This window comes from Mustelus asterias, chromosome 1 (assembly GCF_964213995.1).
Source record: "Mustelus asterias chromosome 1, sMusAst1.hap1.1, whole genome shotgun sequence".
Lineage (NCBI taxonomy): Eukaryota > Metazoa > Chordata > Chondrichthyes > Carcharhiniformes > Triakidae > Mustelus > Mustelus asterias.
This window is the reverse complement of record NC_135801.1, coordinates 14,479,698-14,768,055: the sequence shown is the minus strand read 5'-3', so window position 1 is coordinate 14,768,055 and position 288,358 is coordinate 14,479,698. Positions and strand designations below refer to the sequence as shown.

Genomic DNA, 288,358 nt, shown 5'->3' with positions numbered 1-288,358 from the left:
AGAACGTTAATTTGAGCCCTGGGCGTCTTAGGCTACGAGGCAACCAGGGAGTGGTTTCAGCCAAGGGAAGAGTCAGCTTCCGGATTTCACGGACTAATAAAATACCATTATGCTGAGGAGGGGAATTGGATTGGCTAAAGTATTTGACAAGTATTATTGTTGATTTGTGTATCCTGAAAGTAATTGATTTAAAGCTATTGACAGGCAGGAATGACTGATAAGAAAAAAATATAATTGACCTGTTTTTGATTGTGTATGTTAGATTTATCAGAGAGGTTTTGCTGCTCTATTTCAGAGCTACTTAATCCTTTGATGAACTGGCGGCCACTGGTTCAAATAAAGACACATCTTTATACAGCGATATCTGCCTCATGAGTCTTGTACTGTCTGAAGTTTGGGCAGTATCAGTCACCTCGGGTACCCCACAACACAGGGGAATGTCTGCAATTGCTGCAATATCCAAATTGGCACCAGAAGAACATTTTACAGGGAAGTTTAAAAGCTTCAATAGCAAAGTGTTTGTTACGCAACCACTCACAATCTTGACTAACATTCAAGATAGGCTGTTCTGATGAATAGAGTTTGGACAGTTCTGGGCCAGGCTTCTTCTAGATTACAGGGTGTGTCAAGCAGCCAGCTATGTCTTGAGAATGGTAGAGAGAGAGAGAGGGGGGGACTTAACTATAATAAGAATGCCAGTGACTCAGTAGATATACAGCTGCCAGCTGATCAGATCGCGCCATGGGAACGTTCACAGACTTTCTTCATCCTTCCATTTGGGAACCTTCTTACTGACATATTGCCAATAAATGCAGCCTTGCCAGTGCCATCCACCCACAGAGAACCACAAATCACACGTGGTGCCACTTTGTAGAGTGATTATAATTAGACAATGTCCCAGCAGGGACTAGGAGATAGTGTGTAGTACAAGTGACTGACTCATTAGGGGCTGTGGAAAGCTGCAGAGAACAAAGACCTGTCCCAGCAAGGACCATGGAGCACTATACATAAGAGTCTGTCCCAGAAAGGAATAAAGGGTAATGTATAGTACAAGGGCTTGGTCCAGCAAGGACCTAAGTCGCATGGTCATTATCCAACCTGGCTTACCAATTAAAGAAAGTAAGCATTGGAACAGTCAAAAGGAACCTGAAACTGAGAGTGGATTGAGGAAGTTATGTGGTATTTGTTTATTCATTCTGAATAGTTGCCTGCGGGGATTATTCACTGCGGGGCCATTTACCTCTCATCTTGGATCAACTTCAGTAAATCCCAATTTGGGGGATTGCATTTACAGAGCACCAGAGGAGAACCCACACATTGGAGTGGACAATGGGTAGGAGTTGAGGAACCACTGGCATTACCAGCGTAGCGGCTTTCCAATCAGAGTGGGCCTTAGCCCGCAGTGGTGACAAGCCCACAAGGCAACTCTGACTTAAGCACGAAGGTATTTCTGGAATGCAGCTGTGGTTGATATTGGTTTTGCTTGTCATGTTTGAGCAGGTACCAGAGACCTTTGTCCCATACATGTGTCACTCTGGAACTCTGCCCTGACGCCAGCACAGCTGAAGGCTACACTGGCACTTTCAGTTGGAACCAGTTCATTAATTAACCCATCTCAGCTTTTCAGCTGCACGTACACAGCTCTATCACAACAGGGCAAAGGAAAGATATTTCTGAAAATAACAATTTCTCAAAGACATTTTCCGCTCCTATTTTTTCTGCAGTGTAAACTTCCTGTTCGAAGGCAGAGTAACAAAAGGGCCTGCAGGGGTCCTGTGCTATGGGACTCCAGGTAAAACTCACCACAATGCAGAAAAGACATAGGGGCCGGAATTTTATCTTCCCGCCCACCACAGGGGTCGGAGCGAATGGGGGGGCGGACAATGGAAAGGTCCGTTGACCTTGGGCAGGATATTACAGTTTCAGGATGAGCGAGGCCATAAAATCCCGCCCAGGATAACCATATCCTTGCATTAAATTGTGAGATGTGTAAATAAGTTTAAAGTTAAAGTTTAGTTATTAGTGTCACAAGTAGGCTTACATCAACACTGCAATAAAGTTACTGTGAAAATCCCCTAGTCGACACACTCCGCCATCTGCTCGGAGAGAATTTAGCACGGCCAATGCACCTAACCAGCACATATTTCAGACTGTGGGAGGAAACCGGAGCACCCAGAGGAAACCCACGCAGACACAGGGAGAATGTGCAGACTCCGCACAGACAGTGACTCAAGTCGTGAATCAAATCCGGGTCTCTGGCACTGTGAGGCAGCAATGCTAACCATTGTGCCACTGTGCCACTGTAACCTTAAAGGATTCGTCCAGGATTTGAACCAGGGATCTTTCACACCGTTTTGTTGGAAACAGTCAAAGCAAGAATCATACTCCGAGACCAACGAAGTTCTATTCCTTTGTATGTTTAACTGCATAGAATCACAGAATCCCTACTGTGCAGAAAGAGGCCATTGGGCCCATCAAGCCTGCACTGACAACAATCCCACTCACGCCCTATCCCCATAACCCCACATATTTGCCCTGCTAATCTCCCTGACACTGAGGGGCAATTGAACACGGCCAATCCACCTGACCTGCACACCTTTGGACTGTGGGAGGAAACCAGAGCACCCGGAGTAAACCCATGCAGACATGGGGAAAACGTGCAAACTTCACACAGTCACCTGAGGCCAGATTTGAACCGTATCCCTGGTGCTGTGAGGCAGCAGTGCTAACCACTGTGCTATCCCACAATGGTGTTTGAATAGATCAAGGGTGACTAGCGCCTAGAATACACTTGTTGTCCCATCAGGAATTCTTAATCTGGCTCTGTTTCAGTTGGATTAAGTGTCCTTGTGCCAGTGTCCAATCAGTCAATGAGCAATGTTGTCCCTGGGAAACAGGTGAGTGGTGTCCCATGTTGAGGAAGCCTATCAAACAGCCTCTGGGGAATTGGGTGAAACTCATTTCTACACTGAAACCCAGCTCGTTAACTGCTTGAGTGTTGGGTACTTCAGGACTGAAAGACCCTGAGTTACTGAAACCAATGGGAGTGGGCTTGATCACAGTCAGTAGAGAAAAGCAAGTGATAGCAAACCAGGGGCCTCTGACACTTCGGAAATAAAATGGGGTGGGGTGTAAAACCAGACGCCGCTTCATTATCACCCAGGATTATTTTAATCCTGTCCCATGTGAAGCTAAATAGTTCATCCATCATTGCTTCAACCCATTAACAATGGATTGAAGTTTTCACAGGGCTGTGTAGTGTCTCACTGGCCTTAACATTGCTGTTCATTTTTGATTTCTTGCTGTCATGAATGGGTTGCAAACCAACATTGGTGATGGCTTTCATTTAGATAGCAAGTTTCTGATCACCCAAGGCATCTCATAGGGTTCTGAGAAGGTTGTCGAGTTGAAGAAGGGGCTAGAAAGAGGAGGTGGATCTGAAAACGAAACAACATGGAGGGGTGAGGGTGGAGCGATTAAGGGAGTGGACACTGACCACATGGGATCTTTGTTACATGAAGGCCTGGGTCAAAGGGCAGAGAGGTCAATATTCTGAGTATCGAATCTGATGGTATTTTCAGTTCATAAACCTGAAGGGACACGTTGATTTGAAACATTTCCATGGGGCAGAATTTTACAGCCATTCCCACCAGTAGGATCTTCCATTCCCGCCAAAGTCAGTGGAGTTTTGAGCAGCTTGCCCCATTTTACAGCCCCCCCCCACCCCCCGCCACCCACCTGCCCCCCTCTGCATGGCGAGGTCATAAAATTTCACCACCATCCCTTAGAACATTCCATTTTCACTTGTCGCGTAGAATCTGCCAAAGAGAACATAGAATTCATAGATCCCATAGAATCCCTACAATGCAGAAGGGTCCATTGAGTCTGCACTGACTTTCCAACAGAGTACCTTACCCAGACCCTCTCCCCCACCCTATCCCTTGTAGCCCCACACATTTACCATGGCTAATCCATCTAACTTTGACATCTTGGGACACCATGGGATAATTTAGTATGGCTAATCCATATAACCTGCATGTCTTTGTACACTAATTTAGCATGGCCAATCCACCTAACCTGCACATCTTCGAACTGTGGGAGGTAAATTAGAGCACCCAAAGGAAACCCACGCAGACACGAGGAGAACGTGCAAAATCCACACAGTCACCCAAAACTGGAATTGAACCCAGGTGCTGTGAGGCAGCAGTGCTAACCACTCTGCCACCATGCCGCCCCACAGCCATTTAGCTGGTTGTCGACTGGAGACTGGACTATAGGATCAGGAAGTCCCATCTCAGAGAGACCGGTAACTCTCCAAAACGCCAGGGCAGAGGTTCAAGGAGTTAGTTTGGGATTTTGAGGATGAGAGGCTTGGGGGCGTGGGGCGGGGGGGAGTTTGCTGGAATTTGAGAGGCCAAGGGCAAACTGCTGGAGGTTGGGGTCAGATCTTGAAGGGGGTGGGGGCACTCTGATGGTCAAAGGTGGTTTGTGAAGGGGGGACCCTTCGCAGCCCACTGTAGACTGCACGGGGGAACCAGCCAGGTTGAATGTTTGGTGTGGGCCTCTCCTGCAATGGTTATTCCAAGTGGCTGTGGGATCTGGTCATTTATTGGGCATTAAATGCCCACTTAAGGGCCTCAATTGGCAGGCAGGCAGGGCAATCTAATTGTGGTGCGGGCAGAAGTGGGCAAGTAGGCAGTAGGCAGGCCGCCCACTGGATTTAACAGCTCTGTCACATTCAAACCCAACAGCAGGGGGAGCATACAAACCAGCCCATTACAATCATGTTGGGACAGAGAGTTCCTCCTGCTATGCCTGATAAAGTCAGCATGGTGTTGTGATGGCTGCTTTAGTTTGAGAATCTCTGGTTAGTGCTCTGCAGATTTGGAGACCCCAGATTGGCAATTCCAATTAGAATTTTGATCCTATTTGGGAACTGTCTCTTGTTTAATTAACAATTTGCAAGTACAATGCATATGCCTTTGCGGCATATCAACCATAGACGGGGAGGCAATGGCCTAGTGGTGTTATCGCTAGACTATTAATCCAAAAACTCAGCTAATGTTCTGGGGACTCAGGTTCGAATCCCGCCAAGGCTGGTGGTGGAATTTGAATTCAAATAAAAATAAAATCTGGAATTAAGAATCTACTGATGACCATAAAACCATTGTTGATTGTCAGGAAAAACCCATCTGGTTCACTTATGTCCTTTAGGGAAGGAAATCTGCCGTCCTTACCCGGTCTGGCCTACATGTGACTCCAAACCCACAGCAATGTGGTTGACTCTCAACTGCCCCCAGGCAACTAGGGATGGGCAATAAATGCTGACCAGCCAGCGCCACCCATGTCAAATGAATAAAAAAAATAGATGAATCACAGAATAGTTACAGCTCAGAAGGAGGCCATTCTACTTGCTGTGCCTGTGCTGGCCCTCTGAAGGAGCAATTCACATAATGCCTGCAAATTTTTCCTTTTTCAGATAATGATCCATAGAACCATAGAACCTCTACAGTGCAGAAGAAGCCATTGGCCCATTGATGCTGCACCGACTCTCCGAAAGACTACCCCACCCAAGCCCTCCCTTCCGCCCCATCCCCGTTCAACACATTTACCATGGCTAACCCACCTAACCTACACATCTTTGGACACTGTGGCCACGATCTTAACGGCCCCTCACGCCACACTCCTGCTGCAGCAAATTTGGAGAACCTGGCGCCAAACCAAATCTCCTTCCACTGCAGCGGGATGGGAAAAGCCCGCCGGCATGAATGGCCAGAAAACTCTGGCCTGAGGGACAATTTAGCGTGGCCAATCCACCAACCTGCAGATCTTTGAATCCAATTCCATTTTGAAAGCCTTTTGACCCTCCCCATTTTCAGTGGGTATACTTCAAATCCCAACTATTCATTGTTGTTCCAATTATGAGGTTTATAAGATTTTTTTGATGCTAGCTTTAAATTTAGAGTAAATTAAGGGGGTCATATGACCTGCTCTGAACTCTGCCTGACAGTAAGCTTTGATTTGATTTGATTTAATTTGATTTGATTTATTATTGTCACATATATTAGCATACAGTGAAAGGTATTGTTTCTTGTGCGCTATTCAGACACAGCATACCGTTCATAGAGAAGGAAACAAGAGAGTGCAGAATGTAGTGTTACAGTCAGAGTTAGGGTGCAGAGAAAGGTCAACTTAATGTAAGTTAGGTCCATTCAAAAGTTTGATGGCAGCAGGGAAGAAGCTGTTCTTGAGTCGATTGTTATGTGACCTCAGACTTTTGTATTTTTTTCCCGACAGAAGAAGGTGTAAGAGAGAATGACCGGGATGCGTGGAGTCCTTAATTATGCTGGCTGCTTTGCCGAGGCAGCGGGAAGTGTAGACAGAGTCAATGGATGGGCGGCTGGTTTGCATTATGGATTGGGCTACATTCACGATCTTTTGTAGTTTCTTGCGGTCTTGGGCAGAGCAGGAGCCATACCAAGCTTGAGATACAACCAGAAAGAATGCTTTTTAGGTGCATCTGTAAAAGTTGCTGAGAGTGGTAGCTGACATGCCAAATTTATTTCGTCTTCTGAGAAAGTAGAGGCGTTGGTGGGCTTTTTTCTTTGTTGGAGATCAAAGGGAGGTTTAGATTATTTTATTGGGAAGGAAGTGCAAGGCATTTACACTTGGAAATTCCGACAATAGTTTACAATAAGTAGGGCCTGAATCTCCCCAACTCCCAAAAAGGTATTAGAGGTATCGGGTTGTAAATAGTTGTACTATGAACTGACTACTTAATTCGAAGATGACAGGGAGTTGGGAAAAAAGACAGTTAATTAGCATTTTTACCTAGATACAAGGATTAGATCGTTCCTTAATATTTCCATAGCCAACCTAAACCTCATGATGCAATGGTCTCTGTCCCTTATATGTTCCCCACTGATACTTGAGTTATTTAGTCCACCTCATTCCCATGAACTAGGTCTAGCAATGTGTCCAATCTTGTTGGCCTTGAAACACACTGCTGTCGATCTGGAGGTAAATGTGGGTGGGCTGACAAGTAAGTTTGCGGATGACACAAAGATTAGCTGATCGTGACGGGGATTATCAGAGGATACAACAGGATTGATTGGAGATTTGGGAGTAATGGCAGATGGAATTTAATCCAGACAAATGCAAGGTGGGGCATTTTGGAGGATCAAATTTCGGTGTGAATTCTACTGTAAATGGCAGAACCTTTAGCAACATTAACTTACGGAGGGATCTGGGCGTGCAGGTCCACAGTTCCCTAAAAGTGGACAGGAGATTAAGAAGGCATATGGCATGCTTGCCTTCATCAGCCGGGGCATTGGGTCCAAGAGATCGGAAATCATGTTGCAGCTATATAAAACCTTGATTAGGCTGCATTTGGAGTATTGCGTGCAGTTCTGGTCACCACACTACCAGAAGGATGTGGAAGCTTTGGAGAGAGTGCAAAGAAGGTTTATCAGAATGTTGCCTGGTCTCGAGGTTATTGGCTATGAGGAGAGGTTGAATAAACTTGGATTATTTTCACTGGAAATACAGAGACTGAGAGAAGACCTGATTGAGGTCTACAGAATTATGAGAGGTATAGGCAGGGTGGATAGTTAGAAGCTTTTTCCCAGGTAGAAGTGTCAATTACAAGGGAGCACAAGTTCAAGATGAGAGGGGGAAAGTTTAAGGGAGATGTGCGGGGGAAGTTTCCCATGCAGAGAGTGGTGGTTGCCTGGAACATGCTCCCAGAAGAGGTGGTGGAAGCAGCACATTAGCAACATTTAAGAGGCATCTGGATGGGTACATGAATAGGGAGGAGATAGAGGGATAAGGACCAAGTAAGGGCAGAAGGTTTTTGCTTTAGTTTAGTTAGGGCATCATGATCAGTACAGGCTTGGAGGGCCGAAGGGCCTGTTCCTGTGCTGTACTTTTCTTTGTTCTTTGTTCTTAGTTCTAGCTAGTTCTCCTGAACACACTCCAGGAACTCGCCCTCTGTTCTTTACACCACTCCCATCCCAAGTCTATATTCGGATAATTAAAATCTCCCATTGGAGCTGCTCTATATTTCTTGCACTTTTCTGTAATTTCCTTGCAGATTTGTTCCTCCAGTTGGTGGCCCATAGACTACGCTGTAATAACTCGAGGTGACTCGATGTGGCAAGTAACAAACTAAAAGGTTCATTGATTGAGAAGAACTATATATAACTAAGGGTTGAAAAGCATAACTGTATAGGTCTATCCCCGACAACGCCCTGACTCCAACCCTGGGAATGCGCTGATTGGCCTGATTTGTGTGCTCACGCTCCATGCGTTCCAGCCCAATCGTGCGACCTGTGAAAGATTGCCCATTAAAGAGGCCACGCCATCATGTACACCAATCAATGTTGCTCAGCTTTAGCCCAAGCCAAATGGATTCTGTCCTTGACCCCTTTGTGACATAGTCTTCCCAGCACTGCAGTGTTCTCTGTGATCAATACTGCGATGCCTCCTACTTTCTTTCCTTTCCTATCTTTCCTGAACAAGAATTAATAATGCAGGTATGCTTTTTGCTTATTGGTTCTTCTTGGCCAAGTTTCATTTATTCTACTGGAAAGAATGTAAAAGTAATTCCCATGAAGCTGTTTTGCAATGGACTCTTGTTCTGAGGAATGGAGTGCACAATCTTGAGATTCTAAACATTCAGTCACTTGCATTTAATTTTCTGAGGCTAATGCCTCCATATTAATCTATACATAGTTACCCTGTAAGCAAATGTTTTGACAGCCTGAATTGAGATGATATTCGAGTGCACCAGCGTCAGTGCAGTTAGTCAAGAAGGTGCTGTTGGAGAGTGGCATAGTAAATGTGGCAAAGGTTAAAGCCTGGACCAAAAATTTTCATATCTCATGCCATGGGTGGCACGATGGCACAGTGGTTAGCACTGCCGCCTCACTGCGCTAGGGACCTGGGTTCAATTCCCTGCTTGGGTGCTGTCTAGGTGGAGTCTGCACGTTCTCCAAATGTCTGCGTGGCTTTCCTCCGGGTGCTGCAGTTTGCTCCCACAGTCTGAAAGACATGCTGGTTAGGTGCTACATTCTCCCTCAGTGTACCCGAACAGGCGCTGGAGTGTAACGACCATGGGATTTTCATAGTAGCTTCATTGCAGCATGAATGTGAGCCTACTTGTGACACTAATAAATAAACCTAAAACTTAAACTTGTTCATGTCGTATCCTTGTTAGGTTTCCAATAGATAGCGATTTTCCCCTTTAACTTCTGACCTGTCATGATTCATAGTTTGTAATACATTGCACAGCTCATATCCTTTCATATTGCTGAAAAAAGAGACATGTTGAAGCTTTTCATCTTGCACTCATAGAACATAGAACATTACAGCGCAGAACAGGCCCATCAGGACACTTTGCAAGAATACGAATATAAGGGGAAAACATCAATTTATACTGCATGAGGGCCGATTGGCTTCCAATTGGACTTTGGTTAGCAAGTAGCCTTGACCAATCAGTGTCAAATTGCCCAGTTTAAATTTTCAACAATTCTTGGCAGTTAACTGTTCATCAATTGGTGCATTTCCCATGGCAACGCCCTACCAATCAGAGTCCACTTACCAACCAATCAGCACTCTCTTCTCATACAGTATAAATTGATGTTTTACCCTGATATTGGTATTCTTGTGAGGTGTCTTGAATATTTCTTGAATACGTCACAGGACACTTCACAGGGAAGTTAAGATTCAACCACGTTACTGTGGGTCTGGCGGTCACACACAGGTCAAACACTGGTGAACCAGTGGACTGCAGCGGTTCAAGAAAGCAGCTAACCACCACCTTCTAAAGGGAAGCTAGAGATGGACAATAAATGCCACTGGCCCTAGCCAGTGACACATCCCAAAAATGAATTTAAATAAAAAGTGAGTTCTTACACCAACCCAGTAGTTTCATGGTCAACATTCTTGATGGTGGCTTTTTATTCCAGATTTATTTAATTCATTTAATTTACTTCCCCAGCTGCCCTGGGGAAAATTGAATTCATGTCTCTGGGTCATTCAGTCCAGGGGCCTTTGTATTACTGGTTCATCCAGGTCCCGCGAGTGAGGACATACTATTGTTGTATAATGTATACTGATGCAGAATTAAGGGAGTGGGAATCTGTGACTTAGCTTTGGTGCTCAGTTCAATTCTGCCTCTCAGGACGGGCTTTTCTGGCCGTGCTCCTTCCAAAAGTGGAAAATCCCGCCCGAGGTCAATAGATCTTTGCATGGTCCGCCGCCTCCGCCTGCCATCCCCCCCCGCTGCAGTTCCCATGGCAGGTGGGATGGGAAAATTCCCTCCTCAGTCTCTGCTTCTTACTGTGATATGGCCCGGTGGCACAGTGGTTAGCACTGCTGCCTCACAGTGCCAGGGACATGTGTTCAAAACCGGCCTCGGGTCACTGTCTGTATAGAATTTGTACATTCTCACTGTGTCTGCGTGGGTTTCCTCCGGGTGCTCCTGTTTCCTCCCACAGTCCAAAGATGTGCAGGTTAGGTTGATTGGCCATAGTAAATTGCACCTTAGTATCAGGGGGACTAGCAGGGTAAATAAGTGGGGTTATGGGGATAAGGCTAGAATGGGATTATGGTCTGTGCAGGCTCGATGAGCCAAATGGCCTCCTTCTGCACTGTAATAATTCCATGATATATGTATATATTGTATGCTGGGTGCGGACTGCCCCTTTAAGAGTGTGGGTCAGGTGACCCCTGGGCAATTAGCTCCTCCTCGTGTGGCACCCGGGTGCGCAGTCTGAGATTGGAATGTGGAACAGTGCGCACCTCAGATAAAGAGCTCCCAGTGTTCAAGTGACCAAGCCTACCTCATGATCCTTGATGCAGCCTTAATCCATCAGAGCATGGCTAATATTTTTAGCCAGGTCACACTGGTGAGACCCATACAGCAGTTAGTTCTTTTTATAGACTGGTATGCCAAATAGTAGGCATAAACATATCTTTCTTGACTTACTGCAGCAAGTTGAAGTAAGACACAGGAAGGGTATTGCTGACTTTCGGTGAAAAGAAGTTGGAACGTAGTTTAAAACATTGCAAATGAAACATGTGCATGCTGGCTTAGCATGATGTTGAGATGTATTCAGCACCGGTTTTTGTCTGCATGGGGGCAAATAGATCAAATTCAATGCCAGTTTCATGAATATGTGATAGGTGTAAAGGTAACCCTTTGATTTCTAGTGGATTAAGTTAAATGATCTTTGCTATCCGGAAGTTTAGACCCAGATAGCTCCTTGTAAACAAGAAGCCTGATCCAAACATAATTCTGGCCCAAGTTCAAAAACGCCAGTTCACCAAACCACTTCCCACTTACATCTGCTGTGTACACTCCCAGATCCAAGCCTAACAACTCAGTACTACATCCGGATCCCAGCAGAAAATATTCCCCAATTAGATCTGTGTTTTTGTTTAAAGAAGCACGACCACCATCTTAGGTCAGGTCACATGGTGTTATCGTTGGATCAGGAATTTTACAAGCAGGATGTAACACTCCATTATATCCTTCAAACTTAGCCCACTTCCACACTTAATGACTGGCGGTTGTTGGACCCGAATGGAAGTTTGCCTACCCCTGAACATCATAACTTGTTGTGTATTTCCAGCATCTTCCATTTTCATTTCAGAATTCCAGCTTTGGCAATTCTTTTCTTTTAAAGTCCACAAAGGAGTCACCAGCCCGTGAAAAATGCAAAAAACAGGAAAGGAAGTTTCACCATCGCAAAGGCAATGTCCGTCATGAAAATTGCCACCCAAAACAGTGACTGGGATTTTCCTACCCTGCCATGGCAAGACCCACCACCGGGGATGTGGCGGGTCAGACAAAAGTCCAACGTCTTTCAGTGGAAGCAGAAGATACCAGTGAAGGGTGGGACTGGAAAATCCTGGCCAGTAAGAATGATCCCAGATACGTTTACACAATTGGGCTTATTTCTCAATCTCTTGCAGTTTAGCCCGTGGCCAACATGTACAAAGAACAAAGAATAGTACAGCACAGGAACAGGCCATTCGGCTCTACAAGCCTGTGCCGATTATGATGCCCTAACGAAACTAAAATAAAACCTCTGCCTTTACTCGTTCCGTATCCCTCAATCCCTTCCCTATTAATGGACCCATCCAGATGCCTCTTAAATCTTGCTAACGTGCCTGTTTCCACCACCTCCTCTGGCAGCGCGTTCCAGGTACCCAGCACTCTCTGCATGAGAAACTTCCTCCGCACATTTCCCTTAAACTTTCCCCCTCTCACCTTGAACCTGTGCCCCTTGTAATTGACACTTCCCACCCTGGGAAAAAGCCTCTGACTATCCGCCCTGCCTATGCCTCTCATAATTTTGTAGACCTCTATCAGGTCTCCCTTCAGCCCCCGTCTTTCCAGTGAAAACAATCCTAGTTTATTCAACCTCTCCTCATAGCCAATGTACTCAAGACCAGGCAACATCCTGGTGAACCTTCTTTGCACTCTCTCCAAAGCTTCCATGTCCTTCTGGTAGTGTGGTGACCAGAACTGCACACAAATCTCCAAACCTTGGCCTAACCAAGGTTTTATATAGCTGCAACATGATTTCCCAATTCTTGTGCTCATTACCGTGGCTGATGAAGGCAAGCATGCCATATGCTTACTTAATCACCTTGACCACCTGTATTGCCACTTTTAAGGAACTGTGGACCTGCACGCACACATCCCTCTGTATGTCCCTTGGAGGGAGTGCAGAGAAGGTTCACCAGGTTGATACCGGAGATGAGGGGTTTGGATTATGAGGAGAGGCTGAGGAGATTGGGTTTGTACTCGTTGGAGTTTAGAAGGATGAGGGGGGATCTTATGGAGACTTATAAGATAATGCGGGGGCTGGATAGGGTGGAGGCGGAGAGATTCTTTCCACTTAGTAAGGAAGTTAAAACTAGAGGACACAGCCTCAAAATAAAGGGGGGTCGGTTTAAGACAGAGTTGAGGAGGAACTTCTTCTCCCAGAGGGTGGTGAATCTCTGGAATTCTCTGCCCACTGAGGTGGTGGAGGCTACCTCGCTGAATATGTTTAAAGCGCGGATGGATGGATTCCTGATCGGTAAGGGAATTAAGGGTTATGGGGATCAGGCGGGTAAGTGGTACTGATCCACGTCAGATCAGCCATGATCTTATTGAATGGCGGGGCAGGCTCGAGGGGCTAGATGGCCTACTCCTGCTCCTATTTCTTATGTTCTTATGTTCTTATGTTAATGTTCCTCAGGGTTCTGCCATTTACAGTATAATTCACACCTAAATTTGATCCTCCAAAATGCATCACCTCGCATTTGTCCAGATTAAACTCCACCTGCCATTTCTGTGCCCAAGCTGCCAACCCAACTATATCCTGTTGCATCCTCTCACAATCCCAGCACCATCAGCAACTCCATCAACATTCATGTCATCCACAAACTTACTAATCAGACCCCTCACATTTTCCTCCATTTCATTTATATATACTACAAACAACAGAGGTACCAGCACTGATCCCTGCAGAACACCACTAGCATCTCCAAGAAGGTCGCGCATATCGATGTTTACCCCAGTCCAACGCCGGCATCTCCACATCATAAACGCCACTAGCTACAGATCTTCATTCTGAAAAACATCCTTCCACCGCTACTCTTGTCTTCTGTAACCAAGCCAGTTCTGTATCCATCAAGCCAGCCCACCCTGAATATGATTTCAGTTTTTGTACCAGTCTGCCATATGGGGCCTTGTCAAACGCCTTACTAAAGTCCATATAAACTACATCCACAGCCCTTCCCACACCAATTATCTTTGTCACCTCTTCAAAAAACTCAGTCAAGTTGGTGAGACATGACCTTCCCCGTACTAAACCATGCTGCCTGTCACTAACTTGTCCATTTTCTTCCAAACGTGCATATATCCTATCCCCCAGTATCATGTTCAAAAGCTTCCCCATCACTGACGCCAGGCTCACCAGCCTATAATTATCTGGGCTATCCCTGTTTCCTTTCTTAAACAAGGGAACAACATTGGCTATTCTCCAGTCCTCTGGAACCTCGCCTGTGGTCAAAGTGGATGTGAAGATATCAGGTCAGGCCCCAGCTATTTCTTCCCTTGCCTCCCGCAGTGACCTGGGATAGATCTCATCGGACCCCGGGGACTTTGATATGTTAACATTCTCTAGAGCGTTCACACGCCTATCCCTGACTTCAACATCTGTCATGCCCTTCTCCTTGGTGAATACTGATACAAAGTACTCATTAAGGATCTCACCCACTTCCTGTGGCTCCTCGCATAACTTCCCTCCATTGTTCTTGAGTGGGCATACTTTTTCCCTTGCTACCCTCTTGCTCCTAATATATGCATCAAAAGCCTTGGGATTCTCCTTGACCTCGTTTGCTAAAGACATTTCATGGCCCCTTTTAGCCCTACTAATTGCACATTTACGTTCCTTCCTACTTTCACTATATTCCTCAAGGGCTTTGTCAGTTTTTAGATGCCTAGATCTATTGTATGCTTCCTTTTTCCTTTTGACTAAGTTTATAATTTGCCTTGTCATCCATGGTTCATAGAGTCATAGAAACCGTACAGTGCAGAAAGAGGCCATTCAGCCCATCGAGTCTGCACCGACAACAATCCTACCCAGGCCCCATCCCCGCCACCCCACACATTTACCCTGCTAATCCCTCTAACCTACACATCCCAGGACACTAAGGGTCAATTTAGCATGGCCAATCAACCTAACCCGCACACCTTTGGATTGTGGGAGCACCCGGAGGAAACCCATGCAGACACAGGGAGAACGTGCAAACTTCACACAGCCAGTGACCCGAGACGGGAATCAAACCCAGGTCCTTGGAATTGTGAGGCAGCAGTGCTAACCACTGTGCCACCATTCCCGAATCCTGCCATTTCTATCCTTCATTTTTGAGGGGACATGCCTGTCCTGCACTTCTAACAACTGGCCTTTAAAAGCCTCCCACATGCTAGACGTGGATTTGCCCTCAAATAGCCGCTCCCAAACCACATTCCCCAGTCCCTGTCTAATTTGGATGTAGTCAGCCTTCGCCCAATTAAGCACCTGAGGGCCACTCTTGTCCTTATCCACGACTACCCAAAATCATTTGGAATTATGGTCGCTAAGCTCAAAATGCTCCCCCACTGAAACATCGATCTCCTGGCCTGGCTCATTCCCCAATGCCAAGTCTAGTATGGCCCCCTCCCTGATTGGATTGTCAACATACTGTGCCAAAAAGCCATCCTAGACAAATCTCCCAAATTGGTCTTCATCCGAGCCCCTGGCTGTAAGGGAATCCCAGTCAATATGGGGGAAGTTAAAGTCACCCACCATAATTACCCTGTTTTTTTCACACCTTTTCAGTATCAGACTATACAATTGCTCCTCTGTCTCCTGCCGGCTGTTGGAAGGTCTAAAGTACACTCCCAACATTGTGATTTCACCTTTCCTATTAGCTCCACCCATAATACCTCACTACAAGATCCCTCCAATGTGTCCTCCCTCAACATCATTGTGATGCTCCCTAATCAGCCACGCAACGCCCCCACCTCTTTTGTTTCCCCTTCCGTCCCATCTAAAACAACGATATCCCAGAATGTTAAGCTGCCACTCCTTCCATTAACCATGTCTCCGTTATTGCAATGACATCATAATTCCACGCAATAATCCAGGTTTTCAGTTCATGAGTCTTACCTGTTATACTTCTTGCATTGAAGCAAACGTACTCCAGACCTCAATCCTGCTGAGCCCCGTGGCCTTCCTCTGTCTGCTCTTACTCTGCGCTGTGTTTATCTCAGTCTTACTTTTCTCCCCAGTCCCTACACTTACTGACCTGCTGTTCTGGTTCCTACCTCCTGCCATACTAGTTTAAACCTTCCCGAACAGCACTAGCAAATCTCCCGCCCAGGATATTGGTGCCCCTCCAGTTCAGGGGCAACCCTTCTTGTACAGTGGATGAAACCAGAAAGCGTTATTCTAAAACCTCAATAGCAAGAATAGCAAATGTTGCCTCTGAGGCGTTTGTCCTCAAATACTGATTGTACATTGTCTTTGAAAAATTATTTAGACAGTTAGATGGGTAAGATGGGTATAGAGGGATATGGGCCAAATGCAGGCAATTGGGACTAGCTTAGTGGTAAAAACTGGGCGGTATGGACCAGTTGGACCTGTTTCCATGCCGTAAACCTCTATGACCCAATTTAGAATCATAGAATAAAATCATAGAATCACTACAGTGCAGAAGGAGGCCATTTGGCCCATCGAGTCTGCACTCACCACAATCCCACCCAGATCTTATTCCCGTAACCTCACAACTTTACCCTGCCAATCCCCCTGACACCAGGGTCAATTTTAGCATGGCCAATCCACCTAACCCAAACATCTTTGGAGTGTGGGAGGAAACCAGAGCACCCAGAGGAAACCCATGCAGACACGGGGAGAATGTGCAAACTCCACACAGATAGTGACCCAAGCCAGGAATCGAACCCAGGTCCCTGACGCTGTGAGGCAGCAGTGCTAACCCACTGTGGCACCATGCCACCCCATAGTGTGGAAACAAGCATGGGTAGGACCCAACAGAAGCATTAGTCTTTCTAACTGATATAGTTGTATTGTAATCTGCTGTCATTTGTTGGTTCAGAAAATGAAGGAAGGATTGATGGAAATAAATCAAAGTTTGAGGTGAGACCATGTGTAATCTTTGTGGATTTTATCTTCCTTCTGTACTGCACATGAAGAAGTCCAAAGATGCACATTTGTAGGGATTAAATAGCTGGGATAACCTCAGCTACATCATTGTGAAAGAAAGCCAATTGGAAGCCTGGCAACTTGGTTTAGTAAGGCGGATCTTTCCCAGCCTGTGTTTAGACATTCAGAGGCCAACCTCAAGGTGGCAATGTCAGAAGCTCTGGGACGGGTGCGCTTCTTAATGCCCTTGGCTGGGGATCATGCACATCAGCGGGGCAAACAGTGTCTTAAGAAGGCAAGAATGAAAGAAAGAAAAAATAAAAAGGGGCCGGGATTCTCGGGTCTCGCCCGTGGCTGGGATTCTCCAGTCCCGCTGCAGTGAATGGAGATTTGGCTGAGTGTCAAATTCTCCATTCTCACTGGCAGCGGTCGCTGGAAGTGAATGGCCAGAGAATCCCAGCCAGTAACTCTTCAAAACTGCAAATTGTCATAACAATTTAACTTACTGATTCAAAGACTGTAACACCCAGTGAAGGGGAGAAGGATGAGATTTCTTTCACAAGTTATCCAAGCCACATCATAAATAAACAATGAAACTGGAATCGACTCCTCCCAGCATATCTCTTCCACTGAATTAGTTATCTTTTAATGGTGTATGTTATTTTGCTGAGTGTTGTCTCCACTTTACTGTTTTTTTTGGCCTTTTCAATCTAACAAGAAAATGAATGTCGTCTAGTATGTGAAATGTCGTCATTCTCCCTTCTGGGTGCCTACCATAACCCGTTTATTGTACATGTCAATCTAAAATCTGTTTTGTTATGAGTTTCTGTTCAAATATGTCAAGACATTTCTCCTCAGGGATGAATGTGCTTTTGATTTGTGACAGATTAGCTTTGCGATGGGCATCAATATCTCTGGTGCTTCATGCGGGAACATATTGCACACTCCCAGTGTCTGACTTTTCACCGACTGAAGCATTCCTACTTGCTGAAATACTTTGGCTCACCTCCAAGCTGCATTGCAGTTAACGACATTACCCCACACTCAGCATTCCCCAAGCCCCTGCTCCTCCAGTCACTTGCATATTTCCAATTCCTTCTTGTGTTTCCTCAGCTTTCGCTCGCACTGTTCCGAGTTCTCACCTTTGCCCTTCGGTGGATTGACCATTCATTGCACAGCGTATTGATGCTCGGTCATGAGGAATGGTTGTGGCAGAAAGTGCTGCATCTTTCAAGGGAAAATTGGATCAACATTCGAAGCAGAGGAGGTCTTGTGACGCAGTGCGTAGCATCCCTGCCTCTGAGCCAGGAACTCCGGGTTCAAGTCCCACCCCAGGACTTGATGGCCAAGAAGGTTGTGTTTATAATGCGACCAAACAGGTTATAGAGTCATAGAGGTTTACAGCATGGAAACATGCCCTTCGGCCCAACTTGTCCATGCCGCCCAGTTTTTACCACTAAGCTAGTCCCTATCGCCCGCATTTGGCCCATATCCCCCTATACCCATCTTGCCAATGTAACTTTCTAAATGCTTTTTAAAAGACAAAATTGTACCCACCTCTATTACTGCCTCTGGCAGCTCGTTCTAGACATTCACCACCTTCTGTGTGAAAGAATTCTCCCTCTGGACCCTTTTGTATCTCTCCCGTCTCACCGTAAATCTATGCCCTCTAATTTTAGACTCCCCTACCTTTGGGAAAAGATGTTGACTATCTACCTTATCTATGCCCCTCATTATTTTATAGACCTCTATAAGATCACCCCTCAGCCTCCTACACTCCAGGGAAACTGAGTGTGTCAATCCTTCCAACACACCAATGGCTGGTGGTAAGAGCGGGAGAGACTCCTGGTCAGCCACACTTGACGTGGAGTGATGCCTCGCGAGCTATAAGCCCTGACAACAGACTAACAACCTGTTCCAGGAATAACTAGCCATGGAAACAGACGGAAGTCTGCCTTAGTGCACCACTAAGTACCGAAAGAGAATTGGAATTATAAGTAAAGCAAGATGCAAGGGTTTAGATAGAGTGCATGCAAGGATTAATTTTGGACTGCTCACAAAAGGTCAGAAGTGGTTGAGTGGGAGATCTCAGTGGAGATCTCAGCGGGCATATGAAGAAAACGATATCTGTCTCCCGGAGACTTGAATGTTGTAATTTTCAAAGATTCTTCATTAACAGGATCTGCTAGAACCCGCATTTTGCATCCAGGATACTGAAAAGCTTGGCATTGGGCATGTGTGCCATCACCTGTTCCACTGTCTTCATAGGGTGAGCAGTGTCTGGTTTAAGTGAAATGGGTTATGCGCATCCTGACCATCCCATATTTCTTTACCGTGGTTACCATTGCTGAAACCCATTCTGTGGCCCCGTCTATGGAGTTATGACACTCAGTGTCACCATCCAATGCAGCTCATTGACTACTTTCTGCTTTATGGCTATTTGTACTCATCTTGGAGCACAAACTGTTGGTGTTACTGACTCATCTGATCTCATATGATATCTTATTAGTGGCTTACCATTGACATGGCTGTTGCACTCTGCCTCTCTCATTTTTAGAGCCTGATGTTGTAGAGTATGTACCTCTGGAACAATTTGGATGAGCCCCAGTGTGATGCTGTCCCAAAGACCTACCAGTGGCCTTCCATTCTGGTCGACTAGATGAAACTTGAAACTGCCCTGTGTGCAATGGAGAGTGACAACACCTTCTGTGTGGATGTTTTGTCTGCCATAGGCCGTGAGGTCCAACTAGGTATCGAGGTCTAATGCTGCATATGGGTCTAGTTCCATAGAAGCCATAGAATCCCTACAGCGCAGAAGGAGGCCATTTGGCCCATCGAGTCTCTGAAAGAGCATCTTACCTCAGCCCACCTTCCAGATTTAGCCCCAGAATCCCATGCATTTTCCATGGTCGATCCACCCAACCTACACATCTTTGGACTGTGGGAGGAAACTGGAGCACCCGGAGGAAACCCACTCAGACATGCGGAGAATGTGCAGACAGGGGGAGAATGTGCAGACCCCACACAGATAGTCACCCAGGGCCAGAATTGAACCCAGGTCCCTGGCACTGTGAGGCAGCAGTGCTAACCAGTATGTCACTAGTGTTGCTAGTTTTCCTGCTCTTTCAGACTCACCAATCAGAGTCCCTAGCATAATAAGTATTTGTTAATCATAGAATCATATAGAGATTCATAGAATCATACAGAGAATCATAGAATCAAATAGAGGGGGGAGTTTTCCCGTCCCACGGGAATCATAGCAGGTGAGGGGCGGACCATGCAAGGTTCATTGATGAGCACGGCCACAAAGTCCCACCCAGAGAGTCATAGAATCATGTAGCAAGCCGTAGAATCACTATCACCCATTTTATTACTCTGGTAAGGTCTGTGAATGAAATTCCTATCTGACATAGGAACAGGAGTGGGCCATCCAACTCCCGAGCCTGTTCCATCATTCAATTAGATCATGGCTGATCTGTGGCCTAACTCCATATACCTGGCTTTGGCCCACGTCCTTTAATACCTTTGCTTAACAAAAATGTATCTATCTCAGAATTAAAATTAGCAACTGATCCAGCATCAATTGCCATTTGTGGAAGAGCATTCCAAACCTCTACCATCCTAACATCCTAATGTCCCTCCTGAATGGTCTGGCCCTAATTTAGACTATACCTCGAGTTATAGCATCTCCGTAAGAAGCCTTGCAACACTAGGTTAAAGTCCAATAGGTTTATTTGGTAGCACAAGCTTTCGGAGTGTCACTCCTTCTTCAGCTGACTCACCTGAAGAAGGAGTGACACTCCGAAAGCTCATGATTCCAAATAAACCTGTTGGACTTTAACCTGGTGTTGTGAGACTTCTTACTGTGCTTACCCTAGTCCAATGCCGGCATCTACACATCATAGAATCTCCAACCAGTAGAACTAGTTTAACTTTATCTGCCCTGTCCCTGTCTTGTCACTATAAAATTGCTTAAAGAAAGGTTTTATAAATATCTGCACCATTGTAAGTTCATCCAGATGGGCTGTAATTTCACAGTCTGCAACACAATGTAGATGACAGCTTCTGGGTGGGGGTGGGGGGGGGGGGGCGGGGGGGTTTGGTTGGGAAACAATCCAGTTATTCAATTAAGGCAGTACTGAGTTTTTACGCCATGTATCGTGTTCTCGGAATAGTTCAGAACAACCATTCATTCTACTTTTTTCCTGAATTGTTGGTAGATGTCTGGTTGACAAATCCTGGGGATCATGTCATTAGTGTAAAACCAACAGATGCCATCCATGGTATATTGCAGATTGGCACCAGAGAAGTCAGATTGGTAAGGTTGTATTAGCTACAGTGTTGAATTGTTTTGTAGACATAGTGGTTTCTTTTAACTATTTACCTAAAATCAGTTGATTTCTCTGTGATTAATTATCCTTAGACACTTGGGCCTCCTATTTCATCATTTCTGCAGTCACTTTGCAGGTGTAATGAAAGAAAGACAAAGCCTACATTTCTACAGCATCTTTCCCATGTCCCAATTTGTTTTATAGTTAATTAAGACATACTTTTGAGTTGTAGTAGTCACTTGTATAATGTAGGCAATGTTATCAAATGGCAGAGCAGGCTTGAGGGGCTGAATGGCATATTCCTGCTCTTAATACATGTGCTCACATGCCATTTGGATCGATTTGAAGAGCTGGGCTAAATGGTCTTTGTCATCCATAATTTATTGCAAACGGAAGGTAGAATCTTGACTGCGATCCTGATTATTTCATTGCTAATGGAAGTTTACTGAGCAGCCTTTGAGGTGTGAGGTTGCCAGGAGGGGAGTGCATAATGGGCTCACAGTGATCAGTAACATGTTTTACACTGCAAATAATTCTTAAGAGTCTTTTCCATTAACTTCGATCTTGTCCTTTTTTCTACTTACCCATTATCTCACTCAATCTTGGTGTTTTTAATGTGCTTTTTAAGGGATTAAAATATCGTGGTGAAGTTCTGTTGCATAGTAGATATTGAAAATATATTGTAGTGAGAAGCAGCAATCAAAAGACTTGGTGTTCAAGTAAGCCACCGATACAATTGTGAACCATTCAGTCTTTGTGCTCTGGCCTCTTAAAAGTTATGTTGCACAGAGACACCAGAGGGCTCCAACTCTTCTCACTGACCAAGACTTATGTTGTTCAATCATTCCACTTTATTGATCGGGAGTCATTTGATTTTTCTATCGAGTGACGTTACTGATAAAATAAAATACAATTGCACCCCTTGTATGAAATAATTATATTGAATAATATCATGCACCCAGGCAGGAGAAACTTTTTCTATTTCTTCTACAGAATGGAAAAGATCTTGTGCAGTTTAACTGGATTGCAAGCATTGAATCATCCCCTCAAAAATGAATTCACGATCATCGAGTCCATTTGATGCAATGTGCAGGTCATGTAAATGAGGCTGAGGCAGTTACCGAAATCAATGTTATTGTCTGCACTGTGTTATGAATAACTAATGAGATGTTTTCCTGTCAAATCAACAATATTGCACAATGTGGTTAAAAGTAAAAACTGTAGTCTCTGGTTTGTTTAATAGTTGTGGTGGGATCTTGGGTGCAGACAATGCATTATAGGGCAGCAGGGTGACAAAGTGGTTAGCACTGCGCCTCACAGCGCCAGGGGCCTAGATTTGATTCCCGGCTTGGGTCACTGTCTGTGTGGAGTCTGCACGTTCTCCCCGTGTCTGCGTGAGTTTCCTCCGGGTGCTTCGGTTTGCTCCCACAGTCCAAAGATATTCGGGTTAGATGGACTGGCCATGCTAAATTGTCCCTTAGTGTCAGGGGGACTAGCTAGGGTAAATGCATGGGGTTATGGGGATAGGGCCTGGGTGGGATTGTGGTCGGTGCAGACTCAATGGGCCGAATGGCCTCCTTCTGCACTGTGGGATTCTATGATCCTATATAATCGCTGCTCTTAATGATAATCACTGTTGCTGCATATCTATCAGATAATATTTGTGACCAGATGCAAACAATGGGCATTATCATTTTACTGGGACCTTTCTGTGATTGTTTGGTGAATTGATTGATGAATCTGGGAATGGACAAACATATCGCACGTGATTGAAGGCGAGGATTAAATCGATGGAGGGGGAGTGGGGTTGGGGTGGGAATAAGGAGCCTGGAAATAGGAGAAGCACCAGGGCCCACGATTTCTCTTCCTGGTCCTGAGGCAGAGTGGTAGCAGAGAGGGAAAGAAAAGGAAACCAATCCTGCATTCCGGATCCCATTGCCTCAAGAGGCATCCTGCCCCGTGTACCCAATGATCTGTGGGACGAGAATTAGGCTGTTCAGTCACTTTGATGTGGAGATGCCGGCGTTGGACTGGGGTAAACACAGTAAGAAGTTTAACAACACCAGGTTAAAGTCCAACAGGTTTATTTGGTAGCAAAAGCTTGTGTGGCTTTTGCTACCAAATAAACCTGTTGGACTTTAACCTGGTGTTGTTAAACTTCTTACTGCAGTCACTTTGAGTCAGTCACACAGAGGTTAATCCTCTTTACCTCGTGTCATAATCTGCGACAATTATTTGAGAAGGTGTGAATTGTTCTCAATTAACGGTTAGAGGTCCATTAATATAAAGGCCTGATACTCGCTTTAAGTGAATGATTAACAAGGTATTTTATTTAAATAACCAGGAACTTTAACTAAACAAGTATTAATTAAGGTACGGTTCGACTGAAATGCTACTCAAATAATACAAGGAACATTCATTACCAAAACAGTAATAACAGAATTTTAGTCACTCTCAAAGAAATTATACAACCAGGCTTGTTTGAATTCGGAAGCTTTTGGAGTTCTCCTGTCGTTGTCCGCTGTCTGTATGGTCTTTCTGACTCGGTATCCTTCTGCTAGATAGCTGGATAATTCTCTTTAGAGATATTTAAACTGGCGGGGGTGGAGAGCTGCTCTAGAGATGAATGGTGGCTTTTTGATTGGCTGCCCTGGAGATGTTCTCTTCAAAATGCCTGTTGCTTTGGCCTTTATACCTGCGATGACGTTGCAATTTCCTTACACCAGGATTGGTTTGAGGCTGTCAAGTCTATCAAATTCAAATCTAATAGGCTCTTAGTAGCCTTTTTAAACTGATAGGCTGGCAGAATGCTAAAGCTTGCTACCAAGTCAACCCTGATGCTTGGTTCTTTTGAAACAAGCATTGCAATCTGGAGTCTGTGCGTATTCTGCATTTTAGCGCAGAACTCAAAAACAGCTTTTAAAGGGACCACGCTCTGTTTTCTTTCCCTCCAGCATTTTATTTTACAATTCTTTTATATCTTTATAAACATTCTTTAAACATTCTTTATATCTTTACAAACTCAACCTCACAACAACCTGAAGAGCCGCAGCAGAAACCTGCAACCCTGAGTACACATCATCCTCAAATCGAGGAGCAGCCGGTGATGGCAAGAACCCACTTTCCCCACTGTCCCTACATCCCTCAATGTAGTGACACGGGATTCTCTGGAGTGAACTGTGTGTGAGTGTGCTGGGCAAGGCCAGAACTATCCAATTCGATGGCTTCAGGTTCAGATTAAGTTCAGGAGACAGATCCACAGTTCTACTCTGCGTACACTCACAGACCTTCTCTATTTTGGCTGGGGCAGTGGAGCAGAGAGAAATGTTCGTGATTATTTGACAGGAAAAAGTAGGTAGGTTAAGTAGTTATTTTTAGCTTCAAAATTGGAAGCCTGGTGGTTTAGTGAGGAGGTGGCATCTGTATTCCCTGGCAGCGTTATTTATACTCATGTATGTTTATTAACAGGGTGAAGGAGCTGTCTTCGTATTACCCTGTGGCTGAGTAAAGGAGGGTCGAGCCTGTCTATTGAAGGTGGGGGAAATCGGCCTTATTTTACCAGAACACCAAGTCAAAGTCCAACAGGTTTATTCAGTATCACAAGCTTTTGGAGTGCTGCTCCTTCATCAGGTGAGACCTATTACTGTGCCCACCTCAGTCCAACGCCGTTATCTCCATATCATTATTTTACCAGGTTTAGTGAAGCAGTTGGGTCCGTTCTGAGCAGCCGTTTAGGAGGTGTGAATTAACTAGATTTCCTGCCTTTCAGTGGTGGGCTGTTCTGTGTTCGCTCCCCAGTAACCCAAGACTGCATCCAGTTCTTGTTACTGGCTGGCATTCCTCCCCCCTTCCACCAGCTTTTAGGCTTGTGCCCCCTGAATCTTGAATTCACACAAACACTGGCCTCAGACCGCAGACATCGACAGCACAGAAAGAGACTCTGAGCACCAGCTCTTAGCTAGAAGCAATTCTAAACTAACCCCACTACCCTGAGCTCATCCAGACAAGTTCATGAGAAGTTTACCATTTATCAGTAACAATGAATCACCGTGAAAAATCTCCCAGATCGTCACCATTACAGCTATCTATCACATTAAACATGCAAACAACTCGGTGGAGCAGGCCAACTGGCTAATGTAAGCAAGATTCCTTGCCTTGCTAATCAGCTAAACAAGTTGGCCCAATTGTTCAATTCGTGGCCCGCACATCATTACAAACATTAATCTATCAGTGGCCTCTCCTGCTACCGCATTCCAGTTCAAATGTGCAGTTCCTGAAACACATCCATCTCTATGCAAACTCTTGAAAGCTTAAGGAAAAGAGGTTCACTGTGCCTCACAGTCATTTTCTGAATCATAATATTTTTGCAGAATGACTCGTCATTTAACATTTCTGCTCTGACAATATTTGCGTTTGACTGGAGTTATAAATATTCGACTGATCAAACTCCGTATTATCCACAGGGTCGATTCCACTGACACCAGGTCCCAGAGCTTTCAAAAAAACAACTTAAGATTGGCAAGATTGCCAAAAATATCCATTGGTCTTTTGAGATCTTTGACCCAATGTGTAAAAAGACACATTATTCAACATTATTCAGTCAAACATAAGCATTGTTGTAAACTGAGATTACAATGGATTCAAAGTGCAATGAGAAATTTCAGTAAAGGAATTGTAAAATGAATAGATGCCTTCTGAGGAGTTCTCCAATCATTCTGATTGTCAAACAGGTAGGATTCCAAGACTCTCCCCAAGGTCACTCTCTGTCTGCACTTGTTCCAATGCCTGGTGCTTTTAAACTCGTATTCAAACAATTCTGGATTAAAGGTTTTGGCTTGCAATTTGGATTGCGCACGAACTGAGGTGAATTCCAGGTGCAGCACAGATTGAATACGCCTCAGCAGTGCAGTGGCAAAACTACAAACAGTGCACCAGCCTCATTGGTACAGTGAGCTGTGACATCAGTCTTGGCCATAGAGGAAGCACGAGGGTTTCTCAGGGCAGGGAAATCCAACCATCTGAGGTAGAATCATAGAATCCTTACAGTGCAGAAGGAGGCCATTTGGCCCATCAATTCTGCGCTGACTCTCTGAAAGAGCATAAGAACATAAGAAATAAAAACTAGGAGCAGGAGTAGGCCATCTGGCCCCTCTAGCCTGCGCCGCCATTCAATAAGATCATGGCTGATCTTTTCATGGACTCAGCTCCACTTAACCGCCCGCTCACCATAACCCTTAATTCCTTTACTGTTCAAAAATTTATCTATCCTTGCCTTAAAAACATTCAATGAGGTAGCCTCAACTGCTTCACTGAGCAGGGAATTCCACAGATTCACAACCCTTTGGGTGAAGAAGTTACTCCTCAACTCAGTCCTAAGTCTGCTCCCTGTTATTTTAAGGCTATGCCCCTTAGTTCTAGTTTCGCCTGTGGTGGAAACAACTTCTCTGCTTCTATCTTATCTATTCCCTTCATAATCTTATATGTTTTTATAAGATCCCCCTCATTCTTCTAAATTCCAATGAGTATAGCCCCAGTCTACTCAATGTCTCCTCATAAGTCAACCCTCTCAACTCCAGAATCAACCAAGTGCCAGTATACCCTTTCTCAAGTAAGGAGACCAAAACTGTACACAGTACTCCAGGTGTGGCCTCACCAGCACCTTATACAGTTGTAACATAACCTCGCTGTTTTTAAACTCCATCCCTCTAGCAATGAAGGACAAAATTCCATTTGCCTTCTTAATTACCTGCTGTACCTGCAAACCAACTTTTTGCGATTCATGCACAAGGACACCCTCTGCACAGCAGAATGCTGCATTTTTTTACCATCCTACTCAGACTCACCCTTCCCTGCACCCAATCTCTGTAACCCGCAATCACTCTAACCTACATCTTTTTGGACAAACATTGGGGCAATTTAGCATGGCCAATCCTCCTCCACATCTTTGGAGTATGGGAGGAAATTGGAGCACATAGAGGAAACTCATGTACACACAGGGAGAACCCAAGGCTGCCTGGCACTTTGAGGCAGGAGCGTTAACCACTGCGCCACCATGCCACCAAGGATCTAAGGAGAAGGGAAGGGGTAGAGTGAGTGGAAGCTGGCAAACAAGTTCTCAGTGTGGGTCAAGTTGAATGCTCCTCCGTATTCGGACAAGTTAAAACGTCTTAAACATATCTTTTGGGTGGCAGCTTCCACTGGGCCCTTTGGGAACCATTGGTTTACCTGCTGTCTGCCTGGGAACACTGGTGCTTCAGTCAGTTGTGAACCAGTTTCAATAAGGGGCCTGTAATGGGTGTTAGGTGCCCGACTTACAAAAACGAGGGGCCTTACGGCAATTTCAGGCAGGCATCCTGAGTGCCTGCAAGGCTCGACCAACTTGGAACTTGGAATTGTAGTAATTCCAAGGATTGGAAATCCACTAGTTAGTATAACAAACTATAATGGTTTATATACAAACACAGAATGCTTTCACAATGTTCTCACTTCTGGCTCTTGCATCCAATCTGGCTGCAAAAGCCCACGCTCTGCCCTGGGATCTCCACACTCATTCCCCATTGGCAATCAGGTCACATGATCCTTCCAATGCACACCTCACAAAGGGGCTCGCTACACCTGTGCAGCACATTTCCCATGTAGACTGAGGATGCAGACACCATATTTGAGCCCTGCAGTCCCTGGTTTTGCATTCAATGCCATAAAACTCTCCTCCAACATCCACTGCCCTGCACCTTGCTTTGTGGTGTGACTGAACAGAGGATTCAGCGAAAAACACCTTTTCCAAGTTGCTTCTAATGCACATAATTCACGAGGGGAAGCTAACACCATTGGAGACACTTGCTGCCAGTACTAACCTTTATAATATTCTGGATCATTTGACCATATATTTCACTCCTTTAATATTATTGTAATTTATGCATCAAATTATTTGTAGGGTGTCCTCTTCTCCTTCCTCAGGTGTCAGCCATTGCTCAGTGGGTAGGAGCCTTGCCTTTCAGTCAGACGGTTGAATATAATTCCGCCTCCGGAGACCTGAGCACAGAACCTCGAATGATATTCCAGAGTTGTGCGCATTTCTGCGGATGAGACCTTTCAGATGCCCTTTCAGGTGGATGTTAAGTAGTAACATGGTAGCACAGTGGTTAGCACTGCTGCTTCATAGCTCCAGGGACCTGGGTTCGATTCCTGGCTTGGGTCACTGTCTGTGTGGAGTTTGCACATTCTCCTCGTGTCTGCGTGGGTTTCCTCCAGGTGCTCTGGTTTCCTCCCACAGTCCAAAGATGTGCGGGTTAGGTTGATTGGCCATGCTAAAATTGCCCTTAGTGTCCTGGGATGCGTAGGTTAGAGGAATTAGTTGGTAAATATGTAGGGATATGGGGGTAGGGCCTGGGTGGGATTGTGGTTGGTGCAGACTCAATGGGCCGAATGGCCTTTTTCTGTGCTGTAGGGTTTCTAAGATAATAAAGATTATCAGCTCCACTGTCCAAGTAGAATCCCGACAGAATGGAAGAAGGCCATTTGGCCCATCGAGTCTGTACCAACCACAATTCTACCCAGGCCCTATTCCCGTAACCTCACACATTTACCCTGCTAATCCCCAGACACTAAAGGGCAATTTAGCATGGCCAAACAACCTAACCCGCACATCTTTGGAGTGTGGGAGGAAACCGGAACACCCGGAGGAAACCCACGCAGACACGGAGAGAATGTGCAAACTCCACACAGACAGTGACCCAAAGTGGAATTGTATCTGGGCGCCTTGCGCTATGAGGCAGCAGTGCTAACCACTGTGCCACCATTCTGCCCCGTGTTAAAGATCCCACAACACTATTCTGAAGGAGAACAGGGGAGTTCTCTCCAAGATCCTGGCTAATAATCAATCAATGTCACTGAAAAGAACAGATTGTCTGATCATTTATCTCATTGTTGTTTGTTGGGCATTGCTTAGCTCACGATTGGCAGCCAAGTTTCCTGCATCACATCAGTGACGATGGGTGGGATTTTCCGGCTGTGCTCGCCCCAAAACCAGAAAATTCCACTCGAGATCAACAGACCTTTCCATGGTCTGCCCCTTGCCCCCTACGATTCCTATGGTGGGCGGAGCGGGAAAATTCACCCCGACGTTTCAAATGCACTTAATTGGCTTTTAAAGCTCTTTCCGGTCTCCTGAGATTGTGGATGGAGCAATGGAGGTAAGTCTTTCTCTTCTCATCTCCCAGCACCTTCTGTGGTGAAACAAGTAACTGAGAATCTATTTCCAGCCATCCATGACTGTCCATCCTTTCCACAATGTTCGAAGGTGTTGAAGAAGATTCGGCTGAGAATATTTCCTCTTTGTCTTTGATTTGATTTGATTTGATTTGGTTTATTATTGTCACATGTTTTGGGACACCAGTGGAAAGTATTGTTTCTTGCGTGCGATAGAGCCAAAGCATGCTGTTCATAGAGTATATAGAGGAGAAGGAAAGGAGAGGGTGCAGAATGTAGTCTTATAGTCATAGCTCGGGTGTAGAAAAGAATCAACTTAATATAAGGTGGGTCCATTGAAAAAATTGAAAATTCAAAAATTGACAAGTCATGCTACAGGTTTATAGAACATTAGTTAGGCCACATACAGGGCCTGATTTTACCATTTTCATTCTAAGTGCTGAATCTGGGCGCATTTCAGATCCGACTTGGGAATCTGCTCTCAGGCGCCCCCATATGCACTCAGCCTGAAAAAAAAATTGCGGGTCTGAATCGCGCTGTGGGCGGGGCTTAGCGGGGTCGAAACGATCGGAGCTCTGAATTGCGCATGCGTAGTTAGAAAAAAATTTGAAAAAGTGCCCCTGTGTCAGATCACTCCCGGGCCGCAGAAAGCGGATCAAGCGGCCCGGGGGAGAAAAGCGGGAGCGATGGCCCCCACAGAAATCACTGTACCCCTTATCCACCCACCGCCCCGCTACCCAGACCAATTGCGACCCCCTTCCCCCACACCGATCACCCACAGAGTGGCAGTGGCCTCCCCCCCCCCGCAGAGAACGATCTGGCCTCACTCTCCCCCACCCCCCTCCCAGAGGTACATCTGACCCGCCTCCTCCTCCCGCCCCACCCCTTCACCAGAGAATGATCTGAACTGCCTCCTCCTCCCCCCACCACCAATCTGAGTCGGAGAGCCGTTGGAAGCTCTGAACTCGCCTCTTCAGCAGCTGGAGCGCCCGATTCAGACTTTTATTCAGCAGGTTCATTTCAGCGCGATTCCGGATTGGCGAGCGCAATGGTAAAGCAAATGCATTTAAATCGCCTTTACGCCTGTTTCGGGCACGAATCGGATCGCGGCCATTCCCGGGTCTCGGTAAAGTGGCAATCTGCGCGGGCGTGGATTGCATTAATGGCTTCACACCCGATTTTACCATGTTTTCGCGCCCACCATGTTTTCAATTCTGGTCGCCACACTACCAGAAGGACGTGGAGGCTTTGGAGAGGGTACAGAAAGGGTTTACCAGGATGTTGCCTGGTATGGAGGGCATTAGCTATGGGGAGAGGTTGGAGAAACTTGGTTTGTTCTCACTGGAATGACAGAGGTTGAGGGGCGACTTGATGGAAGTCGACAAGATTATGAGAGGCATGGACAGAGTGGATAGTCAGAAGCTTTTTCCCAGGGTGGAAGAGTCAATTACAGGGGAGCATGAGTTTAAAGTGCGAGGGGCAAGGTTTAAAGGAGATGTACGAGGCAAGTTTTTTTTGACACAGAGGGTGGTGGGTGCCTGGAACCTGCTGCCGGGGGAGGTAGTGGAAGCAGATACGATAGTAGCTTTTGAGGGGCGTCTTGACAAATACATGAATAGGATGGGAATGGAGGGATATGGTCCCCGGAAGGGTAGGAAGTCTTAGTTCAGTCAGGCAGCATGGTCAGTGCAGGCTTGGAGAGCCGAAGGGTCTGTTCCTGTGCTGTAATTTTCTTTATTCTTTGTTTGTTCTAAAAGTCTGACGGCAGCAGGGAAGAAGCTGTTCTTGAGTCGGTTGGTACGTGACCTCAGACTTTTGTATCTTTTTCCTGATGGAAGAAGGTGGAAGACAGTATGTCTGGGGTGCTTGGGGTTCTTGATTATGCTGGCTGCTCTTCCGAGGCAGCGGGAAGTGTAGACAGAGTCAATGGATGGGAGGCTGGTTTGCGAGATGGACTGTTTCTTGTGGCCAATCAGCTGGAACCCCTGTAAGCAGCTCCCCAGCACAGAAGCACTGAGATTAGAGCCATCATAGGTACATGTCACTTATCGACAGTGACCTACTGCAGTGTTTCAATGTCGATAATGCCAACTCTTAATAACCGGAATTCTCAGGACGTGTTGGCAGCAATCTCCTGTTGCCAGTATTTGATTTACTGGGAATAACTAAAAGTGTCTGAAAGCTTTGCAATGTCTGCAGAAAAATTACAAACTGTTACAATATTTATATTCATGAGAAATAGATAGGCCAGATTAGAATTGGATAATGAAATTCAAACAAGCAGCTTAATTAGAATTCTCTATTCGAGTAAGGCCTACTAAAAGGTCTTACTCAATTAAATCTAACTTCAAAACTGCAGCTCAGAAAGTTGTCAGCTAATAGTAACAGTGACACTCAATCAATCGATTCTTCTTTGGCTTAATTGCACAAAATTGGGGTGTCAATGGAAAGTAAAACCAGTTGGGGGGTATAAAAGGTGGCCAATTTGTTCCTCCACTGCCCCCCCTCCCCCCCCCCGCCCCCCTTCCTAACGCAATCACATCCCCCCTCTGGTGTGGCGACCAGAACTGCACACAGTACTCTACCTATGGCCAAATGAGTGTTTTACAAAACTCAATCATAACCTGACATGACAAAGGATATTCTGGACTCGAAACGTCAGCTCTTTTCTCTCCTTACAGATGCTACCAGACCTGCTGAGATTTTCCAGCATTTTCTCTTTTGGTTTCAGATTCCAGCATCCGCAGTAAGTTTCTTTTATCAATCATAACCTCCCTGCTCTTATATTATCTGCCTCGGTTAATATAGGCAAGTACTCCATATGCTTTCTTAGCCATCTTATCAACCTGTACTGCTGCCCTCAGGGTCCATGGACATGCACCTCAAGCTCCCTCTGATCTTCTGTACCTCCCAGCATCCTATCATTCATTGTATATTTCCTTACTTACCCGGTGAGGCCACTGGATGGCAATGGGAATGTTCACCAATCGTTTTTGCCCTTTTATGAGGAGTGTAAACGTTCAGGTTAATGTATTTCGGTTGGCACCTTCTCTCCACCTCTACTCCCTCTTTTTATTCATGTCTACATTTCTGAAAACACCTCCAAAGCTCTTAGTCCACAAATGGACACAGTCATGTGGATTTCCATTTGTGAGTTTCGTGCTATTCCTAGGTGTGATGGTGGTTTCTAGGCTTCTTGGCTTGAATGACTGGCTCTGGGGTCTGGCGGTGATGTGATGGGAGAAAGTTCCCACTTGAAATCTTGCCATTGTGTGTTTATTTTGTGATATGTTCCGAGTGGTTAGGGCGGATTAATTTTTACGTCACCAGTAATTAAGGCATCTGAAACAGGGTGCTAAATAAATGGAAAATTGATTAATTTGAAGAAGGGAAATGGTAGATTAAATGGTACATGTGGAAGGGATGTGCTGAATGAAAGACCTGAACTGAAACATGTTGTGTGAGTAGAGTATTCTTTTAGCAATAATTGGTGCTGCTGCAGAGATATTTGACAAACTGAAGATTAGGTCAACCTTTTCTTACATTTGGGTCTCACCATACAATCGATCCAATATCCTGTTGAAGGTAAGGACTGCTAAACTCAATCTTCCTGCAATTAACCTTTGAACGGAATCGTCATTTACATTCGTTCACTGAAGACATTTACCATTGACAACATTTGGTGGAATTCTCCCAACCGGCTGCAGTGACTTTAGCAGAACATGGTCAGAGGCCAGGGTGAATTGCAAAACTGGAGTTTGCTGAATCAGCGGGAGTGGATTGTAACAACTCTGCTGGAAAGAAAGAAAAATAAAGTGAAGCCTTGCATTCCAACGGTGCTTTTCATGGATGGTAGAAGCTCCCAAAGCACTTTATCACCAATGAAGCTCTATCTTGAAGTGTTGTCAGGCTGAGAGGCGACAGCCAATTTGCACATTGAAAGATCCCCCAAAGAAACATGAGGTAAATAACCAAAAATTTGTTTGGTGATGTTGATTGAGAGATAAAGGTTGGCCAGGATATTGGGGAGAACTTTCCTGCCCTTCTTTGACTCTGTATTGGCATCTTTTAAACCCACTTGATCCAGAGACAATGGGGCAAGCTGGCATCATATTCACCAATTTTTATAGATGGAGTATAGAAAGCATCCTTTCTGGTTGTATTACAGCTTGGTATAGCTCCTACTCTGCCCAAGAGCATAGGAAACTACAAAGGGTTGTGAACACAGCCCAGTCCATCACGCAAACCAGCCCCCCATCCATTGAATCCGTCTACACTTGCTGCTGCCTCAGAAAAGCAGCCAGCATAATCAAGGACCCCACACACCCCAGACATTCTCTCTTCCACCTTCTTCCATTGGAAAAAGGATACAAAAGTCTGAGATCACGTACGAACCGATTCAAGAACAGCTCCTTCCCTGCTGCCATCAAACTTTTGAATGGACCGACCTGATATTAAGTTGATCTTTCTCTACACCCCAGCTATGACTGTAACATTATATTCTGCACATTCTCCTTTCCCACTCTCCTTTGTACTCTATCAATGGTATGTTTTGTCTGCATAGTGCAAGAAACAATACTTTTCATTGAATACCAATACATGTGACAATAATAAATCAAATCAAATCAAAATTTCGCAATTGACTTTTCAAAAAAAAGGAATATATTTCTTCCCTCCTCTGTGACTTGAACAATTAGGACTGGGCTCAGCTGTGACATAAAGGTGGTTTTATTGAAGCCAAGTTACAGCATCAAATACAGCAAGAATTTTAAAACATAGACATACTTTCAGTGAACCAAAAGAAACAGCTTCTATTTAGTGATCTCAACACGAAGTGAAGCGTATAAGCCAATTTAAGAATTGGTTCCATTGTAAGAAATCTTTACTTTCAATTCTAAACCCAGGCTTTAAACAATTTCTGCCTTGCAATTCCTTCTTCTGTTTTCTTCATGCTTAGATGCGATCGCCTGGAATTTCCTCAACACCCACAGCTCAGAGGGGATCACTCTCGTTCTGAGCCAGTGAGTTGTGTGTCAATTGCCACTCCCGAGACCTGAGCACAAACTCTTGGCTCACGCTGCAGTGCAGCACTGAAGGAGTGCTGCGTTGTCAAGAGTACTGGGATGTCTGGGCATGGGGAACAGGGAAATCTTAAAGTGAGTTTGGAATTGTGTGGAAGGTCAGTCAGATGATGAAAGACACTCTTCCGCAAAGTCACTTCTGCAAGCAATTATTATTAAAGTGATCTAAATATAATCTTCCGCAGTACCAGTGATTCTATGGACGAATTGGAATGTCAGATCCAGGCGAACTTGATGGCAGGAAAGGATCACAAACAACAAGGCCCTTCATTGCGCTGGACTCAACAATTTGGAGGCCACCCTCCAGAATATTCAGCTTACATGGGCAGGCCATGTCTCTGGCAGGTATGACTACAAAATCTATGTGGAACATTCTCAGGAAAAACAACATCAAACTGGGTGCTACAAACAATATAACACCTTAAAAAAGAGACTTACAAACTCCTGCAATGCAGAGCACCGCTCTTAGAACCATAGAATCCCTACAGTGCAGAAGGGGACCATTCAGCCCATCGAGTCCACACTGACTCTCTGAAGGAGCATCTTACCCAGGCATTTGCTTCCGCTCTATCCCTGTAACTCCATGCATTTCCTATGCTAATCCACCTAATCTACACATCTTTGAACACTAAGGGGAAATCTAGCATGGCCTATCCACCTAACCTACACATCTTTGGACACTAAGGGGCAATTTAGCATGGCCAATACACCTAACCTACACATCTTTGGAGTGTGGGAGGAAATCAGATCATCCGGAGGAAACCCATACAGACACGGGGAGAACGTGCAAACTCCACACAGACAGTCATCCAAGGCCAGAATCGAACCAGCGTCCCTGGCACTGTGAGGCAGCAGAGCTAGCCATTGTGCCACCTTGCTGGGAAAACACTGCAGTTGACCAGCATGTGTGGAGGCAAGTATTGAAATTTGATTCAGCGGGCTTCGAGAACTATCTACGCCAAACTTACAACATGCAACCTGTTCAGAGGAAGTCCAGAGGTGATACAGCTACAGAGACTTCTCAAAGCACCAACAATGACAACATGAATTGCCAACTCTCTGGAAGTCCATGCCAGCTTCCACATCAGACAAAAGAGGAGCCACTTCCAGCTCAGACATATTCAGATAACAAGGAGGCTACCACCAATTGAAATGCTTTCCACACAAAAAAACAAAATAATTTCACACCAATCTTTTATGAAGCATACCATGTACATGTAATGTGTCTGAGGCATTGTTTAAACTTAATCACAACAATGATAGCAGCTAGTGGAATTGAATAAAGTGGCACTCTCCCAGTTAACACTAAAATGCATGTCTGGACTTTGTGGGACCGATAGTAGTTGTAACGAGTACATTTTATAGATAATTTATGCCGAAAGGGTGACTGGAACCCTAAGTGTCCACTCTGAATGAATCCAATTCTCATTCTCACTATAAACCAAAACTTAATCCTTTCCATTTGCGCTAATATTTCACATTTATCCATGTTATTGTCTCTGACATGTTTAATGTCCTGTTTGGATCCAGATAGATTGCTTTTGCTGTTAAACCACTTGCACTTTCAGATAAAAAGGATTAGATTGTTGTGCACGTATGCATGTTTTATAAATCTTACCACAAGTGCAATAAAATCTGCATTTAACAAAAAAGATGTTTGAAACCTGCAGACCTCAAATCTCTCTAAATATACAACAAATGCTAATTACAAATTCATGTTGCTGGCTCCATGACAACTGTTTGTGTGTGTGGATTGTGGAGGTAGGGAGAAGGAATTGTCACAGCTTTAGCCATGACACCAATCCCTGGACTCTGGCTTCATGCTTCTTTGCCACGAACTGACGGTTTAAGGGAGTTATTTTTGATAGCACGGTTTGGCAGTACAGCACATGGGAATCAACAATGACATCCAGTGCCCAGTATTTTCTGAAGTTATAATGTCTTCACACTCAACTATTAGTCTTACTTCCCATACAAACGCTACAGCGCAGATGGTTCGTAGACACAAACAGTGGCACCTAATCTATTCTGAGCTAACCTACCTGGTACCATTTCACACCCCAAAAATATACAAACATATGAGGGATGAGAGTGGGATCGTCTTAATCTAACCCACCTACTGAATTGCCAGCCTATTTTACCTCCCATCTCAATTGACTTCAATGGAACAGAGAATTGGGATGAGTAACATTGTGCAGGGGTGTAAAACGCGGGGCGGCACGGTGGCACAGTGGTTAGCAGTGCTGCCTCACAGCGCCAGGGACCCAAGTTCGATTCCAGCCTTGGGTGGCTGTCTGTGCGGAGTTTGCACGTTCCCCTCTTGTCCTGGTGGGTTTCCTCCGGGTGCTCCGGTTTACTCCCACAGTCCAAAGGTGTGCAGATTAGGTGGATTGGCCATGCTAAATTACCCCTTAGTGTCCAAAGATCTGTAGGTGAGGTGGATTGGCCATGCTAAGTTGCCCCTTAGTGTCCAAAGATCTGCAGGTTAGGTGGATTAGCTATGAAAAATGCATGGGGATATGGTGGAGGATGTGGGCCTGGGTGGGTTGCTCTTTCAGAGCATCGGTTCGGACTCGATGGGCCAAATGGCCTCTTTCTGCACTTTAGGGATTCTATGGCTTTTGAGCCCTTCACATGCTGACTGCTGGGTTAGTGTAAAATGACCCCCATTGTGTATTTCCATCTGCTGTGTATATCTACAAATTCTCATAGACTTGGCAATACAACTGGTCCATAGCACACACAGCACTAACCTGTCATGTACAAATGCAGCCAGGCGCTGATAAATCACTGCAAATTTTTCCATTGGGATTTTGATTTCTTTATAATTGATGTGGCACTTGGACATTGGCACAAACATTTCAGATTTCCAGCAAGGGAATGGACGTAAGATGTGACTCGCATCTCTTCCGTATCATAACAAAAGTGACTTCAGGACCTGATAATGTTCCACTGCGCATGATGGCACTGTGATAACATTCGCAAAATTGGATTGGTCTGGAAAATTGATTTTTGTTTATTCTTTCACGGGATACGAGTGTCAGTGGTAAAGTCAGCATATTTTTACCCAAGCCTAATTGCCCTTGCACTGAGTACTTGCTCGGCCATTTCAGTGGGCAGTTAAGAGTCAACCACATTGCTGTGAGTCTGGAGTCACATGTTGGCCAAACCAGATAAGAGTGGCAGGTTTATAAAGGACATTAGTGAACCAGATGGATTTTTATGATAATCAGTGATAGTTTCACAGTTGCCATGACTGGAATCAGCTTTTAATTCCAGGATTATGAATTGAATTTGAATTCCACCAGCTGCCATGGTGGGATTTAGAACCGTAGAACCATAGCAATGTTTACAGCACAGAAGGAGGCCATTCAGCCCATCTTGTCCATGTCAGTCCGAGGACACCCAGGTGCCCTTTTTAATCCTATCTTCCTGCACCCAGCTCATAGCTTTGTAGCTTACAGCACTTACGGTGCAGATCCAGGTACTTTTTAAAAGAGTTTAGGGTCTCTGCCTCCTCCACCAACTCGGAAAGCGAATTCCAGACACCAACCACCCTTTGCGTGAAAAAGTTCTTCCTTATGTCTCCTCTACACCTTCTGCCACTTATCGTGAATCAATGTCCCCTGGTTCTAGAATTCTCCACCAAGGGAATCAATTTTATCTTATCCACTCTACCTCTTCTGCTCATAATTCTGTACACCTCAATCAAGTCACTCCTTAGCCTTCTTTGTTCGAAGGAAAATTACCCCAACCTATCCAATCTCTCCCCTTAGCTACATTTTTCCAGACCTGGCAACATTCTTGTGAACCTCCTCTGCACTCCCTCAAAAGCAGTTACGCCCTTCCTGTAATGTGGTGACCAGAACTTCACACAGTACTCCAGCTGTGGCCTCATCAGTGTTTTATACAATTCCAACATTAAATGCTTACTTTTATATTCTATGCTTCTGCCAATGAAGTAGAGCATTGGATATGCCTTCTTTACAAACCTTATCTATTTGGATTGCTTTATTAAGACAAGGCAGTCATTCTAGTCGGGTGCCTGTTCATTTCCCTTAAATGAGACTCTAGCCATTAAGGCCTTCATATCCTGGGCCTTTGTTGGATTTGCTGCCCACTACCAGCTTCTCCGCACAATCCTGCCCTCCCCATTATTTTGAGAACCTTAATTCATCAAATGCTGCTGACCTACTGAGCACCACCAGCATTTCCTGCTTTTGTTTCATATTTTCCTTTTGTTTTACCCAGTTGGTACCTGGATTTGAAATCAATGGGATGAGTTTCAAATAGGCCCTATAACAAGTGGGTAACCTGCTCCATCCAGTTACTGCCCAAGGATTCCTCTCAATTATGCATGGGGCTCTAACACTGTCTGGCTGTAATATTTGACTTGGCAAGATGGCTAATTAAATATTTTAACGAGGTTGCATGTCAGTCTCTGATTGAACCTGTTCCACCGGTTTAAATTTGGGGCAGTGAAAACACAACAGTTTAGAGGAGCAGAAAGTGCCTCCCTCTCTGTCCCCACGCTCCCCATCAGACCCCTCCCTCACCTCCGAGTGAGGGACCAGATCCCTTACCCTTCTCCCTTCCACGGGGTTGTAGATCGGATACCCCAGTAGCCAGTGATCATGCCCCTTCCATGCCCCCCCCCCCCCCCCCCCCCCCCCCCCCCCGCCAGCAGCAAGAAACTTACCATTGGTTGTGACCTTCCCAGAGTGCTTCCTGCCTGGCTGGCTTCCAAGCCTGTCGAGTAGGCCGATTTGCTTTTGAAGAGGCCTGTGAAAGCCATGGAATCTGACACCCCCCCTGTCAAGATGCAGCCCATGGTGTCTGATTTACCCTGATGATATTGGAGCAGTAATCTTCTCATTGTCTCATTTCTCCAATGGTCCCACCTTGCCGACAATGTTCCTTCATCGTCCATCTAAGCAGCTTCTTCTGATCTCTCGCCAATACCATTATGGATCAAGATGAATTGATTTGCAGAATGGAAATAAGAGGATCTTGAAGGAAGGAACCAATGCGAAAGGTTGTGCTTTTTGGTCGAGAAAGGAATCTGAGAGGTGATCTTCCAATGGGACAGGAGGTTGGTGAGAGCTATGTGATTGATAAAAGAATGGAAAATTAAATCCAGAATTCAGCGTACTACCATAATAACTTACAACACCTTAAGAAGGCCATTCAGCCCATGTTACCTGTGCTGCTTCTCTGAGAGACTGTATTTAGTCCCACTTCCTCACCCTTTTCCCTTGAATTCTGATACTCTTTAAAACAAAATTACTGCAACAGTTTCCATGATCTTTTGTTTTTATTCATTCCTGGGACATGCATTGCCAGCATTTATTGCCCATCATCTCTAGTTGCCCTTGGAGAGCAGTTGAGAGTCAACCACATTGCTGTGGCTCTGGAGTGGCCAGACTGGGTAAGGATGGCAGATTTCCTTTCCTAAAGGACATTAGAAATCATAGAAGAAATCATAGAAACCCTACAGTGCAGAAGGAGGCCATTCGGCCCATCGAGTCTGCACTGACCACAATCCCACCCAGGCCCTACCCCCACATATTTACCCGCTAATCCCTCTAACCTACGCATCCCAGGACTCTAAGGGGCAATTTTTAAACTGGCCAATCAACCTAACCCGCACATCTTTGGACTGTGGGAGGAAACCGGAGCACCCGGAGGAAACCCACGCAGACACGAGGAGAATGTGCAAACTCCACACAGACAGTGACCCGAGCCGGGAATCGAACCCGGGACCCTGGAGCTGTGAAGCAGCAGTGCTAACCACTGTGCTACCGTGCCGCCCGTAGTGAACCAGATGGGTTTTTCCGACAATCAACAATGGTTTCATGGCCATCAGTAGATTCTTAATTCCTTATTTTTTTTATTGAATTCAAATTCCACCATTTGCTGTGGTGGGATTCGAACCCGGGTCCCCAGAACATTACTCTGGGCCTCTGGATTAATAGTCTAGCAAAGTACCACATGGCGATGGCCTAGTGGTATTATTTAGTTAGGTGTATTGGCCATGCTACATTCTCTCTCATTGTACCCATACAGGTGCCGGAGTGTGGCGACTAGGGGATTTTCACAGTAACTTCATTGCAGTGTTGATGTAAGCCTACTTGTGACACTAATTTAAAAACTTTAAACTTTAAACCTTCCAATCTTTTCAAGTGGAATGTTCTGCCTGCTGACAACTGTCTGGGTGAACAACATTGACAGAATCACAGAATTGTGTCAGCACAGAATGAGACCATTCAGCCTGTCATGTTCATGCTAGATCTCTCAATGAGTAATGCACCTGCAGCCATTCCCCTGCACCTATGCCCCGTCACCCTGCACATTTTCCCTTTTCAGTTCGGAATCAACGGCCTGACTACTTGCCAGATTGAGAACAGGTTGAAATGTGTGAAAGTTATTTCGGGGGCTGGTGTCAAGAAATTCTTCAGAGTAATCAAGGTGTGAACTAAATCTCTAAATAGAACCATGGAGACGGAAAAGAGACATTTGGATGCTTCACCTGGAATGAAGGGTGTTTCTGGACTCATAAATCAAGGTGAACCAAATGACTTGCTTGGTTATAGAAGACAGAGAATAGCGGTGGAAGGGTGTTTGTCAGAATGAAGATCTGTAGCTAGTGGTGTTCCACAGGGATCAGTGCTGGGACCTCTGTTGTTTGTAGTATATATAAATGATCTGGAGGAAAGTGTGAGGGGTCTGGTCAGTAAGTTTGCGGATGACACGAAGATTGGTGGAGTTGCTGATAGCACCGGGGTTTGTCAGAGGATAAAACAGGACACAGACAGATTGGAGGCTTGGGCACAGAAATGGCAGATGGAGTTTAATCTGGGCAATTGCGAGGTGATGCACTTTGGAGGATCAAATTTAGGTGTGAATTACACTGTAAATGGCAGAACCCTTAGGAATATTAATATAAGAGAGAGGGTGGCACGGTAGCACAGTGGTTAGCACTGCTGCTTCACAGCTCCAGGGACCTGGGTTCGATTCCCGGCTTGGGTCACTGTCTGTGTGGAGTTTGCACATTCTCCTTGTGTCTGCGTGGGTTTCCTCCGGGTGCTCCGGTTTCCTCCCACAGTCCAAAGATGTGTGGGTTAGGTTGATTGGCCATGCTAAAATTGCCCTTAGTGTCCTGGGATGCGTAGGTTAGAGGTTAGTGGGTAAATATGTAGGGATTTGGGGGTAGGGCCTGGGTGGGATTGTGGTCGGTGCAGACTCAATGGGCCAAATGGCCTCTTTCTGTGCTGTAGGGTTTCTAAGTTTCTAAGTTTATACAGAGGGATCTGGGCGTGCAGGTCCACAGATCCCTAAAAGTGGCAACACAGGTGGCCAAGGTGATTAAGAAAGCATATGGCATGCTTGCCTTCATCAGCCAGGGCATTGAATACAAGAGTTAGGAAATCATGTTGCAGCTATATAAAACCTTGGTTAGGCCACAATAGGAGAATTGTGTGCAGTTCTGGTCACCACACTACGAGAAAGAGTGCAAAGAAGCTTCACCAGGATGTTGCCTGGTCTTGAGGGTGTTGGCTATGAGGAGAGTTGAATAAACTAGGATTGTTTTCACTGGAAAGACAGAGGCTGAGGGGAGACCTGATAGAGGTGTACAAAATTATGAGAGGCACAGACAGGGTGGATAGTCAGAGGCTTTTTCCCAGGGTGGAAGTGTCAATTACAAGGGGGCACTGGTTCAAGATGAGAGGGGAAAAACTTAAGGGAGATGGGCGAGGGAAATTTTTCACGCAGAGTGGTGGGTGTCTGGAATGCGCTGCCAGAGGAGGTGGTGGAAGCAGGCACATTAGCAACTTTTAAGAGACATCTAGATGGGTACATGATTAGGGAGGGAACAGAGGGATACTTTCCAAGTAAGAGAAGATTTTCTTTTAGTTTAATTAGGGCATCATGATCAGCACATGCTTGGAGGCCCAAAGGGCCTGTTCCTTTGCTCTTTGTTCTTCAATAATCCTGTTTGATCTAGTGATCTAAATGGATTTAAATTCTCTCCAATTACTTGCCAGCATCTGAAAGATTAATGTTCTTCCTACGGTTTCATTTGTTTTTTTACTATGATCTTGCAAAAATCTGTGTGAATGTTTATCATTCTTTGGTGTGTTTATACTTTTTATATACAGTTGGACCCGCAAAGGAGACTTGTCCATCAGTCCTAAGCAGTGAATGTCATAATGGAGGAATGGAACATCACTACTTGTACTAGGATTAATGGTTTAACTTCCTGTATTCGCTAAAATATGGTCAACTTAATGTCCAAAGATGTGCAGGTTAGGTTGATTGGCCACACTAAATTGCCACTTAGTGTCAGGGGGACTAGGAGGGTAAATGTGTGGGGTTACAGGGATAGGGGCTGGGTGGGATTGTGGTTGGTGCAGACTCGATGGGCTGAATGGCCTCCTTCTGTACTGTAGGGATTCTATGATTCTTTAATTCTATGACTCTATGAACTTCTGCTGGTTCAGAGTCACTTGATTTCAATGAAATTTACGCTTAAAATGGTCACTGTGCTATTTCAATGTAATTCATTAATTTGAATTCATGGATAGCACAAATGTTTGGTGGGGGGTGGGGAGTGGAGTGGGGGGGAGGCACCAACGAGCCCCTTTGAATTTTCACACTGGAACTTGCTATGTTATTTTGTTTGTACACGTCCATATATTCCAATTCCAAATCTCTTCCTGCATTTAGTAATGCATTAAGGCAGACTTTCATCTGTTTCCATGGCTAATTATTCCTGGTAAACTGCCGGCTCCAAGTGGAAAGGATCTCCAAGAAGATCGCGCATATTGACACACAGCATCTCCACATCATAATTATTCCTGGAACAGGTCGCTATTCTGTCGCCACGGGCTTCTGGTTGGGGGCACTACTCCACATCAAGCTGACCAGGAATCTCTGTCACTCTTACTGCCAGCCATTGGTGTGTTTGGAAGGATATGACACTCAACCTGTTTGTCTGCGTTATGAATGCGCCTTCCTTGGCCATCAAGTCCTGGAGTGGGACTCGAACCTGGAGCTTCTGGAGCAGCAGGAGACGCCACACACTGCGCCACAAGTCATGCACTTAAGACCATATTTGCCACTTTTTAAACTCTATGCTGAAACTACGGAATAATCTGGATGGATCCGAATCAATAGGTTTAACTTTCTTCACATGTGGTATGTTACACGTTTAGATGATTCAGCCAAGAGTCCTCATATTGGTTACATGAGGGAAGGTCATATATGGGAGGGGGCAGGGTGTCAATTGAAGGCAATGCATGATTGACAAGGAAACATTAAAGTCAGATTCCACTCACCAGCATCAGAGTGAAACCTCCCAGTAAATTGTATTGCTATCTTTTGCAACTTTTGCAAGGCCCCAATGATGGCGCACTGTTTCACAGCCTCACAGCTCCAGGGACCCGGGTTCAATTCCCGGCCTCGGGTCACTGTCTGTGTGGAGTTTGCACATTCTCCCCGTGTCTGTGCGGGTTTCCTCCGGGTGCTCCAATTTCCTCCAACAGTCCAAAGATGGGCGGGTTAGGTTGATTGGCCATAGTAAGTTGATCCTAGTGTCGGGGGATTAGCAGGGTTAATGTGTGGTGTTATGGGAATAGGGCGTGGGTGGGATTGTGGTTGGTACAGACTCGATGGGCTGAATGGCCTCCTTCTGTACTGTAGGAATTCTATGATTCTTTTAAGAACCGTTGATTTGATATTTTTTTGTCTGGTGTATTAAATTATCCAAAGTTAGCATTGTTACCACAAATGTTTATGATGGCTCAGATCATGCTAAATATTATTATCCTCTCACTCACAATCTTGCCCTCTCCCTCCCCCTCATGTTGAAACTGAGACTTCCTGCATCATCCTCTTCCATCTCTATTTACTTGGATCTTTGACAAGGTGCTTTCACCTCACACAGTTTCTCCTTTCTCCGCCATCCCCCCGTCTTTCAAAAGCCAACAGCACTCCAATCTAACCACGGCACTCTGATCTAACTTATTCCCTCTCCACACGCGAGCCTTGGCCTTTTAACCGGGCTTCTCAATCGAAAATGGCAGGAAGAAAATTGCATTACGGTGAAAATCCTATTAACTTAATGGAATTTGGATGTCCCATTTAGCAGATCAGTCACATTAGGGCACATCTATCAGAACTGATTTGAATGCATTAGGGATAAATTGGTGTTTTAATAAACAAACTCCCTAAAAACGGCCAGCTCCCATTCATCATTAACCATTAACTGGCGTCAACTGGTTTTAGACCCAAGAGTCAACAAGCAGTCTTTAGAGTGAGGTCAGAGGGCAAGTAACGATAGCTAACAATTAGAACCATGCGCCACAACAACTAATTCATGCACGAAGATGCTTCTCCTTCCCCCTAACAATCATTGCAGGCCCATTTTGAGTCTCTCACTACTGGTGAAAGGTGATGATCCTCAGATGAGTCAGTGAGAGGAGTGCAGTGGAGATTCACCAGGTTGCTGCCTGGGATGGAACATTTAAATTATGAAGAGAGGTTGGGTAGGCTTGGGTTGTTTTCGCTGGGGGGGACTGAGAGGGGTGACCTGATCGAGGTGCACGAGATTATGAGGGGCATGGACAGAGTGGATAAGGGGCAGCTGTTCCCCTTAGTTGAGGGGTCAGTCACGAGGGGACATAGGTTCAAGGTAAGGGGCAGGAGGTCTGGGGGGGTGTGAGGAAAAGCTATTTTACCCAGAGGGCGGTGACGATCTGGAATGCGTTGCCTGGGAGACTGGTGGAGGCGGGTTGCCTCACATCCTTTAAAAAGTATCTGGATGAGCACCTGGCACATTATAACATTCAAGGCTATAGGTCAAGTGCTGGTAAATGGGATTAGGTGGGAGGTCAGGTGTCTCTCGCATGCTGGTGCAGGCTCAATGAGCTGAAGGGCCTCTTCTGCATTCTATGATTCAATGATTCTCTGAGACCCAGTCATAAACCCGGCTATCAATTCTCTATTGGACAATTCTAGGCTAAGGGCTCAGGAGATCTTTAAGGGAAAGGAAAATGAAACCATCTTAAAATGATTGGAATTTGTCATTCGACCCATTGGGCCTGGGTTAGTTCTTTGAATGAATAATTGTGCTTCGTACCAATATCAGCTCATAGAGTCATAGGCCTACATTCCACCAGCAGGCCTACCCGAGGCTCGTCCGGGGCGGACGTGCCGTAAAATTCCAGCCATAGAAGTTTAGAACGTGGAAACAGGCCCTTCGGCCCAACTTGTCCATGCCGCCCAGTTTTTACCACTAAGCTAGTCCCAATTGCCTGCGTTTGGCCCATACCCCTCTGTAACGTCATAGAGGTTTACATCAGAACTATACTCTCCTATTTATTCCCCTATGAGTACATAGCACTGAACTTTTAAACTGCGAGGGTTAATTATACCAGCGTCATTTTCCTTCTCACAAACCTATCTACCAGCCAGCAAAATGTGAAATCAGATTGTGGCTAACTTAATTTGCTTTTATCCAGTGTTTAACTCACTGCCATTCCTCTTCCAGGAATGTCTACCCCGAAGAAGTATGGCTCTTCTCTCCGACAGGATTTCCGTATGTTTCTCCTCCCTATCCACCTTCATCGCTTTCCATTTCGCTTCTCTGCCGTTTGGCCATTCACACCCTTTATTCTCTCTGTGGACCGCCATTTGCAGCCTTTTTCCCTGGTTTCTGTGGCTATGACTCACCTTTCATTCCCTCACCCTGCAGTGTAAATATCTCCCACTTTCTGTGCCTTTCAGCTTTGACAAAGGGTCATCAGGACTTGAAATGTCGGCTCTTTTCTCTCCTTACAGATGCTGCCAGACCTGCTGAGATTTTCCAGCGTTTTCTCTTTTGGTTGTGGCTAACTTGTTGGGCTTGGAGTTCAGAAACAGCAACTGAGAAGCACACAAAACAAGATTAAGCGACTCGTTAGAAGGGAAGTCGAGCAAGAGGAAAATAATATTATTGAGAGTAATTGAAAAATGGACCAAAGATAATGAGTCAAATAAACCTCGTTATGATTGTGTTCAAAATTATGTAGGTTTTGATAAATAGAGCGCTGACAGGATGTTCAGTAAGGGAAGGACACAGATTAGAAATAATCGATAAAGTATAAGAGGGAAAATGAGGAGAAATTATTTCATGCAGTAGATTTTTATGATCTGGAATGCACTGTCTGACAGGGTGGTGGAAGCAGATTCAATATTGACTTTCAAAGAAGGATTGGATAAATGCTTGAAAAGGGTTCCAGGAGAGAGGGGATAACTGGAGAGCTCTTTCAAAGGATGGACCCAGCTCTCATTCTGAGCCATAAGATTTTGTGGGCAGAATTTAACGTTGGTGATGGGAGTCTCGCCCACCAGCAGAGGAGCCAGCGAGTGCCCTGCGTCCCACCTGCCAAGAGCTGCTGACCAAAGGTCACTCCTCGTCACAATGGATGTCTCGGCACTCTATACCAGCATCCCCCACGATGTTGACATTGCTGCAACGGCCTCAGTATTCAATGCCATCAACTGCCAGTTTCCAGATACAATTATACAACTCATCCGCTTCATCCTGGACCACAATATCTTCACCTTCAACAACCAGTTCTTCATCCAGACACGCGGAACAGCCATGGGGGACAAAATTCGCACCTCAATATGCCAACATCTTCATGCACAGGTTCGAACAAGACTTCTTCACCGCACAGGACCTTCAACCGATGCTATACACTAGATACATCGATGACATTTTCTTCCTTTGGAGTCATGGTGAGCAATCACTGAAACAACTATATGATGACATCAACAAGTTCCAACCCACCATCAGACTCACCATGGACTACTCTCCGGAATCGGTTGCATTCTTGGACACACGCATCTCCATTAAGGAGGGTCACCTCAAAACCTCACTGTACCGCAAGCCCACGGATAACCTCATGATGCTCCACTTCTCCAGCTTCCACCCTAAACACGTAAAAGAAGCCATCCCCTACGGACAAGCCCTCCGAATACACAGGATCTGCTCAGATGAGGAGGATCGCAACAGACACCTCCAGACGCTGAAAGATGCCCTCATAAGAACAGGATATGGCGCTCGACTCATCGATCAACAGTTCCAACGCGCCACAGCGAAAAACCGCACCGACCTCCTCAGAAGACAAACACGGGACACGGTGGACAGAGTACCCTTCGTCGTCCAGTACTTCCCCGGAGCGGAGAAGCTACGGCATCTTCTCCGGAGCCTTCAACATGTCATTGATGAAGACGAACATCTCGCCAAGGCCATCCCCACACCCCCACTTCTTGCCTTCAAACAACCACGCAACCTCAAACAGACCATTGTCCGCAGCAAACTACCCAGCCTTCAGGAGAACAGTGACCACGACACCACACAACCCTGCCACAGCAACCTCTGCAAGACGTGCCGGATCATCGACACGGATGCCATCATCTCACGTGAGAACACCATCTACCAGGTACACGGTACCTACTCTTGCAACTCGGCCAACGTTGTCTACCTGATACGCTGCAGGAAAGGATGTCCCGAGGCATGGTACATTGGGGAAACCATGCAGACGCTACGACAACGGTTGGATGAACACCGCTCGACAATCACCAGGCAAGACTGTTCTCTTCCTGTGGGGGAGCACTTCAGCAGTCATGGGCATTCAGCCTTGGATCTTCAGGTAAGCGTTCTCCAAGGCGGCCTTCACGACACACGACAGCGCAGAGTCACTGAGCAGAAACTGATAGCCAAGTTCCGCACACATGAGGACGGCCTAAACCGGGATGTTGGATTTATGTCACATTATCAGTAACCCCCACAGCTTGCCTCTTGGGCTTGTAGAATCTCACTAGCTGTTCTGTCTGGAGACAATACACATCTCTTTAACCTGTGTTGAATGCTCCCTCCACCCACATTGTCTGTACCTTTAAGACCTGGCTGGCTTTAGAGATTCGCATTCTAATTAGTATTCTGTAACTTGATTTCTGTGTCTGTGCACTGTTTGAGAGCAGATATCCACTCCATCTGACGAAGGAGCAGTGCTCCGAAAGCTTATGGTATTTGCTACCAAATAAACCTGTTGGACTTTAACCTGGTGTTGTGAGACTTCTTACTGTGCCCACCCCAGTCCAACGCCGGCATCTCCACATCATGACCAAAGGCTGCCCAGCTCTTCCTTGCTCAGCAGCACCACTGGGAAGGCGGCTGCTGCTGCTAGTAATGCAGCCGCTTTGGATCAAGTTATATGTCTGGGCCCCACATGTGGTAACTTTCTTCTTATCCTCTCCCTTGATTCCATTAGCCCTGAAAAAATACTCCAACCATTCAACATACTGCACCCAGCTCTCAGTGGTCACGTCAAAGCCTTTTGGCTTCCCAAAGAGAAGCATGGCTGCCCCCTCTTTTTCAGGCTTGAATCGGTCTGATTCACTCTACGGTTTTGCAATTACATTGTCTTCAAGTTCCCCACTGCCATGGAGTCGCTCTGATTTACCTCATTGCCAGTGTAGTAATTGCAAGATTTGGTGACCATCAGTTCGCATAACGAACTATATTGGTTTATTTACAAGCAGATAATTATACAGAGTACTTTCACAATGTTAACACTTCCAGCCCCAGGATCTACTCTGGCTGAAAGTGCCCAACGCTCTGCATCGAGATCCCCACACTCACTCCCCATTGGGCATTTGGATCACATGACCCTCCCGATGTCTGCCCTTTAAAGGAGACAGCTGCTACAGTGGGGAAGAGAGATTTTCAGAACTTTAGTATCCTTTGTGTGAAAAGGTGTTTCTGTTTTTGCTTCTGAATGGCCTGGCTTTGCAGAATCATAGAATTGTCACAAAAGGAGGCCGTTCGACTCTGCACCAACTCTCCAAATGAGCATTATGACTTAGTGCCATTCTCCTACCCTGACACATTGATTCTTATCAAACAATCACCTAATGCCTTGATTGAACACAATGTTACAATGATGTCCTCTTGGATTTTGATGTGGAGATGTCAGCGTTGGACTGGGGTGGGCACAGTAAGAAGTCTTACAACACCAGGTTAAAGTCCAACAGGTTTATTTGGAATCACAAGCTTTCAGAGTGCTGCTCCTTCATCAGATGAATAATGAAGGTGAACACTCACTTGATGAAGGAGCAGTGCTCCGAAAGCTTAGATTCCCAATAAACCTGTTGGACTTTAACCCGGTGTTGTGAGACTTCTTACTCTTGGATTTTGCAAGCAGAGGCAATAGATCTGTTGTATCTGCTCAGGCAAGCCATTTTAACATTTTAAACATCTGGATCCGATCACTGGTCAATCTTTTATAGTAAGAAGTCTCACAACACCAGGTTAAAGTCCAACAGGTTTATTTGGTAGCAAATACCATAAGCTTTCGGAGCAATGCTCCTTCGTCAGATGGAGTGGTCTCTGTTCTCAAACAGGGCACAGACACAGAAATCAAATTACAGAATACTGATTAGAATGCAAATCTCTACAGCCAGCCAGGTCTTAAATGCACAGACAATGTGGGTGGAGGGAGCATTCAACACAGGTTAAAGAGATGTGTATTGTCTCCAGACAGTACAGCTTGTGAAATTGTGCAAGTCCAGGAGTCAAGCTGTGGGGGTTACTGATAATGTGACATAAATCCAACATCCCGGTTTAGACCGTCCTCATGTGTGCGGAACTTGGCTATCAGTTTCTGCTCAGTGACTCTGCGCTGTCGTGTGTCGTGAAGGCCGCCTTGGAGGACGCTTACCTGAAGATCCAAGGCTGAATGCCCGTGACTGCTGAAGTGCTCCCCCACAGGAAGAGAACAGTCTTGCCTGGTGATTGTCGAGCGGTGTTCATTCATCCGTTGTCGTAGCGTCTGCATGGTTTCCCCAATGTACCATGCCTCGCTCTATTCTGTAATTTGATTTCTGTGTCTGTGCCCTGTTTGAGAACAGAGACCACTCCATCTGACGAAGGAGCATTGCTCCGAAAGCTTATGGTATTTGCTACCAAATAAACCTGTTGGACTTTAACCTGGTGCTGTGAGACTTCTTACTCTGCTTACCCCAGTCCAACGCCGGCATCTCCACATCAATCTTTTATACTCAGGGGCGGTATAATCGCGTTTATGCAAAGCGTTCTCATCATCAAACCTTCGATGTCCTATACTCCAGCCAAGGAAATAGTCATTTCTCATACATTCTGGAGCAGTAAATTTAGAATGGGCTGGGTTTAAATTTATGGGGTCCTCATTCCTCCACCGAAAAAGTCTGCCACTGGGGTGAGTCTGCCCCCTCTCCCCCACCCTTCCAGCCGCCACCACCAACCCCCCCACACACACACTCCACTCCACTGCAGTGTCTGCAGACATTGAATTACTGTGATAACCTCCATAAGTTCCATGGGGAACCTCTAAGTGATCTCCCAGTGGGGCTCAGTGAATAGAAGTTCCTTTGGTATTCGGCAATAGCCTGCCCAGTTGCAACTCAGTACCAAAGCCCTTTAATAAGGCAGACACTGGGGCGGGTCTGCAGAACTGTTGTCCCAGTTTGGACTTATGTACATATAGCATGGAGCAGTGGCTTGGTTTTGTGTTTAACAATAAATACCATTCCTTTCCAGTCGGGATTCCTGAATTATTACAATGATCATTGGCCTGTTAATTTATTTTATAGGTGAGACTTCTGCCTCCCAATTTGGAGAGGAAGTCCGACCTCTGAGAGCAGTCAAACAAACAAATGGCCAACTTCCCTCCAGCCCCAGTAGTGCCACGGGGCATCATAGAATCCCTACAGTGCAGAAGGAGGCCATTTGGTCCATCGAGTCTGCACCGAGCACAATCCCACCCAGGGCCCTATTCCCGAAACCCCACATATTTACCCTGCTAACCCCCGACACTAGGGTAAATTTATCACGGTCAGTCAACCTAATCCACACATCTTTGGACTGTGGGAGGAAACCGGAGCACCCAGAGGAAACCCACGCAGACACGGGGAGAACGTGCAGATTCTGCACAGACAGTGAACCGAGGCTGAAACTGAATCCGTGTCCTTGCACTGAGAGGCAGCTGTACTAACCACTGTGCCACCGTGGCCACTACTGGGAATGCACCCAGTTCCCAACATCGAGGAACCATGGAGGGGGAGTTAAAGATAAGCTGGGGGGGGGAGGAAGTTTTGGTGGGGCCAGGCTAGCAGGCCCAGTCGAGGGGGCTAAGGGATCCAGGGTGGACAGAGTAGGGGCTGGAGGGAATATGTAGGGAGATGGGAAGACCTTGGCCTCCAATGGGCCAGTTAAGGAGCAACTCACCCTTTCCTGCCAGCCCACACAGTGAAAGGTACCATCTTGGATGCTTGGTGGTGGGCCTCTTCTGCTGCAGCAGGACGGGGCCCTTAAGTGGTGGAGGGATCCGTAAAATTCAGCCCAATGAAACCAAATGTGAATTTGACTTGTGTGTAAAAGCACAGACCAACCTCTATCACAGTCCACTAAAATCCCTTGTGAACAGTGCAAATCTGAATGATAGGGAGTTTCTTTATTTAACCATTAGAAAACAGTTGAATGGACTGAAAGGTGAATGGAAAACTGCTCCAAGAAGTTCCTATTTTCCTGCACATTTGAAAAAAAAACTATTCCAGTGATGCTGCATGAAGGTGCCAATTTCAGGTTAGGGAGGCTGCTTTGAAAATTTGCAATCTTGTAATTGACAGTTCAAATTTTGTTTTCTTGTTTCTCGCTGAACCATCTCATTATTCAGGGTTGAGAACACCCTGATGTCCTGACATTGAGTCACAGGGCACCATCTTACCGTCCATTCACGCCACGCTCCCGCTGCAGCGAAGACGGAGATTTTAACAACAAGCCTAATCTCCGTTCACTGCAGCGGGATGGGAAAATACCGCAGGCATGAACGGTGGGAAAATCCGAGCCTCAGTGTCAATTTGAGGTCACACACTCAATCCTGGGTCAACTGTGGGTCCAAGCCCCAAACCGTGACTTGAGCCTGGGCTGATACTCCAACGCACCAAGTGAGGGCTGCACCATCGAAGGTGCTGCCTTTTGGTTGAGATGTTAAGCCAAGGTTATACTGTCCTAAAAGATACCATTGAACTATTTTAATGAAGAGCGGGGCCATATCGCTGGTCTCCACGCCAATATTTCTCCATCGGCAACATCACGCACACAAAATTCTGGTCATTTATACCCTGCCATTCGTGGAAGCTTGCCGTGAGCAAATTGTTTCGCTATATTTCCTGCATTACAACAGTGAGTTTGGGCGGGATTTTATGGCCTCACTCAAGCGAGACCAGAAATTCCCACCTCCGGTCAACGGACATTTCCGTTGTCTGCCCCTTGCCCGCTCCAATTCCGTGGCGGGCGGGGCGGTAGAATTATGGCGTACATTTCAAAAAGTACTTAAATGAGTGTAACGTGCTCCAGAACATCTTGTGTTCACTAAAAGCTCCATATAAATGCAAATCTTTCTGTCTCGTCAAATAGGATTGCGATGCAAGCTATTCTGTGCATTTTACAAGGCAAAGAAAACTAGTGAAACAGGAAACATGGAAGATAGGAGCAGGAGGCCATTTGGCCCTTCAAGACTGCTCCGCCATTCATTATGATCATGGCTGATCATCCAACTCAATAGCCTAATCCTGCTTTCTCCCCATAACCTTTGATCCCATTTGCCCCAAGTGCTATATCCAGCCGCCTCTTGAATAAACTCAATGTTTTGGCATCAGCTACTTCCTGTGGTAATGAATTCCACAGGCTCACCACTCTTTGGGAGAAGAAATGTCTCCTCACCTCCGTCCTAAATGGTCTAACCGGAATCCTCAGACTGTGACCCCTGGTTCTGGACTCCCTCACCATCGAAAACATCCTCCCTGCATCTATCCTGTCTAGTCCTGTTAGAATTTTATAAATAACTATGAGATCCCCCCCCTCTCATTCGCCTGAACTCCAGCGAAAACAATCCTAACCCAGTCCATCTCTCCTCATACAACAGTCCCACCATCCCCGTAATCAGCCTGGTAAACCTTTGCTGCACTCCCTCGAGAGCAAGAACATCCTTCCTCAGAAAAGGAAGGCAAGATGAGTTTATGTAAAGAAACACATCATGTCTGTGCCTGATATGAAATGATTTAATGTTTTCTTTTACTTAAAAAAAAAAGTAACTTCACAAATGAAAATCATAATGGAATATTTGAACTTGTGTTAAGTACATTCTTGTTCCTGGTCCACCGATTGCCAATGTAGCCTTCAGCTGAAGCTAGATATAACTTGCTGTTTAGTTTTTTTTCAACGTTGTTTAAAGAAAGCCACATCAAGATTGAAAAATGAAAATGCATCAAGATGTCTTTTTTTGCAATTTGCATATACTGGATTCGCAGCATCTAACAATTAGATGCAGATTATATTCTTTTCACAAGAAAGATATAGATAGCCTTTATGCTTGACAATAAATTATTTTTTATACTTTTTTAATTTTTTTTAAAAAACAAAAAAATTCAGGAAAAAATGTGAAACATAGAACATATATTTTTTTCAGAGTTCATTTTACAAACAACATGGAACTAAATTCACTGAATGTCAGAAAGCTGTGATATAAATAATGAAAGTATTGCCATGATATTCACAGAGCGATACTGGAGAGTTTTCACAGGAATGCTTATTAATAATAACAGTTACAAGACAAATAAAGATCGCCAATACCAAAGCGAATCGCTTTGGTCCCATACATAGATTTTATTTCTCTCCCTCCCCACACTCTCACAAAAAAAATCAAAGTGAGGGAGAACCAAAAACAAAATGCAGACAAATTGATGCGGGCGTGAAGCGTTGTCCGGTTTGAATGCAAAGTCTCGCCGCACTCTTGCAACTTATAGGTTTACCATTTGTAAACCCATCTGTCGGAAATGACCAATCAATAAGATGCAATCAGATTGGAATACGTTTTCTTACTGTAGAAGTTTTAAGTTTGTCTATTAGTGTCACAAATAGACTTAAATTAACACGGCAATGAAGCTACTGTCAAAATCCCCTCGTCGCCACACTCCGGCGCCTGTTCGGGGACACTGAGGGAGAATTTAGCATGGCCAATGCACCTAACCAGCACGTCTTTGGGACTGTGGTAGGAAACCAGAGCAACGGGAGGAAACCCACGCAGACACGGGGGAGAACGTGCAGACTCCGCACAGGCAGTCACCCAAGGTCGGTATTGAACCCGGGTCCCTGGCGCTGTGAGGCAGCAGTGCTAACCACTGTGCCACCATGCCCATTTCCAACCCTCCCCCCGAACACCACCACGCTGCAAGCTTTAATATTTCCCGCTCTGATCTCAATTCTGAGTCAGATCCAGTGATTGTTTAAAAGGAGCCTTTTTGCCCGTGTCTAACTCTAAATGGTCCGTCTGTTTAAACGGCACCTGTTTAAAACACTCTGTCCACAGTGTCAATGCTTTAATATGTCCTGGTGCCCTAACTTAAAATATCACCTAACGGTGTGTGTGCCTCTAAATAATATAGCATGTAACTAACCAGCAGATACAGCAGTTTAAGGATATTTGTGTTTTCTTTAAATAAGTGGATTGGTTATTAAGGAATATCAGTATACTGCTGAAAACTGTAGGGGTACAGTCAAAAGGTGTAAACAGTGTTAGTCTGAACCACGGCCCATTGTTGACATCTCATGCACATTTCTAAAAGGACAATTAGAACGTCACATGCATGTTTTCCCCGGTAGATTATACCATGCTCATTGTATGCCGTAACAGTTAATACTCAGGGCAATCATTTATACCTCAGTGCTGCTTCAACATTAGCAGATTGCAAACAGCATAAACATGTGATGGGAAGCACCTCAACTAAACTCTCAACTAACTTCACAGCAGACTGTCGCAGCAATCGCATCTCCCTCCCCCCACCTCCACCCCCCCCCCCCCCCCCCCCCGCCCCACACCCTCCACTCCCCCCAATTCCCCTCCTCCCCCCCCGGCCAAAACAAAGAAAAACAGTATTTGAATGTACCCCTACTGTTTTCAGTTTGTGCGACCCACCGCTTGGGTAAGGTCTCAAAGGGAAAAGGTTCATTTCACGATGTTGGCTAAGGAAGGCGGAGAACGGGCTCATTGATTAAAGAAATGAAATCACGTTCATCTCCCGGGAGTGTTGTTTTGTCAGAAGCTGTGCTTGGGGGTGGGGTGGGGGGGGCGGGGGGGGGGGAGGTGGCTCCTGGCGAGACTGCGACTATCGGTTCTCTGTTAACTGGCGGACATTTGTGTCTCAGTTTAGGGGTTCAGGACAAATTGGAAATGAGTCAGATTCCCGTTAACGCTTGTCCATTCTGATCTCTGACGCCCTTAGCATCACTACATCCCCCCCTTCCCACCCAAGGAACAAAACCATCTCTTTACCACTTGCAAAATAGAGTCATAGAGGTTTACAGCATGGAAATAGGCCCTTCGGCCCAACTTGTCCATGCCACCCTTTTTTTTAACCGCTAGGCTAGTCCCAATTGCCCCCGTTTGGCCGACATCCCATCTTACCCATGTAGCTGTCTAAAATAGAGGATACATGCATCAAATAAGCCATCGGCTAAAGTTTGCAAAGGTTTCGATCACCCTTGACGTGATCAGATTTACAGAAGCGGGATCAGGAACGAAAGGAATGTTTAGTTCCACCAGATGCTTGAAATAGCTGTCGGATTCTTCCACGCTGCTGATTGCAAAACTGCAGAAATCCCATTGGAGTCGCGAGAGTGTTAACATTGCACAATCCTTCTGTATTATTAACATGCACACAATGATGTAAAAAGACAACAGCATTCAAAGTAATGAAAACACAGGCTCGACAGCTTGAAGTGATAAGACACTCGAAGTTTCTGACACATCTCTGTTGCGGTGACAGAATGAACTAGCACTGATCATAATAAACATTCTATCGCAATTTTGAATAATTCAAATTTTCGGTTAAGTTCAGGGAACTGCTTTGATCACTTTTGACAGCCACACGTCCCTCTGGGTTTCCTTGTTCTTGACAGGAGTTGAGCTCTGCGATGTCTTTTGAAAGCAGAGGGTTATGGATTGAGAGTTCAGATGGCACACAGCTTTCTTCATACTGAAACAGGAAACTGAATTGTTGCAGCTACGTTGACAGGACTGATAATGAAGTACACAATTAAACAGAAAAAAAAGAGTTTATTTGAAAGAGGCTTTAAATGCGTCTGTTTCACAAACACAGGAAGATATCAGAAACTTTGTCCTTTTGCTGACTGCAGGTTCAATGCTGTGTATTTTGAACAGGTGTGGACTCTAATCTGCATCTCCAACAGCTTGTAAGTGTTGTTAGCCCCCAACAAATTGATCATAGAATCCCTATCATGCAGAGGAGGCCATTAGGCCCATTGAGTCTGCACCTAGTCTTCGACAGAGCATCTTAGAACCATAGAATCCCCACAGTGCAGAAGGAGGCCATTAGGCCCATCAAGTCTACACCTAGTCTTCGACAGAGCATCTTAGAATCATAGAATCCCTACAGTGCAGAAGGAGGCCATTAGGCCCATCGAGTCTGCACCTAGTCTTCGACAGAGCATCTTAGAATCATAGAATCCCTACAGTGCAGAAGGAGGCCATTTGGCCCATCGACCATGCTCCGACAACAATTCCATCCAGGCCCTTTACCCCAACCCCACATATTTACCCTGCTAATCCCCCTAACATTTTGGCGGGATTTTGCAGCCATGCTCGCCCCAAGACCGGAAAATCCCGCCCCAGGTCAATGGACCTTTGCATGGTTCGGGAATCGTAGCGGGCAGGATGGGAAAATTCCACCCTAAAGGTCAATTTAGCATGGCCAATCAACCTAACCTGCACCACTTTGGACTGTGGAAGGAAACCGGAACACCCGGAGGAAACCCACGTAGACATGGGGAGAACGTGCAAACTCCACACCTGAGGCAGGAATTGAACCCGGGTCCCTGACGCTGTGAGGCAGCATTGCTAACCACTGTGCCACCGTGCCACCCAAATGATGTTGCCACACCCCATCATAGTTTCCACATCTCGTGTCAGTTCAATTAAAGTAAAGGTTTTATGACATGGAGGCCTGTTCCCACAGCAGCTGATGCCACAAAGGAAGATGGTGACAACTAGAATGTATAACAGATTGTTCAAAATCGTCAGAAAGCCATTGCAAAATTCTCATGCAGAGGGCAACAGAATCCTTCCATCAAAACTTCTCCGCCTACTGCAATCTGCTTGCTCTTAGCCAGGGTCCTACACTCTGTGACTGGCACGGGGAAGACATTGAGTCAAGTCGAGTGACTCACTCCCTCACCTTTCCTTGCCAAGACCTACCAATCTAGTTCCAAGCGGTGACTCCTCTAATTTGTGTAGTTGGAAAGCTCCTCCAAGTGAGGCAGGGAGGTGCAGATGAGAGCTACACTGAGTCAAAGGCCTGGTTCAAAAGGGACAATAGGATGTCGGTTTCTCCAAGAGGTTGCAGTATTTGCAGAGTACAATGTGGCCCCACAAAAATGCCAAGAATACTGATACCACTCTTTGAAAGCAAGCCATTTCAATGAACTAATTTTGACCAAACTCATTGAACAACTTCACTGATCAAACACTCAGATGGAACACACTCCCTTTCGAAGAATCCTCAGGCAACTCCACTTTCAAATCAGCTCATCATGAAGTTGGAGCATGCTTGTGAGAGATTTGCTCGATAATGGCACTCTCAGATTCTAGTGGGTTTTTTTCTGGCTAAGCCCCACTTCTGGTCTCTTTTTATCGGGAGATTTGCTTAACCTTATAAACCATCGGTTCCCATCCAAAAGCACAGCAGTGAAGCATTACTGAACAAGCAGATCAAAGTGATACATCTCCTTCATCCCCACATGAGGTGTGTGTGTGTGTGTGTATGTGTGTGTGTGTGTGTATGTGGGTTTCTTTCTCACCTCGCCCCCCCCACCTCCTGTTGTCGACAATGAACTCGGAACTCGCCGGAATCCATACTCTACCCCCCCAGGAAAATTACCCTAATTTCTTGGGACATTCTAAAGGAAATTCCTTTTCTCATCAGAAGGTTTGGTAGCAGGTACCAGGATACAGCAACTGATGTACTAACTCCTTTTTCAGCGTAAAGTAACATGAAGGCACCGTTGATATCTTTCTGTGTTAAAATACTGTAAAAACGCTACATATGGCACATTAGTATTGTGAATGCTAACATTTTTTTTTACATATATATATTTTAATCTATAAAAACTTGTAGACTTTCTACTAGCTGCAAGGTTCTTCTGCTAAAATAAAATAAAATGTTTAATTTAAAGTAAAGTATCCGGAGTACTTCATTATATAAAATAAAGTTTTACTGGTGCATCTATGTATTTTTAGACAGCAATTGGGTCCTGATTAGCAATTACATTGGACAGCCTGACTTGTAACTCTTCCTGTGTAGAGTACCTATTGGTGGAGTTAGTCCTGTTTTCAGCCAATCGGTATGCAGGGGCTGATTCTACGCTCGTTGCCATGGCGTTCTGTATGCTCAGAAAGGGTGTCTCTTCCCCTATTCGTTCATCTTCAGTCTCACTGTCAGAGCTACAGCTCTCGGAGCTTGGATTGCCCTCGCTCTCCATTCTGTGTGAAATGTGGCCATTAGCCTTTGTTCTTTTCCCTTTCCTGCTGCTGGCCCCTTTCTTGGGCGACTCGAGGGCCGGCTCGTACTCCTGCGTGGTCTCGTACTCGTCGTCCTCGGCCACCCTCAGCGGGCTGGCCTGGATGCTGCCGCTGTCCTTGACAGAGTTGCGGTACTGCTTGTAAGGGTCCTGCCTCTTCTCCCGCGGCCGAGGAGGGGTCACCAGAAGCAGAGGCCTCTCCTCCTCGATTAAGGGGCTTATGGCCACCGATGGCATGGATATAGTCAGGCTCGAGACCGGCGGCGACATCTCTGAATCGGGCGACTTTGGGGACATTGGGGTCCTGAAGTCCACTGGTGACATTCTAGCCGGGGTGGTCATGGCAGAGACGAACCTGTAATGTAATAACAGCACCAGTGAAGATGGCAACAACAAAAAAAGATATTCTTTCATACATAGGGTTCTCTGTTCCTTTACTGGAAATAAGATCCATTCTGTTGATGAGCATAAGCTATACGAATATACTAAGCCCACCAATGCCTCTGCTTTCTCAGAAGACTCAGGAAATTTGGTCTGTCCACTCCAACTCTCACCAACTTTTACAGATGCACCATAGAAAGCATTCTTTCTGGTATGGCTCCTGCACTATCCAGGACTGCAAGAAATTACAACAGGTCATGAACGAAGTCCAGTCCATCACGCAAACCAGCCTCCCACCCATTGACACTGTCTACACATCCCGCTGCCTCGGAAAAGCAGCCAGCATAACTAAGGACCCCAAGCACCCCGAACATACTCTCTTCCACCTTCTTCCATCGGGAAAAGTCTGAAAACATGTGCCAACCGACTCAAGAACAGCTCCTTCCCTGCTGCCATCAGACTTTTGAATGGACCTACCTCGCATTAAGTTGAGCTTTCTCTACACCCTAGCTATGACTGTAACACTACATTCTGCACGCTCTCCTTTCCTTCTCTACGAATGGTATGCTCTGTCTGTATAGCAAGCAAGAAACAATACTTTTCACTGTATGTTAATACATGTGACAATAATAAATCAAATCAAATCAAATCAAAATAAATTGGAGCAGGAGTAGGCCATTCAGCCCCTCAAGCCTGCTCCTAGCTGTTCCTTTCCTCTCTGTTCCTTCACTGGAGATAAATCAATTAAATCATGGTTGATCTCTTTGTGTTTCAAGTTCCACATTCCCATCCACCATGATAAACTTCAACTCCCTTGCCCAACAAGAAACTATCTACCTCCGCCTTAAAAATATTCAATGATCCCACTTCCACCGCCATCCGAAACAGAGTTCTAAAGATGCACAGCCCTCAGAGAAAAAAATTCTCCTCAACTCTGTCCTTTAAGGATGATCCCTAATTTTAAAACAGTGCCCCCCAGTTCTGGAATCACCCACAGGAGGAAACATCCTTTCAATGTCCGCCTTGTCACTACCATTCAGGATCTTACAAACTTCAATCAAGTCACATCTCACTCTTCTAAACTCCATTTTGACAAGCCCAGCCTTTCCAACTTTTCCTCATAAAACAACCCACTCATTCCGGGTATCAATCCAGTGTACCTCTGCTGAACCGCCTCCCATGCATTTACATCCTTCCTTAAATAAGGAGACCAAAATGGCACAAAGTATTCAAAATGCGGTCTCAGTACTGCCCTGTATAACTGAAGCATAGCACCCTTACTTTTATGTTCTATTCCTCTGGTAATAAATCCATAGAGTCATAGGCCTGGATTTTTATAGAGTTGCAAAGCAATTTAAAAATAATGGCCAGGACCTGACTCTGGAATTGCCACCCCCATTCCTGGCACCACCAATGTTTCCTGGTGCAGAGGAGGAAAGGTGCATGCACCCGGCACTCCCGACCTGGTTGGCTCCATTGTGGGCGTGGACATCTCCTAGCTGCCCACAACTTTCACAGAGTTGGGCCAGATTCTCCATGAATCATGGTGCATGACCCCTCAGAGGTAACCTGAACCATAGTCTCTATCTGGGAACTTGAATTGAGTGGTGGAGCAAGCTCGAGGAGCCGAATGGCCTACTATCGATAGGTGTGCTTAAAAGGTCTTACCCATGGTCCCCAAGTGCCTTCCATAGTCCCATCCACCTTCCATTCCAAATCATGCTAAACCATGGCCCCACCCAACCCACCCCACTGTTCCCTTACAACCCCCATGCCAACTCATAGCCCTTCCATTCCCATTCACCCAGTATACACCCTATATAGAGCCAATGAGCTGTATAGTAACAATGGCATTAGCAGAGCTGCTCAGAAAACAAAACAAAACTGATGTTGCTCCAACTGTATAAAAGTGTCAATCAGCCAAAACATTAAAGTATCAATAGTAAAGGCTTCAAACATTTTGCACCTCTTAATCTTGGGCAAATGAACATTTTGACTGTGACAAAAGAAATCATAAAAATAACACTTTATAACCCCTTAAAAATGCCAATCAAGCAACAACAGTTCTCTCCAGTCATCAAATCCTTACTAAGACAATGTTTTTATGTGCCTGGGCTCGCAACCCAAGCATGCATAACAAGGACAGCAATTAGAACTCTTTGAATTAGAATTGGATAGACCTCCCCTCAAAGCTCCTCGCAATCTTTCTTGATCCAAGGAGAACAACTCCAGCTTTTCCAACCTAAACTTGTAGATGAAATCCTGCATCCACAGAATCATTCCGGTAAATCTCCTCTGTACCCTGTCAGGGACACTCACACTTCCTAATGTCCAAATTGTTGGATTAGAAATCAAGCCTTCAGTTAATTGTCATCAGAACATAAGAAATAGGAGCAGGAGTAGGCCATCTAGCCCCTCGAGCCTGCCCCGCCATTCAATAAGATCATGGCTGATCTTAATTGTCCCTTGATCAGTTAATAGTTTGGGAATGTGTGGCACTGCAAGTTAATATCATCCTTCTGAATTTGGGTACATTGGTGCAGCCATGTGTTCTTGGGACAGCAATCAAGTCCTGATTAGCAACAACGTTGGTCAACTTGGAAGAGGTATTTCTGTAGGAACAGACTGGACAGCTCAGACTGTGTTCAAATCCAGCAGAGACTCACGGAATGAGTGTCTTTGCTACTCATTTCATGGGTATGGAGTGAACGTGTAGTCCAATTCCTGATACATGCAGCAGATTTTTAATTTATCATAGAATCATCATAGAATCATAGAAACCCTACAGTGCAGAAGGAGGCCATTCGGCCCATCGAGTCTGCACCGACCACAATCCCACCCAGGCCCTACCCCCACATATTTTACCCGCTAATCCCTCTAACCTACGCATCCCAGGACTCTAAGGGGCAATTTTTAACCTGGCCAATCACCTAACCCGCACATCTTTGGACTGTGGGAGGAAACCGGAGCACCCGGAGTAAACCCACGCAGACACGAGGAGAATGTGCAAACTCCACACAGACAGTGACCCGAGCCGGGAATCGAACCCGGGACCCTGGAGCTGTGAAGCAGCAGTGCTAACCACTGTGCTACCGTGCTGCCCTAGTGCTAATTACTGAACTCAAAGAGGTCAGAGGGCTGGCAAATGTGAGACGTGTTAGTGGGCTGACAGGATTGTGAGGTTGGAGAAGATTACAAGGAGAAGTTGGGTGCAATTGCATCTTTCAAATACCCAAGAGAGTGAAGAGTTGGACACTACATTCAAAATACAACACTTCCTACAGCACTGCACTGAAGCAGTGACAGCTTGGATAATGAGTACAAGCCTCTGGAATAATGCTTGAATCCATGATTTTTGACTCAAAGGCAAAAGACCTAATACCTGAGCCAAGGCTGGCACATCTCAGAGTTGTGCGGGTTACAGCCATGCCCTCGGTCCCTACAATTGCATTCAGATCTCCGTCTATGATCAGAGCTATAACCTCACTCCCTACTGTCTAAGCTGTGCCATTAGTCTCAACTTCCAGCCAAACATCCCTTCCCAGTCAAAGTTTTGTCCTCTGTTACTGTTATACCTGTACACTCAGTTACTACAGCCACAAAGTACAAAAATAGCTGCGGGGCCTACCTTTCGCTATGCGGTGAATCTCGGAGAGAGTCCGGAGTGTCTCTCGAGTTCCTCACACAGATAAGCATCTCTCGCCGACCTGCCACACCGTTGAGTCGGCCTCGGTGATTGATTGGGCTGGTGCGCCTGCTGGTTTCCACTGAAGATGTTACAAGCACAGAGGGGCTGTCTGAGATGACACTTTCTGTTTGGCCTGTACTCCAACTGTGGCCGACACAAAGAGAAACATCTTTAAATCCCTGAGTCAGGTTAACTGTGTAAAGCATTCAGTCAACATTGTTATTTTCACAGAGGGAGATCTTCAGCTTCTTCCCAGCTGCAATTGGCACCAGACATTTGTTTTTAGAGAATAAATATCCTTTCACCTAAGTTATTGAGACAAAGCATTGTAGGAGAAGCAAGGGGCTTCAGCAATGTTTTAAATTCTTTTATGGGATGTGGGCATTGCTGGCAAGGCAGGCATTTCATAGAATCATAAAATCATAGAATCCCTACAGTGCAGAAGGAGGCCATTTGGCCCATCGAGCCTGCACTGACAATGATCCCACGCAGGCCCTATCCCTGTAACCCCATATATTTATCCTGCTAATTCCCCTGACACTAATGGACAATTTATCACGACCAATCCACTAACTCACACATCTTTGTCTCAATAATTTAGGCAAAAGGATATTTATTCTCTAAAAACAAATTTGTTGCTTATTCCTAATTGACTTTGAACTGAGTGGCTTGCTAGGCCTTTTCAGAGGGCAGTTAAGAGTCAACCTGTGCTGTGTGGGTCTGGAGTCATGTGTAGACCAGACCTGGCAAGCACAGCAGATTTCCTTCCCTAAAGGACATTAGTGAACCAGGTGGGTTTTTACAACAACGTCCGATAGTCTGATGGTCACAATTATCGAGACTAGATTTATTAATGGAATTTAAATTCCACCAGCTGCCATGGTGGGATTTGAATCCACACTGAGGCATAGAGAATGGTCCATTGGAGGAGCACTGGAGGGTTGGAATATCAGTCAGACAACAGCCATGCATGTAGCATGTAGATTACCCATACATCTATGTACCAATATACAGGCAGTGGGGGGGAGGGGGAGTTGTATAAAGCACCCTCGGAAGAATTGACTGCTGAAGGCTTCTTGAGCATTGTGCGTGGTCCTATAAGGAGATAGGGGCAAGATATCACATTCCAGATCGACTATGCCTCAAAGGCCCACTCAATTGTTGAAGCAGCGCTCAAGTGCATTGCTTTAGATAAAGGGGGTGTTAATGCAATTTGACCTTTACTGTAGGATTTAACTGAGCCTCGTGTGTGTGGCTTGCCCATTGCAATGTGCTGGTTTATTGTCAAGCTGCAGTCACCTTGGCTACCTTGTGGATTCAGAACTCTGCATCGAACAGCAAAGAGCCAAATTCAACACAGCACTCCAGATATGGAGGCCGAAAACGTACCACCTCGCCCGCCCCAGAGATTCCCAGAACGGAAATCTCCTTTGGCCTTGGGCAGGATTTTACGATCTCACCTGAGCAAGGCTGTAAAATCCTGCCCAGAGTGTGTGGTACCATCGGCCAAACGTAGACTAAAATTGATGCTATGTCACATCACGAAGTGCCGGACGTTAAAGAACATAGAAGTCATAGAATCTTACAGTGCAGAAAGAGGCCATTCGGCCCATCGAGTCTGCACCAACCACAATCCCACCCAGGCCCTATCCCCATATCCCTACATATTTACCCACTAATCCCTCTAACCTATCCATTCCGGGACACTAAGGGGCAATTTAGAATGGCCAATCAACCTAGCCCGCACATCTTGGACTGTGGGAGGAAACCGGAGCACCCGGAGAAAACCCACGCAGACACAGGGAGAATGTGCAAACTCCACACAGACAGTGACCCGAGCCGGGATTCGAAACCAGGTCCCTGGAGCTGTGAAGCAGCAGTGCTAACCACTGTGCTACCGTGCCGCCCTAATATATAATATATATAACATGACTGAGTTAATTTCACATTCACCCTGGGCCAGTTTCCTTTTCCTTGGCACATTGACAGATGAAACTGAGGTGTACAGTAGCGTCTTCAATGGAACTGAAAATGGGGAAAGTTAGGTTGTGGGAGTCAACATCATGTGTCGAGGTTAAAATTCCCCTCAAATGAAGTGCGGAGAGAGGACAGGGAACTATTGGACCACAGTGTGCTGCTATAACACAGTCTGCATTTTGAACTTGCACAGTCGAATCTTATTGTTGCACGCTGCTATAAATTTGTGTGCTCACATTTATAATGGAAATCGCCCATATAAACTTGTCACACTGTGTTTTAACCACCTTGCTCGCTTCCCCGCTCCCCCCAAGCCTCCTCCACCTCCCATCCCCTCCCCCGCAACCTCACAAGCATGGCTGCTCCAGTGCCTATATCGGACGGAGGAGGAGAATGCATGTTTTATATAGACAGCTTTCAATACATTAATGTGAACATAGCAAATGGTAAGCAACAAGAGGAATTGCGCAATAAACATTCTAATAGATTGTAAATATTAATATAATGCTTCTTTCATTAATTTGTGAGAGCATTCTGTCAGTATTTTATAAAGATTAGAACCATAGTGGCACTTTGATAATTGAATTGCTAGAGAGTGGGGTTTGACAAGGGAGATGGGGGGGGTAAGGGGATGGGTTTTGGTTCTTCCAACTTGGTGTCTGAGGTGATGAGTGCCAATGAAGCATAAGATGGTCCCAATCTAAACATTGTCACTTCTTTGACGTAGATTTGTGAGGTAGACCTTTCACCAGATATAAAAATATGAAAATATAATTGGAGGGCAATTGTATAAAGCACCCTTGGAAACCATCCACTTTTGTCCAGTGTGCATAGGGCTATAGAATCCCTACAGTGCAGAAGAGGCCAGTCAGCCCATCAAGTCGGCACCGACTTTCTTTCAGAGTTTCTTACCCAGGCCCTCTCCCCCGTCTTATCCCCATAACCCCATGGTTAATCCACCTGACCTACACATCCTGGGACACTAAGGGGCAATTGATCATGGCCAATCCACCTAACCTGCACATCTTTGGACTTTTGAGAGTAAATCAGAGCACCTGGAGGAAATCCATGCAGCCACGGGGAGAATGTGCAAACTCCACACAGACAGTGACCCAAGCCGGAATTCAACCCAGGTCCCTGGTGCTGTGAGGGCGCAGTGCTAACCACTGTGCCACCATGCCACCATTGTTCATAACTAATAGAGGTTCCTTTGTGTGATATCTGCTTCCCCTTCTGTTCGTCACACATCTCTGCTAGTTGGTTCTTGTTCTACGCTATCTAATCAAATAATGGCGCTTAATCCAGATACCTGTGGCTGGGTGTGTGAGTAACTGTCGTAGAGTGATGGGTTGTCGATGTATAGTGACTGGTTGAGAACGAGGTTTCCGTTTCTCGCTCAATGACATGCTCAGTGGATCCCGGGTTTTTCATTATATATTGCTGCAAACAAAAAGCATGAGGTTAGAAGACAAGAAAGCTCAAAACAGCAAAAGGTCATCAAACTGGTCCATCAAACCCATGCTGTCCACTGGCCATTTGTGACTCACCACCATTACAGACATTATCCTCTAGCCAAGGTCTCCTTCCTCTTTTATTCCTAATCTCCACAAAATCTATTGAAATGGCAACAAACTGGGCTCTACTGGAAGTTAAATAACAGGAGTCCGTGGTTGGTGGAATGTTCAAGACAATATTAGTGCACGTCCACATTTTTTCAAAAACTGTGGTCGGAATTCTCTGACCGTTCACGCCAGTGGGATTCTCCAGTCCCGCTGGCAGCGCACCCCTGTCCATGGGTTTCCCGCCGGTGTAGGGTGATGCCAGCGGCGGGACCAGAGAATCCTGCCACTAGCGAACAACATGCCACCTCCCACCCCTGGGAAACACGTGGCTAGAAGGCCGGAGAATCGTGCCCATTGCCTTTCTTTACTCAGATGTGCCAACCAGTTTAACATCCTGACTGACGTGTTCACTGACTATTAACACACTGCAGGCGTTAAAGAAAATCAGACACACAAAAACCACTAGTCTAAAAAATTAAGAAATGTTATTTTTTCTTTGCTACAGCCTATTTCCTTGTTCAAACCCCCAGGCAGGCTTTTGAATGAATACCAAGACTGGAGGGATGCAATTATTAATTGTACGTTTCAGTGGAGAAAGGCTCAAAACAAAGCAGATCCCCTTTCAATGTGAATTGTATAACGTTCAATATTAATACAGGAATAATGACTTGTCTTTTGTGCTGTTTGACATGCTGGGGAATGTTTTCAGTACCACGAGGCCTGATTTTATAGGCTTATTATTGCTTGTGTCCATCAAGTAACTTGTGCCTAATGAACCATTTGGATTGTCCTAATCTTGGCCATTTTATCACCGCTGTTACTACTGAACTTTGTGGCCAACAATTTATTGCCAACTGTTTATTAATTCTCGGCCAGAAGATCCTGACCAGAGACTCATTCATGACACAGAAGGAGGCCATTCGACCCACTGGCCACGACTTAGCAGCCATGCGAGCTGCCGGCGCAAATCATATTATGGTCGCTGAATCTCGCAAGAGACAAAAAGTGGGATTTGCACTGGCGAGATTTTGGAACGTGATCTTCTCTGCACCCCCTCCCCTCCATCGAAAATGAAAATCAGTTGTTGTGAACATGTTGGGCACAGGCAAGTATAGCCCCCAGATGGTGAGGGACAAGCCCCATGCAGTATCCTGGCACTGTCCCCTGGCACCCTAGGACAGTGCCAACCTGGCCATGCCAACCTGGCAATGCCACTCTAGGACAGTGCCAACCTGGCTGTGCCAATCTGGTCATGCCAACCTGGCAATGCCACTCTAGGACAGTGCCAACCTGGCTGTGCCAACTTGGCTGTGCCATCCTGGCAGTGCCATTTTCTTTCCCATTGTTCTCTGTTTCTTCCTCTATTCTTTTGTTTCATTAGTTGAGATCGACCACTTGGCCCTGCGTGCATGAGATTCCTGTTCTCAAATCACATTTCCAGTAATGCAACTGGAGGAATGAGTTACAAAGTTCAATCCGAGGCATTTTCCAGGATATGCCCCATTTGAGCACCACTAACACAACACTACGAATCCCATATCGTGTCTACTGACACAATACTGCTAACTCTATATTACCTCCACTGACACACTAGCATAATGCTGTTAATCCAATATTGCGTTACACTAACACACTTATTCATTTGTTAATTCTGTATTCCATCCACTGACGCGCTAACACTGCTATTAATCCGATATATTATTCTGTCACATTGACACGATGCTATTAATCCTGTATCGTATCTAATGATACATTGCTGTTAACTGGATATAGCACTGACGGCGGTGAGGGGAGTGGGAGGGGTGTGGTGGTAAAGGAGTGGGGCAGGTATAGGTTGTGCAGGCTGGGACTATATCCCTTGGAGCGCAGAAGAATGAGATGTGATCTCAAAGAAACATATAAGATCCTGAGGGGGCTTGTCAGGGTGGATGCTGAAAGGATGTTTTCCCCTTGTGGGAGAGACTAGAATTAGGGAACGTCGTTTAAAAATAAGGGGTCCCCATATAAGCTGTTGCTCAGGAGAAATTCTCTCTCTCAGAGGGTTGTAATCTCTGGAACTCTTCCTCAGAGAGTGGTGGAGTCAGGGTTGCTGAATAATTTTATGGCGGAGGCAGATAGATTCTCGACTCACACAGGAGTCAAAGGTTATCAGAGGTGGGTGGGAATGCAGAGCTAAGGTCACAGTCAGATCAGCCATGATCGTATTACATGGTGAAGTTTATTTATTAGTCACAAATAAGCTTACATTAACAGTGCAAAAATGGTAGAGCGGGCTTGGATACATCTCACTCAGTAGTTTGTGGGTGCAATGGTCATCAAATTAAAGCACCAAATGTAACTTCCAGTGAATGTGAGAGTGCAAACTTTGACCAGAGATAAGTTTCAATTCTAAATCTGCTTCACAATTTCACAGCCCGAACAGCAACACTACTCCAGAGTCGCGTTTATCGGAAGCAGCTCTGTAACACACAGAAGGCGTCACTCAGACAAACCCCAGTGGCACTGGCTGCATGTTGGGATACCTATAAGGAGGGATCAGGGAGGGGAAGGCGGGATCAGGATACTGATTCTGATGATCAGCCATGATCAAAATGAATGGCAGAACAGGCTCGAAGGGCCGAATGGCCTACTCCTGCTTCTAGTTTCCATGTTTCTGCACTGTAACTCATCGTCACGCTCATACAATGCAGGGAGAGAGATAGGGAGACCTCAATACCAACTCGACTTACATTTGCCAACTGAACATTGTCTGCTGGAGGATTTGTGTGGTGGGGTCCGTTCACCAGGTTTACCATGTTGTTTCGTTCAGATCGGAGACTCTGTCTTAGCCGGTCATGCAGCTTTTTCCGCTGTTTTCTGTATTGGGTGACAGAAGGAATACAATCAGAGGCAGAAATGAAGGTCAAATGATGGACTTGGGATTTCTTTACATTAGACGGATTCAAACTCCAGCTATGAAGTTGTGACAGCTCGTTTCTGTGGTGCTAGTGGAGCATTCAACCTTAGTTCCCAGCCCTTTAAACATGGCTCTTATTAAATCCTTCCTCGACTTCCTGTTCAAACCAAGTGTTTCTCAAAATAAATATAGGAAAGAACCAATTGAATGGAGGGTTGTATGCTGCCTAAAAACGTACTGCCCGTTTTTTTTTCAGCCAGTGTTACATGGCACGGATTGTGGAATACATTTGTAACAGAGACTCTCCAAAAAAGCGATTTCAACCCAAATCTTCTATCCTGAGATAGAAGCACGAGGAATTAAATCAAACCTACAACACAGACTCAGGCCCAGGTGGTCGAGACTGGTTTTTATGTTACACACAAGATGGGCGGGCATGGTGGCACAGTGGTTAGCATTGCTGCCTCACCGCGCCAGGGACCAGGGTTCGATTCCCAGCTTGGGTCACTGTGGAGTTTGCACATTCTCTGCGTGGGTTTCCTCCGGGTGCTCCAGTTTCCTCCCACAGTCCAAAGATGTACAGGTTAGGTGGATTGGCCATGCTAAATTGTCCCTGAGTGTCAGGGGGATTAGCTAGGGTAAATGCATGGGGTTATGGGGATGGGGCCTGGATGGGATTGCGGTTGGTGCAGACTCAATGGGCTGAATGGCCTCCTTCTGCACTGTAGGATTCTATGTAACTCTGTGTAAGATAGCTCCTACCGTACTCACCCCATCAACACATCTTTCTCAGCCTCCTCCCTCTTGTACTTATCTCACTGTACCTTAAGTAGTTAGATTTTTCACCGACAGGGGAGTCAAGTGTTCTGGGGGGGTGGGGGGACGGGGGTGGGGGCATGCAGATGGGAAAGTGGGAGAAGGCCACAATCAAATCAGCCATGACCTTGTCAAATAGTGGAGCAGGCTTGTTGGGATCAATGCCATACTCCTGTTCCTACTTCTTGAGTACTTAAAGGCATCGGTGTGTTTTTTTTCAACTATTCCACATGGTAGTAAATTCCAACTGCACTCTGGGTCAAGAGGTTACTCCTGAAATGTTTATTGGACCTAGTTGTGATGTTCTCACATTTCTCACCAAGGGTGGCATGGTGGTTAGCACTGCTGCCTCACAGCTCCAGGGACCTGGGTTCGATTTCGGCCTCAGATAATTGTCTGTGTGGCGTTTGCATGTTCTCCCCGTGTCTGCGTGGGTTTCTGCCGGGTGCTCCGGTTTCCCCCCACACTCCAAAAATGTGCAAGTTAGGTGGATTGGCCATGATCAAATTGCCCCTTAGTGTCCCAAGATGTGTAGGTTAAATGGATTAGCCATAGGAAATGTATGGGGTTACAGGGATAGGGTGGGGTAGAGGGCCTGGTAAGACACTCCGATAGAGAATTGGTGCAGACTCGATGGGCTGAATGGCCTCTGCTGCACTGGAATTCTATGGTGATTTGCATCCTCTAGTTTTGGACTCCCCCACAAGTGGATACATCTTCTATTTACTTAAAGGCTGTCCCTTTTTCCCCTTTTGTAAATGCTGCACCTTGAATTCAAATATAAATATTCAACATCAAGAACTTTGCAGATAGTTGCTACACTGAAAACCATACATGATGGAAGTTGAAAGTTTGATTGTGATTTTGGGACAGGTATCAGCTGATTCTTTAGTCCGTCCAATCACTGGACAGCCAGCGACACCATGTCCCATGAATGAACAAAATAAAAGCCAAATGCAAGGGTGGCATTTAAATATAGGGCCTGGACTATTGAAGCACTACAGTGATGGCAGGGGAGGGTGAATCAAAGGATGTCCATCAGCGATCTGATGTGAAACCCGAGCCTCTGCATTTTTAATGCAAAGTGTTACGCAATACGTCGTAAGAATCTGCCATTGCCATCAGCGGATCAAATCCCACTGAGGGTATAGAGGAGGTTCACGAGAATGAACCCGGGAATGAAAAGCTTGACGCATGAGGAGCGGTTGAGGACTCTGGGTCTGTACTCGATGGAGTTTAGAAGGATGAAGGGGGGATCTCATTGAAGCTTACAGGAAACTGAAAGGCCTGGATAGAATGGAGGTGGGGAAGATGTTTCCGTTAGTAGGAGAGACTAGGATCCAAGGACACAGCCTCAGAGTAAAGGGATGACCTTTTAGGACCAAGAACTGAGATGAGGAGGAATTTCTTCACCCAGAGAGTGGTGAATCTGTGGAATTAATTGCCACCGAAGGCTGTGGAGGCCAGGTCATTAAGACAGAGATATATAAATTCTTGATTGGTGAGGGGTTACGGGCAAAGCCGGGAGAGTGGGGTTGATAAGCCTATCAGCCATGATTGAATGGTGGAGCAGACTCAATGGGCTGAATGGCCTAATTCTGCTCCTATGTCTTATGGTTTTACTTTACCCGCCCCAATTACTGTGACGATTCCGCCCTGAGACCTTAATAAGAGACTCTATCCAAATGACAGCAAAATACAGATTTAACAACTTAAGGCACAGTTAACTCACTGAGTGCTTTATATTGCTTAAATATCATTGGATGGAAAGGCTGACTTTTAAAGGAATCCAAGCAACAAAAAGAATCCCCGCTGGGAGGGAGGAAGGAACGGAACAGATGCATGAGTGTCAATCAGGTTCTATCTTGGATTTGAAATAATGAAACTTTGGATTACTTTGTCTTGCAGTACGCCACCACACACATGATGCCAACCACCAGGAGGGCAATGCAGATCCCTGTTATCGTCAGCACTCGCTTCTGGTATAGCTCCTCAGCTTCTGAAGAGAGAAGCAGAGAACAGCAGGTTACAGCCTGAGGTATGCTGTGTGGCCAACATACCATGAAAGTGCAATCACTTCGCGCTATCAATGAGGAGAAATTGCTTGTACAGTTTCCATTTTCCACCTGCTCTGTACCCTCAAAGGCAATTAAAACACGCAAAATGGAAGCTCACGGCAATTTTTTTAAAATAAAGGCAATTCCCAGCTTAGACAGAGCTTTCCGCTTCATTTAAATTCCTCTGGACTCATGCTGTGCCTGAGTAGGAGCATTGGAACAGACACAGCTCCATGCTTAAAACTGGTCTTGTAATTATCATTGTGGCGTTGGCACTCACGGCAATAAGCACTGATGACCAAAAAGGAACATGTGAAGACACACGTGTGAGCTCTGGCAAGTACCAGGCAAACCAGCTGACATCTGTCGTGAGATTTGTCCGTCTTTTACATATGAACACGGCTCTGTACATTTAAAATGCACGCCAATGTTCTCAATCTTAAATGTCACTCCAAGCATTTCCTTGGATCAGTTGTGTGTGCCATTTCCAATCAAAAACACGTCCACCTTTCAAGTATTTTGCTGATGCAGAGGAATAAACATCTAATCAATAGCAAAAGCCATGTTTAAGCCAGACATTGCCTTTTTGAACTCCTGCAGTCCAACTTAAACAAAAAACATTCTTGACAATTGTACGTAACACTGGAGTTAAATTGTTATTGGGTTTTCACTCACTGATGTTTCCTGCAACATCAATAAAATTTGCCAGTTTAGATATTTTTACAGTCAATCCGTTGATTCATTTGCTGTATATGTTCAAAACAATTTGTTCTGCTATAATTTTTGAACATTTTATCCACATTTCCTCAGCTCCTCCTTGGAGCCGGCTCCATGAGCCGCAGATCAGCCAAGAGGGAGGGGCAGCAGTTGTTTAAGGAAGTTTTTCTTTTAGATCCTCCTCAGTGGGAATATTTCCCACTCTCTCCCCTACCCACCCCACCAACCTGAATCCACATCCCCGGCAGAGAAACATCACTGAGTAACACACCTTTTGAGGTAAATGTCAGAATGGAGAGCAGCTGACAGGACCAAGAACGCTTCTATTACATTTAAAATAGAATTTATTTCTTTTTGAAGCAAATGTTTGTTATTAAAATGATTTATTATGGGAAAATCAGTGCAAAAATCTGAAGTTTCTCCCAAGCCAGATGGATATCATCTTCAAAAATCAGATGAACATGTTTAGTTTAGTTTATTTATTAGTGTCACAAGTAGGCTTACATTAACACTGCAGTGAAGTTACTGTGAAAATCCCCTAGTCATCACAGTCCGCGCCTGTTCGGGTACACTGAGGGAGAATTTAGTGTGGCCAATTCACCTAACCAGCACGTCTTTCAGACTGTGGGAGGAAACCGAAGCATCAGGGGAATGGGATCAAAGGTTATGGGGAGAAAGCAGGATTAGGCTATCGAGTTGGACGATGAGCCATGATCGTGATGGATGGCGGAGCAGGCTCGAAGGGCCAAGTGGCCTCCTCCTGCTCCTATCATCTATGTTTCACCCGGAGACACGGGGAGAACGTGCAAACTCCGCACAGTCACCTGAGGCCGAAATTGAACCCGGGTCCCTGGCGCTGTGAGACACCAGTGCTAACTACTGTGCCATCGCGCCGCCCCCCAAACGTAGGGCATACTGGGAAGTAAGATGCGTGATATTCAGGCAAAGAAAAGCATCAGTCACAGCTAGGGGTAGACTGAGGAACGAAACAGCAATGATTGGCACGCATTGCGGACCTTTAGGCACACAGGCTGGTGTCTGTTGCAAAGCTGGCTTTCTGAATCTCAGCAAAGAGTTCACCCAGTTTCTTGCGCAGATCTTTCTGGGCTGAGCCAGATTTGTTCTGCTCTTGTTATTTCTTTCTGATAGTTGGGTCAATTTGAAATAGAAAAGGGGTAGACGACTAGACTGGGAGGCAAATCACAAGAGCAAGCCATCTAAAACCTACAGCATAAGTGTGGAGGACCATCTTACGGGAAACAGGAATTTTTATAAATACTTCAAATTCTTCCTGATTTTCACTTGTACAAAGAAGTATCATTCTCTCAACAACTGGCTGTGTTTTTTTTTTGTTGATATTATCAGCGTGGTTCCTGTACAACTGGCCAATAGCCATCCTGCTATTTACAATAACAACACGAGACGTCACGAGAGATAGGTCAACACCAAGTCTATACAAGACCAAACATCAATTCAACTGGAATTGTTCTGGAAAACTAATTCGCCAAAGCAGCGAGTGATATATATTTTAAAAGAAAAACAAAAAGAAAAGGAAAAAAAGATGCCAGAAAGGTAAGAGATCTTTGATTTTAAAAAGTAGTAGTTTCAGGTTAAGGAATCAATAGTAGGCCTGGTATAGCATGCTTGATAGTGGAAAGTAAAACACGGAAAGACTTGGAAGGGAGTGATCGGAGCAAAATGTGAAGGGATGCCCCACACAACATAACCACCGACTGACTGAACCAGCACGAAAATGAATCACAAGTTACTTTTGAAAGGGGAAAAAGGTGACGATAAAGATAAAAAGTGAAGGTGATTTCAATCTCATCGTACTGCTTTAAGGATCTTTTGGCTACATCCCTTGCCCGCAATCAGGCACAGGTGGTGGTCAAAGGCTGTGTTTGAAATATCTTCAGTTAAAACATCGCTTTTTTAATAAGTGCCTTGCACAATTTTCTAAGGCCTCCTGGGACCAAAGAGGAAGGAATCTGTATCGTTTAATCTGTTGTTCCTCCATTGTTTGCAGCTCCAGATTCTTGGGAATTCCTGGAAGGACGTCTGTCAAAGGCCTTGTGCTGCGCTTGCCAGCTAAAAAGCCTCAAGGCTGGTTCATTTGGGAACACGAAGTCCTTCGCTTGTCAGCAAAATGGGAATCCAGAAGAGGACCGCCATTATGCACTGTGGGGGGGGGGAGGGGGGGGGGGTGGCTTGCGACTGCCCCGTAAGAGGGGAATAAATGACCAGGGATCAGGCTCCGGAATCACGTGCTGATCAATGAGAGTACAATTCATTGAACTGCAAGATGCTTTTATTTCCAACTTGGGTTCAAAAAATGAAGCACTGGTGGCTTGGATACTTTTAAAAGGGTAAAAATGTAACAATAAAGATTAAAAAATGAAGGTGATTTCAATCAAATCAGACTCCTTTAAGCATCTGTTTGCTTCCTCCCTCGCTTGCCGTCGTCAAAGGCCGTGCTTGGACTGTCTTCAATTGAAACACAGCTTTTTAAATAAAATTAATGGTGATAAATGTTTTAACTTCTCGTTAGACAGGGGAGGGAGGTGCGGGGTGGGGGGGCTGAGTGGTGTTGGGTAGAAAGATCTTTCGAACTCTCTTGAGAATCAGTTACTAAAAATTCGGCCAGTCAGTACAGATCACTTTCTGTTATTGCAATCCCCAGCCAGAAATATCATCTATTTTTTACAAGTGCACTTATTATCCCTATAAATTGAACCTGTTTCCATTTGAGGCAGTGCTAGATCAACTCTCACTGGCAGCTCACAAGCTTCGATTTTGAGGCCTTTCTCATCGAACCCACTTGTTCCAGATTGGGAGTGGCGAGAAAGAGCTGTTAACATGCGGAAGGTTTACAAAATGCAAGATACATTGAGCCAAAGGGGGAAAGTCGGGGGGCTGGGGGGCGGGGGGGGGGGGGGGGGGTTGTTGAGAGGGGAGCTCAAAATTGAGGGGCAGGTTGCTGGGTGCTTTCTCCATTTTGTCTGATCCCTTGGGGAGCTGGTATTGTGAAGTCAAACTGGAATGAAGGCTGCCAAGTTTTGGATTAATTTGGATATGAAATCAATCTTTGAATGATTTTTGCATCGCAGCATCTGTCATTTGACAAATCACACCTTCGCAGTTAATTCCTCATTTTGTGACACAGAAATACGCGACGGGGAAACGGCAGAAATGTTTACTCTGACTCCAAGAAAGAGAGCGTTGTTAGAGTTTGACAGTAGCTCACTCAGGAGAAGTTTCCCCTTTGATAACTCCACTGGCTCCTGCCTTTTTTCCGCACACTCAAATTGAAATTTGGCCTTGGATTTAGGAAAATGGTGGCCTTAACCGCGATCAACTTATATCAGAAAGGTAGCATCGCACTTAAACAATCAGGGGGGCTATTTCTGTCACAGGCTTTATTTATTTTGAATTGATTAAAAAAAATATTCCTCAAGAGGCTTCAATTCCTGGAAGTCAAATCCAAATCTAGATTGTGCAATAGGGTTGGTGCGTAGATCAGCCCTGATCTGATTGAATGGCGGAGCAGGGTTCGAGGGAATTGAATGGCTTGCGTCTACAAATCAAGTTTCCGTGGCGGAGTTGAAAGAACGATTCCCTTTTTAATGTTTTGCGTGCTACCCCACAAGTAGTGCGGCCAAGTGCTATACAGGCTGTTATGGCTGGATCATCCCTTCCAAAAGCAACAGGGGTGGGGAAGGGGGCAGGAGGGAGGGAGAGAGAGAGAGAGAGAGAGAGACGGAGTTAGGAACTGAAGGCAGGTCATTGCTGTCAGGTCTAATTCTGCAGATGAAAAGGAATGATTTGTCCATACCCATAAATTCAATTCCAAGATGTTCTGCCAATGCAGAAAGTTGACAAAAATAACAAAACAAGAAAAGAGAAAAAAAACACAAGGGAAAAAAAGTTTCAGAGAAAAGCAGTACAACATACTGGGGGAAAAATATCACACGAGTAACATGATTAGAGCCTGCACATGAGAGACAATGGCAACATTCCAGAGGACACCGTGCTCATATAAGCTGCTTAATCCTGATGCAAAGTGCATGCTTTTCAAAGAGGGAGCACAGATCCATACAAGCTCTAGGAGAAGAAACACCCCGAGGTCTGAAAATCTAGTCGGCAATTCTATTATCTGGAGGGACGAAATATAAGAGAACTTTCTGGTAATGATGCGAGGACATTTTGGGAATATTCAACTGATTTTCTTTTTTCTGAGGCGTTGCGTTCCCTATCATGAGGTAGAACGATGCCTTTCATAGTTTATCTGAACTTTACAAAATGGTTCACTGGCTGGGTAACCGACTTTGCTGCGATGGGTTCAGGCCCAGTAAAAAAAAATGTGAATAATTATAACATTTACATCCATGGCACCTAACTGTTGATAACTGTGAAATTTTAAGGAGTGAGATTTATGATTAGGAAAGATGCGAGTTGCAGCCTGATGTTGGCCTTCTCTTAATTAAGGCGATGGCCCAGTGGTATTATTGCTAGAATATTAATCTAGGAACTCAGCTAATGTTCTGGGGACCCGGGTTCAAATCCCGCCACGGCAGATGGTGGAATTTGAATTCAATTTTTAAAAAATCTGGAATTAAGAATTTACTGATGACCATGAAACCATTGTTGATTGTCGGAAAAGCCCATCTGATTCACCAATGTCCTTTTGGGAAGAAAATCTGCTGTCCTTACCTGTTCTGGCCTACATGTGACTCCAGAGCCACAGCAATGTGGTTGACTCTTAACTGCCCTCGGGCAACTAAGGATGGGCAATAAATGCTGACCAACCAGCGACGCCCATGTCCCACGAATGAATCAAAAATCAAAAGATGTGGCATTCTTAGCCCCCTCCAACCCCACAAATTGAAAGGAAATTGTCCATTCCAGTCCAAGTAATGGAGAATGGCTGAAGGATGTCAGGCAGAGTTTTGAAATTCAGCGTGTCTGAATAACTTGGCCTGAAGCCAACAGATCATTTCAATGGTGGGATTATGGTCGGTGCAGGCTCGATGAGCTGAATGGCCTCCTTCTGCACTGTAGGGATTCTATGGTTCTGAGATAACTTCAAAAAGGCACCGTACAAAAGATGTTCAGCTTTATTATTTTAAGTTCAATGTTGATGGAGATAATTGCCCTTCGGAACAAATATTACGTCGAGAAAATCGCAAATTACTGCTCAAAAAAAGGTGATTTTGAAACGCTTGTCCAATTTTTTGCCTCAAAGGATAAATCGGAAGGATCAAACTTTTTTTTCCTCAGATAGCCTGGCAGTCCTGCATGAGTACCGCTGACAATACACATTAGTTATGTTGGAAAGGAGAAACAAGGCAAGGGTTAAATAGCAAGCATGCTGCAGCATGCATCCACTAATATCGCCGATTTACTCTCAGACAAATGTTAGGCGGAATGACAATCACGAGAGAGGAAAACTCATTCAGGTTAAGGGGTCAGGAGAGGGTCATCAAAAATGGGGCAAACTATAATAATTGTATGATCATTAGAATGGATAACACAACGTTAGGGAAGCATGCTCACAGCACAGGGACTTAAAGATTCAGCATGCATCACTCATTTCACAGACATCTGAAGCCTTCACTTAACCCCACCCAGCTCCGCCATTCAACTAACTAAGGGATCGAGACAGTTGCATTAAAGAACTGGCTACAGCTATTAAAGCTATCTGGTTACTATCAGGCTACCACTTAAAATATTTTCTACCTTGTAAACTCCAATAAATTGGCTTTCCAACTCAAATAGGAATGCAACACAACAGTATCAACGCCAATAAATAGGGAACATCTCAGCTGGGCGTCGTTCCTTTTCCCTAATCTTGCTGAGAGGTCAATTACCCGGGGGCATAGATTTACGGTGATTGGTAGAAGGATTAGAGGGGACACCAGGAAAAACCTTTTCACCAGAGGATGGTGGGCATCTGGAACCCATTGCCTGAGTTGGTGGTCGTGGCTGAAACACTCAACTCACTTATAAGATCCCTGAACATGCATCTGAGGTGCTGGAACCTACAAGGCTATGGACAAGGTTCTGGAAAGTGGGGTTAAAATGCGCAGCTAGTTTCTTTTTTCTCTTTTTGGCTGGCACAGAGCAGACATCTCTCTGGAGCAGAGAAGGCTGAGGGGGAACATGACTGAGGTGTATGAGATTATGAGGGGTATGGACAAGGCGAGTAGGGAGCAGTTGTTCCCCTTGGTTGAGGGGTCAAACACGAGGGGGCATGGCTTTAGGATAAGGGGCAAGAGATTCAGAGGGGATTTGAGAAAACACCTTTTCACTCAGAGAATGGCGGGAATCTGGAATGCACTCCTTGGGAGGCTGGAAACCTTTAAAAAGTATTTGGATGAGCACTTGAAACATCATAACATTCAAGGATATGGGACAAGTGCAGGAAAATGGGATTGGCGCTACTTTAGTGGTAATGATTGTCGGTGCAGATTCAATGGGCTGAAGGACCTTTTTTGCACTGGATGACTCTATGACTCCAGGGTGTGATGGGCTGAATGGCCTCTTTCTGCACTGTAATCTTTCCATGGTTCTAAAAGCAGCAAAACATTTAGTTCTCTACTTCACGCATTAGCCAGTCAGAACAATCCAGTAACAGCAAAGGATGCAACGCATTTGCTGAAATGGGCAGACTGAAGGAGTTCCTCTTCTGGATAGCTACTGCGTAAAACTACACTGACCTGGGGAGCAGACTGACACCGAAAGTTATGTTGAGTAGAAGGTAAAGTCACCACAGTCCCAGATGACCATAGGCTGCTCCTCTCTTTGAGGGGGAGAGCTGATTGGTGGTGATTTAATCTGAGGATCACCACACCTCAGGTGAGGGGCAAGGTTGAGTATCATAGACTCCTACAGTGCAGAAGGAGACCATTCGGCCCATCAAGTCTGCACCGACCACAATCCCACCCTGGCCCTATTCCTGTAACCCCAGGTGTTTACCCTGCTAATCCCCCTGACACTAAGGGTCAATTTAGCATGGCCAATTAACCTAACCCGCACATCTTTGGACTGTGGGAGGAAACCGGAGCACCCGGAGGAAACCCACGCAGACACGGGGAGAATGTGCAAACTCCACACAGACAGTGACCCAAGGCTGGAATTGAATCCATGACCCTGGTGCTGTGGGGCAGCAGTGCTAACCACTGTGCCGCCATGAAGGTGGGACCTTCATGAGTAACCTCAGTTGGTGTGGGAATTGAACCCACGCTTCTGGCATCGCTCTGCATCATGAACCAGCTGTCCAGCCAACTGAGCTAAACCAGGTTTCAAGTTGAGTACAACTTAACAAAATCATATCTTTCAGCTATGTGCAAAACATCAACACACAACATCATTGTGTGAAATCTTACAGTACGGGACTTGTTAAAAAATATGGCGATGTTAAACCGTGCCTGTGAGGGTGCACTGATATTGAGTGCAATGGCATTCCACCCAGGGAGCCTAGATCACGTGTAGTCTTTCAAGTGAAAGGAAATTAAATGATGGGGAATAACCGGACAAAGATTGGCAAAAGAAATTGTGTCCTTATTTTTATTTTACCATTGTAAGTTCCTCTACCCGCATTTATAATTGGAACAGCCCATGGAAAATGTGTTGTACGGTAATGAAATCTAGGCAGGTGGCCTAGTGGTATTATCATTAGACCACTAATCCAGCAACTCAGTTAATGTTCTGGGGACCTGGGTTCAAATCCTGCCACAGCAGATGGTGAAATTTGAATTCAATTAAAAATTAAGAATCTACTGATGACCAGGAAACCATTGTCGGAAAAAGCCATCTGCTTCACTAATGTCCTTTAGGGAAGGAAATCTGTCGTTCTTACCTGGTCTGGCCTATATGTGACTCCAGAGCCACAGCAATGTGGTTGACTCTCAACTGCCCTCTGACAACAAGGGATGGGCAATAAATGCTGGCCAGCCAGCAACCCCCATGTCCCATGAATGAAAAAATAATTCTGGGCCCTGGGTACAAATATTAACAGATAAATGGCTTAATGGGAGCACTGCTGGGTCAAAATAAAGTTGAGTAATAAAATGTGGGATGAAAAAATTGCTATCAGTAAGAACTCTGGAAGAGATGTTCGTTCATGGCCATTCTGTGTATTATGTACGTTGGCTTTATCTGTCCAATAGTTTTGGTTGGAAAAATAAATAAATAAATAAAGGTTCGGAGTTCTGGAATGTGCGACTGGGGAATTATCAGCTGCATTTGGCTGGAACTAGTGGACTCTTATCGTATCCTTTTCCCTTTGTTTTTTTGTAATAACACAATGATTGGGCACTCGTTGGAATGCATATTGCCTGAGGTTGTGTCAGAGCAACATCACGTTCTGTCTGTGAGGTTACAGGAAGATTGGAGTTACGCTATCGTACTTTCGGAAGGCAAGATGTCTGAGCTGTTGTTTCCTTCATGACACTATCAGCATTCCTTAATGCTTCCTCAGTGTGCTGTTCAGACACCAGATACTGGGCCTGATACGCAGCGGCTTGCAGGCCAGAGAACCTTTTCACATATGTTCTGCTGGAGCTCCCTACCTAATAGCGTTGTGAAGGCAACATCGCCACAAGGATTGTGGCGGTTCGAGAAAGAGGTCTGCTCAGGGCAACTCGAGATGAGCAGTAACTGGAGAATAGTAACTAGTAACGAGGGCAGCACAGTGGCACAGTGGTTAGCACTGCGGCCTTACAGTGCTAGGGATCTGGGTTCGATTCCCGGCTTGAGGTCACTGTCTGTGTGGAGTTTGCATGTTCTCCCCATGTCTGCGTGGGTTTCCTCCGGGTGCTCTGGTTTCCTTCCACAGTCCAAAGATGTGCAGGTTAGACTGGATTGGCCATGCTAGGTTGCCCCTTTACGTCAGTGGAATTAGCAGGGTTACGGGGATAGGGCCGGGGTGGGATTGTGGTCGGTGCAGACTCGATGGGCTGAATGGCCTCCTCCTCTACTATAAGATTCTATGATTCTATGTCAGCCTTGCCAACATTTCCCATATTCCATAAATAAATAAAAATAATCTTTTCTGACTAAACAGGGAATGGGAGAGATATAAAGGATAATGTAAAGTGCCACACTAATATGTCAATTTACGAATAGCTGAGGCTTCAAAAAAATTATTGTAAACTAGCATAAAATGTCCAAACATTTTTTAACCACCAATCACTTCCCTGTTTCAGATCTCATAGGGTCATAGAGTCATAGAGGCTTACAGCATGGAAACAGGCACTTCGGCCCAACTTGTCCATGCTGCCCCTCTAGCTAAGAACTAAATGGGTGATGGAGAATCTTAAGTACAATGGGAAGTTGGAAATGTTATTGCAAAAGGACCATACTGACCTTTCCAACTACACTCACATAGAGGGAGCTATCTTTTTGCTCCAAGTAGTCTTGTAGATTCGCAACACTGCATTGGCCCAGTGACAATATGGGGTAAAGTTCTTCAGCTCACTTCTACCCTGACCTGCCGATAGCTATAACTGAATTTCTAAGCAATGTATTTCTGTCAAAGCTAGATATCCAGGCTTCATTTATCAATAGCCTCATCGTGATCAGCATCCTATCTCCCACAATCCAAATCCTACTGTTTCTCAACCACTCTCCCCCTGCCCCCCCCCCCCGCCCTCCCCCAACCCTCTGCCCACTTTTTGCACACAATTTGTCTCCCCCAACACCTTTGTTTCCTTCACTGGGCGCGATCTTACCGGCCGTTCACGCCACGCTCTCGCTGCAGAGAAGTCGGAGAATTTGGAGGCGAGCCAAGTCTCCGTTCAATGCAGCGGGATGGAAAAGTCTGGCCGGTGTGAACGGTGGTAAGATTCCAGCCATTGTCTTTTTCACTCTCTCTCTCCCTCTCTTTCCCCTTTCCCGTATTCCTCATCCTTTCCCTTCCTCTCCTGGTCCCCCTCTTTTACATCCTCTTTTTCCACCTGCCCCAATCCCCCCCAACCCAAGTGCTTCTATTTTTGTCTGTTTCCTTCTGGTTCTTTTACTCTGTGCCCCCCGCACCCCTCCGCCCTTCCCCTCCCCACCCCACCTCTATCTTTTGTCATATGTACAGCGAGAACTCATCCACAGGAAAACCTCCACTAAAACAGACACCTTCCACCCCTAAAGCATGATCTTGTTCATATACCTTTGGGTGGCACGGTGGCACAGTGGTTAGCACTGCTGCCTCACAGCTCCAGGGACCTGGGTTCGATTCCTGGCTTAGATCACTGTCTGTGCGGAGTTTGCACATTCTCCCCGTGTCTGCGTGGATTTCCTCCGGGTGCTCCGGTTTCCTCCCACAGTCCAAAGATTAGGGTTAGGGTTAGATTGATTGGCCGTGCTAAATTGCCCCTTAGTGTCCTGGGATGCATAGGTTAGAGGGATTAGCGGGGTAAATATGTGGGGTGACGGAGATAGGGCCCGGGTGGGATTATTGTCGGTGCAGACTCAATGGGAATCACTGTAGGGATTCTATGGGATTCTATGATTCCTATAGCCTATGCTGGCCCGTGATTGAAAATGGATTGGGTGTTAAGAGTATAAATGATACATTCACATGTTAGTGAATCCTTGCAGAGCGATATCCCTCTCCAGGCGGTGTCTGCAAATCAGACAAGGATCCATCAGTCTGGATCAGCAGGACCCATTTGCAAACCCTGATAAGGATTCCTGAGTCCATTATTTCACAATCTTGCTGTCTATTCTCCTAATGTAAACACCAAAATATCACTGCAATAAATTGTGGCGTGAGGGAGCCTGTTCTTCTTTAAGCTGTCAAAGCGCTGCCTATTCTCCTGTCTTGCTTGTATTTCACAGACACTGAAGATCCTGATTATGCTGTTAAAGCTGCTACTGTTGGGGCTGAGCTGAAGACATTTATATATTGTTCACTGGACATTTTAGATTCCAAAAAAAAAGGGTCGGATCAGTCCATTAGGAGACCCACTTTCAGGGGTATTTGTATTGCTGGCTGTGTGAGCATCGAGGAGCGCTGTGCAACAAGAGTCACCCACCTAACTTTCCCATCTCGCCCGCCATCGGAATCGTAGCGGGCGGGACACGGACCATACAAAGATCCGTTGACCTCCGGTAGGATTTTCCGGTTTTGGGGCGAGTGCGGCCGGAAGTTACAACCTCCCTTGTTTCCCCCTCTGCACACATCAGCAAGACATCGCTACAGAATCTATGGATACCCAGATTCAAAGAACAAAGAAAATTACAGCACAGGAACAGGCCCTTCGGCCCTCCAAACCTGCGCCGACCATGCTGCCCGACTGAACTAAAACTCCTGATCCTTCCAGCGACCATATCCCTCTGTTCCCATATATTCATGTATTTGTCAAGAGGCCCCTTAAAAGTCACCATCGTATCTGCTTCCACTACCTCCCCCGGCAGCGAGTTCCAGGCACCCACACCCTCTGTGTAAAAAACTTGCCTCGTACATCTCCTTTAAACCTTGTCCCTCGCACCTTAAACCCATGCCCCCTCGTAATTGACTCTTCCACTCTGGGATAAAGCTTCTGACTATCCACTCTGTCCATGCCTCTCATAATCTTGTAGGCTTCTATCAGGTCGCCCCTTAACCTCCGTCGTTCCAGTGAGAACAAACCAAGATTCTCCAACCTCTCCTCATAACTCCCTTCCTACAATTGGCTCCACAGCATAGAAGATACTCCCTTTTATGACTAATCTTTGCCCTTTTCTGAGACTCCTTAGATCGTTACTAAAGGGCTGGTTTTTCGCAGGTCAGGGAATTGGCTGCAGAAGGTTGACTGCCCTATTGACACCCCGACCAGCTTTCCTTTCAGTTGGGTTCCCACCCATTCGGCGCTTCTGCTGCAGTTGAATTTCACCCCATGACATCATTACATTGGTGATATCAATGTTCCTTTGGGTCAGGTAGGAGTGGAGGTGGGTATTGTATTAATTGGGTTAACAAGAACTGCTAATGAGTAAAATTGGTGTTGATCACTCTACTTCCTTAACAACTGTGGTCTCTGCTTCTGAATATTTCTTTAATCCTGTGCATCAACCCTGCACAGCCTCACTTCCTAATGTCTTCCAAGATTGTCACTCCCTTGATTGAGGTGTCTAAGATTATGAGAGGTACGGACAGGGTGAGTAGGGAGCAGCTGTTCCCCTTGATTGAGGGGTCAATCAGAGAAAGGTGATTCGCTATCGAATTATTGAATGTTGCGTTCAAAAACAGACCATTCTGCCCATAAACTCCACCCTAGGCCAGAATCTTACAGCTGTTCACGCCAGCGGGATTTTCCCATCTCGCTGCAGTGAAGAGATTTGGCTGGCCGCCAAATTCTCCAACCTCGCTGCAGTGGGAGTGTGGTGTAAACAGCCAATAAGATCGCGCCCCTCGTGGTTTCCCCTCTGTGACTAACCTAGCCTAATGCCATTCTCCCATCTGATTCCCATATCCTTAACATCAGACCCAGTCTAAACACATATTCCTCTTCGCTCCCCATAAAATTATGCCCCCACTTATCCTATTCAGCTTACTCCCTACTCTTGTTAATACTCCTCTTTTGCTAAACTATCCAGTTCGCTCTGTTTTGACACCAGTTTGAGACAGAAAATTCCATAATCTCCCCACTCTCCCCTTAAAGATTCATTTTATAACCTCACCTTTAATTCTTTTTGTCATTGTTTTTAAGGGGAGGCAGTGGCGTGGTGGTATTGTCACTGGGCTAGTAATGCAGAGACCCAGGAACTGGGACCTGGGTGCGAATCCCACCATGGCAGATGGTGAAATTTAAATTCAATAAAAATCTGGAAATAGAATCTACTGATGACCATGAAACCATTGTCGATTGTCGTAAAAAAAACCATCTGGTTCACTAATGTTCTTCAGGAAAGGAAATCTGCCATCCTTACCCGGTCTGGCCTACATGTGACTCCAGATCCAAAGCAATGTAATTGACTCTTAAATGCCCTCAGGGATGGGCTGGCCCAGCCAGCAATGCCCACATCCCATGAATGAATTTTAAAAAACGTTTGTGTCCTCTTGTTACTATCTTGCCAATCTCATAGAAGCAATCGATCACTTGGTACTTTAAAATAAGTCATCGCTTGATAGTACAGAACTTGAATATTGCTGAAGAAAGAGACAGGCTGTCAAAACTTTTAGTCTTGCACTCATCAGGACAGATTTGCAAGAATGCCAAATCTCAACAGGAATAACAATTTATACTTCATGAGAAGAGCTTGTTGAATTGGTATTCTTGCCAACCAATCAGCATTTTCTTTCCACGTGGCATAAAATATTATTCCCTTAAGAGATTTGGTATTTTTGTGAATCTATCCTGATGAGTGCAAGTTGAAAAGCTTTGCGAGCATGTCTCTTTTTTCAGCAATTTATTATAAGTTTTCATAATCTCACAGACCTTTTAAGGGTTGCCGGTTAGCTGTTTAAAAAGCCCCAATTTTGAATGGTTCTCTCTAGACTGCAGCTCAATCCCTTTTTCCATTGCATTAATACTCTTCCTTACAAGGGGCACCCAGAATGGGGTTTCCAATTCCTTTGATATCAGTTATGTCTCTCCATAACTGCAAACATCTGGAAACATCCACCTTTCTAATGGCCTGTATTTACACTCAGTTTTAATTCTGATGCACTTCCTCAGCATATCATTATTGACACTTCACATCAAGGGATAAGCAGACTAAAGGATACTTTGTGCTTTCTTGACTGATTGATACGTGTCAGACAATGGAAAGAGTTGGGTAAAATGGTGGGAGTACCTAATGCTCAATAAAGGACCTAGCAAAGAGCAAAATAAATTCTCCCACTGTGGGAATTGTGGTGAATTCCTTTAGCATGGTTTTATTGTCCCCTGAGTTGAACTCTAACTATAAACCTTCACAAAAAAAATGACATTCTCCTGTCATTTATTCCTATTTCCTTTTCTTACTGGTCCTTGACTAGGGAAACATTGAGAAGACAATGTTTTCTTTTTATTCATACATGGGACATGGACGTCGCTGGTTGGCCAGCATTTATTGCCCATTCCGAATTGCTCAAGGGCAGTTGAGAGTCAACCACATTGCTGCGGCTCTGGAGTCACATGTAGGCCACACCAGGCAAGGATGGCAGATCTCCTTCCCTAAAAGGACATTCGTAAACCATATGTGTTTTTCCGACAATTCACAATGGTTTTATGGTTATTTTTTATTCAGTTCAAATTCCACCATCTGCGTGGGGTGATTCGAACCCGTGTCCCCAGAACATTAGCTGAGTTTCTGGATCGATTGTCTAGTGATAATACCACTAGGCCATTGCCTCCCCATTGTGCATCCTTTGTTTCCCTAAGGGAATTAAGAATGAACCATGTGATGTGAGACTAGGGGCACATTACAGCTAGATCAGGAAGGGGTGGCAGGTTGCTTTCCTGTAGGATATTAGTGAACCATGTGGGTTTTTACTGCAATTTTGGCACTTAAGTGGTCACTTTCTGGTGCTAGCCCACAAATAGCAATCTACTGGACTGTCGTCAGTGTATTGCTTCACCAGGCTAGAAGAGGGCACTGGTCTAATGTCAATCTTGGCATTTAAAGAGTTAACCACATCCCTGTTGTTTCCCTGACTCTCACATATTTGAAGTTGTATCCTTGCTTTAACTCTTGCCTGTTCAACTTGTAATGATTCACAGTTCCAACAATAAATCGGAAGAATAGGATCCTTGCTTACTCTTGCAATCTCCTTCTATGGCGTTCCCTTTGTGGCTTTGCTCTGCAGGATTCCAACCCTTAACTGCAGAATGTGATGGTGACAAACGGGTACTGTTGCAAACATGTCGCCTTTCTTTGATCCCTACAGTCCCCCACCTTGGTTTATTCTTCATTCCTCTTGAACGCATCCTTGGCTTTTATTGATTAAGCTAGCACTAAGCTAGAGGCCCGGGGTGATTTATAATGCCACAGAAAATAGTCATTCCCTCTTCCATCAGTCACCATTGTGCTTGTTTCGAGTACAGTCACAGAGCCTTAGCTAAGCTGCTGTTTAGATGTTACAGAGCAGGCATCATCATTTATCTTGCCATCAATTTCTAACAGCTATTGTACTTGTTTCCATTTCTGTCTGTGCCTTTTACTGTGGTTTTATATTCCCTGTGGGTCTTTACTGCGACAGTTACTCACTTTATGTTACCAGTTACTGACCGTACAGTAAACTTCCCCCCACTCCCTTCCTTCCAAATAACACTGATAACGGGAGTGCTACAAAACTGATAGCAGGAGTGTTCATTTGCCTCCTCTATTGAAGTGACTGATTTTTGAAGCTGTGATATTTTACAGGTTGCGAAGAGGGTTATCCGTCTGGACTGCTACATAAAATCTTAACTTCCTGAAATGAATTTGCTGTTGTATTTTCTCTATCATCTGTCTCCTCTGCGGCCCAGTGGCACAGTGGTTAGCACTGCTGCCTCACAGCACCAGGGACGTTCAATTCTGGCCTTGGGTGACTGTCTGTGTGGAGTTTGCACATTCTCCCCGTGTCTGTGTGAATTTCCTCCTGGTTGCTCCAATTTCCTCCCATAGTCCAAAGATGTGCAGGTTAGATGGATTGGCCCTTAGTTTTCAAAGATGTGTAGGTTGGGGGATCAGCCATGGTAAATGTGTGGGGTTAAGGGTGGTGGGTGGACATGATAAGATACTTTGTCAAAGAGTCAGTGCAGACTTGATGGGCCAATGGTCTCCTTCTGCACTGTAGGGATTGTATGATGCCTGCCCTAAAGGCATTGAGTCTGTGCTTGGGCCGTTATCCCGCATGCATAAGGGACACCCTCCAGTGCCCCACCCAGGATTAGGATTGTGTATGTGGCAGGCTACTGAGCTGTGGAAAGGTGTTGTGCCCAGTCACTAAGATTCACTATCCAGGGGGATGTGGGTGAGTGAGCAGGAATGGAATCCCTATCAATTTGTCTTACCATGCAGCAAAGCGACACTGGGGCCACTAGGTAAGTACTGGCTGAAGTCAGCAGATACAGCACAGACTGAGGTTTGAGTGCATGACCTTATTGGATAAAGTCATTGGGGATTAATTTTAACTTTTGGAATGGAAGGACAAACTGGGCCCGAGTTCAGTGTCCAGCCGACTTGAGATGTCAAACTTACAAACTAAAATCACCCACCAAGCAGTCATGAAGTGAACACAAAGTCAATTCACTCATACGCGATGTGCCACAATGAAACAATGAGGTGAGGTCTCAGGTAATTTTTTTTGGAGCTACATATTGCCTGACTTTCTTTTAATTCTGCCTCTAACTACACTGGGTTTGTTGTTAATTAGTGAAGCCATCTCCCAGTCATCTTTCTTTTATCCCCAATCCTTTTGAACATCTCTGCCAGCCGTCACCTCCTGGGAACGCTTGCTGATTTGTAGCAAAAGAATGTCATCTTTCTCCTCATCATCTTTCTGTGACCCTTCTGAATCCGCAGTCCTTATTACCCAACAGGATTATCTTTCATCACTTGATATGCCGCATCCATCTACAATCCTCATTATTGAACATTATCGTCCCAGAGCCTTCATTTGTGACTTGCAATCTCTTGGTGTATCTTCCTCGTGCCTTGCCCCTTTCTAATGGACATGTTCATCCACACCCCCTCCCCCTCTATCTCCCTTTCGCCTCTGAACCTGCTTTCCTGGGCGAGAAATGCGAGACTAAACACTGTACTTAATACATGTTCTGCTATTGACTGCATGCGGCGGGCGGGCCTGTCTGCTTTTCGTTCTCTATGTCTAAGTGAAGGTAGAAATTTGGGATTGAGGTGAAACAGCAAAAGCAGCAATTAACAACAAAACTAGCGGCGGCAGCAATAGCAGGAATGAACAGTGTGACAAAGCATGCTTCAATTCAGGGGGAGACAGAAGAAGTGGACGTACTGTAGAAACTGGCCATTACGTAGTTTTGGCAGCGATCACCAGTAAATTCATTTGGACACCTGACAAGACAAATAAAATGAGAGAGAAAGAGAGGAGAGAGAAGATAAGTAACTGTCAAGATAGAGTCACCTTCAGCACCAGGCCTCATCACCTTGGTGTGGTCACCGTTTAATCCTTTTTTTACCTGGATATCGTCATCTCTGCAACACTCAATAACTGCGGGCTTACGGCAGCAAGAAAAAAAATATTTTTTGTCATTCTGCATTTACCAGCCATGAAAATTCACCTCCTTCAATTGTGTCTGGAGTTGTACAGCCAAACCGAATTAAAGTTAAGTGGGAAAGCACATTAGAAAGTGCGCACTTACAAATTTAGATGAAGCAAAATTTAATCCTCGATTCTACAATTGCTTTATTTGGGAATGCCAAATTTCTGCCAATTTATTGGCACTGTAGAGGAGATTGTTTATTTTCGACTTCCTCGGAAAAGATGCTCTACAGTTCCCGTTTAAAATATTTTGGGACCATCAAACTCTACTGGCGGGGAACGAAAAGGAGAGAGAGGATTTTAATAGCTGTAAACACAAGCTGCAGTGGTGAGGTACTGAATCTGTACTGTGCTGTTTCTCTCCGTGGAAATACAAAAAAAGCAATAAGAACAGCAAACAGTACAAGATTACTGAGGGCCTGGTTACATCGTCAGAAGTTGCCCAGATCAAAGAAAAGAAATAGACATTTTAAAAGTATCTTTCTTTCTGAGCAGTGACAACACCAAGGACTATTTCTTTAGAGCTGCAGGGGGAAGAGAGAAAAATAAAACACAGACATGATTATATCTTCACATACGTTCAGGTATAAAGACCCTCATGGGTACAGTCTCTGTACATCTCTCTCCAGTGAATCCGGGATCACACCTGGAGGGTAGAAATGGCACATAAACAAGCAGAACAAATGATCTCAAACGGTCTAGGCATGATGCATGCGTTGAAAATCATGGGTGAATTCACATCGAGGGAGGGCTGATTGTTACAATCGGGCAGTTTGGCTGCCTGCATTTAATGGCCAACTATCACTCCTCTGGCTGCCTCTCCTCTGAAGGTAGTGGTCGGAAATTTACCACCCTGCCTGCCACGGAATCGGAGCGGGCAAAGGGCGGACAACGGGAAGGTCCGTTGATCTCGGGTGGGACTTTACGGTTTTGGGACGAGCAAGGCCGTTAAAATCCTGCAGGGTTATTTATACGTCCACCTGTGACAGGATAAGAAAATTGCCACTTCGCATATGTTCATGTCTCTAGCATGCGAATTCAGGGTAATAATAACAGCCATTCTGCATTCAACCCTTTTCAAGCTTATAGGCATAAATGAAACAGTGAATATAAGTGTATGTAATATATGATTACCTGGTTTTGTTGGTTTTAAATTTCTCCTGTAATGTGACAGTTACTGGCCCAAAGACTTGAATTCAAATTTAGAATATTTTCACAAAGGGTGGAACTTTGTTTGTAAAGTTACAACAAGGGACATTCCATTGCGTTCCTGCTATTTTGCACATTATTTACAAGTGGAGAAAGTCTATCACTCTGTTTCTAACTGTCTTCACAACTACTATGGCCCAATTTATTAGTTTGCAAGCCATGAAATCAAAAAGCTGCCAATCTAACATTTGCAAAATGCCCAGTAAATTATAAAAAAACAGCAACCAAAAGAGAAAATGCTGGAAAATCTCAGCAGGTCTGGCAGCATCTGGAAGGAGAGAAAAGAGCTGACGTTTTGCCGGACAGCTTTGACAGAGGGTCACCTGGACTCGAAACGTCAGCTCTTTTCTCTCCTTCCAGATGCTGCCAGACCTGCTGAGATTTTCCAGCATTTTCTCTTTTGGTTTCAGATTCCAGCATCCGCAGTAATTTGCTTTTAAAAAAAACCCAGCAAATTGCTTAGTGTGAATCAGACACTTTGAGGTGGGGAGTCTGAAGATCAGTGATCTGCTAACCCAAACATCTTTTTCTATATATATTTAAGAAAACACGGCCTTATGGAATTTAAGTCATTAAGAGATTTTTGGAATGCTCGTTTTGCCAAGTCTCTGACATTGCTTGGCCAGTTTGTTTCATTTAAGTTTCCTTTTCGTTGGGCGGCATGGTGGCACAGTGGTTAGCACTGCTGCCTCACAGCGCCAGGGACACGGGTTCAATTCCTGCCTTGGCTCACTGTCTGTGCGGAGTTTGCACATTCTCCCCATGTCTGCGTGCTCCGGGTGCTCCGGTTTCCTCCCACAGTCCAAAGATGTGCAGTTTAGGTTGATTGGCCATGCTAAATTGACCCTTAGTGTCAGGAGGATTAGCAGGGTAAATGTGTGGAGTTACGGGAATAGGGCCAGGGTGGGATTGTGGTCAGTACAGACTTGATGGGCCGAATGGCCTCCTTCTGTACTGTAGGGATTCTATGATTCTGTGAGCTGCTTAATTGGCTAATGGTTCACAGGATGTTCCAGTTTCAGCTCCAGTTCAGAAGTAATTGAACTCCTGACAGTATACATAACTACTTTCTGGTACACGTAATCAGCAGATGGAGCGGGCTGGATGTCCTGTCTGGCCTTTTCTCTTTCTAAGTTTCACGCTCCATACTTTATTATGGAAGCATCTTTTTGAAAGGGCTCAGTTAGATCGTTGAGATGGTTTCCGTGCCTTTATCTTTGAAATAAAGCTCATTGTGGTATCAAAAAACATACTGCGGTCGAGTCTAGAAAGAAATGCGCTTCTGCTCCAAATAGAGTCTCAATCCAAGCATAACATTTCTTGGCAGCGTATTTGTATATTTATCAGGATCCAACTGCATTACAACATGTGTCAAGTGTGACAGAAACATCCCATTCCACTACGCCAGTGATAAGATTATGTAATTGTGCTTTTTTTTTTTATCTGAGGAACCGAATATTTTTCTGTTTCCCCTCCTGAAAGCAGTGATAGGATCACGACTTCCTGATTCAGGTAGCGGGTAGTTTCAACACACTGGAACGACCTCTTTCGATGCTACCCCCAACGAATGTGGCTCGCCTGTGCCTTTCTCCTTCAAAGCAATGATTGGGGCCTGAGTGAGTTCGCTGATCCAATGCTCATTCCTACTTTAGACCCTCAGACCTTATGCATGGCATCTAACCAAACTATTATTAGCCTTCCTCCCACCAATAAAAAGCTCTCGACTGAACTGATAATGAATGAAACAACTTTCTTGAGCTAACATATCTTACAGGGCACTGTGTTTTGGGTTGCTTACGAATATTTAAACCTGTTCTAACCTCTTTCCACTCACCAATGTGCTTCCTTAAATTGAGATAGGAAAGGGCTGGTTGGACTGCCAACATTATTACATTTTTGCCCATTACTATTGCGATCATGGCCAGTTGCTATGCTTTGTCAATATAACACATTAATTATAATATGGTAAAGCCCAAGCTGATTGATGGAGATGCCTGCGGGCATTGCTTCATTGGAGCTTTAAGCCAAGCATTACATCTGTATCCGATTTTATTTCAGTTGCTTGTACCAGCGAGGCTAACTGTTGCTGTGCAATGTGTGTAAAACTGGACAGGCAATGTCTGAGAAAATTATGGGATGGTGCACTTTTAAAATCTGGCTACAGGTCCAATTTCTATTATTTTTGAAACCTGTTTACTATTTCCATTTCAAATATTCCATTCAGCTGAAAATGGGTTGAATGGCAACAGTGAATGTGAGGGCCACTTGTCAAGTGATCATTGATCCAGTAACCAACCTACCCCCAAACACATTCCCTCTCATTCACTGCTCAGTTACACATGGGTTGTACCATTTACTTTTCAATAGCCTCATTGTTTGTTTTCTCGCAGTTGTGTTGGAATATCCAATCTATTTCATGTAATAACACAGTGACTTCAATGAGTCTTGAAGAAGTCACCGATGTGATGAGAATTTAAGGGTGAGTGTTGCAGGGAAGCTCCGAAATAGAAAGCAGGACTTAATGTGGGGAAGGGGCATTTAGAAGACTTCAGACTACAGAGCATGTGACAGGAAGGTTATTTTATCCTCATTGTTTATCTTAATTCTTCTATAGACAAGTGTGCGCATTGGTGTGCATGTGTGTGCACATGCGTGTGTGTGTGTGGGGCTGCTGTTTGATTCATTAGTTTGACAACTAGGCTTACAGCAACACTGCAATGAAGTTACTGTGAAAATCCCCCGGTTTCCACACTCCAGCACCTGTTCGGATACACTGAGGGAGAATTTAGCATAGCCAATGCACCTGATTAGCACGTCTTTCAGACTGTGGGAGGAAACTGGAGCACCCGGAGGAAACCCACGCAGACACGGGGAGAACGTGCAGACTCCACACAAAGAGTGACCCCCAAGCCGGGAATTGAACCTGAGTCCCTGGCGCTGTGAGGCAGCAGTGCTAACCACAGTGCCACCATGCCACCCAGTGTGTTTGCACATCTGTGTCTACGTATTTATGTGAGTGTTTGTGTATATCTGTGTGTGCGTCCGTGTCTGGTGCGTCTGTGCATATCCGTGCCTATGTGTTCGAGTGTGTACTTGCATGCGTCTCGGGGGTGTGTGAGCATGCCTGTGTCTTTATATGTGTGCTTGTGCATCTGTGTCCATGTGCATGTGTGTGTGCATGTCTGAGTGTGTGCGTACACATCCCTGTATGTGTGCATTGTGCTCATGTATATGTGTGTGCATGTATGTCTGAGTATATGATGGAGAGTTGGGTGTGTGTGTGTGAGGGGGGGAGGGGAGGGGAAGGTGGGGGGTAGTGTGTGCATGTGCAGGATGGACAATATACTTTTTACATTAAAAGTAAATAGCAAGGCAGATGAAAATCTACAGTCAGAGATGCCACCCTTTTCTTGCCAGTCAGTTCAATATGTGCCATCCAATCCGTATTATTCTTAAATACTGGGAGTCGCTAATACTCCACAGATATGCAATTTACAACCTGCTTCTGCACATAAAACGGCTGAAAAGCAGGGAAGTTTTTAAGTTAACAAATATTGTTGGAATTAAGTGGCATCAAATGGGCTTCTTTGTGGAGTCAATTATCAGAGATTCTTTTTCTTTATTCTTTCATGGGCTGTGGGCGTCGCTGACAGGGCCAGCATTTGTTGTTCATCCCCAATTTTCCTTGAACTAAGTGGTTTGCTCGGCCATTTCAGAGGGAAGTTAAGAGTCAACCACATTGCTGTGGCTCTGGACTCACATATAGGCCGGACTGGGTAATGACGGTAGATTTCTTTCCCGAAAGGACATTAGTGAAGCAGATGCTATTTTACAATACTTGATGATAGTTTGCCACCATCATTCAATAGATATAATTGACTTCCCATTGAAGCATTAGCAATTGTATATTACTATTGAAATGAGAAATGGTCCATCTCTAGCTTGTTTTATAGTTTGTACCAGTTCAAGCCCCACAGTATTGTTGGCTCTTCTAGTCCCAAAACCTTAAATTGAACTTGGTGGAATCAATGGGGTTAGGTGACAGGAAGACCTGGTGATTAAGGAGGGCTGGCAAAGGAGAGGTGTAGTTACCAGTTGCACACAGGCAACCAGTTCAACATTAAATCTGTTGCATTATCTGCAAGGATGCTCCTCTCATGGCCTCCATTAGAAAGACATAGAAACATAGAAACTAGAAGCAGGAGTAGGCCATTCGGCCCTTCATACCTGCTCCGCCATTCATCTTGATCATGGTTGATCATCCAATTCAATATCCTAATTCTCTCTTTGTCCCACATTCCTTGATCCCTTTAGCTCCAAGAGCTACATTTAGTTTCTTCTTGAAATCAGATGTTTTGGCCTCAATTATTTTCTGTAGTCGTGAATTCCACACATTCACCACCCTCTGGGTGAAGAAATTTCTCCTCACCTCCGTTCTAAAAGCTTTACCCCTTATCCTCAAACTATGACCCCCTAGTTCTGGACTCCCCCACCATCGGGAACATTCTTTCTGGATCTACACTGTTAGAATTTTATAAATTTCTATGAGATCCTATGAGAGACTTGCAACATTTTCGTTTGTACAGAGAGAGAAGGCAGGCTTGGTCTTCAGCACTTTGAGCAAAAAGAAATCAAGATCTGTCCGGAAACTAACAGGGAGACTACAGTCATGGAATAATTGAGAATTCCCAAAGCAGGTTGAGCTCCTGTTTTTACAGACTAGGAATGGGCAATGTGTTAATACAGTGCTGGGTGCTGAAATATTCTATTAGCCCAAAGCACTGCTTCTTCCCTCTGTATGACCCATGTGTTCCTGAGAGTGGCAGATCCTCACTCCTAAACATGCATGTGTGTGCACACACAATTCCTTAAATTTTAACATTATCCAAGGGTTAGGTCAGCTTCAAATTGTTCCTACGGGAATGGATTAACAGGGGGAGCGAGCCCTTCCAATCTCAATGTTTAACTTTGGCAATGGGAGACCTTGAAGAGCCGGTTTATTTTTATCACTGTGGCTGATCTGGTTTTGGACAGATGTGTACGCTGCAAACTGATTGGGCTACACTGATCAAAATTGTGACAGGGCTGCACAGACTGGACGCAGCGATGATGTTTTCACTGGCTGGGGGGAGGGGGGGTTGAGAACAAGTGGTCACAGTCTCAGGATACGGGGTAAGAACTGAGATGAGGAACAACTTCTTCAATCTGGGGGTGGTGAACCTGTGGAATTATCTGCCACAGAAGGCTGTGAAAGCCAAGTCACAAAATATATTTAAGAAGGAAATAGATAGGTTTCTAGACTCTAAAGGCATTGAGGAGTATGGGGTGAGTGCGCGGGTAAGATTTTGAGATAGAGGATCAACCAGAATTATATCGAATGGCAGAACAGGCTCAAAGGGCCAGATAGCCTACTCCTGCTCCTATTTTCTATGCTTCGATAGCACAGAGTCAAACATGCTGAAGTGGAAAGAGCCACATTGGTGATAGAAGACAACTTCTAGTCGCAGCTACACTGCATGGAACAGCCATGAAAATAGGGCTTGCTTGAGTGGAAATTGCTTATTGCTTACACAAGATCCATGTACAAAAAATGTCAGCTACATTGGCTGGCGTTAATCTGGGCACCATAATATTGACATTGGTCTTTGGTTACATGGCAAAATGGATGGTAGTGAATCAGTAACTCACATTGCACTCCGCCCAATGTTCTTTCCCATTACAACCACCAAGTCCCTACCGCCTATTTTCATCATCTGGGTGTCCCATGTGTCCATTGTACAAAACAACTTGCCACCTGCAGAGGTCTGGTGTCCATCTGAAGTGGTGGACAGATATAGGTTTAACAGTGTGCTGTTCCTAGAAAAGTTCATCCCTCTCTCACATGGCAGCTTCTTTGCTGCACCGGTCATCCAGCCACCCATCTATTCGTATGACTGCACTGAGTCATGGGAATGACGTGAGATACACGCTTAATGAGCTTTGCACAGATACATGGCATCGTCCTCATCTGGAATTCACATGCACATCATCAGACGTCACTGAACATTGGTCACAGTTAGAACTCAAGGTGGCTGCCTGCCCCCTAGCTCAGTCTCTTTGAGGTCAATTACAGAGCACCCAATTGCTGATGTGTCCAATATCAGCTACTCCTAGTCAAAGAGTGGAACCATGATCTGACCTGTGCTTTGATGGGAGTGGAGCATGAGGGATGTCAGATTTAATTCATAACCAAGACTAGATTTCAATGCATTAACGTCACGTCGATTCTTACAGGCACGTTATAGTGCTAATCTAATTAGCGCGTGTGTGTGTGCGTGAGAAAGTGCATGTAAGTGTCCGTGTCTGTATACGCAAGAGTGTGTGTATGTGTGTGTATGGTTGGAGGGAGTCTTTCACAATGGTACCACTTACAGCAGGCAGCTGATGGGTGCTCTGAGTGGGTCAAGGAAGCACTTAATAAAGCAATGTTCAAAGCCTGCCTTAAAAACCAGAAATAATGACTCTCTATTTCATCAGTTAGTATTATAGTCAAAAATGTTTCAAGACAGTGCCCAGGGGGAGGCACATTGTACTTCAGCAGAGAAAACACCAATATTTCTCAAGTGGATGCTTTGAATGTAAGCAATAAGACAATTGGAAGGAGTTCAAAGGGCAGCTGTGTGGGCCATGCAGCTTTTGGGCAACATATCAGCTAATTAGAACTTGAACAATAAAAGAACCAGCTCAGGCTTGGATTTGACAATTGGGCGAATACGCACTTAAATCTTGAGCCAATGGGGAGGCACTGACTTCTACCATCACTTTACTCCTAAAACAGTATGAACATACTTTCAGTTTAAACCATCCTTGTTTTAAAATCCAATGGATGTATTTTATCAAATTGAAATCTATGCACAGGCTTTAGCGTGACAGTGTGGTGTTGAAAATGAAAGGGAGAGTTTGTAAGTATTGTTATATAAGTAATATAATGTATGATTCGAGTGGAGGCCGGATGCTGTTGTAATTCAGGTTTTGTTTTTAAAGAGAGGGTGATGGTTTTGAGAACAATCTCTGGGAACCCTACGAACGCCCTATTGTAATGATAAACTAGAGGCTGTGATGACAATCCAGTCACACATTATGGCCGGGTTCCAGTAATAAGTAACATGAGACCTGACATGTGTTGCATGTACTCGGGAGAGAACCTTGGACACCAAAGCTGTCCCCCATTGGAGATTTTCCTCACTTGGTGTCTGGGGAAAAGTTTAGAGGAGATGTGCGGGGCAAGCTTTTTACACAGAGGGTGGTGAATGTCTGGAACGCGCTGCCCAGGGAGGTGGTGGGAGCAGGTACAATGGCGGCATTTAAGGGGCGTCTAGACGAATACATGAATAGGATGGGAATGGAAGGATACGGACTCTGTAAGTGCAGACGGTTTTAGTTTAGGCAGGCGTCACGATTGGCGCAGGCTTGGAGGCCGAAAGGCCTGTTCCTGTGCTGTACTTTTCTTCGTTCTTTGGGTCTATTGTAGACTAACTGCTGGAGATTGAGTGCCATGAGCAGTCAACGACTCATTATTGTTGTGTCATGTGACTGCCGGGTTGGTAGTGGGTGAATTATTTGGACGTTTAGCTCCAATGTTATGAGCACTCCAGCAATTGGGGTACAAGAGCTGGGTTCCAGTAATGTTCTCAGACTGCAGTTCAACATGAATTATTAACAGCTGACCAGCATCACTTGTAATAAAATACGCAGCAATAAAACCCCCTATGCAGCGACACGAGAGCAGACATGCGGAAAAAAGAGCGTGAAGGAAAGGTTGGATTCACTTACTGACAGGAGAGTTTATTAATACCATTGATAACGAAACACTGTCCTCCGTTCACACAATAGTGCCGATTGGTCTCGTTGCATGGCCTTGCGTGGCCTGACCAAGGCGTAGGTGAAGTGGTGGCTGCGGGGGGGAAGAACAGCGACATTAAAAACATGATTATTACCAATTTTAATTACAGCACATTCAACAAGGCGTGAGGTCCAGTGGCCGACCAGTGAAATAGGACTGAACTGTTATTCTGTCGCTGCAATTATTAAACTGCCATTGGGAGAATGAGTTGCATCCATAAATTACCGTTCCATCCTTGTGTTTGACTCTCTCTGCGGCCTCGTCCCTCCATATCTCTGTAACATCCTGCTGCCCTACAACTATGAGAGCTCTCCTCCAAATCTGGCTTCTTATACATGCCCATTCTGCTTTCATCACCATTAATGGCCATGCCACTTGTGCCGTAAACTCTGCAATTACCACACTTAAAGCTCTCTGCTTCTTCCCATCTTTCTCCTCATTTTAGACCAAAACCTCCCTGTTTGACCAAGCTTTTATCTTTAGTTCTAAGATCTCCCTCTTTGGTTGGCAGTCAGTATTTACACTCCTCTAACAGGCCTTGGGAGGTTTCACAATGTAAAAGGAGTCACATGAACGCAAGTGCCTCGGGGAAAGCAGCTTTGTACACAATATTTCTAGGCCCTTGACGTGTGGTGACATTTCATTTTAGAGAGGGAGGAATGGGATAGTCAGCCCTTGGTCCATTGTTCAGGTCAGTTCATTGCCTGAACTCAAAATTTAAATTGAGAACTACGTCGAGGTGAAACCGCAGTGCCACTGAGTCAATCTAACCAGATAACCTGGGAATGAAGAGCTTGTGGTATGAGGAACAGTTGAGGAGTCTTCGTTGTACTCGTTGGAGTTTAGAAGGATGAAGGGGGATCTGCGAGGCCTGAATTGAGTGAACATTGAGAGGATGTTTCCACTGGTAGGAAAAACTAGAACCAGGGGGCACAATCTCAGGCTAAAGGGACGATCCTTTAAAACAGAGATGAGGAGGAATTTCTTCAGCCAGAGAGTGGTGAATCTGTGGAACTCTTTGCCTCAGAACGCTGTGGAGGCCAGGTCATTGAGTGTCTTTAAGACAGAGATAGATAGGTTCTTGATTAATAAGGGGATCAGAGGTTATGGGGAAAAGGCAGGAGAATGGGGATGAGAAATATATCAGCCATGATTGAATGGCGGAGCAGACTCAATGGGCCAAATTCTGCTCCGATGTCTTATGGTCTTATGTTCTTAGGGTCTTATATGACACAAACTGGATGATAGAGAGATAGATAGACAGAGTCCTACAATGCAGGAGGCCATTCAGCCCATCGAGTCTGCACTGACCACAATCCCACCCAGGCCCTATTCCCATAATCCCATGCATTTACCCTAGCTAGTCCCCTCTGACACTAAGAGGCAACTTAGCATGGCCAATCCATGGCCAGGGTTCAATTGGACCTCAGGAGACTGTGTGGAGTTTGCACGTTCTCCCTGTGTCTGCGTGGGTTTCCCCCGAGTGCTCCGGTTTTTTCCCACAGTCCAAAGACATGCGGGTTAGGTGGATTGGCCATGCTAAACTGCCCCTTAGTGTCAGGGGGGCTAGCAGGGTAAATACGTGGGGTTATGGGGAGAGGGCCTGGGTGGGGTTGTGGTCGATGCAGGCTCAGTGGGCCGAATGGCCTCCTTCTTTACTGGAGGGATTCAATGGTTTTAGCCAAAATGTTGATGCCGTTCACGTCTGTGGGATCTTACAGTCTTACCGATGGTGAATCCCCACCATGGTTTTCCCAGCGGCAAGGGGTATGTTCAGTGTGAAAACCCATTGACAATGGTGGAACCATAAGATCCCACCAGCAGCGAGTGCTGCGCTGCCTATCCCCTCTGCCCAATGCGATGTGGAAAGGGAGAAAAATCCCACCCATGGTCACAATGGGAAACATGACCAAGGGCAGGGGTGATGCGCGGGGGCGGGGGGGGGGGGGGGGGGCGGGTGGGGGAGCGTGGGGCGGGGGGGGCGGTTAAACATATCATAGAGGATTTCCTACCCAGTTTAAATGCTGTTCATTCTTTCTGGTTGTATCACAGCTTGGTCTGGCTCCTGCTCTGTCCAAGACCGCAAGAAACTACAAGTGGTCGTGAATATAGCCCAGTCCATCACGCAAACCAGCCTCCCACCCACTGACACTTCCCACTGCCTCGGAAAAGCAGCCAGCATAATCAAGGACCCCACGCACCCTGGACATTCTCTCTTCCACCTTCTTCCAGTGGGAAAAAGATACAAAAGTCTGAGGACACGTACCAACCGACTCAAGAACAGCTTCTTCCCTGCTGCCATCAGATTTTGAATGGACCTACCTCACACTAAGCTGGTCTTTCTCTACACCCTAGCTATGACTGTAACACTACATTCTGCACTCTCTCCTTCCCTTCTCTGTGAATGGTATGCTTTGTCTGTATAGCGTGCAAGAAACAATACTTTTCACTGTATGTTAATACATGTGACAATAATAAATCAAATCAAATCAAGTCAATCCACTAAACATAACGACTTGGGAATATTGTGTAGTCGGACACACTGGGCGGGATTTTCCAGCCTTGCTCGTGCGAGGCTGGAAAATTCTGCCCAAGGTCAACAGACATTTCCATTGTCCACCCCTCGCCCGCTCCGATCCCGTGGTGAGTGGGGCGGTAGAATTCCGACGTCAGATTTCTCTACCTCAATTCCCAATATCCACTCTCACCCCATGAGATTCCAAACATGTAACAGCAAATCATAAAATTTACCTTTGCCTGAATGGCTTCTCAAATGATAAAAATTGTACTATTTGACCTTCAAAAGTAACGATAGAATAGGACAGCTAATGGATCACAATTGGATTAAAATAGTCCTGCAAAATGTCATCAGCATTCACTTGTAATGAAAACAACATCTTATTCATAGCCCACTGGAATTGTGAACACTGGTGATCATTTTAACACTGGGTATCAAGACAATTGCAGGATTGTATTTTGTTGCTAACACATTTCCGTCGGGAAAAAGATACAAAAGTCTGAGGTCATGCACCAACCGACTCAAGAACAGCTTCTTCCCTGCTGCCATCAGACTTTTGAATGAACCTACCTCGCATTAAGTTGACCTTGCTCTACACCCTAGCTATGACTTCAGTATTGAATCCCTACAATGCAGAAGGAGGCCATTTGGCCCATCTAGCCAGCACAGACAAAGATTCCACGCAGGCCCTATCGCCGTAACCCCTGTAAATCTCCCTGTCACTAAGTGGCAATTTAGCACGACCAATCAACCTAACCCGCACATCTTTGGACTGTGGGAGGAAACTGGAGCACCCGGAGGAAACCCACGCAGACACGGGGAGAAAGTGCAAACTCCACACAGACAGTGACCCAAGGCCGGAATTGAACCCGAGTCCTTGGCGCTGTGAGGCAGCAGTGCTAATGATTGTGCCACCGTGCTGCCCTGTAACACTACATTCCGCACTCTCCTTTCCTTCTCTATGAACGGTATGCTTTCTCTGTATAGCGCGCAAGAAACAATACTTTTCACTGTATGCCAATACATATGACAATAATAAATCAAATCAAATTTTGCCTTTAAATGCAATGAACAGTTTAAGTGTCACAACCAGAAGAACATTTGTGATTTACTGTTATCAGAAATACCGCTGGATACATGTCCCTTGGTTGTAGCCTGAACAAAGAACAAAGAACAATACAGCACAGGAACAGGCCCTTCGGCCCTCCAAGCCCGCGCCACTCCCTGGTCCAAACTAGACCATTCTTTGGTATCCCTCCATTCCCACTCCGTTCATGTGGCTATCTAGATAAGTCTTAAACGTTCCCAGTGTGTCCGCCTCCACCACCTTGCCCGGCAGCACATTCCAGGCCCCCACCACCCTCTGTGTAAAATACGTCCTTCTGATATCTGTGTTAAACCTCCCCCCCCCCTCACCTTGAACCTATGACCCCTCGTGAATGTCACCACCGACCTGGGAAAAAGCTTCCCACCGTTCACCCTATCTATGCCTTTCATAATTTTATACACCTCTATTAGGTCTCCCCTCATCCTCCCTCTCTCCAGTGAGAACCAGGTTGTACCTGGTCGGTACAACCTCTACCTGCGGGACAGATTGGTTACTTAAAACAAAGAGATGTCAGAATTGAACTGGAGGCTGGGTCAGCATTGGGCAGGAGTTTTATGTGTGACTCTCGTCTTTCCTATCTGGTGTTGACTGCTCTGCTCAGAGGCTCCTGCATTTTCTTTTTTTATATATACGACAGATTTCCAGAATGTCCTTTATTGTGAAGCGAGACGTCTAACTTGTCTGAACGATCTGTGTATAGATTTTATTTGAAAATGAATTACTGTCAACGACTTGACATGTTGTCCAGAGCTGCGAAAAGAAAGATATCTTCTGCTGGCAAATTATAACTAAAACTGCTCCCCCGCCCCCTTCAACAAACTTCGAGATATCCCTCCATCAACTCTTACCATAAAATAAATTGGCAATTTTAATCAGCTTAAAAGACTCAATCCTGTCCCTCGCCCCACTGTCTCGATGCTCTTAAGCCCCCTCACTTCTGTGCTGGAGACTCCCTTCGTTTTCCTAATTGAACAGGCGCCTCAGATATTCTGAGCTCTGAAATGCTCCTGTCAGCCGCTGTAGCCTTGGATGAGTGGACTTCAAGCTTACATGATGTATGAGTGAGAGAGAAGCAAAGTGAGCATTGACGTTCTGTGTTAGGCAGAGGGATATAAAGAGGAAGAAGCTATATTAAGGCACCATAATTGCCTTTCTCAATTTCTGGTATTCCCCGACTCACTCTGCTCTTCCCTCCCTTCCATACGTGGCATGTGTGCAAATTCATCTCATCTCACGCACGAACGAGTAATATGTAAAAACATCAGATTTGGCTACAAATATTGACAGCCTCGGCTTAACTATCCATAGAGCATTAATTCTTTGACCCACTGCGAATAAAAGCTTCCAACTTGGCCAGCCAGAGAGAGGAGAATGGAGCACAGAGAGAGCTTGAGAATAGAGAACCCAAAGAGAAAGTGCTGGGAAATCTCAGCAGGTCTGGCAGCATCTGTAAGGAGAGAAAAGAGCTGACATTTCGAGTCCAGATGACCCTTTGTCAAACCTCTTGAGAATAGAGGTTGACAGCGAACAGCACATAAGCTGTAAAATAAGTATTGTAACGTCAGGTCATAATACCTCACGTCAGCGTGTAGGCCGCGGAACTGTGTAGGAGCAATGCCCATACTAAAAACCAGCAGATCTTTATGGCTTTAGTTCTTTTTTTGATCCTCTGTTTATTATATTCTGGTGGCAAAGCCAAGTGAAATGATATTTAAAAAATCTGAAATCCTTATTTTTATTCTTCATTTTCCAAATATTGATTTTAAGACACTTTGGGGAGGAGGAGGCCCAACATTGTGAGAAGAGAAATGATATTCCATCACAGCAGAGTGTGAGGGTGGGAGAGGGAGGTAAGAACAGAATTCCAGGAGTTGAGCTCATGGCTGTCTTTCAGAACATCACAACAACAACAACTTGCATTCATGCAGCGCCTTTAATGTCTCGGAGGGTGCCTGGCAGCATCGAACATGATCTGGTGATGCCGCCGTCCAGGTCACTTGTAACCTGCTTCATAACAAACCCCTCTGAAAGCACAGTGACAAGTGTTGTTGATATTCGATAGAACATCGCTCAAATTAAAGACGAAACCCACAAAGTTAACCGTTCAATTCGTAATTGTAATTCACTCACAAAGGATTTGACTGAATGGGCCTTCACCCGTTTTTAGAGGGCCATGCTGAAGCTTTGCACACTCTGCTCCATCAAAAGACTGTTTTGAATATTTTCTCTTCTGTGGTTCACAGAGACGTCCATCTTCCTCATTCTACTCTCAGAAACCATCAATTAAAGAAACTATAACCTGTGATGTAGAACTTCCATATCGCACAAACCCTTCAAATCGCTGGAGGTACAGACGGAATCTAGTATACGACCAGCTTCTTAGCCTGCGCTCGTAAAGCTCTTTGCAAGACAGCTTATTTTCTCACCGACTGCCAGCTGGCTGCCTCACAGGCTGCAGTTTAACCCCCGCTTCGCCAACACATCAACCTCCACAGCTTTATTCAGGATGGCTTTGTGTCAATGCACATCTACCTGAAACCTTAGTGTTCTTATCTTTTTTTAAAAAACTGAAGGCACATAATGAATGTCCTCAGTCTGAAGAAGGGAAAGGAACTTAGAACCGTAGAATCCCTACCGTGCTGAAGGAGGCCATTTGGCCTATCAAGTCTGCACCAACTCTCCGAAATCCCACCCAGGTCACCCTCCGCCTGCCCTATCCCCATAATCCCGCGTATTTACCATGGTCAATCTACCTAACCAGCGTATCTTTGAACACGAGGGGTGGAATTTTATGTCCTCGCTAGGGCGATGCTCATAAAATCCCACCCGAGGCCAACGCAGAAATCCACTCTTTGAGCCTCACCCACCCCAATTCCGGGGCAGGCGAGCCGGTGAAATTCCAGCCAAAGGGGCAATTTAGCACGGCCAATCCACCTAACCTGCACATCTTTCAGACTGTGGGAGGAAACCGGCGCACACCCAGAGGAAACCCACGCAGACACGGGAGAACGTGCAAACTCCACACAGACAGTGACCCAAGGCCAGAATCGAACCTGGCTCCCTGGCGCTGTGAGGCAGCAGTGCTAACCACTGTGGCACCGTCCCGCTTGGAGCAGCAAAGTCACTCAGCAGATTTTAAACATTAGGCAAGAAGGTTGACTCTCCCTGACAATCAGTCTAGAGACTGGAGGCTGTGGACTGACTAGAAATTGTTGTTGTAAAATGGCACACATTGGCGATCAGGTCTGAGTAAAGAGCACCTTGCTGTATGGGGAGGTGTCAGACAACCAGTGTGTAGGAAAGACAAATAATCCACAGCAACAGTAAGAGAGATTAAAAAGAGTGACAACTGACTCACTCATTATTTGAGGTCCTTATCCACACTCGTGCGTGCCTACATGACCGGGGCGCAGAAAAAAACTTGGGAGGGCTCCAGAAATAAAATACCTCCTTGGAAAATATTGAAAATCAAAAGCCTGAAAGCCTGGACTGGTCTGAGTGAATCAGAGACGCGTTTCTCACACAGCATCAGCAGTTGGCCAGCACTAGGATGTCCCAACAAAGCCAAAACTCGGCCACAGTCAGAAAAATATCAACATTTCAGAGCTATCAAAATGTTAGCACTTTTGAGTGGATGACGAGCTGTCCTCCGCCACCCCCCTCCACCCCCGCCCCGGACCCCCTCCTTTAACCCTCTTACCTGGGAGGAAGCGCATTTTTTAAATGCCGTGGCACATAAAAATGTCTCGTCTCAAATCGGGTGATCTTGCCCTAACTCTTACTGCAATCAGCTCAAGCAAGCTCGAGAGGTTGCTCCTGTGAGGTCCTGAAATGATCTCAGGACTCCTACCCCTTCTCTTTTTTTGGGTGGTTTAAGTATACTCCTTTGGCCACGTCATTGCACCGTCAAATCTCTGATGTGTGTTTGTGATGGTCGACAGGCACAGAGACGTCAGCCACAGGGAGTGGAGTGCCCAGATTCAAGACAGGCGCAAGGGAACACAACTCAAAGAACAAATATCGTCCGTGCCTTCGAGTGAATCTTCAGTCAGGAAGCGCATCAACTGCCTTAACACACTTGGCCTGTCATTGCTCCCGGGACAGATACAGATTTTAAGAATGAGAATCAGCGCACGTAACATATTATCACATTGAATCAATACAGCCATCAAATCAAGCTGCCAGACCCTTCAACCCAAATTAAAGAATGCAAAGTGTGATCGTCCATGCTAATTGCGCCATCTTCTACGAGTAGCAACAAGGACAAATGTAATTAACCCCGAGCCACCCCTTTCTCCCAAAGCCACCTCATACTTGCACTCATACCGCGACGGTCAACTTGTTCACGGGTATTTTTAACCCCGCATTAGCCGTGACTGACAACAGTGACACTTCTGAATCCTCGCTCTCACAACGCACCTCTCTGGAATCCTCGTGCCATCTCAGACGAGGGCGACCTAGCTTCTCCTCGTGCCTGCTGTTTTAAAAGTGGGACGTGGTCCAGAGGCTTGGTCAATTTAACGGGCATCCTGTGTAAGACTAGACAACCTCTCATCGATCCTTCAATCGGACCATTTCTCTGTCGAGAAAAAGCCAGGTGGCAAATCTAGCGAGAAGGAGACGGTGACCTTTCTCGATACTCTACCTTTCATTATTCCAACCTTCCTTCTAATCAAGACCGAAAGTATTTAGTTCACATGACCCAGAGTCAATTCTCTTCACAGAAAATCGTTACAGTGCAGAAGGAGGCCGTTCGGCCCATCGAGTCGGCACCAGCTCTCTGAGAGAGCATTCAACCTAGTCCCACTCCTTTTCCCTGTAACCTTGCACTTTATTTCTTTTCAGAAAGCAATCCAATTCCCTTTCCAATACCTCGACTGAACCTATCTCCACCACCTTCTCAGGAAGTTCGTTCTGGATGCCAACACCCTTTGGGTGGGAAAAAACTTTTCTCCCATCACTTCCACTCCTTTTGCCCATTATTTTGAATCTATGCCGTCTAGTTCTTGATGCTTTCTTGAGTGGGAACAGTCTCTCACTATTTACCCTGCCCATACTCTTCAGGATCTTGAATCTCTTTGTCAAGTCTCTTCTCAGCCTTTTTTCCTCCAAGGAAAACAGTCGCAACCTCTCCAATCTATCCTCACAGCTACAGCTCTTTATCCCTGGAATCCTCTGTACTCTCTCTCCATTACCTACATATCCTTCCTCAAGTATGGCGCCCAGAACTGGGCGCAGTTGTGTGAAAGCCGTGTTGATAAGGAATGGAGGAACATGGCGGATCAGTTCTGATTAATGTGGGATCAAGCGTGCGTGATTCTGCAACAGTTCCGTTAATTGCTGCCCGATTGAATGGTGCCTCTGTTCTCAATAAATGTGTTATATAATGACAAGATTACTTTCACAAAGATAAGCTCAGGAAAACGAGGGTTGATGGGGAGAGCTCTATCTGCGCACTTGCTTCACGTTCTGTATTTAAAATCTAATAATAATGCATGCAAACAATCAGCTCAACTCTGGCAATTAATCGTCAGGAGGGGGGGTCGCAAAATCAAAAAAGCAATTATTAACATGCTGATATCAATATTACTCAAACGGCCAGGGGGGCCGCACTGAACAGGCTGCGTGTTTGGCCAGATGGGTCAAGGATAGATAAATTGATGCAAAATGACAAGGAAAAGTTTTTTTTCAATTAACAACTTACCTGTAAACTTACATTTCAACCATCTCTCTCCGTAGAAGACGTAACAATAATCTAGAATCACCCCCCTACCCTCCCTCCTACAAAGGTTGTGGATAGTGGGATAATTGAAGTTGCACTCAAAAGGACATGGGTAGAGCTTAGTTCAGAAATTTTACAGGTTCACGGGAAAAACTTGGGGAAAGAGATTAAACTGGGCTGGAACAGGAACGATAGGCCGAATGGCATTCTTCCCTGTTGTAAAATATTGTGATTCTATGAAGGAGCATCAAGGGATAAGGACCAAAGGAACATGGAAGTAAATGAGGTACAGATCAGCTATACTCAAACTGAATGGTGGAAAAGGCTTGTTGGGGGAGATGGTGGCACAGTGGTAATGTCACTGGCCTAGCAATCCAGAGGGCCAGGCTAATGCTCGAGGAGTATTATAGGTTCAAATCCCACCATCATAGCTGACAGAATTTAAACTCAGTGAAATTGAAAAGCTTGTCTCAGTAATGGTGTCCACGAAAACGATTGCTGCAAAAACCCATCTGGTTCGCCAATTTTGTTTTAGAATCCCTACAGTGCAGGAGGAGGCCATTCGGCCCATCAAACCTGCCCTGACAATCCCCCTCAGGCACTATCCTTATAACCTCAAGTATTTTACCCACTAATTCCCTGACACTAAGGGGCAATTTAGCATGGCCAATCCACCTAACCTGCACATCTTTGAACACTAAGGTGCAATTTTGCGTGGCCAATATACCTAACCTGCACATCTTTGGACTGTGGGCGGAAACTGGAGCACCCAGAGGAAACTCACACAGACACAGGAAGAATGTACAAACTCCACACAGACAGTGAGGCCAGAATTGAACCTGGGTCCCTGGCGCTGTGAGGCAGCAGTGCTAACCACTATACCACATGTCCATTAGGGAAGAAAACCTGCCGTCCTTATCTGCTCTGGCCTACATGTGACTCCGGATCCGTAAGAGTAATCTCTTAACAGCCTTCTGATAAAGTGTTGGAATCCACTCAGTTCAAGGACAGTGAGGGGTAGGCACCAAATGTTGGCCTTGCCAGTGACATCCGACATCCCACAAAAGAATTAATTTGTTAAAAAAGGGCCTGCTCTTGTTCCTAAGGCAGCCGATGTTCAACAGATTTACTTAATCCCAATCACTCTAACAGTGCTTTCGTCATTAATTTTGGATCCCATACACCAAAGCTAAGGAGGTCCACAGCCGCTTGATTGCGGCTGTTCCTTGTGTGGCCATCTCTCCCCCACTGCCCTCACGTATTCCCGCGTTACGACCCGAGGAAAAGGGCTAGCAGAAAATTCCACACGAGACAAAAGTACTTTGGGCGTCGATTCAAGTTGTTCCAGGAATACTGAGCTCAGCAGAGCCAGAATGGGCCAAACAAGATGCCTCCTCGATACAACTGGCCGAGTCAGCATCGAGGCACTGAACAGAATAGTGCCTTGTCCATCACACAGAATAAAATATTGCTGGCACGCGAAGAGGCTCAGTCTCCGAATTCTGCTGACATTCCACAAGCTTCCTCTTTTCAGCCTTCATGACTCGATTAAATTACGGCCTGTATTTCACCTTAGCCGCTTAATAGGCCAGTCAGCTCCTCTGCTGAATCATTGCCGCGTTTCCATAAGGAAATTGCATTAATAATAGAAATGTGCAAAATCTGCAGCAGGACATCAAAGTAACCTTAAATTACTTCAATCTCCCTGAATGCTGAACCAGTCATTTAGCATCATTTGCTCACTGCTTCATGCCAAAAGTTTGAAACATTTCTACATTGATAGTAAACATAACTGAATATGTCTTGCACTCCCACGCACATACATATCCGCGTAAAATAACCCTCTCGCAGACAAATTTAAATCATTTTTTAAAAAATAATTAAGTAGGCCTCAACAACATCCTGACTCCTTCCTAATCTAATTTCCATGAATGAGAAGAATTATACGAGATGGTTTATAAAAGCACATTTAGACTAAAGTCTCATTCTGCCTTTCTGGAGCTCAATTTTCTGCAGTTAAGTTAAACTTAGAGCCAAAACCTTTACATCGTTAAGAATTATTTTCACTTGCTCACTTAGATTTTCAGTTTTGGTGTTGCAATACTATGGCTGCCTTCTGCATTTATTGTGGGATGTGATTCATGGACCTGGTTCATCATTTTTACAGCACATGAGCAGGGGCAGCACGGTGGCACAGTGGTTAGCACTGCTGCCTCACAGCTCCAGGGACCCGGGTTCAATTCCGGCCTGGGGTGACTTACTGTGTGGAGTTTGCACTTTCTCCCCATGCCTGCGTGGGTTTCCTCCGGGTGCTCCGGTTTCCTCTCACAGTCCAAAGATGTACGGGTTAAGTGGATTGGCCATGCTAATGTTCCAAGATGTGTAGGGTAGATGGATTAGCCATGGGAAATGTGTGGGATTATGGGAATAGGGCAGTGGGAGTGCCAGGGTAAGTTACTCTTTCAGAGAGTTGGTGCAGACTCGATGGGCTGGATACCCTCTTCTGCACTGTGGGGATTCTGTGATCCTCGAGTGGGAACTTGGAAACAAAAGGGACTCAAACTCGTAAATACTCAAAATTATATAAATATGGCATGGTAGCACAGTGGTTAGCACTGCTGCATCACAGCGCCAGGGACCCAGTATCGATTGCTGGCCTGGGTCACTGTCTGTGTGGAGTTTGCACATTCTCCCCGTGTTTGCGTGGGTTTCCTCCGGTTTCCTCCCACAGTCGAAAGGTGTGTGGGTTAGGTGGATTGGCCACGCTAAATTGCCTTTAGTGTCAGGGGGACTCGCTTGGGTGGATGCGTGGAGTTGTGGGGGGAGGGCTTGGGTGGGATTGTGGTCGGTGCAGCCTCGATGGGCCAAATGGCCTCCTTCTGCACTGTAGGGATTCTCTATGATTCATAGAACATAGAAAGCCACAGCACAAACAGGCCCTTCGGCCCACAAGTTGCGCCGATCACATCCCCACCTCTAGGCCTATCTATAGCCCTCAATCCCATTAAATCCCATGTACTCATCCAGAAGTCTCTTAAAAGACCCCAACGAGTTTGCCTCCACCACCACCGACGTCAGCCGATTCCACTCACCCACCACCCTCTGAGTGAAAAACTTACCCCTGACATCCCCCCTGTACCTACCCCCCAGCACCTTAAACCTGTGTCCTCTCCAACAATATTATGCCTGTCTCTAAGTATATATATATGGTAGCTCTGACAAAGGGTCATCGTGACTCGAAACGTTGGCTCTATTCTCTCCACAGATGCAGTCAGACCTGCTGAGATTTTCCAGCATTTTTCTGTTTTTGTTGTTTATGTTTAACATTGGATTCCGTTTAGTAAGTATGGATTTGTGCTGATTCATTTCTAGTGACTCATCGCGCTTACCAATCTTTGAATTGTTGACAAAGGAAGAATAATGGGGCCCAACGATTGAACTCCTCACAAAACAAAAATATATCCTGAAATAATGACCTCTTCCAGAGGTTTTGATGACATTTCTGTCCTGTTTCAGCTCCACAATCACAGCTTATTATATACGAACAAATGAAATTGGGGCAGAAGTAGGCCATTTGGCCCCTCGAGCCTCGAACCATTCCATAAGTTCGGTTTGTGTTTCGGATTGCATGTTCCCATCTACCACCCCCCCCCCCCCCCCCCCCCCCCCCCCGATACCCTTTGATTCCCTGATTTATCTGAGGCCCTCAATGAGGTAATATATGAGTAAGACATGGTCAGGTCTCACGCTGAACACTGCAACCAGTTCTGGTCGTCAAGGAGACACTCAAGGACTGGAGGCTGTGCAGAGAAGAGATGCCCCCCCGCCCCTCCCCCCCCAACAGAGGTCAGGGTTATGAGGAAAGGAGGCACCCGAGAGGCGATTTTACAGAATTGTACAAGTGTGTTCAGAGAGTGGAGTTCATAAAATATCATCTTAAATTAAACTGCGAGGGCTAAAACAAGGGACATAGGTTTGAGCTTGAGGGCCCATCCGGAAGTTTTTCTTCAAGAAAGTGTGGAATTTCCAGATCAGGCATGGGAGTCATTTAAGGAAGAATTGGACTGTATAATTGGAAGACTTTAACGTTTTTCAAAATGGATGAATTAGAATGGGATGATCATCCATAATTATCTTTCAATTTTGATAGTTACTTCAATAATCAAGGACCCCCCACACACCCCGGACATTCTCTCTTCCACCTTCTTTCAGCGGGAAAAAGATAGAAAAGTCTCTGGTCACGTACCAATCGACTCAAGGACAGCTTCTTCCCTGCTGCCATCAGACTTTTGAATGGACCTACCTCATTGAGGGCGGCACGGTAGCACAGTGGTTAGCACTGCTGCTTCACAGCTCCAGGGTCCCGGGTTCGATTCCCGGCTCGGGTCACTGTCTGTGTGGAGTTTGCACATTCTCCTCGTGTCTGCGTGGGTTTCCTCCGGGTGCTCCGGTTTCCTCCCACAGTCCAAAGATGTGCGGGTTAGGTTGATTGGCCAGGTTAAAAATTGCCCCTTAGAGTCCTGGGATGCGTAGGTTAGAGGGATTAGTGGGTAAAATATGTGGAGGTAGGGCCTGGATGGGATTGTGGTCGGTGCAGACTCGATGGGCCGAATGGCCTCCTTCTGCACTGTAGGGTTTCCATGATTTTTTCTATGATTTTACCTCGCATTAAGTTGATCTTTCTCTACACCCCTAGCTATGACTGTAACACTACATTCTGCACTCTCTCCTTTCCTTCTCTATGAACGGTATGCTTAGTCGCGCAAGAAACAATACTTTTCGCTGCATGCTAATACGTGCGACAATAATAAATCAAATCAAGATATCACTGTGTATAATATGAAAGTATACATGGTTTGCATTGACCATATGTAATCTATATATACATATTATATAGGCAATTTGTCAAGCGTACATATGACCAGGCACTGTCAGTGGTGAATATTATTGGTGACAAAGTGCTTTAACTCTCTTAATACAAGGATAATTTTATTCTCGCAGATATTATTTGTTTGCGAGAGGGTTTGAGTATAATGGCTGTCCTTTCCACTTCTGATGAATAAAGCATGTATGATTGACAGGTTGCATTGCCGATACGAGCATGCCAACCTTAACTCCCAGCAACAGCCGGTGAGTGCCCCTTTTTTGCCAGAATGTGCAAAATGGACGATGGGAGGTAGAAAAATAAATCAAGTAAGGAGGTTCAAAATTTACTTACATCAAGAGTCAAAACGTGCCAGGAAAGTTTTAGAATAGGTGTTGGATACTCAAAGTTGCAAAAAAACATTGAGGAGACAGGGAGAGAACCAGAGACACAATGGAAAGAAAGTTAATTCTTAAATCTTAATGCAAAATTATACTTGACATGATTAATTTAGTCGGGTGTTAACCTTATTCCAGATTTTGGGGTAAGCGTTATTACTACAATGCCAGTATGAGGTTGCTGGAATTCAAAGATCCTTGACGTGAGACATTAACTTGTTTTTTCTCTGCATGGATGCTGCCTAATCTGTTAAGAATTTCCAGCATTTATTTAAGATTTAAGAAACATAGAAGATAGGAGCAGGAGGAGGCCATTCGGCCCTTCGAGCCTGCTCCGCCATTCATCACGATCATGGCTGATTGTCCAACTCAATAGCCTAATCCTGCTTTCTCCCCATAACCTTTGATCCTGTTCGTCTCAAGTGCTATATCCAGCCGCCTCTTGAATACATTCAATGTTTTGGCATCAACTACTTCCTGCGGTAATGAATTCCACAGGGTCACCACTCGCTGGGTGAAGAAATGTCTCCTCATCTCCGTCCTAAATGGTCTACCCTGTATCCTCAGACTGTGACCCCTGGTTCTGGACTCCCCCACCATTGGAAACATCCTCTCTGCATCTACCCTGTCTAGTCCTGTTAGAATTTTCAAAGTTTCTATGAGATCCCCCCTCATTCGTCTGAACTCCAGTGAAAACAATCCTAACCCAGTCAATCTCTCCTCATACATCAGTCCCACCATCCCTTGAATCAGCCTGGTAAACTTTCACTGCACTCCCTCAAGAGCAAGAACATCTTTCCTCAGAAAAGGAGACCAAAACTGCACACAATATTCTAGGTGAATTATTTTGTTGTTGAAAACTGATAACGGTGAGAGGGTCAGCAAAGGAGTGGCTCCCCGGGGCAGTCTAAGGGTTAACTAAATTTCAATGGTGTTAGTGAAATGCTCCAGACTTTCATACATATATAAGCTTCGTTTTCACCTTTGACTAGGCCAAATGTTCAGTGTGAAGTGGTCGACGTTTCAACACAAAAGCCCGATCATTTAGTTTGTGATTTCAGCACCAAGGACAACTCTTGCTCTGTATCTGGGCCTGGCACCAAGTTCTGCTCCACTCATGGTTCCCCTTCGCTGTTAAATGAGCTGACGTTTGGATGCCGCTTCGAAACATGAAGCAGCGATGGGGCTGTCGGCTGATGGTTTTTGGAAATGTCATCTGTGCAAACTGTGCCTCCACCTGAGCCCCAAGAGGCAGTGTCAGTGACATTATCGCACCAAGTATGTTCAAGGCAGTAATGTGGCCACAAAGTATACTTTCTGGTGTTTGAATGTGGGAGTGAATGAAGCAGTCCCTTTCGGCATGGGGTGGGGGCAATGATGAGGCTGGTGTTAAATATATTCCAACTTTCTTCTGGACAAAAGCAAATTACTGCCGATGCTGGAATCTGAAACCAAAAGAGAAAATGCTGGAAAATCTCAGCAGGTCTGGCAGCATCTGTAAGGAAAGAAAAGGGCTGATGTTTCAAGTCCAGTTGACCCTTTGTCAGACCTGCTGCCAGACCTACTGAGACTATCCAGCAGTTTCTCTTTTGGTCCCAATTTTCTACTATGGGAGACTTTGAGTACAGGAGTTGGGATGTTATGTTACAACTGTACAAGACATTGGTAAGGCCACATTTGGAGTACAGTGTACAATTCTGGTCACCCTGCTATAGGATGTTATTAAATTGGAACGGGTGCAATAAAGTTTTACAAGGATATCACCGGGACTGGAAGGTTTAAATTATAAGAAGAAGCTGGATAGGCTAGGATTTTTTTTGTGGAGCATAGGAGGATGAGGGGTGACCTTATAGAGGTCTATAAAATCTTGAGGGGTATAGATAAGGTGAATAGCTATGGTCCTTTCCCCAGGGTAGGTAGTCCAAAGGTAGAGGGCATAGGTTTAAGATGAGGGGGAGGAAGATTAAAAAGGGACCTGAGGGGCAACTTTGTCACACAGAGGCTGGTGTGAGTATGGAATGAGCTGTCGGAGGAAGTGGTAGAGGCGGGTACAATTACAACATTTAAAAGGCATTCGGACAGGTACATGGATGGGAAAGGTTTAGAGGGATATGGGCCAAGTGCAGGCAAATGGGACCAGCTCAGTTTAGGAAACCTGGTCGGCATGGACGAGTTGGGCCGAAGGGCCTGTTTCTGTGCTCTATATCTCTATGACTCTATGCTCACGATATAAAACTATTTTACAGTTACACTGAATACTCATCGGCACAAAGACAAAAAAGGTCAAACCTCTTCTGATTGATGTTGCCAGGAAGATGGACAGACTGATAAAAAGCACAAACAACAGACGGATTTATACTTTGTAAGTGCCACTGTTTGTATCCGCCAGGAAAATATCTATGTTGGGATGAGCAGATGGTGAGGTTTAATTGGGAGTTATGGATAATTAAAATTATAAATTCCTCTTCATCGCATGCTGACCTAATTCTGATGGAAATTTTAAAAGGAAAGCTCACTCTGTAAAACCACACGCCATGTAGGATCTGTGCTACTAAAGTGTCTATGTATATGTATAAAAATAACACACAGACACTGTGACACTGCTGGTAAGAAGCGGCACACTGGGGAGTTACAGGCTGCAGATCCTTCAACAAGGGCGACACGTTTCCTAGGAAGTCATTAGAATCTATTACCCAAATGAGATATCAGCTGCATTGAGTCATGAACAATAGGATTACATACGTGATATCAATAATCGGACACGTAAAGATGCCGTGTTAGATAACACGAGGACCAAGAGCCAACCCATTCAGCCCCTGTGCCTCTTCCAATGGCTGATTTGGAAATGTTGCAGTGTGCACTGTTGGTTAATTGGGCAAATTATATATATATATGTGTGTGTGTGTGTGTGTGTGTGTGTGTGAGTGTGTGTGTGCTTGTGCGTGTGTGTGCTTGTGCGTGTGTGTGCGTGTGTGTGCGCGTGTGTGTGCGCGTGCATGTGTGTGTACATGCATGTGTGTGTACGTGCATGTGTGTGTGTGCATGTGTGTGTACGTGCATGTGTGTGCGTGTTTGAGCGTGTGTGCATGTGTGCGTGCGTGCGCATGTGCGTGTGTGTGTGTGCATGTGTGCGTGCGTGCGCATGTGTGTGCGCGCATGTGTGTGCATGCGTGCGCGCATGTGTGTGTGTGCGCATGTGTGTGTGTGCGCGCCATGTGTGCGTGTGTGTGTGTATAAAAGCAAGCATTGGGTTGATCAAGAATATTTGGACATCATTTAATTTGATTTTGATTCAGTTGAAAGTACATGCAAGCGAGAACAAACAGAAAACAAATCCTTTGCAGACCTTTGTACGCTTCATGTAAAGAGACAATGGCCTAGTGGTATTATTGCTATACTATTAATCCAGAAATTCAGCTAATGTTCTGAGGACCCTGGTTCGAATCCCGCCCCAGCAGATTGTGGAATTTGAATTCAATAAGAAGTATCTAGAATTAAGAATCTACTGATGACCATGAATTGATTGTCAGAAAAACCCATCTGGTCCACTAATGTCCTTTAAGGAAGGAAATCTGCCATCCTTACCCGGTCTGGCCTACACGTGACTCCAGACCCACAGCAATGTGGTTGACTCTCAACTGCTCTCGGGCAACTAGGGATGGGCAATAAATCCTGGCCAGCCAGCGACGCCCATGTCCCGTGAATGAATTTTTAAAAAGTGGAAAAACACAAGTTTTATGAAACGTTTGTTTTAAAACCAGTGCTTCGTTGAAATAGTTCTTTTTTAACAATAGATGCTTATTGGACACTCGGATGAAGAGTTCTGAAGGTTAGGTTGGTCTCACCATGTATTGTGTCAACTGATAATTCAGGTGCTTATAGTAAACTGGATCATAGACTGAAAATGAAATGTTCGCTCTGATCATTTGCAATTCAAATCTTTGCTCTCCTTTATTTTACTTCAGCCCTGATATTATTTCTACTCATATCCATTCCATTGAATTTGCCCTTTCACTGCTTTGTTGCACCATTGCCTGGCTGAGAGCAGCCAATTTGTGGGGGAGCAACTGATCTCGGTCGAGTCACTTGCCGACCACCAACAATTGCACCAAAGCTTCAGATTTGACTGTCGTCCCACCCTAGCTCCGCGAGAAATCTCTGTCCGTCACATCCCCAGGCAATGGCTCTGTGGATAAACTCAATTCCTGTCACTCTGGATTTGGGCAGGAGGAGTTTATTGGAGCCATTTGTAATGTTGGCTTCTTCCCAGGGTACTGCAGCTGAGGCAATACAGTAGCCGACATTCACCAGCTCATGGCTGGCGACTAGTGAACGCAAAAGGGGTGCAGAGTAGATTCCCCAGGATGCTGCCTGGGATGGAACATTTAAGTTATGAAGAGAGGTTGGATAGGCTTGGGTTGTTTCTGTTGGAGCAAAGAAGACTGAGGGGCGACCTGATTGAGGTGTACAAGATTATGAGGGGCATGGACAGGGTGGATAAGTAGCAGCTGTTCCCCTTAGTTGAAGGGTCAGTTACCAGGGGACACAAGTTAAAAGCGAGGGGCGGGAGGTTTAGGGGAGATTTAAGGAAAACTTTTTTACCCAGAGGGTGGTGATGATCTGGAATGCACTGCCTGGGAGGGTGGTGGAGGTGGGATGCCTCACATCCTTTAAAAAGTACCTGGACGAACACTTGGCACGCCATAACATTCAAGGTTATGGGCCAAGTGCTGGCAAGTGGGATTAGGTGGGCAGGTCAGGGCCTTTCATGTGTCGGTGCAGACTCGATGGGCCAAAGGGCCTCTTCTGCACTGTCGTATTCTGTGATACTGTGATTCTGTGAAAAGGATGGTTCTCAGCCTACACCAACACTCTCACGAATGGATTTGATCTCATGTAGGGAGATGCCTCTCCTCCCACAGCAATGCACCCGAGATAATGAACTCAGAATGTAGATGACCAGACCTGCAATAACGGCAATACGTTGCTGTTCTGACACATCAGGGTGCAAATGTGTCATCGATGGAAACATAAAACAGGCACTATAGTGAGTTCTCAGCCCAGTATGAACCCTGCTCCATATTCTTACCCATTCACTTCAATGAACCTCTCTGCACTTTCTCTGTTCAAAGGTCAAGAAAGAAAAGGGAATGAGTTTGCATTTAAATTGTGCATTTCACAACCTCCCCAAAGCTTTTTACAGCCAATTAAGTTTTTTCTAATGTCCTTTTTCTAAGATCACTGTCACAATGGAAGAAATATAGCAGTCAAATTGCACACAGAATGATCCCACAAACGCTAATGAAAAAACGGCTGGTTAATCTTGATAAAGTAAGTCAAGCAAAGTTTATTTATTAGTCACAAGTAGGCTGACATTCACACTGCAATGAAGTTACTGTGAAAATCCCCTAGTCGCCACATTCTGGGGCCTGTTTGGGTACACTGAGGGAGAATTTAGCACGACCAATTCACCTAACCTGCACATCTTTGGACTGTGGGAGGAAACCGGACCACCCAGAGGAAACGCACGCAGACATGGGGAGAAGACTCCACACAGACAGTGACCCAAGCCGGAATCAAACCCGGGTCCCTGGCACTGTGAGGCAGCAGTGCTAACCACTGTGCCACCGTGCCGCCCTGAAATGTCAGTGATAATTTCACACTCATGTTTCTGGAGTGGGACCTGGATACACAAGTTTCTAACTGCAGGTGTGACCAATAAGCCAAGGCCGACTCCATAGTTTAGTCCTCGCAACATCAGTGGATCTCTCCTTTCCAATAATTTGTTGTGGCTCCCTCAATGAGTTGTATTCTCCAGTCAGTTTTATATGCCTGCTGCCACTTTAAGATCCAATATCTCCGTTCCCTCTCTAAAAGGACCCGTTATACTGCTTGCCATCAGAGGTCGTGAAAGCAGCCTTTTCTAGTGCAAAACAGCTCTTTATTCTGCTCTACAATCGGAACGGGCCAGCATAGAACTCCCTGATTAAAAGACCAATGTATCGCCCATGCATCGTTCAGAGCCAAACACATCTTTCTTTGTAGTTATTGTTCAGCTGCTCGCTATTCTTAACAGTCTGTTTTGAAAGCACTCACTCCAATCCTTGTGGCAAAGTTTCAACCCTAACAGACCAAGGTGGAGTGAGCACAAACACCCCGTGAAATATTGTCTGAAAGAAATGTTTTTTTTAAAAAGACCATTCGCTCCTCAGTCACAACATTATCTCCAGGTATGCGAGTTACGAGCTAAAGAAATTAGCTGATGACAGGAAAGGATTATCGCTAATCTGTCTCAAACTGCTGTGCAGCCTCTCTGTGGAACCCACGTAATAGCCACATCAGGGGTGCAGTCAACTGGGGCATCTTTCAGACCCGTCAACCGATTGGGACTCTCCACCGAAACACCAGGGTTCGGTTCAAAGCAGGACTTGAGAACTCTGGGTTAAAGGCAATGGTTATAGATTAAGAACAAAGAAAATTACAGCACAGGAACAGCCCTTTGGCCCTCCAAGCCTGCACCGACCATGCTGCCCGACTTAACTAAAGCCCCCTATCCTTCCGGCGACTGTACCCCTCTATTCCCTCCTATTCATGCATTTGTCAAGATGCCCCTTAAAAGTCACTATCGTATCTGCTTCCACTACCCTCCCCCAGCAGTGAGTTTCAGGCACCCACCACCCTCTGTGTAAAACACTTGCCTCGTACATCTCATTTAAACCTTAAACCTATGCCGCCTAGTAATTGACTCTTCCCCCTGGGAAAAAGCTTCTGACTATCCACTCTGTCCATGCCCCTCATAATCTTGTAGACTTCTATCAGGTCGCCCCTCAACCTCCGTCGTTCCAGTGAGAACAAACCAAATTTCTCCAACCTCTCCTCATAGCTAATGCCCTCCATACCAGGCAACAACCTGGTAAATCTATTCTGTACCCTCTCCAAAGCCGCCACATCCTTCTGGTAATGTAGCGACCAGAATGGAACACTATATTCCAAGTGCGGCCTAACTAAGGTTCTATAAAGCTGGGACGGCCCACTGAATACCAATGGGGCCAGTTGAAAGTATCCAAATCACATTGAGAAAGAGGAGCTAGTGCAGTCTTTTTAGTGTTATCACACACCACGCTGTGCATCAATAGGTCTACTGATGGATTAAAACTTAAAGAGGTAAGTCTTATCGCGCCAACTGCAGGAGTGGATTTGGTGATGTCTGGTACACAAGATAGCCCGTAATATCCTTCCGGCCCCAACATTATCTAATTTTTAAGATTTGAATGTAGCCTTCAAAATGTAAAGCAAAAGGAAATCACTCAGTTGCAGTCATGTCTGAGATTTATGGAGAACCTACTCCACTGGCTTGGTGGTAACTGCTCAGTGAGGTTCCCATTACCGAAACTTTTAATTCAATCAGCTTTGTGTTGAACCATCAGACAATAATCGCAGAGCGCTCCTTACTCACTGCACGTATCAAACAACACAATGGGCTGGATTTTCCAACCATTTCCGTGGGCAGGATCTTCAGGTCTTGCCAAAGGCCTCCCCCGCACCCAGCCTGTGGCAGGTTCCCTGGCGGGAGGACGGGCAAACCACACAAAACACCGTAGGCACTGGAGGGATCGGAAGAGATCCATTGGCGGCCGTCTCCACTGCCGGAAATCATGCCACAGGGAGTGGGGGTGGGATGGAAAATCCCACCCAACATCCCGGAGATACCACAGCCCCAGGATTCAGCGCAAAAAGCGAAGCTGGCACTGCACTGCACTGCAGTATTAAGGGAGTGCTGCATTGTTGGAGGTGCAGGCTTTTGAATAAGGCATTAAGCCAGGTCCCCGTCTGCACCCTGAGGTCTACATAAAAGACCCCATGGTGCTACTTCGAAGAAGACCAGGGGAGTGAGTTCTCCCCGCTGGCCTAGTCAATATTTATACCTCAGTGAACATCATAAAAACAGATAATCTGGCCATTTGTCCCAAGGTTATTTGTGGGATCTTGCTGTACACAAATGGCTGCTGCATTTCCTACATTGTAACAGCGACTACACTTAAGTGCTTAACTGGCTGTAACGTGCTTTGAGAATTCCAATGTTCATGAAAGGTGAGGTATAAATGTTTTTTTTCTCTCTTTACAGTAAAGGCAAGAGCAGTGTTTAAAAAAAAAAGCACTGCACGACGTGACTGGAAGAGTCATTGTCTTAAATGTGCCACATATGGAGACACGAGATCAGCTCCATTTAGCTAATATGGTTAATTTGCTGAGCTACACGGTAATATATTACAGTAGGTGAGATCGTCCTTCCGATAGCGGACCACAGAGTCAGCAAGGTCGCAGCTATTTCCTCTACCCAGCAGCCACTTCACCCACCCCTGCAACCCAGCAACCACCACCTCCCCCCCTCCCCCCACCCCGCCCCCCCCCCCCCATTCCCCTCCCCCTCTACAAACCGCAAATGATCTTGAGAACGAACTGCCTTCCAGATTTCTGACTGCAGCAGACTATTACATTACAGCTCGGGTAAGCTGACTTTGACCTTTGCAGTTCTGTTTTTGGAATGAAGCAAATACTAATCAATAGATGGAGAATAGAAAACGCCTCCAGGAAAAGTAACAAGGACCGCCGTGACACTGCAGATATCCTTCTGCGGTAAGACGAGACGCCGTCTAACCAGAATCGAGCTAGATCACTTGAATCACACAGGGGATTGAGGTGTGGGGTAGGGGGGGGAATGTCTCTGTGGACATCAGCACAACAGCACTATTATAATTTACTAGGATGCTACCAGGATTTGATGGTTTGAGTTATAAGGAGAGGCTGGATAGACTGGGACTTTTTTCCCTGGACCGGAGGGGTGATCTTTTGGAGGTCTGTAAAATAATAGTGGGCATAGATCAGTTAGATAGTCAACATCTTTTCCCAAAGGTAGGGGAGTCTAAAACTAAAAGGCATAGGTTTAAGGTGAGAGGGGCGAGATACAAAAGAGTCCAGAGGGGCAATCTTTTCACATAGAAGGTGGTGAGTCATAGAATCTTACAGTCCAGAAGGAGGCCATTCGCCCCATCGAGTCTACACCAACCACAATCCCACCCAGGCCCTATTCCCGTAACCCCACATATTTACCCTGCTAATCCCCCTGACGCTCGAGTCAATTTAGCATGGCCAATCAACCTAACCCGCACATCTTTGGACTGTGGGAGGAAACCGGAGGAAACCCACGCAGACACGGGGAGAATGTGCAAACCACACAGTCAAGGACCCGAGGCCGGAATTGAACCCGGGTCCCTGGCGCTGTGAGGCAGCAGTGCTAACCACTGTGCTGTTTGGAACAAGCTGCCAGGGATGGTAGTTGAGGCGGGTACAATTTTGTTTTTAAAAAACATTCAGATAGTTACATGGGTAAGGTGGGTACAGAAGGATATTGTCCAAACGTGCGGCAACCACTAGCTTAGTGGTTAAGAAAAAAAAAGGCGGCATGGACAAGTTTGGCCGAAAGGCCTGTTTCCATAGTGTAAACCTCTATGACTCTATGACTATTAAAAGGATGCGAGGATCTAGGCAGTTTACTGATGAATTTAACCAGTCATCAGACCAAGTCAATTCCAAGGTTTCCCTAGTTTAAACCCAAGTCCCACCACTGCACTTTGGGGAACTCTGATGTACAATTGGTAAAAGAAAGGAACATTCCTAAATCCTCCTGCTCCCAATATACAATAGTGGAGAGGAGGCAGTCTACAATTGAACTGATTCAGTCAAGTGTCTTCATCAATGCTGCCTTTTGCCTTACTGTTTTCCAACCCTGAGACAGGATCGTGACGGAAATGAGGAGGAGGAAAGCAGGAAGAGAGGAAGGTTATGAGTAGATTTTAAAAGATAATTAATCACTAATGAATCTGCACAGTCGTCTGATGTATGTTTCCCAGGTCCGAGCCCTGAAAGATCAGTCCAAATTAAGTTAATGAAAGAGCAAGAGGTTCGGAGCACGTGAACATTGTGGATGAATGGACCATTTACTTAAGATTACACGTTTTGTTACAAATGACTCGAGCTTTGTGTTTTAAAGTTGACTTGTTTCCCCCACATTACCTGCCGAGCATTCAATCCCAGGCTGGGAGTGCAGTTAAAGGGATAAAGAGACACCTCTCTCCCACCGCTGAGCATAATAAAAGTATCATTAGTTCGAATGGTTTGATAGCAATTTTCATGCTTATACATTGCAGCATCATAGGTTCCTGCAGGCTCTGGGGAAATGAGCAGTTATTTCCATTACATATTAAACATCACTACTAGGAGAGACCTGCTGACTGAAAGAGCTGTGGTCTCCGATTGTGGAAAATAAATCCTTGCAGATAAAATAGAATCATACAGCCTTTCAGGCCCATTGTGCTTGTCCTGGCTCTTTGAATGAACTATCCAATTAAGTCAAAGAAAATTTGGCATGTCCGCTATGACTCTCACCAATTTCTACATATGCAACATAAAAAGCACTTTTTCTGGTTGTATCACAGCTTGGTATGGCTCCTGCTCTGTCCAAGATGGCATGGAATTACAAAGTGTCGTGAATGGAGCCCAATCCATCATGCAAATCAGCCTCCCATCCATTGTTTCTGTCTACACTTCCCGCTGCCTCGGAAAAGCAGCCAGCATAATCAAGGACCTCGCGCACCCCGGACATACTCTCTTCTACATTCTCCCATCAGGAAAAAGATACAAAAGTCTGAGATCACGTACCAACTGACTCAAGAACAGCTTCTTCCCTGCTGCCATCAGACTTTTGAATGGACTTACCTCGCACTAAGCTGATCTTTCTCTACATCCTAGCTATGACTGTAACACTACACTCTGCGCTCTCTCCTTTCCTTCCATATGTACGGTATGCTTTGTCTGTATAGTGCACAAGAAACATTACTTTTCACTGTATACTAACACATGTGACAATAAATCAAATCAAATCAGGTCAAAGTAATTTACGGGACATGGGTGTATGTTCAGCCAGCATTTATTGTCCGCCCAAACTGCCCTTGAGAAGGTGGTGGTGAGCTGCCTTCCTAAATCACTGCAGTCCCTGAGGTGTAGGTACACCCACAGTGCTGTTAGGGAGGGAGTTCCAGGATTTTCACCCAATGACAGTGAAGGAACGGCGATATATTTCCAAGTCAGGATGGTGAGTGATTTGGAAGGGAACTTCCAGGTGGTGTTCCCAGGTAGCTGCTATCCTTCATTGCCTCACTATCTGGAGTGTAACAACGTATAGACCTGAGGAGGGTCAGGTGGGTGAGGTAGTGGTGGAGGCAAAGGAGGCAAAGGTAGCAGGTTCATTTCCCTGAAGTTGGTTTGATTGTTGGCTTGATACAAGGTCCAATGCATTCATTGGACTGAGTGCCAAATTCTCCATTCTCACACAAACACAAAGAACACAAAGGGCATTTAGTAACAAGGAAAAACTGTACAGAGGCCACCACGGTGCCCAGCCCCCACCCCGCCCCCCCAGCTGCCTTAGCCCCAGATGCCTTCAGACTGTCTTCTGTCTAGGTAGGACTCCACCCCCTGGGGTGATTACCCAATCTCAGTCCCAATTGCTCCCTCAAGCCAGGTAGCCCTCTTCTGCTGTGTTGCCCTTAAAGGGACAATCACCAATCGCAGACTGGAATAACTGACCATTGCGACTCATGACACAGTTTGTGCCCCACTTTCTACTGTGGAATCACTTCTAACAGACGACAGCTTTGGAAAGGAATTCACACAGGATAGCAATTGCAGGCTGAATTGTAACTGAGTGTGGGCAGATTGAAGAGTCACTGCTGTCAGTGAGTTATCACTCACATTTTCCACCGGTGGGGTTTTATTCCCTGAGTGGGTACACTGTCTCATTTATTTAACACTACTGTCTCTGAAGATCAGCATCCCGCAGCAGCCTTGTAATATGAATTGAGTGCTCTTGCGAATCTCTTGTCAAGTACAGTAATCGACTCCATGCCAGTGTTAAATTAATTAATGGTAACTGTTTTTTAATTTTACCTGGCCAGTAAGACTTTCACTTTTCTAATCATTGGCCAATCACCTTTCCTTTCCTAAGTTACTACGTCACCTTTTGGTTCAATACCATCAAACATCACAGTCACTTAAGAAAATGTCTGAGTATTCACTTGGCAGTGGTGATTGTAACTGGAGTGATTATCCTTGACAGCAATTACACCAGGATTAAAAGTTAATAGATAGATAGGACCTGGCAGCATATTGGGAAATAAGCTGGGAACTTCAGTAGAATACAAACCTCAAGTGCTCCAGGATCATAGGAGTTAGTCATAGAATCCCTACTGTGCAGAAGGAGGCCATTTAGGCCTTCTAGTCTGCACCGACGACAATCCCACCCAGGCCCTATCCCCGCAACTCCCCGTATTTGCCCTGCTAATCCCCGCTCACACTAAGGAGCCACTTAGCATGGCCAATCCAACTAACCCGCAAGTCTTTGGAGTGTGGGAGGAAGCCGGAGCACCCAGGGGAAACTCACCGGGGAGAATGTGCAAACTCCACACAGACGGCCACCCAAGGCCGGAATTGAACCTGGGTCCCCGGCACTGTGAGGCAGCAGTGCTAACCAATTGAGCCACGTGGGGGAGGGGGTGGGCTGGCGGGATTCATGTTACTTAATTGTGCTCAATTGGCATTATTTTTGGAAACATGTTCAGTAGAAACCCTCCCTTCACTGCACTGGAACATTGAGAATAAAATCTTAGCTGTGGAGGGCCTCAAACCTTGAGAATCACCTGGTTTGCCGTCGTTGGAAACTGAAGTTAGCGATTCCCTAACTCATCTTGTCGTGGCAAGATGTTCATTCAAAGTGATGGGACTCATCAGAGTTGGGTTGGAAGGTTCTAGTCAGTTCTGCCATCATGGCCATGAACACAAGCCCAGTTGTTGGAGATGGGAAGCGGGGGTAAGGACAGTAGAAGGTTCCACAGGGGAAAGACTAGAAATAGTGGCCGTTGGAACTATTAAACACACACACACACCACACACACACACCACCCCCCCCCCACCCCTCCACACACAAACACACCCCCCCCCCCCCCCACACACACACACACGGAGCACTAAACAGAATGAATGACTTTACTTTTCACCACCCGCGCAACTCCTTCCACTGAAAGGGTGATGGATAACTCATTCAGCTAAAGAAACATTAGCAACACCCTGGGACTACTGCCGATAAGCAGCTGGAAGAGGCTGAAATCCACAGGGGCTTAGGCACCTGCAAGCGGCGTGCGAGTTAATATTATTAACCTCCACTGTCGCTGAAGTCATTGTCTTGTCAGAGGCTGGGACAGGAGTTCCTGGATTTGAAGTGATTGGCCCACCGAATTGATTAGTAGGTTGTAAGCTTTAAGGTTCATGACAGGTCGATGTCGATCTCTCAGTTCATTTAGGCCCGGCTCTGAGGAAGCCACTTACATTCTGTACATCGAAACAGAAAGTATTGAATTGCAGGGTGTCTGGGAACCTGCTTTCGGTGTTGGCGAGGGAAGTTAGAGGACAGGCTGGACAGGGTGGCATTAGGGCTCCTAAAAATTTCCACCGGTCCCCCTGACAAACGGTGCATCTGTAAGTGAAGTTGTTCTATCCATGTCAGGAGTAATGTCTGATAGAGGCGGTTTTGATTTGATTTGATTTGATTTATTATTGTCACATGTATTAACATACAGTGAAAAGTATTGTTTCTTGCGTGTTATACAGACAAAGCATACCGTTCATAGAGAAGGAAAGGAGAGAGTGCAGAATGCAGTGTGACAGTCATAGCTAGGGTGTAGGGAAAGATCAACTTAATGCAAGGTAGGTCCATTCAAAAGTCTGACAGCAGCAGGGAAGAAGCTGTTCTTGAGTCAGGTGGTACGTGATCTCAGGCTTTTGTATCTTTTTCCCGACGGAAGAAGGTGGAAGAGAGAATGTCCGTGGTATGTGGGGTCCTTAATTATGCTGGCTGCTTTGCAGAGGGGCGGGAAGTGTAGACAGAGTCAATGGATGGGAGGCTGGGGAGGTGAGCGCCTACAGTTTCAAAACTGGATCACGCTTACTCCCCTCTGCAGCCAATCACTTCAAGAGGATGGGACAGAAGGGAGGGTGGCAAATTGGAATGGGCTTTGCAGCTGGTTTTCCCTTGGTGGTTAGCACTGCTCACAGTGCCAGGGACCCGGGTTCGATTCCCAGCTAGGATGACAGTCTGCACTTTCTCCCCGTGTCTGCGTGGGAGATTGTCCTTGGTCAGGGCACCCGGGGAGGATTTCCCTGTTCGTCGGAACGCTGCTGTGGGAACTTTCTCGGCCCACCGACAGGGCGGGATGGGGACAGCTGGGGCTCTGGTTGGATGTCTCATCTGATAGACAGACCTCTGGGTTCTCAGGCTGGATAGGATGAGCTTTGTCTGGGTGTGGGACTCGAACCCACGTTTCTGACTCAGAGACGAGGCTGCTATCCAGTGAGTCACCGCTGATACTGAAATGAGCAAGACAAATTTAAATACAAGCTGTTCCTTCAGCTTACATAACTGCCCCGCACTTCCGAGGCCCCGCTTACTGTCCAGTGAGGGAGAAACAGATGGAAGGATAAAGAGAGGCAAGGAATTTTTTATTGTACAAAATGTATTTTGCAAAATGACTCATGGCGCAGTCCGTGTAGCAACTCTCGAGATGAGATTAAACCTTTCCAGCGAGTAATATTTGCAGGCTTGCATGGAACAGGTGGCAGCTGATGATTGAAATCCAAGAATAAAGAAATCCCAGTGTTTTTTTTCCCATAATGATGGAGGGGGAGGAGCGATTGGAATGCATAAATTGGAAGTGAGGGACCCTCCCTTTCTGCTTTGGATTGTCATGTACACACTTAGCCTCTGAATGTCAGGATGAGAACACTTCAGCGATTGACACATAAATCTTCCATGGAGAGTGGTGAGGCTTTGCTTGATGAACGAGGCTGCAGGACTGAATTGGTGGCGTAGAGCCCTCAAACTGGTGCACATCACTTCCAATGGATGCAGCCTCTGTACTCAGTCAGGCAGATTAACCTCCAAACATGGAGCCAACATCAGCAGCAACGGAAGAGCTTCTTAAGTAGATCGAGCAGGAGGGCTGGGTCAATTGCTCAAGAGCTGGCACCTTTTCATCCAAAAAGACAATCACAACCAATGGTCTCAACACTTCAGAGAATATTATTAAAAATGAGACCAAAGTGAATTGATCATTTTTGTTTTATTGTTCCAATAGTGTTAGGTTCAAAACCAAATTAATTACTCTGATACTTCTTCAGATAAAAGAGACCCAAAAGTGCTGAGATATGATCTGATATTTGAGGGTGAACTTTATGGGTGGAATTTTCCAGTCCATCCCACTGGCTGGATCTTTCAGTCCTGCCGATGGTTACCCTCCCACACACCCCCCCCCCTCCCCCCCTCCCACCCTCCACACTCCCCTTGGCGACAGGTTCCCCAGCGGTGCAGCCAATGAAGAACGCAAAAGACAGTAGACATCGGCGGCACCGGAAGATCCCGCCACTGGCCAATGGCAGGCAGCCTCCGTCGCTGGTAAACACCCTACGGAGGGCACGGAAAATCCCGCCCAATGAGTTCGTGCTCCCAGCCTGGAGTATTACTCGCTGGGAAGTGTCGACCGGAATTCTAGGAAAGGTGGCCCACAAGGTGATCCAATGCATCACCTCGGAACGCAAATGCCCAAGATTCTACAGATCTTCCTCAGCAAGTCAATGAGAGCAGAAACATGATCAAATTGAAATATGCTTCATTGGCTGTAAAGCACTTTGGAATGTCCTGAGGTTGTGAAAGGCGCTATATAAATCCAAAACCTTTCTTTCGCTGGTGACATCGTCTTCAACAGCCTACTCCCCATACTTTCGAATTCCCTTCCTAAAACCCCTCCTTAAAACCCACGTGTTTGGCCAACCTTTGACCCGCCATCCATTTTTTGGTTAAGCCCCAGTGATGGACTTTGACAATGGTTATAAATCGACACAATTCACCGTTTTCATGAGACCATAGCCCATAAGATATAGGAGCAGAACCATCTGGTTCACTAATGTCCTTTAGGGAAGGAAATCTGCCGTCCTTACCCGGTCTGGCCTACATGTGACTCCGGAACCACAGCAATGTGGTTGACTCTCAACTGCTCTCCAAGGACAATTAGGGATGGGCAATAAATGTTGGCCAGCCAGTGATGCCCATGTCCCACGAATGAATTTTTAAAATGAGGCCATTCGGCCCATCGAGTCTGCTCTGCCATTCTATCACGGCTGATAGGTTTCTCAACCCCATTCTCCCAACTTTTCCCTGTAACCTTTGATCCCCTTACCAATCAAGAACCTATCTATCTCTGTCTTAAATACACTCCATGACCTGGCCTCCACAGCCTTCTGTGGCAATGAATTCACAGATTCACCAATCTCTGGCTGAAGAAATTCCTCCTCATCTCGGTTCTAAAGGGTCGTCCCTTCACCCTGAGGCTGTGCCCTCGGATCCTAGCCTCTCCTACTAATGGAAACATCTTCCCCACGTCTACTCTATCTCAAATTATGCCACGTAGAAAAGACACACGCTTCTAAACTCCACTCCTGTCCAATCTACTCCCTGATATGAATGCTGGTGTTAAATGTAGCCTATACTCTGAAGTCAGCCACGTGTCACTGGCTTAGGTCAACGTCAGCAACTTTCAGCTTGTTCTGAGAATCCAGAGAACTGTGACCTTGATTATCACAACGCATCTTCCAAATGATGGAGGAGGAGAATACGATAAAGTAAATATTATTAGAAATTAATGATGAGAACGGGGAACACAATACCACAGATTGACTGAGGGGAATAGCACAGATGCGTCTAACGGGCAGCCACTTTTGAAGTAAAAAGAAATAGAAGGAAATGTTGAAAGATAAGATGCTGATGAAGTGGGAGGGTGCTCCGTGAATCCCAAACACCAGCGCAGACCTTAGAAAAGTGCTGGAGAAAGTCAGCATATCTGGAAGTGGCAGCATCTGTGGAGCAAGAACATTTCAACTCCAATATAACTCTTCTTCGAGTCATATTGGACTTGAACATTCACCGGAATTTTACCGCCCCGCCCGTCACGGAATCGGAGCGGGCGAGGGGCAGACAATGGAAATGTCCGTTGGCCTCAGGCAGCCTTTTCCGGTCTTGGGTCGAGCGAGGTTGTACAATCCCACCCATTAACTCTGTTCCTTACTCCGAGAAAGCAGGCTGAGTCTTTCCAGCGCTTTGTTTTATTTTCAGATTTCCAGCACCTGCAGTATCCTGCTTTTATACCAGCACAGACTTACATAGAACAGTACAGCACAGTACAGGCCCTTCGGCCCACGATGTTGTGCCGAACCTTTTCCGAAACCAAGATCAAGCTATCCCACTCCCTATCATTCTAGTGTGCTCCCTAGTCTAGTGGTCACTTGTGGAGACAAGAAGAAAGACTTGCATCGACAGAGCGCCCCTCACGATGACTGGACGTCTCAAAATACTTCACAGCAAATTGAGCAGTTTTGAAGTGTAGTCACTGTTGTAATTTAGGAAATATGGCAGCCAATATGCACACAGCAAGATCCCACAAAAAAACAAGTACTTTTCTGATGTAGATAACTGAACCGTCTGAGGCATGCCCACACACGCACACACACACTCACTCGCTCACAAGTGCATGCACAACACACAGACAACCACACGCACACAAACACATAACTCACCGTGCACAGAACACACACATACACCATGCAAATAATTCACCGTGCACACAACACATACACAATACACACACACATACATACACACATAGACACACACACACACAACACGCACATACACATACATACACCACGCACATAGCTCACACCCACCACACAAAACACACACGCGTTCACAAACACACACCGTTCTCTCAGCTTCAGGTGTGACAAAAGAAGAAAATAATCCTAATGTTTATATCCCTTAAACTTCATCCTCACTCCAATTTCAGCAGTGTTAGAAACCACCAATAACTATGCAGAGAATCAAATGATTGAGTGCTCAACGTTACTGATAATCATCGAAAATAGATGGGCTATTCATAAAGCAATGACTGGTTATATTAGTACATTCCCGCAGTACATTATATGATTCTGAAGTTCAGTGTATCTTGGCAGCTCTGGGCCTTTGGGTTTAAAGGTTTGATTTGTGATTAAGTGAGCCTGTGTAGGCCTTCGGGCTGGTTTTAATAGGCTGTTTGCTAAATATAGAAACTGGGATACGTACACAGAAGGTCTGCTCACTCCCCGGCCATTATCAACAGTGGCAGATGTTCCACAAAAAAAAAAGTAGGCAGGTTGCAAATTTAAGTGGCCCTTTGCCCTTTCCTCATTTCATTCAGGCTTGGAGTCCTTTAGCTCCAGAAGCAATGAGTGACTTCACAAGGACTCTACTCTGCTGGGCACCCTGTCGCTCGTTCAAGTGATGTGAAAGTCTTTGAGTATAGTGGGTTTCGTCAGGTTACAGGAGATGGTTTTGGAAGATGGGCCTCTGTAGGAAAATTGAATCTCGTTCTTGATGCATCTGGCGAACCGTCTCCCTTCTCTGTATTCAGTGATATGCTACTAATTTATTTTGGTCCCATCCTCTTGTCCAATGCAATCTCCCTGGCCTTGGAGTGGAAGAAGGGAGTAGGTGTCCTTGTCCTGGGTCTCAGTCACTGTTGCTCTACCCTCTATAGCCCTTAGCCCAGTCGTGGGCGCCCTGAGGCCTGGGAGCCACATGTGGCCCATCTGGGTTCTGAGTGTGTCCCACGCGACATCTTGTTGCCCGCACACAGGGTTGCCACATTCCACTGGTTTACACTCACGTAGTTTTTTTCTTGCCAGTATGACTGAAGTGAAACGTACCTATAGCAAGGGCAAGTGAAGTGAGGGCAACATTGATTGTGACAGCCCTGTGCTCCCTCTGTGTCCAAAATGTAAATACTTCCCTTGTTTTTACCATTTGAAGTTGATGATAGTTCCATTAATATATGAATGATTAAGCATTTTCTATAGCTTGTTACGAAATATTCAGTGTGTATTAAATGTATTTATTCTTATTCCTAGGATCAGGGTTAGTCAGCTAGCCCAATTTCAATCTTAGAATCGTAGAATCTCTACAATACAGAGGAGGCCATTCGGCCCATTGAGCCAGTACCGACCACAATCCCATTCAGCCCCTATTCCCGTAACCCCTGCTAATCCCCCTCACACTAGGGTCAATTTAGCATGGCCAATCAACCTAACCTACACACCTTTGGACTGTGGGAGGAAACCGGAGCACCCGGAGGGAACCCACACAGACATGGGGAGAATGTGCAAACTCTAACAGACAGTGACCCGAGGCCGGAATTGAACCTGGGTCCCTCTGAGTGCTAACCACTGTGCCATCGTTCCACCCTTGTGGCGCACTGAGATGAAGGAAGGCCACTCATGCAGCCCAATCACGAGCCTCGGATGTCTATCACTGATTTAGGAGATGCAGGAGTGGGGAAGGGTTTTTAATTACTCATTCCAATGTCTCTATGCTTCTTCACTCTGAAGAAGATTGCAGCTTCCACCTGACCCCTTGGAACTGTTGGAACATCGCACTCAGCTGCTTTGCGATGCTGGACTAGATTCTGCCTGGTGTTCAGGATGGCAAGCACATCATGACCGCTTCAATCCAAGATCAAAAACAAGGGACATTTTTAAAAGGGGTATTTTAAAAGTTTTATTTATTTATTAGTCACAAGTCACTGCAATGAAGTTACTGTGAAAATCCCCTAGTGGCCACACTCTGGCGCCTGTTCGGGTACACTGAGGGAGAATTTAGCATGGCTGATGCACCTAACCAGCACGTCTTTCAGACTGTGGGAGGAAACCGGAGCACCCGCAGGAAACACACACAGACACAGAGAGAGCGTGCAGGCTCCACACAGACAGCAACCCAAGCCAAGAATCAAACTCGTGCTGTGAGGCAGCAGTGTTAACCACTGTGCCACCGTGCCGCCCCATTTTCCTATCCATTCGGTAATATAAGTGGCAAAACTAAAGAAAAACATTAGCTTTGTGACTCTGGTACATGGGTCTTGCGTCACTAAACTTTGGTAGCTGCGCTCACAGTTGAAGCTGGAAGTGGGCATGAGAATATTGCTATGGTTATTCCTTCCTGCATAGTGTCGTGAAACAATAATGAAGCATGGCAAGTAAGGGAGAAGGACAGAAGGAGCAGGCCATTCAGCCCTCCAGTCTGTTCCATCATTCATGCCCATCACAACCAAAATACATCTCAACATCTTTTTCTCGCATACGCCTTGGCGCCATTAGTCAGCAAAAACCTTCAATCACAGCAACAATCTGCATTTACATGGCACCTTTAATGTGGTGAAACATCACAAGTTGCTTTACAGAGCATAGAGAAAAGATTGACACCAAGAGACGTAAAGTGATAGTTGGGCAATTTGTCCTACTTTTTTCCCTGGAGCGTAAGAGGCTTAGGGGTGATCTTATAGCTGTCTATAAAATATAGACCAGTTCGATAGTCAACATCTTTTCCCAAAGGTAGGGGAGTCTAAAACTAGAGGGCATAGGTTTAAGGTGAGAGGGGAGAGATACAAAAGGGTCCAGAGGGGCAATGTTTTCACACAGAGGGTGGTGAGTGTCTGGAACAAGCTGCCAGAGGCATTATTAGAGGCAGGTACAATTTTGTCTTTTAAAAAGCATTTAGATAGTTACATGGGTAAGATGAGTATAGAGGGATAAGGGCCAAACGTGGGCAATTGGGACTAACTTAGTGGTTTTAAAAAAAAGGGCGGCATGGACAAGTTGAGCTCAACGACCTGTTTCCATGCTGTAAACCTCTATGACAATGATGATAAGCTTGGTCAAAGAGTGTTGTAAATGAGGATAGAAAGGGGGAGAAGGTGGAGAGGTTTCAGTGAGCTAATTTCAGAGCTTAAGGTCTAAGCAACTGAAGGTACAGACACTGATGGTGGAGTTAATATCAAGGATGTTCAAAAGGCCAGAATTGGGTGAAAGCAGATGTCTCAAAGGCTAGCTGGAGGAGGCTACAGAGATAGGGGAGAAGAAAAACCAAGGCGAGGTTTGAAAACAAGGATGGGAATTTTAAAACTGTGGCATCGCAGGATTGGAAGGCAATGTTGAATCAGTGAGCACTGTGGCGATGGTAGAATGGAACTTGTCTAAAGGTGGAAAAGCTCTAATTGATGCCCAGAACCTACAGCCTATTTCACAGAATCACTACTGTGCAGAAGGAGGCCATTCGGCCCATCGAGTCTGCACCGACCACAATCCCACCCAGGCCCTACCCCCACATATTTACCCGCTAATCCCTCTAACCTACGCATCTCAGGACTCTAAGGGGCAATTTTTTTTAACCTGGCCAATCAACCTAACCCGCACATCTTTGGACTGTGGGAGGAAACCGGAGCACCCGGAGGAAACCCACGCAGACACGAGGAGAATGTGCAAACTCCACACAGGCAGTGACCCGAGCCAGGAATCGAACCCGGGACCCTGGAGCTGTGAAGCAGCAGTGCTAACCACTGTGCTACCGTGCTACCTATTTGGTGGAGTGAGTTGAAGATTTCCTTCATGTGAAAAAGTGTTTTCTGATTTCACTTCTGATCAGCCTCATTCTAAGTTTAAGATTATCCCAAATTCTTCTAGACTCACCCACCCAATTATTTCATCGAAACTGCCCTATCAATCTCTATCATTTTAAACACTTTGCTTAGTTCATTCCCCCTACTTTCTCAATGTATGAAAACCAAGCCAGATTTACACAAGCTATTTGCGATGCTTTTGTGTCAGGTGTCATGTTGGTGAATCTGATCATGGAATCCCTGCAGTGCAGGAGAGGCCATTCGGCCCATCGAGTCTGCACCGACTCTCTGACAGAGTAGCTAACCCAGGCCCTCTCCGCTGCCCTATTCCCGTAACCCCACACATTTACCTTGGCTAATCCATTTAACCTACACATCCTTTGACACTAAGGGGCAATTTAGCATGGCTAATCCAACTAAACTGTGGGAGGAAACCAGCGCACCCGGAGGAAACCCATGCAGACACGGGGAGAAGGTGCAAACTCCGCACAGACAGTGACCCAAGCCAGGAATCCAACCCGGGTCCCAGGAGCTGTGAGGGAACAGTGCTAAACCAATGTGCCGCCCGTATCTGTGCTGTACTCTCTCCGAGACACATATACTCTTTCTTAGCCAAAGTCAGTCCAAGTATTTCCTTCACGGAAAATACAAGCTAAAAGCATTTTGCGCTGCTGTCCAAATGAAATATAAATTTGTGTCACTTATGTGGTTGCACTGGCAGAATTTAACCAGTGCCTGGACTGCTCCTGGGAATGTGGTAGGTCAGGAAGAGACCACCAACACTCCACCCATCAACAAATCACCAGTGATCCCGAGCTCTTTGCCAAAATAACTCTGAAGACATCCGCTTCCAAAAATTCCTTCAGCTTTGGCCTCAAATCCTGTGCAATCCTGCAGGATATTGGTTTACTGCTTGCTGATCTCCTCGGATACTGCAATTTCAAATTCCATTCGCGATGGATGCACAGATGGGCAGATGGGCTAACTGCAAGAGGGAATGCTCTGTCCATGAGAGAGTGCAGTGCCGGGTGATACCGTTGCCTGTCAGATCTGTATCTGTCTGCCACAATCAGTTGTGGAATGTTTCCTTTCTACTTTCCGATCGAGCTTCAGTTTTGTTCTTTAGGAAGCTGTGATTACGTTATTTAAAATATGGAACAAATCTGTTAAAGATCGATAACGGTGAAAGAGAATGTCATCAAACCCAAGAAATTAGGATTGCAATGCATAATATTGTATTGCAGAGTAATGCCAACCGTTAATTCAGAAAATGTACCTGCATAACAAAATAAATAAAATGCAGACACAGCAAAACCTATCGATCATTGTCTTTACGTGTGGTGATATGTGATCTCAGTAGTTCTGCAGTCCAAAAGACGTGCTGGCTAGGTGCACTGACCCGAACAGGCGCCGGAGTGTGGCGACTGGGGGATTTTCACAGTAACTTCCTTGCAGTGTTAATGTAAGCCTACTTGTGACACTTGTGGGCAGCACGGTGGCTAGCACTGCTGCTTCACAGCGCCAGAGACCCGGGTTCGATTCCCGGCTGGATCACTGTCCGAGTGGAGTTTGCACATTCTCCCCATGTCTGTGTGGGTGTGCTCCGGTTTCCTCCCACCATCTGAAAGACGTGCAGGTTGGCCGTGCTAACTTGCCCCTTAGTGTTGGGGGGACTGGCGAGGATAAGTGCACGGGTTAATGGGAGTAGGGCCTGGGTGGGATTGTGGTCGGCGCAGACTTGATGGGCCGAATGGCCTCCTCCTGCACTGTAGAGATTCTATAAATATTCTCTCTGATTATTCTATGACACTAATAAATAAACATTAAAAACATTAGTGATGATCCAGATTGCAATGCAGCTATGAAAGACAAGGCAAATTAAAAATATGATTGCACCAAGTTGATTTGAAGGGGAATTGATGCGACTGATGTAGAAGCAGGCACCAAATCCGGGTAGCTCCATCTTTTAGGTTTGTGATATGGCTAACCCTGCCCCTGCTTGCTTTGGTTCTGTGGAACTGGGGTCAGTCAAACTCACGATTGAGGTTGCCATTGATAGTACCTAAAAGTGATCAGTGAATTATGTCAGAGATCTAATATAATAACAGGCATCCAGATTAGGTCTCAATCTGCCCCTCTGTATGAACGGCATATATTAAGCTGCACTCGAGTTTTCATTCCTTCCCCACACTGCGGATTTATTATGAACCATGTAAGCACCAAACAGAAGCAAACCTGACCCATTGAGTATAAATTAATTCTAACATCAGGGTTGCACATTTCATTCACTTCTTATTGCCGGGACCTGCTTCTCCAGTAGCTGGTGTAAAATAGGCCGAGGATCATCTAACGTTACAACTCAGGAGGAGGAAATTAGACTCTTATAAACATTGCAGTTAAATCTCCTTCCAGCGCACTTTCAGATTGTGCATTCCAGATCAGAGCAACCCGCTACACAAAACAAATCTCCTCAAAGCCCCTCTGGATTTAATCTTGTGTCCCACAATTTCTGACTCCCCCTGTTAGTGGAAACAGTTTCTCCCTATCTATTTAGAATGCATCATGGCGGCACAGTGGCACAGGGTTGCCTTACAGTGGCAGGGATTCGGGTTCGAATGCGGCCTCGGGTGACTGTCTGCAGTGGAGTTTGCACGTCCTCCCTGTGTTTGTGTGGGTTTCCTTCCACACTGCAAGGATGTGCAGGTTAGGTAGATTGGCCAAGCTAAATTAGTGTCTTAAAATGTGTAGGTTAATGGTTTATCCATAGGTTACGGGGGATAGGACGGGGGGAGAGGGTGTGGGTAAGATATTTTGTCAGACTCAATGGGCTGAATGGCCTCTTCTGCACTGGAGGGATTCTTTGATTCTATTCTATGATTTATCATGCCCAACCTGCCTATTAAATCTCTCGCCTTTTTTTTCCTCTGAGAACAACAATCCCAGTTTCTGTAGTCTCTCCTTTTAACCCCATTTAACATTTGGGGGTGGCACAGTGGTTGGCACTGCTGCCTCACTGTGCCAGGGGCCTGGGTTCAATTTCCGGCTTGGGTCACTGCCTGTGTGGAGTTTGTATGTTCTTCCTGTGTCTGCGTGGGTTTCCTCCGGGTGCTCCAGTTTCCTCCCAGAGTAAAGATGTGCGGGTTAGGTTGATTGGCCATGCCAATCTCCAGGATCTCTCTCCAGCAGTTGTGAAGGAATGCAAGAAATGTGCTCAAAGGTAGCACAGTGGTTGGCACTGCTGCCTCACAGTGCCAGGGACCCGGGTTCAATTCCGGCTTGGGTCACTGTTTGCCTGGAGTTTCTCCCTGTGTCTGTGTCGGTTTCTTCCAGGTGCTCCGGTTTCCTCCCACAGTCCAAAGATGTGCGGGTTAGGTTGATTGGCCGTGCTAAATTGACCCTAGTGTCAGGGGATTAACAGGGTAAATGTGTGGGGTTATGGGAATAGGGCCTGGGCAGGATTGTGGTCGATGCATTCAATGGGCCGAATTGAGCACTGCACTGTAGGGATTCTGTCCATGATTAAATTTCACATCCAATCCTGCATGGAATCAACAGTTTCCAACTTTTATATTGGTTCTCAATCAAAATGAACTTATGAGAGATTGCATCAGCAAGGTTTGCATTGCGTTCAGAAGATGCAACAACACTTACCCAGGAACTTGTGCAGGCAAAATTCTCTAAGGAATTGGGAAAGGGCTAGATTCGAGGTACCTCCATTGTGTAGAATCAACAAATGTGCCTGTTGACCTGTTCTGACCTGAATTGTGAACTAGTCCACCTGTGACAAGGCTGCCACATTCAACAGATTGAATACGCAGGGACTTATTTTGCTCTCTTGGTCCCCGGACAAGCGCCATTGCCTCTGGCACTGCATTCCTCTTAAGAATCAACTGTGGCTCTCGCTGCTGTTGTGGATTTTCCGGCCCTTTTCATTCTTCTCGCCCTCGAGCGAAATTCCCACCAGGATACACAGGAGGATCTGCCGGCTGACAGATTTCAGCAAGAGGCCAGCCACTGAGAAAAGGGGCACAAGTAATCAGGAGGAGTGGAGGTGGAGAGGACACCTCCATACTCCGGCTCTGATACACTTCCAAACATTTTGCCTGACCCTAGGCAGAACGGAAGATAAAAATCTGTTTTCATAGACTCATACGGGGCGGCACGGTAGCACAATGGTTAGCACTGCTGCTTCACAGCTCCAGGGACCTGGGTTCGATTCCCAGCTTAGGTCACTGTCTGTGTGGAGTTTGCACATTCTCCTCGTGTCTGTGTGGGTTTCCTCCGGGTGCTCCGGTTTCCTCCCACATTCCAAAGATGTGCGGGTTGGGTTGATTGGCCATGCTTAAATTGCCCCTTAGTGTCCTGAGATGTGTAGGTTAGAGGGATTAGCGGGTAAAATATGTAGGGATATGGGGGTAGGGCCTGGGTGGGATTGTGGTCGGTGCAGACTCGATGGGCCGAAGGGCCTCTTTCTGTACTGTAGGGTTTCTATGGTTTCTATACAGTGCAGAAGGAGGCCATTCGGCCCATCGAGTCTGCACTGACCACAATTCCACCCAGCCCCTATCCCCACAACCCCATACATTTACCCTAGCTAGTTCCCTGATACTAAGGGGCAATTTAGCATGGCCAATCCATCTAACTAGCAAATCTTTGGACTGTGGGAGGAAACCGGAGCACCCGGAGGAAACCCACGCAGACACGAGGAGAATGTGCAAACTCCACACAGACAGTGACCCAAGTTATGAATTGAACCCGGGTCCCTGGCGCTGTGAGGCAGGTGTGCTAACCACAGTGCCACCATGCCGCCTACTGCTTTTATTAACTCTACACTTAAATGCAAAAAAGTCAAATCTCTAGAATGGCACATATGTGCTCTATCAGACATTTGGGGCAGGTATGATGCTTGCTGATATTGTAAAGTGGGCAATATCGCGTCAGCCACCAGTTTATACAGCTCTCCTCACTTTTTCTAGCAAAAGGGAGTCGTGATAGATGTAAAGGGCTGGCACACTGATATGACCGACTTTACAATCTTGCCAAAAGTTAAAATTGCCCTCACTCCATCTTCAATCTGGACTGACATTTCAGAAAATGGAAACACTAAAAAGGATCTCGTTGGGACACATTTGGCATAACAGTGTTCACTTTAAACAAATGCGTTTCTATGTCACATAAAACCGGGCGTGGTTACTGATCGGGGTTCATGCACCAATGCCCTTGGCTACGGAGTGATGAGCAATGGGCCCACTCTTGCTGGATCCCCAACCTCAGCTGGACTGTAATGGGTAGATGGAGGGGGAAAAGCAGATGCTCTCTTCCCTCAGTCTAGGTACCATGGGCTGAATGGCCTCCTTCTGGGGATTCCACGATCTCTTGACAAGATGGGTAAAGAACTGAAGGACTAATTTAAGCCACTCTCTCACACGTCTGAGCAACTGACTTGAAATGCATGTCTGAGCAAGTCCAAAGTTAAGTGACTTGGCAATGACCTTCTGGGTGCAGTGGTGGTGTGTGGGGGTAGGACAAAGGGGAAGGAGCAAAGCATTACTAACAGGTTGTTAAAATACTCGTTTGAGATGACAGCATTTCTGAAAACAGTGTTTTCTTCACAACTAGTGACAAGATTTGCAGATGCAATTAAAAATTGCTTGTCAAGCTTCCCACGGAGAGCTGTGAAGTTCGCTGAAATGGTGTTACTCGATGAGCTCATTGGAAACCTTCCCGCCTTGTGGGTGTCAGGTGAAAACAAGACCACTCACCATCTGGAAGGTGAGGCTTCCAGGAGATTCGAAGTTTGGGCTTGCAATCTTTATCACAAGAGGCTGCCTCTGACACAAAGTTAACACATTCGTGGATAAGCAACAAAACTTTCGTTCAGATAGAATCGTAGAATCCCTACAGTGCAGAAGGAGGCCATTCGGCCCATCGTGTCTACACCGACCACAATCCCACCCAGGCCCTATTCCTGCAACCCCACATATTTACCCTGCTAATTCCCTGGGTCAATTTATCAACCCAACCCGCACACCTTTGGACTGTGGGAGGAAACCGCAGCACCCAAAGGAAACCCATACAAACACCGGGAGAATGTACAACCTCCACACAAACAGTGACCCGAGGCCGGAATTGAACACGGGTCCCTGGTGTTGCGAGGCAGCAGTGCTGACCACTGTGCCATCGAGCCGCCTTCAACAGAGCAAAGTTACCCCAAAGCAAACCCCCACACCTCCCCCGCCCCCCCCCCCCCCAACCCCCACCCAAGGGAGAGTCAGACAATGAACCACATGAAAGATGATGGCCACAATTCTCCTGCCATTCACGCCGGTGGGATTCTCCAGTCCCACCGGCAGCGCACCCCCGCCCGTGGGTTTCCCGCCGCCGTGGGGTGACATCAATGGGAGTTCCCATGGAAGCGGTGGGACCAGAGAATCCTGCCACTAACACATAACGCGTCACCTCCAGCCGACGGGAAACACTGGGTTGGGAGTCCGGAGAATCTCGCCCAATATTAGGACAGGCAGTCAAAAGCTTGGTCAAAGGGGTGGGTTTTAAAGTGAAGCAGTGACATTAATAGGGTTTCTCGCTATTTATGCAGAAGCTCCAAAGAATATTATTTCAAGAATCTTATCTGGTAGAACTCCACAATTGCTGCTTCCCAGTTACTGGCAGCATTGCCAGTTCTTTTTTTCCTCTATTTCATGTATTTCTTGTTTTCCCTTCAGGTTGCAATAATGATCATCACCCACAGCCCACACGGAAGGGTGGAAAGATCTGATACTAGGAGCTCTTTAATGCATCTCATAAGGGTACACTTTGAACCGTGCCACAGGGGCACATTCAGCCATAACTGTAACATAAATAAAATTAAAACTCACATCACCGCACATTTTCCAGGACCTACTCCAACGTATAACTGAATGTCAAAGCTTATTGGTTCCTAAGATATAGGAACAGAATTAGGCAATTCAGCCCATCGAGTCTGCTCCGCCATTCGATCATGGCTGATATGCTCCTCATCCCCATTTTCCTGCCTTCTCCCCATAACCCTTCAACCCATTACCAATTAAAAATCCTTAAATTGACTCACTGTCCCAGCATCCATCGCACTTTGGGGTAGCGAATTCCACAGATTCATAACCCTTCGCAGCTCACTCACGGGTGCTTTTCAATCACACTGGACTCAGGCGTACAACCTAGCTGAGATTGTAGGATGTGATCAAGAGTTAGTGCCATTCCTCCCTGACTCTACACACTCAAGGTGAGGGACAGGAGAATTAGGGGATGTGAGGAAGCTACACACATAATGGAGATTCTGTACTAGGACATGTGTGATAGTGTAGGTATCTTCCTACTTTTCATGAAATGCCACTGTTTTCTTCCACCCCCTTCAGGCACCACACCCGAACATGGTGTTGGTGATCATGGATATCCATTGGATACTGAGGCCGGAATTTTACCGGCATGTCTGCCGCGATTCTGGGGGCAGGCTCCGCTCGGAGAACAGCATTCTCTGTTGGCCTCGGGCAAGATCATACGAAACTTGGGCGGATGTGCTGGTAAAATTCCGCCCAGAGTCTATGATTTTGCTTGCCAAAGTGCTGCAGTGGTTTGCCGTTATCTTTTGCAATATGACTGACCAATAAACCCTCCCACTCTTTGCCATCTGCCATCATTGATGCATTGGAAAGATTTACAGCCTGATAGTCAAACTGTTTGGCCTCATTATGCACATGCCTTCCATGGCCATCAAGTTCTGAACTGGAACTTGACCTTGGATCTCCTGGCCCATATAGGGCCCATTGGGACACTGATATGGTGCCACAAGACCTTGCCCATTGTTCTCTGCTTATAAATTGTTATTGCAGATGGTATGGCAAAGCCACCAAGGTTCATGGTCCCATATATAGGCCATGCGGTATGGAATAGAGCATGATACAATATGTCAGGTGCATGGTATAGTGTGCAGCGTACATTATGAAGGAAGCATAAAGTGGTGAAGGGTTCAGAGTGATATTCCAGGCACATGGTACAGTGCACTTATATGAGGACAGACTAAAGATACTGGGACCATTCCCATTGCCACATAGAAGAGTAGAGAGTAAATCGATGGTTTTGATCGTGACTTCACTAAGGCTATTTTATCAGGTGGGGAAGTCAGTGCTGGGGGATCACTCATCTCAAGCTGTCACTCAGATAGTCGGGAAGGAGTTAGGTGAAATATCTTTATACAGAATGTTTATGGAGCATGAAATGCTTTGCGCAAGGCATGGTTATTGCATAGACCATTGAAAATTCAAAAGAAATTTAAACAAGTATTGTTGAGAATACAAAGCTTTGTGACGATAGCAGGGCCAGGGAATTAGCTTTGGATTGCTACAGCAATGTGCTAGTATGGACACGGTGGACCAATTAGCCATTCTCTGTGCTATAAACTTCTCAAGTTTGACTATAAGATCATAAGACGAAGGAGAAGTAGGCCACTCTGCCCATCGAGTCTGCTACCACCATTCAATGAGATCATGACTGATCTGATACGATAATCCTCAACTCCACTTTCCCGTCTTATCCCCATAACCCTTGATTCCCTTACTGATTAAAAATCTGACTACCCCAGCCTTCGGGCAGCACGGTGGCACAGTGGTTAGCACAGCTGCCTCACAGTGCCAGGGACCCGGGTTCGATTCGAGCCTTGGGTGACTGTCTGTGTAGAGTTTGGACATTCTCCCCATGTCTGTGTGGGTTTCCTCCAGCTGCACCAGTTTCCTCCCACACTCCAAAGATGTGCAGGTTAGGTGGATTGCTCATTCTAACTTATCCCTGAGTATCAGGGGGAATTAGCAGGGTAATTACATGGGGTTATGGAGATAGGGCCTGGATGGAATTGTTATCGGTGCAGGTTCAATGGGCCGAATGGTCTCCTTCTGGCTTCTATGAACATACTTAATGATCTAGCTTCTTCTGCCCTCTGCTGTAAATAATTCCACAGATTTACTACCCTCAGAGAAGAAACTCCTCCTTACCTCTATTAAATGGGCGACCCCTTATCATGAGATGATGGCCTCTGGTCCTAGGCTCTCCCACAAGAGGAAACAAGCTCTCAGCATCTACCCTGTCGAGCCCCCTGAGAATCTGGCATATTTATATTGCTCCCTGAGATCTGTGTGGGTTTGGGTTGTGCCAACAGGGCGGGTTCTCAAGACTAACTGCTTCCCAAATACTCTCATTAGCTTCTTTATCTTTTAAAGCAATGCCTGGCAGAAGGAGCAGCTTTGCCGCTGCAACACTTTGATCTCTGTGTTTCTGATTACACAAAAGGACAAGGCAAAGCCAAATAGATGTCTGTCGCCCTGGGTTTAACCTGAACTTGGAACAGAGATGAAAGGTTCCTCCCGGTGCTGGTGGCAAGCGTTTAGCATTGAGCAATCTTGGCCAGCTGTAACCCAGCTGCCTCAGTGGGGGACAGAGCAAAACGTGAGGTTGTCCACAGCGCAGTGAAAGGTTGACACTGAAACTGGTGGTTCCCCTGAGGAGATGGCCCGTCTGCGCATTGAATTGATTCACAATGGAACCCAAGGAACAGCTCCTTTGAGATTTGGGATTTAAGGCCCATTGTTAGGAATTTGTTCAACATTTCAAACTGTCTTTGTGTGGTCCTTCCCTGGAGCGACAAAAATGGTAAAACGCCCAGTGCCAAACGTTTTTTCATGTTGAAGAAAAAGATTTCTTTTAAAGTCTCTGCACAATCAGCGACCAGTCACAACCCAATGCAATACATTTTGATTTGCTTAGATTTATTAGTATACAGTGAAATTGTTTCTTGCCTATACGGACAAAGCATACCATACAGAGAGAAGGAAAGGAGTGGGTGCAGCATGTAGTGTTCCAGTCATAGCTAGGGTGTTTCAAGCTTTCGGTGCGTGAGTAATGATCACTCTCAGTCACTGACCCATTGCAATACAGCAGTTCTGATAATCAGTTACTAAATCTGATTTGTTGAGTTATTCCAGCATCATCGTTGCCTTGATTATCCATTGTATCCATGATGGGCGGCAAGGGTGGCACTGCTGCCTCACAATGCCAGAGACCCGGGTTTGATTCCGGCCTCAGGTCACAGTCTGTGTGGAGTTTGCACGTTCTCCCCATGTCTGCATGGGTTTCCTCCGGGTGCTCCAGTTTCATCCTACAGCCCAAGATGTGCAGGTTAGGTGGATTGGCCACGTTAAGTTTCCCCTTAGTGTCAATTGCAAGATAAATGCATGGGATTATGGGGATAAAGCCTGGAAGAGATTGGTGTCAGTGCAGGCTTGCTGCGCTGAATAGCCTCCTTCTGCACTGTAGAGATTCTATAATTCTATAATTGGGATTGTTCTCCTCAGAGCTCATGGAGTAAAAGAGAGGAGGGGGTGTATGAAGTGTCGAGGGGTTCTGATAGAAGTGGAGAGAGAAAAATCAACAGGAGGATGGGAACCAAAATGTGTATAATAAAACGGACAAAAAAGAAAGCCAGGAGGGTGTGATTGGGAAAGAGATGAGGAGAATTCTTTTCCTCCCCTGCCTTCCCGCACAAGGAATTGATTTAGAATGAAAACGATCAATTGTAACTTTCACAAGGAAATTGGATTTCCACTTCAAAAGGATAAGAAAATCTGGGGCTATGGGATTAAAAAAGGGAGCGCAGGGAGCTCTTTCAAAGAGATAGCACAGATATAATGGACCAAATGGCCTCCCTCGAAGCTTTAAGATTCCACTGACTCAAGCATCATTCAGTTTTGAGGACAATTCATGGTCTCACCAGATGATTAGGTATGTTATTCCAAAAAAATATATATACTTTTTTAGTAAGGTCGGGAAGAAACAGAGATACGATCACAATGTACATCGAAATGCTGAGAAGCACATAATTCCAGTGCTTATTCTCAACACTGAAGCATGGTAATTAAGTGGAGTAAACAGAGTTAATCCGCAAATGATGCCAGGAGATTTAAAAACTAAAAGAATGACTCGGGGTTGAAAAAAAAACTTCAGAAGGAAATAAAATTAATTAAAAATGAAGCCTTAGGTCCAAAGCAAAACCGAAACAATCAGATGGCTCCGTCCTTGACATTTTTGTCACAATAGCGATAAACTGGTTCTTTACTTGAGATGGAACCTTGTCAAAGACCTTAAAGCCCTTTGAGCTGCATTTGTGCGTGTTGTAAATCTATATTCGCCCACTTCTACCGAAAGTGACAATTCTCTTTTAGGAACCTTGCTGCCGACAGAATCTCTAATTGACTCTACAATGCACATTATTCAAAATGACTAATGAGGTCCTCCCACATCTCTCCCCGGACAAGGGACAACTGCAGTGGGAACGATGCCAGATGGGAACTTCAGTTGATGGTGAGGTACCTTTGCTTTATTAGATCAGGACATCGCGCAGGAGGATTAGAATCACAGAATCCCGACACTGTAGAAGGAGGCCATTCGGCCCATCGGGTCTGCAATGACTAATCCCCCTAACCTACACATCTTTGGACACTAAGGCCCTAATTTTAGCGGCACAGCCACCCAAGGCTCGTAAAATTGTGCCCAAGGCCAACAGGGAATGCCATACTGTGAGCCTTGCTCGCCCCGATTTCAGGGCGGCTGTGCCGGCAAAATTATGGCCTAAGGTTAGGATTTTCCAGAGCACTCGCCCCAAGAGCGGAGAATCCCGACCGAGGTCAACGGACATTTGCATGGTCTGTGTCAGGGCTCGTAGCGGACGGAATGGGAAAATTCTGCCCTAAGCATGGCCAATCCACCTAACCTGCACATCTTTGGCGTGTGGGAGGAAACCGCAGCACCCGGAGGAAACCCACACAGTCACGGGGAGAAGGTGCAGACTTCGTACAGACAGTCACCCAAGGCCAGAATCGAACCCAGGTCCCTGGCGCTGTGAGGGGGGCAGCAATGCTAACCACTGTGCCACCGTGCCGCCCCACTTTATATAAGGCTTTTTTTCCTCCCATCAGGGAGGAAGGGGGTGGAGAGGAATTGCGGGGGGGGTAGAAGCGGGAGGGGGAGGTAGAGAAATGGGGAAGTTAAAGCTTAAAGTATTATTGGCATCAGGAGTTTCTGGTTTGCCAGCCAAGGAATTCGGTTCTGGAGGACAACATGGCAACACTGTCCTGGTCCTCCCATGCTGACACTATACTTAAGAAAGCCCACCAACGCCTCTACTTTCCCAGAAGACTAAGGAAATTTGGCATGTCAGCTACGACACTCAACAATTTTTACAGATGCACCATAGAAAGCATTCTTTCCGGTTGTATCACAGCTTGGTATGGCTCCTGCTCTGCCCAAGACCGCAAGAAACTACAAAAGGTCGTGAATGTAGCCCAATCCATCACGCAAACCAGCTTCCCATCCATTGACACTGTCTACACTTCGCGCTGCCTCGACAAAGCATAATTAAGGACCCCACGCACCCCGACATTCTCTCTTCCACCTTCTTCCATCGGGAAAAAGATGCAAAAGTCTGAGGTCACGTACCAACCAACTCAAGAACAGCTTTTTCCCTGCTGCCATCAGACTTTTGAATGGACCTACCTTGAACTAAGTTGATCTTTCTCTACACCCTGGCTATGACTGTAACACTACATTCTGCACTCTCTCCTTTCCTTCTCTATGAATGGTATGCTTTGTCTGTATAACGCGCAAGGAACAATACTTTTCACTGTATGTTAATACATGTGACAATAATAAATCAAATCAAATCACTGTCCTTTCAGTCTTGATCGGAAAATAGTGTTGGGCCATAATCTCGCACCTAAGATTCTTTGTGACGTATATAAAGGTGGTATGCTTTGTCTGTGTAATGCGCAGCAATGACCTTAATTATGCTTTGTCGAGGCAGCGCGAAGTGTAGACAGTGTCAATGGATGGGAAGCTGGTTTGCGTGATGGATTGGGCTACATTCACGACCTTTTGTAGTTCCTTGCAGTCTTGGGCAGAGCAGGAGCCATACCAAGCTGTGACAAAACCGGAATGGGACCCACTGCTAATGACCAACTTGTGCCTGCTTTTATCAACTGCCACAAAACCCTTCACGATCACTGCCCTCCGAATCAATGGTCCTGCAGTCCCTTTAATTGCATTGCAAGTCACATCCAGTAATCATTATCATACAAAGCGTGACAATATGCTGATCTATAGCTCCTTGGCTGGTAGGGGGTGTGTAATAATTGACCAATATAAGCGAGTGCTGTGTTTGGAAATATTAAAAAAATGCAAGGCATGAATAAAAATATTCTAAAAATCTCCAGGGAGCCTGATGAAATCAGCACCAAGGAATGATAGATGAGACTTCTTTCACAATTACACCGTGTCACTAAATAGTCCTCTTAGTTAATGGTAAGCCCTGAACTGTTGCCTTCCACTTAAGCGTTCAGCTCAAATAAGATCAAGATAAAAATGGCTGCTTCGCAAAGCAGCAATACATCTGTCCCGGATGTCAGCCCAGCCAATGCTTAAACGAGCAAAAGTCCCCCTTTTCTCATTTCCTTAATTGATTTTCTGATTTATTTTAAAATCCATGCTCCACTCCGACGCACTTCCGTTAAGGAAATGTACCAGGGTCTGTGTCACGCCACTCAATACTGGGATCACATTCCTTTGCAGTCAATTTGTAACCGGGAAGGATTCATTAAACTGCCTTTGGCAAGAGAGTGCAGTGGAATCGATGAATCGTTATGGGGTGAGCTGCCACATGCAGCAACAATCTGCAGATGTCTGCAATAGGTACAATTACTGTAAGGAGTAAAATAGCTCAAAAGCCCTTACTGCGCTGGTTCTGGTTGGCAGAGAGCCGACAATGCTAAAGTCAAGGGGTCAATGCACTGCATGAAATGCAAATCTCTGAGTGAGCGATACTGCAGAGATGTCTTTACACCCATTTGCGGCCACCACAGACAATTTGCATGCACACGCGTGGCCTCTCTGCATGACCTCCGGCCTTTGGACCCTGTGGTCTACTCGGAGAGCAATCGGGATGTCGAGCTCACTGCCATGTGGAGTGCTCGAGGCAAATTACATAGATGTAATTGGGGGAGTTAGATAAGAACCTGAGGAAGAAAGGAATACAAGGAGCTGCTGACAGGGTGAGAAGGAGTATGGCAGTGGGGAGGGAGGACAGGGGCGCAGGTTGGGGTGAGGGGTGCAGGGTGGGGGGTGGGGGGTTGGTGGTAGTGGTGGGGGAGCTGTTGTTTGTGGCTCACATGGAACAGAAACACTAGCAGAGAAAGTTGAACTGAATAGTTTCTTCTGAGCACAACCCTATGTAAACCAACACACAGTATTGGCACCTAATGAGGAATAAGTATCTCCAATAAGTCCTCCATCCAAATTAAGAGTCTGATTTCCAGAGAATTACCGAAATGTTTATAATCCTGGCACCTTTCATATCAGCGACCATCACAATCTCTGCTTTCTTTCCATCGGAGTTCCTTACATATGATGCTGTGTATAGAATCATAGAATCCTACAGTGCACAAGGAGGCCATTCGGCCCATTGAGTCTGCACCGACCACAATCCCACCCACGCCCTATCCCCATAACTCCATGCATTTACTCTAGCTAGTCCCCCTGGCACTAGGGGGCAATTTAACATGGCCAATCCACCTAACCTGCACATCTTTGGACTGTGGGAATAAACTGGAGCACCCGGAGGAAACCCACGCAGATACGGGGAGAATGTGCAAACTCCACACAGACAGTGACCCAAACCAGGAATCGAACCCTGGTGCCTGGCGCTGTGAGGCAGCAGTGCTAACCACTGTGCTGCCGTGCTGCCCGTGTATGACAAAGACTTTCTTGCCAAACTGCCAATGGGTCATATCTTCCATCAGAAGGCAAGACAAAAATGTTCTTATTTTCTCCCCTCAGCTGTAGGAGGTGAATGGACCGCAGGCTATTTAACCGTATCACCAGCACGACTGGGCGTATCCTCACCCGATTTCCAAATTGGCAATCTTCAAATTGGCAATGTTCAAGACAATCTTCCTCCTTAAACACTTCCCCCACGTAGCTGAGACTCACTTCGGTCAAGTTCTCTTCACCAACTCTGGCTATTGAGCTTTTTGGTCTGTCAGGTTCAGTTACTCGTTAACATGTCCTTCTAGTGGAGAAGACTAACCTTTAACATTTTCAGTAAGCGCCTTCACCTTCCTGCACATTAGTAAATGCAAGTCGGTAGAATATACGTAACTGAAACTGGGACAGAATTAGCTACCATAGTCCGCAGCAGAGAGAGAAAAAAATGTGGTCAATAAATCATTAGAGAACGACATTGATATTTTCTACTTAATGGCGTCTCTTCCTGAATATAACTTCCCCCATCCACCAAAACGATTACAAATGGACCTCCTGTTTCATTATTGCCTGGATGTCAAATTTGCAAGGAGTTTTTCTGTCAATAATAGAATGATCATTTTCCTCACCTCTATCCTTCCACCCCTTTCAGGGCAAACTCACCCATTTCTATCACTTCCTCTCCTCATATTGTTAGTAAACACGTTGTTTGGGTTGACTGAAAACATGGAAGGTAATGAGAGCAGAAGGTAGGCCCAATCCATCAATTGGTGGCAGGCTAAAATCTCTCACCCTGCTCTTGCATCTAAATGGGGGAGGGGGGGGGAGGTGCGGTTGGGGATGGGATGCACACAATCATTGACCCCTGACCCGCAGGTGTTGCTCAGCCCATTAGGTCCCATTCAGACTTACAAGGAGGCAGCCTCCAGGCACAGATTGCGAGGATATGTTGACAGCTGACCCCTTGGGTTAACTTGTTAAAACGAGTTCCTTTTAAAGAAATATACACAGAAATGTTGCCGTCACTTAGAGAATAATTTCATGTTCTTGTTTCTGACTTTGGAGACAAAAAAATCATTAATTTAGTCACGTGCCTATCTCGATGAGAATCAAGAGGTCGCACATTTAACTGGCGATCGAGACAGGTGGCATCAGAACTAAAGTGGGCCAGATGGATTAGATATAGTTCTTGGGATTAATGGAATCAAGGGATACGGGGGAGAGGAATGAGGGATCAAGATATTGAATTTGATGATCAGCCATGGTCAAAATGAATGGCGGAGCAGGCTCAAGGGGCCGATTCTATTTCTATGGGTGGCACGATGGCACAGTGGTTAGCACTGTTGCCTCACTGCGCCAGGGATCCGGGTTTGATTCCTGGCTTGGGTCTCTGCGGAGTCTGTACGTTCTCTCCGTGTTTGCGTGGGTTTCCCTGGGTACTCCGGTTTCCTCCTGCACTCCAAAAGATGTGCTGGTTAGGTGCATTAGCCATGCTAAATTCTCCCTCAGTGTACCTGAACACTGGTCTGTGCCACTAACTCATACAAGCGCCTGCAGTTGAGAAGAGTGAGGGTTTGCATCATTACTTCAGGAAAGCTTTGCTTTCAGCCATTAATTACATTTATTATGAATTTAAGGGTTGCTAACTCTGCCTGGCCACACTCTTGGAGGTTTTGGTGCATGACCCTGAACCTCTCATTGTGCCTCTCCCCCAACCCCAGTCTCCTGCTATTGGTGTCCATCTTCACAAAGCATCCCATTCCCAGTCCAATTGGAAAACCAGCATGATCCAATCACGGGTGAGAGAGTGGCACAGTGGTTAGCATTGCTGCCTCACAGCGCCAGGGACCCGGGTTCAATTCCCGGGTTGGCTCGCTGTGCAGAGTCGGCATATTCTCCCCGTGTCTCCGGGTGCTCCGGTTTCCTCCCACAGTCCGAAGACCGTGCTGGTTAGGGTGCGTTGGCCATGCTAAATTCTCCCTCAGTGTCCCCGAACAGGTGCCGGAGTGTGGCGACTCGGGGATTGTCATAGTAACTTCATTGCAGTGTTAATGTAAGACTATTTGCGACATTAATAAATAGACTTTAAACTATGTTTCTATGTGCCCCCAAAAGTGGACTGGAAATTGGAAGATATTAAAATGACAACATTTTATTTTTCAAGTGTACCTATCTGAAAGTTGATTAGCATGAGGATTAAGTCCACTGTTTTGGGGGATTGGCATGATTACAGTGCGTGCTGTGTAGAAGGAACCCTCCATTCCTGGCTGCATCGCACAGGGCGGCATGGTGGCACAGTGGTTAGCACTGCTGCCTCACAGCTTGAGTCACCGTCTGTGCGGAGTCTGAACATTCTCCCCGTGTCTGCGTGGGTTTCCTCCGGGTTTCCTCCCACAGTCCAAAGATGTGCGGGTTAGGTTGATTGGCCATGCTAAATTGCCCCTGAGTGTCAGGGGTACTAGTAGGGTAAATACGTGGGGTTACGGGGATAGGACCTGGGTGGGATTGTGGTCGGTGCAGACTCGATGGGCCAAATGGCTTCCTTCTGCACAGTAGGGATTCTATGAATACTCTTCTATGAATTATGCAGGAAATGGAAGGGTCACTGCGTGTCAGCGTATTTTACTGTCCCTCGTGAAACAGGTAATTTTAATCTCATTCCCTGACGGAGCTCAGCATTCCCCATCTGAGAACCCCATTGGTCATCTGCTGAAGCAAAATTGCAACCTTGCTGACAGCGAGACACAAGAGAATGTAATTACTGCAACTTGCTGTGAACCAAACATTATGTACTTATATAGTGCCACTCAGCTACAAGTGGAAAATCAACGCTCAGATTTGATGGAACAAGTGAATTTCTGTTTGTTGACTGGTGCATCATAATTAGCTTTGCCAACCCTCCAGGAGGTTTTTCCAAGAATTAAAATTGATCTCACAGGTACTGCTCAGTGTAATACCCAGGAGGGGAAAGAAGCCACAAGGGCATTTCTCCAGTTCCCTTTGAATAAATTTGTTCATGAGCTACTGAGAACAAAAATCAAGAGGGGGGGTGACCATTTGGCTGACAATTATTTTTAAAGTTTATTTTATTCGTGTCACAAGTAGGCTTACATTAACACTGCAACAAAGTTACTGTGAAAATCCCCTAGTCCCCGCACTCCGGCTCCTATTCGGGCACACCGAGAGAGTATTTAGCACGGCCAATGCACCTAACCAGCACACCTTTCGGAGTGTGGGAGGAAACCCACACAGACACGGGGAGAATGTGCAGACTCCGCACAGACTGTGACCCAAGCCGGGAATTGAACCCAGGTCCCTGGCGCTGCGAGGCAGCAGTGCTCAACACTGTGCCACCGCGCCACCCACGATTGGATAATGCAGAGTCTGCAGGTTTTCCAATTGGCTTGGGAAGGGGGTGCTTTGTGAAGATGAACTAAAGTTTATTTATCAGTGTCACAAGTAGACTTACATTAACACTGCAATGAAGTTACTGTGAAAATCCCCTAGTCGTCACACTCTGGCGCCTGTTCGGGTACACTAAGAGAGAATTTAGCATGGCCAATTCACCTAACCAGCACATCTTTGGACTGTGGGAGGAAACCGGAGCACCCAGAGGAAACCCATGCAGACACGGGGAGAATGTGCAAACTCCACACAGACAGTGACCCAAACCGGGAATCGAACCCGGGTCCCTGGCGTTGTGATGCAGCAGTGCTAACCACTGTGAAAACATGGACACCAATAGCAGGGGACTGGGGTGAGGGGAGAGGGAGGCACAGCTCGAGGTCAAGGGTCATGCAGCAGGAGTGTGTCCATGCCGAGTTGGCAACCCTTAAATTTGTGATAAATGTAATTAATGGCTGAAAGCGTGGCAAAAAGCTTTCCTTAAGTAATGATGCAAACACTCACTCTTCTCAACTACAAGCATTAGTGTGTTAGTGGCACAGACCCACATCGTTTAAGCACAAACAGGGAAAGTGTGTGTCGGAACTATTGCAATTCAGTTTTTATTAACACAAACTTTAGTGTCAGTGGCAGTAAGGCTCTGGTCAGTCACATTGTCAGGGCTACTTTATCGCACACACAAGACTAACAATGCCTGAGGCTTCTCAAGCCCAGGTACTAGTGTTGAATGTGAAAGTTCACCATTTACTTAATCCTGGGCACTCAATCTCTGTCCAAAGTGACCAAGTTGATTCCAACTGGTTTGGAGTCTGAGCAGTCCATTGTTTGAATACACTGAACCCAAACGTGAAAGGGCAAGGCGAGGAGTGGAGAAAGCTCTGCAGCAAAGCACCATGGACCCTGGATTAATGGTGTCTTCTCAAGGTCTCGTGGCAGACTTCGTACAGTAGCAACAGAATGCAGCTAGGGACTAAACCAGCGTTCCACTTCCACAGCCAGACCTGCACCCCCACCCAACACAATCCTCATTCTTCCCCCAATTCCTTCACCTCCCCCACCCTAACACAAACCCCCATCCCCCCCACCCCCCCACCACAAGCTCCATCCCTCCCCCTGCACCCCCCACAGTGACATCTCTCGAGCTGCCACCCACTGCTGGCCCAGGCTTTACACCGAGTTTACAGCACAGACGCAGGCCATTCAGCCCAAGTAGTCTCGGCCAAGCATTTATGCTCCGCACCAGTCTCCCCCACCCCCTTGTCATCTAAACCTGGGAACACGCATAACCTTCCATTTCGTGCTTCCAGTAGCACTCTGAGCTGAAGGAAGTGGTAAAGAGACAGATAGCCCCATGACTGGGCCCCACGGAACAGGAATAAAATCGGAAAAACATCCCACGTGAATGTGACTGAACTCAGGCGCACAAAGGTTTTTGGATGCAGGGGACCAGGGGAAGGAAGGGGAGAAATGACAAATGAGGCGTGATTAATGAACCTCCTTGTCATTTTGTTGCATGCCTGCTCAGTCCTCCAGGTATCCAATGATCTGACATGTAGAGCATCTGCTAACCCGTTTAGAGTGCAAACTTCAAAGAAGTCCAGTTGGATCTTTGAGATCCCCAAAAAAGGCAAGAAATGAAGGGAAATATGACAGCCGGAAATCCAGCAACACCGAATTTCCCGTAATCAACGTATATCTATCAAATAAATGCTGGGGTTGGGTGATTGTATTTTAAATCTCGCTCCAAATAAAAGCTACATTGAACTGATCCTTCCTTTGCCCTCATACAACACCCATTCATAGAATCATAAAATCCCTACAGAGCAGAAATAGGCCACTCAGACCATCAAGCCAGCACCGACAACAATCCTACCCAGACCCTATCTCCGTAACCCCATGTATTTACCCTGCTAATCCATCTCACCTGCACATCTTGGGACACCAAGGACCAATTTAGCACGGCCAATCCACCTAACCCGCACATCTTTGGACTGTGGGAGGGAACCAGAGCACCTGGAGGAGACCCACGTAGGCACAGGGAGAGTGTGCAAACTCCACACAGCCAGTGATCCAAGCTGGGAATTGAACCCGGGTCTCTGGAGCTGTGAGGCAGCAGTGCTAACCACTGTGCCACCATGCTGCCCATCGTAAGGCATGCCTTTGCCCTTATCAGTCAGAGAGCGTTCTAAGCCTTACAATTAATACAGGGTCATCTTATTTTCATAGTTTTAATTTGGGGTGAAATTCTACAGGGTCTCTGCTACATTGAGAACATGAATATTCATTTTTTTAAAAAAGGTTGCTTACAAACTGCCATGCTGTTGAACAGTCAGCCAGTGGATCTACTGATCTTCAGAAGATGATTTCACATCCTCACTGACAGGATCTTACACAATTTAATTTCCTAGGGCAGCTCCTGCCATTATAACAACTCCCTAATGTCTATAATACGGTGGCTCCCACACTGTTCAAGCAGGCAGAGTGTGGGAATTCCACGTGTCTTGCAGCCAAACTTAGTTCTCGCAATGGAGAACACCAGTAAATGAAGAGATGCAGCAGAACGCAGCATTAAACATCACAATATTGGTGTATAGAATAGGATGTTTGAAAATGCAATGGACTTCCTCTCTACTCTGCTGGCCCCGATGCCAAGCATCAGGAGTGAAGAGGTGGGTGCAGTCTGCCAGACTCATAGAAACACTGAAACATCGAAGATAGGAGCAGGAGGAGGCCATTCGGCCCTTCGAGCCTGCTCCGCCATTCATCACGATCATGGCTGATCATCCAACTCAATAGCTTGATCCTGCTTTCTCCCCATAGCTTTTGATCCCATTCACCCCAAGTGCTATATCCAGCCGCCTCTTGAATACATTCAATATTTTGGCATCAACTACTTCCTGTGGTAATGAATTCCACAGGGTCACCACTCTTTGGGTGAAGAAATGCCTCCTCATCTCCGAATCCTCAGACTGTGACCCCCGGCTCTGGACACCCCCACCATCGGGAACATCCTCCCTGCATCTACCCTGTCCAGTCCTGTTAAAAGTTTATAAGTCTCTATGGGATCCCCCCTCATTTGTCTGAACTCCAGCAAAAGCAATCCTAACCTAGTCCATCTCTCCTCACACAACAGCCCCGCCATCCCCGGAATCAGCCTGGTAAACCTTCACTCATCACATGTTTGAGAAGAGTGACAGACAGCCTGATTGCAGAGAGACCTTCAGCAGTCGGACATTCCACCAAGTACACACTTGCATCCTTCAAGGACAAAGCATGAGATAATAGTTCACCAATCATTTACTTCACGGAGATTGGGGTGGGGGGGGGGGTGCAGTGAGGGGGGTTGACCTATTATTTAAAATTATGAGGGGCTTTTCAAAGAGGTAAACTATTTCCTTTGGAGAGTGGGGCCTCTAACTGGAGATTGCTAGATTTAAAATTGTTGGTGAAAGTAGAAGGGAAATGAGAAATGTGTTCCCACAGAAGAAGGTTGTTAAGATCTGGAATGCTTTGCCTGAAAGGATGGTGAAATCAGATTCCTTGGACAGGGTTTCGGGGAAACGCATCCCTGTTACAGGGAAACACATTTCTACCAATGTCAGCAGCCTCAGGGCCATTAACTGCTAGTTGGCCAAGAGTTAACTGCTAGTTGGCCAATACTTGGGATGATATTCAATCCTGAGTCAAAATGTTAGTGAGCCTCAGGCATGGGTAGATGCTGAGTTCTAGCAATGGAGACTGGGCAGGGATGATCAGATTGGGTTGGTAAGATGTTGGGGTGGGGGGTGGTTAGTGTATAGGGAGCACCTGGGGGTGGGATACAGGCCTTGAGGGGGTACTCCGATCACGAAAGGGGGTCTGTGAGGGAGGTACACCCCTCCTCCCCACCCAAGTGAGGTCTCCTGACCGTCTCTGATCTCTGACCCACCAGCCTCAAAATTGCAAGCAGGCAGGAAGCACCCATTAGTTGGCTGCTTGAAGAGCTCAATAGGGGCAAGGTACACGGACCGCCCCACCTAAAAACACGTCGGCAAGGATCTATAAAATTCTGCCCCCATGTGAAAAGCTTCAAAAGGCATTTGGACATCTACTTTAAGAGGACTAATCTGCAGGACAATGGGACTAAAATTCAACAGCTCTCTTCAAGAGGCAGCAGGGACTTAAAGGGTCAAATGGGTTTCTCTATGCTACAAGAGTCTGATTCACAAGACAGACCATTGCTGCATTGACTTTAATCTACTAACAGGGCATTGTTCAATAAACCCAACAATGCAGCTTCATTTCATTTCCCTGTACACACGCTAGCCCAGGAGCAGTTTCGAAAGCACTTGTCTGGGAGCTGCCTGAAGAATTCTTCCAAATGAAAGTAAATTGCATGCTGCCTGCCTTATTGACTTTGCTAAGAGGCTGAATGAAAAAAAAAACTCTCTCACGATCCATTAAGTATCTGGCCAGAGTCCAGCCCTTCGTAAATTTAACTTCGTGGAGCAGGCTGACAAGACCAAATGCCAGCTTAATGCAGAACCTCCAGCCCAAGGCACTTACAGCAAAGTGTCTGCTGGGGATGGCTCCAATGCGCTAGAGCTCACACATTCTTCAATACTCAGCATGCTTATTAAATCCCCAAAAGATGCGATATGCAGATGCTGGCAGAAGGACGCGGAGCCACTCTTCAAACTGGTTGTGGCTGCGGGGCAAGAACATTCACACAATCGCTGGAAGATGCTACCTTCTGCTCACACAATAGCTCCACGAATATTGAGCATCGATATTGATCAGGTGTCGCCTCTCCGGGCAGTTTGAGAATTGAGAAATTAGACCTTTGCGTCGAAAGCTGTCTTCTCATTTCTATTTTATTTCTCAACCTTCTTTTCTGGTGACTGGTTCAAGAAATGAACTCAGCTACCCCTGCCTGCCACATGATGCAAGATACTCGTTCGTTCTGAGGGACTTTTGTTTTTTTTTAAACGCAGCGAGTTGTTGTGATGTGGAAGATGCTGCCTGAAAGGGCGGTGGAAGCAGATTCATAGTAATTGGATGAATACTTGAAGAGAAATAACTAGCAGGGATATGGGGAAAGAGCAGGGGAGTTGGGCAGCTTTTATAAAAAAGCCAGCACAGATATGATGGGCAAGTGGCCTCCTTTACTGCGATATCATACAATCTCCACAGTGCAGAAGGAGGCCATTCAGCCCATCGAGTATGCACCGACTCTCCGACAGAGCATCTTACCCAGTCCCTGTTCCCGTAACCCCATGTATTTACCCCACTAATTCCCCTAACCTACACATTGTGGCAGACTAAGGGGCACTTTTTCATGGCCTATCCACCTAACTCGCACACCTTTAGACTGTGGGAGGAAACCAGAGCACCCGGATGCAGACACGGGGAGAACGTGCAAATTCCACACAGACAGTCACGCAAGGCCGGAATTGAACCTGGGTCCCTGGTGCTGTGAGGCAGCAGTGCTAACCACTGTGCCACCCATCATTCTATGATTCCATATCGAGCAAACAGAGATGCATGGTTAGTTCTGTAAAAATCTCTACACACATTATCACACTACCTTAAGCTACAGACATTGCACAAAATGACATTGGCCGGGGTATTATCTTAGTGCTGGGAGGCAGGGTGGGGAACATTTGGACAGTCAGCAACAGAAAGTAGAACATGTAGACTGTTGTCTCTTTGAAAATTAAAGTTCCTCAGATTATAATGCTCTCAATTTCCTTGTTTTTTCCTCACAAGGGTGTACATATCTTATGATTGAGAGGGTAGGCAAAGATTGGCCCTGCCAGGTCTCTGCTAGTCCAGTTGGCACACTGGCTTCCACTCAAATGCAATATGTCACCCAAACCTAGGTGACTCTCTGCAAAATATTATACGCTACCCACCCTGGATGTACCTTTGCCATGATTGATGCACGGCTGATCTGATTGTAACCACAGCCCCACATTCCTGCCTACTCCCGATAATCTTTCACCCCCTTATTAATCCAGAATCTATCTCGCCCTGCCTTAAAAATAGTCAAAGGCGCTGCCTGAAATAAGTAACCTTTTCCATTAGTTGCTTAATCTCTTTTGCCCAGTAAAACAATGATCCTACAGCAACTCATTCTAATTGAAGGGAAATGGGATTTTTTTTTTGCAAAAATATTTCTTGTAAAAGTACTTTCGGAAACATTTCAAATTGGATATTATGGAAAATGCAACAAAATTTGACTTTTCTCCATAGAGCACATTGCTCCCTGAGGTAGGGGCTGGGTGATGATCTCTCCCCGAACCCAGTTGCTTCAAGGGCACGTGAGGTGGCACTGAGACTCCCGGTGTGTATGTGAAGGATCTGATGGGGCAGTGCCCTTCTCATCTCCAGCAAAGCTAGGTCTTGCTGCTTGTTTGAAAGTTCTGGCGATGAGGCATTCTGCCAAATGACAGACTGCTCGGGAAGCCACCCCAGGGGATCCGCCACCCCCCTTTCCTGCAGGCCTTGAGGATATTATGTGTGAACAACTGCCCGATGGATTTGTGATAAAAAAAAGTATCTTTTGCACAAAGTTTCCCACAAGGTGCAGGTGGGACACCACTGTCCAACTGATTGGAGGGTTCCACAACAATGTGGCGAGACCCATCCTTTGTAACACCGGGGACAAGTAGTGACATTTGGTTTCACGTAACGAAGGTCTCTACAAAGCTTGACACAGACGCACATGAAGGTGGCCATCAGGTTGAGGTTAAAGTTGGGTAAAACATCTCCCCCCCCCCGTCCCACACACACACTCACCCCGTCTATCCAGGACTTTGGACATGGTGTCAGTGGGTACAATCCAGCTTTGACCTCCAGGACAGCTCAGGTGACTGCTGCAGCGCAGGACCAGGGTGTGGACCAGACCTACCACAAAACCGAGAGTACCTCATACCTGAGGACCAAGTAGTTCCCCACAGTGGAGAGGGAATGTAGCCCCCAGTTCCTGCCTTAGCCACACACTGCCCCCGGAATTTTGGCTCATGGTCCCTGCCTCACAAAACTGTATCCTCGGCATCTTCAGGCTGTTTGACTTGAGGATGAAGGGGACAAAGGATCGGTTGGCCCAGTTCCCAAACAACATGGCCTCAACCTTGCCGCGACTTGCCTTAGCTTCTGAGGCTAGTTCAAACTGGTCGTGGATGTTCCTCAGTCTGCGCACCAACAGTGGATCCGAGCAGAGTCATAGAATCCCTACAGTGCAGAAGTGGCCATTCAGCCCATCAAGTCTGCACTGACTCTCTGACAGAGTATCTTACCCAGGCCCCGTCCCCCACCCTGTCCCAGTACCGTAAGGTTTTGAGCAGCATGCACCTCCATTGTCTCGGATCATCACTAATCTCACGCCCACACCCTTCCTAATGGATTCGGAAAAACGTTCTATTCAAAACATAAGATAAAGGAGAGAGTGCCCGAATCGAGATAGGGGCGGCACGGTGGCACAGTGGTTAGCACTGCTGCCTCGCAGTGCCAGGCACCTGGCTTCAATTCCCGGCTTGGATCAATGTCTGGGTGGAGTTTGCACATTCTTCCCGTGTCTGCTTGGGTTTCCCTTGGGTGCTCCGGTTTCCTCCAACAGTCCAAAGCTGTGTGGGTTAGGTGTATTGGCTATGCTAAATTGGTCCTTGGTATCCCAAGATGTGCAGGTTGGGCCATGGTAAATTGCCGCATATTGTCAGAGGGAGTAGCAGGGTAAATGCGTGGGATTGGGGGGATAGGGCCTGGGTGGATTGTGGTCAGTGGGCCGAATGGCCTCCTTCTGCACTGTAGGGATTCTATAATTCTGAGAGGTGCAAGCAGTCTGTACATATCGAATACTTCCTCATCCTTTTTCTCTTCTTGTAGAAGAGGGTTATGATTTGTGCTGGCAAATCTTGAAATATTTCCCTCCCATTATAGCTTTGTTTGTATTCTAAATAAGCTTACAACCTGCATATATACCTGTGCAGTGAATACCCTCAGCAGAAGTCTTGGTATGGGTCACCTGTTCTCTGGGTCAGAGACATGATGGATGAGGGATGGAGGAGGGGCAGCAACAGACACAGCATCTTGATTCTCTGCAGCCCCTCAACAACAAAATAAACTTGCGGCGTTGCAATCGGTTTCTTTTTCTGGCCTCAAGGTGTTTTCAAGGTCCGCGAAAAGCTAAAAACGAAGCCTCCTCCCAATGATTCCCATCCCAAGTTTTAATCTGAAAGCTGCTCTGACAAGGCTCTGCCTCACGTTGCGGACCTCAGCCTGTTCAAGCAGTGTGGGGTGGGAGGTGTTTTCACAATAACGTGGGTATTTTAATACAGCACCATAATGCTTCTGCTTTTACTTTGAATAAACAAATGTCTCTCTCTGCTTATTGAAGATTGCAAATATACCCAGCACTTGAGAATGAGGTAATCGCTTCTGTGCACATATACTGTTACACTGCTCACAAATCCCCAGAAATACATGCGTCGATTTAGTCCGGAATGCCATTGCATGGTTACAGAGATTATATTAACTAGGCAATTAAGGGTATTACAAAGTGGCAATTGATCACATGGACTGATTTCCAAGCATTTTTCCACCATTATCTGAGCCCTGGATAGTTAGTAAAGCACGCCATGTACACATCACCCTCAATGGACCATGCCTGTTATTGACCAAAGAACTCAATTCGTCACACGTTCAAATGCGTTGCAATCATTTCACACTGATTCCACAATGATCTCTCAGCAGCCACGGCACTTGAGCAGTCTACAGTTAAAATTCCGCCTGTGTCTTTTTAAAATTTGAAGTCCCGTTTCTATTCATTTATCACCCCCCCCCACACACACAAGTTACAACCTTCACCCTCCCATTCAAACACCCAATCCACTCCCCCCACCCCCCTTACTGACTGGAAACCTGGAGACTCAAACACAGCACTGTGAAATTAGACATCAAAAATCTCCTTTTCCTCTCTCTCTCTGCTTCTGTCTTGGCCAAAAATGTCTCAGAATCCCCTGAAGATTTTCCACTGCAGCTGTTCCTCAGTCATAACAATTTCCAACATTTTTCCAAGCTTTTTTTTTAGGGAAACAAAATTCTCTGGGCACTGCAATGTTTGCTTTCAAGGACACCTTGTAACTAAAGTGCACGGTGAAGGAGCAGCGTAATTGTTGCTACTGAAGGCGGTCAGGGATATTCGCCACGCTTTGATGATAATATTATCAAGCTTCTCTCTCTGAGCCATGTCCTCATCCTTAAAGCACAAGCCACGGCCTCTGCGCGTCTGTTTGATGTTGTAGAATCATCGAGTGATACAATCAGGCCATTCAGTCCATCTCTTTGAAAACACTGGCTGGAATTCTCTGGCCGTTCACACCTTGGTTGGGATCACGGTGGCACAGTGGTCAGCACTGCTACCTCACAGCACCAGGGACCCAGGTTCAATTCCCAGCTTGGGTCACTGTGTGGAGTTTGCACGTTCTCCCCGTGTCTGCGTGGGTTTCCTCCGGGTGCTCTGGTTTTTTTCCCACAGTCCAAAAGACGTGCTGGTTAGGTGAATTGGCCATGATAAATTCTCCCTCAGTGTACCCGAACAGGAGTGTGGTGACTCGGGGATTTTCACAGTAACTTCATTGCAGTGTTAATGTAAGCCTACTTGTGACTAATAAATAAACTTCAACTTTACTTTAATCTTCCGGTCCTGCTGACCGGCGGCACGGTAGCACAGTGGTTAGCACTGCTGCCTCACAGTACCAGGGAACCAGGTTCCATTCCCGGCTTGGGTCACTGACTGTGTGGAGTTTGCACATTCACCCTGTGTCTGCGTGGGTTTCCTCCGGGTGCTCCGGTTTCCTCCCACAGTCCAAAGATGTGCGGGTTAGGTTGATTGGCCATGCTAAATTGACCCTTGTGTCATGGAGATTAGCAGGGTAAACATGTGGGGTTACGGGGATAGGGCCTGGGTGCGATTGTGGTCAGCGCAGACTGGATGGGTCGAATGGCCTCCTTTTGCACTGTAGAGATTCTATGTACCCCCGATTCCCAGAAGCTTGGGGTGGAATCTATGCTAAATCCCATTGACGGGATCAGAACATCCCGCTGCCAGTGAGCAGCGCATTGCCTCCCGTCATTGAGAGACAAGCGGATGGAAGGCCAGAGAAACCCGTCCACTATCCAATTGGTCCCACTTCCCTGCCCTTTCCCCAAAGGTCCCACAATTCTTTTTTGTTCATTTATTAGTGTCACAAGTAGGCTTACATTAACACTGCAATGACGTTACTGTGAAAATCCCCTAGTCGCCACACTCCGGCGCTGTTCGGGTACACTGAGGGAGAATTTAGCACGGCCAATGCACCTGATCAGCAGGTCTTTCGGACTGTGTGAGCACCTGGAGGAACCCCACGTAGACATCGGGAGAACACGCAGACAGACAGTGACCCAAGCCGGGGATCGAACCCGGAACCCTGGCTGTGAGGCAGCAGTGCTAACTTTCACCAATTCCTTTTTGAAAGTTACTGTTCAATCTACCTCCACCACCATTCCAGGTCAGAACACCGCACTGCATCAAAGTCTCCTTCCAAGTATAGTCTTCTTTTACCAATCACCAACCTGTAGTTACTGACCTTATCTCACTGGATCTCACTCACCTCATCTTATTTCACCTCACCAATTTACCACCTCCATTAAATCTCAACTTAACCTTCATTGCAGATTGGAATGGCAATTTCCCCAGCCTTCCTGCAGTCTGGTATCCCGATTGGCATCTGACTGGCTTGCTGGCTTCATGCTATTGTGAACTGCCTTCAGATTTTTATATCGGTTTGTTTTTAATATCTTACTATTATTTGTTGCGGCCACCATCTCGTCGTAAGTGAACCTGATTAATAGCTTAGCCTATATTATGAAAGCTCTGTTTATTATCCGTTGTCTGAAATGATTCTATGGTCATAGCACTGTATGTTAAACAATGACAGCAATTACTGAGCCAGAACCGTTCCTTACCATGTGACCCCAGAGCAGAACCTGACTCCAAAAAGCCAGCACAACCTGGGCCTGTAGATCATAGGTCTGAGTTTCTTGCAAATCCCTCTGGGCACAAGAGCTAGGAGCAGTGCATCTCAAAGAGCCCTGTGTCTGTTCAGCCCGGGAGCACCTGGGTCCCCTGTGAAAAAGGCCTTGGTGCAAATTTAGCTTAGGCTCTCCATCGCGCTGCAGGCCCGGCTGAGCAGTGCGAGTAGAGAAGAAGAGAGCAGGGGCAGCCAAGGGCCAGTATGTACTCTGTGAACAGTATGTTTTGCCTGTATAGCGTGCAAGAAATAATAATTTTCATTGTATCCCAATACATGTGACAATAATAAATCAAATCAAATCATAATTTAGAATGATTTTGATATTGTCTGACCTCTACATTCTGTGGGTAGGTCAGACTCTAGCCAATCCTCAGAATCCCCAGGGTTAGGGTTGCCAGCAGTGATTAAATGTGTTCAAGGATGTTTCATTGCATGACTTCCCCCCCCCACCCCCCCATGCTCCAGCTGTTAGTCAGCCAACACATCCATCCTTGTGACTCACTGTCTTCCTACACCAATTGGAAAGCAAAAAAAAACTTCATATCCAATTGGATGATGTTTGACTGTTGGCCTTGTTTCCCCATATTTAAACATTTTATGTTTGGTGAAGAAAATTGTTAAAAAGAAACTGACAAAAAAAACCCCCAGCAATCCTATTGTAACGTCCCGATGGTGTTTCTCCAGCAGTGTCCTGGAGGTTGATCTTCAGTTCCTGGGGACTCCAGGCCAATCCTGGAGGGTTGACAACCCTACCCAGCTAAGAAGACTCACAACACCAGGTTAAAGTCCAACAGTTTTATTTGGAATCACGAGCTTTCGGAGTGCTGCTCCTTCATCAGATGAGTGGAGGTGGGTTCACAAACACGGCATATATAGACAGAGACACAATTGGAAGATAATTACAGATTGGAATATGAATCCACATGCTTCATATCCCAATTTATAATTATCTTGCAATTGTGTCTTTGCCTATATATGCCGTGTTTGTGAACCCACCTCCATTCATCTGATGAAGGAGCAATGCTGTGAATGCTCGTGATGACCAAATAAACCTGTTGGACTTTAACCTGGTGTTGTGAGACTTCTTACTGTCCCCAACCCAGTCTGACGCCGGCATCTCCACATCAACCCTACCCAGGGCAGTGAACGGGTAACAGTGCCCGAGTGATCCTGTCCTTGTTTCCAGGACATACTCAGTCAGTTCCTGTGGGAGTAAAAGTCAGGATAACTGGCCTTTGATGATCATAATGTTGAATGAGGTTGACTTTTGACACCTTTGCTTTGAAGCAGAAAGAAACCAAGTGAGTGTAAGTTTCGTAATCCACCTGGTTGAGGCTGGTTTGGAATTTAACTGCACATTCGGCAATGTTAGGTTCATTTCTAGCAATATAGTGAATTCTTCAAATTATTCTTGCTTTCAAGCCATTGCTGATGATAGTTCTGCGCCCCCCCCCCCCCCCCGCCACCCACACTTGCCCCCCCCCTACCCTTGCACATCCCCCCAACTCCCCCATCCTGGCTCTTCCCCATTACCTCCTACTTTCATCTCATTGAGTCAGCACTCGTACAGATCTATAAATATCTCCCAGCTGACGTACAATACATAGGCTCAGAGGCATGTTGAAAATGACATTTTCTAGTTATTTATCTACAACTGTGCAGCAATAGCAAACCAACTCCACAGGACTGACAGAGTGTTATCCAGACTCGAACTGTTGGGGGCGATCTTGAGCCCACGTTCGCCAGCTGTGTGAAAGCAGGTGGTGGTTCAAGATCCGGAAGTCGCAGTTCACACCAGGGAGAACATAATTTTGGATCTAGGTTGCCCACTCTAGGTCAGGGAAGCTGATGGGAAATGTAATACTTTTGGTAATTTCAAGTGTGATATGTGATTGGTGCGCACTTGGTGCACAACATTTGATGTTGGGTTTTGCTCTGAAATCAGGAAGAAAATGAAGGAGAGTGGGGCTGGAAGACATGCTGTCACATCCTTACTCCGACCTGGATTATCTTCCAGTCTCTGGCCGAGTGAGGAAGCAGCCTTTGACTTCCCCAAATCTCAGTGACAATAGGAAGAAGTACACAGGAAGTTTCCCAAATTCCTTACCCGTGGCTTTTTGTGTAGTTTACCTAACATCTAGAGAGATCTCCACACCAACACTATAGTTAAGAAAGCCCACCAACGCCTCTACTTTCTCAAGAGGCTAAGGAAATATAGCATGTCCGCTACGACTCTCAACAACCTTTACAGATGCATCTTAGAAAGCATCCTTTCTGGATGTAACACAGCTTGATATGGCTCCTGCTCTGGCCAAGACCGCAAGGAACTACAAAGCGTTGTGAATGAAGCCCAGTTCATCACACTAACCAGCCTCCCATCCATTGACTCTGACTACGCTTCCCGCTGCCTTGGAAAAGCAGCCAGCATGACAAAGGACCTCATGCACCCCAGGCATACTCTCTTTCACCTTCTTCCGTCGGGAAAAAGATACAGAAGTCTGAGGTCACGTACCAACCGACTCAAGAACAGCTTCTTCCCTGCTGCTGTCAGACTTTTGAATGGACCTACCTTACATTAAGTTGATCTTTTTCTACACCCTAGCTATGACTGTAACACTACATTCTGCACTCTCTCCTTTCCTTCTCCCCTATGTACTCTATGAATGGTAAGCTTTGCCTGTATAGCATGCAAGAAACAATATTTTTCATCGTATACCAATACATGTGACAATAATAAATCAATTCAAATCAAAACAGCGGGATGGAGTCAGCTTTGGGGTAGTCACAAAAGCCTGTGAGGCCATAGACTGGACAGTGAGTTGTCTCTCCCATCAAGGTCCTAATCGTTCAACTTCTGCAGACCTTAGCCCAGTCCATATCTTATTATGGCTTCAAGATGCTGCTGCCTCATTTAAAGGGACCTCACCTCCTCCTCTTTGTAAGTGGTGGGTTTCCAACTTCAGAGGGGTTTGGGGAGTCCACCTCGATCAAGCAGAATAGGTTGTGGTTATGATGGGTAGAACTGCTGCCCCATATAAACCTCTCCAGTGGAGAGAAGAAAAGCCAGTCCTTGCCTTTCGTTGGTCCATTCTTCAGTTCAGAATGGCCAATGTCTTTAAGTTTTAAGTTTAAGTTTATTTATTAGTGCACAAGTAGGCTTACGTTAACACTGCAATGAAGTTACTCTGAAAATCCCCCAGTCGCCACACTCCGGTGCCTGTTCGGGTACACTGAGGGAGAATTTAGCACGGCCGATGCACCTAATCTGCACATCTTTCGGACTGTGGGAAGAAACCGGAGCACCTGGAGGAAACCCACGCAGACACGGGGAGAATGTGCAGACTCCACACAGGCAGTGACCCAAGCCGGGAATCGAACCCGGGTCCCTGGCGCTGTAAGGCAGCATTGCTAACCACAGTGCCACCGTGCCACCCAGTAATCACGACTGTCAATGTATCCAGTTGGTGCAAAGGACGTACGTTTCTTGTGGCGACTCGTTCCTTTCACCTCTTGCAGATGCGTTGGGGATCCCTGGCATTTCCTCATGATAATACAGGGAAAAATAGGGAAAAGGAAATTGGAGGCATTGTGTGCATTCACCACACATGAGAACTTTACCAAGAGATGTGCGGGTTACGTTGATTGGCCATGCTTAATTGACCCTAGTGTCAGGGGGATTAGCAAGGTAAATGTGCTGGGTTACGGGAAAGGCCTGGGTGGGATTGTGGTTGGTACAGACTTGATGGGCCAAATGGCCTCCTTCTGTACTGTAGGGACTCTATGAAAACACATTGGCTCCCATTGCTATAAAGCTGACATGCAGCTCATTCTATCATGCATGATGAACAAGCTTGGGGACATTCAGGGTCTAGAATATCGCAGAGACCATTCTCCAAGCTGTAACATCAAGTATGTGGCATTTTTACAGCAAATTCCAGCAAACAGAATAGGGTACATTGACCATAAAGTACCGTCTACGAGTGAAACTTCACTTGATGTAAAACTGATGACCAGAACAATCTTTTACTTTTCCATATTTTTAAATATACTATCCAGCGAAATAAATGCATAATTCTGCCACATTTCCACACAGCCAAAGCTGATGAATAAAACAAGGAGGTGCAGATGGAGATATAAACTCAGCCCACACAGCAACTCTCTACTTAGGGGATTAAGGGAGGAAGAACAAAAAGCACAAACTATCTAGAATTATAAGCATCAGCCACATGAGACACACACACAGTTTCTTAAAAGCCAGTGAAAAATACAAACCAAGACAGTCAGTGAAGATTTGCAGAGATACACACACACACTCCTCCCCCTACAAACTGTCTTTTGATCAAACGTTTTGCAAAGTCAGAAAACGGAGGTGTGTGTAATGAAGCCTTTTCCTTTCACACGCCAATTTGAGAAGACAGAAAACAAACATATTTTAACTGGTCAAATAGCGGCGGAGATAGGCTTTGTTTTTCATGTTAAATCCAATCTCCTGGAAGTTTTCACTTGGCTTACTTTGACAGGTCAAGGGGCAGCCTCCCCGGGCCTCTGCTTCTTGGAAGTTTAACCTGTGATTGTTCATCCCTCTTCAGGAGGTTAAGTCAAAGTTTTTTTTTGGTAGGTGAAGTCAGTTGGGGACAGTGCTGACGCAACGTTCTGTTGGAAGGGGCAGATTTGGTCATAGAATCTCTACAGTGCAGAAGGAGGCCATTCAGCCCATCGATTCTGCACCGACCACAATCCCACTCAGGCCCTATCCCCACAACCCCACATATTTACCCTGCTAATCTCCCTGACACTAGGGTCAATTTAGCATGGCCAATCAACGTAACCCGCACATCTTTGGAGTGTGGGAGGAAACCGGAGCATCCGGAGGAAACCCGCGCAGACACGGGGAGAATGTGCAAACTCCACACAGACAGTGACCCGAGGCCGGAATTGAACCCAGGTCCCTGGCGCTGTGAGGCTGCAGTGCCATCCACTGTGCCACGTATTTCATTTCCAGCCTACACTCCTGCACTCTTAGGTTGAGACGTCAGTAATTCAATCGATTCCCTAAATGCTGTTTGACTAGGGAGGACTTTGAAAGCATCTATTTTGCATTGATTATTCAAATTCAAGGGAGACTGGGAAGGGATTAAAATCTAGTAAAATTATACCAGGTTAGACTTCCGCATTCGATTAATGCTCTGGGAGAGCTGTTGCTGGGGTTCGAAACCTCAAAGAGGCAACACTGTCCTTTTATTCTAATATATTTAAACTCACTGATCAAGAGATGATAAGCATCACTTTAACCTTCAGCACTCTTCAGGAATGAGATCTAAAACGTCAGTATTGTGACAACGGAATTCTTTGTTGCAGTTTATTAACATCGAGAACGTCATACTTGATTACTCCAGTGTGTGAGATGTAACATTTTAATGAAATGCCATTTTAGTTTGGGCCAAGTTTCAATTAATCCCACCTCCCAGTCTCTCTTGTACTGAGTAATTGATGTAAATTTGCTGCCTTCAAAATTCTCTCAAGTGAAACAACATTAATTACTCAATTGAAATCCTGACATCTCAATTTAACCTGCTTTACGGTTATGGTAATAGTCAGAGTCGAAACTAGTCAATTAACTTCAACAAAGGACATTTTCTGGACGTACGCAATTTGGAATGTGCTTTGAGGGAAACTCACACCGGTTACGAAACCTGGAGCCAATTTTATACAGCTAACTGTGGAAAGAACTGGCTCAGTCATGTTGCCCTTTGCCCTCCGAGTCAAAGGTCAAGGGTTCACGCTTCAGTCCAGAAGCGATTAGCAAACAACCTGGGTTGACATTTCAGCGCAGCACTGGCGGAGTACCCCGTTCTCCCCATGCCTGCGTGGGTTTCCTCCGGGTGCTCCGGTTTCCTCCCACAGTCCAAAGATGTGCGGGTTAGGTGGATTGGTCATGGTAAATTGCCCCTTAGTGTCAGGGGGATTAGCAGGGTAAATTTGTGGGGTTACGGGGATAGGGCCTTGGGTGGGATTGTTGCCGGTGCGGGCACGATGGGCTGAATGGCCTCCTTCTGCACTGTAGGGATTCTACGATTCTACCACACTGTTGGTGGTATGGTTTTTGGGATGATATGTTTCACTGAGGCACCATCTGCCCCCCCCAGATTAGATCAGTTTGGAGCAAGCGTGTTCTCACAGTATCCTGGTTAATATCCTTAAATCAAAGAATTTTTTAAAACCCTAGTTATCTCTTTCCCTGATGTGTGTGTGATATCTTGCTGTGCACTGCTTAATGGTGGTGTTTTGCTACGTAACAACTCCAAGTCAATGTACTTCATTGACCGTGAAATGTTTTGAGGATTCGAAGGGTGTTCACTCTTTGATGTAAGTTACAACCTGACAGGGACTTTTTGGAATGCTGCTGCTGCCATTTTGTGTGTTCGTCAGATGCGGCATTTCTGGATTCTGTTTGAAAATGTTTTTTCCTGCAGTCACCTTGCCTTGACTGGAGGGAAAGTCAGTGTACTTAGTGAAACAAGAAGGTTACTTGGTCCATCAATCTACATCTTGCGCAGTCAATTTATACATCGCTCTATCATAGACTTCAGCCCGCTTCTGTCACCTGTAAAGGGATGATTCTACCAAGTTTAATCCTGCCCTCCCGAGCAAAACATCTATCAAAATTAATTGACTAGTCACAAGTCGGCTTACATTAACACTGCAATGAAGTTACTGTGAAAATCCCCTCGTCACCACACTCTGTTCGGGCACACTGAGGGAGAATTTAGCACAGCCAATCCACCTGACCAGCACATTTTTTGGACTGTGGGAGAAAACCGGAGCACTCGGAGGAAACCCACGCAGACATGGGGAGAAGGTGCAAACGCCACATAGGCAGTCACCTAAGCTGGGAATCAAACCCAGGTTCCTGGTGCTGTGAGGCAGCAGCGCTAAGCACTGTGCCCCACCGTGCCGCCCCAGCCTTGCATCTCAGCCGATGTTTCTTTGACATGCCACTTATGTAGTCCCACCAGTTTAGACACCCACGGGCAGGGTTCTCTGATCTCGTCCGTGGACGTCCTGCTGCAAATGAGAATGGAGAACTTGGCGTTCCGGCTACAACTCCATTCACTTTCAGCGGCACTGGAGAATCCCAGCCGCGGGCGAGGGCAGAGATTTATTCCGCATGATATTCCACAGATTGCTTGCAATGTTCATCTTTGTAAACTTCAGCCCCATTCCTCAGCAGATGTCCATTTGGTTCCCATTTGCCAATAATCATAATCAGCGTATGGTTAATCCATTAGTTAGATTAGTCTAGCTAGTTGGCAATCACAGCACTGGCAGGACTGATGTAGTAGACATTGTAACCAGTCAGGCTTCTGACTGACCACCTCACTCAATCAACTGGTGAGTTGGACAAAGAATTTGGTGCTGCAGGTGTCATCTTTAAGATCTTAAAAATAGAATATGAAATTCATGAAGGCCCCTTGAGGTAGTTGGGGAGCATCTTCACTGATACTAGGTCACTGCGACACTCAACTCTAATGGGTGGATATTTGCAATTTCGAAACAATGTTTGGGAAAATAATGCAAGGTGAATAGTAAGGTATTGAACAAATGTGCCCTGTGCTCTGCTATATCTGTCCTTCAAGTTCTTGAGTGAAGCTATCAAATGTACAGCCATTGTGAGCTGCAGATTTGTTGCTGCTAGGCATTGGAATCGGGATTTTCCAAACCCATTCCATATGGAACACTTACAGGGTCACAAAATCCCAAAACTCTTTTCCTAACACAATATGGACTGCAGTGGCTCGGGGGTGTTCACCAGCAATCTCAAAGACAATCAGGGATGGCTAATGAATCATAGAATTCCTACAGTGCAGAATGAGGCTATTTGGCCCATCAGGTCTACACCGCCTCTCTGAAAGAGCATCTTACCCAGGCCCTATCCCAGTAACCCCACGTATTTACCCCACTAATCCCCCTAACCTACACATCTTAGGATACTAAGGGTCAATACAGCAAGTACAAACCACTTAACCTGCACATCTTTGGACTGCTAGCCTCGTCAGCAATGCCTACAGCCCTTCAACAAATGAAAATCAAAGTGATGTTGGCTTTTATATCATCAGTCTAGATTTGATCTCAACAAGTCCAAAGAGCCTTGAAGTGTGAACAGAAGGTGCCATTCCAGTTGAGTTACATTGTTTCCGATAGCCCCCTTGCTCTAAACATCAGATTTCAGCCTGGTTTACTTGAGAGTGAATTGGGCGGGTCAGCCGATTGCTGAGGCTTTTTGGCCGCCGCCTGACTGGAAACCGTGCTACACTTGACCTAGCACGAGGAAGGCGAGATCAAAAATAGGGACAAGAAATAAATAAGAAAAGGGAAAAATTTAGCATGGCAAATCGGACATCTCAACTAACAGGCTGTTTGCTTCAGAATAATTGCACAAAGGTATGTGAATATATACAGTGCAGCACACACATTAACTGGGCGGCACGGTGGCACAGTGGTTAGCACTGCTGCCTCACAGCGCCAGGGACCCAGGTTCGATTCCCGGCTCGGGTCACTGTCTGCGTGGAGTTTGCACGTTCACCCTGTGACTGGGTGGGTTTCCTCCAGTTTCATCCCACAGTCCAAAGATGTGCAGGTTAGGTGCACTGACCATGCTAAATTGCCCCTGAGTGTCAGGGGGACTAGCATGGTAAATACGGGGTAGGGGCTGGGTGGGATTGTGTTCGGTGCAGACTCGATGGGCTGAATGGCCTCCTTCTGCACTGTAGGGATTCTATAACTCTGTGATCTCTGCACTTGCAAAAGATACGTGTGCCGGATCAATCGAAGATTTGGGTGGGATTTTCCCCTCTCTTTGCGGTGTGTTTCTCGGTGGTGGTTGGCGGCGCTCTGCTCACTGACAGCGGAATCTTGCAGTCCCGCCGTTGTCAAAGGGATTTCCTGTTGAATGCACTCCCCGCGGTCGGGAAACTCGCAGCAAGGGGTACGCGGGACAGTAAGATCCCACTGGTGGGACGGGACGGGGCGGGCAAGATTTTGGCGTATGTGCTGCCTCATCTTGCAGCCATTCAGGCGTGACCTCTGTGGCAGCATCTCTTTGCAGCTGAGGATCCGGTGACCAATGCAGTCCGGGTCCTGACGGTCCAATGTCACAGCGGAATCTGAATCACATTCCCAATTTGTCCAGTCTCGGAGACTATCCGTCATCCTAAACTGGGGTTATTTCACAGACCCGGCCGGACAGCAGTACTTCACTGCCAGCGTCCAGAACTATCAATCTTACCGGGAGACGTGCAGCCAATAATCACTCTGGTGATTAATTTGAAAGGGCTGAAGGATAGAAAAGGCAGCCTGCTTGATATACTCACCGCTGGCTTGCATTAGAGGGATTGCAGCATCACGACAGAGTCAGACTATAGCACTGTCTGGCAAGACAATGCTGGATGTATTAAATATTTATATTGCTCAGAAACCTGTGTAATCCGTCAAGGTCAGTCACAGTGGGTGCTGGCTGAGATCCAGAAAATGTATTCACATTTGCAACAATGCTGAGGAAGAGGAGGAACAAGTAGGTGACAAAGAGAGGGGTAGATGGGAAAGGGGAAGATAGGGAAAGGAGATGAGAAGGGAACAGGGTGGAGGAGGAGAGGAAGAAATGGGAGAAGAATGAGGAGGAGAGAGCGAGAGGAAGAGGAGAAGGCAAATGAGGAAGATGAAGATCGGGAGGGCAATGAAGAGGAGAGGAGGAGGATAAGAATGGGGAGGTAGACGAGGAGGACGATGAGGTGGAGGATGGGGGAGGATGTGGAGGAAGATGAGGAGGTGGATGGAGAGGTTTATGAGGAGGCGGATGATGAGGAGATGAATGAGGAAAAGGAAGGGGAGGAGGATGCGGAAGAGGATGCAGAGGATGAGGAGGTGTATGAGGAGGTGGATGAGGAGAATGAGGTGGAGGATGAGGATGAGGAGGAAGCGTATCAGGAGGTGGATGAGGAGGAGGCTGAAGAGGAGGAGGGAGAGGAGGTATATAAATAGAATGAGGTGGAGTGTGAGGTGAAGGAGAATGAGGTGGAAGATGGGGAGGAGGATGAGAGAGGATGGTGGAGAGGACATTCTCTGCAGTTTTCTCCCAGGCATTCGACCTTGAGAGACAATTGAATTGAAAATTAATATAAGGAGATTGCAGTCCAGCTCAGTGTTTGCATTTGCTCTTGGCTCCAGTTGAGATTTTAGTCCTTCTCTGAATTAAAACCAAAGCTGATGTTTTGGAAGATAAGTTTCGAAGAAGAGTCATATTGGACTCAAAACATTAACTCTGCTCTCTCCGCAAATGCTGTCAGTTTAGTTAGCACTTTCTGTTTTTTTAAAGCAAAGCTTTAATTTGCTGTAAATAACCTGAGTTTACAGCTTCTTCTTTCTGCTTTGAAAGGGACTTTGCTGGTCCCTCTCTCTCTCTGCCTGACAGTATGTTAATCAACTCCCCGAAGAAAATCCAACATTAGAGTTCCCCATTTCCGGGCCTACTAATCGCTTCGACTGCTCAGGCCTTCCCCAGAGCTTCAAGCTCATCAGTGAAAGGAAAATCAGATATTGATCAGGAGCAGGATAATGGGGGGTGGGGGGGGGGGGGGGGGGGGGGAGGGGGGGCGCAGGGAGGAGACTGAAAGTTGGAGCTTTAAGAAAATCAGAATTAAAAATACAAATAAATACACAACAACATGGCAGCAGCTGTGAGCTGAATCATCTAAAACACCTTTGGCTGCATGAGCTGCTTTTCTGTTCCAGTTGTACCGCTTCCAGTTTTCAGTATTATTTTCTAGGTGGATGTATTAGTTGCCTCTGGGGAATAAACAAGTGTCTGGTGTTTTACACGCAGCAGGATCCTTTTGTTAGAGAGACAACTAAATGAAGCTATCCCTTTTACAGGGGGTACAAGTTCCTCTCCATCCATACTAGGTACTCTCATGCCCCTCTCCACTGTACAAAGAGCTATTGCCTTTCACACATACAGATATACACATGCACACATATGCAGACATATATGCATACACACAGCATATACACATACATGTGCCCATAGATCATAAGAACACAAGAACTAGGAGTAGGCCATCTGGCCCCTCGAGCCTGCTCCGCCATTCAGTAAGATCATGGCTGATCTTCTCGTGGACTCAGCTCCACTTACCCGCCCGCTCACCATAACCCTTAATTCCTTTACTGTTCAAAAATTTATCTATCCTTGCCTTAAAAACATTCAATGAGGTAGCCTCAACTGCTTCACTGGGCAGGGAATTCTACAGATTCACAACCCTTTGTGTGAAGAAGTTCCTCCTCAACTCAGTCCTAAATCTGCTCCCCCTTATTTTGAGGCCATGCCCCCTAGTCCTAGTTTCACCCATGTATATGTGTATGTGGACATACACACATGCAGACACGTGTGTACACATGCACACATGTGCTGACACACATACACATGTATTAACACACACACATGCATATGTCTGTGCATTGACAGCTTGACACATACTTAGATTTTATCATAAGGATGGAAAATGCTGGAACGGCCCAGTAGATTAATCAGTCTTCAAAAGGGAAAGGTTAGCATATCAATGTAATGAGGTTTATACTCAGAATGCCAACCTTTGCTTCCCTTTTATTTGCTTACTTTTCAAAATTCCAGCTTAACCGAAAGCAGAAACATTGCAAGTTTCAGCAAAAATTATTTTCTCCGTTAAATCTTTCCTATTTTTCACAGTCGCGGTAAAAACAAAATCCCAAACGTGTGGATGGTTTAAAATCTGTAAATGAAGAACAATCTCATGTGAGACCAACATGGCGCCCTCTGTTTTAACTTCATTTCTCCTTGCACCTTTACGAAAGGTGTATCAAATTTGTCAATTTTACCACTAGCACTTCCAAATGAAACCAAGTGAGTGGGAATCTTAGCCTGGGCTCACTCTGTGGGCACGATCTTGCCCGCCATTCACGCCACGTTCCACTGCAGCGAGGTCGGAGAATTTAGCAGCCAGCCAAATCTCCAATCACTGCAGCGGGATGGGTAAATCCCACCGGTGTGATAGGATCCCGGCCTATGTCATGGAAAACCCTCAGTTCATCTAATCTCTGAAACTGTGGATGTTCGCTGGACTGGGATACACTCTGGGGATTAGAGAGGATATATTATTGTGGGTGGCACAGTGGTTAACACTGCTGCCTCACAGCACCAGGGACCCAGGTTCAATACCAGCCTCGGGTCAGTGTCTGCGCGGAGTTTGCACTTTCTCCCCGTGTCGGTGTGGGTTTCCTCTGATTTTCTCCCACAGTCCAAAGATGAGTGGGTTAAATTGATTGGCCATGCTAAATTAACCCTAGTTTCAACGGGATTAGCAGGGTAAATTAGGGTTACGGGAATAGGGCCTGGGTGGGATTATGGTCGGTACAGACTCGATGGGCTGAATGACCTCCTTCTGTACTGTAGGGATTCCATTCCATTATTCTATTCCATGATTAAACTGGAATTCAGGCAGTACAACAGGTCTCCATTCTAGCCATAAGCACCTGCCAACTACAGGCAAACTTCTCTGATACTTTCTAAGGTGAAGAGGACCTTCTGTCTCTGTGGCCGTTCAGTAGTTCACAGACATTTGAACGGTGTTATTTGGAACTACCATCATGCCCCCTACTTTATACCGTCTGGAAGTCTGAGCTCATCCATCTTACCTTGCACCAAGTCCCGCTCTCCCACCACTCCTGAGTTCAAGGCAAAATACTGCGAATGCTGCAATCAGAACCAAAAACAGAAAATGCAGGGGAATCTCAGCAGGTCTGACAGCACCTGTGGAGAGAGAATAGAGCCAACGTTTCGAGTCTGGGTGACCCTTCATCAGAGCTCCACAGATGCTGTCAGACCTGAAGAGTTTCTCCAGCATTTTCTGTTTTTGTTTCAGATTCCAGCAGCTGAAGTATTTTGCCTTTATCTTCATGTTTAACTCACTGCCACATCTCTGCCCTCCCTGAAGAAGCACTGCTTTTCTCTTTACTCCTGAGTTCACTGACTTATGTTAACACCTGGTCTTAATTTGCCTTAATTTTAAAAATTCTCATCCTTGTTTCCAAACCCCTCCATAGTTTTGTCTCTCTCCATCCCTGTGGCCTTCTCCAGTCACGAGATCTCTGTATCTTTCCAATTCTGGCCTCTTGCTCATCCCCAATTATGATTGTTTTGCCTTTGGGGGCCATGACATCAGCTGCCAAGTTCTGGGATTCCCTCCCTAAACCTCTCCACCTCTCTATTTCTCTCTCTGGGAAGCCTCGTAAAACACCTCTTTGACCTAGCTTTGGACTCTCATTCTAATATCTTAAGTGGATCAGTATCAAACTGTGTTTGATAATGCCAACACAAAAACAAAAAGTACTGGAAAATCTCAGCAGGTCTGACAGCATCTGTGGAGAGAGAATAGAGCCAACGTTTCGAGCCTGGATGACCCTTTGTCAGAGCTGAGAGCAAAGAAAGTCAGATGAGAGTTATACTGTTGGGGGGGGGGGGGGGAGGTGCTGTAATAGTATAAATATCATCTGATTTTCTGTGCTCTTAGCTCTGACGAAGAGTCATCTAGACTTGAAACGTTGGCTCTATTCTCTCTCCACAGATGCTGTCAGACCTGCTGAGATTTTCCAGCATTTTCTGTTTTTGTTTCAGATTTCAGCATCCGCAGTATTTTGCCTTTATCTTTGTGTTTGATAATACTCCAGAGGAATGCTTTGGAGCACTTGCACCATGTTGGAGGTGCTATATAAATGCAGGTTGTTGCTGCCGTTATTTCTTTTGTGCTCTGTGGAGACTGCGATTGCTTTTTTAGCCCCCTCGGCAGGCTGTCAATGGCATTTCGTGACCAGGCTCTTTGGCATCCATTCATCCAATGTAGCATCACAGAAAAAAATCAATTCCTCATCATTATGAAGCAATTTCTTAAATTGCCATTGGAGAACAGATGATGACTCATCTGCTGCAGCAACTGGTAATGGGTACGAGCGAGTGAAAATCTGCAGCAAACTTTGCTGGCATTTCAATTGCAAAACCACCGCTCAGTTTATAACAAATATTCAGAAGTTTTGTCCACAACTGTCTCATTCTCTGTGTGTTATTTATAGTGTACCAGCGAACTCATTTGTCCGAATAGCATTGATAATGCATATTTTCTATGCTAAAATAGCACAGGAATATATGCATTTGTGTTAACAGGCATGCTATAAATAGCATGCAGCAGGAATTAAAACCATCGCAGACTTATTGCTTCTACTTGTTTCTTCCGAAAGCACAAATCAAAGTCATACATTCTTCAGACATGACAACATGTCCATCATATTCTCAACAGACAAGTTCCACTGACATTTACAAAGAGCGGCACGGTGGCACAGTGGTTAGCATGGCTGCCTCACAGCACCAGGGACACGGGTTCGATTCCCGGCCTGGGTCACTGTTTGTGTGGAGTTTGCACGTTCTCCCCGTGTCTGCGTGGGTTCCCTCCAGGTGCTCCGGTTTCCTCCCACAGTCTGGTTAGGTGCATTGGCTGTGCTAAATTCTCCCTCAGTGTACCTGAACAGGCACCGGAGGGAGATTTTCACAGTAACTTCATTGCAGTGTTAATGTCAGCCTACTTGTGACACTAATAACTAGACATGTTCATCTTATTTTTGAAGATGATACCTGTCTACTTGGGAGAAACTTCACATTTTTGTACAGATTTTCCCATAAGAAATCATTTTAATAAGAGACATTTGCTTTAATCATAGAATCCCTACAGTGCAGAAGGAGGCTATTCGGCCCATCAAGTCTGTGCCAACCACAATCCCACCTCGGCCCTATTCCCGTAATCCCTCATATTTACCCTGCCAGTCCCCCGAAAATAACACATTTAGGGTCTGTTTAAAAAAAAATAAATTCTATTTTAAATGTAATAAAAGGGTTCCTTGTCTCCATTCTGACATTTACTCAAATTTCTCCCTCAGTGTAGCCGAACAGGTGCTGGAGTGTGGCAACAAGGGAATTTTCACAGTAACTTCATTACAGTGTTAATGTAAGCCTATTTGTGCCAATAATTAAACTTAACTTAAGCACTGAAGAAAGTCATTCTGTTGTGTCTATCTCAGTTCTTACTTGGAGTGATCTAAGACTAGTTCCACTGTCCCAATTGTCCTCTTCTTCAAATGTTTACCCAATTTTCCCTCATTCAGTGGTCGCTGCTTCAAAGGCTCCATGCGGGAAAACATTGCATGGGCAAACCGCCCACTTGTGCAAAGATATTTCTCCTGAATCTGAAACCCTTTGCAGAATGAGGAATTCGGCCTTCGCACAGAGGATGGACAGAGCCTATGATATTTCCAAACCCAGTGTGCGATGTACACAGGGGATCGTGTTATATATTAGATATCTGGCATTTGAGAGTGACAAAGCAGTAATTCTTTTTTGTGGCCGCTCCGATAAGCTGCTAAATTGCACGGATTAAGTTGAAAAGGTGTCAGCAGGACCTACAAACCCACACCGTGCCTCAGACCTGCCCCGCCAATTAAAAGCGTTATTGCCCTTTGCGTTTTGGTCGCATGACACTCTGCTCAAAGCCGTGACTCGCAACAGGAAAGGTATGCGACATCATGTGACCAGGGCCAATGGCGAGGGGGATGGGGAGGGTTAGGGAATATGACACGATCATATTGACAGGAATATGACAGATCATCAATCTGTCTCATAATTCAGGCTGTTTCCGGTGGTTGAGAGGGTCATAGATACAAGTTTAAATGTCTGAGATTTACAACATAGGGAAGGAGAAGCTATTTTCATATGCAGAATGACGGAGGCAGAATTCATGACTAGATCAGCTTGGTGCATGAAGGAAAAGAGGGACTGAAGGAATAGGGTGGTTAAATGTTTAAGATGATTTAAGTGTAAACTAGACAGGCCAAATGTTCTGTTTCCATGCTGTAGCATCCATGTATTTCTAAGTATAATTGCTTACCTGCTGATAGTGTTTTTAGTACGACAGCTTCAGTATTGTTTTAATTTAAAGAATTGATGGCTTTAAAGATTGTACTTCCTTCAGAATGCTTCCTTTTGAAGAGAATTCGAATAGACTTTTATCCAATAATGTGTTTTCCTCATCCTTCTTCCCCCACCCCCTCCCCATGTTGATTTTTGTATGGGTTCTGTTCAGAGGCTAACAGCGAGTCTCTGTTACCTTGGCCAAGTGTTCAACTATTATATATGAGTTAGTGTTGATAGGCTATTTGACTGGGAAAGGCATCACATCCAAGCTCGCTTTCATCCGTGCCCAAAGACCACTTTCCAACTGGAGTCACTTGTGTAGTGAGGAGATAATATGATTTTTGCCCAACATAATCTCGAGGTGTTCAGGCCAATGAACAGGTCCCTCCTGCAGCTCAAGCTGAGCTCATGGATTTGGAGCTTGAACCTTGGATCCTCTGGTCAGTGTAGCTTGCGACGACACCAAGCTTTGTTCCCACAGAGCCAAGACACAGGAGGGGAGCTCTGATCTGATATTAAGGGGTGAAAGGTTATCGGGGGGTAGCCAGGAAGGTGGGGCTGAAGTTACAAGCAGATCAGCCATGATCTGCTTGTAACGGTGGCACAGTGATCAGCACTGCTGCCTCACAGCGCCAGTGACCCGGGTTCGATTCCCAACTTGGGTCACTGTCTGTATGGAGTTTGCACATCCTCCCAGTGTCTGCGTGGGTTTCCTCCGGGTGCTCTGGTTTCCTCCCACAGTCCAAAGATGTGCAGGTTAGATTGACTGTCCATGCTAAAATTTCCCCTTAGTGTCAGGGGGATTAGGGGGGTAAATACAGAGGTTTAGAGGGATAGGGTGGGATTGTTGCTGGTGCAGGCTCGATGGGCCGAATAGCCTCCGTCTGCACTGTAGATTCTGTAATGATTCTATGATCATATTGATTGGTGTAGCAGGTTTGATGGGCCAAGTGGCCTACTCCTGCTCCTAATTCAAATGCTTGTATTATCAGTCATGGGACATATACTTCAGAGCCTGGTGTGTGGAGAGGGGGTGAGTGCAGATAGCCTTGTAATACTGAGCCCCAGGACCGTGCCCGTGTGTATCACAGAGCTGTAGAGGTCGCAGGGGTACCCATACTGGCACAGGGATTCATGGGGTGGGGGCAACCACCGACGATACTTAAAGGAAGCGCTAGCCTGCCCTCCCCCGCTGATCCTGAATACTCCGACAGAATCACGAGGACAGCAGGGCAGATTGAGGCTGAGGAATTTCGGGTTGTAAACCTTAAATCTCAACTCGCCCTCCATAACACTGCAACGACCCAGCCAACAAACTCGCTTCACACCTCGTGATGTACAAACGGCACCCTGCTGAGGTTAATCACTATCTTGTCAGTGGATCACAGAAGGAAATCATTGATTCCATGGTTTTCATGGCTTTGTTGGCTCAATACCTAGAGCGCAGACCTAGATTAGTGGAGTTCAGCTTCGTGCAGACAGACAGCCTTACTGAGCTCACTTGGACAGAGCTACAGAATGAGGCACAAACAGAAATTACTACCAAAAAAGTCATCGGCAGAACATTTTTCTAATCATTCTATGCACATAAAATTGATAAAAATCAACTTTCAGTCAATTCTTCAATTTTCCAGCATCACTCCTTCAATGATGAGTGCGAATAATTCTGGGAAAAGTCACCGAATCTGGCAGTAGGAGGAACATAATTAATAGCTGTTAACTACTATCTATTTTTCACTGCATGGCTATTCATCTCACATAGCTTCAGTAATGCTGCTATGTCATAGAACTACATTGAATCAAACAGCACAGAAACAGGCCACTCGGCCCACAGGTCTATTTCTTTTTTCATTCATTCGTGGGACATGGGCGTCGCTGGCTGGCCAGCGTTTATTGCCCATCCCTAGTTGCCCCTTGAGAAGGTGGTGGTGAGCTGCCTTCTTGAATCGCTGCAGTCCATGTGCTGTGGGTTGACCCACAATGCCGTTAGGGAGGGACATCCAGGATTTTGACCCAGCGACTGCGAAGGAACGGTGATATATTTCCAAGTCAGGACGGTGAGTGGCTTGGAGGGGAACTTGCAGGTGGTGGTGTTCCCATGTATCTGCTGCCCTTGTCCTTCTAGATGGAAGTGGTCGTGGGTTTGGAAGGTGCTGTCCAAGGTTTTTGGTGAATTGCTGCAGTGCATCTTGTAGATAGTACACACTGCTGCTACTGAGCGTCGGTGGTGGAGGGAGTGGATGTTTGTGGATGTGGTGCTAATCAACTGGGCTGCTTTGTCCTGGACGATGTCAAACTTCTTGAGTGTTGTTGGAGCTGCACCCATCCAGGCAAGTGGAGAGTATTCCATCACACTCCTGACTTGTGCCTTGTAGATGGTGGAAAGGCTTTGGGGAGTCAGGAGGCGAGTTACTCACCACAGTTTTCCTAGCCTATGACCTGCTCTTGTAGTCACTGTGTTTATGTTGCCATCTTGGTGTTTAAGTCCCACGTAAGCCTCCCCCCTCACCCCGCTGTATCTAACCCTCTCAACACATCCTTCTATTTCTTTCTCCCTTGTGCACTTAACCTAGATTTCTCTTAGTGTGCCCCTGGTATTTGCCTCAACCACTTCAATTACACTGCAGCAATTCACCAAAGATCTGTACCCAGTACCTTCCAAACCCACAACCACTTCCATCTAGAAGGACAAGGGTAGCAGATCCATGGAAACACCATCACCTGCAAGTTCCCCTCCAAGCCACTCACTGTTCTGACTTGGAAATATATCACCGTTCCTTTGCAGTCGCTGGGTCAAAATCCTGTAATTCCCCCCCTAATGGCATTGTGGATCAACCCACAGCACATGGACTGCAGCGATTCAAGAAGGCAGCTCACCACCACCTTCCCAAGGGGCCACGAGGAAGGGCAATAAATGCTGGCCAGCCAGCGACGCCCATGTCCCACGAATGAATTTTTAAAAATGTGGTAGTGAGTTCCACATTTGCAAGACTCTGTGATCATCAGCAACCACTTTCTCACAAAGAAATGTACCCAACAAGGAAAAGGAAGATATTAAATCCGAGTACGACTATTTAAATCACATTTTATTCCTTATATTCACTTGAGAATGGGGAGGAGGGACTGAAATGGAAAGAAATTAAGCTGTGATCTACTAGAGGGAGTAGGGGGATGGGGTCAAGCTCTCATTTAAGTAAAACTGACCCTTATATATAGCATATCAGATAACCTCAAGGTGGCTTAAAAGCAGCCAATGAGATACTTCTGTCATTTCAGGAAATGTGGTACCCAAATGACCAATGGTAGGGTACAACAATGAAATAAACAATAAAGCCCAAAAATGTACAGGTTAGGTGGATTGGCCACGCTAACTTGTCCCTTAGTGTCCCAAAATGTGTAGGTTGGGGGGATTAGTCGGGTAAATATGTGGGGCTAAGGCGATAGGTCCCGGGTGGGATGCTCTGTTGGAAAGTTGGCGCAGACTCGATGGGCTAAATGGCCTCCTTCTGCACCGTAACGATTCTATGATTCTGTTCTAATTCTGAAGAATGTTATGGGGATCTTTGATGCCCACCTGATAGGGCAAAACGGGTCTCAGTTTAAAGTTTCATCTGAAAAATGGCACCTCCTACACTGTAGCACTCCCCCTCTGTGGCGCCGAAGTGTCAGCCTAGATTGTGTGCTGAAATTTCTGGCGTGGGACTTGAGCCTGCAACCTTCTGATGCTGGTGAGAGTGCTATCCCCAGAGCCACCTGGTGCATTGAAATTCTGCTTATCCTGTCAGCCTCGGAAGAAAGTTGCTTCTGTGCTGTGGCTGTACTTTCGCACTCTTACCACTGCCAATAATGATGGTTGCCAGTTGGTGAGGAACTCCCCCCTTCCTTGAAGTCATGTTTTTAAAGCGTTGACATTCAGACTGCAATATCTGCGAAGAATAATAATGCCTGTGTGTAAACTTAGAGAGTTTCTCCCTTCTCTCCTGGAGAAATTGGATCAGGAAGGATTAGGATCGTCTGTTCTGGTTGGACACTTTACATATTCTTTTATTCATTTGTGGGACATGGGTGTCGCTGGCTGGGCCAGCATTTATTGCCCATCCCTAGTTGCCCCTGAACTGAGAGGCTTGCTAGGCCATTTCAGAGGGCAGTTGAGAGTCAACCACATTGCTGCGGCTCGGGAGTCACATGTAGGACATACCAGGTAAGGACAGCAGATTTCCTTCCCGATGGGACATTAATGAACCAGATGGGTTTTTCCCACATTCGGCAATGGTTTCATGGTCATCAGTAGATTCTTAATTCCAGATATGTTTTTATTGAATTCAAATTCCACCATCTGCTGTGGCGGGATTCAAACCCAGGTCCCCAGAACATTAGCTGAGTTTCTGGATTAAGAGTCTAGCGATAATACCACTAGGCCATCGCCTCCCCTCATACATACATATAAACATACAAATTAGGAGCAGGAGTAGGCCACTCGGCCCCTCAAGCCTGCTGCACCATTCAATAGGATCATGGCTGATCTGATTCCGTGGAAGTGTCATCACATGACATATTGCTTCCAACCACCCACCCCCCGCCCCTCCCAGAACGCCGGCTATTGGTTACCTGACTTTTACTTATTCACCTTTCGACACCAATCAAAGGGCAAAGATATATCATTGCTCAACAGGGAAGTGCGTCCCAGTTGCTAACCCTCCATAGAATTGTGGAATCCTTACAGTGCAGAAGGAAACCATTCGGCCCATCAAGTCTGCACCCAACTCAGTATCTTACCCAAGCCCATGTCCATGCCTTCCCTCCCAGGGAGAACATGCAAACTCCACACAGACAGTGATCCGAGGCCGGAATTGAACCCGAGTCCCTGGTGCTGAGAGGCAGCAGTGCTAACCACTGTGCCACCGTGCCGCCCAAACATCTTGGCAAATAAAGGAAAGTAGATTTAAAAAAATATCTCCTATTGCCCCAATGATTTTTCTACTGGGTTCTTCATAGGTGAATCTTGGAGATTATTCTCTAATTCTTGGAGACTCCAGGGCAACTCTGGTTGGCATGGTGGCACAGTGGTTAGCACTGCTGCCTCACAGCACCAGGGAACTGGGTTCAATTCTGACCTTGGGTGACTGCCTGTGTGGCGTTTGCATATTCTTGCCAGGAGGGAAGGGATGGGCATGGGCCTGGGTAAGATGCTGAGTCATTGCAGACTCGTTGGGCCGAATGGCTTCCTTCTGCACTGTAGGGATCCTACAATTCTATGGAAGGATGACAACTGGAACACACTTCCCTCTGAGCCCCTTGCCCTACTTTCTCACTGTATAAATTCTTCACGTTGGAGCAGACCAATTGATGAAGGAGGCGACCACAGGACCAGGTCAATCATCTCACATCTAAGTTTATCTGTTTTCAGACAAGTTATGAGTTAGTCATGTTGACATTGTACAGGTGCATATAGAATGGCTATAGCACACACACAAGGAACCCATCGGGTTCCTGCCAGCTCTCAGCAAGAATTACTCAGTGACTCCCACTCCCTCACCTTCTTACCGCAGCCCTGCAGATTTTGTTTTCCTCATCAGACAATTACCCAGCTCCCTCTTGAAAACCATAATCTGAACTTGTCTCCACCACACTCACTGGCAGTGCATTCCAGATCCCAACCACTCGCTGCAGAGGAAAAAGTTTTCCCTTATGCCATCTCGGATTCTTTTGCCAATTGCTTCAAATTGATGCCCTTTGATTTTTGACACTTGCGCCAATGAGAACAATTATATTTTTAATAAAAGAACCACCCACGTGCACAACTTCCTTCCAAACGGGGAATTTTGGATATCACAATTTCTAAACTCAACACCATCTTCTAAAGCGAACAGCAATCCTTGAGATAAAGGTAGCTGAAAGCAAAGATATATACCATGAAACAATGAATAACCAGTTGCCACAGCTGCTTTAACACAATCCTTGGCTCTATGCTCCTCTATTTAACCCCAGCTCTGCTGCATTGATTTTGACCTAAAATTTCCAGAGAGGACATAAAAAGAATTGCAAACTACGGGTGATTTAATTTCCCGGCAAAACAGTAGAAAGAAGAAAGTTGCTCCGACAGTGGTTACCCTCAGGTGCTCCCAAAAGGTTTGGTCCGGCCTAGGGTCCGAAAGTCGCAGAGTGAAACTATTTTGTCAAGTACCACTGCAGCTGGGTTCAAATAACTAGGAATGCTGAAATATCTAAAGCTTGGCAGGCAGCCAAAGACTAATAGAGGGGAAAAAAAAATCTTGCAAAGTCATTGTACAACTGGACAACCTAACAGCAACATTAATAGATTGTCTTTCCATGAGTCTCTGGAATGGACTAGAATCAATTAGCTCACAGCGCTGAGTGACCTTGAGATCCATCGCAGAACCAGGCAAGAAATCAAGAGACGACACACACACACACACACACACTAAAGATCCTTTTGAAGAAGAATAAATATTGATTATTTCAGAAGAAATATATGGATTGTCTTCCTGATTTATCTCTCGCCACACGGTGCTTTTGACTAAATTCCCCGCAGTTTGTTACAGGTGATGGATTCTATTCATGGAAGGGTCAGAATACGAGTTAACGAAACATTTCTTCTTGAAAACGCCACAGTTTCCATCAATCAGTCTGTGGGCTCAGCGTAGGAAGTTCCATTAGAATATTGTGCCTGATGGCAAATCAGAGGAACTGCTAACAAGGGCTCACGGGGGTTACAAAACATGCTAACAGCAGCCCAGTTACTCTCCTGTAATGTCATTAAGCACAAGGCACGGGCTTCTGTCAATGGGGGGGCGAGTGATTTAAAGAGAGTTCTTTCTTCCAGCACTCTCTTTCTGTCTTTCTTTCTGATAGGTATTATCTTAAGAGGGAGATTTTTGTTTCTCAGTTTCGTTTGGGAAGGTTTACATTTCTAGAGACTCGGTTGACACAGAATTGAAATCCAAATCCAGCCAAACATATTGAACTGTGAACTGAAAGTGGACGTAGGACACTGTGCTGTCAGTGGAAAAAACATCAATCGAAAGAATTCCAAGAATAACCTTTTACAAACGAATTTCTCTCATGCAAGAAAAAAAGAGTTCAGACAATCAGACTAAATGTACAGCATGCCTTTCTTAACTTTTCCTGCTTTTAGACAAATACGCTTTGAACATCAAAATAGCAGTGTGGAAAAGGCTGCTAGAATTTGTCCCCCCCCCCTCACCCCCCACAAGAATCACAGGAGAGAAAAGAAGAGGTTACTTACTAAATGCCGGTGCGATAATGAGGTTCGTATCTGTCATTTGGGGAAGGGTTACAGATGCTGATTCTGTCACTTCACGAGTTTTGGTGACGATAGGGTCGGGGGAGAAGGATTCAAGTATGACGGAGGATAGGAAGGAAGGAGATGAGGTCGGGGGGAGTGAGGGTGGGCTAGTGAAGGGAGCTGAGGAGAGCACCAAAGGGTCATCCGGATCATTCACCGTCTGGCTCAAGTCAGATATCGGAATAGTGGCGGTAAAGGCAGTTGATGGTGGCCATTCGGCCACTGTTGCTTGGTCAGCAGAGATGATAGGACCCTGCCCTATGCGCTTGGGATCAAGGTGCGTCAGAGGTTCGTACTCAAATATCTTGTCCACAAAAACCCACTTGAGGCCAGCAATGCAAAGACCCAGGCTCACCAGACAGGCCATGATGGGTATGATGCAGATCTTCTCAGAGTTTAAGCAAGTCCGTACACGCTCCACCTCCATGCAGATGCAGCAGGTAGCGATGAGGCCCGTCAGTCCCAGGGCTCCATTTTCGTCTGCCTGGGTGGCCGAAGAACTATCCTCCGCCGTCCCTTCGGCCGAAGGGGTCGGACAAGGAGGGCTGGAGGGCTCAAGAGAATTCTCACTTGCTTCCTCAGACATCCTGCCAGCACATTCAATTTGACTGTTCTCCGAGAGGCTTGCGAGCAACAGGAGGGAGGTGAGTGAGAGCAAGGACGTCGAGGCATCAAATGGACAACGACGACAGAATCATCATCGACGTTCGCTCTGGGAAGGTGGGCGAGCAACCTGATAGCTCCTCACCGTGTCAGTCTCGCTCCTGTGAATTCAGGGAGTTCTGTACGAAATGCTCAAATCATCTCTTGGCTTGAGCAGCTCAGTCCTGGTGTCAAGGGGGCTGCCATTTATTCTAAATTGAAAGTCGCTGCTGATGTCTCACCTGCAGAGTTGGGGATTTTCCAAACAACCCCCCCCTCTCCCTCCCTCCCTCCGTCACTCACACCTTCATGAAAAAACACCCACAGACCAGCAGCAACATCATCCTGTTATTCTCACTGTGCCTGCTCTGCTCGGCACAGAGAGAAGCTGGAGTCATTAAGGAGCAGCAGGTGCCTGTCTTTTCAGCACAGTGGAAGCGCTGTCATTAGTGACAGGGATACTCGCAAACCCGACGGGTGGGAGGGAGGGGAGGGAAGGAGGGGGGCAGAGAGAGGGAGAGGACAAACGGAACTTCCTCCTCCTCTTTCAGACATCAATCCACTCACAGACACACACTCACACAGCAGACACACACATACACACACCGATACAGAAATACACACTGCAGGGTAGGTCTTCCTGGAATCAGAACGCACACATACACACATCACATACACACGCGGGCGCATACATACACACACACACACACACACGCACGCACACACACATACACGCACCATTCAGAACGACACAGACTGCCTGCAACTTCCGACTTGATCCAATTAGAAGGAATGAACCATCAAATCAGAAGCAGGCAAGCAGCAGCGAATTCTCCAGCCTCATCCCTCCCTCTGCCATATAGACGAGTCAGCAATTGATTATGCTAATGCACAGGAGCTGGATGTGATGGGGCAGAGCAGGGCTGGTGTAACTGGCAGACGCTGCATCCCAGGGGGATGGGGTTTCCTCCAGTAATTTCACTTGCGCGCTCCCAGAGATCGCATTTCATCCCGACATCTAGCTTCAATTCAAACGATAAAGTGGGGGTGGGGGGGTGGCGGGGGTGGGGGGAGGAACAGGTGAGGGTTTAAAATGGGCTACCGGCAAATATAGGTAAATGAAAAGAAGTTGGGACGTGTCACGTCTTATGAGGCTTCCCGGTTTTACAGAGTTTTATTTTGTCTTGTTCGAATGGCAGGTGTGTGTGTGTGTGTGTGTGGGGGGGGGGGTGGGGGGGGGGGGGGGGGGTGGGTGGGGGGTGTGTGTGTGTGTGTGTGTTGGGGTGGTGAGGAGGGGGTGCGAGGTGCCAACAGAAAGCAAGCCTTAAGGATCCATGGAGGATTGATAGTTCTGAAGGGTACGCTCTTAATCCACTCCACCATTGGAAAGTCTCCAATCCAGTCTCGCCCTACTTATTAACCTGCTAGTGACAAACCTGGATAGAAAAAGATAAAGTGTAAATAAAAGAGAGAGGAAGACAATTCCTCCTTGGACTGCAAGCGCATTTGATGAGTTGATGAGAAACTTCTGAGGAAAGTAGAAAGAGAGAGAGAGGGAGAGAGAGAGAGAGAGAGCGAAAGCATTTAAGGAAAAGGACATGCATTATAAAATGAGTGCTTAGGGACAGCCATCACTCGATGATGATGGGTTGCCAGCAAGTCTATTATTAATACAATTCCATCGGCAGATCAACCAGCCCCTGCATTAATTGGGCCCTGTCATTGACAGAGGAAAGTAAGCTGTGAGAGTCGGGGCTGTGTGCATTGTGAAATTAGCTGATGGATCGAGCAGCAATTTACCACATGGACACCCTGACTCTCTCCTCGCTGTGTCAACTTAATGGAAATAGCATCGTGTTTCTCATCCCTCATGAACAGAGATGTGCTGAAAGCAAGATGGGAAAAGTAGGTCAGGGAAGAGTGACGCCTGCTGCGTTGTCCTTCAGAGGCACACTTCAGAGGAAGCGTGCAGATGCAGCACTTGAGGAGTGGGTGGGCTCAAAATCAAAATTTTAAAAAGGCTCACGAAGGAAGAAACGTACACATCACAACGCAAGCTCAGGATAACTCCCACGAAGGGTTATTTGCCCGAACTCGATGTTAAGCAATGATTTAAGGTGTATAAGGGCACGAGGGAATAAGTGCACAACCTCAGGCTAAAGGGACGATCCTTTTAAACAGAGCTGAGGAGGAATTTCTTCAGCCAGAGAGTGGTGAATGTGTGGAACTGTTTGCCGCAGAAGGCTGTGGAGGCCGGGTCATTGAGTGTCTTTAAGACAGTGATAGATAGGTTCTTGATTGATAAGGGGATCAAAGGTTACGGGGAAAAGGCAGGAGAATGGGAATGAGAAAAATATCAGCAGTGATTGAATGGCGGTGCAGACTCGATGGGCCGAGTGGCCTAATTCTGCTCCTATGTCTTATGGTATAAGACCATAAGTTATAGGAGTAGATATAGGCCATTCGGCCCATCGAGTCTGCTCCACCCACCATTCAATCACAGCTGATAAGTTTCTCAACCCCATTCTCCCATCTTTTCCCCGTAACCTGTGATCCCCTTATCAATCAAGAACCTATCTACCACCATATACAAAGCAGAGCTTCTCTTGCCATCAACAGGCATGTTATGGCACCAAGGTGATGAATCCAGATGTCAATCTAGAGAAAGCGAGTTCATATTTTATCATGGTTTTTTAAGAATTGCAAATTTTTTTTTAAAATGGGGTATAAAAGTTGGCATCAATAAAGGTGTCCTTTAGAATAGTGGTTGCAGCACAGAAGGAGTCCATTTGGCCCATTGTATCTGTGCTAGGCCTCTGAACGAGCAATTCAACCAGTGCCACTTTCCTGCCTTTTCTCCGCAACCCTTTGCAGACAATGATCCAATTTCCTTTTAAAAGCTGCAATTGAATTTGCTTCCACTGCACTCTCAGGCAACGTAATAAGATGGTTTGAGCAGATCATTTGTTTTAGCGATTCCATTGAGGAATAAGTATTGACCTGGGCACTGGGAAGGACTCCCCAACTCTTCACAGAACCTTTCAAGTACAGAAGGAGGCCAATCGGCCCATCGAGCCTGCGCTGGCTCTCTGAAAGAGCATTCTAATCAGCCCACTCCCTTGCCTGATCCCCGTAAACCTGCACATTCTCTCTTTTCAGACAGCAATCCAATTTTGATCGAACCTGCCTCCACCACCTTCTCAGGAAGGATGGTCCACACTCCTGCTGCCCTCTGGGTGAAAGCAGTTCTCCTCACATCAGCTGTATTACTTTCGTCCCTTATTTTGAATCTGTGTCATTTGTTCTTGATGTACTTCTGAGAAGGGACAGTTTCTCACTGTTTTATCTGTCCATACCCTAGGTCATTTCAGAGGGCAGTTAAGGATCAACCACACCTAGACCATCAGTTTTGCTCCTAGTCCAAAGCACAGACTTAGAACAATTTCCAGTTCCACAAGTTTGACCTGGGAGAAGTGTCCTGAGAAGGTCAGATTTCCGGTCCGGGGCTGAGGTGGGGGGGGGGACTGGTGGCATGCAGAGGCAGACTGGCAATAAAACTGCCCTCCAGCCCTCAACCCTCAGACCCCCTTACCTCCCCACATCCCACCCATGCCAATGCACTTCACCTCATGCCCATGGTCATTTATAGCGCCCATGCCAACTTAGTGCCAACACATGCCCCCTTAACCACCCAACAAAATTCTCATTCATAAAAACCCAATCACAACATTTAACTTCCTTTAATCCCTTATAAAAACAAGCATTGGAATTCATAATCCCAGTTTAAATAGTCTATGACCACTATGAAAATCAAATTATGAACTGATTGGAACCCCACTGTGATAATGGAAGGTTTTAAAATAAGTCATGCAGCACTAATCCAATACTGAAAGCCCTCAGTCTTACGTCAAGATAGAGGGAAATAGTAAGCATTGATTTTTTTAAAAACACTGCAGATAGTTGTTTTTCTGCAAATATTTAAAGGGCAGAAGGTTTAAATGCCTTGACAGTTTCTTTTGACAGAACCAATGAGTTTGTGCACTTTATACGCACTTTCATGTCGACTTTTAAAAATCCCAAAGGGTGGCTTACCAATCTTAAAAGGGTACCCCACCTATTCAAGCAATTCTGCAAAATTTGGACTTGCCTTTACCTGGCATAATTTGCACACATCGTGATTCCCACTCTTAGCTAATAAAGATCTGACGTGACTAGAGGCAGCTGCTGTTTTATATATGCTGCTGCTTCTGTGAACCACAGATGTGTAATGTGGAATGTATCCTTATTCGTGCCCCCCAAACCCCTGCGCAAATGGGTGGTTCCGTATTCAAGGTTGGACAACTGGATTCGGGCTTCCGCAGCCATTTTTGTAATGATGGACAGGTCCTCCCTCTCTATGAAAATTCAGGCCTTCATGTCCCAAGAGATAGATTGCACCTCTCTCAGTTCAGCACTCCCCCAGTACTGCATTTTGGGAGGCACGGTGGTAAAGTGGTTAGCACTATTGCTTCACAGCACCAGGGACCTGGGTTCGATTACCTGCTTAGGTGACTGTCTGTGTGGAGTCTGCATGTTCTCCCCATGTCTGTGTGGGTTTCCTCCGGGTGCTCCGGTTTCCTCCCACAGTCCAAAAGATGTGAAAGTTAGGTGGACTGGCCATGCAAAATTGCCGCTTAGTGTCCCAAGATGTGTGGTTTAGGTGGATTAGCCATGGGAAATGCATGGGATTACGGGGAAGGGGTTGGAGGGTGAAACATGCGGATGTCGGAACTCAACTGAACTGCCTGGGACTGCCCCTGGAATTCGGGATGGAGACCACCTGCAATCCTACACCCTGGAACATCACAACAGTGGGTCAGGGGAGTATCGTCTGGTGGACCTTCCAGATTTGGTGTCCTGGAGGGGGTCCATTGTCCAGCCTCAGTAAGCTCCTGGAGATCCATCTTCATTCTCAGGAGGTCCATCTTCCAGTCTCAGTGTGCTCCCAGACATCTATCTTTATTTTCAGGAGGTCAACCTTATTTCTCCAATAGTGGGTCAGTGATGTTGGCCGCCATTTCAATATGGCGCCCAGAAACAATAGTGGACTATGAGTCATCAGGCCTGTCCCGCCACCAAAACGGCGTGAAATGCCCGGTGCTTAATTAACGAGGTCGGGACCGGGAGATTTGGTATACTTAAGCACCAGCCTCTGCAGCAAGAAACACTCTGCACTCCCAGCTGCACCATGGCACTTAGTCTCCAACTGGGAGAAATCCATCCCAAATATGACATCAAGCCACATAAAGGAGGTATTTGCCGGAACCGGGGTGGGCGAGGCTCGCAGAACGGCATTCTCTGTTGGCCTCAGGAGGGATCTTACGAGCCTAGGGTGGGCAAGGCGGTAAAATTCCGGCAATTGTGTCAGATGACCAAAAGCTTGGTAAAAGAGGTAGGGCTTGATCTGGCCTGCCATTCACGCCACGCTCCCGCTGCAAACAAGGATGGAGAATTTGGCGGCCAACCAAATGTCTGATCGCTGCAGCAGGATGGAAAAATCCCACTGGCGTGAACGGGGTGGTAAGCTCCCGGCTATAGGTAGTAAAGATTATCTTAAAAGGGGGAAGCAAGCAGGAAGTTTTGAGGAGAATATTCCAGAGTGATTGAAGGCACAGCCGGCAATCGTGAAGCAATTAAAATTGGGGATGGTCAAGAGGTCAGAATTAGCATAAGGAATTCTTTAGTGATACATCCGCAACCTCCAGCGTCCATGAGTAGGTCTGTTGCCTTGCCCTGAGACAGACTGGCAGAGACAGCAGCCCACCTCCCTTAGTATCAACGGGCAGTTAGTTCCTGGCAGCTACATCAAAGCAGGTGGTTGTTGCAAGAAGCAGTTTGACAGCACCTGGCACTCTGTAAATTGAAATGATGCCTCAGTTCCCCTGTTGCAGTCAGTGAGACTGGGCCCCCGGGTGTGTCCTATCACTTATTACTGCACAGCTGGGCCAAGCAGTGCACATCACTCAAGGTCTTTGAGAGAAAATGTTTTAAAACCTTTGGCGAACGAGGCATATTTTTCCTGCTGTGGTAAACACACGACATCAAGCCAAATAGATGACGAGAATCTTTGATAGACTGTGAAATTCGGACTACAAAGCAGAGGGCAAAACAAAATAACCTTGTTCGGGACCACAATTTTTTCCCAGAGCAAATTTTAAATTAAACAAATGGTCTTGGGGCCCTGAGAGTGCGCCATATTTATTCTGAATGTGTCGGCTTGATTCGGTGGCTTGAACTCTGAATCAATGGGTCGTGGGTTCAATCTCACCCCCATGACGTGTGCATTACAAACCAAGCCAGTACTTCCGTGCTCTGCGGATGGCGTGCTGCGCTGTCAGAGGTACCGCTTTGCAGATGAGATGTTAAACCAAGGCCTGTTCTGATCAATGTCAAATTATCCCCCATTGCTCAACGACTCCAGAGGAGAACCGAGATCATTCATCTCGCTGATGGTTGTGGGATTTTGCTGTGCGCAATTTGAGTTCCATGTTTTGCAAGAACTGTGCCCACACTTCAAAAGTGATTAACTGGCAGAATATTACTCGATGGACCTCCTGAGAGGTACAATGAGAATTCTTTCCTTCCATGCTGACCTTTAGTGGACCACTCATGCAAGCTATGCCTAATTTTACAGAGGAATGGAACACCAGCCTCAATTCCCACAACCATTTTACATTAAGTACTACTTATAGATGTGAGGAAGAGGCTTCATTGGAATTGCCCATCGGAATGGGTTTTGCTTCTGAATCAGCCGAATTCAATTACGAGCGGAGCTCGACCCATTTTCATTTGATAATAAATCAATTGATTAGTTAATCAATGGATTCATCTGAATGCAGTAAGATGGAAAGCAAAGAAAAGCCCTGTTGCTGACAACAGTCACCGTTTCGACGGGAGTCATGGGGTGAATCATAGAAACCCTATAATGCAAAAGGGGGCCATTCGGCCCACCAAGTCTGCACCGAGAACAATCCCACCTAAGCCCTATCCCCGTAACCCCACGCTAATCCCTCTAACATGCGCATCCTGGGACACTAAGGGGCAATTTAGCATGGGCAATGCACCTAACCCGCGCATCTTTGGACAGTGGGAGGAAACTGGAGCACCTGGAGCAAACCCACGCAGACACGGGGAGAACGTGCAAACTCCACACAGACAGTGATGCAAGCCGGGAACCGACCCCAGGTCCTTTGAACCACGAGGCAGCAGTGCTAACCACTGTGCCACTGAGACAGCACCACTCCAGTGGAAGCATCAGGAATATCTAACTCTCATCAAAACCAACCGCTGACTGCAGCAGCTTTCGTGGGGCTGTCTAGATAGAAAAAGGCAAAGGCTGTTGTGTGCTAAAATGATATGAAGGCACCAGTCTCTCAGAAGGAATTGAACCAACACGTTGCGGGTTCATTTCTTAAAATTAAGTTTAAGTTTATTTATTAGTGTCACAAGTATTACATTAACACTGCAGTGTTAACACTGCAGTGAAGTTACTGTAAAAATCCCCGAGTCGCCACACTCCGGTGCCTCGGGTACATTGAGGGAGAATTTAGCACAGCCAATGCACCTAACCAGCACGTCTTTGGACTGTGGGAGGAAACCGAAGCACCCGGAAGAAACCCACGCGGACACGGGGAGAACGTGCGGACTCTGTATGGACAGTGACCCAAGCCGGAATCAAACCCGGGTACCTGGCGCTGTGAGGCAGCAATGCTAACCACTGTGCCACCCCCTTTGTGAGCTGATATGAGGATATCAGAGCTGTGTGTCTGTGTTTCTGCTCCAGGCTGAAGTGAAACTGAGACTGGACCACATGACACACTTCCCTTAAAGTGATGACATGCTGCTGTATGGCTCATTGCAGCAAATACCGTCAGCCAAAGCCCTGCCTGATTGAGGTGAGATGGTAATGTGTTGGAGTGATGGGGCAGAACATCTCCGCCTGTCCGTATCGGCTGTGGATGCGCCCTTTTCCCAAAATATTACTGACTGCCGCAGCATCTCCAATAATCATAGAGAAGTCAGAACCGTAATTGTGAACTCGAAGCATCATACGTGAACATTTCTCTGCTGTTTTGAGCACTGCAGTGTAACATCAGGAGGCAAAGTAAACTTGCAGGATAACACCCTCAATCACACATCCAGGCACCGTGCTTCCCTTTCCCATTGCACAAGGACTTTGTCCTTTCAGTAATGGGCCATTTGGTGATTCCAGGCAATGGGAGGTTTGCAGTTTGCAGCCTCCCAACACTAAATAAAAGATGAAACAGGATCCTAATCACAGGCAATTACTCCCGACAGCTGTTTTCAAACTGAATGGATGTGGCATAAATCACCCTTTAAATGTATAGTTAAGCAGAGCCAGATGTATTATTTATAATGGTGAAAATCTATATATTTGCATTGCTTAGGGAAGCAGCTTGAGATAGAGGTATTGGCTGGAGAAAGTTTGCCAGTCCATTAAGAAATGAGCTTTTAATCCTGCCTGCAGAACTCTTCAAGCAATCGCATTTATTAGCAGAGAAGCCCGGGAGGCAGACCTGAGCGCAGTGGCAGCAAATTAGCCGCGATTGAAATTCAGTTCAACTCGAATGGGCCTTCCGCACTGCCTGTACTGCTGTGGTCGCTGCTTGTCTGGCACTGGGCACTGACTGCACTGGGTGGGGTGTGCAGCAATCTCCCATGCTGTCAGGTCCTGAGAGAGAGAGCTCAGTGCTGGAGCAGCAGCCACCCCACTGCTGCAGGCCACCCAACTCTGACTGTGAGGACCGTGGATCAGCCCAGTCTTCACTATCACCCAATAACAAGCAAGTTACAAGCAGCCGAGGGACCTTCTGCGCCAACATGACCTGAGCTACTTGACAACTCCCAGCTGTGAGACAAGAACAGAAATAGAGGCAGGATTCTTTCTGCACCTAATTAGTCAAGTTCATAAATCAGTAGCTGTTTAAAAACAACTGAATGTCATTCTCTATAATATCTGTTTTCCTAAGACAAAAGCTACTCATTCTCACAGAGGAGCAGTGACACAGTTGTGCCTTAAATCTGCACTTCACCACAGACACTAAGTAAAATTATCGCCAGTACTTTTTGATATATCTGCACAAAAATGCACAAAAATGAAACTGCTCTTTTAGAATGTGCACTGACTGTACGCAACAAGACCCTCGCATTTATGTAGCACCTTTAATAGAACAAAATATGTCAATGGGAATGTTCAAAAGGTTTTGAAGCCAAGTCATATGACACTTGAGGGGAGGCGATGGCCTAGTGGTATAATCGATAAACGATTATTCCAGGAACTCAGCTAATGTTCTGGGGACCCGGGCTTGAATCCCGCCACAGCACATGGTGAAATTTGAATTACATGAAAAATATCTGGAATTAAGAATCTACTGATGACCATGAAACCATTGTTGATTGTCGGAAAAAAATCCATCTGATTCACGAATGTCCTTTAGGGGAAGAAATCTGCTGTCCTTATCTGGTCTGGCCTGCATGTGACTCCAAAGCCACAGCCATGCTGTCTTAATTAATGGAGTCTCAATTAACCTCCTGTAACTAGGGATGGGCAATAAATGTTGGCCAACCAGCCTCACCGATGTCCCACAAAGGAATAAAGAAAAAACAATTAATCAAAAATGGTGGTTTAAATGAGTGTTCTCAAAGGCGGAGAGGGAAGGACGTTTAGAGAAGGAATTCCAGGGCTAAGTGCCCAGGTAGATGAAGGTCGGCCATTGATGAAGGACTGGGGTGTGGAGGTCGGGTGGTGGTTACCTGTTGATCTCAATTAGTTCAACAGCCTGAAATTCAACTCAGTGCCAATAGGCTGAGCAGGAGACGGGGGTGGGTGGTGTGCGCAAGAAGCATCCGGTGCTCCTGTTGGTATACGCTGCTCCAAAATGTGCTTGTTGAGAACAAGGCTGAGATTGTCCATTAAGGTCTTTGCGATTAAGTTGCCTACTGTCACTCGCTGTCCGGGCCAACATTGGGAGTGACCACTCAGGCCAGGATGGCAGCACCCAAGGAACTCTGCCCTGTGAATGACTCAGCGTTGGAGTAGGAAGAGTAGGCCATTCAGCCCCTCGAGCCTGTTCCAACATTAGAGCAGTGGGCATCACTGGCTGGACCAGCATTTTAATTACTCACCCCTAAGGACACTTTAAGAGTCAACCACATTTCTGTGGCTCTTGAGTCACATGTAGGCCAGACCAGGTAAGGATGGCAGATTTCCTTCCCTAAAGGACATTAGTGAACCAGATGGGTTTTTCTGACAATCGACAATGGTTTCATGGTCATCATTAGACTTTTAATCCCAGATTTTTATTGAATTCAAATTTCATCATCTGCCGTGGCCCAGGTCCCCAGAGCACTACCCTGGATTTCTGGATTACGAGTCCAACGACAATACCACTACGCCACTGTCTCCCTGGCTGAATGTCTTCAACTAACTTGGACTCATTTCCCTGATCACAGGATCTTCCCCAATGATGATATGGAAGGACAGCTGAACAGAAACGTAATAATGGGTATCAGCCAAAGCAATCTGTAACGCAATTTGTTAAATATGTGCAGAAGAACAGTATCCAAATACAAATCAGGGTCTTTGGTACAACCGACGCCTGATGGTTCGCAGCTTTGTATCTGTGAATCCAATCATTATGTCACTGGACAGACCCATTTTTCATGATGCATCTTGCAAGACAAGCCATCTCCACACACCCAAGCTTTTCCCCATTCCATCCTGCTCCTCACAGCTGTTTACTTTCATTCAATATCTGCCCAGCTAGTAAATCAGGTACCAGGCCGTAGTAAACCTCCTGCTGTCAGTACCAAGCACAGAACGTTCCAGCACAGACGCAGGTCATTCTGCATGTGCATTGACTCTATCCTGGTGTCTTTTCCATCCAAACCTAATCTAACCCCACTCTCCCACTCACTCCCGAAATCCTTCAAATACCCCCCTCTCCCCAGTCTAACCCCTCTCTCACTCCCAAAACTGTTCAAATACCCCCCTCCCTTCAGTCTAACCCCACTCTTCCACTCACTCCTGAAATCCTTCAAATACCCCTCTCCCCCAGTCTAATCCCACTCACTCACTCACCGTAGCTCACTCCCAAAATCCTTCAATACCCACCCAGTCTAATCCCACTTTCAAAGAACAAAGACAGCAAAGAACAAAGAAAATTACAGCACAGGAACAGGCCCTTTGGCCCTTCAAGCCTGCACTGACCATGCTGCCCGACTGAACTAAAACCTCCTCCACTTCCGGGGACCATATCCCTCTATTCCCATCCTATTCATGCATTTGTCAAGATGCCCCTTAAAAGTCACTATCATACTTGCTTCCACTACCCTCTCCAACAGCAAGTTCCAGGTACCCACCACCCTCTGCGTAAAAAACTTACCTCGTACATCTCCTTTAAACCTTGCCCCTCGCACCTAAAACCTATGCCTCCTAGTAATTGACTCTTCCACCCTGGGAAAAAGCTTCTGACTATCCACCCTGTCCATGCCCCTCATAATCTTGTAGATTTCTATCAGGTCGCCCCCTCTCCTGCTCACTCCCAAAATCCTTCAATACCCACCCAGCCTAATCTCACCCTCCTGCTCACTCACCGTATCCTTTAATACCCCCCAGACTAATCCCACTGTCACCTGCAACCTTCAACACCTCCCCCAGTCTAATCCCACTCTCTCACTCCCTCCTGCAACCTTCAATATCTCCCCCATCCAATCCTCCTCTCTCATTCCAACCCTCAATACCTCCCCAAGTCTAATCCCACTCTCTCACTCCCTCCTGCAACCTTCAAATAGCTCCCCCAGTGTAATCCTCCTCTCTCACTCCCTCCCATAATGTTTAACAAATACACAATGAGCACGTGGAATTTGGGCCATTTCTACATAAGACCATAAGACGTTGGAGCAGAATTAAGCCACTTGGCCCATCGAGTCTGCTCCGCCATTCAATCATGGCTGATACTTTTCTCATCCCCATCCTCCTGCCTTTTCCCCATAACCCCTCATCCCCTTATTAATCTCTGTCTTAAAGACACTCAATGACTTGGCATCCAGGGCCTTCTGCGGCAAAGAGTTCCACAGATTCACGACTCTCTGGCTGAAGAAATTCCTCCTCATCTCTGTTTTAAAGGATCATCCCTTTAGCCTGAGGTTGTACCCCCTGGTTCTAGTTTTTCCTACCAGTGGAAACATCCTCTCCACGTTCACTCTATTCAGGCCTCGCAGTATCCTGTAAGTTTCAATAACATCCCCCCTCATCCTTCTAAACCCCAACGAGTACAGACTCAGGGTCCTCAACTGTTCCTCACACGACAAGTTCTTCATTCCAGGTTATCTGGTTAGATTGACTCAGTAGCACTGCAGATTCACCTCGACGTAGTTCTCATTTTAAACTTTGAGTTCAGGTTGAAGAGCCAGAGGGATAATTTGGGTTGAGTGGTCTGCTTCTGTCGCATACACACAGTTTTATGCCCTCCAGCTGTTGGATAAATGCTATTTTCGAATGAGTGTTTTTGGCTGTCAAAGGGACATCGGGAATATCGGGAATATCGAGAATCTGCCCAGCCAACCTACCAGCAGAAGAGACACTTTTCAGAAGGGAGCTATTGTTCAGCAGAAAGAGCCATTGAGTTGTGTTCCATTCACTTCATCCAGGACGTGCTGCAATCCCCTGTGTCAATGGCTGCATGGAGCTACAAGCCTGCGAGTCACAGCAGGTTCACTGTCAATTGATAACAATCAGTCTCTTTGAAGCAAAAGCAAGTATTTTTCTCATATGCGCACAGCAGCCGGGATCACTATCTGGCGGGACCACATCGTTTTATCTGGCCCTTTTCAGAAAGAAAAAAGATAATAGGAACTTGAAGGAATTAAACATAAGGGGCTGAAATTCAGGATTAATACAATCAGTTCAAAGAAATGCTTTCAGTTGGAACGCCATTAGAGCATGGACTGCTTCATCAAACATGAGGCAGAAACTATAACATTGCTTTGAAAAGGAAGAGAGCTGGGAAAGGGTGTGTGTTATCATAATACAGAGGTGTAAAAGATGGTGGGCTAGATCTTATTTTAAATGCCTGGGTGGTAATCTGGTAGATCAGGTCACCCACCTGTTAGAGAACAAGACTGAGTTTCATTCCCATGGTTTCAATGAGGAGAACCGGACTAGGTTCTACAATGGGCTGGTGATCTTCTCCACCAGATTACTTCCCAGGCAGTGAAGATAAAATCTACCCAGCCATCCTCCCACTGCCTTCTCTAGATGTTTTCTCGACAACATTTCTTCTCAGGATCTGGGTCCCACCAGCAAGGTAACAATTATTACCCGTTCATAACTGGGTCAGGGGAAAGGTTGTGGTGGACTTTCTCCCTGCCCAACGCAATTCATGGGCGGCACGGTGGCACAGTGGTTAGCACTGCTGCCTCACAGCGCCAGGGACCCGGGTTCGATTCTGGCCTCGGGCTACTGTCTGTGTGGAGTTTGCACGTTTGTTCCGTCGTCTGCATGGGTTTCCTCCGGGTGCTCCGGTTTCCTCCCACAGTCCAAAGATGTGCGGGTTAGGTTGATTAGCCATGATATATTGACACTAGTGTCAGCGGGATTAGCAGGGTAAATATGTTGGGTTATAGGAATAGGGCTTGGATAGGATTGTGGTCGGTGCAGATTCGATGGGCCGAATGGCCTCCTTCTGCACTGTTGGATTCCATGATTCCATGTGGTGAAGATACTTCTGCAGTGCTGTTATTTAGAGAGCCCCAGAATTTGGACCCACCAATGATGAAGGAATGGCGTCCTATGTCCAACTGAGGATAATGTGTGACTTAGAAATGATGTTGTTGTCTGTTCCTGTCGCCCTTCTCAGAGGTCTAGGGGATGGGTATGGGACCAGTTACTGAAGTGACCTTCTGAAATATATGTTTCTTTATTCATTCAAGGGACGTGGGCTTCACTGGCTGGGCCAGCATTTATCGCCCATCTCTAATTGTCCCTGAAAAGGAGGTGGCCAGCTACCTTCTTGTACCGCTGCAGTCCATGTGGTGTAGGTACACCCATGGTGCTGTTAGGGAAGGAGCTCCAGGATTTTGACCCAGCGACAGTGAAGGAACGGGTGATATATTTCCAAGTCAGGATGGTGCGTGGCTTGGAGGGGAACGTCCAGGCGGTGGTGTCCCCAGCTATCTCCTGCCCTGCACTGGAAAAATCCATCCTGTGGATGCAAAGAGGAAAATTGCCCCAGTACGGCCTGCCCACAACAAGCAGGGCAAATCCAACCCAGCCGAGTAGCGCCCCTTCAGCCACTCTCAATCATTGGCAAAGTGATGGGATGTGTCATTGACAGTGCGATCAAGTAGGACTTAGCAATGAGCAATTCACCAATGCTCAGTTTGAGTTCCACCAGCAACACTTAACTCCGGACTTCATTACTGCCGTGGTCTGAACATGTTTCCTTCCAACTCACATCCCATTTTGTCTTGGAAATGTGTTGTTGTTTCTTCAGCTTCACCGCGTTGAAATCCTGGAACTCGTTACCTAACAGGACTGAAAGAGTCACCACACGGGTTGCAGTGATTCAAGAGGGCTCTCACCTGCTCAGGTCTAATTAGGGATGGGCAATAAATGTTCGCTTTTCCAGGGGCGCCACATCCCGTGATGAATCAAATGTTTGTGGTCACGGAATGTCAATTCTTCTTTTACAATATTTGGAGCTGGGGTGGTGCGAGAGGGATCAAAACCCGGAGTAATTGGATCTGAAATTCTGTCAGTGTAAGATAATGCCTGCAGCGCACTATGCAGTGAGGTAGTACACATTTTCTATTAGCTTCCATGGGCTTACCTGAAATACTCTGAAGCCATAATTTTATCACTGTAATATCACTAAACATTTTTCCATACACAGGCATGGCAAAAGTCTTTGTGGACCTTGATCTTCGCCACCAACAATGCCCCGTTCAAACATTCTTTGATATTGCCCACGATGTTTGTGACGTTTAAGTCATTCTCTTAAACCTTAGAGTGAATTCCAGTTTGTTGAATTGTTAGATAGGTACTAACTAACTGCTAAACTAGCTATGTTTAACAAGCTAACTGCTAAACCAGCTGTTTTCCTGGAATCTAAGCAAGTTAAACCACAACATTGGTATGGCTCATGCTCTGCCCAAGACCGCAAGGAACTACAAAAGGTCTTGAATGCAGCCCAATTCATCACGCAAACCAGCCTCCCATCCATTGACTTTGTCTACACTTCCTGCTGCCTTGGCAAAGCAGCCAGTATAATTAAGGACCCCACGCACCCCAGACATTCTCTCTTCCACCTTCTTCTGCCGGGAAAAAGATACAAAAGTCTGAGGTCACGTGCCAATCGACTCAAGAACAGTTTCTTCCCTGCTGCCGTCAGACTTTTGAATAGACCTATCTTGCATTCAGTTGATCTTTCTCTACACCCTAGCTATGACTGTAACACTACATTCTGCACCCTCTCCTTTCCTTCTCTATGAATGGTGTGCTCTATCCGTATAGCGCGCAAGAAACAATACTTTTCGCTGTATGTTAATACACGTGACAATAATAAATCAAATCAAATCAAAAACCTTGTTTTTCATTAAACTGCCCTGCAATAAATATACTTAGAATCATAGAATCCCTACAGAGCAGTAGACATTAGTTTGGCCCATTGGGTCTGCACCGACTCTTACCCAGGCTTACCACACAACACCACGTTTTTACCCCACTAGCCCTCCTAACCTATATATCTTAGGACACTAAGGTTATTTTAAAACAGAATTTGCTTTTGTTTTCACACAGAATTATCTGTGCTGCGTGAGCCTCCTTCCACCTTATTGCAGCTCAGATATCAGCATATTCTTCTCATCTTTTCTCCCTCATGACTCACTTCATCTTAAATGTATCTGTGCTATTTGCTTCAATTAACTCCTTGTGACAGCCAATCCCACATTCTCGCTGCCCTCTGTGTAATGAGGTTTCTCCGGAATTCTCCATTGGATTTATAGTGACAACCTTATGTCTCTGCTCCCGAGTTCTGGTCTCCCTTGCAAATGAGAACTCCTTCTCTCCGTTCACGCTTGTCAAATCTCTTCATAATCTTAAAGACCTCTACCAGGTCATCCCTTTCAAAAGGGTGAAAAGAGAGGGAGAAATGGAAACATTTGCTCCACATCTCAAACCTCTTCCCTACTTCTTCTGTCCCACTGAGTGCAACGGGGCAGTGAACAGAGCTAATTAAGCATTGCATGATTTAACATCTATACCCCAAACAACTGGCTGTGCTCCCTCCACCGTACAGATTGAAAAGAGTACAAACAGTACAAAGCAGTTCTCAGACGGACAATAGATTGTGACTGCAATAATTAGAGTGGAAGCCTCATTAATCGACTTCTTGTCAGATGTGATCCAGCACGGAGAGAGACACTGAAGATTTTCATTCCAAAGTACGTTTTTCTTTGGGTCTACTGCAGAATGATCCAGAGAAATCAAGACAACAAATTAAAAGGAATTAAAAGATTTTCACTGCTACTCATGTGGTTCAGGAAGTTTCTTTCATTCATTCACGGGACATGGGCGTCGCTGGCTGGCCAGCATTTATTGTCCATCCCTAGTTGCCCTTCAACAACTGAATGGCTTGCTAGGCCATTTCAGAGGACATCTGAGAGTCAATCACATTTCTGTTGCTCTGGATTCACATGTAGGTCAGACCAGATAAGGATGGTAAATTTTGTCCAGAGGACAACAGGGGAGGCAATGGCCTACTGGTACTATCGCTAGACTATTAATCCAGAAACTTGGCTAATGTTCCAGGGACCTGGGTTCAAATCCCACCATGGCAGGTAGTAGAATTTGAATTCATTAACAACATCTGGAACTAGGAATCTACTAATGACCATGAAACCATTGTTAAGTTTAAAGTTTTATTTATTAGTCACAAATAAGGCTTACGTTAACATTGCAATGAAGTTACTGTGAAATTCCACTAGTCGCCACACTCCGGCTGTTCGATTCAATGCACCTAACTAGCACTTCTTTCAGACCGTGGGAGGAAACCGGAGCACCTGGAGGAAACCCACGCAGACATGAGGAGAATGTGCAAATTCCACACAGACAGTGACCCAAGCCGGTAATCGAACCCGGGTCCCTGGCGCTGTGAGCCACCGCACTGCCCATTGTCGGAAAAACCCATCTGATTCACTCATAGAATCAAAGAAACCCTACACTGATAATCCCCCTGACACTAGGATCAATTTAGCATGGCCAATCAACCTAACCCACACATCTTTGGACAGTGGGAGGAAACCAAGCATGCAGAGGAAACCCACGCAGACATGGGGAGAACGTGTAAACTCCACACAGACAGTGACCAGAGGCCAGAATTGAACCTGGAACCCTGGCGCTGTGAGGCAGCAGTGCTAACCACTGTGCCACCGTGCCGCCCTTATCTTTTCAGATTTTTAGGATCTGCAACATTTTGGGGGTTTTTTTGTTTGTTTGGGAAATGCCTGTGCCAAGAGCACCCTCCCAATCTGTGTGAAAAAAAGGAGGAAGGTTCATGTTCCAGGAGAAAGAGGGGAGTGCAGTATTCCAGCAGTAGGTCACACACATCCCAGCTCTTACCTTTCGTTCCAAACAACTCTTGTGACAGTAATAATGATGAGAGTTTACTTATTAATACACAATTATACCTAACATCTTGGGTATCAGCAATGGCTTAGAGGTAGCGCTCTCAAATTCTGAGCCAGAAAGTTGGGGCTTTGTAACACTCCAGGCTTGGGCACATACCCAGCTAACACATCCAGCATGGTACTGAGGGAGTGTTGCACTGCAGAAGGTGCTGTCTTTTGGATGAAATATCAAGCCAAAGCACAGTTTAGCATGGAAGAGAGACCATGGCCAGTACTTTATGAACTCGCTTGGGCGAGGCTCGTAAAATCCCAAGGCCAATGGAGAATTTCGTTCTACAAGCCCCGTCCACCCCGATTCCAGGGCAAGCGTGGCAGTAAAATTCTGGCCCATGACATTATTTGAAGAAGGACTGGGATGTTCACCCTGGTGTTTCAGCCAACATTCAGCCCTCCACTAACCAATATCAATTAAAGCAGATTACCTGGTCATTATCTCAGTGCTGTTCACAAACAATATTGCAACGTTCCTCACCTTACAACAGTGACTACGTGTGGAATTTTACCGTCCAACCCGCCAAAGGAATCATGGCGGGTGGGACACGGACCATGTAAAGGTCCATTGACCTCGGGTGGGATTTTCCGGTCTTGGGGCGAGGGCGGCTGGAAAATCCCGTCCTACACTTCAAAAATACCTCAATCGCTATAAGACGCTTTGGAAAATCCTGACAGCACAAAAGACGTCATATAAATGCAGGTTCCTTCCTTCATGCTTTTAATCCGTATTTATATTATGCCAGCAGGTAACCATGTACCGAGAAACACAACGTTTTTGCAAAGGTTTTGGCGACCCACGTAAAATACCTCCATGAGCTCTGATTACAGCGTATCCATAGAATGAGGATATGGATCACATTCTGAGATCAGTAGCTGAAACATAACCTCCATTATCAAGGTTGTCATGATGCATGCTCCACCTGTAGGGTACACACAGTCATTCAGCATATTTTTATGAATATGCAGGAAGCCAGACCTGTGGTTTACCGAGCTCGCTGGCATGATATGGCGCAGAAGAAATATGTTAAATAACGCTGATTGCTGGGGGTAAACAGCGACCAGATGGCTCCAGTGTTTGAGTTACCATCAGCTCAAAGGCCCTGACAGCTTCTTCCTTGTTTTCGATGTGGAATGGAATTCAATGAATCTGGTAATCAGCACCAGGAAATTAATGACCAAGAAAAGGTGCCAGTTTATCATAGAAACAACATGGGGATAAGGTGGGGGAAAGGGCCTGGGTAAGGTACTCTGTCAGAAAGTCAGTGCAGAAGCGATGGGCCAAATGGCCTCCTTCTGCACTGTAGGGGATTCTATGATGATGCTATGAAACCCAACCGGTCCATTATTATCCTGCAGGAACATTCATTTGTCCCTGAGCATAATGTGAATCGATCCCATATGTATTTTTTTTCATTCTTTCCACTGCATGGGGGAGTCGCTGGCTAGGCCAGCATTTGTTGCCGATCCCTAATTGCCCTTGAGAAGCTGAAACCACATTCTTGAACTGCTGCTGGCTATGTGGTGTAGGTACACCCACAGCGCTGTTAGGGAGGGAATTCCAGGATTTTGGCCAAGTGACAGTGAAGGAACGGTGACTATTTCCGAGTTAGGATGGTGCGTGGCTTGGAGGGGAAATGGTGGCGTTATCATACAGCAGCTGCTCTTGTCCTTCTAGATGGTAGAGGTCATGGGTTTGGAAGGTGCTGTTGAAGGAGCCTTGCTGAGGTGCTGTAGCGCATCTTGTTGATGGTACACACTGTGTGTCGGTGGTGAAGGGAGTGAATGTTTAAGGTGGTGGATGTGGTACCAATCAAGCAGGGCTGCTTCTTCATGGATGGTGTCAAGCTTCTTGAGCGTTGTTGAAGCTGCACTCATCCAGGCAAGTGGAGAATGTTCCATCACCCTTCTGCCTTGAGCCTTGTTGATGGTGGACAGCCTTTGGGGATTCAGGAGTGTGAGTTACTCACTGCAGAATGCCAAGCCCATGTCCTACTTTTGTAGCCACAATATTTGTATGGCCAGTTCATTTCAATTTCTGGTCAATGGTAAGCCCCAGGGTATTGATAGTGGGGGATTCAGAGATGTCCATGTCATTGAATGTCAAGGGGAGATGGTTGGATTCTCTCTAGTTGGAGATGGTCATCAGTTGTGTGGTGCAAATGTTACTTGCCACTTATCAGCCCAAGCCTGAATGTTGTCCAGGTCTTGCTGCATATGGACATGGACCCCTTCAGTAACTGAGGAGTCGCAAATGGTGCTGAACATTGTACGATCATCAACAAATATCCCTACTTCTGGTCTTATGATGGAAGGAAGGTCATTGATGAAGCTGCTGAAGATGGTTGGGCCTAGGACACTACCCTGAGGAACTCACTGCAGTGATGTCTTGGGACTGAGATGACTGACCTCCAGTAACCACAACAACCTTCATTTGTGCCAGGTATAACTTCAACCAGCAGACAGGTTTCTCCCTGCTTCCAGTTTTTTTAGGGCTCCTTGATGCCACACTAGCTCAAAAGTTGCCTTTATGGGTGGCATGGTGGCATAGTGTTTAGCACTGCTGCCTCACAGCGCGAGGGACCTGGGTTCGAGTCACTGTCTGTGTGGAATCTGCACATTTGCCGTGTGTCTGCATGGGTTCCCTCCGGGTGCTCCGGTTTCCTCCTACAGTCTGAAAGACGTGCTGGTTAGGTGCATTCGCCATGCTAAATTTTCCCTCAGTGTACCCGAACAGGCGCTTGAGTGTGGCAACTAGGGGATTTTCTTAGTAACTTCATTACAGTGTTAATGTAAGCCTACTTGTGATGTTAATAAATAAACTTTAAACTGATGTCAATGGCATTCACTCTCACCTCATCTCTGTTCTTTTGTCCACGTTTGGACCAAGGCTGCAATGAGGTCAGCAACTGAGTGACCCTGGCAGAACCCAAACAGAGCGTCAGTCAGCAGATTATTGTTGAGTAAAGTGCCGCTTGGTAGCATGTCGATACCACCTTGGAATAGGAATGGGGGAGGCTGTGATGACATTTCTGAAGTAGTTGCATCTTTTCTGAATGCATTGTCGTCTTTAGACACGCAGGTGATTGGTGAATATGTGTAATGTGTGCATTTACCTGCAAAACATCAGGCACTGTCCTTCAAATTAACTGAATTTACATGAAGTTTGAATGCGTCACAGAGATGTGGTAAGCTGCACCATGAACTGCAAGTCATTTTTTCTCCCCAGTCTGAATTTCTGTTTCAGAATTAGGTCATCAGTATTTAAAGTGATTCAGAATCCAAGCACAGAATCAATTTGGACCTTCTTTTTAATGGCCTTCTCACTCATTTAATCCACTTCACTTTATGTGCCAGCAGTTAAGTGAAAGTACCATAAATCACACAACATAACCAGTGCTGAAAGGATATTAGTAAGAATTATAGAATCGCTACAGAAGGAGGCCATTCGGCCTATCAAGTCTGTACCGACCACAATCCCACCCAGGCCCTATTCCTGCAACCCCACATATTTACCCTGCTAATCCCCCTGACACCCGGGTCAATTTAGCATGGCCGATCCACCTAACCTGCACATCTTTGGACTGTGGGAGGAAACTGACTCACCCGGAGGAAACCCACTCAAGGGAGAACGTGCAAATTCCACACAGACAGTCACCTGAGGCCAGAATTGAACCCGGGTCCATGGCACTGTGAGGCAGCGGTGCTAACCACTGTGCCACCGTACCGTTTACAATCGACTACAATTTCAGAAGGAAGAGAAGGTTTCTTTATTACAGCAGTTCTCCAAGTTTTCACCCGTGTCCCACTTACGTGGAGCAAACCATTTTGTGGGCCACCTATCGATCCCACCTCACCTCGTTTTGCTTGCCACAAAAAAAACCTTATTAGAATGAAAAGGAACCGATGGAAACTACAGGTCGAATTTTACAGGGTGCAGTGGTCCCCACCTAACCAGTCGGGTGCAGAACCCACCCCCACATAGCCGGCTGCCCCTCAGTGATTTAACGCTGGCATTGATGTTAGTTGCTTTAACGTGATACTTCTTCGCCCGTCAGAAGGATAAATCTTTTCAGACAGTGAGGGGTTAAGGTCTGGAATGCGCTGCCTGAGAGCGTGGTGGAAGCAGGTTCAATTGAAGCATTCAAAAGGGAATTAGACTCTTGTCTAAAGAAGAAGAATGTACAAGGGTTACGAGGAGAAGGCAGGGGAATGTCACTCGGTAAATCGCTCATTCGGAGACCCAGTGCAGGCATGATGGGCCAAATGACCTCCGTCTGCAAACAATTCTGTGATTCTTAGGGAGCTGCCAGCCAATCGGAAGGCTGGCAGCTCTGTCGTCCCAGCAACCAGGTGGGAGCGGAGGCCATTGCCAGGAATAACATGCTGGCCTGATGAAGCGCAGCCCGGCTTTGAGTTCAGGGTATATTCCAGGCCAGGCTGGCAGGTCCCAAAGTGGGGTGGGTGGCTGGCTGAGTTTGAGAGGCCAGGTGGGGAAGGTAAAGGAGGGTAAAGTATGACCATGGGAGAATGTAGTGCCACTGATGGACACAAGGGGTGGCTACCTCTCTTGGGTCCTCCAAGAGAGGTAGCCAATCCTTGCCTGACACCATTCCATACAGCTAAAGCTGTTGAGTTAGCTGCTTGGCATGGCCCTCCCCCTGCCCCTGGTAAAATAGCAACAGGGGCGGGATGGGGCCTTTTAAGCGGACTTTCATTGGTTAGGGATAGGCAGTCAGGCAGCACACAGGTCACCTGTGGGCTTTAAGCCGTCTCCTCTTTCAAATGCATCGGTGAGGGCGTGGAAAATCCAAACCTAAAAATATTTTGCTGCCTTTCACTAATAATTTATGCACATTAATTTTTAAATTAACTATCATACATACATAGAAGCATACAGAGAAATAGAAGCAGGAGTAGGCCATTCGGCCCTTCGAGACTGCTCCTCCACTCATATGGCCATAGCGGATCATCGAATTCAATATCCTGATCCCGTCTCCCCACCCCCCTCCACACCCCCCATCCCCTGATCCCTTTGGCCCCAAGAACTATATTTTATTTCTTCTTGAAATCACATAACGTTTTGGTCTCAACTACTTTCTGTGGTAGTGAATTCCACACATTCACCACCCTCTGGGCGAAGAAATTTCCCCTCACCTCAGTCCTAAAAAATTGACCCCTCATCCTCAAACTATGACCCCAAATTCTGGACTCCCCCCACCATCGGGAACATTCTTTCTGAACCTACCCTGAAACAAAAGTTTAGGCATTTTCATATTGTAAACATTAATGTTAAAACAGATTGCATTTATTTGAAACATTTATTTGTAATATGTGCTATAAAATCATCACAATAATCTTCTTCTGAGATACTAGTACTTACTTATTTTACATCTATGTTAAGCAAGCAAACTCAACACTAGCATAAAATGACATTATTTTTGACCGGCTTATGACAATTTGTGTTCCACACATGAGAAGTGGTCTGCTTGTGTCATCGGGGTGAGGGCCTGTTTTCTTGTAGGATCTTGTAGTGCCATCACTGTGCATCAGTGACTTACATTTTGGACCCACCCAAGGACCACTGGGTGGCATGGTGGCACAGTGGTTGGCATTGCTGCCTCACAGCTAGGGACCCAGTTTCAATTCCAGTCTCGTGTGACTGTCTGCATGGAGTTTGCACGTTCTCCCCCGTGTCTGCGTGGGTTTCCTCCGGGTGCTCCGGTTTCCTCACACGGTCCAGAGGTGTGCAGATTAGGTGGATTGGCCATGCTAAATTGCCCTTTAGTGTCCCAAATGAGTAGGTTGTGGGGAGGGGGGGGGGGGGGGGGGTAAATACGTGGAATTACGGGGATAGGGCCAGGGTAAGATAAATGATGGGCCAGTGCAGACTCGATGGGCCAAGTGGCTTCTTGGTGCACTGTAGGATTTATATGATTCTCCGACCAGTAGTGAATCAACTACAATTTGAGAACCACTGCTTTATTAGTTTCTTCCATGTACATTTTGACCCCAGATTAATGCCAGATTGCAACCCACTGCTGCCCACCTCTTCCTCCATATTTCCACCTCACGGCGGACTCATTACTGGTTAAAAAGACACATCTTCATTCAATGCAACCAGACGGGTACACAGTGCCTTTTAATAAATTGGTAATTCAGTTTCATTTGCAACGTATGACGTGGCTGCTGAGGTCCTGAATTGTGGTTCACTGGCCTTGTGCATCTCATGGAAATAGTTCATAAGATACAGGAGCAGAATTAGGCCATTCGGCCCATCGAGTCTGCTCCACCATTCGATCATGGCTGATATGCTCCTCACCCCCATTTTCCCGCCTTCTCCCCATAACCTTTCAACCCATTACCAATTAAAAGTCTGTCCAACTCCTCCTTAAATTTACTCATTGTCCCAGCATCCACCGCACTTTGGGGTAGTGAATTCACAACCCTTTGGGAGAAGTAGTTTCTCCCCTCGCTTTCCAAATGTGTAGGTTGGCGGGGGGGGGGGGGGGGGGGGGGGGGGGTAAATATGTGGGATTACGGGGATAGGACCATGGTAAGATAAAAAGATGGGTCAGTGCAGACTCGATGGGCCAAATGGCTTCTTCCTGCGCTGTAGGTATATATGATTCTCCGACCACACATCGATTAAAATTTGAGAACCACTGCTTTATTAGTTTCTTCCATGTACATTTTGACCCCAGATTAATGCCAGATTGCAACCCACTGCTGCCCACCTCTTCCTCCATATTTCCACCTCACGGCCATTACTAGATAAAAAGACACATCTTCATTCAATGTATCCAGACGGGTACACGGTTCACAACCCTTTGGGAGAAGTAGTTTCTCCGTCACTCGCACGTGGCATCTCTATCAACTTAACACCAATGCAGTCACAGTGAACCGCAGGATTGTGCGGTAATGCGCTGATACCGCAACGGATACAGCAGCAGACGGTATACACTGTCGCTCATCAGGCCCGAGGTGACACAGAATTACTATTGGGATGCTGGTGACAGCTGTATTTAACAAGAGAGATAAAAGCGTGCCAACAGATTGATAAGACTTTTTCTGGTTTCTCCTTTACCCTGTGCAGAGTGAAGAGCGGAGAGCTTAGCTTTGATTCAAAAATTAATTTGAGATTACAAACTAAGAACTTCCTCCATTCAATTCACTTTACTTCAGATTGTAAAGAAATCACCATTGCAAGATCCAATTTCTCCTTTAATAATTCTGGGGCTTTTTCTTCTGGAAGTTCAACTGCTAGTTTAAAGTTTATTTATTAGGGTCACAAGTTGGTTTACATTAACACTGCAATGAAGTTACTGTGAAAATCCCCTAGTCGCCACACTTTGGCACCTGTTCGGGTACACTGAGGGAGAATTTAGCATGGCCGATGCACCTAACCAGCACGTCTTTCAGACTGTGGGAGGAAACCGGAGCACCCGGAGGAACCCACGCAGACATGGGGAGAACATGCAGACGCTGCACAGACAGCGACCCAAGCCAGGAATTGAACCCGGGTCCCTGGCGCTGTGAGGCAGCAGTGCTAGCCACTGTGCCACCGTGCCGCCATGTGGTCGACAATATTACTTTTGAAGTTTCAATGGGTACCATCTGGGTGGGGTTGGAGGGTAGGGGCTTTTGAGGAAGAACTGGATGTGTACTTAGTAGAATATAGTTGCGGTGCTGTGGGGAAGGTGTCGAGGGTGGGGAGGGGGGTTTTGTGCGAGACTGGTTGGATTGAACTTACAAGGGACCAACACAGACATGGCGGGCCAAACGGCCTCCTTCTCAGCTGTATGATCCTAAAGTACCCTCCGAACTATTTGCAAAATGGTGCCATTGTGGCTTCACTATCTTTGAGCCTGTGAATCTCTTATCTTCCTGGCTGGATGGAGGGATTATGTCCCTTTCTATTCGAGAAAAAAGAGAGGATCACACTTTAGCTGTGGGATAAATTATTAACACAGGCATGTTACTGCTGCTTAATGAAGGCCCTTCGAGAACCGCCCAAATTTGTGGCTTTGAAATTGCACCAATTTAGCAGAATGTCTTAAGTACAAGCACTATGACAAGGAGCTGATATACAGGTATTCATCTGTGGAATTTATACTTTCGGGGCAAGGTTCACAATCTGTTTCAGCAATTCGACAGATACCAGCATTGGAAAGAGCAGCTCTGCAACCAGCTCTGCTGCACATTATTAATGGAGTGCATTATGGATGGTAATCAGCAAGACACGGCAGCTGAACAGGAAAATGAAAATATTAGAGAAAATGACTTTATCAAAGAAGTGCAGCAAGGCATTGCGGGACAAATAAATGTGGAAGACTAGAAGAAAGCCTTGTTCCAAATCCATCTCTCGGTTCCCTGCTTTTTTTGTTGTTTGCAAAGGCACTGCTTTTACCTTGGCCTAGATTTTACAACCCTCCCCCACAACTTTAGGTGGGGGGAGGTGGGAAAGCAATGGTCAAGTGGTATTATCGCTAGACTATTAATCCAGAAACTCAGCTAATGTTCTGGGGACCCGGGTTCGAATCCCACCACGGCAGATGGTGGAATTTGAATTCAATAAAAAAAATCTGGAATTAAGAATCTACTGATGACCATAAAACTATTGTTGATTGTCGGAAAAACCCACCTGGTTCACTAATGTCCTTTAGGGAAGGAAATCTGCCGTCCTTACCTGGTCTGGCCTACAAGTGACTCCAGAGCCACAGCAATGTGGTTGACTCTCAACTGCCCTCCAAGGGCAACCAGGGATAGGCAATAAATGCTGGCCAGCCAGAGACACCCATGTTCCACAAATGATTTTAAAAAATTACAGGGACGGGATTCGCTCTGGGTTCTGAGCAGGCAACAATTTTACGCTGGGGCAGGCAAGGCCTGAGAGCGGAAATCCACCCTTGCTCCAATCCAGGCCCTTAACAATTGATAGCTGTTGCCCACTCAGCCTCAATCTTTAGGCCTGGCAGGTGGATTGAGTCTCCGTGAGGGAAGGCCAGGAAAAAAACATGTTAGATCTGGGGCAGGAAGGGGAGGTGCCCCCATCAGAAGCATCTTCAGGCTCGATGACCTCTGGACTTCCATCCCCACCCCTGGGACCCTGATCGCACCCCCCTTCCACTTAGTCACCCTCAGGCCTTCCCTAGCCTCCTCACCCTGGAACTCCTGAGAGTTACCTTTCCCTCCAATTTCCCAGACTTGCTCGCAGTTCTTCTTCTGTCCACTGCGGCGCTGTTACTGCAGAGGCCGGAGAGCTGCTGGCCAATCAGATTAACCAATAGCTCTCTAAGACAGGACTTTGAACCAGATGCTGAAATTCTACTGCCCCGCCCGCCACAGGAATCGGAGCGGATGAGGGGCAGACAATGGGAAGGTCCGTTGACTTCGGGTGGGATTTGACGGTTTGGGGGACAAGTGAGACCGTAAAATCCCGCCGAGAGAATCCCTGAGTGTAGAATTTGGCCCATCGAGTCTGCACCGACTATCCAAAAGAACATCCAGCCCTCTCCCCGTAACCCGACATATATACACCAACAATTCAAATTTCACCATGTGCTGTGGCGGGATTTGAACTTGGGCCTCCAGATCTGGCCCTGGGGTCCGTGGATTACTAGTCCAGTGACAATATCCCTGCGCCACTGTGGCTACCATCAGCCCAGCTGACTCAGCACGGTGTGGGGATTCAGCAAAATTCAACACAATCCCGCCCCCCAAACTCCCCTTCCCATAAAAGACTCCAAGACCGAAAACTTTACCAACTCAAATGACACAGGTAAGATAGGGAACAAGAATGAAATTAGGCCCTTTTTGGAATATGGTTCAAGGATTTTTTTAAAAAGTGTAGCATTATTAGCTTGTCGGATGTTTGTCAGACAATATAAGTTCAGGTCACAGATTTCAGGAAGAGAGGAAGAAAGTGATTTCCTCTCACTCAGGAGCTTAGACATGCTTCGACACAGTTTTTGTGCCTTAGCTGATAACATAAAGAGGTTTCCAGTTACCGCAGAGATCTTTCTGTTCCTCACATTTCAAGACAAGGAACCTCTTGCCAAGAAGGCAAAAAGCCGGAGCAGAGAAAAAGAAAGAATCTGTGCAAACGACGCCCCGTGTGTGAGCACAGCAAGTGGATCAGAAATTCCAGATTGCTGTCTTCTTTTTAAAAGGGAGTTAGTCAATGCCTTAAATTGGGGAAGTCATTAAACTTTTTTTGGATTTAGTCATTAAGATAATGCACACAAAGCATCGCATCTTGTACATGAATGACCTTGCACATGTAGAAGAAAGACTGGACATGTGCCACCCAACTTACACTAAATGCCTTCCCAACTCCATCACATCTGATTATATTTTGCAACAGAATGGGGGTTCCATAGAATCATAGAAGATGGAATCCCTCAAGAAGGAGGCCATTCAGCCCATCGAGCCTGTACCGACAACAATCCCACCCAGGTCATGTCCTGTAACCCCACGTATTTACCCTGTGTAATAAGTCCTCAGAAGCTGATGTCCCTTCACCAAAATCCCTTCATTTACAAGTCCGACAACAGCATACCGAGTGCTATCAGTTCGCAGTCTACACTCGGAGTCCCAGAGGAACTGACACTCCTGGTTAAATACAAAGCAAGAGGCTCCCTGATTGGCCCATCAATTTGGCCCTTAATCAGGGAGTTCATATTCTAACAGGCCCACCTCAATTGCCTGATTAAAATCGTTACACCCTAACCCGCACATCTTTGGAGTGTGGGAGGAAACCCACGGGGAGAGCATGCAAACTCCACACAGTCACTTGAGGCCAGAATTGAACCCAGGTCCCTGGCGCTGTGAGGCAGCAGTGCTAACCACTGTGCCACCGTGCTGCCCAAGTTTCCAACCTGGATGTTGCCCCACTTTTACTTCACACTTTTCAATGCAAAAGCAAATAGCATTTTCGAATGGGGTTGAACAACTCTCCAAGCAATGCGACTCAACTCACTAAACAGGGAAAGAAGCTCAATCTGACTCCAAGTGCCAGCCTTCCTCGTTTTCCAACTAACACCGTTCATGTTTGAACTTTTCCAGGACATGGGACATACCTCTTTAACAAACATCAACGGATTTATCCAGAGCCTTCAAATACGCCAAAGACACAGATACAACAACCTTGTCCAACATGTACTTAGCGTTGTGAAATCAGAAACGCTTAAATCGGATCCTCTTTCAGACTTGCTAACACAGGCCAAACACAACACCTGCTGTCAGCCTCAATAAATGTTATTTAATCTGAGTATTGAAAAATGGCTTTCAGAATGTGAGCTCCAAATACATGATTCTCTGCCGAGCACTCGGAACCACAGAAAACATGGGTTTTTGGCAAAGGATTCATTTCGAGTTCTTGAGATTTTGTTGAGGGTCCAACTGCTTTTTCTCAAAGCACGGCACGCCCTACTCCATTTATTCACTGACAAATTCAAGATTTGAAGAAGTGTGGAAATCTGCATGTGGCTTTGCGTTCGAAATCTGTGCGCTTTCAATCACTTAAAGGCAAAAGAGCATAAAGGTGTTTACACGGGAAATGAAAAATTCAGCGGATGGTCCTTCAGGAATGGCTCAGTTAGAACAGAATTGAATGGTCTTCACTGATAGCAATTTTCTAACCAATCTCCAATTCCCAATCTTCCCGCACCTAGTAGTGCACTAAGGCAGACTTTTGTCTGTTTCCATAGTAAGTAATTCCTGGCACAGTTCATTGGTCTATTGCCAGGGGCGTATAACTTGCGGGGAGTGGGGGGGTGGCATTCCACATCAAGTGTGGCTGACCAGGAGTCTCTCCCACTCTTACCGACAGCCATTGACGTGTTTGGAAGGATTTTGCAAGTTGACTGTCTTCTGAACGCACTTTCCTTGGCCAGCAAGTCCTGGGGTGGGACTCAAACCCAGAGCTTCTGGCTCAGAGGCAGGATGCTACCCACTGCACCACATGACGTCCCTTCCAATCGGCACTCACAGTTTATTGTTTAGAATCTACCTCAATACCTTTATTCTACCCAGTTTTCAGACTTGTGAAAGAGCCAATGGCCAAAGCCCAATGATAATGACACCATGTGACAAGCAGAAAACAACATAAAATCAACAGAGAATAAAATTTGCCTTAAGGGTGGTTTCTTGTCTTGCCTCGAGTCACCAGTTTTCTGCTGAAGAAGTATGAACTTGCTTTTTTTTAAGTAATAATGTTGCACTTCAATGTTTACCAATAATGTTGGGCGGCACTGTGGCACAGTGGTTAGCATCGCTGCCTCACAGCGCCAGGGACCTGGGTTCGATTCCCGGCTTGGGTCACTGTCTGTGTGGAGTTTGCACGTTCTCCCCATGTCTGCGTGGGTTTCCTCCGAGTGCTCCGGTTTCCTCCCACAATCCAAAGATGTGCGAATTAGGTGTATTGGCCATGTTAAGTTGCCCCTTAGTGTCAGGGGAACTAGCTAGGGTAAATGCATGGGGTTATGGGGATAGGGCCTGGGTGGGATTGTGGTCAGTGCAGACTAGATGGGCTGAATGGACTCCGTCTGTACTGTGAGATTCTATGGTTCTATAATCCATAGCATGAACCTGTCATGGGATCCCCCTGGGAGTGTACCCCCGGGGAGAGGGACATAGTCAGATTGTGCCCTGGTAATGCCCCCTGGCACTGCCCCAGCACAGGGTTGCTCTGCTAGGCTGGCACCATGCCCAAGCCATCCTGACATTGCCAACCTGGCAGTGCCAACCATGGAAGCTGGGAATGCTGGTGATGGCTCTGGGGGCAGGGGTGAGAGGGGAAGGGGTCCAATGTTTGGGGGGGAATGTGGGGGTGCCAGCATTGACTGTTGGGTGAGGGGGGGGAGGGATCTGACATTTGGGGAGGAAAGTGGGGGGCGGGGGGGTGGGTGCCGGCACTGACTGTTGGCGGGAAGAGTTGGGGAGAGGTGCCAACCCTGATGGGGGGAGAAACGGTGTCTCCAATCGGTGGGGGGGGGGGGTGTAAGAGGTTCCGACTCTGATTGGCAGCGGGGGGAGGGAGGGGTATCAACTCTGATCAGGGGGATTTGGGCAGCGGTGCCAGCTCCAAATCTGATCAGAAGGGTGGGGGTGTATGCCAGCTTGGATCAGGGTGAGGGAGGAGCCCTGAGACTGCCGCGGTAGGCTGGGTGAGAAGTTTATTCATGTTCTGATCGAGGCACTCTTTAAAACATGGCGCCCTGATCTCAGCACAGCCATTGTCTTTATTTGTGCACTGACATATGGCTCCATTCCTTTTTGGAGCATTGCTGGATGGGTGATACTCTAGAAAAATCTGTTTAGTAACCCTTGGCCCCATACATTTTGGAGATGCATCACGAAGATTAGTGAGACTGCAAAAAAGAATCTATCACTGCAAATTGCATTGCATTGCAAAATACACTAAAACATTTCCATCACTAGACAAAAGTAACTTAGCTTTTAAGTCTCATATATATTAGATAGTTGTACATAAAAATCTGATTTGTTTGATGTTTTTTCATTGTTCTATGCTGGAACGCTAATAACTCAGGTTTAGCAGAAGAGGTTGCATTCCATAAGCTGTTACTATTGAGTAATGCGCTCATCGGCTTTAGGCTCTGGGCCAACTGATATCTTATAATACATTTCTAGTCTTTTTTTTCTCTTGCTGCATGTTTTTCTTCCTACACAGCCAATTCCACAATGGTCACCCCCATGGGCTTCTCTGAAATCACAGGGTTTTGGGTGGGTTGAGCCACCTTGAGGTAAATAATCAGTCAAAGTGCAAGTGTCAGAAGTCATGGTCCTCAGCCTGGCCATTGTGAGTCAGCACAAACACATTTCCAGGGTCAGGAGTCAATGCAAAACGTTCTTACCAGGCGTGACAGCGATGTTGCTGACAGATCGGTCCTCACCCTGCTGGTTGACAGCTTCACACGTGTATTGTCCAGCATGAGACGGCTTCACTTTGCGTATCAGGAGTTCCGATTCCTTCCTGTGAAATCAGGCAGAAGATCATTTCACCTTGAGGCACATAACAGGAGGAAAGTAAAGTTATGCACACCCGAAGAGTTGATCGGACATCACCGCAGCAGAGAGGTGACTGGGTGTCGCAATGGTGGAGAGGTGATTGGATGTCATTATGCTGGGGAAATGATTGGGTGTCGGCACAATATGGGTATCACCACAGCAGAGTGGTTGTCACTACAGCAGGGAGATGAACGGGTGTCAATAAACCGAGAGGTGTTTGGGTGTCAGCACTGCAGGGAAATAAATGGGTGTCGGTACTGCGGAGAGATGATTGGGTGTCAGGGCTGTAGGGAAGTGAATGGGTATCAGTACTGCGGAGATGTGATTGGGTATCAGTGTTGTAGCGAGGTGAATGGGTGTCAGTACTGTGGAGAGGTGATTGGGTATCAGAGTTGTAGGGAGGTGAATGGGTGTCAGTACTGTGGAGAGGTGATTGGGTATCAGAGTTGTAGGGAGGTGAATGGGTGTCAGTACTGTGGAGAGGTGAATAGTATCAGTACTGTGGAGAAGTGATTGGATATCAGGGTTGTGGGGAGGTGAATGGGTGTCAGTACTGTGGAGAGGTGATTGGGAATCAGAGTTGTAGGGAGGTGAATGAGTGTCAGTACTGTGGAGAGGTGAATGGTGTCAGTACTGCGGAGAAGTGATTGGATATCAGGGTTGTGGGGAGGTGAATGGGTGTCAATACTGTGGAGAGGTGATTGGGTATCAGTACTGTGGAGAAGTGATTGGATATCAGTGTTGTAGGGAGATGAATGGGTGTCAATACTGCAGAGAGGTGATTGGGTATCAGGGTTGTAGGGAGGTGAATGGGTGTCAGTACTGCGGAGAGATGAATGGGTGTCAGTACTGCGGAGAGATGATTGGGTATCAGGGTTATAAGGAGATGAATGAGTGTCAGTACTGCGGAGAGGTGAATGGATGTTAATACTGTAGGGAGGTGGATGAGTATCAGGCCTGTAGGGAAGTGAATGGGTGTCAGTGCAGCGGAGAGGTGATTGGGTGTCAGCGCTGCAGGGAGGTGAATGGGTGTCAGTACTGTGGAGAGGTGACTGTGTCAGGACTGTAGGGAGCTGAATAAACACACTTGCACAAGTTATTGGAATTATTTAGCCTGCAGATTAAACAATTCTCCATAGAATCATAGAACACCCACAGTGCAGAGGTAGGCCATTTGGCCTATCGAGTGTACACCGCCTCTCTGACAGAGCTTTATATCCAGGCCCTATTCCCATAACCTTACATATTTACCCAGCCAATCCCCTAACTTACACATCTTTGGACTATGGACTATGGGAGGGAACTGCAGCACCCGGAGGAAACCAACACAGTCTTCACAAAGAAAGACATGAATAATGTACCAGAAGTTCTGATAGAAACAAGTTTTAGTGAGGAGCTGAAGGAAATCAGCATTAGTAGAGAAATGGTTTTGGGGAAATTGATTGGATTGAAGGTGGATAAGTCTCCAGGTCCTGATAATCTTCATCTCAGAGTACTTAAGGAATAGGCTCTGGAAATAATAGATCTATTGGTGGTTCTTTTCCAAAATTCTTTAGATTCTGAACTTGTCCCTGCAGATTGGAGGGTAGCTAATGTAAGACCGCTATTCAAAAAGAGAGGTAGAGAGAAAACAAGGAACCAACTCGCTATGAAGACCAACATACCATTTGCCTTTTTTACTGCCTGCTGTACCTCCGCACTTAGGAACTTTCAAGCGGTTATTGGATAGGCACATGGAGCACACCAGAATGATAGGGAGTGGGATAGCTTGATCTTGGTTTCGGACAAAGCTTGGCACAACATCGAGGGCCGAAGGGCCTGTACTGTGCTGTACTGTTCTATGTTATGTTATAGCCTGACGTTGGTACTGGGGAAGTTGCTAGTGTCCATTATCAAGGATTTCATAGCTCAGCATTTGGAAAGCAGTGGTATCATCAGACAAAGCCAGCATAGATTAACAAAAGGGAAATCATGCTGACGAATCTATTGGAATCTTTTGAGGATGTAACTAGTAGAGTTGACTGAGGAGAACCAGTGGATGTGGTTTATTTAGACTTTCAGAAGGCTTTTGACAAGATCTCACATAACAGACTACTATGTAAAGTTAAAGCACGTGAAATTTCAGGTAATGTCTTGAGATAGACAGAAGGCTGGTTAGCAGATAGGCAGCAAAGAGTTGGCATAAATGGGCCTTTTTCTGATTGGCAGTCAGTGACTAATGGGATCCATAGGACCCCAACTGTTCACATTATATACTAATGATTTGGAAGAGGGAACTGAATGTATTATCTCCAAATTTGCAGATGATACAAAGTTGGGGGAGAGGGTGAGCTATGAGGATGCAGAGATCTTCAGCGTGATTTGGACAGGCTGAGTGTGTGGGCATATGCATGGCAGATGCAGTATCATGTGGCTAAATGTGAGGTTATCCACTTTGGTAACAATAATAGGAATGCAGATTATTACTTGAATGGGTGTAAATTGAGAAAGGTGGATACTCAGCGAGACCTTGGCGTCCTCGTGCATCAGTCGCTGAAAGTAAGCGCGCAGGTACAGCAAATAGTAAAGAAGGCAAATGGTATGGGGCCTTCATAGGAGAGGATTTGGGTACAGGAATAGGGATGTTTTGCTGCAATTGTAGAGGGCGTTGGTGAGACCACACCTGAAGTATTGTGAGCAGTTTTGGGGTCCTTATCTGAGGAAGGATGTCCTTGCTATAGAGGGAGTACAGGCTGATACCCGGGATGGCAGGTCTGTCATATGAAGAGAGACTAAGTTGGTTAGGATTATATTCACTGGAGTTTAGAAGAGTTTAGAGGATCTCACAGAAACTTATAAAATTCTGACAGGGTTAGACAGGGTAGATTCAGAAAGAATGTTCCCGATGGTGGGGGAATCCAGAACTAGGGGTTATAGTTTGAGGATAAGGGGTAAACCTTTTAGAACTGAGGTGAGGAGAAATTTCTTCACCCAGAGGGTGGTGAATGTGCAGAATTCACTACCACAGAAAGTAGTTGAGGACAAAGCGTTGTGTGATTTCAAGAAGAAATTAGATATAGCTCTTGGGACTAAAGGGATCAAGGGATATGGGGGGAAGGGGGGATCAGGATATTGAATTTGATGGTCAATCATGATCAAAATGAATGGAGGAGCAGGCTTGATAGGCCGAATGGCCTATTCCTAGTTTCTATGACATGGGGAGAATGTGCAAACTCCATGTCGACAGTCACCCAAGACTGGAATTGAACCTGGATCCCTGGTGCTGTGAAGCAGCAGTGCTAACCACTGTGCCACCGTGCCACGCTTCCTCCAGCTCCTCCCTTTTCTGTACACTCTCTAAAAGTGGCAAAGGCAGGATGGACAACATTTTTAAAAGAGCTCTTGCGACGGTCAAATACTTGCACAGGGGTTTGACGGCAAGGGTTTCAGCCCATGTCTGTCTAGATTCAAGCATTGTAGGGTACTCAAGCCCACCCTCCTCTCCAATTTGCCTTCTCCCTCAGAGAGGTTACACTTCCCCCTCAGTGAGGGGGAAGTATAACCTCATAATACTGACAGCCATCTTCTTACCCCACCCTCAACAACCCAGCCAAGAGAGTAGGAAAGTGCGAATATGCACATGTTGTGTGCACCTGTGTGCGTGAAAAATTAAAATATTAATATGAGCTAATTGTAGAAGCAAAAGCAGATCCCACTGCTTAAGCAGCCGAGCACACTGTGCACTACCTCAAGGATGAAGAAATACAGTCTTTAACCCCACTGTGAAACACATTAAGGGCCGCATGCAACATGAAATATTAATAAAGTTCTTTTTGTGAATCATTTATAAATGCATGTGCACTGGGTACTTTCAGACAGCCAAATGGATGAGTCTAGAGAGATACATTTGTGAGATCTTTGGACACTGGAAAGAGAGAAAGCAAGATCTTGCTGATATTATTAAAGTTTAAAGTTTCTGTTAGTGTCACAAGTAGGCTTACGCTAACACGGCAATGAAGTTACTGGGAAAATCCCCTACTCGCCACACTCTGGCAACTGTTCGGGTACATAGAATCATAGATTCCCTACAGCGCAGAAGGAGGCCATTTGGCCAATCAAGTCTGCACTGATCACAATCCCGCCCAAGCCCTGTTCCCATAACCCTACATATTTACTCAGCTAATCCCCTGACATTGGGGCTAATTTAGCATGGACAATGCACCTAACCAGCATGTCTTTTGGACTGTGGAAGGAAACTGGAGCATCCGGAGGAAACCCACGCAGATATTGGGAGAACATGCAAACTCAACCCAGACAGTGACCCAAGTCAGGAATTGAACCCAGGTCCCTGGCGCAGTGAGACAGCGATGCTAACCACTGTGCTACAGTGCCACCCACTTAATGCTTAGCACTAAACTGGAAGTGAAGTTTGCATCCAAAGTTCCTTGCGAGTGCTTTGCCCACGCTGCTCATCACCAGGTATTGAGTTCCATATTCCAATGTGATGTATGGCGATGTTATAGTTCTGTTGCCTGTCTGACAGCGGGCACATAACCCGTCAAAGCACAACATCAGTGGACTGCTGGATCCAGTGTTTTGCATCAAGGTACTCACAACATAATCCACAGAGGTCCACACAAACCTTTCAACAAACTCAACAGGGTGGGCACTGATGGGGATGGACAGTAGGGTGTGACTGAGTGTGGAACTATCGAGTCAGTCGACCATTCCAAGGCTCTCCCAATGTTCACATTGATGGAAGGGGGGTGTATAATGGGCAGCTGGATGGATATTGCCCACTTTACATTATCACCCAAAAACACAATGATTGTGTGCTAAAAGAAAGGCAAAACATACAGATGGTGGATATGTGAAATTTGAAAGAAGCAGAAAAAGAGTCAGCAGTCTGTCATAGAAGCAAAACTTTAGAACAAATGACAGATGGCCCTATGGAGGGGTGGGAGAGGGAGGGTTGTTGCGGCAAAAGAATTTGATTTGATTTATTGACACATGTGTTAGTATACAGTGAAAAGTATTGCCATACAGACAAAACATACCGTTCATAGAGAAGGAAACGAGAGAGTGCAGAATGTAGTGTTACAGTCATAGCTAAGGTGTAGAGAAAGATCAACTTAATGCAAGGTAAATCCATTCAAAAGTCTGATGGCAGCAGGGAAGAAGCTGTTCTTGAGTCAGTTGGTACGTGACTTAAGAATCTTGTATCTTTTTCCCGACAGAAGAAGGTGGAAGAGAGTATGTCCGGGGTGCGTGGGGTCCTTAATTATGCTGGCTGCTTTGTCAAGGCAGCGGGAAGTGTAGACAGAGTCAATGGATGGGAGGCTGGTTTGTGTGATGAATTGGGCTACATTCACAACCTTTTGTAATTTCTTGCGGTCTTGGGCAGAGCAGGAGCCACACCAAGCCGTGATATAACCAGGAAGAATCAGAAGAAATTGGATTACAAAAAGGGGGTCAAGATGGAGGGGAGGTTAATCGTCTGAGGTTGCTGGACTCAATGTCAAATCCAAAATGCTAGAAAGTGCCTCATCAGAAGATGAGTTGCTGTTCCTCCACTGTGCATTGGGCTTCACTGGACATTGCAGCTTGGTGCTGATGCTTGTTCTGCCATTAACACATTCTGCTATCTTCCCCCTATGCTGCTATTAGCACCTTCGTTAGTCTTTAACACTACCATTAACATTCCTTTTGTCTTGTGCCTATGACATCTTTGTCAAATCTTTCCTTAGTTCCCACCTATCCCTGACCTTCTATTTTGCTCTAGCTTCCTCTTAGAACAGTATGTAATCCATCACATTTCTCCCTCTCTTTAGCTCTGAAGAAGTCACGTGGACTAGAAACGTTAACTCTGTTTCTCTCGCCACAGATGCTGCCTGACCTGCTGAGTTTTTCCAACATTTTCTGTTTTTATTTATAATGATTTTGAGTGTTTACAGAGAAGGGAAATTCAACGCTGTGAGTCAACTGAGTGGGACATTTGAGGCAAGCCAGCAACTCTCCGTAGGTTGTGTACAACAAGGCAGTCACCCTTTAATCAGAGACAAATCTTTAAGTGGGAAAGATAAGAGAGGGAAGTACTGTCCTTTAACAGCACCTTGCATCGTATGACTGTTCTACATTGTAGCCGGAATTTTCCAACCGTTCACATCAGTGGGATTTTCCCAATCCGCTGCAGGGAATGGAGATTTGGCTGGCCACCAAGTTCTCCATCTTCGCTGCAGCGAGAGCGTGGTGTCAATGGGAGGCAAGATCGCACCCTGTGCCTAAATGGAGCAAGAGTTTACTTGGAGTCTGACAGGGTTAAAGTTTAACGTTTATTTATTATTGTCACAAGTAGGCTTACGTTAACACTGCAATGAAGTTACTGTGAAAATCCTCTAGTCGCCACACTTCAGCACCTGTTGGGGTACACTGAAGGAGAATTTAGCATGGCCAATGCACCTAACCAGTGCACCATTCGGACTGTGGGAGGAAACCGGAGCACCCGGAGGAAACCTACGCAGACACGGGGAGAACGTGCAGACTCCACACAGGCAGTCACCCAAGCCAGGAATCGAACCCGACTCCCTGGTGCTGTGAGGCAGCAGTGCTAACCACTGTGCACCGTGTGACAGAGGACAGCCCTCATCGTAGATTTTGGGTGTTGTGTCACCTTTAAGTGCTCCAAACAATTTTGCGACTCGAACCCACAACATGCTGATTCATATGTTGGCATTCTCTCACCTCCCATTCTGGAGACTCGAGCACATAATCTAATCTTAGTGTTCCAGCACAGTACTGAGGGAGTGCTACACTGTCAGAGCTGCCACCTTTCAGCTGAGACAGTAAGCTCAGGTCGAGTCTGCCCTCTCGTTAAAATCTGTCATGGTAGTAGTCACAGGCAAGTAGGTCTCCATGCCAATATTTATCCCTCAGCAAAACAGACCATCAGGACATAAGCACCTTGCTATGCACAGATTGGCTGCCATGTTTCCTTTTTTAGTGTTATAAGTAGGCTGACATTAACACGGCAATGAAGTTACTGTGAAAATCCCCTAGTCGCCACACTCCAGCACCTGTTCGGGTACACTGAGGGAGAATTTAGCATGGCCAATGCACCTAATCGGCTCGTCTTTCGGACTGTGGGAGGAAACCGGAACACCCAGAGCAAACCCACACAGACATGGGGAGAACGTGCAAACTCCGCACAGACAGTGGCTCAAGTTGGGAATTGAACCCGGGTCTCTGGCGTAGTGAGGCAGCAGTGCTAACCACTGTGCCACCGTGCTGCCTACATAACAGTCACTACACCTCACTTAACATTGACTGTTAATCACTTTGGAGAGTCCTGAAGTCATGAGAAACATTATATCAATACAAGTCTCTTATTTTTTAAGAGAAATAAAAATTAGCCTTCTGAAATCTGTAAGTAGAAATTTTTATAACTCCTTTTACTTTGTTCACTGTTTGACAAAACTTTGGTTCAAATTGTAAGGTGGTACCAGGTTTGATCCCCGTCTGTGCTAAGTTAGCTAACCTCAGCCAAGGTAAAGTGAAAGGGGTGCTACAATTCACCTCAGCAGCCGTAAGCTGAGGGAGGGAAACACCAACCTGGCCTATCATTCCAAATCTCCAGAATATCCAGTGGTATATGTGTGTGTGTCAACGGAAATGAAATGGGTTTTCTCTGTGGCCTTCCCTTGGTCAAAAATCCTGTTGACAATCCATTGTTTCATCACTCATGGAGAAAAGAGGGATTATGAGAGGCACACTAAAGCAGGAGACTTCAAGAATGGAAATTGGAACAATTTAATAAGATCACTAAACTCAGATTTATTCATTGGCTGCGTTCATAGAATGGTTCCCGCCCAGAAGGAGACCATTTGGCCTGCTGTGTTTATACAAGCTCTCACGAAAAGCTAATCCCACTTTCCCTGCCTTTTCACAGTCACCCTGCTTGCTGTTTTTCTCTTTAGATAACTATCCAGTTCCCTTCTGTAGGTCACACCTGAACCAGCCTCCACCTCAGTCTCAGACAATGCATTCCATTTCCAAATACCTGTTGAATAAAAAGCATTGTTCCCCATGTTGCCTTCGGTTCTTTTGACAATCAACTTAAAGTGACGTCCTCTGGTTCTGGACCCTTCCACCAATGGCAACAGATTAGAGCCTTGGGCTGGAATTTTACCGTCCCGTCCATCACGGGAATCATAGCAGGCAGAAGCATGGAATGGTCCGTTGACCTTGGGCGGGATTTTATGGTTTCGGGATGAGCAAGTCTGTAAAATCCCACCCATAGAGTCATTGAGCTATACAGCACGGAAACAGGCCCTTCGGCCCAACCGGTCCATACCGACCATAGTGTACTCCCAGCTAGTCCCAATTGCCCACGTTTGGCCCAAATCCCTCTCACCCTTTCCCATCCATATACTTATCCAAATGCTTTTTAAATGTTTCCCCTTATCCACTCTGTCTAGAATGTCTCTATCAAATCCTCTCTTTCAACCTTCTTTTTATTATAGGGAAGAGACCCAAGCTTCGCTAAACAATCCTTGTAACTGAAGTCTCTCACCCCCAGAACCATTCCGTACCGATTAACTGAGCTCCTCAACCTGTTATGTCGAGAAGTGTCTCACGGCTGTCCCCTCCCCCACTGCTCCTGCCCAGATGACATCAGCATTCACTGTTCAAGCAAGCACATTCCAAAATCAATAACAAGGCAGATTTTTAAAAAATATGCATGTTAATATTAATGACTTTTTATAAAGCAGCGAATGTTCCTGTAATACAATGTAAGGGAACAAAATAGTCTTTGGTACTGCCAGTCCTTCATTGCAAATCAATAGTCCTTTAGCTCCATCATGCACCATCCTCAGATAGAAAAGATAATGGAGTTACAACGCTGCATCATTACAGAAAGCTCTCTTTTATGAACACATATTAGTTTGTCCTTTTCTGAGCTTAAAACAGTAACTTAATCTTAGGGTTCGGATAACACAGCTCCACTTCAGAATGGTTTCTTCATTTGATTTATTTTGTACCCATTTCTGTCCATGCCTCAAATTTCCTGCTGTCGAAATCTTCATCCAGCAGTTACCTCCAGACTCGACAATTCCACTACAGTCTGAGCTTGAGTTCATTCATCCAGATCCTTACCCATCTCCTGATACTTTCAGACCTCGACTCCCAGTCCACCAATACCTCCATTTTGAAATTCTCTTCCTCATGTTTAAATCCTTTCCTCCTCTCCAACCTTCCAACTCCTGTAAGTTCCTCAAGGACATTGCATTCTTCCAGTGTTGGTTTCTGTGCATCCCCCACTCTCCTGGCCTAACCATTGCTGGCTGTGGCTTAAGCCACCTAGGTGCTATGTTCTGGAATTCCCTTCCTGACCCTCTCTGTCTCCTTTCCTGACTGTTCTCAAGGTCTACCACTCTAACCTTTTAATCATCCCTAATACAGCTGTTGTGGGGTGTGAGAGGCTTTGTAAATAAGTGTTTGAAATTAATTTGCTGGAGTGTAGTGAGTTGGTGGAGAGTGAATATCTTCTTCAACATAGAATCATAGAATCATAGAATCCCTACAGTGCAGAAGGAGGACATTCAGCCCATCGAGTCTGTACCGAACACAATCCAACACATCCAAAGCATTGTCTACTTCCATTCTTAACTCCTCATTACTAAAACGCTCATCCGGACCATTGCTACCTGGAGGCAGGTCTCCATCCTATTCAAACTCCAACACATCCACCTGCCACTCACTATTGCCCAGGTGGCACAGTGGTTAGCACCGCTGCCTCATAGCAACAAGGACCCGGGTTCAATTCCCGGCTTGGGTCACTGTCTGTATGGAGTCTACACATTCTCCCTGTGTCTGTGTGAGTTTCCTCTGGGTGCTCTGGTTTCATCCCCACAGTCCAAATATCATGCTGGTTAGCTGCATTGGCCATGCTAAATTCCCCTCAGTGTACCCGAACAGGTGCCGGAGTGTGGCAACTAGGGGATTTTCACAGTAATTCATCGCCATGTACTGTAAGCCTACTTGCGACTAATAAATAAATTTTAGCTTTGAAGGTTAGAACCATAGAATCCATAGAATTCCTACATTGCAGAGTCTCCAAAGGATCATCTTACCCAGGACCAAAGGCTAAACCCCCACCCCTCGGTCCTATTCCCGTAGCGCCAAATATTCACCACAGCTAATCCACCTAACAGACATATCATGGGACACTACGGGGCCATTTAGCATGGCCAATCTACCTAACCCGCACATCTTCAGACTGTGGGAGGAAACCGGAGCACACAGAGGAAATCCACGCAGACACGAGGGAGAATGTGCAGACTCCGCACAGATAGTGATCCAAGGCTGGAATTGAACCCCTGGCGCTATGAGGCAGCAGTGCTAACCATGTGCTGCCTTTAAAGGTGGTAAAGGTGGAGTGCCTAAAGGAAAATTAACGAGGCAGATTGAGCTGGGATCTAGAGATGGGCAGGATGAGTTGAAGCTAACTTACCTAGTGGGACTCAAACAGAACCAGTTTGTCCGCCTGTTTTACAGTCTGCCCAATCTTGAAGTAAAATCCAGTGAATGTGTTTCCCCTCAGGCTTGTTTAGTTAGTATCACTCACAACAATATTTCAATGAAAGAAGCACAGGGCAGTCCATCTTTTAGCTAAACAGCCCAATAGACAGTTTCTAAAGCTGTCTTTTACTCTGAAGAATTGTTTGGAGGGATTTATAGAAGATAAAGCAAGCCATTTACAGTGGTTAGACAGAAGGGAATGCTTCAGGGAACATTCAGTAAGGCTGCGTTTATGAATCTAGCCCCAGTAACTACATGAGGTGATGCTGGGAGCACAGTAAGGTTTAATTTTATATCACCACCTATCTCGTTGTTGAACTCAAAGAAAGAAAACAAAGTTCAGCGAGAGAGATAGAAGGAGAGAGAGAGCAGGACAGAGAGGCCTGAGATGGTGGGAAAGTATTCAGACTCTTAGAATTTACCAAACAGGGGGCACTTGGAGGTGAAACAGATAAAATTGTATTTCAGAGCTGCCACTCATTGAGAAGAGCATGTTATTCTTCAAAGCCATCATCCAACGTTACAAGAGACGCATTCAGAGCCAAATGTGTGAAAGAAAACAATAATTTAAACCTGTGTAATGCCATAATCTTCCAGTAGCACAAGGTGCCTGCGAACATAGAGACATCTTGAAGTGCCAAATAGGTCATTTCTTTTAAAGGACTATTGTCACACAACATTCTTACCGTGACAATGCCACATGAGTGACACATCTCATTTATTCTTGAGATGTGGACAATATCAGCAGGGGTCACATTTATTGCTCATCCCCAGTTATCAATAGTAGGACTGGATTCATTTGCTAAACAGGGTTTCATCAGCAAAGGACATCAGTGGGCAGTTGGATTTTCACTTCAAACTTACAGACCACAAATTACCAGTTATTTAACTAAATTATGCAACTTGATATCCTGGGGCAACTTGGCATTTAAAACCTCCAGGTGACAAACCCAGGACTATACACACTCTACCCAAGAGATGGAAAGTACCGCAGGTTGCATTTATAGTCAGGCAGCATGGTGGCACAGTGGTTAGCACTGCTGCCGCACAGCGCCGGGTTCAATTCGGCCTTGTGTGACTGTATGGAGTTTACACATTCTCCCCGTGTCTGCGTGGGTTTCCTCCGGGTGCTCCTCTTTCCTCCCACACTCCAAAGATGTGCAGGTTAGGTGGATTGGCCATGATCAGTGCATGGGGTTAGGGAAATAGGGTGGGGTTTTGGGCCTAAGTAGAGTGTGCTTTTGGAGAGTCGGTGCAGGCTTGATGGGCCGAATGGCCTCCTTCTGCCCTGCAGAGATTCTATGGAAGGAGAGATTGGTCAAATAACAAGTAAGGTGAAGACACTGCCCTTTGATCAAGGGATATATCTGATGAAATTGGTCCAACAGTAATTCCAGAAAGATATCAAGTTCAGAATTGGTCGTACCTTTTCTTTTTCTTAATCCTGATCTCTTTGGATTTTTTATTAACGATTAGCTCTTTTCCATCCTTGTACCATTTGAAGGTGGGTTGCGGATAGCCTGAAATGGCTTCACATCTCAATACGAGCTTCTTGCCCTCATTCACCACCACATCACTCTTCAGTGGTTTGATCTTTGGAGCTGAAGCTGTGAGGCAAAAGGAAAAAAAAGGGTTAATCAGTTGTTTCCCCAAGAGTGAAGCAACATGAATATTCATAGGAATAGCCATTCAGTCCCTCAATCCTGTTCATGAAGTTCAACTGGCTGGAGTCATACAAAGCCCATCAATGAGAGGATATTGTTATTACCCACAGGGGTGGATCTTCAACTGGACAGGCAGGCATACAACCGGCATTGCAAAATCTCCACTCATGACAGAAAATGCCCAATTTTCATCTCCGTTAATCTTGAAGCTCAACATGAGCTTCTGGAATTGCTGGGTTCAGCTCAAAGTGGGTAGTCATGAACTGACTGTCCATCTTAAACTGGATCATAGAATCCATAGAATCCCTATAGTGCAGAAGGAAGCCATTTAGCCCATCGAGTCTGCACCGATTCTCTGACAGAGGCCCTATCCTTGTAACCCCATATATTTACTCCGCTATTCGCCCCCTAACCTACACACCTTGGGACATCAAAGGGCAATATAGCATAGCTAATCCACCTAACTAACACATCTTGGGACACTAAGGGACAATTTAGCATGGCCAATCCACCTAACCTACACATCTTGGGACATTAAGGGGCAATTTAGCACGGCCAATCCACCTAACCTCCACATCTTGGGACACTAAGGGGCAATTTTGCATGGCCAATCCCCCTAACCTACACATCTTGGGACACTAAGGGGCAATTTAGCATGGTCAATGCCCCTAACCTACACATCTTGGGACACTAAGGGGCAATTTAGCATGGTCAATGCCCCTAACCTACACATCTTAGGACACTCCGAGGCAATTTAGCATGGCCAATCCACCTAACCTGCATATCTTTGCACTGTGGGAGGAAACCGGAGCACCTGGAGGGAACCCACGCAAACATGAGGAGAATGTGCAAACTCTGCACAGACAGTGACCCAAGCTGGGAATTGAACCCGGATCCCAGGCACTGTGAGGCAGCAGTGCTAACCACTGTGCCACCAATCTTCCTGGAGGTTTATGACAGCAAGCCAATTCCTGATCATCCCTTTCACACTGCCTCCTAAACGCGCTTCACTCACACTGAAGGCAGAATTTAGGAAAGATGCCAGGAACTAAAACAGTATCAAAAAGACAAAAGCAGCAGAATGAAGGAAAGTGATGTTGCTTTAAAAGTGGTATCGTTAAGATCATGTCCAGGACTTTTGATAAGGTTGCAAATTGAAGCCTATTTCTTTGTTCACCTTTGACGCTATTTGAAAAAAAACAGGCATTGCCCATCAACATGGGAAGCACCATTAGTGACAGACCCGCTTGGAAAAATATCACTAAAGTATCAGAACTGAGAAAGAAAGAGAGGTCTATGAAAATGTCATAATTAATTATGATAAAGTAACATTGTGGTATGGAATCATACAGTGCAGAAGAGGCCCTTTAGCCCATCAAGTCTGCACTGATATGCAAGAATAACCTGATGTCCCTACTAATCCCATTTTACCAGCACTTGGCTCATAACCTTGAGTGTTACAATGTGCCAAGTGCTTATCCAGGTACTTGTTAAAGGATGTGAGGCAACTTGCCTCTACCACCCTCCCAGTCAGCACATTCCAAACCGTCAACACCTCTACTTTCTCAGAAGATTAAGGACATTTGGCATGTCAGCTACGACTCTCACCAACTTTTACAGAAGCATTCTTTCTGGTTGTATCACAGCTTGGTATGGCTCCTGCTCTGCCCAAGACCGCAAGGAGCGACAAAAGTTCGTGAATGTAACCCAATCCATCACGCAAACCAGCCTCTCATCCATCCATTGACTCTGTCTACACTTCCCACTGCCTCGGCAAAGCAGCCAGCATAATTAAGGACCCCACGCAGCCCGGACATTCTCTCTTCCACCTTCTTCCGTCGGGAAAAAGATACAAGAGTCTGAGGTAACATACCGACTGACTCAAGAACAGTTTCTTCCCTGCTGCTGTCAGACTTTTGAATGGACTTACCTTGCATTAAGTTGATCTTTCTCTACACCTTAGCTATGACTGTAGCACTACATTCTGCACTCTCTCATTTCCTTCTCTATGAACGGTATGTTTTGTCTGTATAGCGTGCAAGGAACAATACTTTTCACTGTATGTCAATGCATGTGACAATAATAAATCAAATCAAATCAAATCAATCACCACCCTCTGGGTAAAATAGTTTTTCCTCTCATCCCCCCCGAATCTCCTGCCTCTCACTTTGAACCTATGTCCCCTCATGACTGACCCTTCAACTAAGGGGAATAGCTGCTCCTTATCCACTCTGCCCATGCCCCTCATAATCATAGAATCATAGAAACTCTACAGTACAGAGAAAGGCCACTCGGCCCATCGAGTCTGCACCGACCACAATCCCACCCAGGCCCTATGCCCATATCCCTACATATTTACCCACTAATCCCTCTAACCAACGCATCTCAGGACACTAAGGACAATTTTTAGAATGGCCAATCAACCTAACCCGCACATCTTTGGACTGTGGGAGGAAACCGGAGCACCCGGAGGAAACCCACGCAGACACGAGGAGAATGTGCAAATTCCACACAGACAGTGACCCAAGCCGGGAATCGAACCCAGGACCCTGGAGCTGTGAAGCAGCAGTGCTAACCACTGTGCTACAGTGCCGCCCAATGATAATAGTTTCTATGATAATCTCGTACACCTCGATCAGCTCGCCCCTCAGTCTTAGCTGATATGGTAATGATACTATTATTTTAAGATATTCCCACTTTCAGGAAAGACCAAAACTAGAGGCCATAAATATAAATTAGTCACCAATAAATCCAATAGGAATTCAGGAGAAACCTCTTTATGGAGAGTGTGGTTAGAAGGTGGAAACTGCTGCCACAAGTAGTTGAGGGGAATAGAATAGATGCATTTAGAGGCAAGCCAGACAAAGGAACAGAAGGATATACTGATAAAGTTAGATGAGAAGGAAGCTCATGTTTAAGTATTAGTGTCACAAGTAGGCTTACATTAACACTGCAATGAAGTTACTGTGAAAATCCCCTAGACGCCACACTCAGGTGCCTGTTCAGGTACACTGAGGGAGAATTTAGCTTGGTCAATGCACCTAACCGGCACGTCTATTAGATTGTGGGAGGAAACCCACGCAGACACGAGGAGAATGTGAAGACTCCACACAGTGACCCAAGCACGGGAATCGAACCCAGGTCCGTAGCACTGTGAGGCAGCAGTGCTAACCACTGTGCCACCATGCCGCCCATGAGCAGATGGGTATGCTGATAAAGTGAGATGAAGAGGGCTGGGAAGAAGCTCATGTGGAACATTAACACCACATGGAAGGGTAGGGCTAAATGGCCAGTTTGTGCGCTGGACGTTCTCTGCAATTCAACATAGAACTGCAGGTCTTTTAGAATTCAAATGTGCGTTTGTAAGCAAAATTTAGACAGGAAGAGTACTGTTTGAATGTTGTATAAAGATCGATATAAAAGCACTTATCGTTTGTGAAGAAACTGACAAGAGATCACATTGATTGGAGTTTCTACGAAGTCAATATTTGGAGGTTTCTCAATAGCTCAACTTTCATTAATTGTTTTAATTACAAAGACACCTGGAAGCCAATTATATGCATCGTCCTCATTATAGTCATCACTGGCCCAGCTGCCTTGAGCTCCCGCAACATCTGCACAATAATAGCCCACACACTCCTCATTAACAAACAGTTCAAATGTGCGGCACTGATGTGTTGTGCTCATTTAAATTCAATTATCTTCAAAATGTTCAAATAAAAGCTTTTCTTTTTAGGAATAAAAACAAATATCTTGGAAGGCGTTCAAAATGGCTGAGGCTCAACAACATCATTGGGATAATCAGGATGAATTAGCGATGAGGACTCTGAAATTACACTGTGGGATATCAGTGCACAGACTCTTCATCTGTTCAACTGCAATTCCTCTCTCTCTGTCTCTGCTGGCTTTTCAGAGGTGTTAACGCACTTTTGTTTCACTGTGAATATTCTCATTGGTTTAAAGTCTCTCCATGGCCTTGCCCCATCCCATCTCCAGCCCTACAACACTCCACCATATCCATCCTCCTCCAATTCTGGCCTCTTACATTTCCTGATCGTATCCCATCACTGGCCACCCCTTCAGCTGCCTTGGCCCTAAGATCTGGACTTCCCTCCCTCCTTGACCCTTCTCAACAGAATCCCTACAGTACAGAAGAAAGCCATTCAGTCCATCAAGTCTGTGCCAACAAGAATCCCACCCAGGCACTATACCCGTAACCCCACGTATTTACCCTGCTAATCCCTCTGGCACTAAGTGGCAATTTAGCATGGCCAATCCACTTAACCCGCTCATCTTTGGACACTAAGGGGCAATTTAGCATAGCTAATCAACCTAACTTGCACATCTTTGGACACTAAGGGGCAATTTAGCATGGCCAATCCACTTAACTTGCACATCTTTGGACACTGAGGAGCAATTTAGCATGGCCAATCCACCTAACCCACACATCTTTGGAGAGTGGGAGGAAATCGGAACACCCGGAGGAAACCCGAGCAGACACGGGGAGAATGTGCAAACTCCACACAGACAGTCACCCAAGGCCGGAATTGAACCCGGGTCCCTGGAGCTGTGAGGCAGCAGTGCTAACCACTGTGCCACCGTGCCACCCCTTTCTTAAGACTCTCCCTGACCAGCTCTGCCCCAATATCATCTTGTTTGGCTTGGTGTCAAACTTTATTTGATAACTCTCATGTGAAGTACATCAGGGTGGTTTATTTTTCCGAGGGTGCTTAAGAAATGCAAGTTCTTGTTGTTGGATACTAGTTTCCAAGGCTAAAATCAGAAAGCCAAGAGTTCAAAGATGTGCGGGTTAGGTTGATTGGTGATGTTAAATTGCTCCTTAGTGTCAGGGGGATTAGTGTGGTAAATATGTGGAGTTACAGGGATAGGACCTGAGTGGGATTGTGGTTGGTGCAGACTCAATGGGCCGAATGGCCTCCTTCTGCACTGTCGGGATTCTATGATTCTATGAGATTCTGCTCAATCTTGAACCCATTTTGTTTTCAAATATCCCATACATGTATTGCCTCAATGTAAACCACGCCCCACACACACCTGGCTATCAGTCTTTAGATCTAAAAGTTGCTACATTTTGTTGCATTCTCTCACAGCTACACTTTAATATCCAAAAATTCTCCCTCGTTTCAGTTCTGAAGAAGAGCCAAAAGGATCGGAAACTGTAACTCTGCTTTCTCTCCTTACAGATGCTGCCAGACTTGCCGAGTATTTCCAGCGTCCTCTGTTCTTGTTAGCCAAGAAGTATTTTGCTCTCCTTTACCACATCGCTGCGTAAGAGAATGAGTTTTGTTCGTCATTCTTCCAGATTCTCTCTCTAAAGATTCTAAATTGTTTGTCGCAAGAAGGTCTCATGTCGGTGCCTTTCCTCCTCACCCACTTCCCCATCATTGAACATCTGGATTCCCCTGTGGGAAAGAAGCCCACAGGTTGAAGGGTACAAAGCCAATGGATACGGCCTCTATTTTGCTTCTGTTATTATGCAGAAGTGTCTGACCTTCATCCACTGCTGTCCTGTGACAGTGACTGGGGCACACAATGCAGGCCGACAATTCAGTGCTCTACTCGGAGAGCGTTGCAATATTGGGCTCATTCTAACAGTCAGACAACGTGATCTTAGAAGTGTTTCATTTAGTGAAGCTCTATTTCTTCCCTCTCTTGAAGCAGGAATGATAGCAATGTGAATGATGCGGTAATATAACTGTCTTAATCATTTCAAAGTGAGAGCTCTCTTGCCCCTGTGCCGCGGGTTCAAGTCGCACTTAGAGATTCGAGCACATATTCTTGGCTGTCACAGCAGTGCCGTATTGGGAGGGTGCAGCACTGGAGGACATACCGCCTTTCGGATGAGGCGTTAGATCAAGGTCTCCCTGCCCCCATCCCCTCCCCCCTCTGTCACCGTCCCCCACCCCCAGTCCCCAACTGAACAAACTTTGCTGAGTCAATGTATTGGGACCACGGCCTTGGAATCGTTGGGATTTAGGATTGGGATAAGGGGGAATGTCTTTGCTTAGAGGGTTGTGAATCTTTCAAATTGTAGCTATCCCAGAGAGCTGTGGATGCAAGGTCAGCAGCTAGAATTCTAGCTGGTTCCTCCTCCCCAAAGTCAATGGACTTTTGGTTGGTTTGCCGTGTGGGAACCCACCATGGTGGACAGGCTAATCCCACCCACTGAATATATTCAAGTCTGAGGACATTAAGTCTTTGCATATTCATTGAATCATAGAATCCCCACAGTGCAGAAGGAGGCCATTCGAGCCTGCACCGACAACAATCCCACCCAGACGCTATCTCTGTTACCCCCGGTATTTACCCCACTAATCCCCCTAACCTACACATCTTTGGACACTAAGGGGAAATTTAGCGGGCCAATCAACCTAACCCGCACATCTTTGGGCTGTGGGAGGAAACCGGAGCACCCGGAGGAAACCCACGCAGACATGGGGAGAACGTGCAAACTCCACACAGATGGTCACCCAAGGCCGGAATTGAACCCACGTCCCTGGCGCTGTGAGGAAGCAGTGCCACCAATCTTCCCAGAGGTGCATAACAGCAAGCCAAATCCTGATCATTAGTGCTAACCACTGTGCCACCATGCCACCCCGGCATTGAGAGAGATGACGGTGGGGTGGGAAAGTGCCATCGAAGGAGACAATCAGAAATGATCTTACTGAATGGTAGAACAAGCCAAGGGGCTCAATAGCCTATCCCTGCTCCTACTCCTCATGTGCCTTCAACAAGTCTCCTTCATAAAGATGAGAGAGACAAGATTCTTGACAGCTGAGCTCAGGGTGGGCATGGATGAATAATTTTGCAAAGGCGGTCTGTGCAGTCATGAATCTCCAGATGAATTATATGTGTAAAAGTTAATGCGAGAGAGGAGACCATGTTGAACTTACGAGTCGTATCTGTATGCGCACAGCAATATGCGGAATGGTCAAGGGAAATTAGCAAACATTATTGTCTGGGCAAAGGGTCATGAATGAAGTTGCAGCCACTTGTCGAGTGGCAAACGGCACATTAACATTCAATCGTGTCAGGATTTCAAATGAGAGTTAAATTATCATTAAAATAATTGCACCACGCGTAATTAAGCACATTTCCACCCCATTCTTAGCGTAAGCAACAAGGGAAGCATTAGAAGGATCTGATTTTTGGCATCTCAAGGCTAGTCCACCATGACTTCAAGCCGTGCCTCACAATGATCTCTGTTACAAATCTGCCCACAGTTAATCCCAAGCAAGGAGGACTGCAACATGAAGGCTGTGTTACGATACTTCCAGTATTATACTTGATTCTGCTGCTGGCACTCTCAGTTCTGAATTAGAAGATCACAAATCAAGACTCATAGAATCCCTACAATGCAGAAGGAGGCCATTTGGCCCATTGAGTCTACATCGAACACAATCCTACCCAGACCCTATTCCCGTAACCCCTCGTATTTACCCTGCTAATCCTCCTGACACTGGGGTTAATTTACCGTGGCCAATCAACCTAACCTGCACACCTTTGGACTGTGGGAGGAAACCGGAGCACCCGGAGGAAACCCACGCAGACACGGGGAGAATGTGCAAACTCCACACAGACAATCACCTGAGGCTAGAATTAAACCCAGGTCCCTGGTGCTGTGAGGCAGCAGTGCTAACCACTGTGCCACTCTGCCGCCCCGCATTATGTGATGAGCACATAATCCACACCAACCTTTCGAGACGGTGCTGTGTTACACTGTCAGAGGCTCTGTTATTTGGACACGATGTTAAAATTAAAGCCCCATCTACCTGCTGTAAGATCTCACAACAGGCATTCAAACAGTAGCAGGGAAGATTTATGCTAATGTCCTGACCTACAGTTATCCTTCAACCAAATCCACAACAGCCGGTCCTTTATCTCACTGCTTTCATGGGGCTGTGCTTAGCGCAAACTGGCTGCCACATTTACACTGCAATAGTGACTACACTTCAAATGTAATTAAGTGTCCTGAGGATGTGGAAAAACACTATATAAATGCAAGTTGTTACATTGTAAAAATAATGGGGATATGTTTAGAACGCACTGCAGAACTGCAGAGAGGGCAAGGGGGAAACTCTGTCTACACTTCCCGCTGCCTCGGAAAAGCAGCCAGCACAAACAAGGACGCCACGCGCCCCAGACATTTTCTCTTCCACCTTCTTCCATCGGGAGAAAGGTACAAAAATCTGAGACCGCGTACCAACTGACTCAAGAATAGTTTCTTCCCTGCTGCCATCAGGCTTTTGAATGGACCTATCTCACATTAAATTGATCTTTCTCTACACCCTAGCTATGACTGTAACACTACATTCTGCACCCTCTCCTTTCCATCTCCCCTATGTACTCTATGAATGGTATGTTTTGTCTGTATAGCGCGCAAGAAACAATACTTTTCACTGTATACAAATACATGTGACAATAATAAATCAAATCAAATCAAATCAGAAAGATGGATCAATTGGCAAACATCCTCTATGTGTTCATCAGCATTGGTTTATGTCACCTTGCAACTCACTGCATGCAGTCTCACTCCTGTCTAGTCTACCTACAGTAAAGTTACTTTCATCATTGATATTCACTGTGCCTGGAAGATCTCATGTCCCCGGGCACAGACTCAGGACAATCTGCCCTACTGGGCACAAGCAGTTCACAAGAATTCCAGTTCCCAGCACAGACAACCTCCCTAATATAAAAGCAAAATACTGCGGATGCTGGAAGCTGAAACAAAAGCAGAAAATGCTGGAAAATCTCAGCAGGTCTGACAGCATCTGTGGAGAAATAGAATAGAGTCAACGTTTCGTGGCTGGATGACCCCTTGTCAGAGCAGACGAAGTTCCGGTGAACTAGTCTGTGACAACCGGGCTGCTGTCCTGCCCTTAACCCAATTGCCTCATTGTCTGCTCTGACAAAGGGTCATCCAGACTCAAAAACTTGTCTCTATTCTCTCTCCACAGACGCTGTCAGACCTGCACAGATAACTTCCCCTTTGATAAATGCAAGCAAAACCCAATAAATCATCAAAAAATATTCATAAAAAAAACAAAGAAGTTATGTTTAAAACAGATATAGTCATTCACACTGATTATTTAGAAGGATTCCCAAAGTTAACTGCTCTTGCAGGATATTTTCTATTGGTGGGTACACAACAATCTGGTCCTCAGTGTCGCAATGTCAGTGTTTTGTCAACTGTGTTTATTGTCAATTGCCTCTCCATCCAGCCTGTACTTCAGCGGGTGAGTGGAGAGGGTCAAGAATGCTTGGAAGTTCCTCACTCACAGAAGGCCAAAACATCATCCCAGGACCAGCAGTAACTGTAGCCAATCAGCCACGTGGGCGGATAGCATTCCGAAGCCCAGATAAGCTTGTCAGCAGAACACGGATGGGAGATTGGCCCTGCCAATGTAAATACTTTGGGGGAAGCTTTCGCGATTGTGTATAACGGAGCCACATTTTCCGCCCATTCATTCCATTCGAGGAAGTCTGGTGAACTAGTCTGTGACACCCGGGCTGCTGGCCTGCGCTTGACCGAATTGGCTCGTTGTACCACTGCTTTCAAGGTCAGAGTGCACGAGAGGCGCAAACATCGACCGGTTGAACAGGGAGATTAATGCACAGTGAGTCACTGGCGCTTATGGTTAGACTGTGTCTTAGCCCCTTGAGTAAGGCACAGATAAGGCAGCAAACAGGAACTGGAGTGTACTGTGGTGTGTGGATACAGGTGTCAGAAGCTGGCAAGTGGATGCACGGAAACTCATACAAGTCCAGACAGTCCATCCAGCCAGTTCTTTAAGAGATTTTATCACGACGTTGTCAATATAACAACCTTGCTGTGCAAAACAGTTGCTGCTCTTTGATTTATTGAAGTGTCACGCAGAAAGGAATGCCTGAGAGCGTAACTCAGCCACAGACAAGTCCTCCTCCAAATCCATCTACCTTCTAATTATGAATAGAAATGCTATACTGTGAAAAACAGAACCGCTCTGGTTGTTCTGAATGGAGAGCCAGGGAAGGGGTGGAGGAATAACCTGAAAAAATCCAATCTTGACAGCAGGCTTTCATTGTAACATAAGGCCTATCCTTGGCAGCTTCAGGCTAGTGATCTCCTGGCCCAGGATCCAGCTCCCTGAGGCCTGAGGCCACTCATTGGCATTCCAAACCATTGAAGCACGGTTATGTTATCCGGCCTGGATCTTCCTATTTAAAACAGCACCCCGCTTTCTTTCTATTCTTCTTCTCATGCTCAAAAGCGTGGGTTTACACATGGGTACAATGTGAAAGAAGCAAGATCTCCGAGGGTTACTTTGCCACCCCCACCTCAACCTTCAGCACCAATTTTTACCAGTTTGGAGCAGGTAAAATTGAGATGAGTGGGTGGGGGGAGTTGGTGGACAGTATCTTTTATTTTCTTTCAAGTCTGTACCTGAGAGCAAGTTTTACACAAAACCATTTTAAAGATGGCAGGGATGAGAATGAAGCCAAACTCCAAACCGGGATTAAGCAGCACTCGTTCATTCGAGACACCTGATGCGCAAATTTGGAACAATTCAGAAATGCTGGGTTTGCGCTATAAAGGAAACACTCACATCAGAGAGATAGACTGCGCACCACTCCTCCCAGTCAAACTTTGTAGTTCACTCATTATCATGGCAGGTAGGTGTGATGACTTCAGCCAGGCTAATGAGGTTGGCTTGCTAGAGTATGAACTACCTGATGAGTCCATCCCCAGTGGAGGTGATCTCCCCCAATTATCTTGGGGACCTGGGGGAGGGTGCTGCACGCAGCAGTGCCGTACAACCATAGGTTTTTCCGGTTCACGGGCTCCCAAAACTGCCCTTTCTGTGGCCTTGTGGAGTCCGTGGACCATGTCTACGTTCTGTGTTTTAGACTGCACACCCTTTTTGGTTTCCTGAAGCACCTCTTACTGATGTTTTGTTTGCACTTCAGTCCCACGCTCCTGATCTACGGGCACCTGGTGCGGAGAGGGGCGGGTCAGGATGCCGACCTCCTCGTGAACCTGCTCCTGGGCCTGGCGCGACGCGCCATCAATCGGTCCAGGCAGCGGGCGATCGACGGGGCCGTCCATCCCGACTGTCTGCCCCTCTACCGCGGCTACATTCGCAGCCAGGTGTCCTTGGAAAGGGAGCTTGCGGTGTCCACGGGCGCAGTTGATGCCTTCCGCAACCGCTGGGCACCGCAGGGGCTGGGGTGTATTATCGACCCCGATAATCACCTTTTGGTTTGACGTTTTAAGTTTCCTTTCGACTTTGTTTTTGGTTCGGGCTGTTCCCCCTTCCTTTTGGGGAGCTGCCCCTTTTACTTTGTCCCTAAGTTAATTTGAGTTAGTTTATTAAGTTGGTACCTTAAAAGAGATGCCTGATGAGTCCATCACAAAAAGAGATACCTGATGAGCCCTAATTGATGATTAAATCAGGGAGCCTCATGCTCCCTATTTAAAGCAGGTGTGTCAGACTCCCAGCCTGCATTCAGCAGGGAGCAACTGGAGAGCTGGTTGTGTACAGGGTGTATGGTGTAAATAAAGTAACTTGGTGACAGGACTTTCGCCTCCGTGGAGTTATTACAGTAGGCAGGAAATTCAGAGTGGCTGAATCCCTAATGAGAGATTTCTCTTTACACAGAATGATTGACCACAGGGAATACCAGGTAGCAAAGTAGCTGAAGGCGCTGTTCTATCCCTTTCAAATCTACCCTGGGCTGATTGGATGGAAGTTAGTCTGTGACAGTTACTGGTTCAAAATAAGGGGTCACCCATTTAAGATAGATGAGGAGACATTTTGGCTGGAAGCTTAGCGCCACAGCCGTCCCAGAATCGGGGCAGGCAAGGCTCACAGAACGGAATTCTCCATTGGCCTCGGGCAGGATTTTACGAGCCTCGCCCGAGCAAGGTCGTAAAATCCCACCCATCTTTTCTTTGAGAGGGTCGTGAGTCTTTGGAACTGTCAAAGAGCAGTAGAAGCAGAGTATTTGAATGTACTTAAGGAAGAGCTAGATGGATACTTGATATGCAAAGGGGCTAAAGGTCATTGAGGGGGAGATGGGAATCTGGAATTCAGATTACAATCTGATCAGCCATGGCATTATTGAATGGTGGAGCAGGCTCGAGGGGCTAAACCTACTCCTGTTTCTAATACATATGTTCCATTGAACTATAGAATCACTACAGTGCAGAACTAAGACATTTAGCCCATTAAGTCGGCACCGACTCTCTGAAAGAGCACCTTACCCTGGCCAATTATCCTACGAAGCACCGAGCAGGATATTCCCATGATGAAAGGCGCTGTGTAAAGGCAAGTTGTTGTTGTAGTGTGTGACTCAGGTTTTTAGGGGCAGTAAGGATAGGCAACAACACCTCCTCCACAATCGTTGGAGTAGTAGAGGCGGGTACAATTTTGTCTATTAAAAAGCGTTTAGACAGTTACATGGGTAAGATGGGTGTCGAGGGACATGGGCCAAATGCGGGCAATTGGACTAGATTAGCACTAAATAAAAAGGGCAGCATGGACAAGTTGGGCCGAAGGGCCTGTTTCCATCCTGTAAACCTCTATGACTCCCTGACTGCACGGTACAGACCTGGCTGCCAGGCACACATGCCAATTGGCCTTGGGTCACCAACCTTGACTTCTGTCAGCATGTCTTCAATGAGACTCAAAGGCCGGAATGTCACTTCCGTTCACGCTGGCGGGATTTTCCCATCGCGCTGTAGTGAATGGAGATTTGGCTGGGCGTTAAATTCTCCGTCCTCACTTGCAGCGGGAGCGTGGCGTGAATGGCTGGTAAGATCGTGCCCAAATTATTTTGGGATGTTTCTATGGTGAGTTCCTCAGACTATAACATACTCCCACACTGTCCAGTGAGGATATATTAGAAGGCAGTTGAGAGTGAAAACCATGGGTGAATTTTCCCTCTCGGGTTTTTTTTTGTACCTTTTGGAATTTTTATTCCAACCGAAAAACCCAATTCAAACTGAATCCAATTCATGGTCCCCACGTGAGCAACAAACAAGATCCAAGCTGACAGGATAAGGCAATGCACCTCATCCTGGGCTTGATCACCTTAGCCGAGATGGCTTTGAAAATATTGCAACAGGTAGAGCCTTGGTTCAACCCCATTGGCTACCCTGATCCTTTACTCTACTGTAGCCTGAGCAAACCACCACCACAGGCCTCCCCTAGCCTCATGCCCTGCCCGATCATGGTTTCACTCCTGCCAGGGATATTGAGCCCAAGCAAACCCAGAATTGGCTTTTCAGGTAAACAGCTGGAGGCATCAATTCATTGCTCAGGTGGCACGGTGGCACAGTGGTTAGTACTGCTGTCTCACAGCGCCAGGGACCCGGGTTCAATTCCAGCCTCAGGTCACTGTTTGTGTGAACTTTGCACATTCTCCCCCTATCTGCATGGGTTTCTTCCGGGTGCTCCGGTTTCCAAAGATGTGTGGGTTAGGTTTATTGGCCATGCTAAATTGCCCCCTAGTGTCGAGAGGATTAACAGGGTAAATACATGGGGTTACAGGGATAAGGCCTGGGTGGGATTTCTGCTGGTACAGGCTCGATGGGCTGAATGGCCTCCTTCTGCACTGTAAGGATTCTATGATTGTTAAAACTTGCACTCTCTTTGAAATGAGTTGACATTGCTAAACATCATTCAGTTCACTCCTGGGCGGAAATGCATGTGAACCGATGACAGTCTTGGTTGGTTAGGCTTTCAGCAGTTGAACAGCTTGTTGACACTTACTAGGGAAGAGCTGCCGCTTGTGTAGGGCTCCCTGCAGCTGGACCTTAGGACGAAGAGAGAGAAAACTTGGAAAATGGACTTTCGAGAGCGACAAAAGGAATGTTTGCCAACGGGCTGATGGACCTCACCAGCAATCAATAACCACTGCTCGTGACATTGGCAGAATGTCTTTAAACCTTAAATAAGTGATGAGCCAATTTCTATTGACTATGACAAATATTGACTGAAAGCAGATGGCACTGGGTCAGAGGAAACAACATACCCAGTTAGGAGCCAGCTCGGACAGTGGAGGGGGGTTAGCGCACTTACCTCTGACCTCTGGGGAATGGGTTTGAGTTCAGCCCAGGCTGACGGGATGACAGCCTGTCATCTGGCGGCTGAGGTTAGCTTGCGTTCGTGCTGCATTCATGCCCCATGCTAATCTGCACCACTCAGAGAGCCATCTTGCTTAGAGAAATGATGGGCGAGAATATAAAGTGTCACTCCAAGGCTTAACCAAAGACGGATCACTTGAGGTTTTCAGAGTGAGTTACAGTTCCGAGACAGGACTCTACGCAGTTTGAGGGAGCTCAGTACTGACAAGAGAAACACATCTTCCCTTTTCACTCCACTGAAGCTAAAGGAAAGAAACTGTTGCTCGAATAACACTGTAGCTTCCGTCTTGATCGCGGAAGTGAAGGATGTCTGACATTGGTAAGCTTTAAAATCAATTGACATTTAGCAAAGTCATGTACAAAGCCTAATTGTGCCATGGATTTAATGTACGAGTGTAATAAAAGGAGATCAAACACTAAGCATTCTGGTCAGGAACCACATCCTTCATTAATAGACAGGTTACCAGGCAGAACGCTGACTTTCAGCTCCCAGGGATGCCTCGCATTCAGAGCTGTCTGCCTCGGTTGGCTGAACCTGTCAGGTTGTCCGGGAAGATAAGATTGTGACACAGTACGAAACCACTTACAGCCTGGCGAACTGGTGTGGCCACAGAATCGCTTTAGAAATTCTTCTCTTTATGAATGTGAAGGCGCCATGATAGCGGCTGGACAGGACGCACGTCTGCAATCCCGCCGCCCATCACTGGTCCAATTCTTCCAACTGGTGACAGAATCAGAGGCACTTACAGCATAGAAGGTGGCCGTTCGGCCCATAATGCCTCTGCTGCTGGCCCTTTAAAAGTGCGGTTAAAACCCACAACCCTCTTTTTTTTCTGTAATCCTGCAAGTTCCTCATCCTCAAAACCCTGCCAACTCCTTTAGAAAGATGCCAACAGCTTCCGCCATCTTTGCAGGTAAAGCTTCCCGAACACTGCCCAAATATTACTCCTCACCTGCTGTCGAGGTCTTTTAATACTGTTTTTAAATCTATGTCCTCTGGTCCATTCATCAAAGGGAATCATTTTTTTTCCTCTCTCGCCGGAATTCTCCAACCGTCACAGAATCGGAGCGGGTGGGAAGTGGACAACGGAAATGTCCGTCGACCTTGGGCGGGAATTTCCGGTCTCGCTTGAGCAAGGCCGTAACATCCCACCCCCCCATCTACTCTTATCAAAACCTATTAGGTCACCTCTTACATTTCTACGTTCCACGAACCAACTTTATTTCTTTAATAAAAGCAAAATACTGCCAATGCTGGAAATTTGATATGGAGCGGCACGGTAGCACAGTGGTTAGCACTGCTGCTTCACAGCTCCAGGGTCCCGGGTTCGATTCCCGGCTCGGGTCACTGTCTGTGTGGAGTTTGCACATTCTCCTCGTGTCTGCGTGGGTTTCCTCCGGGTGCTCCGGTTTCCTCCCACAATCCAAAGATGTGCGGGTTAGGTTGATTGGCCAGGTTTAAAAAATTGCCCCTTAGAGTCCTGGGATGCGTAGGTTAGAGGGATTAGCGGGTAAAATATGTGGGGGTAGGGCCTGAGTGGGATTGTGGTCGGTGCAGACTCGATGGGCCGAATGGCCTCCTTCTGCACTGTAGGGTTTCTATGATTTCTATGAGACAGAAAATGCTGGAAAAGCTCAGCAGGTCTGACAGCGTCTGTAGAGAAAGAAAAATGGAGGCACAAGGGTTCGTAATGTTAACACTGTTTCTCTCTCCACGGATGTTGCCAGGCCTGCTGAGTTTTTCTGGCATTTTCTGTTTGCGCCTCTTTAGAGCAAGACTGTAAATAGCCACTAGATCCGTGTCATGCTATAGACTGGCCAGCGACAGGTGAGGATATGGAAACATCGAAGATAGGAGCAGGAGGAGGCCATTCGGCCCTTCGAGCCTGCTCCGCCATTCATCACGATCGTGACTGATCGTCCAACTCAATAGCCTGATCCTGCTTTCTCCCCATAACCTTTGATCCCATTCGCCCCAGTGCTCTGCAGCCACTGGCCTGAATTCTCCGGCCGTTCACGCCAGGAGGATTCTCCGGTGACAGTAGCGGGATCAGGGAATCTCGAAGCTAGCAACAACGCACCAACTCTCGCCGGTGGCAAACATGCAGCTGGGAGGTCGGAGAATCGGGCCCACTGTTTTATTCACACGGATACGGTTAGAGCGGTCATGTTATTGGATTATTTGATCAAATAAAAACGCGCAACACAGTATACGTCATGCGTACATATTTACTTAATAAAGGTCCACTACCATTCTCTAATCGAAACAAGTGAAACAACAATCAAAAGCAAAATGTTCACAAGCTTTGCTTTTTAACATCAACAAGCACATAGAAAAGTTTGCATGTGCACACCGAGCAAGTATCAGCATTGAAACCACATGCCCAGTGATGGTGTCTATTAACTAATTATTGCAACTCGTCAGATCTGGCTTCCCAATTAGTCTCAGACCACAACTGTGCTACATCAGAGAATCTCAAGTATTATTGCAAGAATGCTGCCACACAGAGACAAGAATCATAAGAACTAGGAGCATAAGTAGGCAATTCAGCCCCTCAAGCCTGCTCCGCCATTTAATACGATAATAGCCGATCTCATCTCGACCTCATTTCCACTTTCCTGCCCGTTCACCTTCAAACCCATTACTAATTAAAAATCCATCCAGCTCTTCCTCAAAGTCCCGGCATCCTCCACACCCTGGGGTAGTGAATTCCACAGACTCATTACCCTTGGAGAAGGGTAGTTTCTCCTTGTCTCTGTGTTAAATCTGCCATTCCTTATCCTCTTTCTTTATATTCAATCATGGGCCATGGGCGTCGCTGGGAGGCCAGCATTTATTGCCCATCCCTAGTTGCCCCTTTGAGAAAATGGTGGTGAGCTGCCTTCTTGAATCGCTGCAGTCCATGTGCCGTGGTCGACCTACAATGCCGTTAGGGGGGGAATTCCAGGATTTTGACCCATTGAGGGAACGGCCGATATATTTTCAAGTCAGGATGGTGAATGGCTTGGAGGGGGAACTTGCAGATGGTGATATTCCCATATATCTGTTGCCCTTGTCCTTCCAGATGGAAGTGGTCGTAGGTTTGGAAGGTGTTTTCTAAGGATCTGCAGTGCATCTTGTAGAAAGTACACACTGCCGCTACTGAGCGTTGGTGGTGGAGGGAGTGGATGTGGTGCCAATCAAGCGGGCTACTTGGTCCTAAATCTATGACTGCTTGTTCTAGATTGGTAAAGACAAGATTGCTACATCTTCTGTATGGACAGATCGATGTGGCGAGTTAGAGATCAGAGGACCCACTACCCAGGTCGCTATACCACCTAATGAATGGGAAGTGCTGAAATTAGCAACGAAGAGAGTATAGTAATAGCCAGTCCCAATTAAACAAAACTTAGATACAGGACCAAAAAAACAGTTCTGAAGAAGTCACATTGGCACAGTGGCACAGAGGTTAGCACTGCTGCCTCACAGCTCCAGGGACCCAGGTTCAATTCCAGTCTTGGGTGACTGCCTGTGTGGAGTTTGCACATTCTCCCACACCTGCGTGGGTTTCCTCCGGGTGCTCTGGATTCCTCCCACAGTCCAAAGATGTGCAGGTTTGGTGGATTGGCCATGCTAAATTGTCCCTTAGGGTCAGGGGGATTAGCAGGTAAATATGTGGGGTTACGGGGAAAGGGCCTGGGTGGGATTGTTGCCAGTGCAGGCTCGATGGGCCGAATGGCCTCCTCCTGCTCTGTAGGGATTCTATGATTCTACTTTTATGAAGAGCTTGGTTTTTTCTCCACAGATGCTGCCAGACCTCCTGAGTTTTTCCAACATTTTCTATTTATATTGCAAACGATAAACATCGCTGTTGGCAAAGATTTCAAGCACGGTGGCTAGAGGGTGGCAAGGTGGAAATATTATGCTGTATCAAATACAGAATGGGCTATTTTCAGCTGCAATTGGGTTTTCCTCTTACGTGAGGTGAAGTTACAGAAAAAAGAGGAAAACATTGGCCAGCCAATGATCCATTTTGATGTTATTTACTTTATCTTCCCCCAGGTGAAACCATACCAGGCCTTGTGGAGCTGGTCTTTGCTTTTGACCCTCACTGACTGAATCTCATTAATCATCCTCACAAATACAGAGAAAAACACTCTCAAGTAAATATAGTTTCAGCGGCCTGTACAGACACACTATAGGGTTGTGCAGTTTAATTGAATACTGTGCTTTGAACATGTACTTATTGATTCATCTATAAGGTTTCAAGTGGATGTATAGAGCTGGAGGGGGAAATTACAAAAGTGGATGATGTTCAGCAGTCGGGGAAAGTGCTGTGGGAAGAATGTGTATCGGTTCCTGTAATAGCCTTTCCAAGCAGTGCAAGGACAGGTACATGCTGTCAATATCCTACCCAATGCAGAAACATGTACAGGGAACGATGTATATTCAAGCAAATATCAACTTATGGGGAGGAGATGGCCTAGTGGTACTATCACTGGACTATTCATCCAGAAACTCAGCTAACGCTCCGGGGACCCGGGTTCAAATCCCACCACGGCGGATGGTGGAATTTGATTTCAATTAAAAAATCTGGAATTAAGAATCTACAGGTGACCATGAAACCATCACCGATTGTCAGATAAACCCATCCAGTTCACTAATGTCCTTTAGGGAAGGAAATCTGCCATCGATACCTGATCTGGCCTACATGTGATTCCAGAGCCACAGCAATGTGGTTCACTCTGCCCCCTCAAGGGCAACTAGGGATGGGCAATATGGGGTGGCACAATGGTTAGCATTGCTGCCTCACAGCGCCAGGGACTTGGGTTTGATTCCTGGCTTGGGTCACCGTCTGTGCGGAGTGTGCGCGTTCTCCCCGTGTCTGCGTGGGTTTCCTCCGGGTGCTCCGGCTTCCTCCCATAGTCCAAAAGACGTGCTGGTTAGGTGCATTGGCCATGCTAAATTCTCCCTCAGTGTACCTGAACAGGTGCTGAAGTGTGACGACTAGGAAATTTTCACAGTAACTTCATTGCGGTGTTAATGTAAGCCTTACTTGTGACACTAATAAATAAAGTTTAAAACTTTAAACTTTAAATAAAACAATAAGTTCTGACCAGCCAGCGACTCCCATGTCGAATGAATTAAAAAATTGTATAAAATCTAATTTTTATTGTTTACACGATCTTTTAAAAAGCTATTAATCACTAAATAGAGATATATATATTAATATACTCATTGAAGCAGGGGCTCTGGCTAGTCACATTGCAAAAATAAAGAGATTTCCTCTCAGGCTGTCTGTGGCAGTGTCATTTTTATCTTTCTGGCTGATTACCCGTGTATACCTGCCGATTCCTCCTTCCTCAGTCCCAAACGAGTCGATGCAATGTAACCTTCACTGAGCAAGGTCACTTCCAGTTTGTTTCCAATCTCTCACAGCTCGTACAGCCCTTGGAGTGCTTTCACAGATCATCTCAGAATGTTGATGCCTTGGAGATGGTTTCCAGTGCTGTAACTGGGGGACACTCCCAACTCCCACCCTTACCGCACCCCACCTGTTACTGAAGCATTGCAAAGGACAGTAGACTCAGGTACCTGGGTAGCACAGTGACACAGTGGTTAGCGCTGCTGCCTCGCAGCGCCAGAGACCCGGATTCAATTCGGTTCACTGTCTATGTGGAGTTTGCACATTCTCCCCATGTCGGCGTGGGTTTCTTCCGGGTGCTCTTGTCTCATCTCACAGTCTAAAGATGTGCGGGTTAGGTGGATTGGCCATGCTAAATTTCCCCTTCGTGTCAGGGGGACTAGCTAGGGTAAATACGTGGGGTTATGGGGATGGGGCCTGGGTGGGATTGTTGTCAGTGCAGACTCAATGGGTCGAATGGTCTCCTTCTGCACTATGATTCTACCGTCCTTATCTAATCCGGCCTATATGTGACTCCAGGACTCATAGCATAGTGATTGACTTTTCACAACCACGTCAAGGATGCGAGTAAGTCAGTCAGGCAGTTCACCACCACCCTGCCCAGGGGAATTAGGGCTGGGCAATAATGCTGGTCTTTGCAACGATGGGAGTGAACAAAAGAAAAAAAAATTCAGGACCTCGCAGCGCGAGGCTCCTGGGTTCAATTCCCGGCTTGGGTGACAGTCTGCGCGGAGTCTGCACCTTCTCCCTGTGTCTGCATGGGTTTCCTCCGGATGCTCCGGTTTCCTCCCGCACTCCAAAGATGTGCAGCTTAGGTGGATTGGCCATGCTAAATTGTCCCTTAGTGTCCCAAGATGTGTAGGTTAGGGGGATTGGCCGTGCTAAATTGTCCCTTAGTGTCCCAAGATGTGCAGGTTAGGGGGATCAGCAGTATAAGTATGTGGGGTTACGGAAATAGGATGGGGGAGAAGTCTTGGGTAAGATACTTTGTCAGAGTGTTTATATAGGCTAAATGGCCTCCTTCTGCACTGTAGGGATTCTATGACAATATTTGAAACATTAATAGGCCATAATTTTAATAATTATGAACTAGCCTTTTTTTAAAAAAAAGACCCACTCTTGGGTATGCGATTCTGTGCAGGTCATGAGTACCAGAGACTTAACCACAGGATGACACCGAGATGTATGGTTGAGGGGAGCGTTACTAATGTCATGATACTTTACATTGAAAAACCCCCCCATTACAGCACCACCTACAGGTAAAACAAATATTGCATAGAATGTGGTGACCCACTTAATGAATGTCAATGCATTCTATGCGTATTACTTCATAGAGAAAAGCAATTTGGAAAGCAGAGAGGTAGCGTAGATTTGAACCTGGCATTTTTTCTAAAATTCATGCCGATTAGCTGGGATATGAAAAATTGGGGCACCACAGTGCTGCCGCTGGCGGGAGGGTATAATGGGACGTGACAAGTCAGCGTTGGACAGTTGCCAATATGAATCGGGACTTAGAAATTTCTAATGGGACTGCGACGGTTTAAGGCAGCAGCTCACTACCACCTTCTCAAGGGCACCTAGAGATGGGCAGTAAAGAATGGCCAAGCCAGTGATACCCAAATCCTATTAAAGGTTGACAGCTGGAAGATTTCTAAGATGTTGCAGATGAGAAGAGCAAATGATGACATTTGTTGAGATGGAATTGGTCTGTGTTTTAAAGAAATAACACAAGTTTTAGATTCAATTCCTGACCAGCTGAATGACATAGGTTTTCTTGTGAGAAAATCCACTTTATGCACCACACCTAATTTAATTTCCTATGTAGGCGTCATGGTGGCACAGTGGTTAGCACTGCTGCCTCATAGCGACAGGGACTCGGGTTCAATTCCGGCCTCGGGTCACTGTCTGTGTGGAGTTTGTATATTCGCCCTGTGTCTGCTTGGGTTTCCTCCGGGTGCTCCGGTTTCCTCCCACAGTCCAAAGATGTGCGGGTTAGGTTGATTGGCCATGCTAAATTGCCCCTTAGTGTCAGGGGATTAGCAGGGTAAATACATGGGGTTACGGGGATAGTACCTGGGCGGGGCTGCTGTCGGTGCAGACTCGATGGGCCAAATGGCCTCCATTCTATTATTCTATGAAAATGTAAACCACCTCAAAAAAATATATCCCTCCCACCCTCACTGTACATAGAATCATAGAAACCCTACAGTGTAGGAGGCCATTCAGCCCATCGAGTCTGCACCGAAAACAATCCCACCTATGGCCTCTCCCCGTAACCCCACATATTCACCCTGCTTATCCCTCTAACTTACACATCCCGGATACTAAGGGGCAATTTAACATGGCCAATGCATCTAACCTGCACATCTTTGGCATGTGGGAGGAAGAAGGGGCTAAGAGCTCCGAAAGCTTGTGTGGCTTTTGCTACCAAATGAACCTGTTGGACTTTAACCTGGTGTTGTTAAACTTCTTGATGTGGGAGGAAACCAGAGCACCCGGAGGAAACCTATGCAGACACGGGAGAACGTGCAGACTCCGCACAGACAATGACCCAAGCTAGGAATCAAACCCAGGTCTCTGGAGCTGTGAGACAGCAGTGCTAACCACTATGCCACCGTGCCACCCTTGTCCAAAATGGGACATGTCCAAGCTGACTGCATTCCACACACTGGCTTGCCTCACCGCCCTTTATCATCATAGTTTGATGCCTTGAATTTTGGCTCTAACCAGTGCCCTATTTCACATGTGCTTCACCCTTCTAAAAGGTGTAACTGCAAATAGCACCAGCTGCATCTGCCTCACTGCCCTTCAGTGCCCTGACAGAGAACCTGTGTTGAATAGAGATGCAACCCAGCATTTTCTTATTTTTCAATCATCATAGTCATTGCTGGCGGGATGTCAGGGTAGTCTTCAGGCCTTTGAGGAATATCTGCTTCTCAATCATAGCGCAGTTCCCTCTGTAAATCCCACTGCATTTCTCCCAGGCAACATGACTATGATGGATGAAGAAATGACTCAACGGTTAAAATGTGTAAGTAGATTAACCAGATGAAGCCAATGCTGCAAGTTTCCTTATTTGTTGCTATTTCAAATGCACTGACCAGCTGTGGAAGTGCTTATGCGCAGAGCATCACATCTGGAAACAAACTCAAACTGAAGAGGTGGTTCCGTGATCTGTACTTTTCTGGTCCATATGTCTTCAGTGCTGGGAAGTCACAGATTCAGGCTCAGGGCTCGCCTCCTGAGAGCAGCCTTTCTCCAATTGGGTTGTCCCAGGTCTGGGAATCACTGCGGCATTTCCTGTGTCTGTCACCTCTTGTGCTGCTCCCCAACTTTCATGTGACATGTTGGGACTTTCACACATACAAGTCCAGCATGTCTAACTCTAAGGTTCACAGACATTGTGGGAGGGGATAGGGGGAGATAAAAGAAACAATTGGATGTCGACCCAAAGAGCTCATTTCCCCTTCCAGGCCCAACATCCTCAGTAATGTTGTTCTCAAAAGTCTTGACTTTTGCTCAGGAGTAGTTCCTGTTGTCCCAAAAGCATCTCAGCCCAGACAATTCAGGATTATCAGAGTATTTAATCCTAGAGAAACAAAGTAGACTTGTATTTACGTGGCTTCTTGAATAGCCAACAGACATCCCAAAAAGCTTTACGGTCAATGAAGTACTTTTGAAGTGTCATCACTGTCGTGAAGTAGGAAACCTGACAGCCAACTTACGTACAGAAAGATCCCATCCCTAGTTACCCTTGAACTGACTGGCTTGTGAGGCCATTTCAGAGGGCAGTTAAGAGTCAACCACATTGCTGTGGCTCTGGAGTCACATGTAGGCCAGACTGGGTAAGGACGGCAGATTTCCTTCCCGAAAGGACATTATTGAACCAGATGTTTTTCTTCCGACAATTGACAATGGTTTCATGGTCATCAGCCAAAACATTGAATGTATTCAAGAGGTGGCTAGATAGAGCACGTGGGGCGAATGGGTTCAAAGGTTATGCGTAGAAAGCAGGATTAGACTATTGAGTTGGATGATCAGCCATGACCATGATGAATGGCGGAGCAGGCCTGAAGGGCTGAATGGCCTCTTGCTGCTCCTATCTTCTATGTTTCTAGTAGATTCTTAATTGCACATTTTTAAAAAATTGAATTCAAATTCCACCATCTGCCACGGCGGGATTCGAACCTGGATCCCCAGAACATTAGCCGACCAGACAACATGTTTACGTGATGCTAATTGAGGGATAAAAGGTCAGAAGGGGCATTGGTTTAACATCACATCCAAGGAGGTGTAGCACTCCCTCAGTACTACACTGGAATGGCAGCCTTGATGTTTGTATTCAACTCCTGGAGTGGGACTTGAACCCACAATGTTTTGACTCGGGCAAGAGTACTACCAGCTGAGCAGCGGGCAGCCTCACCCGAAGGCCACAGACAGGCTCGTGCCAGCAGAGGCTACGTTGGAATAATCAAAGAGGAACTCTGACTGATTTCCCTCCCTAGCCTGGGGTAGAGAAGCCAGTTGTAGCGATCCAGTTATGGAAGCTGACTAAGCTTACAAGGCTCAAGATAAATTGTTTGGAAGAAAACCGTACTTACAAAGCAGCTTACATAAAAGCTACTCAGACAAAATACACATTTTATTTTATTTACAGAGTCTATTCTGTTTCTGTCACGCAGGCAAGTTGGTAATTAGTATTTGTTCCAGCATCAATTCTTTTACGCAAGAATCAGAACAGCTTAGCCAGATTAGGCCCTTGCAACATGAAGAGAATTTCTGAAGCACACTGCACACAACTAGTGGCAAGGTTCAAAATCTTGGGAGACTAATCTGCTACGGTCATGTTTGTGGTATTATATCAAACATGAACTCTGTTCTCTAGCTACTGATTCCAGCCAGCTACCCACTATCCATGGGTTACACAAGTCAGTCCAATACCTTGCCGACCTACTTGAATCTGAGTTGAGCTTTCGACCCTATATCCTCTCCAGCACCAAGACCAGCTACACCTCCGTGTCTGTCCTTCGTCCCCAAATCAATATATTCTCCTCGAATCCTGCTCCATGGTTTTGTCTCATTCAAACTGGTTATTCCAATACTTTTCTTGGCTAGCTTCCAACTTCCACTGAGCTCATTCAAATCTCTGTCACTAATATCCAAACAGAAACAAGTCCTATTTGACTATTACCTCTGTCCTTGCTGAACTGCCTCCTCCACCACACCTCAATTTTAAAAATCCTCACACACATGATCAAACTCCTCCATGGACTCACTCCTCCCTGTCCTTGTAACCTCCCCCAGGCCGACACCATAGACATTCATAGAATTCAGAGGGGTTCATAGAATCCCGAAAGTGCAGAAGGAGTCCATTTGGCCCATCGAGCCTGCACCGACAACAATCCCATCCAGGCCCTATCACTGAGGAGATTCACGTTCTCCGAGTCTTGCGATATTTTGTGCCCATGCTGTTCATAGAATCATAGAAACCCTACAGTACAGAAAGAGGCCATTCGGCCCATCGAATCTGCACCGACCACAATCCCACCCAGGCCCTACCCCCATATCCCGACATATTTTACCCGCTAATCCCTCTAACCTACGCATCCCAGGACACTAAGGGGCAATTTTATCATGGCCAATCAACCTAACCCGCACATCTTTGGACTGTGGGAGGAAACCGGAGCACCCGGAGGAAACCCACGCAGACACGAGGAGAATGTGCAAACTCCACACAGACAGTGACCCAAGCCGGGAATTGAACCCAAGTCCCTGGAGCTGTGAAGCAGCAATGCTAACCACTGTGCTACCGTGCCGCCCACAGGTTGTTTGCGCTTGCGGCGAAGATGGACGCCAAGCCACAGCACAACAGTCGGGGTGGGGGGGGCGGGAGGGGAGCGGGGGGGGGGGGGGGGGGGGGGTTGCTGAGCATAAATGGCATGCTGGCTGGGATGAGGCTATTTCTAAATCCCACTCACCTCCATTCCCAATCCGGCATGGGCTCAAAATTCCATCCATCCTGGAATGGCGATGGAATTTTCCAAAATCAGACAGCAGCAGCCTGCATTGATATAGCACCTTTAAAGGAGTGAAATGTCCCAGGAGGAGGCAGTTTGAATGCTGCGGCCAGAGATTAAGCCAAGTCATGTGGGTCAGAATGCACTCAGCATCTCCCAGTCCCTGCTGATTTTGTTGGCGAGATCAGCTGGCTTAGCATGGAAAGGTTCAATTAGATTTGATTTGATTTATTATTGTCACATGTACTGGTATACAGGGAAAAGTATTGTTTCTTGTGCGCTATACAGACAAAGCATACTGTTCATTGAGTGCATAGGGGAGAAGGAAATGAGAGAGTGCAGAATGTAGTGTTACAGTCATAGCTAGGGTGTAGAGAAAGATCAACTTAATGCGAGCTAGGTCCATTCAAAAGTCTGATGGCAGCAGGGAAGAAGAAGCTGTTCTTGAGTTAGTTGGTACATGGCCTCAGACTTTTGTATCTTTTTCTCGATGGAAGAAGGTAGAAGAGAGAATGTCCGGGGTCCTTGATTATGCTGGCTGCTTTTCCGAGGCAGCAGGAAGTGTGGACAGAGTCAATGGATGGGAGGCTGATTTGTGTGATGGATTGGGCTACATTCACAACTCTTTGTGGTTTCTTGCAGTCTTGGTCAGAGAAGGAGCCGTACCAAACCGCGATACATCCAGAAAGGATGAGTTTCATGGTGTATCTGTAAAAATTGGTAAGTGTCGTAGCGGACATGCCGAATTTCCTTAGCCTCCTGAGAAAGTAGAGGCGTTGGTGGGCTTTCGTAACTATAACATCGGCGTTGGGGGACCAGAACAGGTGACCTGGGTACCTAGAAACTTGAAACTCTTAACCATTTCAACTTCATCCCCGTTGATGTAGACAGGGGCATGTCCTCCACTGCTCTTGCAGTTGCAGAATGATCACGTCCCCATTGTACTCTGTAGCATCACGGTGATCGATATGTTGACATTCCAATCGTCACTTTGAAGAGTGATGACCAGAAGTCAGCTGGCTCTACTGTGGCAGAGATTGAAGCAGATTGTGTACCATCTTCACCTCAATCACTGCTGCTTATGAAATGAGCGAGCAGCAGAGAATCAACAAAACCTTTGCTTACTTTTACAGCAGTTTGATGGAATGGTGATTTGTCCTTTAAAAATAACCCCGGGAGGTCAACAACATCTTCTGACCTCAAGAGGAAGTATTGAGTGCTGGTCACACTTGCATTTATATAGCACCATTAACAGAGTTAATCACCCCGCGACGCTTCACAAATGTGCTGTTAGACAGATATGCAAAGGTTTGAGGGTTTTTAAAGTTTATTTATCAGTGTCACAAGTCAGCTTACATTAACACTGCAATGAAGTTCCTCTGGAAATGCCCTAGTCGCCACACTCTGGCACTGTTCGGGCACACCGAGGGAGAATTTAGCATGTTCAAACCACCTAATCAGCACATCTTTCGGACTGCAGGAGGAAACTGGAGCACCCGGAAGAAACCCACAGAGACACAGGGAGAACGTGCAAACTGTGCACGGACAGCGACCCAAGCCGGGAATCGAACACTGGTCCCTGCTGCTGTGCCAACACTGTGCCACCCACGGTAGGCTTTACAGATTGCCTTCAGGGAATAAAGAGGCAGAGAGGTTTATGGAGGGAATTCCAGAGTTTAAGGCATACTTAAGCCTTCCTAAGTACACGGCTTAGGAAGCCATGTACTCTTAGACATGGCTTCCGAAGATCAATGAAATTGGGGAATGTACAAGAGACCAGAATTGGAGGAACACAGAGTTGTAGTTTTAAGATTGAGACATTACCAGACCAGGAGCCAATGTAGGTCATAAATTAATATTAATCTTTCTTTGATCATGAGGTCGATTAATGGCAGAGAGAAGTGTGGTGCTCACATCCAGTGCAATACAGTAATGTCTTAAATAAGGTTCTGTCCTGTAAAATCACTGGCAAAAATCTGGGAGTGGAAACAAAAGAAATGACTGAATATTATCTGGTAAATGAATAAGAAGTAATAATTTCTACGTGAACTTTGTGCATGGTAACCAACACTGGTACGATGAATGTTGCTGAAACAACTGAGGGGGAAGCAGAAAGAGACTGATGAAGTCTCGATAGACTTAAATTTCAAAGTCACTGCAAAGTTGCAGTCAACAAAACTAATCAGATATCCACCTACAGTATTCAAAAAGTTAGAATACAATTCGGAGGAGGAAGTCATGATCAAACTATATAGAACTTTGATCAGACTACACCCTGAGTCTTGTGCTCAGTTCCGGTTACTGGGACACAAGGGTCGGAACCAGTGCAGCAAAAAGCCACGAAACTGATCCCTAGCGTCAGGAGGACTGAGTTACAGAGAAAGATGGGCGAATGTGGACTTTTAAAGCAAAAGGGGCATCTGAGAGGTGATCTTCATAGAAGAATCATAGAAACCCTACAGTGCAGAAAGAGGCCATTTGGCCCATCGAGTCTGCACCGACCACAATCCCACCCAGGCCCCATCCCCGTAACTCCACTTATTTACCCTGTCAATCCCCATGACACTAAGAGGCAATTTAGCATGGCCAATCAACCTAACCCACACATCTTTGGAGGAAACCGGAGCACCCAGAGGAAACCCACGCAGACACGAGGAGAATGTACAAACTCGACACAGACAGTCACCCACTCGGCAAAGCAGCCAGCATAATTAAGGACCCCGCGCACCCCGGATATTCTCTCTTCCATTTTCTTCCGTCAGGAGAAAGATACAAATGTCTGAGGTCACGTACCAAGAACAGCTTCTTCCCTGCTGCCATCAGACTTTTGAATGGACCTATCTTGCATTGAGTTGATCTTTCTCTACACCCCAGCTATGACTGTAACACTACATTCTGCACCCTCTCCTTTCCTTCTCAATGAACACTATGCTTTGTCTGTATAGTGCGCAAGAACCAATACTTTTCACTGTATACTAATACATGTGACAATAATAAATCAAATCAAATCCCAAGGCTGGAATTGAACCTGGGTCCCTGGCAATGTGAAGCAGCAGTGCTAACCACTGTGCCACCAGCCTTATTGGGGGACATAATTTGGAAAAGGGAATGGAAAAGCTATAACCAGAATATTGTTTGAAAGTGAACCACATGGGCTCAAATCAGCAAACAGCAAATTTAAGACTGATATCAGAACACTTGAGAGTAATTAATGCTTGGAATAGTTTCTCAGATAGAATGGTAGAGACAAAAGTTTCAGAATCCTTGAAGAAGCTGTTTGATCCTGCGATGGAATTGGATTCTACTGGAGGGCTGCGTTAAGGTGCATTCAATGGCCATTCCAAACTATAATTACCGAGTGATTTCATAAACTGCAAGTACAGAATGCACAAAAAGGTAAACTGTGATGCGATAGAATGTGTGCCATTAATCACCCGAAGCATCGAATGACTTGTACAGAAGATGTTAGTGTTTCAACATGTCTGTGAGTTCTGCGGAGTATATGTATAAATGCTTGTAGACAAACAAGGTTCTGTTGCTATCAACAGTCTTATCGTCAAAAACCATTTTGAACAATCTGCCCAATCATTACAGCAAGGCAGAAAAATGTGATAATACTTGTGCATTAAAGGAATATGCGCAGTTACCTAATTCAGATGTGACTGCACTTTGGGGTGAATTATTAACCCATTACCATTGTGATTGTCAACTCCACTGTTACAACTACCCCAGGTAGTATTCTGGGATCATTTTAGGTGCAGCTAGGAGATTATTAATGCAGAACTGAAGTGAGAGACTTATTCTCTTTAGACTAATGTGGCTTTCACCATATCCCACCATGTGACAATGAAATGTTTTAAGTGTCACAGTATTATCATTTCTTTTACCGGTTGTTAATGTTATACACCGTAACTGCTCCAGTTCTGTAAATATCAGTTATCTGGGTGTTTCTTTGAGCAAGCAAACACACAAAGAACAGTACAGCACAGGAACAGGCTCTTCGGCCCTCCAAGCCTGCGCCAATCATGATGCCTGTGATGCACTATCAATAAGGCGAAAGACTACCGATATGCCAATATAAGTGTAGGCTTTTATTCACAACAGAATCAGGAGCAGATCCCAACAATTAACCGACCTGGACTGAACAAGGGGGAGGAGACAGCCACCTTTATACTAGGTGCTGAGGGGAGGAACCAAACTGGAAGGGGATGTGTCCAGGTATGACAAACACACACAACGGTGGTCCATATAGGACAAAGGCACAACTGAGGTCCACCACAGCCTGCCTAAACTAAAACCGTATGCACTTACGGAGTCCGTATCCTTCCATTCCCATCCTATTCATGTATTCGTCTAGTTGCCCCTTAAATGCTGCTATCGTACCTGCTCCCACCATCTCCCCGGGCAGCGCATTCCAGACATTCACCACCCATTGTGTAAAAAACTTGCCCCGCACATCTCCTCTAAACCTTTCCCCACGCACCTTAAACCTATGTTCCCTAGTACTCGACTTTTCTATCCTAGGAAAGAGCATCTGACTATCCACTCTGTCCATGCCACTCATACTCTTATAAACGTCTATCAGGTCATCCCTTAACCACCGTCGTTCCAGTGAGAACAAACCGAGTTTATCCAACCTCTCCTCAGAGCTAATACTCTCCAGACCGGGCAACATCATGACAATGCAGTGACAATGACTCTCAACACCATTGGAGTCATTTTAGCCCAGTACTTTGGGATTAAAAACAGGGCAGAGACAGTATTTATCTGAGTGAAGCAATTTTTATCATGGCTTTATAGTGCTTTATCACTGTATTAGGTGTCAGGTAAATATTTACATCTACATTGTTTTCCAGTTCAGACGTTTGTGGTTCAGACATTCTAATGTCATTCTATAATCCAGGAATAACTTGGTCCCAGGGATTCTGGATGGTAGAGGTTACAATGTACAATGTTAACAATGGGGTGACATCTGTTATGGTTAGAAGTATAGCTACGTTGAAAATAAAGCAAGCTTGTGGTTCCAGTAAGGCACTTTGAATGCCATGATTTTGCTCTGGCTTTTAAAAATCTTTGTCCTGTTTGTGAAAAAATACTTGTTTCGAGTTCCCATAGGGAGTTGGCTTTCTGTGGGCTTTAGCGTCCAACTGAGGGAAAGGAGACCCTATAGACTTGCTCCCTCTGTTTAGCTTGTGTGCTCTCCAGCATGCATTCCAGTTAAAGAATCATGTAGCTGTACAAACCGGGTTGCTAATATTCTGGATAATGGTGGAATGATGCATCCGAGAATCATAGAATTCCTGCAGTGCAGAAGGCGGCCATTTGGTCCATCGAGTCTGCACCGACTTTCCGACAGAGCATCCCACCCAGGCCCCTATACCCATAATCCCACGTATTTACCTTGGCTAATCACCTTAACCTATGCATCTTGGGACACTAGGGGGCAATATAGCATGGCCAATCGACCTAACTTACATGTCTTTGCACACTAAGGGGCAACTTAGCATGACCAATCCACCTAACCTGCAATCTTTGGAGTGTGAGAGGAAACCGCAGCACCCGGAGGAAACCCACGCAGGCACGGGGAGAACGTGCAGACTCCACACAGTTACCCAAGGCAGGAATTGAACCCGGATCCCTGACGCTGTGAGGCAGCAGTGCTAACAACTGTGTCACCATGCCACCCTGAGCTCTAATGTAAAATCAACTTGCGCCAAAGTGCCTGGTCGCCTCAAATACTCCCATAAAGGGTTTATCTGGTCATTATCTCATTGCCTGTCCTAATTTGGGATCCTGCTGTGCGCAAATTGACTGATGGGCTTCCAATGTTGCAACATTAATTCCTCCTCCTCCTTCAGATACCATACCCTAAGAGCATATTGGTGTCCATTGACCCATTGTCCTCCATTTGATTGACCCATTATGATGCTTGGCAAAGTACTGCAGTGGCTGGCCATTGCCTTCTGTGGTCCAGCCAAACTGGAAACTCTTCCGCTCCAGAACACAGACTACACTTCAAAAATACTTCATTAACCGTAAATTGGATTGGGTTGTCCTCAGGTCGTTAAAGACCCTGTATAAATACCAGTCTTTCTTTCATCCTAATGATTAGACTGTGGCAATATTCTGTCTCACATCCAGCGAAGAATTTAGGAGGAACCTCTTTACACATTCAGTGAAGAGAATCTGGAATTCCCTATCGAAGAGAGCAGCTGAAGCAGAGAGTCATTCATTTAAGAGGATGCTTGATGCATCTCATAGACTCATAGAGCCCCTACAGCGCAGAAGGAGGCTATTTGGCTCATCGAGTCTGCACCAACTCTCTGACAGAGCATCTCACCCATTCCCTATTCCCATAACCCCATGCTTTTGCCATGGCTAATCCCCTAACCTACATATCTTTGGACAATAAGGAGCAATTTAGCATGGCCAATCCACCTAACCTGCACATCTTTGGACTGTGGGAGGAAACCGGAGCGCCCGGAGGAAATCCACACGTATTGTGAGGGTAGGGGGAATGGAGAGAGAGAGAGAGAGACAAGAGGTAACTAAAACTATAGAATCCCTGCAGTGTAGAAGGAGGCCATTCAGCCCATCGAGTCTGCACTGACTCTCTGACAGAGCATCGTGCCCAGGTTTGGAGGAAGCTTGTATAGAGTTTAAACACTGGCATAAATCAAATGGGTTGAATGACTTGATTCTGTGATATACAGCGGAATTCTCCAGCCCACACTTGTCTAAGAGCCGCAAATTCCTACCCAACTGTCAATGGGGTTTCACATTGTCCGCAACCCGCCTGCGGGCAGGATGGGAGAATTCCTGCCATAGATTCGAAGTAATTCCAATATTACCACAGTCTAATCATTAGAACGAAAGAAAGACTTGTATTTATACAGGGTATTTCACGACCTGAGGACAGCCCAATCCACTTTACAGCTAATGAAGTATGCACTTTCCCGAGTCACACTGTTGTGTGTCCCACAGAACTGGCAGTACTGACATAAAGCTTAAATTCACATTCCCTATACATTTGCTGATGTGAAGCCATTTTGATTCGCCTGTTTTAGCATTCACCCACACTGCGGAGACACGAGCGAGTTCACACCGGGGAAAAACCATTTACCTGCTCGGAGTGTGGAAAGGGATTCACTGAGTTATACAATCTATAGACATACCAGCTACTTCACACTGGGGAGAGGCCGTTCGCCTGCTCTGTGTGTGGAAAGGGATTCACTCGGTCATCCCACCTGCAGAGACACCAACGATTTCACAAATGATGACAGGGATTGAATTCTGCCATTATTGCTACTGTTAATCACATCCAGGACTGAACCATGTTCGTTCTGATAGTTGAAGTGGGGGGGTTGAAGGGTTTCTTTCTGCTGGACTGGCCGGTCTCATGACTTTCCCACCAGTGGGCTGATGCTCTCTGAGCCTGGGAAAGCACATTTCCACTGAAATTATCCACAAAAAAGCGGGCGGCATGGTGGCACAATGGTTAGCACTGATGCCTCATAGTACCAGGGGCTCAGGTTCAATTCCTGGCTTGGGTTACTGTCTGTGTGGGGTTTGCACATTCTCCCCACGTCTGCGTGGGTTTCCTCTGGGTGTTCTGTTTTCCTCCCACAGTCCAAAGATGTGCAGGTTAGGTTGATCAGCCATGCTAAATTGTCCCTTAGAGTCAGGGGGAAGAGCGAGTGTAAATGCATGGGGTTGTGGAGATGAGGCCTGGGTGGAATTCTGGTTATTGCAGACTTGATGGGCTGAATGGCCTCTTTCTGCACTGTAGAATTCTGTGATTATTTTGTATTTATTCACAAGGCAACCATGTTTCAAATCTCCAGGAAGCCCAATCAAAGGTAAATGAGAAAAGCCAGAACAAGGTAGGATCCCTATAATCTAAGACCAGATTATAGGGATCAGGATCAGACATTAGTCATACATGATGTTAGAACTGACAGGAAGAATAGGCTTCACTTAAAAAAAAGTCTGTAATACCAAGAAACAACAATGAGGTATGAGACAGCTTCATATGTGAACTATAAATTACTAGACTGTTGTCAAGTGTCACAGAAATGCCTCCTCACAACGACCGAACTACTCTGCACTATAACCAAGGATGGTTTGTGGTAACAACAGAAACGGTAGCAGTAAGAAAACTGCCTCACTAAAGTTTATTGATTTATTATTAGTCACAAGTAGGCTTACATTAACACTGCAATGAAGTTACTGTGATAATCCCCCAGTCGCCACACTCCGGCGCCTGTTTGGGTACACTGAGGGAGAATTTAGCATGGCCAGTGCACCAAACCAGCACATCTTTCGGACTGTGGGAGGAAACCAGAGGACCTGGAAGAAACCCACACAGAGGACGTGCAAATTCCACACAGACGGTTAGTGTAAGTTTTAGGGCAAATCCTCCATGATTAAAAAACCCAGGGATAAGGAAAATGGCCGACTGGCTGTCAGGAACCTTTACAGCCACATGAATATGCAAGAGGCTGGGAATAACGAGAAGGTCGAGACAGGGATAATCTAATCAACAGGAAACAAAGGAGAAACCATGGCCAGCAGACAAGAAGTAAATAGCCCAGCAGCAAGACAATGAGAACAGAGATCATTCCATCCACAGACAACATCAATGACTCAGCTCGCTGATGGGATTCCAATCAGGGTGACTCAGAGAACATTTAAAAGACATTAAAATATCAATTAAGGGCGGTCCCGACAGTTCCGGCCCTTTTTGTCCCAGGCAATCGAAACTATCAATGATCAGAAACTGTTTTGTGTGAGAGAATCACTGGTTCAGGTTTCAAAAAGGGACAAGCAAGCTCTGGTCTCTCTCTCTTTTCTCTTCGGACCAGCATGGCAGCACCCTCCACTCTCTTCTCCTGTTCCTGCCTCTCGTTCGTCTCCAGCATGCAGCCCGAAGCCCACTGAGCAATTTAAACTAGGATTGTGAGTACCCTCCGGTAATTCGCGAAGTTCCCGAGATCATCATAGTGGATGAGGCTTTGGGGAAAGGGGGGGCCTTTTGCATGTACCTTTCATAGTTTAAGACACTGGTAAACTTGTGTAAAGTAAGCACTCTCGTTGTGTCCGTTTTAGTATTCCTTCCATAGCTATAGTCTTATGGAGCATAAGGCATTGTGTGTTGTTTTCCTGGTGTTTGGTGACCTTGACCTTGATGTTTTAATAAATATATATATATATCTTTGACTTCCATTGGAGTCCGTTTTGATCTTTTCAATTTCTCACCAATGATCTCTGACCAAGTCACAATATTAAATATCCCTTACCATAATTCCGGAGTCTAGAACTGAGGGTACCCTGGGCGCTTCGAAACCGCCCACTCAGGAAAGGCTGCCAGGTAATGGATAGGCAGCAGTTTCCTCTTCTCTCTCTTGGGAGCGCTACTCTAGTGAAGTAGGCGCAAGGTGGCCGTTGTTCCATCGGCGAGAGAGAGAATCACTCGGGCATTGGTGGGGTTTGGGTAACGGAGAACCAAACCTGAGATAAGCCCACGAGTGGAGTTAAAAAGAGGGATCCCGCTACATTATCCAAGCTGGGAATCGAACCCGAGTCCCTGGCACTGTGAGACAGCAGTGCTAACCACTACGCACTAACTTGTAAAACAAACTTTCTGAGAGCGGCAGGTTACTTAAGAAACACGGCGATTTTAAATTTGCTCTTTCACAGTCAGTCGGATGCTACTAATATTAAAAAGACATCTTGTCCAAAGATCGCTGAATAATTTCGTGGAAAAGAATGCAGGTGACATTTATCCCAACGCTGTGATGACATGGAACTAGTTCTACTCTGTGTAACATCAAGACTCCATTTTAAACTTCATTATTTACGTCTGTTGCACGTTACATTTTTTAAATGTTTTGTACGTTCTGGTTGTGAATCTTGCTGCTGCCTCTCTCTACAAATCAGAGTAACCCCAAAAGTTCGCCCCAATCTCAGAACCAGAAATTCACACAATTTGCAATTTGGAAAGGCGAAGGATTGAAAGATTGACAGCTGTTAGAAAAACCAACCCTACTAAAATTAAACAAGTAATGTAATGAACACCATTATTGGCTAAAATCATCTCTTATTTTAAAGAGATAAGCTTACAATGGTGCAATTTCTTCCAAAGAAAGTCTACATTAACAGGGACGAAGTAGAAATGGTCGAAAGCTTCAAGTTCTTAGGTGTCCAGATCACCAACAACCTGTTCCGATCCCCCCATGCCGACACTATAGTTAAGAAAGCCCACCAATGCCTCTACTTTCTCAGAAGGCGAAGGAAATTTGGCATGTCCATTACGATTCTCACCAACTTTTACAGGTACACCATATAAAGCATTCTTTCTCGTTATATCACAGCTTGGTATGGCTCCTGCTCTGCCCAAGACCACAAGAAACTACAGAGGGTCGTGAATGAAGCCCAGTCCATCACGCAAACCAGTCTCCCATTCACTGACTCTGTCTACACTTCCCACTGCCTCGGGAAAAGCAGCCAGCATAATCAAGGACCCCACACAACCCAGACATACTCTCTTCCACCTTCTTCCATCAGGAAAAAGATACAAAAGTCTGAGGTCATGTACCAACCAACTCAAGAACAGCTTCTTCCCTGCTGCCATCAGACTTTTGAATGGACCTCCTTATATTACGATGATCTTTCTCTACACCCTAGCTCTGACCGTAACACTACATTTTGCACTCTCTCCTTTCCTTCTCCATGAATGGTATGCTTTGTCTGTATAGCAAGCAAGAAACAATACTTTTCACTGTATACTAATACATGTGACAATAATGAATCAAATCAAATCAAAAAGGGGGTTGAATGATTTCAAAATTGGCTCCATGGAATTTATTTGGATTCAACAAACTCTACTTGTTCAGGCTAATTTTAGAGGGTCTGGCCTCAGCAGAACAACTGAAACTTATAATAACTAGAAAGTCATTTAATTATGCAAACACCTTTAAACAGCACAGTCTGCCCACATAACGGCCAGGGCTATGTTACAGCCTTTCAACAACATTGGGACACAGCACCACCATGGATTTCACCCATTTTAGATTAACTTTACTCCAACTCATGAAGAGACACACAGTCTCTTTTTCACTGGCAACCTTTTTTACAGCCACATTTCTGATATCGGAAATGCAAATTTGTATAAACTTTAATCATTTGAAAGGGTAGACATTTCAATCAGTGGCCACATAGGTACACATACTTAACATGCGCATACCACATTCCGATGTGTAAATCTTTATCTATTATTTCAACAATTAACATCTATCTACATAATGTTAAATCTACAAATCTATCTACAGATGTTAAACCTACAAGGCAAGCGTGTTAAGCATTGTATATGATCATCACTGATTGGGGTTCCTACCATCCTATTAATTAGCTGTTACTACTGGGGTAGGAGGTCTTGCGGCGGAGTGGGTAGTGTCCCTGCCTCTGAACTATGATACTCCATGTTCAAATCCCAATCCAAGGAGATCCAAGGAAGGTGTGCTTGTAACGTGTCCAAACAGGTTGTGTATCAACCTGCAAAATCCTTCCAACATGCCAATGCCTGGCGGTAAGAACAGTAGAGTTTCTGATGAGCTATACTTAGTGCGGAGTGGCACCCCTCAAGCTATAAGCCTCTGGGGACAGGCTAGTGATCCGTTTCAGGAAAAACCTTGTTGCGGGAGCAGATGAAAGTTCACCTTGTGTGGGAAGAGAAAGGAACAACTGACAAGACATTCATTGGAACAGTTTGTCACCGAGTGTGGGATGATGAATTTATTTCCTTGTAAGGCTGACCATCGCCCACTCACAAGTGTTATTGCTGGTGTGATTTCTGCCTCATCTTGTGGCGATGTTAAACCGAGGTTCTGTCTCCCCTCTTGAGTTGGATATAAAAAGATCTCGGAAGACTTTTTCAAAGATGAGTTGGGAAGTTCTTCCTGACCAATATTCATCACGCAATCAAAAGTAATTAATTGATTCATATCACAATGTCTTTTTGGGACCCTTGCTGTGTGCAAAGTGGCTTGGTACACTCCCTACATTGTAATTGTCACTGCACAGCAAAATCATAGAACCATCATAGAATCCCTACAGTACAGAAGAAGGCAATTCGGCCCATCGAACCTGCACTGTTAACAATTCCACCCAGACCCATTACCATAACACCACGTATTTACCCTGCTAATCTCCCTGACACTAAGGGGCAATTTAGCATGGCCAATCAACCTAACCCACACATCTTTGGAGTGTGGGAGGAAACCGGAGCACCCAGAGAAAACTCAGGTAAACACGGGGAGAACACGCAGACTCCACACAGACAGTCACTGGGGGGTCTAAAGGTGTGTTTTAGGATATTGTGAGATCATGGGAGGTACAATACTTAACATGATGGCACAGTGGCTAGCATTGCTGTCTCACAGCTCTGGAGACCTGGGTTCAATTCCAGGCTTGGGTCACTGTCTGTGCAGAGCCTGCACATTCTCCCTGTGTCTGTGTGGGTTTCCTCCGGGTGCTCTGGTTTCCTCCCACAGTCTGAAAGACATGCTGGTTAAGTCCATTGGCCATGCTAAATTCTCCCTTAGTGTACCTGAACAGGCGCTGGAGTGTGGCGACTCGTGGATTTTCACAGTAACTTCATAAAACTTTAACTATGGCCAAAAATAAACACATTTCATTAAACTGATAATTCCACAGTCTTTATCTGAGCGAATTCACAGCAGAAACACCAATGTGGTCCCGTATGTGATCACAGACAGTTATATGGGTAAAATGGGTATAGAGGGATATGGGCCAAACATGGGCAATTGGGACTAGCTTAGCGGTTAAATAAAAAGGGTGGCATGGACAAGTTGGGCCGAAGGGCCTGTTTCCATGCTGTAAACCTCTATGACTATGATTCTGTGGTCCATGGTATCCTGGGATTATTTTAGATGCAGCTCAGGGAGCACTGGAGAAGCGCTTGTCATCCTCAAACTAATGCAGTAAATAACACACCGCACAGACCCATTTAACAGAAATCAGAATATCTTCAGCAGCTCAAACACTTGATAATTTCTCCAGCCACCCCACCAAAAAGAAAATCCACCACATCGGTGCGGTAAATCCATTCTCTCAGTGTTCCAGCTTCATGCCTTAACAACACTGTGGCTCAATGAAAAGGACAAAATGAACCACGATCTCGACTGTGCTGTATCTGCTTCCACCGCTCTACCAGATCACAGCAATGCTTAGAATAACCACCAGACTAACCTGTGACCTGCAGATTGTTTCCACTCCTGGACCATAGAGCTTTACATCTCAGATGGTAGCCATTTGACCTACTGAGCGAGCTACATCAAAGAGATCACCCCTCAATCCTTTCCACTTCCCCTTTCCTATTCAGCCCACTCTGCGGATGTCAGCTCTCTGACAACCTAAGCCCCATTTCCTTCTTCTTACCCACCACCAAAAAAAACCCTTTCTTCACTGCCCACACCGTTCATAGAATCTTTACCCTGCAGAAAGAGGCCATTCAGCCCATCGAGTCTGCACCGACTCCCTTTCCCCTGCCCTATTCCCGTAACATTTACCATGGCCAATCCATCTAACCCTCCACATCTTTGGAAACTAAGGGACAACTTAGCATGGCCAATCCACCTAACCCGCACATCTTTGGACTGTGGGAGGAAACCGGAGCACCCGGAGGAAACCCACGCAGACACGGGGAGAATGTGCAAGCTCCACACAGACAGTCATGCGAGGCCAGAATTGAACCAGGGTTCCTGGCGCTGTGAGGCAGCAGTGCCAACCACTGCGCCACCGTGCCTTCCTCAAGCCAATTCTCAAGCAGGCAAGCACCAATAGTGTAAAAAGATTGCCAAAATGAATTGAACTGTCAACGATACTCCCAAGTAACACTGAGCCAACCTGATGCAGAGCTTGTCTCATATTTGGGGGGGGGCAAATAATGAAGTTTAGCAGCAGTAGTCCCCCGGGGAGGGCACTTGTGTGTGTGGAGAGGGGGGCATTTCACCAGGGCAGAGGCAGATTTGCAGCAGGATTGAAGGGGAAGGAGTCAGGCTCCAGCAGAGGGAGCCCAAGCAGCGTCTGAAAGGCAGCGGAGAGGGCGCAGGGAGCCACACGCCGCCTTGGGCTCCAGGTACAAGTGCTCAGCGCCCGGCCTCAGCTCAGGACATGACTCCCTGGTAAATGCAGGAGAAGCAGCCAGCCACCAGGACTGGTTCAGAGCACAGAGCTCCGTGCCAGCCCAACGCAGACCCTCTTTACAGCATCAGTGAAGACCACCAGCTATGAAAATGGGAAGGGGAAAAAATACTTAAAACAGGCAAGAATCTAAGGAAGAATTCTGGTTAAATAGCCCCATGGTTAAAAAAAAGAAAATTAACTTTAGGAAAAGTTAGAGATGGTCTCCTCATTCTGGGAGTGAAACTCTCTCAATGACAGCTCAGAACTTAGTGAGAGTAAAGTTTGTCTAAAGTTTTGGTCACTTTATATAAACTTTTTTTTACCTGTGCCACTTTCTCCGGTCTTGTCTCCTTTTCGGCCCTTTCTCCCCTTGCCTTTTCCTTTACCCCCCTGTCTCTTTCCAGGCATTTCTCCTCGGGGGATTTTTGTTGAGATATATTTATATATATTTTTTTTAAAAAACAAAAGTTGGTATCGGAGTGAGAATAATCCCTCAAAAAGAAAGATTTCTTTCAAGGTGAGCTGAAGCTGGTTCCGATGTCTTGTCGTGCTTGGTCCTGGGCTGTCTTATGCTCCTGTTCCCAGCTCCTGGCTTTCCTCTCTTAACTTCGCTCCAACAGGCGAGCCGGACTGAATGAAGTTTGCTCTCTCTCTCTCTCTACCCAAGTCTTGCTGTTTAAGCGGAGATTCATCCGCCCACACTACATTTGCCCCACCCTGTGACACTCAGTGCTGACACTTGTTGGGGCTAATGTTTGCTTTAATAAATCTTGGGATGGGAGGGGTATTGAGATATGGGGTGGAGGGAGGGTAGGAGAGGGGGTTGGGAGTCTTAATCTCCAACTTCCCAGTTCTGTGTGTCAAAATGTACCATCCATTTCTTTATAAAATTTACTTAATGTGCAGTGACTCATCTCAGCTCGATTGTCAGTGAGGACTTACCTTAATGTGTACCTTCTAAAGTGGGACTGGAGTGAGGACAGTTACACTCACCCAAACCTTTGCTGCTGTGGTGGGTCTCTCCCCACCCACCCCCCAACAGGGCAGAAGGGGAGACAGGAAGAGAAAAAAAAGATGATTTTGCAATTTTTAGAAGTGTCTTATTTGTCCCCCCTCTCTCTCCACCATAGTGTGTGGAACTGGGTGAGTGGGTTAATGGTTAAGACTAAACTCAGCGCCGAAACAGAAATAAACCTCTTTCAGATGGACCCTGTGGTTACAACGTGCAATTCTTTGGAGTTGTCCTGGGTTTGCATTCTGTGAACGTGTCCGTGTCCAGCGCTGTCTCTCCTGTTTTAGCTGGAATCCTATTTGATCCAGACAGGTATTTCTTAGTCAGTTGTAGTGAGAGCTAGCAACTTAATTACTGAAATTTTTTTTTACAGGCATTCATTTATTCCACACAAGGCACTCAAGCCTTGAGGGACAGTAAGTTTTGATTTCCTTTAGCGGTTGCCAGTGTTGTTAGGAGAAGCGGATGATCACCTATCTATTTGTCAGTGTCTAAATGTGGATTTTAAGCGTTCAATTTGGTGTACCCATTGACAGCAAGCGGACGGACTTACTTTTGTTACAATGGCCAAGGGTAAACACCGACTTAACTGAAGATAATCTACCCAAAATAGCCCAATTTCCAACTAAAAAAAAATCCCCTTGGCATCTGTCATTATACTGACAACATGTGCCATTACATCACCGGTTGCTGCACTCGAAAGCAACTCACTTCCAGCCCCCCAAACTGCAGCCCTCGATTTAGTCTTTATTGTTGTTGTTAGATAGTTTGCACTGGGAGAGGAAAACAGGAAAGATAGTGACTTTTGATAAACTCTGCTGCCCACTCACTGGCTTCGATTCCTTCCTGAGCAAAAACACATCACGCCATCAGATGACTCTTTTCCATGTCCCTCATATTCAAGAATAAGATTGGACCCCCGCCCCACTGCTATTAAACACACTGGATTTATTTCCAATGTTTCCCTCGTCCTCTAAGTTCAGGGAGACAGGATGGGTTCACTGTGCCGTGTAATGTGCTAGGTGGCCTGGTTGTGACAAAACCACCTGCAAACATTCCTCCCGTCCCACCAGTGGATGGCTCGCCCATAATACCTCACCCTTAATCCATTGACCGAAGCCCTTTGGTTGGCCGAACATCCATGTCCATGGTTCTGTTGCAGCCCAATGTTTTACGCACATCTCATTGTCCTCTTAAAGTCCTCGGTAAGCTTCTGCAGGTGAGAAAGGAGATCCGGCAAGGGAAGCTCTCCAAGGTATCTCCAACGGATGTATCACAGCTTGGCATGGCTCCTGCTCTGACCAAGACCGCAGGAAACTACAAAGGGTTGTTAACGTAGCCCAGTCCATCACGCTAACCAGCCTCCCATCCATTGACTCTGTCTACACTTCCTGCTGCCTCGGGAAAACAGCCAGCATAATCAAGGACCCCGGACATACCGTCTCGCCATCACGGGAATCAGAGCAAGGGAGGGGCGGGCCATGGAAAGGTCCGTTGACCTCAGGCAGGATTTTCCAGTTTTGGGGCAAGCAAGGCCAGAAAATCCCTTCCACTTTCTTCCACCTTCTTCTGTCAGGAAAAAGATACAAAAATCTGAGAACACATAACAACCTAATCAAGGACCTTATGCACCCTGGATATCCTCTCTACCACCTTCATCCATCAGGAAAAAGATTCAAAAGTTTAAAAACATGTACTAACCAACTCAAGAACAGCTTCTTCTCTGCTGCCATCAGACTTTTGAATAGACCTTACCTTATATTAAGTTGATCTTTTCCTACATCCTGGCTATGACGGTAACACTACATTCTGCACTCTCTCCTTTCCTTCTCCCATGTACTCTCTGAACGGTATGCTTTGTCTGTATAGCGCACAAGAAACAATACTTTTTACTGTATATTAATACATGTGACAATATTAAATCAAATCAAAATCAAATCAAACTGGCAGCAAAAGGGTAGGAAGTTGTACAAATCCTCTATTGAAACCTTGCACATCTCATTCTACACCAGTTTCCCGCAGGAGACATGGAGAACTAGTTAGAAACCATTCTGTCAGAAGCCCTACTTTTCTTCAGTACTTGCAACCTATACCACTCCTTTCAGCTGATTTTAGGTGTTCCACCATCAGTTATTTAGCTTTATTTGTCTGCAAGCTCAGCACCTACATTGAGAATCTAAGCTCTCACAAAGCAACTTGAGACATCTTCCATATATTCAACTGAGATCACATTTTCAACAATTGAATTTACTGCCCAGCAAGCAGTCACAGGTCAGCTATATTGTCGCCAACTACAAAGGAAAGCTTCCTCCAAATGACCCCAAGTCTGAGCCATCACTATACAAAATGCTGCTCTTCAGGCTAGCTTGAAAGTCAAAGCCATTGAAGAATCATCCTTGAAGAAACAACTGGAGATGATATTCAACTTGGATGTAAGCATTGTTGCCACATGTGTAAGACTTACTTACTGCAACATCCAGTGCTCCTTGGAAGGATCTGGATCGATGTTCAGGATTAATTTGCTTAACAAATAGGGTTTACCTTCAGCACTCAACTTCAACTCAACTCAACTTCAGCTAATAATGCTTTACAATACTGAAAATAACAACTGTTAAAAATAGTCAACTACAGTGGCACAGTGGTAGGCACTGCTGACTCACAGCGCCAGAGGCCCGAGTTCGATTCCGGCCTTGGGTGACTGTCTGGAGTTTGCATGTTCTCCCCGTATCTCCGTGGGTTTCATCCGGGTGCTCCGGTTTCATCCCATACTCCAAAGATGTGCAGGTTAGGTGGATTGGCCATGCTAAATTGCCTCTTAGTGACCCAAGATGTGTAGGTTGGGGGGATTAGCGAGATAAATATGTGGGATTAGGGAGATGGGGTCTGGGTGGGGTATCCTGTTGAAGACTCAATGGGCCGAACGGCGTCTTTCTGCACTGTGGGGATTCTATTATGTATTTTCCCATTGGAATAGTGGGAGATCTTTGGAATATTGAGCAGTGGGATTAACGTGTTCTGGAGTGAAAGGATGTAGGTGGACCTCACCGTTTTTAGTATGGTGATCCCTTTAACGTGTGACTGGTTGTAATGGGGAAGGAGTTCATCAATTAAAGATGATGCAGTTTTTCTGTCTGCAAGAAATAGAGTGTTGTGACCACTCTTGCACCTCCCTCAGTGACCACTTGCAATGTTCCAAAGGTCTAATAAAGATAGGAAATATATAGTAAATGGCAGAACCCTTAAGAGTATTGGTAGGCAGAGGGATCTGGGTGTACAGGTACACAGGTCACTGAAAGTGGCAACGCAGGTGGAGAAGGTAGCCAAAAAGGCATACGGCATGCTTGCCTTCATCGGCTGGGGCATTGAGTTTAAAAATTGGCAAGTCATGTTGCAGCTTTATAGAACCTTAGTTGGGCTGCACTTGGAATATAGTGTTCAATTCTGGTCGCCACACTACCAGAAGGCTGTGGCGGCTTTGGAGAGGGTACAGAAAAGATTTACCAGGATGTTGCCTGGCATGGAGGGCATTAGCTATGAGGAGAGGTTGGAGAAACTTGGCTTGTTTCTCACTGGGACGACAGAGATTGAGGGGTGGCTTGATAGAAGTCTACAAGATTATGAGGGGCATGGACAGAGTGGATAGTCAGAAGCTTTTTCCCAGGGTGGAAGAATCAATTACTAGGGGGCATAGGTTTAAGGTGTGAGGGGCAAGGTTTAAAGGAGATGTAAGAGGCAAGTTTTTTACACAGAGGGTGGTGGGTGCCTGGAACTCACTGCCGGGGGAGGTAGTGGAAGCAGATACGATAGTGAGTTTTAAGGGGTGTCGAAACAAATACATGAATAGGATGGGAATAGAGGGCTTTGGTCCCCGGAAGTGTAGGGGGTTTTAGTTCAGTCGGACAGCATGGTCGGTGCAGGCTTGGAGGACCGAAGGGCTTGTTCCTGTGCTGTAATTTCCTTTGTTCTTTGACAGATTGTTGGAAAACTGTCTTCCACTGCCTTTTTGAGATGAGTTATATGTGGTAGTGCAACGAAGAAGAGAAATAATATTGTGTGACCCGCAAGGAATGGGATGATAATCAACAATGTTTTCTTATGACAAAACGGATTACTGAATGGAGAAAAACATGCAAACTTGAAACGATCATACAAACAAAAGGTTGCGTAAGTGGATATTAAATTCGAGCTTTTTGCAAAGAGGTTGCAATCTTTTTATCTGTATTTTGCTTCTGGGGTAGTTTCAGTTCATAAATTCTTTCTCATTTTTCAATTGGATAATGGAAGTGGCATTGGACATGCATTTTGTCAGCATCAGACCGTTTTGCCTGGCAGTCTTAAGAGAACAGTGAAGATGCCTGACCCATGCCTGCTCTCCATGCACAAGTGCTGCACCAGACACACATAGCCACCCTGTCAACCTCACCTCATCGCTCGTGGTTAGTGCTGCTGCCTCACAGTGCCAAAGACCTGGGTTCAATTCCCGGCTGGGTCACTGTTTGTGCGGAGTCTGCACGTTCTCCCCGTGCCTGCGTGGGTTTCCTCCGGGTGCTTCCTACAGTCCAAAATACATGCTGGCTAGATGCATTGGCCATGCTAAATTCTCCCTCAGTGTACCCGAACAGCCACCAGAGTTTTTTTTTATTCATTCATGGGACATGGGCATCACTGGCTGGCCAGCCCTTCCCTAGTTGCCCTTGGAGGGCAGTTGAGAGTCAACCACATTGCTGTAGATCGGGAGTCAAATGTAGGCCAGACCAGGTAAGGATGGCAGATTTCCTTCCCTAAAGGACATTAATGAACCAGAAGGGTTTTTCCGACAACCGACAATGGTTTCATGGTCATCAGTAGATTCTTAATTCCAGATATTTTTTACTGAATACAAATTCCACCAACTGCCATGGTGGGATTTGGACTCAGGTCCTCAGAACATTAGCTGAGTTTCTGGATTAATAGTCTAGCGATAATACCACTAGGCCATCGCCTCCCCGTCAGCCTGGCGACAAGGGAATTTTCACAATAACTTCATTGCGGTGTTAATGTAAGCCTACTTGTGACACCAATAAATAAACTTTAAAAACTCAACCTGCACTCATATGATGTCAAACGCAGGGAGCTGGTTCAGGTACCGTGGTCTGATGTTTAGTAAGTCACGCAATTCCCTAACCCTTGTGCGATGCATGTCTCACTCCTGTCAGTGCGGCAGTAACGTTACAAATCGTGTTCCTTGTTCAGTTTGTTAATACCAGTTCAGTGAATAATTTTTCTGTTGAAATCCTTCCTTATCTCATATTGTAATACCACCCTTATGGCACTGTAAGACCATAATGGAAGGTGTAATTACAAAATGTGACAATTTTACATGGGAAATTTCCAATATAAATGTAGACATGGAAACTTAAAGTAATAAAAAGTTGAAATGAAATGTGTGAAGATGTACTATTTCTAATATATTATTAGGAATGGAAAATACTTCCTTTCCCTCTCCAAAAATGAGTTTTCCCTGTCTACCGTCTCTCTACTTTACTTTTCTCCTTTAAGACACCCCATGAATACCATCCTTCGACCAAACTTCTGATGACCTGACCTAATACCTCCTTATGTGGCTCAGTATCCTGTGAGGTTTCAGACTGCTCCTGTAAAGTGCCTTGGGGCGTTTCACTATGTCAAAGGTGCTATATAAATATAACTCGTTGTTAACAATCTTCAAGGGCTCAAATCATTATACAGCAAGAATGAAAAGAGCAGAGAGAGATACAAGCTATTTAATTGCCGCTTTCATACTGTCAAAGACCATTACGTCTGGTGGGCGAACACAATGATCCGCAGCCTGGAAACTGAGCCTATCATCCATCCACCTTGCTATATTTTACAACTAAGGCTCGAACTTAATGCGTGCATTAAGGTTATGGCGCAAATCCTCAGTACCAACTCTTGTTTTGGTTTTAAATGAAGATGATAACTTCTGTCAAAAGGTTAATAACGCCAGTATTAGCTGGGGATTTGACACCAGCATGCTAACCATTTAACTGATTGCATTGCTCACACTAACACCCAGATTTTTCAAAGATCCCTGGTTGTATCTTAAGAAACCAAAACTTTGAAATCCTTTCTGGGCCAAATGTTAAAGAGAGGTATTTTTGTACATCCATTTTACTTTTACTTTCTAAAGGTTTTATTTAAAAAAAAACGTTTTTTCTAAAATGGTAAGAACAATCTAATTTACGATTTGAAAACTGATTCATGTTTGAAGCAGTTTTAAAGTTTATTTATTAGTATTACATGTAGGTTTATATTAACACCGGTCACTGATTGTGTGGAGTTTGCACATTCTTCCCGTATCTGTGTGGGTTTTCTCTGGGTGCTCCAATTTCCTCCCACAGTCCAAAGATGTGCAGGTTAGGTGGATTGGCCATGCTAAATTCCCCCCTAGTGTCAGGAGGGACTAGCTAGTGTAAATGCATTGGATTATGGGGATAGGGCCTGGGAGGGATTGTGGTTGGTGCAGACTCGATGGGCTGAATGTCCTCCTTCTGCACTGTAGGATTCTATGATTCTACCGCAATGAAGTCACTGTGAAAATCCCCTAGTCGCCATAGTCCTGTTTGGGTACACTGAGGGAGAATTTAGCATGGCCAATGCACTTAACCAGCACGTCTTTCAGAGGAAACTGGAGCACCCGGAGGAAACCCAACCAGACACAGGGAGAACGTGCAAACTCCACACCCACAGTGACCCAAGCCGGGAATCGAATCTGGGTCCCTGACGCTGTGAGGCAGCAGTGCTAACCACTGTGCCACCGTAGAGGAAAAATACTTGTAAATTAATACTTGTAAATAAGTCGCCACACTCCTGTTCGGGTACACTGAGGGAGAATTTAGTATGGCCAATGCACCTAACCAGCACATCTTTCGGACCGTGGGAGGAAACCAGAGCACCTGGAGGAAACCCAACCAGTCACGGGGGGAACATGCAGACTTTGCACAGACAGTGACGCAAGCCGGGAATTGAACCTGTGAGGCAGCACTGCTAACCACTGTGCCACGTTTAGGTTCAGTTGTTAAAATAACACCAGTGCCTCTTTGCAAAAAAAGTCAATTGCTGTTTTACACTGACTCATGAGTCAAGAATACATGAAACTGTTTGGGGAAAAAAAAAATAAGATTTTGGAATTTGGTTATACGCAAACCTGAATAAAACAAGTTTAAAGTCACATTTTAAAGACCAGCGCCATGGAAACCCTGATGTAAAGCGGCCATGATGACGTGTCTTCTTTTCAAAGCATTGACCTTTTTTTTGTTGGTGTTTATGATCGAGGAAGGGACCTGGCTGCAGGAGAAAAAGAGATGCATTCTTTCTTCGCGTGTGAATAATGTGCCTGCACTTTGGGATTCAGAAGAGAGAGAAAAATAAATGATGTGCTTAAAATTTCACCTCGAGGATCCAAAAGGGGGCAGTGATCAGTCATGGAAGAGAGGGTTTGTCAGTGCTGCAACTATGAGGAACTATTTGCTCCAGGAAAAGAGGGAAAGAACTCTGGGGAAGACCTTCGTCAAAGTAAATTCTAATCAGGTCATGGGGAAGTTCGGAAAAATGGTTGTAGGTACTGTGTGTGCGGTTTACTTCAGCCTCTGAGGTGCCATTGTCCCAACAGCCACCAGAGCTGCTCACACAAAGTCATGTTGCAACAAAGATTACAAAATTTGTGTGCATTTTATTTTAGATGATGCAGGCTTCCTACAACCCGGCCCCCTGTAAAATAAATGAGAAACTGTGCTTTCAATTAGTTTGCAGCACAGAGATCCCTTCCGGCGTTTGATTATTATTTTGATGTCAAAAGAATTGCCGGCACGGCTAAATCCTCTCAGTACATGCCTGACCTGTTGTTCACTATTGCCTAAATAGTGTGGCAAACACCTTAAATCCTTTAATAAGCAACAGTGCTAATTTTGTCATGCGTTCACCCAGAGGTTTTAAGCATCTTTTCCCAATACTTTCATATAATATACCCATACTGTGGCATGTTGCTGAGCCACACACACACCGGAAAAGTTCCAGGATTGATTCCCATGCCGTCTTGCGTGGGACTGGGGACCCGGTCATTTATCCGGTGTTCCTGGGATGGTCACATAAGGGCTGGGTTTGGACAGGCTCAGGCTTAGCCCTGGTGTCACCCTCACAGTCAGACAGTCACTCGATGGACATTGCCAAGGGCCTCACCAGGATGAGGTGCCAGTGGGCATCTGGTGTCCGCGGAACTGTAGCTCTGACAAGTTAGCACTTTGAGGGGAGATGAGGAGAACATTTTAGGCGGGATTTTATGGCCTCGCTTGTCTCGCAACCGTAAAATCCCGCCCAAGGTCAGTGGAGCTTCCCATGGTCCACCCCTCGCCCACTCCAATTCCTGTGGTGGGCAGTGCGGTAAAATTCCAGCCTTTATTTTGGGAGGGGGCGGTGCAGGAATAACAAAACCCTGGAATGTTGATTGTGAGCCCTTCGTGGAAAGATTACAGCACACAATGAGGCCACTTGGCCCATCATGTCTGCGCCGGCCCAAAAATGGGCCACCCAGCCCAATCCCACTTCCCAGCATTTGATCCGACATCTGATTCTTCTTCAGATGGTGCTTTGGCGGATATGGCTTGGTGTGGCCGTAAGTAAACCATAAACGTTTTGACAACATTCACTGGTCAGTAAAGCAGTAGAAATATCGAACCCACCCAATTTACATTCATTTGAAAATCAGGCAGATTCTACCAGGGATGGGCGACCCGTTCTGGCATGTTACTATCCAGGAAATGTAGCTGACAACCGCCTCCGCGCATGGATGTTACCCTTCGCACTGTAACGGTTCTGCCAAGCTCTGGTACATATTAAATTGACAACTCTCTTGAGTCTCCTTCCTGGACTTGCTTCATTTCAGCGTCAGCTCACATTTTTCAATGCTGCCTCTTCTGGGAGTTCTGCTCTTCAGTCTTGTGCTCCTTACTCCTCCATCTATCCCCTCGTGGCGAGCAGAACAAGAAAAACAGAACAACTTGCATTTAAACAGCACTTTTGTACCACCGGATGTGGCAAAAGCCCTTTACAGCCAGTGACGTATTTTTCAGAGAGTAATTTCTGCTATCCTGTTGGAAATATGACACCCAGCGAACTGACGGTAAAGGCAAAACGTCAATCTAAGAATGAGCAGATGATCTTTTTCGAAGCCTCGATTGAAGGGTGAGTGTTGGCAGGGGAGCTGGGGAGAACCATCCCCGCTCTCCTTCAAAATAGTCTCTTGGAATCATTTACCTCCAGCCAAGCAGGCAGACAGGGCCAAGAATTAATGTCTCGTCTGAAAAGTGGTATCTCCGGCAATGCAGCACCACCTCAGTATTTGATTTGATTTGATTTATTATTGGCGCATGTATTGGAATACAGTGAAAAGTATTGTTTCTTGCGCGCTATACAGACAAAGCATACCGTTCATAGAGAAGGAAAGGAGAGAGTGCAGAATGTAGTGTTGCAGTCATAGCTAGGGTGTAGAGAAAGATCAACTTAATGCGAGGTAGCTCCATTCAAAAGTCTGACAGCAGCAGGGAAGAAGCTGTTCTTGAGTCGGTTGGTACGTGACCTCAGACTTTTGTATCTTCTGATGGAAGAAGGTGGAAGAGAGAATGTCCGGGGTGCGTGGGGTCCTTAATTATGCTGGCTGCTTTGCCGAGGCAGCGGGAAATCCGGACATAGAATTTATTCCTTGTCGCAGACTGTCTATTGGGTGGCATGGTGGCACAGTGGTTAGCACTGCTGCCTCACTGCGCCAGGGACCCGGGTTCGATTCCCGGCTTGGGTCACTGTCTGTGCGGAGTCTGCACGTTCTCCCCGTGTCTGCATGGGTTTTCTCCGGGTGCTCCAGTTTCCTCCCACAGTCCAAAGATGAGCGGGTTAAGTGCATTGGCCATGCTAAATTCTCCCTCAGTGTACCCGAACAGATGCCAGAGTGTGGCGACGAGGGGATTTTCACAATAAATGTTAATGTAGTGTTAATGTAAACCTACTTGTGACTCATAAATAAACTTTACTTTTAATTTACTTTCCTGTGAGTTTTAGCTACTCATGTGAAAGGTGTGGGTTCTTTCTCCATCGGAGGATGTAAGCCCACAAAAATACCTCTGGGCCTGTTGTGCTGGGCTACAAGGTTAGAACTCCCACCTTCTCCAACCCTAAACTGAAGGCTGTTCCTGTGTTTGAACACTTAGGATGAGATCTCTCAAGCTGCATATTTATTGGAAGGATGGACATGGGTTTCACATTTAAAATGTGCATCTTCTTCTTCCATGTCTAGAGGCCTGTGAGACAACCTAGTCCTTCCGTTGCTTTATATCGGCAGACTGTGCTCCAGGTAACTTGCAAAGAAAGTTCCATTTCGTGTGGACGGATCATTAAGTTTGACTGCTAAACTCCTACAAGGAGATTGGACTCCAAGCAATGTGTTGGGTTCGGGATTACTCCCAGTGGATACCAGTACTCCAAAGATTGATAGTTGACCCAGTATTTTTCTCTCCCTTCATCATATTAAAGACTTCGATTAAGTCACACGTCAAGGAAACACACTGGTCCTCATGACTTCACACTTTATGCCCTGCCATCATTCTGTTAAAACTGTTTTTAAGTATTGATGGGATGGTAGACAATGCTGACCGTAGAGTCACAGAATCCCTACAGTACAGAAAGAGGCCATTCAGCCCATCGAGTCTGCACCAACTCTCCAACAGCGCATTTTTCCCAGGCCCACCCCTCCCCTAACCCATTCCCTTAACCCCAAACATTTACCCCACTAATTCACCTAACCGACACACCTTGGGGCACTAAAGGGCAATTTAACATGGTCAATCCACCTAAGCTGCACATTTTTGGACTGTGGGAGGAAACCAGAACACCCGGAGGAAACCCATGCAGGCACAGGACGAACGGGCAGACTCCACACAGACAGTGACCTGAAGCTGGGATCGAACCCGGGTCCCTGGCACTGTGAGGCAGCAGTGCTCACCACTGTGCTGCCCTGTCAATACTGTGCTGCCTACTGCGTAAGAAGCATGTATTGAGCTGGATAATCTGGTGATGATTACAAAGCACCTGTACATTCACAGAGCAGAATTCCTTTTTATTGATGTAGGCTTTGGATTGTAAAAGGGGGAACTTAGGGTAAGATGGGAACAACCTGTACCACCTGGAGCCTCAGGAATCTTGCCCCTCTCTATAATTGCTTGTTTCTCCTACTCCAGTTGGTTTCCATGGACGGGAGATAAAGCATCTTGCTCAAGCAAGCATGGGCCCAGTCATTTGCCCTCTACATTTGTTTGGCACATGTTGAGTAAATGACAGCCAGGAATGAACTCAAAGAATCATTATTAAGAATGGTGGTGGTTTTGGGGGCCTCTGGTCTCTGAAGGGGCTTGGCCGCAGATATTGAAAACCCCTGCGGACATCGCATCCCTGATGAATGATGAGATGTTTGGTTTGGTTTGGTTTGGTTTTTTTATTGTCACATGTATTGCTATAGAGTGAAAAGTATTGTTTCTTGCTGTCTATACAGGCAAAACATGCCATTCATAGAGTACACAGGGGAGAAGGAAAGGAGAGGGTGCAGAATATAGTGGTACAATCATAGAAAGATCAACTTAATATAAGGTAGGTCCATTCAAAAGTCGGATGGCAGCAGGGAAGAAGCTGTTGTTGAGTCGGTTGGTAGGTGACCTCAAACTTTTGTATCTGTTTCCCAATGGAAGAAGGTGGAAGAGAGAATGTCCTGGGTGCGTGGGGTCCTTAATTATGCTGGCTGCTTTTTCGAGATAGGAGGAAGTGTAGACGGGGTCAATGGATGGGAGGCTGACTTGCGTGATGAACTGGGTTAAGTTCACGACCCTTTGTAGTTTCTTGCTGTCTTGGTCAGAGCCGGAGCCATCCAGAGCTGTGATACATCCAAAAAGGATGCTTTCTATGGTGCATCTGTAAAAATTGGTGAGAGTCGTAGTAGACATACTAAATTTCCTTAGCCTCCTGAGAAAGTAGAGGCGTTGGTGGGCTTTCTCAACAAAAGTGTCAGCATGAGGGGACCAGGACAGGTTGTCGGTGATCTGGACACCTAGAAACCTGAAGCTCTCGACCATGATGTGGGAATATACCAATGGATTCCCCTGTGAGGGACCAGTGGGTGAGTGCAGGGTGTCTCTGGTTTGGTCTGATTTGTCTGGTATTTATCCGAACTTCCTCTTTGAGGGAAAACATTGCAGCAGCAAATTGAATACCGTGGGAAGAAAAGAGATGAGGAAGACAGTACCACACGAAGGGTTCATAACAACTAAATGATTAATGTCTGGGAAATGGATTACAAATTGTGCAAAGAATGTTTTTATGGGCCTCTTTGAACTAACATTTCATCCTCTGGCTACCTCAGACATGAGGTGGTGATTCAATGCTGGCAATACTGGGAAATCCAATGGATATCTGGATGATATCACCAGAAACTTCAACAAGGTTTGCAAATAAATATTTGACCTGTTTACTCTTGGGGGTTTTCCAAACCATACCAAACATCAAACCCAACATGGATAATGTAAATAGTGTGCAGAATGGGTCGCGAGGCAGCGTGATGACCTCCTGCTTTCATTTTGATTATTAATGCCCACTTTGTGTCCAGAAATCAGACAGTACACTCTGAAAACCGAGGCTAAAACCTTAAAAATCTGACTTGGAGTCTCTCAGCTACACCTGAACCACCTCCTACTCTCAACTGTAGTCTAGAGTCAAGACTAACCCAAAAGGGACAGAAACATGGGGATGGAGATGGCCTAGTGGTATTATCGCTAGACTATTAATCCAGCTAATGTTCTGGGGATCCGGGTGCAAATCCCGCCACGGCTGATGGTGCAATTTGAATTCAATTTTAAAAATCTGGAATTAAGAATCTACTGATGGCCATGAAACCATTGTCAATTGTCGGAAAAACACATCAGGTTCACTAATATCCTTTAGAGAAAGAAATCTGCCGTCCTTACCTGGTCTGGCCTACATGTGACTCCAGAGCCACAGCAATGTGGTTGATTCTCAACTGCCCTCTGAAATGGCCTAACAAGCCACTCAGTTCAAGGGGGACTAGGGATGGGCAGCAAACGTTGGCCCAGCCAGCAACACCCATGTCCCACGAATGAATGAAAGAAAACATATGAATTCCATTGATTAAAAACACGCTGGTTTTTCATCCATTTTAAATTGACAAATCTTTGTCACTAACCCTCCATCCAAAGAGAATATTCCTTACGTATATTCAATCACACTCTTTAGATCTTCTCTCAGCCCTCTCTGTTCCAATAAGAATAGTCTAGGTAGCTTAAACCAAAGTTTATTTATTAGTCACAAATAGGCTTACATTAACAATGAAGTTACTGTGAAAATCCCCGAGTCACCACACTCTGGCATCTGTTCGGGTACACTGAGGGAGAATTTAGCATGGCCAATGCACCTAGCCAGCAGGTCTTTCGGACTGTGGGAGGAAACCGGAGCACCCGGAGGAAACCCACACAGACACGGGGAGTACGTGCAGACTCCAGACAGACAGTGACCCAAGCCAGGAATCGAACCTGGGTCCCTGACGCTATGAGGCAGCAGTGCTAACTGTTCCAACGTGCCACCCACTCTTCATAACTAGTTTCCCATCCCTACCATCCACCTGGTGAATGGTTTTAATGTCCTTTCCATAAACGGGCTCCAAAAACTGCACACAGACTTTTAACTGTTTTCTCCACTAAAATCTATTTGCTAATTTCCCTAATATTTTAATGTTTCAACAATTGTCACTCACTGCGCTCAAAGTAACGTGATCTAAAGCCTCTGGGTTCGCCGGGTTTTGTTCCTAACTCTTTCTATAGTGAGAATGACAGGCATCAGAGTTGGCTCAAAAGATGTTGCACAATGTGGTGGCATTGAGTCTTAAAGATCAGAATAGTCTCAGATGCGATGCCGAGTCTGCGCTGTAACAGCTGATCTCAGCTGCTTTACACACTTCCGCCTGAGCTTTACGCTTTTTGAGCGTGTGCACGGCCAACCTGTAAGTGTGCAAAGTCACGCGCGATGATGTCAGGCATGTATTCCGAAGTTGTTGCACACTCACGTGATATTTCGGTTGGCGGGCAGGCGGGAAAGTCTGTAAACGAAGCCGGCAATTTAACCCATTAAGGGGTTAATTGGAAGTAATGTTACGTGGTCCGTCCACTTTTACAGTTGGTGGACGGGCTGATTGGCCAGACGGCCTTTACATTTCAGCTGCAACCTCGATCCAGGGCGGGATGGACTGTCAGGGCAGAAATAAAGTTTATAAAGGTGTCTGGAGGCGTTTGAACGTGCTGCCTGGACATTATTTCCCATCGGGATTTATTTTTCACGGGTTTGCGGCTCTCTAAGGCAGCTCCGCAGTTGGCTGTCCCCTTGAGGGAGCCCAGTAGAAGTGCCAGTCCGCACCCTCCCCTTTCTCAGTACCCGGGCGGCAGGGTGGCACAGTGGTTAGCACTGCTGCATCGCAGCACCAGGGACCCGGGTTCGATTCCTGGCTTGGTTCATTGTCTGTGTGGAGTTTGCACGTTCTCCCCGTGTCTACATGGGTTTCCTCT

The 288,358-nt window shown here is 46.0% G+C and overlaps 1 protein-coding gene across 2 annotated transcripts; it reads right to left on the bottom strand.

The window, feature by feature from the left end:
- Positions 1 to 55,741: 55,741 nt before the first annotated feature.
- On the bottom strand, positions 55,742 to 273,319 carry nrg1 (neuregulin 1). 2 transcript variants are annotated; one of them, XM_078209632.1, is made up of 10 exons: positions 273,025 to 273,319; positions 232,688 to 232,868; positions 220,551 to 220,669; positions 99,306 to 99,426; positions 90,863 to 90,930; positions 72,225 to 72,327; positions 69,346 to 69,472; positions 66,364 to 66,494; positions 63,018 to 63,221; positions 55,742 to 59,363 (listed from the first exon to the last, which is right to left on the bottom strand). In XM_078209632.1, the coding sequence occupies exons 1-10, from the start codon at positions 273,107 to 273,109 to the stop codon at positions 58,724 to 58,726; spliced, it is 1,779 nt and encodes a 592-aa protein (XP_078065758.1). In that variant the 5' UTR covers positions 273,110 to 273,319; the 3' UTR covers positions 55,742 to 58,723. The 2 variants fall into 2 exon arrangements, with proteins under 2 accessions (XP_078065758.1, XP_078065767.1); XM_078209641.1 differs by lacking the exons at positions 90,863 to 90,930; positions 99,306 to 99,426; positions 220,551 to 220,669; positions 232,688 to 232,868; positions 273,025 to 273,319 and adding an exon at positions 90,018 to 90,061.
- Between the last annotated feature and the right edge of the window lie 15,039 nt (positions 273,320 to 288,358).

What these genes read in the sequence shown, in the direction of transcription:
- nrg1 (XM_078209632.1), bottom strand. Translation starts at nt 273,109, where the DNA reads ATGCCTGGAAAGAGACAGGGGGGTAAAGGAAAAGGCAAGGGGAGAAAG. An exon ending in CAACATCGCTGTCACGCCTG is followed by an intron (nt 99,427 to 220,550) that starts GTAAGAACGTTT and finishes TCCCCCCCGCAG; the next exon opens with CCACCACTTCACCTACGCCT. An exon ending in ACTCACACACCCAGCCACAG is followed by an intron (nt 63,222 to 66,363) that starts GTATCTGGATTA and finishes TGTCGGCCACAG; the next exon opens with TTGGAGTACAGGCCAAACAG.